Genomic DNA, 211,796 nt, shown 5'->3' on the forward strand with positions numbered 1-211,796 from the left:
TATGAAGAATGTGTCCATTGGAAACAAAATGGGATGGGAGACGCCTAGGGAACACCTGGTCTCCAGGTCTGGTTCTGGCACTTTGATGTTGCTCGAGTCCTTGACCCTCTGAGCCTCAGTTTTCAAGATCTGTGAAGGTGATTATAACCACCAGAGCTGTGAAGCTCACACAAGACCAGGTTGTGTGCACATGCTCTGTAAGACGTGACGTGGCCATTGTCACCGGCCAAGCCTGAACCACAAGCCGCTGGCTGGACTGGGTGGTTGGGGTATAGCGCCGGGTGGCCGGCGGGCTTGAACAAAATGGCCAAGTGACCACATACCCTGCTGCTGTGTGCAGGCTGCATGCACAGCAAGCCTTGGAATAGCCAGTCTTTGCCTTTTTAGGTCATGACTGTGATATCCACTTACTGGAGAGTTTGAAGACTCTCCATCCTCTGCTCCTCTTGCCCTAGCAGCTGTTATTTCCGTAGCATTTAGGGATAAACCTGCGGACGCTGTGAGAGCTTCCTCTCCCCCAGTGGTGTTGGCTGGGCTACCCGTTGTGGAAAATGTGGCACGTTTCCTCTGAATGCAAATTAGGAGAGTTGTGCAGGCTCCCTTCCAAAAAACTCTTTCAGATACGGTGTCTGGTGTCCACAGACCAGACTTCAAGTGGCCATTCCTGGCAGGGACAAAATTCTTGACTGCACTCTTTTTTTTTTTTTTAACCTGCAATGCCCAAAGAACTCTAAGCAGGCCTATCCTGGGACAGGCTGGGAAGCTGAGGTTCCCCAGCTATTTGGGTTACTTTACGGTTGCCCTTTAGAGAAGTTTAGAGCTGAATCCCTGCAAGCAGCTGGCAAGCACTTGCCTGGTTCTCCAGGCCCCTTTGGGTTAGTGATGCAGGAATGCTGGGCCTTAGAGTGATATTACAATGAAAACGGTTAAGCGCCTTGTCCCCCAGGAATGTTTATCACTTAATCTGAGGGCTCTGGTAGCTTCTGCTCAATAAGCAGATGGAATTTGCACAATTGCCCGGCTTCCTCCTGTTTTGGGTCATTTTCCAACAAGTGAGAAATTAAGACCAGCTTCTCAACAAACCTCCCTCAACCTCTGGGGTCAAGAAAAGTATTTGCAAAGCGGGCTGCAACTTTCAGGGGTACCAGGTGAAGTGGCAAGAAACTCAAGCTCCCACTTGCTTGCTTCGTGCTGATGGAGAAGAAGGGTGCTCCTCGGAGCAGGGAAGTGGACCAGCTGCTAAAGAGACGCGTTCCACAGGATTCTTCACCAACTCATGTAACTGTGATTGGGCTATTGGAGCAGCCACGGGAGAGCGTTAGCAGGCAAATGGAGAAAGCAGCAAATATTGTATAAAGAAAACATAAGCTCACATTCAGAGATACCCCCAACCCCATGCCTTTTGCATGGCTAGCACTGCTCTTAAAGGATCCCAGGTGTTGGCTGGCTCTGTTGCCAGAGGAGGGCACTGATGGTAAAGGTCAAGGTGGTTTAGCCCTGGGCCTTAGCTCCACCCAGGGCCAGCTACTGTCTGGCATGCAGATAATATCTTTGCTCATGAGGGGGACTGAGAGGGCTGGACCATTTAATGCTACCTGTACACCTTGGGGGTAAGGGTGAGGTAGGGAGACAACTAGTTACTGATATTTATTGCCTCTTAGATTCATTATGATTTATCATACGATAAAAATCCCTGTTAAGTAGGCATGATTGGCTCCCTTTGGTAGATACCAACCTGGAGGCCTGGAGGGCAGATGACATGTGTCATGGCCAAAGCCACTGGCTGCTAAGTGGCTAGGCCAGGATTCAGCCCGGGTCTCATTGCATCCTCCATGCTCCTTACACTATACCAGTGGTTTTCAGTTTATGAGATACAATGTCAGGTGGAACTCTGGCTCTACAAAACCAATAAAAGTATTTGATTAATATATGTTAGGAGTTCAGATATCTTTCAAAGCAAATCAATGAGAACACAAACTATTTCAGTAAGTAGAAGGCATTTTAAATCTATGTTTATGGATTTCTATATTATCAACCCCAGCATTCAGTTTATTTCTGCGTCTTGCTTTGGTTGCATAGAATAGAGAAAATTTGATTTAATTCAGCTAAGAATTTGCAAATAGTTTTTTTGTTTTAAACAGCCCTTCTGCTCTGGCCGAGTGACTCAGAGCATCATCCAGTGCACCAAAAGGTTGCTGGTTCGGTTTCCAGTTGGGGCATGTTCGGGAAGCAACCTATCACTGTTTCTCTCTCTCTCTCTCTCTCTCTCTCTCTCTCTCTCTCTCTCTCTCTCTCTCTCTCTCTCTTCTCTCCTCGAGTAAGGGTTACAGAAAAAAAAAAAATTAAGCAGCCCTTCTTTCAAGCCCAGATACTCTTCAGTTATGCAGATGTGACAAGGACTCCATCCTGATGTTGACCTGGAGGAGAACAGCCCTGGCAGGAAGCTGCTGCCGTCATGAACAGCTTCTTCACATGGTTTCCTGATTGTAGAGGGGATGGGGGAGGTTCGGTATGTCACCTTTGTACAGGAAAGGGCACCATTTCATTTTAAGCTCACTGTCCATTCAACAACACGTCTGAACGGTCACCCAAATCCTATTCCAATCTCCCTGAAGGCCACCTCTGGGTTCATCCTTGCTGCCTTTAGGAAGAACTGAAAGCAAGGAACCCTCCCCCACCCCCTGCGAGGCAGCTGTGTTCTAAGAACACAGGGCACCGGAATGGGCGGAGGGGGGTTGGGTAACATTTGAAAGGAAGCCCATCCTTCTTTCAAAACCCCCACAAGCCCCAAATCTTAAACCTGTGTCCTTGCACATTTGTATGCAATGCCCCCAGCCTTTTCAGGACCTGAAGCATGAAGACTGTAACACTTGTGTTCCATTGCCTCACACTTGGGGAAATCAATTGCAGAGGCTGCTGGGGCCAGAGGCAACGCGCCTGGGGACTGTGGCCGGATCAGGGCACCGTACCTCCCACAACCTCTGGGCACTTGCTGGGCACTGTAGCAGTGGCCCAGCTCTCTAAGTGGGAAGCGCTGAGTTGGAGCATCAGCGTTGGGTGGTATGTTGGTTTGTTGGTTTTAGATCGTAAGTCAAATTCCCTCATTTTGCAGAGGGAAACGCGGCCTCAAGTTTCCATCACTTGCTGACCCGTTACCATGAAAGATGACGGGCAGAATCGAAGGCAGCCTGTCCATCCCACTTCCCACTCCCCTTGCCACTCTGCCCTGCTCTCCGTCCCCGAGTCCACCCTCCTCCCGCTGAGCTCCTCAGAGCTTGTCCCCATTCTACTCTGTCTCAGACCAGAGCAGGGACCTTCACACTTTCCCTGGTCCTGCCACACTCCCAGCCCCATGTGACCACTCTTGTGGCCTTTGTTCCCATTTCAAAGTACGTGTACAGCTGCCACCACTATTCCCCCATCCGTGATTTCCTCTCATTCAGCATCCATCTCAAGTACCTTCCAGAAACTTCTCTTGAAGGTCACCAGCGATCTTTTTGCTGAACTCTCATTCCCTTTGCTCTCTCCATTATGTGCTGAGTCTCTCCTCCCCCTAGGAATGCTCCCCTAATGCCTCTGATGCCTTATTTTCTTGGCTGCAATACTCCTTGGTCCCATTGCTGATTTTCCTGTCTGTCCTTCTGAGCCTTGACCAAGGTCAAGGCCAAGGTCCTAGGGCCCCTGTGGTTTTTACTCCAGACTCCTTCAGGGAATATAGCTGCCCACGACAAGAGGTAACACCAGCTATGCCTTCTAGATTCTCAGATGTTTTGTCTCTTCCTTCCCCTTCATTTGACTCCAGGTCACTTACTTCCCATCATTAGCTCCTGGGTGACATCTCCCGGTAAACTCAGCTCCGGTCCTGGAATTCCCTGTCCTTCCTAGAGCCTCAGTCTCAACTCTCTTTGTCACTCAATATGGCTAGTTTATCATAAAAATGCTTCTTAATTATTAATGATTACACAAACAACTGTCATAGGGCGACACTCAACCATTGAGCCATACCAGCCGAGTATAATACTGACTTTTAAAGTATTCATGTTAATAAGTTAAACCAATATGGAAATACATCAAAGGTCCCTTTCTCCTTCCAGACTTTGTGCCTATACCAGGGGTGGGCAAACTTTTTGACTCGAGGGCCACAATGGGTTCTTAAACTGGACCGGAGGGCCGGAACAAAAGCATGGATGGAGTGTTTGTGTGAACTAATATAAATTCAAAGTAAACATCATAAAAGGGTACGGTCTTTTTTTTTATTTTATTTCAATAGTTTTATTCATTTCAAACATTTTAACAAGAAGAAAATAAACACTATTATAATTTGAAACTTCAAAAAATGGAGGAATCATAGCACAATAACATACCTTATACTGAAGATGGCAAAGGCAAAATAAAATTGCCTAACAAAGAAAAGGTACAAAAGCCTTTCAAATTAAACTTAAATATAATAAAATAATTTAAAACTAAAACAAATAGAACAAAATGTGTAAACAGTAAATTAAACATTTTCTTTAGTGCAACTTCCAAATTATGCCCGGGACGTAGATGTAGACGGCAATGTAGACTGGGTTGAAAGGTTTTTGGTCTTTAAAACATCAACTTCAGTGGGAACAGTGTTGTTGGTCTCCTTTTTAGCTAATGCTCTGATTCTGTGCTCTCCAGGGGCGTGTCTCCCTACATCACCACGATAACGTGTCTACACATTCCCAGGGTGATGTCGGGGAACGTGTCCGCGGGCATTACAAGGAGCCTCTGGAAGATTGAGAGGTTGTTCCTTCTACTGAATGGGCGGATATAAATCCGCCCACTCAGAAGAAGGAGCTGCGGCCGTGTTTCCAAACGTTGCCATGTTAACACTGCTGCTGGTGAAGGAGCGGAGGGGAGAGCAAGAGAACCCTCCGCTCTTTCGGCTCTGTGGGCCGGATAGAACAGCCGAACGGGCCGGATTTGGCCCGTGGGCCGTAGTTTGCCCACGGGTGGTCTATACTGTGGGGGAGGGGGCACTTTGCAAACAAAATTAATATTAAGCATATTTGCATATATTTCTGCAGCTAAACAATATATCTTTTTAAAAATATTTTTTATTGTTTAAAGTATTACATTTAGTAGTACATATATCTCCTTTTTTCCCCCATTGACCTTCCCCCAGCCTCCTCTACCCCCTGTCGCATGCCCTCATCCCACCCCCACAGTGTCTTGTGTCCATTGGTGTGCTTATATGCATGCATACAAGTCCTTTGGTTGATCTCTTTCCCCCGCACCCCAACACTCCCCAGCTTTCCTGCTGTAATTTGACAGTCTGTTCGGTGCTTTACTGCCTCTGTATTTATCTTTTTGTTTATCAGGTTATAATGTTCTTTATTTTCCATAAATGAGTGAGATCATGTGGTATTTTTCTTTCATTGCCTGGCTTATTTCACTTAACATAATGCTCTCCAGTTCCATCCATGCTGCTGTAAATGGTAAGAATTCCTTCTTTTTTATAGCGGCGTAGTATTCCATTGTGTAGATGTACCATCGTTTTCTAATCCACTCATCTGCTGATGGGCACGTAGGCTGTTTCCAAATCTTAGCTATGGTGAATTGTGCTGCTATGAACATAGGGGTGCATATATCCTTTCTGATTGGTGTTTCTAGTTTCTTGGGATATATTCCTAGAAGTGGGATCACTGGGTCAAATGTCAGTTCCATTTTCAGTTTTTTGAGGAAACTCCATACTGTTCTCCAGAGTGGCTGCACCAGTCTGCATTCCCACCAGCAGTGCACGAGGGTTCCTTTTTCTCCGCATCCTCGCCAGCACTTGTCGTTTGTTGATTTGTTGATGATAGCCATTCTGACAGGTGTGAGGTGGTACCTCATTGTTGTTTTGATTTGCATCTCTCGGATAATTAGTGACTTTGAGCATGTTTTCATATATCTCTTGGCCTTCCTTCTGTCTTCTTTCGAAAAGATTCTATTTAGGTCCATTGCCCATTTTTTTATTGGATCATTTATCTTCCTTTTATTAAGTTGTATAAGCTGCCTGTAGATGTTGGAGATTAAACCTTTATCAGTGATAACATTTGCAAATATGTTCTCCCATACAGTGGGCTTTCTTGTTGTTTTGTTGATGGTTTCTTTTGCTGTGAAAAAGCTTTTTATTTTGATGTAGTCCCATTTGTTTATTTTCTCTTTAGTTTCCATTGCCCTAGGAGCGGTATCGCTAAAGAAATTGCTTCGGCATATGTCTGAGATTTCTCTGCCTGTGGATTCCTCTAGTATTTTTATGGTTTCCCGTCTTATGTTTAAGTCCTGTATCCATTTTGAGTTTACTTTTGTGTATGGTGTAAGTTGGTGGTAAACAATATATCTCGGACATCTGTTTCCTCAGCATACATAGATCTACACATTCTTTGCACGCATGTGTGAGAATTCTATAAGCATTTATTTGAGCCAAACTGAGGACGTGTGCCAGGGAATAAGATTCCAAATGCTCCCTCTACTCATTCTTTTCAATGACCGCCAACAGTGGTCTCAGTTCAGATCGTTTATTTAGCAGTTCTGTCGATGTATAAATAAGTATCTGCTTACTTGTGCTCACCTTTTTGTAGGATACGCCCTGAGAATTGTCCCATTCCCATTTGAAAAGATGAAGGGACATGCACATTTACAATATTGCTACCTCTTGCCAAAACGCCCTCTACAAAGGCTGTCTTGCTGCACACTCGCACCGGCAGCATGTATGTACCCCCTTCACATCCTCGCTCGCCCCACGTTTCTTCCTGCTTCTTGATCTCAAGGATGGAGTTGCAGCACTGTCTGTAGAAGTTCCCCTTTGGTTTTCATTGCACAAAACCAAATGTGACCCAACCGGTGCTGTGTCTTGCTGCAAGACAGCTTTCTTGTTGAGCAAAAGTCCTGTGGCTTCCCTCAAGGTCAAGGCTCCTGGACCACACGCTTGGTTGTTTTGCTCGTGAAAGCAATGGTCATGCTTTGTGCACGTAGAGAAGTAACAGTTTGATATTAAACGGGCCATCTTTCCCAGTCTTCTCCTCCTTCTCTTCCCCATCATGCCAGCAGGAGGCAGCGCGTCCCATATGCACTGTGCTCTGGTGGTGATGCTACAAAGATTAAAACCTCAGCTTCTGAACTCCTGTAGCAACTTTTGTGATTCTAGAGTAGAGAAGACAGGCTTGAACGCCATGGCTGTCAATGCAAGACCGTGTTTTCTTTTGTTTTTGTTCCTTGGTCTAAAAGTGTACCTTTAAGTTTGAAGAGCCAAAATTCAGGAGGACTTTGCATACAACCCATACCATCATCATAGGAACAGTGCATCTTGACTTGAACATTTTTTTCCACTTAAAAAATGGCCAGCAGATAGGAAAAACCACAGGCAATGTGACTTGGTTTAGAAACTGGTAGGCCCCTGAGAAAAAAATCTAGAACCCCACCACTCTGGGCTGAATTCCAAGATAAGGGAGAACCCCCATAATTTTGAGGGGAATCCTGGTCTACAAGCCCTTGCCTGGCTTCCAGCAATTATTATGGGAAACTGCAGACCCCACAGAGAAGTCCTGTGTTCAACAAAGCACCACAGCATTGGCTGGTTTGCTCAGAAGTTGGAGCATCCACCTGCAGACCGAAGGGTCACAGATTCGATTTCTGGTCAAAGGCACATACCTTGGTTGCAGGTTCCCCAGCCCGTTAGGGGCTCATGTGGGGGGCAACCAATCGATGTGTCTCTCTCATGTCAATCTTTAGGTGAGAATTAAAAACAAACAACAGCCAGGCACCACAGTGTCTGAGAAGGTTGTCCACCCAGATAGGCCTAAGGGAGGGTGCACCTCACCGAGTCCCTCACACCTGGTTGGGCAGGTGGTGGCCCCCAAGTTCCCTGAGCCCCCACAAGTAGTGCAAGTGCCAGTTCGTTGGAAGAGACCTTAGGATGGGACAACTAGGAGGCAGAACATTCGGCATGTGGTCATCAAAAGCAGAGGATGGCCTTCCCCAGCCAAACAGAGCCAGCTGCCACTCAGAGAAACCAGGTGGGCGGGAAGATGACCATGGACCAGGTCACCCCCAACCAGCCATCCCTTGATAAAAATCCCATCTGGGTTTTATTTTGACACGATGTGACATAAGCCTCCCCAGATGCCACCCAGGCAAAAGGGAAGGTTCAGGGTAGTAATTACCCCCAAACCATTCTTGCCCAGAAGATAAGAAACCACGGAGTTAGCAAGACAGTTTTCCAGGTTTGAAACCAAATGGAGGCCTATGAACTAAACGGAGTTCAGTTGAAAGAATAAAAAGAGCATTCACCTTTTGCATGCCACAGCACACAGTCACAAAGCAATAGCCTTGCAAGTACAAAAGGACTAACAGCCTGTTGCCACCTACCAAGAGGGGGAGGTTAGGCCTGGCTCTGGGGAGAGGGAATTCCAAGGGGACTTTGTTTGTTTTACTATTTATCTCTTGGCCTTTCCCTGCAGGGTTCACCTTTGAATCCTAGGGTGGGAAGCAGGCCTAAAGGAAGCCACACTGCTTCTGGACCACCCTATAGACATAACCAGGAGGGGCCAGGCACGTAGCTGCAGAGGGCAGCACAGCGTGGCACTCCCCCACCACCAGTGTTGGCAGTAGTGCCGGGGCTTGGGGCAGCTCCTGGCATGGTGCCCACAGTGGCATGGCTGCAGACTCTCCTAGGTGCCTGGTGGGGCTGGCGGTGGTCTCAGCAAGGACAGCCTCTCCCAGGGCCGTGATGGGACGTTGCCATACAACTTAGCAGAAGCAGAGGCTGGGCCGTGGGGCAGGGGAAGGAAAAGAAAATTCATAGCAGGCATCCCGTGTGCATGACCGGGTTTATTTATGAACCTATGGGAGACACCTTCAGAGATTTCCAGAAATACTGTCAGTGGTTGCGGTCATCCTGCAAAAGTGCAGGGCAAGAGGCAATAAAATTACACTTGCCCCTCCCCCCTTGCCCGCCCCCCGGCCCAGCCTGGAAAAACATGAGACACTCGGCGTTTTTCTTTGGTAACTCTCTGCTCACCCCAAGTTCTTTCCCCACCCCTGGCAAATTTTCAGGAAAGACTCAAAATTGAAAAACATTTTCCCAAGCCATGTAACTGTCTTCAGCAAGTACCAGGAGTTCCCCACAGTACAGAGCGGCAAACCACAGCCTCCTCCTGCCTGCGTGTCTTCTGCTTTGAATTTGGGGTAGGAGAGGAATGCGCTGAGGGACTATGGCTCCCAGAAGGACATAGCAGGTCAGGCGGTCCTTGTGGAGCAATTGGCTCCCATTCTCCATCCCTTCCCACGCAGGCCCCACAGACCCGAATCCCAGGTGGTCCTGCAACACCACGGAGGCTCGAGGCTGCCTTCGGAGCGTGGCCGTGCCGGCCAGCCACTTGTTCCTCGGGGAGAATGACAGCACACCCTCTATCACGCCTTTCAGCCCGGGAGCCAAGGGTCTTAACTTCAATTGCTCAACCAAAGGCTATTTTTCTGGGCTGCAAGTCCTCGTGCAGTGTGAATATGCAGAACGGAGCCAGGAGTGCAAGTGCATGGATGCAGTTCCAAAGAGGCCATGTGCCCCAGCTCTTTGCAAAATCCCATCTGGGTTTTATTTTGCAGAGGCCACAGCTCCTTTCTGTGTAGCCAGGGAGCATGTGGGAGAATAGCTCTCAGCTTACAAATAGGAGGCCTCCAGGGTGGAGCCTGTTTTTGGGGTCATAGGGTTCCCGCACTGGGGACATCGGCCTGACTTCACCCTAAGCTGCATTAGGGATCTGGGTCAGTGTCACCAACTGGGCTGGGCCCGACACCATCTCTGCCCCTGACCTGTTCTCCCAGGCCCACTTCGCTCTGAAACTGCCAAGCCCTTGGCTCTATGTAAGCCCCCGGGGCTCACAGTGTGCACACTCCTGTGGGCTGTGTCGTGTCCCAGTACATCCTTTTTTAAAATATATATATATTTTTATTGATTTCAGAGAGGAAGGGAGAGGAAGAGAGAAAGATAGAAACATCAATGATGAGTCATTGATTGGCTGCCTCCTGCACACCCCACCCTGGGGATTGAACCTGCAACCTGGGCATGTGCCCAGAGTGGGAATTGAACCATGAGCTCCTGGTTCATAGGTTGATGCTCAACCACTGAGCCATGCTGGCCGGGCCAAGTACATTTTTTCTCGTCAGTTCCTTTCTTTATTGAATATGGTAGATCCCTTAAAATGCTTAAGGAAACAAAATGAAGTTTTTCAAAGCATTTTGGGTGACATGGTGCATAGGAAGGAAAGGGGGCTTGATTCAGCACTGAGGCAAATGCACTGCGAGGCGCCATGGGCACAGGCTGCGCGGTGGGCCAGCAGACCAGAGCCGGCAGTGTTTTTAACCCCCTGGCTGGCTGAGTTGACTGAAGGCAAGCTGTTCTGAAACAACAAGCAGCAGCCGTGTGGGGGGTCCTGCCCTGTTCTTGTCTGACTCAACTCCTGTTTAGGCATCAGCGTACTCTGGTGCAGAGAAAGGAAACGGTAGGACTGGCGTCATGGTTAGGCATCTTGTGCTCCTCAGACCCTGCTGGGAAAGGCCTCAAGCCGGAAGCCAAGTCCTGTGAGGACCCTGGTCGCTGTGATCCAGGCGGGGGACAGTGGCCCGCTCTGAAAGGACAGCTTGGAGAAGAGGCCACTCTTTTCCTTTTTTCTTTCCTTCTTTTTGTAAAAATTTATTTCAGAGAGGAAGGGAGAGGGAGAGAAAGATAGAAACATCAATGCTGAGAGAGAATCGTTGATCGGCTGCCTCCTGCATGTCCCCCACAGGGGATCGAACCTGCAACCCAGGCATGTGCCCTGACCGGGAATCAAACCGTGACCTCCTGGTTCATAGGTCGATGCTCAACCAGTGAGCCATGCCGGCTGGGCATGGTTAGAGTTTGTAAAAGATACCTCTGTTGGAAAGCCACCTGGAATAAGACGGAGGACAGTGATGAGCCCAGGTGATGGGCTCTCCCAAGGACCGCAGGGGGAGTGAGCTCATTGCCGAGGACTAGAAACACAGCCCACCTCCAGGGTTGGAGCTGCATGGCTCCCACACAGTTACAAAGGCAGTCCCACCCAGAGGACACGTGGGCAGGTGGAAGTTGGATGGTTTCTGTGTGAGAACCCCTCTGCTCATCTCCACCAGGAGTGCATGCGTGGTGGAGGTGGCGGCGCAGGCAGGGCGCCTGGCCAGGCCAATGCGTTTCCACCTTCCCTTCGGTCCCCATGTAGCCTCAGTCAGCTCAGGCTTGTTTTTGAGCTCTTCGATGGCAGTCTGGACAAGAAGGAACAAACCTGGGTGGCTTCTCCTTATTGTCTTTTTTAAAAATATGTTTTTATTGATTTTAGAGAGAGAGAGAGAAACATCGATGAGAGAGAAACATCAATATCGACCAACTGCCTCCTGTACACCCCCACCCGCTGCTGGGGGCTGAGCCCGAAACCTGGGCATGTGCCCCAACCAGAATGGAACTGGTGACCTCTTGGTGCATGGGTCGACAGCCAACCACGGAGCCACACTGACCAGCTCCTCATTGTCTTTTGATTGGCTTACAGAATTCTGGGAGCCGTGGAGGGTCCGACTTTGTGCAGGTTACTGGGGGAGGGGCACCCGAGTGGGTTCATGGGAGTGTGTATGGAACCACAGTCCCACCTCCGCTTCTCTGTCAGTGTCCGGTCCCGAGGCTGGGTTCCTCTTCACGCCCCTCCAGGTTCTTGCGTGTCAGTGCTGGGCTCTCTAAGGAAGGAGGCCGCAGTAGGTGATCCTTTTATGCTTCAGGGGCTGAGGCCTGATGATGTCCTCTGAAGACATCCTTTAAAGGGGTTGCGAGGTGCCCTCTGGAGTTGGGGGGCGGGTTGTTCTTGGGGATCAGACAGAACTTTCATGGGCTGGAGGTCAGTGTGTGGATGCTTCCTAGGTCCAGTTGGAGCGTCGAGGTGCCCATGCTGCTTGATGGCCCCAGTGTCAGGGAGAAAGGGGTGCCTCAGAGATGTCCCTTTGGCCCCAGCTGGTTTGGCTCAGTGGATAGAGCGTCAGCCTGTGGACTGAAGGGTCCCGGGTTCAATTCCAGTCAAGGGCACATGCCCAGGTTGCAGGCTTGATCCCCAGTGGGGGTGTGTGCAGGAGGCAGCCGATCAATGATTCTCTCCTCATTGATGTTTCTAGCACTCTCTCTCCCTCTCCCTTCCTCTCTGAAATGAATAAAAATATATTTTAAAAAAGATGTCCCTTTGATTTGCCTGGACCCTCCAAAACTTGTAGCTTCACACCCCATGTTCACTCTGGCAACTGTGATGTCTCTGGATCTTCTGTCAGAATGTGGATCATCTAAGCCCTTCAAAACTCCCCTCGTAAGGTAGCAATGCCAGGCTGCCAGGCTCCCTCGCCCCCGCACCCTGTTTTAGCAAATTCAGGTGGAGATCCCTCCCATGCTCTCAGCAATCCACACTGGAGAGGGGCTGAAACTGGCCGAGTATGGTGGCCTCCCTCAGTCTTGTCCTCCCCCTCTTCCAGGCCGGTGACCTTGAAGGCCGCCACCTCCTTGGAGCAATCACCATCTTCCTGGATACCTTTCCCAGCCTGGCCAGGCGTAGGGAAGAGTTCTCAGGGTCTGCTGCTGGGCAAATTCCTTCCAGGGCCGCAAGTCCTCCCACTATTTCCATAACCCCAGAAGCACTTTGATTCCTCCGGATGCCCAGGTTGGGGGTAGCCTGGGATGTCCAGATGGTGGGAGCAACAGGGGTAGCGAGGTGTAGCTGCGTGGTTAGCCCAACCTCTAAGTCGCACTCTTAGACTGTCCTCACACTAAGCATTCATCCAGGACAGTGATTCTGTAATCTATCCCCACGGCCCTAAATGAATGAACGGCCTGCCAGCACCCAGGCACGTACCAGGTTTTATCTCTGTGGAGGGGATGACTCCAGGCAAGCTGCCTTGTACCAACTGTATGATTTGGAGCGAAGCAAGTAAGTCCCTTCTCTGTTTTCTTACCTGAAAATGACCAGTGGGGAGTATAGGGGGCCCCAGTTCGCCAACAGATCTCTAACATCTACCTGCTCAAAGTCTAACTTTAACAGGTCGCAAGCAGGACAAGTACCCTTTGTTTTTGCAGGTCATAGACAAGGCTGCCAATGTGGGGCATGCACAGATCCCACCTCTTATCTAGCCAGGAAGTCCCCCAACCCCGGGCACGACTTCTCTTTAGAGTTGGCACCTGCAGGCTAGGTCTGGGCATAGCTCCAGCTTGAGGCTGTTAGCTGAGCACACATCAAACCCAGGTTAGGGGGGCAGGCGGGGGTGGGGACTTCCCATCCTTACTGCTAATCGTGGAGGGCTCTGTGAGAAACAGTAGTGGGTTTGAGAACAGCCAGGTCTACAGCTGGCAGCTACTGGAACGAGTTCCCACGATAGGGTATTTCTGTCAAATAAAAAGGAGGGGAGAACCCCTCCCCCGTCTGGGTTTTAGAGGGGGACTCCTATGAGTGAAAAGCTGGGGCCTCACTAGCGAGCTCATGGCCCCTCAGACAGCTCCTGCGGAGCCTGCTGAGCTTGGTCACCATGGAGGTCCAAGTGCGCCAGGTGTGGCCACTGCTTGTTCATCTGAGCAGTCCGGCCAGGGAGTGATGTCTCCCCGCGGGAGTCCCCCGAGGATAAAGGGAGCAGGCCCCCTTTTCCTGCGGGGCAGAAATGAGAGCCAGAGACGCCTGAGAGCCCGCGCTGCTGAGCCAAGAGGCGGCGAGAACCATACGAAGTGCATTAACTATTAATAATTTCCAGTTGTTTGCTCGCTGGGTTCGGCCGGCTCCCCAGCCTCTGCAGGCCGGCTCTGCTCTGGCTCCCCCAGACCGCCTGGCTGGAGGCATTAGCTCCTGCCGGGCCGCTGGGACAGGGCGAGGGGACAGGGGTCAGGGCCCGGGGCCAGTGGGGTCTCGCGTTCACCTGCAGCGGGGCGGGGGCCGGGTCGTGGGGCCGGACGGGGCCCTTGGGAGGCCGGCCCGGCGCCCCCCGCGCTAGGACCCGCGCTCGGGGCGGGCTGGAAGGCGGGCGGCTGGCGGCGCGGGCGGCTCTCCGCGGGAGCGCAGCGGCCCCTGGCGCCCGGCCTCGAGGCTCGGCTGTGCGGGGCGGCCCGGCGGGCGGGCGGGCGGGGCGGGGCAGGGCGGAGGCGGGCCCGGGCGCGGCGGCGGCCAGACCCGGTCGGCGGGCGGGCAGCGGCCCCGGCCCGCGTCTGCGCCCCTCGCTCGTCCGCGGCCCCTCCGGGCCCCGCCGCGCGCACAGCCATGGTGGGCCGGCTGAACCTGCAGGATGTGCCCGAGCTCGTGGACACGAAGAAGAAGGGCGACGGCGTCCTGGACAGCCCGGACTCAGGGCTGCCCCCCAGCCCCAGCCCCAGCCACTGGGGGCTCGCGGCGGCCGGGGGCGGCGGCGGCGGCGGCGGCGGGGAGCGTGCACCGGCGCCCGGAGCGCTGGAGCCCGACGTGGCGGCGACCCCCACGGTCCCGGTGAGTGGCACCTTTCTGGCCCTTTCCTTCCCCGTCCCACCCGCAGCCGGGCCCCGGGAGACCACCAGCCGGTCCTGCGGCCCCTCTCGGGGCGCACTGTCAGCGCCGCCACCCGCCCGTCGGGACGGCGTGGCCATAGCTGGGAGCCGGGGCGGGAGTGCTGCGAGCGCCCGGCCAGCTGGAGCCGGTGGCTGGAAAATTGTCATCGCCTGGGAGGCGCGGGAGCCCCGGGAGAAGCGAGCCGCCGCCTCCTCCCTTCGGGGTGGCGGCCCCCCGGGGCTGCCTGGCTGGGGCTGGGGCGGGAATGGGCCACGTTCTTGCCCAAGCCGAGCTGGAGGGGGTCCCGGGACACCGAGAGGGAACCCCAGTCTCGCCAGGCTGCTTTGCCGCTGCAAACTTTGGCTCCCAAGGGTCTTACCCTCCCGCTGGTCTTGGGGAGAGGGCTGTGCTCTGGCTCCCGGCTCCCCGATTCAGAGGGCGCATGGGGCCAGCCTTTGGGAACTATTATTGGCCTTGGAGGGACCTTTTGAGAAGGGTCACCCCGTGAGCCTCTGGCCTCCTGTGGTCCCCCTTGTCCTGCCACCTAACAGCCCTTGTCTGGCACATGATGGGTGGGAGGCCTTTTAGGTGGGAGGGAACTTTAAAAAATGAGTCCTTTGATTTTCTTTTAGTTTTTTTATTGAAAGAAAAACACGGAGTCTCTCTTACCCCAGCAGTCGCTCAGGTGGTGGTGGTGGTAATTGCCTTTACCTGGAGCCCAGGGAGGCCACATCCTGCCTACAGGCAAAGCTCAGAGCAGGCTTTTCCCGGAGTCCTCCCCCTGGGGGGTGGTAGCCATACACGTTGATGGTGCATGGCACCCGTGACCCACTGACCCTGCCTCTCCATGGATGTCAGTGCATTCTCTCGTCTCCATAGGAAGGCAGCACCAGCTTCAGCGTGACCTTCGGAGCTCTCGAGATCTGGCCCTTTATAGCCTCGTCGTCCCCATCCCCTGGCCCGGCCTGGCACCTCTGCTGCTCCTTGGCTTGCCTTTCCCTCCAAGCCCATCCTCTTCTGCTCTCAGCGCCTAGTCAGCTTTTCCACCCATCAAAGCCCTACTGGCCCCCTTCAATGCCCAACTCGGCACCTCCTCTGGGAAGTCTTCCTTGATGCTTCCCAGATTCATGCTGGAGTGTGTGGCTTAGTCCCCGGTCCCTGGTGGCACCTTGTCCATGTGTTTGTTATCACTCCCGCTGCCCTGGCCTACCCCAGCCTGCACCTGGAGCAAGGTGTGTGTGCTCAGCGAGTTGGGTGGGCAGGGATGAGGGAGCAGAGAAGGCAGAGGAAGAGAACTGAGCGCGTGTGTGGATGCCTGAAAGAAGGCTGTCTGTGAGTGTTGGAGAGCCACCTGCCTGCTCCTGTGGCTGTCATCCTGCAGCCCAGGACTGTCTGGAAGGTGCCCCAGAGGTTGGGGAATGTCTGCCAGCCAGAGAGCTGGGGGCAGAGCAGGGCCCACTGTCCGGACTTGGGGGCTGGATCCAAAAGCTCTGCAGCAGCCAATGCCCCCCTTCCCCCACCCACTGACCTTGGTTCCCTCCCCAGCGGGGGTCATTAAACTCTCCACCCACGTTCAGGTGCCCAACCCTCAGGGCCTGCCCCTCCCCCTGACCTATCCTGACCCCTTTGGCTTTTGTATATCAACCTACACGTCCAATGACACCTTGTCCTGCGATCAGTGTCTTAGAGCCAGCCTTCTAGAAATGTCTGCTTCCTTCTCCGTCCTGGAAGATGTGGGGGTGGGGCTGCCACCTCCACACCCCGGACAGTGTGGATCCTTCTCTCAAATTAGGCAAAGAAAATGACAGACTCCCCGGTAAACCCGGAACCCAAAGGGCTGCTCCCTGCTGCCCAGTGAACACGGGGCCCCGGTCAAGGCCGGTGGCCACGAGCACCTGTGTCTCGGATGGAACTGTCTCTTCCTGGGCTGCTCGATGAGTCAGAAAGTCCAGAGCTCTGACCAGACTGGAAGCCAGCGACCCTCCAGGCACGCTTGCTCTGCTCTCTGAGTGCGCTGGAGAGTGGAAAGTGACAGAGGGAACTTTCGGGTGCTCGTTGCACCGTGAGGGGGCAGGTCCTCCATCTGGGTGGGGTGTTGCCCTCCCCAGGGCAGGGGAGGTGGGGGACGTGGTACTGAATCTGCAGTGAAAAAAAAACCCCGGTGGAAGGATTTTGTTTTGGCCTTTTCTAAAGTGTTGCCGAGACAATGACAGGGTCGGGGGCGCATAATTGAGGGTTCTGGTTGATGGAGGTTTCCTGTCCGCCTTGCTGGGGGATGGCGCAGCAGCCCCTGGGTCTGGCCACGGGGAGGTGGCTGAGCTGGTGGTGTTCCTCTTTTCAGCCTTTCACAGACCTCGGTGTGGAGGGGGGGCCCCGTGGTGTGCGGATAAGGTCTCAGACGGTGTGTGATGTGCCTCGTGGGGGCACACAGCCATTCCTGATAGACCTGGGATTCGAACCCAGACCTCTGGGCTCCCTTTGCAGGAAAAAATCTGAAATGTCCATTGCTCTTTCCGTGCTGAGTCAGCCCTTCTCTGGCATCTTTCCCGGGACGGGGGACACAAGGCACAGTTGGGCCCTTGGCTGCAGGCTCAGAGCCAGGACCTTATGTGGGGGTGTATCAGCCTGGCCTGTGGTCTGACTGTGTTCTCCATCCTCCCAGAACCCGGCCTCGCTCCCCACCCCTCTGGCCTCCGCCTGCGCTCCAAGGCTCTGCCCTCTGTCCTTCGGCGAAGGAGTGGAGTTTGACCCTTTACCACCGACGGAAGTGAGGTAAATATAGCAGGCGCTGAGTTTATTTCATTGTTAAATTTTTCATTTTTTATTCCAAAAATTAATGATTTTTTTAAAATTAGTTACTCAGTCCTGGCCCATGTGGCTCAGTTGGTTGGAGCATCGTTCTGTATACCAAGAGGTGGTGGGTTCAATTCCTGGTCAGGGCACATACCCAGCTTGCAGGTTCGATCTCCGGTCAGGGCATGTGCAGGAAGCAGCCGATCTGTGTGCCCCTCTCATATTGATGTTTCTCTCTCTCTCTCTCCCTCTCTCTCTCTCTCTCTCTCTCTCTCTCTCTCTCTCCCTCTCCCTCTCTCTCTCTCTCTCTCTCTCTCTCTCTTTCCCCCCCCCCCGCCCCTCGCCCTCTCCCTCTCCCCCTCCCTCCTCCTCCCTATAAAAAACAAAGACTAGTCATAGTTTGGTGGGCACGCATTCAGAGTTTTTTCTGCATTCTAACCAGTTAAATATATAGACACACTTTTTAAAGTAAAAACACGATCATGTTACACATAAAGTCCTGCAACTTGCTTTTTGTACCTCATATGTCATGGCCATCAGAGGTTTAAAATTTTCTAATAAAGTAGTTCCTCTTTCCAAGAGCTGGTCCCCTCTGCCCCGCCTCCCCCCCTCACAACCCTGCTTCAAGGTGCTGTCGCCCTGTTTTAGGTTATAATTTCACTGGGAAAGCACCATCCTCCCTTTGGGACTTTATCTCATCCAGGATTATCTGGGGGCAGATTCACTGAGAGGCTCTGTTCAAGATCTGTCTTTTTAGAGAAAGGAATTTTACTTTTGGGAGCCGGTGGTTTTATAGCTAGAGTTTCAGTTGCCTTAACACAAAGGGCCCTTTGACGTGGAACAAAGGAGGCTCGCCACTTTGGAGGTGAGCAGTTCAGCCCTGTATTCCTGCAGAGCTTGTATTTTGAACAAAATGAGGACATGACTTCATGACATTAGCTTTCACCAGCCTCTTACCTACTTGCCGGGAGAATGGGCGTGTCCCTCCCTCTCACTGAGAAGAATGCTGATTCTGACGCCTGACACAGGGCGGGCGGGGCGGGCCGGGGGGCAATGCTTTTAGATGTGTCTATGTGTGATGCACATGTATATTTCAGTACTTATGAAGCTGTAATAATTCTATAGGAAAATGAACTCATGCTTAGCTTACATTAAAAAAGAATTAACTCCTGAATTACCAAAGAAAGACTTAAGAAAAAATAAAGTAGCTGCTGAGGAATATTGGTGTTTATTTTTTTATTTTTTTTAATATATTTTATTGATATTTTACAGAGAGGAAGGGAGAGGGATAGAGAGCTAGAAACATCGATGAGAGAGAAACATCGATCAGCTGCCTCCTGCACACCTCCCACTGGGGATGTGCCCGCAACCAAGGTACATGCCCTTGACCGGAATCGAACCCGGGACCCTTCAGTCCGCAGGCCGACGCTCTATCCACTGAGCCAAACCGGTTTCGGCATTGGTGTTTATTTTATGGCAATCAGGATTGTAATGGGTGCCATGACTGATGCTCCATTGGTTGAGCGTCACCCCGTGTAACGAAAGGTCTCAGGTTCGATTCCCGGTCAGGGCACATACTCAGGTTTCAGGTTTGATCCCTGGTCGGGTGCGTGCGGGAGGCAACTGATCAATGTTCCTCTCTCTTTCCTTCTCCCTTCCTCGCTCTCTAAAATAAAATCAATAAAAACATACATTTTTTAAAAAAAACACTATTGTAATTGGCTTTGATTGTTAAGGTCAGCTTGAAGGCCAAAGTGGACAAGTACTAGTATCACCGAGCGTTCAAAAGCAGCATCTAAGATTTCCGGGTTCCTTCATCCTCTCTTTAAAGAGCTAATTGGTCACTTCAGGGGATAGGGAGACTGTTGACCCTGGTGTAGCAGTAGAGCTCACGTTGTTATATAATAATTACTACCCACAGCACTTACTGTGTTAGCATTCTGCCTAGTTCTTATTGGGCACTTTGTACAGAAAAGAGGTAACCGAGGCTTGGAAAAGTCCAGGTCAGGCGCTTGACCGAGTTCTTATGGCTTAAATAAAGGGGCGCTGCCACATCGAGAAGCAGTGAGTGCCAGGTAAACTCTGGAATCTTGCATTTAAATCCCAGCCCCCACTACTTCCTCCCACTGTGACCTTAACCTCTGCACGGCCATTTCCTCTCCCAGGGTTGTGGGACAATTAAACTAGTAGATCCTGAAAGTAAAGTGCTTCCAATAGTACCACACAGTAAGTGCTGCACCAACTCTATGGTGCTTCTGCCTAGAGCAGCCACACCTGAAGGTGCGCACCCCACGGGAAGTTCAAGGTCACAGTAGGGACTCCAGGGCCCCTAGCTCAGAGGGCTCACCGTGCTGCCTTCCGTCTCCCGCCCAGGTACACTTCCTCGGTCAAGTACGACTCAGACCGGCACTTCATCGACGACGTCCGCCTGCCCCTGGGCCTGGCAGTGGCCTCCTGCAGCCAGACGGTCACCTGCATCCCCAATTGCACGTGGCGCAACTACAAGGCCGAGCTGCGCTTCGAGCCCCGCCACAAGGCCACCCGCTTCCTCAGCACCACCATCGTCTACCCCAAGTACCCCAAGACCGTCTACACCACCACCCTGGATTACAACTGCCGCAAGACGCTGAGGAGGTTCCTGTCCAGCGTGGAGCTCGAAGCCACGGAGTTCCTGGGCGGCGGGGATTACTTCTCGGATGAGTGCTGACTCAGCAGGCCGGTGGGGTCCGACCAGCTCCTCTGCCGCCCTGGTCACGGCGGGCCCTCTGCCCTCCAGTCTCACTCGTGCCCCCAGGAGTCTAACCTAGAGATACCTCTAAGCCCGCCTGGGGAAGGAAAAATGCCACGGCATCTTATAGTAATCGAGGGACTTTGGTTTTTTAGATGCTTTGTTTTGAAAAGGAGTGTCTTTCTAGTTTGCTGCTGCACACTTTCCCCCAGAGTCTCAGTCTGATGAGAAAATAGAGAGAGGCTAGAGCGACGGGAGAAGGGCCACGGTTTGAACCAGGGAGGGGGCGCGCCTCTCCGGTGGGCGGGCTGTCTGAGAAAGAGGAGGAGAAGGTCTCTGGGATAGAAACGTGGGAGTGGAGGAGTCTCAGCCCGGCCCTGCTGCGGCCAAGTGGTGCTCACTCACTCCGGAGCTGGGACGCCCATGTGGGCCCAATCTGTGCAGAGCGGAGGCCGTTCCGTTTTCTATTTCCATTCCCACTTCTATTTCCTGTTAGCCGAAAAGCTTGGAATTCTCGCAGTCCTTTTCGCGACATCAAAAAGCCCCAAACTGCAGAATAAGGTTTTTTTTTTTAGAAGAAAGGGGAGGCTCGTCCTGTTTTCACCTCCTCCGTTGGGCCAGGTGGACGATGGCCGAGTCTGGAGGCAGTGGCTTCGCCCCGTCCCTCTGGTCACTCCTGAGCCCAGGCTCTGGCAAAGCGCCTCGCACCCTGGGCGTCCGGTGACGTCGCCACAGGCTTGTGTATTTGGGGTTCCCAAATACTTCCCTATTTTTTCACAAGGCAAAACATCACAGAGAGAAGTGGCATTTTAAAAGAGCGCTTAGGAGAAATGCTACTGGGGACTCCACGAGGGGGCTTCACCCAGGACCTGACCCCATCTGGGGGCAGATGTCCATGTTTCTGGTGATCTGGTTCATCAGGATGGGACCCTGGGTCAGCTGCTCTGGGACTCGACTGTGTCCACATTGCAGAGGAATTCTGCCAGTGCCTTAGGTCTAAGCCGGAAGCGAGGAGCTGCCCCCACCGCCACCCCCGCCTCCTGTGAAGCAAAAGGTGAAGTCGAAGTAGGGCCTGCTGCCCCAAGTCCAGCTCCAAAACCTGGGTGCTGTTGTGCCGGCTCCATCCCCTTGTGTTCATTTTAGAGTAAGAGACTCACGGCCCTCAGTGTGAACTGAAGAAACTTGGTGAGTTCCGCTGAACTGGCCTCAGAAGCAGGGGCGGTGGCTGGGCCAGGAGGGGGCAGGGGGCCAGGCCGCCTCTGCCTTCAACCCTGCCCGCCCTGCCTCACCCCAACCCTTACTTCTTCCTGCCAGTCCCCGAGGTTTCTGAGGGAAGAAAGTGGCAGATGGCTTTTTCTCTTCCGATTCGGGAAAGAGCAAACCGTGACTGTTTCCTCTGAATACATCCAAACTGTCCAGAGCCTGAGGGTTACGGAGTATTGTAAGCTTGGGCTCCCGCTGTTTCTGCTGACGGCTTTGTCCATCGGCCCTGAAAGCAGAATTGATAGCCGTGTGGGTACCCGGAGCCACAGCAGGGACTTCTGTTCTGAGGAGAGCAGGTGTGAGTAGGTGAGAGGATGATCACACCCATTGAAAGTCATTGGAGACCTATCAAGCCAAATTGTCTGGTGTCCTCTTCATGTTTAACCATGTGTGGTTGGTGGTGCTCCTGGCTGATTGCAAGCATCCCCCAGTGGAGCCTGCAGGGGGCTGGACCTTCCTGAGTTTGCCAGGGTGGGGCTGGGGGAGGGGGGTGACCCATCAGAGGGGCCCTCTGGGGCCCTACAGTCTCCTTAGTCACGCAGAGCAACAAATGCTCCCTGTGTTTGGAAAAGCAAATTACATGGCATTTATGATAAACATGGATTTTTCTCTCCAATTCCATGGCCTTATCATGTAAGACACATGGTAAATGTGATTTTTAAATTATGTTGAGAGAATTCCCAAGGCTTTGCTCTGGGCCCATGAGGACAACTTGAGTGAGCTCAGAAGGCCGTCGTGGGCAGCCCGTCAGGAGAGACGGGGGCTGGAGAGCAGGGCCCTGGGCACAGCCACGTTCTGAGATGTCCGCGTGGGATCTGTTTAGGGGGATTGGTTTAAGTTCAGGCAGGTCACTCTAGGCGTGGAGAGAATCTGAATGATATCAGGAAAGTAAGTAGGAGTGAGCGGTTGTGAATGTGTAATGCAAATGGAAAGCAGGTTTTATTTTAAGTTATTCACTAGGGAACCAACCTGAGTTCTTCCCAGTCCTTTTCCTTCAAACCTGCTTGGCTGAACGTTGCAGAAAAGCAATCACGTGAAGACACAGTGGGACACCTGGGGCGGATAAATGACACCGGTGGATGGTAGATTCCTGTTGGTTTGCAAGGCGGAAGCAACGCTTTTTAAAACTCATTAAAACCAGACATTCCTAAGTGCACCCGGGAGACTCATTTTACTTATGAATTAGTGTCTTTTCCTCAGGCTCTTGAGTGATGGCTTTCATGTAAGAAGGATGATGGGTGTTCTCAGAAAGAAGTTGTTTTCTTCTCAAATCCAGACCTTTTAAGAAAGAATGATGACCTGGTCATTGGACACTTTTCCTGTTTCTAACCTTAGGAAACCCAGGATAGCAATTGACAAAAACTATTTTTTAAATTTATCTTTGACCTCTGTCCCCCTCCATTTTGCTTTGTGACTTCTTCATTTAATAATAAATTATCTTTTAAAAAAAAACACAACTTTAGAGACGTTTCTCTTTTTAAAAGTTAAAGTTATAATGTTTTGGTTAAGAAAAATTAGAAAAGCAGCTTTTTCTTAAAAATTTTTAAGATGTGATTGTAATTTAATAGAATAATATTTCTGTCTGGAATATGCCTTTCCTGGGGGTTACAAGATTTTCAAGGGGTCCCTGGACACAGATGGTTTTAAGGACTTTGTTCCCAGATTCGATGTATACTCTTTCCTAAGACCCATCTGCCCTGAAAATGTGGCTGTGAATGATGGGAGGCCAGTCCTTCCCACCTCCCCTTTCAAATGGCCCTTCTCCCACTTTGCAGAAGAAATACATGTCTTAGTCTGACCATCTTTTTTAAAAAATAAATTTTTAAAATTGATTTCAGAGAGGAAGGGAGAGGGATAAAGAGATAGAAACATCAATGATGAAAGAGAATCATTGATAGGCTGCCTCCTACATGCGCCCTGCTGGAGATCAAGCCCACAACCCAAGCATGTGCCCAGACCAGGAATCGAACCGTGACCTCCTGGTTCATAGGTCGACACTTAACCTCTGAGCCACTCCAGCCAGGCTGACCGTCTTTAACTTCGTTGAGGGTGATCCTCGGGTATCATAAAACCTGTGGGCACTGGACAAAAGAACCGTTAAAAACCCAAGTGTCTGGGTACCGGGACCCCCTGTAGATCTTCATGTCTATCAACGTCCTGCCATGATTTTGTCAAGGATGAAGTATGGTGGCAGAGCAAGGTTGCCTGTGTGGGGAAGCTCTCACTTCCAATTTCTCCTGAAGTGAGTCAGTTGGAGTGATAACACTTTTCATGTAATACCCACATCTCTTCAGTCTAAGACTAATGTCCTCCCTGAGGGAAGGTCCCTTGGGGCCAAGCAAAGAGAGGATCGATAAGAAATATTGAAAGTGAAGGCATCTTATTTCTTTCAAGCATCACATTCATCGGAAGGCTCTGTGCCTTATCTGTTAGTCTTTAAGTTATGACTCAGAAAGAAATGTGTCCCAGGGAGCTGAATGCAGGGTGGAGGGGGTCAATAGGGGAAAAGAGGGGGACATCTGCAATACTTTCAACAACAAAGATACATTTTTAAAATATATTTTATTGATTTTTTACAGAGAGGAAGGGAGAGGGATAGAGAGCTAGAAACATCGATGAGAGAGAAACATCGATCAGCTGCCTCCTGCACACCTCCTACTGGGGATGTGCCCGCAACCAAGGTACATGCCCTGACTGGAATCGAACCTGGGACCCTTCAATCCGCAGGCCGACGCTCTATCCACTAAGCCAAACCGGTTTCGGCAACAAAGATAAATTTAAAAAGAAAGAAAGAAAGAAAGAAAGATGTCCCAGGAATGTATATTATAAATCCTATAACTTTTTTTTTAAGCCAATCTCTTTTTAACAGAAATTAAGTCTAACTTGGCTGATTGGGTTGACAGTGAGGCCTAATATTGCCAATTAGTTATACATATGGTGTAAATTTTCCATAAAACAAAAGTGCTAATCAGCAGTTCCAAGGTTTTGTTGGAAAAAAATATATACGGTGTGTAAGATTAACTTTATAATTGTGTGTGGTGTGGTGTGTGGAGAGAGAGAGGCAAAAGTGTGTTGTAACTAACAATGTTTCAATTTTCCCTTTAAAAAATACCTTTCTAAGTATATCAGAGTAAGCTGATGACCTCAAGAGAAGAAGTAGTAGGTATCCTATATAATAAAAGCGTAGCATGCGAATTGTCCCCTCAACCAGGAGTTGTCCGGGAGTTTGAACAGGGGGTGGGGCTGGCCAGGGGAAGGGAGGGAGGCCCTGGCCTGCGGCTGGCAGCTACTAAGGACCCTACCAGTGCGCTGGGCCTCTAGTAATCTATAATAATAAAAGCGCAATATGCTAACTAGACTGGACATCCTTCTGGCCGTCCTTCCTTCCGGACAAAGCCGCGGCCGTGGGGGCGCCAAGGCCCTTGCATGAATTCCGTGCATCGGTCCTCTAGTTAAAGATAACATGATAAATCTTAGGAAGGTTTTTTGGTATACTTCCTAGAAATTTAAAAAGTGAATGATTCTGTGGATTAAGTAATGAATCCTATGGCAAGAAATGCCTCTTTTAAAAATTAAATACGAATACTTTTAGCCCTGGCCAGTGTGGCTCAGTTGGTTGGGCATCGTCCCATGTACCGAAAGGTTGCCAGTTTGATTCCCAACATGCCTGGGTTGCCACTCGATCCCTGGTGGGGGAAGTGCAGGAGGCAGCCGATCAATGTTTTTCTCTCACATCGATGTTTCTCTCTCCCCCTCTCTGTTCCTCTCTCTGTAAAAATCAATTTAAAATCTTTTTAAAAAATACTAATACTTGTAGCGTATAATCACTATCAAGTGGTTTGTTTGCATTACTATTTCCCATTGTGCTTTCTAGGGAGTAAATAAGGGCCTCTGGTCAAATGACTTGGGGGAGGTTAAAAGTTGAACAATGCTAATTATATTTATGGAAGGGCTTCTAGGAACCCTTGTATTAACCAGCTTTTGTGGCCTAACAACCATCACAAAGCATAGTGGCACACAGCAGTAAGCAGTTATTTCTCGCCTACAAGTTCATAGGTCCCACTGAGCAGTTCTGCCCAAGGCTAGATGTTGAGTTCAGGTTGGCCCCTCTGGTCTCTGAAGCAGGCTAGGGAGGTTGCCTGGGCACATTCTTCTCAAGGAAGAGTTCAGATGATACCCGAAAAACAGGTAGAAACATACAATACCTCTTAAGTTCTACACTGGTGCCCTCTCAACTTCCACCCACGTTCTATTGGCCAAAGCAAGTCGCCTGACCAGACCTAGCATCACTGGGACAGGGTACCATACTTCCCCCTTGGATGTGGGAGAATTCGGTATTTGTTGGAAAATAGCCTTTAATATGTTGATGTGCATTAAGAATCTTCAAACGGGGAAACCTAGTATGTAACATTTTCCAAACATGTTGGCTCAGAGAACACATGAGCATTTTATGGATTAGTTAAACTGACAAAAGACATTAACACGAGAAAAGGTATACCATTTTATTGAAGTTAATGTTTTTATGTGTATGAGGGCCTCGCAGAAAAGAAGTAAAAACCCAAAGAAGTGGTTAGACTTGGGAGCTTATATACCACTTCAACAACGGGTGATAAATTGAGAAGTGATTAGACAAAGGAAAGGGGTTTTGGGAGTATAGGGCCAATAAATTGTGGGAAAGTAACTAGGAAACATATTTGGGAATCTGATGGAAGATAAGGATGATTTTAATAAGGTCTGTTTATGCAAACTCACCTTGGTACTGGCTCTCTGTCCTGTTCATCAGAGTGCTCTCATTCTGGTCAAGGAGAGGGAGGTGGGAATCTATACCACCTTCACAAAGGGAAATTTATGCCCTCCTTTGATACATATAAGAGGGGAACAAATAACCTTTCCTACATCTGTTGATTCTCAAATGCCTCCAGCTCAAAAGAATCCTTATGCCAAAGTGGCATATTTTGCTGTGGCATATTCCAGACCCCTTTCATCAGACCACCTGGGTTCAAACTAGCTCCATCATTTCTTAGCTGTGTGACCTTGAACGAGTCCCTTAAATTCTCTGTACAATGGGTGTCACGAGTTAGTTTCTCCATAGAAATGCTGTGAGGATTAAATGAGTTAATATATGCAAACTGCTTAGAGCAGTATTAGTTAAAGGCTATGTAAGTGTTATATTGTTTTAATTATCTTTTGGCTTTGTATTTTCAATTCCAAGAATGTACCCAAAGCACTGGGAAACTGTACTAAAATGTGCATATAAGGATGTTCCTTGCCAAGTTGTTTAGAATAGCCAAAAATAGGAAACCAAATAGATGTCCACAAATAGGGGTTGAATAAACTGTACAATGAAGTACTAGGCAAGCATTACAAAGCATGATGTGGATGTCTACTTAGTGGTTTGGAAAGATGTTATATTTTCAAGAAAACCATTAAAAGACAACATATGTGCCCCGCCGGCATGGCTCAGTGGTTGAGCGTCGACCTATGAACCAGGAGATCATGGTTTGATTCCTGGTCAGGGCACATATGATCCCCAGTGTGGGGAGTGCAGGAGGCAGCCCATCGATGATTCTCTCTCATCATGTTTCCATCTCTCTCTCCCTCTCCCATCCTCTCTAAAATCAATCAAAAATATATTAGAAAAAGAAAAAGACTGGAAGTCTGGACACCACAGATGAGGACAGCTCTCTCTCTGAATGGAGGGACTATGGCGTGTTCTCAAATACTTTTTGCTTCTCTGTTTTCTGATTTGTCTGTGATACACACACATTTCCTGTCTAGTTTGAAAAGTAAAACCTGAGTGTAGAACTGTGTACAGCTTTCTGGTGAGTTAAGTGTACGAAAACAGAGTTAAATGGTTAGTCTGTCTGTCCCTTAGACGAGGCTGGGGAACAGTAAAGGGTCAGATTGTTATGCTAGTTGCAATTTAACAGCGTAGCCTGCCACCTTTTCATGGCTGTTGGCTAAAGATATGAGACTCGGGTCAGAGACAAAGGACAGTGTATTCGTCACGGCAATCGCTGGCGCATCAGCGTCTGTGCTGGGTTCCAGCCTCCATTCCCGGAGAGAGATGTGAAGAGGGCCAGGTGGCACCGCACACGGGGGTTGTGTTACCGCAGAGGAGCTCCGAGCCGAGGAACTGGAATCTTCGGTAACAAGCAGGAAGCAAGTCGGCCCGAGCTCTGGAGGGAGACACTCCCTGTCTCCCAAGGCTGTGCGTCAGACCAGCATCCTTCAGAAGACCGTCTGGGACAGCGGTGGCTCCCCTCACAAGATGTACAGACACCCGGAGACCTGGGGGGAACCGGCTCCCCACAACCCCAGCTTCTCAAATGTTAATGGGCATGTGAGTCACCCAGGGATCTTGTTAAACTGCAGGGTCTGATGCAGGAAGTCTGGGGTGGGGCCCGAGAGTTGGCTCACAAGAGAGATTCTAACAAGCTCCAGGCCACGTTGGTGCTGCTGGCCCCAGGCCCACATGCTGAGCGAGGCCTTGGGCAGCCCCTCAGTGCTGAGGCATGGGCAGCGGTTGCAGGCTAGAGTGCTGGCGAGGAGGGGCGGGGGGGGGGGGGGGCGGGGGGTCCTGTGATTAAGTGGGGATGGTTGAGGGAAGTGGAACCTAAACCCTCCCGGGTGATGATCAGAGGGGGATGTGTCGATAAGTCTGAAGGCTGGATTTGACCATGAACAAGTACACAGTGTGGCCGGAAGGCCTGAGAGGGTGTTTTCCCACCACCCAGGGCCTCTGGAGCCCAAGTGCGAGAGGTTTCTGCTCCCCAGGAAGCTTCTCTGCCCGCCACAGTTCCCAGAAACAGCTCCTTCCTCCCGGCACCACCCCACCTGCCTTAGCCACTGACTTTGTCTCTTCCTGTTGTGGTTCAACTCTGGGCGCAGGCGCAGCTCGGCTCCCACCGACTGGGAGAGCTGGTTGGAGGGACCACGGCATAGTCACCCATTGCCCTTAACTTCGGTGTGACCCTGGGCAAGTCACCCCATCTGAGCCCCTTTCCTCCCGCGTGAATGGACTCATCACACCGTCCCACCTCGAAGACTGTGGTGGAGATGAAAGGAAATCGGGAATGTTCAATGCCTAACACCATGTGGGGACAGAGAGGCGCCTGCTCAGTGAATTCTGTTATCATACTGAGCAGTTGCTTGATAAACATTTCCTACAAGGACATTTGGTGACCTTAAAGCAGATCTCTTACAAGCTGTGTGATTTCAGTAAGTCACCTCTTCTCTCTAAGCCTACACCGTAAAGTGGAGATAGCCCAGCTGGTGTGGCTCAGTGGTTGAGTGTTTGACCTATGAACCTGGAGGCCATGGTTCGATTCCCAGTCAGGGCACATGCCCAGGTTGAGGGCTCGATCCCCTGTATGGGGTGTGCAGGAGGCAGCTGATCAATGCTTCTCTATCATTGAGTTCCCCGCCTGCCCCCCCGCCCCCCGCAACCTCTCTATTTCCCTTCCTCTCTGAAATCATTAAAAAAAATATTTTTAAAAAATAAAGAAAATAAAATGGAGATAATTCTTAGGGAACTCAAGTGAGGAACAAATGAGATAGAAGCACTTTATAAGATGACCTGAAATGTTATAATTACAAGGTAGGGGCAGGACACAAATCACATACCATGAAGATTTTCGCACACCGTGAAGATACATGTGACTAGCTCTGTCCAGCTCTGGGCATGAGGCATGGAAACCACGTGGCCTCACCTAGCACACAGCGGCCAGCAGCTCCTCCCCTGCAGGGCGCAGCATCATTCCTGGAAAGAAATGCAAACCTCCCGGGAGCACCGGCACTGGGTGTCTGTGGTGCCTGGTCACACGTGGCTTCTTACAATCAGGTTGGCTTTGGGTTTTCCACTCTTCAGATCAAGGGTGAGGCAGCTCGCCGAGAGGCGCAGCTGAGGGTGAAGGCGGTGGCCCGCGGCATGCTAGCTGCTAACAAAATTACCCCAAGACGTAGTGGCTTAAAACTACTTTATTATCATCTCACAGTTGCTGTAGGTCAGGGACCTGGGGTAGTTTAGCCGGTGTCTCTCCCAGGCTGCCTTTTCCTTGAGCCTGGGGTGTTGGGTGAGGCCCGGTGGCATGTCTCCCATCTCTCCTCCTCATGGCGCCACCCCAAGCCCCTGGTCCTCATCCCGTGAGTCCCCAGGTCCTCCTCAACCTGCTCAGCACCGGCCTCCGCACAGGGAGGGCCACTCCCATCTGCTTTAGGGACCCTGCAGGCGTGGCTGCCAACCTCCTTTCCCGGAGAGGACAGGGCTCTTCCAAAAGTCCCTTCCCTGAATGTGGCCAGGTTACAATGGCCGACACGTGAAAACTCTGCAGCTGGCCTTTCAAGGAAGGGCGAGGAGAGGGCTGCTCTGCCAGCGGCGACCAAGGTAAGCACTTTTGCCTAAAGGTCAGGTAAGCGGTCCGTGGTGTTTTGCATTGACTTCCAGCCTCTCCTAGAATCCTGCATGTCGTGTGTGTGTGTGTGTGTGTGTGTGTGTGTGTGTGTTTAGAATCCTGCATGTCGTGTGTGTGTGTGTGTGTTTAGAATCCTGCATGTCTTTTGTGTGTGTGTGTTTAGAACCCTGCATGTCTTATGTGTTTAGAATCCTGCATATCTTTTGTGTGTGTGTGTGTGTGTGTGTGTGTGTTTAGAATCCTGCATGTCTTTTGTGTGTGTGTGTGTGTGTGTGTGTGTGTGTGTGTGTGTTTAGAATCCTGCATGTCTTTAACTCCTCGTCTTAAGCCTCCACTCTGTCGCTCCCAGGCCCGGCATGGGGTTGCACACAGGTGGCTGATACTACCCCAGGGACCACCCCATGTCTTGGTCCTTTCGGTCTGCATCTCTGTATCTGAGGGTGATTCCCCCACAACTAAGGTAGCGTCTAGGCCAGCCGTGGGCAAACTACGGCCCGCGGGCCGGATCCGGCTGTTCTATCTGGTTCTCTTGCTCTCCCCTCCGCTCCTTTACTTTGAATTTATATTAGTTCACACAAACACTCCATCCATGCTTTTGTTCCGGCCCTCCGGTCCAGTTTAAGAACCCATTGTGGCCCTCGAGTCAAAAAGTTTGCCCACTCCTGGTCTAGGCCCACAGGTGTGGCAGGCTGGAAACGCCAGGAAAGGAGCACCCCCAGGCCCAGCCCTCAGCTACCGGAAGGCGGGCAGGCTAATCCTGACCATGTTTCCCTGTGAGATGAAGCCCCACTTGTCCTGCATGGAAGTTGGTTTAATAGTGTCTGGGGACTGGTGCAGCCGTGACGGAAAACAGTATGGAGTTTCCTCAAAAATTAAATATGGAACTGCCAGTGGACCCAGTGAACCCACTTCTAGGAATATATCCTAAGAAACAGAAACACCAATCAGAAAGAATATATGCACCTCTATGTTCATAGCAGCACAATTTACAATAGCCAAGATCTGGAAACAGCCCAGGTGCCCATCAGCAGATGAGTGGATGAAAAAGCTGTGGTACATTTATACCATGGACTACTGTGCAGCAGTAAAAAGAAGAATCTCTTACCCTTTGAGACAGCATGCAGGGACAGTATCATGCTAAGTGAAATAGGTCAGTCAGAGAAAGACAAGTATCACATGATCTCACTCATATGTGGAACCTAAGTAACAAAACAAACCGACGAACGGAGTGGATCCAGAGACATGGAAGCATGGAACAGAGTGGGAAGCTCGGAGGAAAGGCGGGGGAGGGTGGGTGGGTGGGAGGTAATCAACCAAGGACCTCCTGGCCCATGGACACAGGAAATGGGGTGGTGAGAGCCTGGGGCGGGCGGGGGAGGGGCAGGCTGGAGGGGGTCGATGCAGGAATAAAGGCGACATATGTAATACTTTCAACAATAATTAATTTTACAAAAATAGTGTCCCTGGATTGGCTGTCTTGTGTGTGTGTGTATGTGTGTGTGTTAATCCCCACAGGAAGATATTTTTTCCATTGATTTTTAGAGAGGGTGGGAGAGGAGGGGAGAGGAGGAAGGAGGTAGAGGGGGCAGAGAGAAACATCGGTGTGAGAGAGAGACATTGATTGGTTGCCTCCTGCACACACCCCGACCGGGTGTCGGGAATCGAACCTAACAACCCAGGTGTGTGCCCTTGACCTGGAATCAAACCCTCGAACCCTCCGATGTGCAGGCCAACGCTCTGACCACTGAGCCACGCCGGCCGGGCTTGGCTGCCTTTTCTTCCTTGTTTCTATTGATCTTTCCTTCACCTCCCAAATAATCTACGTGCATCCGAGTCCTTGTCTCCGGGTCTGCTTCTGGGAGAACCCAAACTAAGAGAACAGTGGCCCTCGCTCAATATTTGTGGAAGGGAAGCATAGCAACTTGGGACAGGTAGCCTAGCAGAGCCTTTTCAAAACTTTGCTTAACATGCCATTTGGGGGGGTTAGGGGAGACTCGTGTTTGTAAGAGAAGCAATAGTCACGTTGAGACTTCTCAGCATAACCTCCCAGGAATGAGCTCACTTATGTTGCAGACCACTAAGGGCAGGGAGTGTGTTTAATTACAAGAAAAGGTCTCCAGGATATTTGGAGCATCTTCCTGGAGCCCACAGACGTGTGCTGTGTCTGGAGCTTTACCCATGAAATTCATTTAGGAGTTAGAACTGTTGTAATCTACACACTTCCCGCTTTTTTGGGGGGGGGGCAGGGAAAGAGGGAGACAGCAAGTTATAGACATCTGTGATTGAGAAATTAAATGACAAAGAGATGCCAGCTTATCTGAGGAAAAGGAAATTCAGAAAAAGACCTTGTTCACTAAATTGTGTATGTGAAGAAGCGGTGGCTGTCCCGGGCCGCTGAGGCCACCTTGGTGGCAGGAGAGTTGACCTCATCAACACGCCAGAGGACTGCTTCCTGCAGATGTAGGTCTGATTTCCTTTTATTCTTCTCCTTTTTCTAACACATAAACTTGCGGTAAGGATAAAGGGTAAGCGTGTCAGTCTCATGGGTGGATTTTCACTCGGGCAGAGTAGTGGCTAAGTCACGGCGTGGGATCCGTGGAGTCAGGCTTCCCTCCAAGTAGTCATCGGGGCCGGCGGCTTTTAGTGTGAGCCGCCTGCTGTTGGTGCTGTCCTCTCGATGATCATCGGAGAGACAGGCGGGGTTCTCAGGTTTCTCCTCGGCACGGGGGTCAGAGTGGATGCCCTTGAGGGCCAAAATCCGGTACCGCTTCCTCCGGTTCAGTTTATATATGCGAATCCGTTCCTTCTCTGCCTCCGGGTCAGCGAGAATGCCATCCCAACGCAGACTCTCGTTGATCTTGTTGGAAAGTTTCTCTTCTAATTTGGCAAAGTTGGGGAGACTGACAGAGGAGGAGAAAGAAGGGACGAGCTTGCTTGGCTCTTTGTCCTGCCTGTGCTCTGGTCTCGGGCCATGATCTTTGCCAGGACTCAAGACATCGTGAAAAGATGAAATCAGCTGCTGATTCTTCAGGCTTCGACTCTGATGTTTATCTGCTGAGCAGAGGAGCAGTGTTAGCGTTTGTGGTGAGGCCTGCCCTCGTCCTGCTCAGGAATGATGCCAAACTCACCAAAAATATAAGGGGGTGGAGTGTGCAGGCGCCTCCTTACCTAGGGCTCAGTGGCCACGCCCACCAGCCTCGGACGCACTCCACCACTATATGCTTTTTAAAAAAATGTATTTTATTGATTTTTTTACAGAGAGGAAGGGAGAGGGATAGAGAGAAACATCGATCAGCTGCCTCCTGCACACCCCCTACTGGGGATGTGTCCGCAACCAAGGTACATGCCCTTGACTGGAATGCACACCCCCTACTGGGGATGTGTCCGCAACCAAGGTACATGCCCTTGACTGGAATCGAACCTGGGACCCTTCAATCTGCAGGCCGACGCTCTATCCACTGAGCCAAACCGGTTAGGGCACCACCATATGCTTTTGTTGAGCATGTACTGTGAGCCCGTCCTCTGGATACAGGCTATTGGCTCTATTTTCCAGGTGAGGAAACAGACTCCAAAAGTCTCAGTAACTTGCCAGTTATATACCTGCTAGCAGGGGGGATGTGTGTGTGTGTGTGTGAGTGTGTGTGTGTGTGTGTGTGTGTGTGTGTGTGTGTGTTTAGGGCCAGGATTTTGAATGCAGGCCTGAATCCCAGCGCCCTGTTCGTTCCCCTGTACTACGCTGCCCCTCACTTCACCTCTCCACATGCTCACCCGGATTCTTTCAGTTCTAGGCGCCTATGACTCTACCCCCAGTCTAGACTTCTTTATAATGGAGAAATGGAGAACAGGAAAACGTCCTCCATCTGACTGTGGAAAGCAATATTATGCCAAGCCAGGAAATACTTCTGCCGTGTGGCTTGTACTGATTTTTTTTTTTACATTAATAAGCATTCCTGAATTATATAACACACACATAAGCTGTGGTTCTTTCATCAGCTTATTCTTCTTTTTGGTGGGGAGAGAAATATACCACCCCCCCAAAAAAAAGAGAAACAAAAATAAGAAAAAAAATACTCTTTTGACACATCTATACCTTTCCACTCCCCCAAGACTATTTGGTGTCCCCTGCTGACAGTATGAAGTACATGCCACTCTAATTTCTAGGGTTAGAAGCTAAGCCAAAAAGACAATAAATTTCCTAATTTGGTTTTGCAGACCAAATTAGGGCTTTTTGACCTAACCTCCAGAATTGATTTCTTGCCTTTTTATTACAATCCCACCTGATGAAGTAATTGTAATCTTCCTATTGCTTCCTTCCCCAAACTTCAAGGTTGACATGGGGAGGGCTGCCACTCCTGCCTCCGGCTTGTCAGGGGTGCCAGCTCTGCACACAAAGGACCGGGGTCCAGAACCTTGACCCAGGACTAGCCACACTAGAGGTCAGGGCTGCTGTGGCAGGGCCAGTGAGAGCCCCCGCCCAGACACCCAAAGCCTGGACGGAGACCACAGGGTGACAGCGGAGACAGCATTTTACATCAGTTATTCTATCTCCATAAAATAGGTGCTCAGAGCCTTTGTCAAGAAATCAGGGGCTTCTATGAGGAAAGTTCAGGGAGATGTAGGGATCCCGTGGGTTTGTGGCAGCGGTTGATGTGTGGGTCTGATGTGTCCTTGAGAGAGACTGGAGAGAGACCTGCATGCATACAGTTGTATGCGTACAGGAACTGCTTGGGAGGGGGTCTATGCATGTGAGTGTGAGACAGTATCTGTATGTGTGTGTACACTGTGACTGTGTGTGCCTGATGGGGTATCTGTGCTTTAGTTTTATTTGGTGGTTATATTGACATAAAGGGGTGTTCTTGAGGATGTTTGGGGTTATAAAAGTATGTAGCAGTGACTGATGTGATGGTGTGTGCGTGTGCAGTTGAAGGCTGGCCTTGGTGGACAGGTGGTGGGGACGACAGTCTATGCAGGGGCGATACTACTTCATATGCATTAACTGGGTGTCTACATAACTTAAGGAGGCCAGCTATCCCTGAGGAATGAGGAGGCAAGGAGGGTCTCTAGACAGAAGGCAGAAGTCTTTGTTTCTGTGTGTGAGGAGCGTCTGCCTTAGTGCCTTAGTTTCTTTGGCTTGGGGAAAGTCTGTGAAGATGAGGTGATCTCTGTAGGAGGGCTTGAGATTTCTGTGGGGAAGGTAGGGAGGTTTAGGATTGCAATTCAGCTGAGGGTTTAGGAAGCTGAGAGGGTATCAGAAAAGTTGAGGTGCTGTGTGGGGCTGGGAGACTGTGGGAATAATGCTGGGTATGGGGTGTGTCTTTGTTTGGGGTAGAGTGTCTCCATGGATGCTGAGAATTCTCGATGCAGGATTTGAGATCTCTGTGCTCTTTGGGGCAGGGTTTCTGTGTACCTGGATGGTCTTTACTAGTATGAGCAGGGGAGGGGCATCGCGGTGCAGCGATAAGTGGGGAGCGGGAGGACCTCTATCTGGGACTGGCGAGAATCTGTTTCTGGTCTGAACTGGTCCCCAGGTAGATGGGGGTCTCTGTGAGGGGCGCGGGTGGGTGACCTCAGGGGGGTGGGGGTTAGGGGGGGAAATCTCAGGTACAGGAGCTGAGGCTTCCGAGCTAGCTGTTCTCTTACCGTCCCCCTTGCCTGATCCCTCAGTCTTTCTCTTCTTCTTTTTCTTCTTCCCCTTCCGTTTGGGCTCTGGGGCGCAGCTGGAGATGGGAGGCAATCTGGACTCCTTTGTGCCCCCAGGGCTGCCCTCTAGCTCCTCTTCCTCATCCTCATCCTCCTCGCCATACCTCGACGCCCTGGCCCCACGGAGGCCGTCCATCCGCCCCTGCGGGGCCGCCAACTGCGCGTGGGTCAGCCCAAGACCCGCTGCAGCCCAGCCCGCGGCTCCAGGCGCTGAGTGCTTGACCAGGGCCACGCGTCTCCATGGCGACCGCCACACAGCGCGCGCGCGTGCGCAGTCAGGAAGCTTCAGCCTCGGTGCCGCCAGCGGACTAGGTGTGCGCGTGCGCGTTTCAGTCTGAGCCCTTGGCACAATGGGGAAGAGTGAGAGAGACTGTAAATGCTTGGCCCGACACACATCTCGTATCCTCCAGGACCTTTTCAAATGCTGCTTGTTCTCGCCTCCATTTTTGTCCTCCAAGTTCCAGCCTCGTACATCTACCCTGGCCTTCCAAGCCCAAGATGTGCAAAATAAACTTACTTCATTGTTCTCCGTCTCAGTGAAGACAACAGCCGGACAGGCAGACACCTGGCGGTCCTCCCCCGACCCCCTCACCGAGGCCGGGGCTGACCGCACTTGAACGCCTGACTTCCGGCCACTCCTCCTAAATGATCTCTACTTCCAAACTCTCTCCAAAAATTCTTTATCTACACAGCTGCTAGAATTAACTTTTAAAGACGGACAGTTTCACTCTCTTGCTCAAAACCCTCCAATGGGCCCCCCTCACAATTCATACTAAGACTGCACTTCAGTGTGGCTCTCAAAGCCTGGCGTTTCTCTCCAGGTTTATTCACCACAGATTATACATCCCCCAAACGGTGTAACAACATCTCTCATCCCACACGCTCTTCCAGAATTCTGCCATTTCCACCTCAGGAGACAACCACTCCCCTTCCTTCTGAGCGGGTTGGTTGGCTCACTCCTAGCTAACAGTATGTGGTGGAAGTGACACTGTGACTTCTTAGGCTAGGTCATAAAAGGTAATGCAGCATCTACTATCAGGGGTGGGCAAACTTTTTGACTGGAGGGCCACAATGGGTTCTTAAACTGGACCGGAGGGCCGGAACAAAAGCATGGATGGAGTGTTTGTGTGAACTAATATAAATTCAAAGTAAAGGAGCAGAGGGGAGAGCAAGAGATCTCTCTGCTCTTTCGGCTCTGCGGGCCGGATAGAACAGCCCAACGGGCCGGATTCGGCCCGCGGGCCGTGGTTTGCCCACGGCTGATACTTCATTATTGGAAGATTTGCTCCTGGACACCTGGGACTCCAGGGAAGAACTCTGAGCACCCTGAGGCCGCTAGAACCTAAGGAAGCCCAAATAGACCCCAGGGAGAGATGCTAAGACATGTGAAGGCAGATGCCCCAGCTGCTGCAAACCCCAGGCCAGCCCTACCCAAGCCCTTCCTGAATTCCTAACTCAAAGAGATTGTGAGGGGTAATAAGATGGTTGTTATTATGTAAGTTACTACATTTTAGTGTGATTGGTTGTGCAGCAATGGATAACCAGAACATCAATCTTTGATGTTTGCCATCCTAGTGTGTATAAAGCTGTATTTCCCTGTGGTTTTAAGTACTGTTTCCCTGATGACGAATGAGGTTGAGCATTTTTTTAAAACTGCTTATTGGCCATTTGAATATCTTGCTTTATAAAGTGTCTGTGGAGGTCTTTTCCCATGTTGTAATTGGAATATGTATATTTTTATTGTTGATTTGTAAGAGTTCTTTATATGTCTTGGATATAAAATCCCTCCTCAGCAGCAAAGATCTTTTTCCAGGTCTGCAGATTTTGGATTTATTTTCTTAATGGTGTCTTTTGATAAATTCTGATGAAGACACTTGTTTTCTTTTTGTATCTTGCCCAAGGAAATCTGTCCCTACTCCTACATCACAAAGATAGTCTTCCGTTTTCTTCAAGAATCCGTATAGTTCTGGGGTCTTAGGTTCGGTCCATGATCCATCTCAAATTCATTTTGTGAATAAAGTCAGATAGGGGTTAAGATTTATCTCCCCACCCCCAAGTGGATTTCTAGTTGTTCCAGCAACTTTGATTAGAAAAATTTCCCTTTCCCTATTCACTTACTTGTCACTTTTGTAGAAAATCAATTGATTGTATACGTGTGAATCTATTTCTGGACTCGATTCTGTTTCCTCAATCTATCTGTCTCTTCTTACACCAATACTGATAGGGGAAGGGCCCGCAATAGAAGCAGAATTATAGTTTAATAGCAATTCACTACACTAACAATAGGAAAGAGTTTTTTCTTACAGACCCTGGTAAACTGGAGGATGTTTTGCAAGAAGAAACACAGGGCCATAAAGATAAGGTGGCCACGAAGCCCAGATGGGTCCATTACTCAGAAAAGAAGATACACTTTACGTGCAAGTCAAGGACGGGACTAACTGAGGGGAGAGACAGTGTTCTGGGGTAATCTCTGCAAGGATGATGATAGAAAGCAGACCATGGGAATTCACTAGTTTTAGTCCCTCCCCCCACCCCCATCCCCTAACCCTATATAAGGGCTGGCTTGAAATGAAATGTCAGAGTGGTCTTTTCAGGGTATTGCACCTGTCGCTCTCAGACCGCCAGCCATCTGAATAATAAACAGCACCACAAAGATTCAATCCCATCTCTACGTAATTGACTCTACTAGCCACCAGCATCAGGACTTTATTCTGGTTTCAATACCACAGCATCCTAGTTATTGTAGCTTTATAGTAAGCTTTTTTGTTTTTTTAATCCTCACCCAAGGATATGGGGGGGGGGAGAGGGAGAGGGAGAGAGAGAGAGAGAGAGAGAGAGAGAGAGAGGGAGAGAGATATTGATTGGTATGTTCCCCAACCAGGGTATATGCCCTGAATGGTAATCAAACCCGAAACCTACGTTGGATGCAATGCTCCAACCAACTGAGCCACACTGGCAAGGGCTATGAGAAGTCTTGATATAAGGTAGTGTAAGTTCTCCAACTTTGTCCAGTGTATTGATTATTCTAGAGCACTGGCTTTCCCATATACATTTTTTAAAATATATTTTATTGATTTTTTACAGAGAGGAAGGAAGAGGGATAGATAGTCAGAAACATCGATGAGAGAGAAACATCGATCAGCTGCCTCCTGCACACTTCCCACTGGGGATGTGCCCGCAACCAAGTCACATGCCCTTGACCGGAATCGAACCTGGGACCCCCCAGTCCGCAGGCTGACGCTCTATCCACTGAGCCAAACCGGTTTTGGCTCCCATATACATTTTTCAAAAAAATCTTGTCTATTTACTCGAAATACTCTGCTGGGATTTTGATGGGGGTTCCATCAAATCTATAGAGTTTGGCACTCTGTTAATAATTGCAGTCATCGGCACAGATCCATGCATGGGCACGTGTGGACACATTGCTTTGTAAAGGACTCATCTGTTCTGTGTGTCCTTGGTCCTCTCATCCACTAACGGTGGGGGCAGTTAGACAGACATGAGCAAAGCAAGGACGATGGGCCAGGTGCAGAAGGTCACCAGGGTGGAAAGCCCAGGTGCCTAGCAACGGACAGTTGTAGGGTGGAACCTCGCCCCCAGGGTGACCTCTCCTCCCCTAGCATATCGCTGGTCATTACATTTAGACCGCCTGACCTTTCCTCCCTAGAGATAACATCAAGGCCTCGGTTGTATTTCAGCTCCAGGCCCAGAAAAGTAGCAAAACCAGACAAGCAACACCATGGATGCTCTCAGGACCAGCTGCATTGAATAAAGACCCCCTGCCCTGGTGCCAACACCCTTCCCCACCACCTGCCCACCCCGCCAGGTGCATCACTTTTACCTTCCTCACTTCTAAGCTCCACGGGCCCTTCCTTTGCCTCTATAACTTATTTACTAAGCCCATTTCTTCTACGAATTACTTCTCCTACCTCTGTGATTTTCTAAGCAAATGTTCTCTTATAGTTTAGGTCTAGGCTCTGAATTCTTTCCTAGCCAGAACCCAAGTACCAAGGTTGCTGACCCCAGGTCTGGTCTAACACCTGGTGCCATTCTCAACGCCCCCAACTTAATGTGCCCAGCACAGTCCACATATAACGAGTGCTTGGAAGCTGCCCCTTGCCTGCCTGCTTTTGTCCCTGGGAGCTGAGTGAAATGTAAATGACAGAAGCCCTCCATGCAAATGGCCCCAGAGGCCCTGCCCCATTAATCCTGGTGCTTACAGACAGGTGCTGGCTGCCCCTGTCCCCATTGCCAAGAAAGGCTGGCCTGTCTCCCCTCTTAGCCAGTCCCCCTGGCCTGGATACTCATCTGGCAGGAGGCAGCTTGACCATTTCTCTTCCAGATTTTAGTGAAGGTTGCATCAAGGTTATATTGAGCTAGCCAGTCAGCTTTGGAAGAGAAAATTCATATCCCGTGAAGGAATAAAACCTCTTGCAAGTAGAAGGAGATTGAGCAAGAATATCCCTATTTGACAGATGAGGAAACAGGCTGCAAAGTGACTTGCTCAACCTCTTAATGCTCATTAGCCCCCACCTTGGGCCTGGAAGCCACATCCCCAGTTCTACAAACCTTGCCAGGCGAGCAATCGACTTTACAATGATGGTCATTGGCCAATGGGAGAGAGCATCGTATCTTCATTATTTGTTGTAGCTTCCTTGTTTAAGCTTCTCCTTATGGTCTAGTTGGATGTTATTGTTATGAGCAGGTAAAAGCTGAGCTTTCCTGCTCTAGAAGGATCGAGTTTTCCCTTTAGTCCAGTGCAGACATGGGCACACCTTGGGTAGAGCGTACAGCTCTGTCTCTTCCTGCCGCCGGCTCAGACAGGCAGTGTCCACTCTTCAGCAGCAGCAGCCTTAGACTTGGGCAAATGGGGACCCTGCTCTGGACCTTGGGCTTCACAGAGCCCTGCTCGGACTCTCCCCCAGCCATACCCCTCCCTAAGGGACAGGAAGTCTGTGGAATCAAGGGGTCCTGTCCACCCAGACCCTAGCTCCCACCTCCCCACTTCTAGCCCACAGTCTGAGTACCTGGCACCTTGAAATTTCTTGCTCAAATGACCCCAGCCTGCTAGTTGGGCCTTTCTGGGCTTCTTTCCTGAGTCCACCCTGCTGCGGAGACCTAGGCCAAGGACATCATAGATGGAAACGCATCAGGTTGGCCGAGGTGTCCAGCCCTGTGCATTCAGAGTTTCTTCTCAGTGCAGAATGGAGCTGGGAGTGGGAGGAGGAGGGGGCAGGCCATGGGCTGGGCACAGGACCCCAAAGAGCCTGAAATGCAAAATTCAGATCTGGCCTTGCAGATTGTGATGATGGTCTATTTTCAAGGTAGGAAGATAGTACATATTTTATTTAACCGTCTGTCAATTTAATTTATCACTTTTACTATTCAGACAGATGGTATGTGGATCTCCATTTCTACTCTTGCCCTGGGCTTTGCAACTTTTGAGAACAGGCCTGCTGTTCATTTTTTCTCCTTTTTTTTTTTTTTTTTAAATGTTGATTTCAGAGAGGAAGGGAGAGGGAGAGAGAGATAGACACATCAAATGATGAGAGAGAATCACTGATGGGCTGCCTCCTGCACACCCCACACAGGGGATTGAGCCCACAACCTGGGCAGGTGCCCCGACTGAGAATCGAACTGTGACCTCCTGGTTCATAGGTCTACCCTCAACCACTGAGCCACGCCGGCTGGGCTCATTTTTTCCTTCTTTTAAAACCCATCCCAACCACTTTCTGATTTACACATCATACCTCATGGTACTTTAGGGAAAAAAAAGGGAAAAAAAACCCCCTACAACCAGTTCAATAAATTGCACTGTGTTCATACAGTGGACTGCCTAAGAGCTTCTCTACCAGAATTAGGCAGCTTGATTTAGGCTGATCCGGACCAACGCCAAGAGTGTTGGTGGTGAGCTGTGTAGCCGGTTTGGCTCAGTGGATAGAGCGTTGGGCTGCAGACCGAAGGGTCTGAGTGATTCTGGTCAAGGGCACATACCTTGGTTGTAGGCTCCTCTCTGGCCTAGGCCCTGGTTGGGGCATGTTGCAGGAGGCAACCAGTTGATGTGTTTCCCTGACTCAATATTTCTCTCTGTCTTTCCCTCTCTCTTCTACTCTCTCTAAAAATCCTTGAAAAAATATCCTTGAGTGAGAATTAAAAATAAATATATAAATAAAGGAAATAATACATTCTCTCTCTTTCTTCTTTCTTTCCTTTCTTCTTTCCTTCCTTCTTTCCTTCCCTTCTTCCTTCTTTCCTTCTTTCCTTCCTCCCTCCCTTCCTTCCTTCCTTCCTCTAAAATCAATAAATTTTGGAAAAACAAACCTCCTTTACCATACTTTTCCTGGTCACCTTCCTGTAACTTGCTTCCCTTCCCAGCTTTGTTTAGCCTCATATAGTATACTAGAGGCCTGGTGCATGAAAATTCATGCACTGGAGGAGGGTCCCTCAGACTGGCCTGCCCCCTCTCACAGTCCGGGAGCCCTCAGAAGTGGGAGGTGACCCAGCGATCAGGGGAAGGCGACGCCCCCATCACACCTCTGCTGCTGCCACTGACGGCAGCGCAAGCCTCGGCTGGCCCTGGTTACCTGAGCCTCGGGCGATCCTGGGCAGCTGGGCAGCAGACATCCGAGGCTTGCCTGGGCCTCGGGCCGCCCTGGGCGGCTGGGGGGCTGAAGGCAGGTCTGGCCACACCATGTGCCTGCCACTCCCACCCCCGGCGGGGCTGAAAGGACTGGGGGACTCTGGCGGGGCTGAGGTGACTGAGCACCGCCAACTTTGTGATGGTGTGATGGTCAATTTGCATATTCCCTCTTTCTTAGATAGGATAAGCTTCATCATCCGGCCTTGGTTTGTGTGTGTGTGTGTGTGTGTGTGTGTGTGTGTGTGTGTGCACGCACCACATCTTCTTTATCCAATTGGCTCTTGGGTTGTTTCCGTTGCCCCCTTCCTTGAGCCACATTTTTTTTGTGCGTGAACACTGTGTTTTTATTATATATGTAATGAAAATTTTTTTCTCTTGTGACTCTGTCTTCTATCAGTTTGATTCATAGGCCCCTAGCCACTGAACCCAGGAGGGTAGAAGGAAAAGGTTTTTCCTCTCCTACAGTTCAAATGTCATCTTATCAGAGAAGCCATCACTGACTATTACTCCCATGTCCCTTATTGTCCTTTATTTTTACATCTAGTTGTTAGTTTATGTGTTATCTGAAAACTTTGTTGTGTTCACTGCTGTACCGCCAACACCTAATCAGTCCTTGGCATACAACAAGCACTCCATAAATACTTATCAAAGCCCTGGCCAGTTGCTCAATGGTTAGAGCGTCAGCCTGGGAACTGAAGGACCGAGGGTTCAATTCCAGTCAAGGGCCCATACCTTGATCCCAGGCCCCAGTCAGGCATGTGGGGGAGGCAACCAATCAATGTGTCTCTCTCACATCGATGTTTCTCTCTCTCTGTCTCTCCCCATCCCTTCCACTCTCTCTGAAAAATCAATGGAAAAAAATCCTTGGGTGAGGATTAACAAATACTTATTAAATAAGATATGTGTAAAAGATGTATATGCCATATATGCATATATATGTAGCTACCTGGCATGGTGCTAAAATGATGCATGAGAAACAGGTAAGTGGTTGTCTCTTTAGAAGGAGGGAAAGACAGTTTTCATTTAATCTTCTGTGGTCGCTGACTTTGTTACTACATGCATGTAATACTATTTTTAAAATGAATATTTAGAAGTTCCATAAATCATCAACTGAAGTTAGAATTTTAATAAAAATTTGTAATTGAGTCTCATGATGAAATATTATCCTATCTAATAAAAGAGTAATATCCTATCTAATAAAAGAGTAATATGCAAATTGACTATACCTCTGCTACACCCACAAGCCATGCCCACCAGCCAATCAGGAGCGGGTATGCAAATTAACCCAACCAAGATGGCTGCAGCCACGGAGAGAGCAGGAGGCTTGGGTTTCTTGGGCGATGGAGGAAGACAAGCTTCCTGCACACCCTGGCTGGCCCAGGCCTCTGCTCAAGGCTACACAGTTTCAATTATAGAAGATAAATAAATCCCAGATCCCAGAGCCTCCGCTTGGGTCATCAGGGGGCATGGCCGGCCTGCAAACCACCACAGGCCCCTCACCCAGGCCGCCCCATGCCCCAAGGGAACTCCCACCCTGACCCGGGACACCCTTCAGGGCAAACCAGCTGGCCCCCACCCATGCACCAGGCCTCTATCCTATCTAATAAAAGAGTAATATGCAAATTGACTGTCACTCCAACACACAAGATGGCTGCCTCCATGTGGACACAAGATGCCGCCATAAGATGGCCAGCAGGGGAGGGCAGTTGAGAAGGACCAGGTCTGCAAGGGAGGGCAGTTGGGGATGATCAGGCCAGCAGGGGAGGGCAGTTGGGGGCGACCGGGCCTGCAGGGAAGGGCAGTTTTGGGGGGGGGATCCAGGCCTGCAGGGGAGAGCAGTTGGGGGGGACCAGGCCTGCAGGGGAGGGCAGTTAGGGGCAAACAGGCTGGCAGGGGAACAGTTAGGCATCAATTAGGCTGGCAGGGGAGTGGTTAAGGGGTGATCGGGCTGGCAGGCAGAAGTGGTTAGGGGCAATCAGGAAGGCAGGCAGGCAAGCAGTTGGGAGCCAGCAGTCCTTGATTGTGAGAGGGATGTCCCAGATTGGAGAGGGTGCAGGCTGGGCTGAGGGACACACACCCCCATGCACGAATTTTGTGCATGGGCCTCTAGTATGGGAATAAAAAAACACACTATGTGTTAGAAATAAGGCGAGCCCCCAAAATCAGGGGTCCTGGTAGAACCCAAAAGGTACTTGGAAGCCAGACAGCAAGGCAAATATCTTTACTTCTGCAGAAGGGTGCATACCAATGCAGAGTCTGGCAGCGTGCACACTGAGCAGGTGATCCAGTTGGGCTTTTATGCCTGACGCATGTCATCTGTCCCTCACTCTTGATTGATCAGAGCTTAGGCTCACACTCATGTGTGATTGGCTAATTTAAAGGAAAAAAGGGAGGGGCTTACTTTGCTGTTTCAAAATGGCAGTTACTGCCCTAACCGGTTTGGCTCAGTGGATAGAGCGTCGGCCTGCGGACTGAAGGGTCCCAGGTTCGATTCCAGTCAAGGGCATGTACCTTGGTTGTGGGCACATCCCCAGTGCGGGGTGTGCAGGAGGCAGCTGATCGATGTTTCTCTCTCATCGATGTTTCTAGCTTTCTATCCCTCTCCCTTCCTCTCTGTGAAAAATCAATAAAATATATTTAAAAAACAAACAAACAAAAATAAAATGGCAGTTACCAAAATTCCCTTCTTTGACAGAAAAGATGACTTGTTCATTCTCACACTATGGACCACAAGGATCTATTTCTTAAAGGCTGAGCAAAAAAGTAAATTACAGAGGAAAACAAATAAGCAAATCCATAGACAGAAAGCAAACTTGTAGCTGCCAGGGGTGGGAGGAGAGGCAATGGGGAGGAATTACCTAATGGATATGAGGTTTTCTATGGAGTGATAAAAAATATGTTGAAACAAAAGAGATGGTGGTTGCACAACATTGTGAATGCACTAAATGCCACTGAATCATACACTTTAAAATGGTTAATTGTATGTTATGTGAATTTCTTCTCAATAAAAAAAGCATAGAGAATGTTCCCATTCACATAAAGTTTAAGACACACAAAAACAGTATTATATATATTTGAGGATGCATGGGCATGTGGTCAAAGTATACAGAAATGTGGGAGCCGAGAAATGCTTAGAGGAGATCATGCCTGCAACAGTTTCACAAGAGGCTTCCCTTCATTGGGAACATTTCATTTCTTAGGCTGAGCAGTGGGGCAGGGGGTGCATTGTATGTTTATATTATTCTTTATAGCTTTTAGTATGTCTAAAATATTTTCTCCTAGCAATCAAAACCTCACATAACTCCAGCCTGTACATTTCCTTGGGATCCTGTTATGGGCTGAATTGTGTCCTTCTCAAATTCACATGGCGAAGTCCTAACCCCCCAAAAATGTATACACACTTTAACAGCTGATAGCTCCATTTTGAAAATGAAATGTATTTTATTTATTTTTAAAATGTATTTTTATTGATTTCAAAGAGGAAGGGAGAGGGAGAGAGAGATAGACACATCAATGATGAGAGAGAATCATTGATCGGCTGCCTCCTGCCTGCTTCACACTGGGGATCGAGCCCGCAACCTGGGCATGTGCCCTGACCAGGAATCGAACCGTGACCTCCTGGTTCATAGGTCAACGCTCAACCCCTGAACCATGCCACCTAGGCAATGAAGCGTATTTTAATAAACACTGCCTTAATAATTCTTCAAAGTGTCTGTGTACATTTTTGGGGGACACCCTATATTCTCCACCTTATAGTGGGCTCCTCATCTAGTGTGTTTGGCTACCGGAGCAGACAAATGCAGCACAGAAAAGGGTAGGAGGGCCCAGTGATGAACCATTGGCTAAGGGACAATCCCTTTATCTCCCGTCTTCAGCATTGGAACAAAATCTTTCAGACCTGGGCCTGAACCATGCAGGAGCTGGGGCTCCAGAGGGAGAAATTGACAATGAAGATGCCAGGGGCTTGGAGAACTCCTTTGGCTGACCAAAGGCCGACAGGCGAGGAAGCCCAGTGGGGACTCAAGTGGGCAGCCCCCAGCTGCACTCCCCCCTCCCTTACTCTGGCAGGCTGTCAGGTCCTGGTTTCTTGTGTGGAGGCTCACTTCTGAGGGTAGGGGTTCTGGCCAAAAGCACTTGGAGGAAAGAGGAAAGTTCCTTCCGTGCCCACGCTTGCATGGGCTCTGGAAGCAGACTGCTTGGGTTTGACTCCTAGTTCTGCTGCTTATTTGCTGTGCTTTGAACTTCAGACAAACAGACAAAATGGCCTGGGTGCAGTCATCGTGATGAGACATTCTCAGCTCCTGGCTGGGTTCACGCCCCAAGGTGTGCCTCTGTGGTATGTGGAGTGTTTGAACTAAAGGCAATTCTAGCCACGGGCTCTACAGAAACGTCTGCCCCGCCCTTAACTCTCTAGAACTTGAATTAGGGACCTGGCCCACAATAACAGATGATCAGAAATGACCTCTTTTGACATATCTATACCTCAGGGCAAACTTCCATTGACCCAACATCTGCTCCTCTTATCCACCTGCAGTGAGCCCCAAGGCACCGTGGCTCCTCCCTAGCTCAGAATGTCTTATTTGCTCATGTTCCCTTTTTGTCTTTGAACCTCTCTTGCATGTGGGCTCTCTGGCTCTCTCTTGTATGCAGGGTTTCCATACATATGCATGTATTAAATTTGGTTATTTGCTCTTGTTGATCTGTCTCATGTCTATTTGGGTATTAGACCGGCCAAAAGAACCTCGAGGGTAGGGTTTCTTTCTTCCACACACTTGCATGGGCTCTGGAAGCAGACTGTTTGGGTTTGACTCCTAGTCCTGCTACTTATTTGCTGTGTGACCTTGTGCAATTAACCGTTCTGTGCCTCAACTTGCTCATCTTTCAAACAGTCGGTTTGGCTCAGTGGCTAGAGCGTTGGCCCGTGGACTGAAGGGTTCCAGGTTCAATTCCAGTCAAGGGCACATACCTCGGTTGCAGGCTCGATCCCTGGTTTTGGTCAGGGTGCGTGTGGGAGGCAACAAATTGATGTGTCTCTCTCACATCAATGTTTCTCTCTGTCTCTCCCCTTCCCTTTCACTCCCTAAAAATCAATGGAAAAATATCCTCAGGTGAGGATTAACAATAAATAAATAAATATATAAATAAATAAATAGTCATGATAGCCCAGCCAGTGTGGCTTAGTGGTTGAGCATCAACCCATGGACCAGGAGATTGTGGTTCGATTCCTGGTCAGGGCACATGCCTGGGTTGCCAGCTCGATCCCCAATAGTGGGTGTGCAAGAGGCAGCTGATCAATGATTCTCTCATCATTGATGTTTCTATCATCCCAACTCTCTCTCTCCCTTCCTCTCTCTGAAATAAATAAAAAACAACATAGTCATGATAATGCATACCTCCGTTGTAGGGTTAAGAGGATTGAATGAATTATTATTTGAAAAGCATTTAGCATAGTTCCTGGTGCATATATAATGTCATATTTTGTTTTGTTCTGCTGTGCTTTGAACTTCAGACTAACAGACAAAATGGCCTGGGTGCAGTGTTAGTGATGAGACATTCTCAACTCCTGGCTGCTCCCGTGGGTGACATCTGTCCCTTGAAAACACAAATTTCAGAGCATATTATGCACTTTGCGAAAGCCCATGAGAGCGACACCTGTTTCTCTGGGGGCATTGAAATGACACTTGTCATTCACCCGATAGCCCTGAACAGCCCCCACCAAGCCCTTGGCCTCCTTCAGGCCCCACAGCCTGGTAAGTAAGCTTAGCTGTTCCAACCTCTGGTTCCCTCACCTGTGAAATGGGGACAATATCAGTACCTATGAGACGGTACATAGAAAGTGACTACACAGGGTCTGTGTGCTCCTTGAGTGTAATGATCTGTTATCCATGCCTCGGCCATCGCTGCCCGTCTCTTCACACTGCAAATCCCAGGAACTGGGACTTACCCACCTCAGATTCTGTTTGCATAGCCCCTTCCTCACAGCATCTGTAAGTGCTGTACAGGTGAGGAAGCTGGGGCCTCTAATGCTAATGGATTGTGTCTACACTTCAGGCTATCTCCAGAACTCCAAGATATTGGTCTCTTCCTGTTTTAGTTTTTGCTAATTTATGCTGCTGTTTCCCTGCCTAAGCAAGGGGAAGTCCTGGATCCAGGCCTGACTGGGTGACAGCTGCACAAGTGCCCTCATGCTTGCCTTTGTGGGCTGCTATTTCACGTTGAGTCCGAGGCTGTTGGTTCTGAGGTGGGGACTCCAACACTCCGGCTCACCAGGAACATTCCTGGAAAGTGTTAAAGAAAAACAAAGGTGGATACTAGTTAATGGTGGGAAAGACAGATTCTATTCAATACTTCTGCAGCAGTAGGAAAAAGAGACGTCTTTTTTAAAAAATTGATGAGAGAGACTGATTTGTTATTCCACTTATTTATGCATCTGTTTCTTCTTGTATGTGCCCTGACCGGGGATCAAACCCACAACCCTGGGGTATGGGGATGCTGCTCTAGTGAGCTGAGCTACCTGGCCGGGAGACTTCTTTAGTATAGAACTGAGCTTGACTCTGATCTGTGTAGAGGTGACTTGGCCTTTTTTGTTGTTGTTAATCCTCACCTGAGGATATTTTTCCATTGATTTTTAGAGAAAGTGGGAAGGAGAGGGAGAGACAGAAAGAAACATCGATGTGAGAGAGATTCATCGATTGGTTGCTTCCCACTCATGCCCCGATCAGGGCCAGGGATCGAGCCTGCAACCAAGGTACATGCCCTTGACTGGAATAGAATCTGGGACCCTTTAGTCTGTAGGCTGACAATCTATCTACTGAGCCAAACCGGCTAGGACGTGGCTTGGCCTTTTAAAGAGAGAATGAGGGAGCAGGAGAGGGAAGCAAGCAGGGGCTCCAGCATCGTCAAGAAAGTGAAAATTACAAAAACTGTGTAAGTGGTTAACGTCCGTGTGGTTAGGCCGTCTGCGTCTGGTGACCGGCACTTCCCCAGGTCAGGCTCCTACCTCCCACAGTGACTGGGACATAGGCGAGCTGTTCTTCCTGACAATTCCGCTCGGAAGGATTGGCTCCCAGGGCCTTCAGAAACACACTCCTGGGTCCTGGAAGATACATGGAGGCAGGATAGTTAGATGTTTTTTTGTTTGTGTGTGTTTTAATATTTATTTATATTTATTTCAGACAGGAAGGGAGAGGAAGACAGTGATAGAAACATCAGTGATGAGAGAGAATCATTGATTGCCTGCCTTCTGCACACCTCCCATTGGGGCTCTAGCTCACAACCTGGGCATGTGCCCTGACTGGGAATCAAACCGTGACCTCCTGGTTCATAGGTCAACGCTCAACCACTGAGCCACACCAGCTGGGCAGCTAGTTAGATGTTAGGAGAATTTTTTTTTTGACAAGTGGAAAAAGGGAAACTGAGGCACATGGTTATGCTGTCGGTGGCAGGAATGGCACCAGGTGCCTGACCGGTGGGGTCAGACCGAGCCTGGGTTCAGCAACCTGGGTACTTGGGTTCTGGCTAGGAAAGAGTTCAGAGCTAAGATACAAACTGTAAGGAACATTTATTTATAAAATCCCAGAGGCAGAAAAAGTAATTCCTATCAGAAAGGGGCTTAGGAAACAAGTTATAGAGGTAAAGGAAGGGCCCTTGGAGCTTGGGAGTGAGGAAGCTCATGGTAACATGCCTGGGGGTGGGAGGGGGGAAGGGGAGGGAAAGGGCAAGGGAAGGCAGGGGCGTGCCCCCAGGAGGGAGAGCACCCTGGGGTCCTCTGTCCTAAGGGTTTTAAGGGTGGAGATTTTAGGGGAGGTCCCAGGGGAAGATCAATAGAATATTCAGCAGTTTTCCAGGAGCGTCCTTTCAGGGTTGTGGTCTCCACGAATTGACTGGCCGGCACCAGGGCAGGGGGTCATTATTCGAGCAGGGGGTCATTGTTCAATGCCGCTGGGCAGCTGTGGGGTCACTGGTCTGGTTTTGCTCTTTTCTGGGCCTGGAACTGGAACAGGACCTAGGCCTAGGTGTTATCTCTAGGGAGGAAGGGTTAGGCGGTCCAATCCTCCATGTGCTACGGTCATCATAGGGACACCCTCGGGCGAGGTCCCACCCGACCACTGTCCTTGGCAGGCATCTGGGGCTTTCTAGCCTGGGGACCTTCTCCACCAGGCCCTGGCCCTGCTCATGTCTGTCTAACTGCCTTCCACGGTGAGACAAATGGGGCCAAACAAGTCAAGCAATTTACTGTCAGCCAGTGAACCCTAAGACCTTCCCTTCCCTAACCAAGGGTACGCGAGAGCTAATCGTTCACACCCCTCCTCCCTAACCGGGGAGTCATAGCTTAAATGGCCCTGGTCAGGGAGATAAGCAGCAGAGACCCAGTTAGTGCCCTTAGCACCAGCCAAACCCAAGGATGGATGAAGTCAGGGGAATAAGTAACAAAAAATCCAATTAGAGTCAAGCAAATCCAAGTTAGAGGCAAAGCTGAACAGCAAAGGACTGCTCCCTCCACGCACTCATTTTGGCTCGTCAGCCTACCTAAGAACACACACCTGGAAAGCTGAGGCATGCTCTGCTGAAACCCTCCCCGGAGGTCTGCCCTGGTGTTCTGTCTGCAAAACAGCGATGAAGCCCTCAAGACAAAGGATGCCTGTAGGAACTCTCCAGAGCACATCCACCCTTATCTCAGGCACGATTTTCTCCTCAACATTCCCTGTCCCCAGCTTTCATAAACACTCCAAATCACCTGGACTCATGTTGTGAAATTTTCCCTGCACAACCTCAGGAGCCCACACCCTACTGCCGGCCCGAGGCAGACTTGGCCCGGGTCCCGTCCTGTGACACAGGGAAAGAATTTACAACTTTAAGTTTTAAAAAATAAATGCTCTAAGAAAATGGAGGTCAGGGGCCTACCAGCAGATCTTGGCTGGAACAAATGATACATTCTTTGGGAAGCTTTGAATTTTTTTCAGATAGGAACTCGAGGTGGGGCTGGGTCATCACAGGGCAAGTGGCCTTAGGCTGCTAGAAACTGTTAGGTTGTGTGTTCAAGCCTCTGTGTGTTGAGGGGTGGACAGAAGCGTTTGTGTTGAGTAGCAGTTCCTATAGGCCAGTGGTCAGCAAACTGCGGCTCGCGACCCGCAGTTTGCCACTCTGTTGACTAATGAGTTTGCCGACCACTGACCTAGACCCTCAATTCCAATAATTACAGGCTGTTGTTGTTCCTTGTGATTAAGCCCCTATCCCAGTGGTCGGCAAACTCATTAGTCAACAGAGCGGCAAACCGCGGGTCTCGAGCCGCAGTTTGCTGACCACTGCTATAGGCCAAGGTGACAAACCCGACTAAAATTTGGCCCAGGAGAGAGTCTTTGTCAAAAGGAAGGTAAAGCCAATGAGGCTGTTCCTGTTGAGATTGTTAGAAGCTCAAAAATAAGCAATATGGTTGTTCCAATGTTCTACACATGGAAAAACAAACAAATAAACAAACAAGGCAACATGGGATCAGGTTGGCGTCTGTAGAAAGAGAAGAGACATAGATTCTCTCCTCAGGGGCATCCTGACTGTGGGTTCAAAGGGCCCACTTTGGTGGGAGTCAGAATCCCTGGGAGAACATGGTGAATGTGACTCCAGGCCCCACCTCCAGAGTCAATACGAGGGCCTGTGACTCTGCACGCTGAATCATTCCTCAGGCGCCTCTGACACAAGAGGCCCCAGGGCCACATGTGAGAAGCTGGTTTAGAGTATAAACATCAGGGCCGCTGGCATCCTGGATGCTCATTTGGTCAAAGTGTCCTCACAATAACCCAAGGTTTTGGGTTCCATCCCTGGTCGGGCACATACAAGAAGCAACCAATGAATGAATAAGTATGTGGAACAACAAATTGATGTCTCTCTCTCTCTCTCTCTCTCTCTCTCTCTCTCTCTCCTTCTTCTCTCTCTAAAATAAGTCAATAAATTTTAAAAAATATTTTTTAGAAGTATAAACATCTCTCAAACAGACACACACAACTAGAATCCTTCTCAGCCAGACACCCACAGTAATGACCTCGTAATGACCTCGTAATGACCTCTTGCGAGAAATGGCAGTCACCATGCCTACTGGGTCCTACCTCCTGTTGCTACTTATTTTTCATGGACCCACTTATCTCTAGGCTGCAACCTTGTAGCCATCGCTGGCTGCATGTTCATTACTCAGCTGGCTCTACGGGGCCCAGACCTTCACCTTGGCCTGCAGGTCACTCCGAGGCCTCCCAGTGTGCCTGGGGCCTGAGAGCACCTTCTCAGTCTTACCTCCTTCCCAGGGCCTGGGGCCCAGGGCCTGTCTTTGAAGCTATGATCCCAAGCCTCATGGAATAAGCAGACAAGAACACTCCATGGGATAGAGGGGTCTAACTTCCTTTGGCCTGCTGTGGGTAATTAATGATGAAATGCAATGGGTCCAGTAGCAAAGGGCACACCTCACCCCAGATCTTGCTTCTAACACTATTCCCCAATGAAAGGAAGCAAGGCTGTTCAGAGAAATGGCTGATTCTAGGACTGGGCAGGGAAGTGAGCCTTGAGGACCTTGTCGTGCTAGAAAGCAAGGTCTTGAAGCTGCTTAAGGAAAAGATAGTGTTGCTTGTTATCCAATAATAATAAGAAGGGGCCTTCGAGACCCGTCCTTGCCCAGGATAGCCATTCGGAGGGGCCCCGCCTACCAGGTGACCCTAGGCCGGGGTTCTCCCGCCCTGGCAGCAGGGTCCAGGTGGGAGAAGGGCGGGGCGAGGCGGGACGGGCGCCTGGGTCCCCGCGGCCGCCGCCAGAGGGCAGCCGGGGAGCGCGCCAGGCGGCTGGGCCGAACCCGCAGGTAAGTCTGGCTAAAGTGGGGCCGCCCACCCCCCGCCCCCGCCACCCCCTTCCGGGGCCCAGTCTCCGAGGGCTGGGGAGTGCGTTTGGCTCCGCGGCGGGGGCCCAGCGGGCGCGCAGGGCGGCCCTAACGCGGTGGACGGAACTAGGAGCTCTCTGTGCCCCGGGAAGGGGCGAGCCCGGGGCGGCGGGGCGCGGGCGGTGCCTGGGCCCGGCCCCCGGAACGGTTAGGGCTTTGGGTCTGGGCTGCAGCCCGGCCGGGCACGTCTGGGGAGCCCGTCGCGTGCCCCGAGGTGGGAGCCGCGGGAGTGGCCGAGTGGGGGAGGGGCGAGGGCGGGCGAGGGCGGCCTCGGACACCAGGCGGCGCTGGGGCGAGCACGCGGGCGGGCGAGCGAGTCAACAGGTGCGCTGTTTGCCTAGCGCCGCCGGGGTGTTGCCCGTTGGCCTGGCCTTTGGTGAGGATCGACATCGGGCGCCGAGGTGGGCCCTGGGCATTTGAACTTCCGCCCATGGTTAGGTGCCCAGGAGTGTGTGAGTGCGGGATGGAGGGGTTTCTCACTGGCCCGGATTCCTCCGGTCACCCCGCCTGCCTCCTGCAGCCTGAGAATCGTGCCCCGGATTTGTTTTCCAGTCCTCCCAGCAGTCAGGCCCACCTCTGTCTTTCCCAGGCAGAAGGCTTGGAGGTAATGCTGAAATCCACGCTGTGCACCTCGCCATGAAGGCTCTGGGCTCACTGTGGTGCCCATGATACCTGCATTGTTAAGGTGGAAGCTGCTAGGAGGGCTCCTCTGGGAAGTCTCAGAATTTGACCCCTGCTGCCTGGCTGCTCAGAGGCTAAGGACCAGATTTCCCCACAGGGGTGGTCTGTTACCCCCACCCCACACGTTGCCCCAGAAGAGGTGTGATGTGGAAGGGGGAGGTTCAGGGCAGCGGGCATTCACGTTAAAGATCAGATTACCTATGAGGCTGCTGGGAACCTTTGGTCCTCCCAGCAGTCTGGAGGAGTCAGGGAGTGTCCATGCCACCCTGGTAATGTAACCAGACAACCAAGCTGTCCGGGCTGCCTGTCACTACTTCAGCCAATTGAGCAGAGACAGGGTTGAATCATATATGAGCATTTGTTCCAAAAATGCTGGCAGTATTGGGAGAGCAGCAGATCATTCACAAAAATCTGCTCTGCACCCCACCATAAGCCAGCTGCTTAAATTGGGTAGAAGGGCAAAAGATTATGTGGGAAAGTAGGAATTACAGGCATGGGAAAGTAGGAATGGGATAATCATTACAGGTTACCAGTCATGCAGGCTAGCGGGGGGGGGGGGGGGGGGGGGGGGAGGGGGGTTGAGGGCTTGCCTCTGGCACCCTGGGACCAGATTACAGGCAATAGGGCCGGGGGCTGTAAAGAGCAGATGCCTCCAGGACTAGATTGTTTCAGCCACGAGGTTGTAAATCTTTCCATAATGACAGGCAGTTCTCTCGAAAGGAGGATGGACTGCATTCCTATGTTAGCTCCCGTGTCCCAGGGCGTGCAACTCTAAGCCAAGTTAAATGTGCTTTCTCTAAGCAGAACAGAACCATCATGGTTAATAGAACATGATTAATATTTCTTATCATTGTAGCTAGTCCCCAATATCCTATTTCTGCCCCTAACATTAAGAGCATTGGCAGAGCCAGGGCTGCAGTCCAGTCTCTGCCCCTCCCCACTCCCACACCGTGAGCGATTGTGCCCTTACCCAGGTCTTCATGTCCCTCCATCCTCCTCTGACATCCCCTGGCCTCCCATCTTTTTTGGGGGGGAGGGGTAACCATGCATGGGAGCCATAGTTTCCTCTCCTCTTTCCTTACATTTCCCCACCAAGTGCTCTGCACCTGCTGCCTGCCTCGGCTCCACCCCCCCCCCCCCCCCACTTCACCCTCCGCAGCCAGGCTGCTGGCCCCACCACTTTGCTGAAACTGCTTCCCTGAAAGTCATCTTGTTTCCTAACACTGCTGTGTCCACTTTGTCCAGCTGCCTGGGAAGCAGACCCCGTGTGCATGCGTCCTCTTTGCAGCCTTCCCTGCTGTGATTTCTGGGACATTCCTCCCTCCTGGCTTTGTTCTTATTTCTCCATTTTCCTTCTCCTCTTCTGACCCCTCTTCCCTCTTTTCTGGGGCCTTTTGTGAGGCCTTGTGTTTCGCTTCTCAGGGAGCTCCCCCTCTGGGGTTCAGCTCAAGTCCTGGCTCCTTGGGTGCCCAGCGACACCCCAGACGCAGCATGTCCAAGGCTGGCCGTCTCCTCCTGGGCAGCTGCCCTCACTTACTCAGCAGTAGGTTCCCTCCTCCTCTGTCACATGCACTTTTCCCTGAGTGTCGCTGCCTCTCCTGGCCTTGAACATCGCAGGCCAGGGTTCAGAGCCCCTCAGCTGGAGGATCCTCTCCAGCCCCCACCATCCTTCTATCATGTTGCCTCTGGTCTCATGATCCTTGACTACTGTGTTTACCCGGTTGCTGAAACCTCTCCCCTAAGAAGTTTTCATAAGCTCAGGGTTTCCTCCCACACAAAGCCAGCTCATCCTCTGCCTCAGGTGGCCTCACTCTTCAGAACCAACTTCCTGTTCTGCATCTACTTCCCTCGCTCCCACGGCCAGGCTGCAGCCCTTCCCCTTTGGGACCCAGCTCAGATGCCATTTTCCCTGGGAAGGTTTTGCCTCCAAGCTGCACAGGGGCTCCTTTCGTGGCCTCCCCTCTCCCCCTCGCACCATTACAGCTGTCTGCCTACTGGTCACAGGTCCCTTTGTGTCCCCAGAGCCTCTTGCCGGCCTCCGGGTTCCCTAGGATGAGTACCCTGTGGGCTCTTGATATAGGAGTTCCCTCCTCCCCCAAACCTCCAAGAATACCTCCCATCATCCTTCAGAGTGTGGTTCCAATTCCACCTCCCTGCTGGACTGTTCCAGCCTCCCAGGTCCCATTGGTCTGCACTCCCGCTGGGCTTACTGATGGCTTCGTGGCAGTTTGGGCCACCCAAGTTAACACTTTGTTCTCTGCGGTTAGCGTCTAATCAGGTGGTGGGTGGAGAGTTACTTTGCTAGCTCTTCATTACAGCGGCTGTTTATTGAGTGGTAGGGCGTGTGCTGATTTTCCAGGCGTTCCCTCGGGCATGGTATCCTCCCAGCGCCCAGAGGGGCAGGAGCTGTGCTTATTGTCTTCATTCTGCCCAGGAGGACACAGGCCCAGAGGGGTCCACGGCACCTGCCTGAGCCACACAGCCTGTAGGTGGCAGAGCAGAGGTTGGAACTCAAGTCTGACTCCGGAAGGCTGTTTTTCAATACGAGGATTTGCTGTTCCGGGTCCTCTCGGCACCTGGGCCAGGTGTGTGGGACAGCCTGGTGGTTTGGTCAGCCGGTTGCTTGGGAGTCTGCTGGACGCCAGGAGAGGACTTTGTCACTGAACAGATGGTGAATGCTGAGACCAGTGACTCAGGGATGCTGTGACATCCACAGATGGTTTGTGGTGGGACCAGTGACATTTGCCCCATAGGCCCGGCCTCATGCATGAGTGTGTGTGTGTATGTGTGTGTGTGTGTGTGTGTGTGTGTCTCTTAAGTAAGAGTTGTGGAACAGAGAATCCCTAGGGGCCCTCAGGTCATTTCTGTCCGTCAAGGAACTTTCAAATGCTTCTTTTGGTAAATAAAACCCACCCTCCCACCCCAGCTTACTGTTCAACTAAGTTTCTTGAGGAGCTGTCCTTCCCTTCCCTCCACAGGTCACTGTCATATGAAAATGAGTTCCTGCTGTGAAATACAGTTGCCATGGCAACCAATAGTGTGAGGCCCTGGTCTCTGGCTCTTAAGTCCCTGCACTGCATGCTTCAAGGGGCTTTTTCCATCTTTGTCACCTAAAAAAAATGAACTAGTCCACTTCGCTCTCCTCTGCATAGACATTTGAATCATTTGTTTTTTCAGGCAGCAATTCCTGGGCTCTGTCAGTGCCCCAGCAGCCTGTCATGGGCTGCAGCACCCCATTAGTCATGACCCCGGAATGGTGCCCCTAGTTTAGGTCACATTTGGAATGAAATCCAGTGCCCTGTGGGTAGAAGGACAGGAGCCATGGCCGCCAGGCATCCTTGCTGACTGCAGGGGCGGAGGAGACAGAGTAGGCTGATGTGACAGGGGGGGCTTTTGGGGCAGCTCTGCTCCAGTTGGAGGCGGTGGAATTGTCTTCAGTTTCTGTCTCCTGTACGAGTGCCTTGCTCGGCTGTTTCGGCAGGGGCCACCCCAAGGTGGGTGCCCGGATGCTGGGAAAGACTGGGTGCCCTTGGCAGTAATCATCCCCACTGACATTGATGAGTGCTTACTAAGTGCAGGTGCTGTTTCCATAGGTAATCCTCAACCAAATGAACTTAAAAGTACTATCTTTATTCCCACATTACAGGTAAGGACACATGTCCAGAGAGCTTAAGTGCTGGCCCTCGGACACGCAGCAACGAGGTGGGAGAACAGGGTTTTAGTCTTAGGCAGTCTGACTCCTGTGGCCAACTGAGCTCTTTACATTATTGGAAGGATTATGTTAAGTTGAAGAGATGGGGCAGATTGGCTTTCTCAAGACTTGAGGCTTAAGGCAATGGTTTCCAACTTTGTTTCCAACTTTTGCCCTGGTCAGGTAGCTCAGTTGGTTAGAACATTGTCCCGATACGCCAAGGTTGTAGGGTTCGATCCCTGGTCGGGGCACATACAGGAATCAACCAATGAATGCATACGTAAGTGGAACAACAAATTGAAGTTTCTCTCCCTCCCTCCCTCCCCTTTCCTCTTTCTCTCTAAAATAAATACATTTAAAAAACTAGTTTTTAATTCTGTATATCTCCTGCTGGGCAAAAGGCTGCAGTGAAAAGGCATGTACTAGTGTTCATAGCAGCACTGTTTGTAATAGACAAGAACTGGAAATCACCCAACATCCATTGGCAGTAGAGTGAACAAATAAATTGGGGTGAGTGCACACAATAGAACACTCTAACACAGTGAGAATGAACAATGTACAGCCACACAGAACAACACAGGCGAATCACACCAACGCTGTTGAGCACAGGAGCCAGATGAACAAGAGCACGCACGGTCTGATTGCATTCCGGTACCGTGCACGCAGGCACAAGGAACATCAGGTGCTGGACGTCAGAGCAGGGGCTCCCGGAGGCACCAGGAAGGCGCTGGGAGGCTGGCAATGTTTGGTTCCGTTATCTGGGTGTTGGTCATGTAAGTGTGTTTGTTTATATTCTCAAAATTCATCGATTTTGGTACATGGACTTCTCTGTGTGGATGTGTCACACTTCAGACAAATGTACTGCAACAGGGAAAAGGCAGCAGGAGCCCTAAACCCAGGACATGACTATAGACACTCCATTCCTGTATAGGGGCCACATTATTTTTTTTTCTTTCTTTTCTGGGAATATGTTCTAAGAATCCTGAAACACCAAGCAGAAAGAATATGTGCACCCTATGTTCATAGGAGTGTTATTTACAATAACTAAGATAAAAAAAAAATATTCTCATTGGTTTCAGAGAGGAAGGGAGAAGGAGAGATAGAAACATTAACGATGAGAGAGAACCATCAGTCGGCTGCCTCCTGCACGCCCCACACTGGGGATTGAGCCCACAACTGGGGCATGTGCCCTGCCGGGGAATTGAACCAGCAGCCTTCTGGTGCATGGGAGGAGGGCCAGCCAACTGAGCCACACCGGCCACGGCAGGGGGCCACATTCTTGACTTCATTGGACCTAGAATCGCAGATTGCTTGAGAGAGGCAGGAGGTGACCTGAGGGTGGGCACCTAGGTTCTGGGAGGAGACAGCTCTGAGGATGTGGGAGCAGGGCCATGTCAGTTCTGGTCTCCTGTCTCCCCGCCCCCTTGCCCCCCACTCTGTTTCTCCACTCCGTTGGGTTTAGGTTTTGCCCAGTCTGTGAGGTTGGCCTTTTCTCGCTGCTGTGAGGCCTGGCGTAGGGGAGGTGATGTGTATAGCCTTCTGCTTATTGTGAGACGTAGATTGGCCTGGAGAAAGGCAGAACGTGGATAGAATACAGGTCCGCACAGCTACCCTCAACCTTCCAACAGCAGCGAGCTGCCTGCCGAACACTGCGTTTCCAGGGCCGCGCCAGCCTGTGAAGTCAGCAGCATCGTTGGGAGAGCGGCCTTTTCGTGGGCAGCTGTGTGCTGCTAAAAATACCGGCGCCTTACATAAGGTCTCAGTGACGTGTGAGCACCTTATGTAAAAGCACGTAGTAAATCACGGACAGTTCATCAGCTGGGTGTGGCAGTGACCCTTGTGGGACCAATCCGAAGTTGGTGGTGGGTTTACCGGGAGAGGAGGGTGAACGATTGTGAGTCTCTAACCCTGCCCGAGTCCCCCAGCTGTGCTGCCCAATTTACCTGTTGGTGCATTTTCATCTTTGGGTCTGGCCCACCCAAGCGGTTAAGTTCATGGCAGGGTTTGTAACGTTTCCTCTTGTTCAGGCCCTATCCCCCTTCTCATTCCCTCATCCTCTGGTTCACAGAGATGCACCATCTTGGGGTAAAAAGGCCTCCTCCCCATTCAAAAGTCCCCTCCATGAGTAGCCAGGGTGGCGGTCCTCTGCCCTGTGCTTGGATGCTGCCAGGGACCAGGGCAGCCTACCTCATTATTGGACAATGATTTGAATAGTCAGGAAAAGGCTGGAACAAAAGCAAGGCTCCGAAGATGCCAGGTAGGCCAAAATGCTGGGCTGTAATTGACAAGAATGTCCACAGGGATCAGATGTGTAAAGCCATGGGATCTGAGGCTTGACCATCAATTTGGCAGGACTCATTAAATTAAAAAATGCATCTTCCCTATGACATAGGGATTCTACTTCTCAGGTGGGATCTGCCCCAGAGAAACCCTGGCATGTGTGCCCAGGTGGAAAGTTCTGGCATAGTCTTTGTGGCAGTTTGCAGCGGTGAAAAGCTTCACAGTTGGGTCACTGGTGGTAGAATAGTTACATGAACTGATACCTGCCTCTTTGTGGCTCTGCCTTTGAGTCTATCCTGTCCCTTTGGAGGCATCTCAAACACGTCTCCCCTTTGCCACGGGGCAGGATTTTCACTGGGGCAAGGTCCCCATCATGCCTGCCTCCTCTGGGCGGAAGTACTTGCCTCTTTCTGGGTTCCTTCCTGGGCCGAGATGGATCATGCATTCCAGACTCCGGCCTGGGCACCTGGCTTGCCAACCACCCTTAACATTGTGCAGTATTGGACTCTCTGACCTGTTGTTGCTTGACTATGACATAAAAATAATGGTCTTTTTTTTTTATTATAAAAGAAACTCAGGTTCATTGTAGAAACTTTAGAAAATACATGAAGACAAAGAAGAAAATTAAAATCTGTGATTCCTAACCTATAGAGATAACCACTGTTCACTATTTAAACATTTAGACCACTCTATGTAAACGATTCCATAACCTGCATTTTATTTAACAAGTTTCCTTATCCATGTGAATATTGGTTGATTAGAGCCCTGGCTGGATAGCTCAGTTGGTTGGAACATCAGCCCAGTAAGCCAAGGTTGCAGGTTCTTTCCCCATCAGGGCACATATAAGAAGCAACCAATGAATGCATAAATAAGTGGGACAACAAATTAATGTTTCTCTCTCTCTCCCCCCACTCCCCTCTCGCTCAAATCAATAAATAACTTTTTAAAAAAGAATATTGATTGACTTATATATAACGCATTTCTTCTCAGTTCAGTGTTTGTTTTTCTATTATTATTACTATTTTTAATCCTCACCTGAGGATATGTTTCTATTGATTTTTTTTAAGAGAGAGAGAGAGGAGGAGGAGGAGACGGGGGGGGGGGGAGAGAGAGAGAGAGAGAGAGAGAGAGAGAGAGAGAGAGAGACATGTGAGAGAAACATCAATTGGTTGCCTCCCATACGTGCCCCCACTGCAGGTGGATCCTGAAATCCAGGTCTATGCCCTGACCAGGAATTGAACCTGCAACCTTTTGGTGTATGGGACAACACTCCAACCAACTGATCCACCTGGCCAGGGCTCTTTATTATTATTATTTTAAAACATAGAGAACTTTCTAATGTATGTATGGTGTTGTGAACTGAATGTTTGTGTTCTCCCATAATTCATATGTTGAAGCTTTAACCCACAATGTGATGATCTTTGGAGCTGGGGCATTAGGGAGGTAGAGTTAGGTAAGGCCATGAGGGTGGGGCCCTCATGATGGGATTAGTGCCCTTAATAAGAAGAGACATTAGAGAGCTGGCTCTCTCACTCTTTCCTCTGCATGCACCAAGGAAAGGCCATGTTAGTGACAGCAAGAAGGCCACTATTTGCTAGCCAGGAAGAGTCCACACCAAGAAGCAAGTCCATGACACCTTGACCTTGAACTTCCAGCCTGCAGAACTGTGAGAAATAAACGTTTGTTGTTTAAGTGACCCAGGCTCTCCAGTATTTGTTATGGCCGCCTGAGCATCTGGTTAAGTCCTTTCATTTTCCCATGTCTCCCTTTGCCTCTGGGTTTAAAAGATCTTCCCTACCCCAAGGTCAGATAAGTGCTCACCTATATTTTCTGCTGGTTCTTTATTTGGTTTCAGCTTTCCCATTCAGTGCTCTCTTTTATGTTCAGCTCTAATCCGATTGAAATTTATTTTGGTTTATGATGTGAGATAAGATCCTGATTTTCTTTCTTTCCAAACTGTTGACCAGTTCTTTCAGTTTAATTTCTTTTCCCACCAACTATATTTTAAGTTTATTTTTGAATATTCATTACAATCATGTTGTTTAAAATTCAGAAGGTACAAAAGGCAAACAAAGGCTCCTCTTCCCTTATCCCTTAGCCTCCCAGAGTCAGTAGCTGGGTGTTGTCAGGTTATAGGTTTTGGTCTTAGACACTCGCTCTCCGTCCCCCTTCCCCTGACTGACTTTTATTATAGTGTGAAAACATACTAGCTTCCAGGCTTTCTGTTTTGTTTTTAAATTAATCTATCTCTTTTCCTCCACTATTACATTTTTTTGTTGTGACTTTATGTATTTTAACACACCTGGCAGTGCGAATTCTTTCCAAAATAACCTTGGTTACACTTGCCTATTTATTCGTTCTTATATGTGAGATGTTGGAATATAAGAAAGTTATTGAGTTTTTAAAAAATTATTGTGAAACATATATACAAAAGAGCATATAAAACATGTATGTTCAGTGTAAAGAAGAAGAATAAAGCAGTCATATACTCGGCTAACTTAAGAACTAGAGCACCAGCAACGCTTTAGAAAATATTCTTCTTTCTCTCCTTAAGTGGCTCTTCCTCTCTCCCCATCCCCATGGAAACACGAACCTGAATTTTGTTATGATCATTAACCTATTGTTCTTCATAGCTTTTATACATTCATACCCTTAAGCAACGTATTGTATGCTTTTGAACTTTTATAAGCGGATCACACTGTATTCCATATTTTTACTAGAGACATTTGTGTGTGTGTGTGTGTGTGTGTGTGTGTGGTTGCGACTCATCCTGTTGTTACCTGTGGCTATAGTTCCTTCTTTTTGCCGCTCTGTGTAAAGATACCCAATTTATTTATCCCTTTGATTTGTTGATGGGCATTTGGGTTATCTCCACTTTTCTTGACTTTTATCAACCTCCTTTCTGTGTGTGCGTTTCTCCAGGACGTACACTGGGGAGCAGAACGATAAGATCACCTCGTGTTATTCTCCGAGGCAATGTGTATTTTGTTCCCGCCCTGGATCAGAGTGCTTGCTGCTCTGCCCACATCCTCACCAATTCTTAGTACATCCACTGTGAGCTTGTTGCTCAGTCTACACCCTCACCGACTGTTAGTACATCTGCACGTTTAGTGTTAGCTAAACTGGTGAGTGTGATCTGGTGTTTCACTGTGGTTTAAAGTGGAGTTTTAGCGATTGCTGACGGTTAAGGTTGAACATGGTTGTTGTTTTCGATTACAATTAGCAGTCAATATTTTTTTATGCTAGAGGCCCAATGCACGAAATTCATGCAAGGGGCTTGCCCTCACAGCCCTGGCTGCCTCGGCCCTCGCAGCCCCAGCTTTGTCCAGAAGGTCGTCCGGATGGTCATTCTGCTGTTCCGTGTAATTAGCATATTAGCTCTTTGTTATATAGGATTAGTTTCAGGTCTACATCATCATGATTAGACAATTATATAATTTACGAAGTGATCATCCTGATATCTCCACCTGGCACCATACATAGTGATTACAATACTAGAGGCCTGGTGCACGAAATCCATGCATGGGTAGGGTCCCTAGGCCTGGCCTGCGATCAGGGCTGATCAGATTCTCCACCTCCTAGCCTCCCCTCCTCCTCCTTCCCTCGCCACCCGCACCACCACTGTGTGGTTCCCCTCCCTCCCCCTGCCTCCCCACCTCCCCGCCTCCTCCTTCCCTCACTCCCTCAGCACCCCACCGCTGCCCCTGGTCGCACCCCCCCATGTTCCACGCTGCCCCCTGGTGGTCAGCGCACATCATAGCAATCGAACTCTTGGTCTCCCGGTCGAACTCCCGAGGGGGGACTTTGCATATTACCCTTTTATTATATCGGAATTATATAGGATTATTGACTATATTCCTTGTGCTGTACTTTATATCCCTGTGACTATTTTGTAACTATCAACTTGTACTTCTTAATCCCTTCATCTTTTAGGTTGACCATGTTATGGATGATTTGTGTTTCCTCATTTATACAGCTGTACTTTTTTACCCCTTTTTTTCGTATTAAATTATTGCAGATTCATAACAGATCTTCTCATATTCACATTCTAGTACTAATCCTTTGTTTATTACATGTTGCAATTCTACCAGTTTGTGGCTTGCTTTTTCACTATCTTTTTAAAAATTATATATTGTTGAAAGTATTACCTTTTCCCTATCTTAATAGCATCTTTTAAACAATTTGATTGATTGATTGATTGATTTTAGAGAGAGAGAGAGAGAGAGAGAGGAAGAGAGAGAGAAGGAGAGAAAGATTGATTTTTTTTTTTTGTTCCACTTATTTATGCATTCATTGATTGCTTCTTGTATGTGCCCTAACCAGGGATCGAACCTGCAGCCTTGGCATATCAGGACAATGTTCTAACCAATGGAGCTACCTGGCCTGGGCCTCATAGCATCTTTTGATGAACGAAACAGAACTTAAGTCAGCAAGCTTATCATTAACAAAAGTCCAATATTTTTTTTGGTTTCTTTTGTGGTAAAATGTGCATACAACAAAATGCACAAATCTTATGTTTTCCATTCAAGGAGCTCAGAGATATAAATGTATGTACCTATGCAACCCAAACCCCTGTCAAGATAGAGTACATGACAGTCACCACAGAAAGTTCCTCACACCTTTTCCCAGGCACCCCCTGCCCCTACGCCCCCAGAATTAACCACCTTCTGATTTCCACCATACGTCAGCTTTGCTTGTGCTAGAACTCCATATAAATGGAATGATACCGTACGTTCTCTTTCATTAAATGCTTCTTTCCCTCTCACTTGACACAATGTTTGGGATTCATCCTGTTGTATCCGTGGTTGCTTCTTTTTTATTGCTGAGTAGTATTCCACGGTGTGAATATGTACAGTTTGTGTATTCACCTGTTGATAGAGCTATTTTTAGCTTTTGGCTATCGTAAGTGGAGTGGCCATACATTTTTTTGTTGACAAATGTTTTTATTCCTCTTAAATATATTAGTTCCCTTACACGTTTTACTTCTTTCAGGAGCGGAATTGCTGGGTCATGGGTTAGGTGTAACTTTTATTAAAGCATAAAATTCACTCAGAAAACTGTACAAATCCTCAGTGTCCTGCTTGAGTGATTTTTACAACATGAACACGGCCATGTAGCCATCACCCAGGTCAAGGGGTGGGGCCTTGCCCCGAGCTGGGCTGCTCAGCTGGGCTGTCCATTTGGGATCTGAAACTTAAGCAACATGAAGAAGGATATATATTGGAGCTACCTATTCCCATAGCGGCAGCTGATCAGACTGGAGCCTCTTGCACGCTCCCTCCCTGTCCTGGTAGGTTTGGAGCGTCAGCCCACGCACTGAAGGGTCTCGGGTTCGATTCCCGGTCAAGAGCACGTATCTCTGTTATAAGTTCGGATGATCCCCGCCCCAGTCAGATCGATGTGTCTCTCTCTTCTCCACCCCCCTCCCTTTCACTCCCTCTAAAAATCAATGGGAAAAATATCATTGGGTGAGGATTAAAAAATAAAAATCCCTTTCTGCTTATATCAACCAGACCTGGTTTCTGTTGTTTGCAACCAAAAAATCCTGATGTTTATAGTGTTCCCAACCACTAGCATCAAAAACTTAGTGGCCGCCCTGGCCAGTGTTACTCAGTGTTACATCAGCCCGCAAACGGGTCACAGGTTCGATTCCTGATCAGGGCACGTACCTGGGTTGCAGATTCAATCCCTGCCCTGGTTGGGGCACGTGCGGGAGGCAACCAATTGATGTGTCTCTCTCACATCAGTGCATTTTTCTCTCTCTCTTTCCCCTCTTCCTTTCCATCTCCCTGTCTCTCTCTCTCTCCCTCTCCCTCCCCCCATTCCTCAGTGAAGTGTGATCCTCATATTTGCTAAAACTCAGGGCAGAAGCTGTCTTTAATCAATTCCCTGAGTTTTTACCTTAGAACACGTGGATTCCTGGGCTCACAAGGTGAACTCTCAAACAGGGAGTCACTTTACATCTAACTTTAAAAGTTTGTGGCAAAGCTACTTCAAACATTTGGGCTTGATGAAGGTCCTCCCCCCAACCCCTCCGCAACTTTAAATTTAGTTCCCACTTTTGAAACAATTTTCTATGAGTCCCCTGTGGGAAGTTAATGGAGAACATCTACTTAATTTAGAAGGTGAACTGTGGGCGTGTATGTTATTTTCTGGACTTCATTTTTGGGAACCAGGTTCATTTTTCTCGCTCCTTGGAGCACAGGGGGTAGGTGAGGGGGTGTTCGGCGAAGTTATCAGAAAGCAGTGGCTAGGCCCAAGAGACCATTTGCCTGGGAAGTCTCAGCATCGCAATTGTTCAGGCTTCATTTAAAAGTAAAAACAGTGAGGACCCAGCAGCTCTTCCAGTGTCTAAATCCCTGAAAATGAACACCACCAAAAAATAAAATAAAAAGTGAAAAACGAAATGAATTCCCTCCTTGTTTCTTTTTTAATATCATCCAACCACATGGATTAGTGGCAGGAAATGACCCAATTCAACAGGTCTCTGAGTTGTCACAGCGCGTGTCCTCGTTACTGTAGGGTCTGGGAAAGGATTTGGTCAAGAGGCAGGTGCCGTGGGTGCAGTTCCCCCCGAAAAGGTCAGGGACGACTGTGAAAGGCTTTCTGACCCCAATGCCGCGGAGCAGCCGCCAGGTTGTCTGTGTCTTCCCGGTTGTCATTCCCTGGCCTTTCCCAGGAGCCCGCTCCTGATCTCTGTCCGCCAGTTCTCATCCTGCTGTGGGGTTTCCTCATTCACAGAAGCCACAGCTTGGAGTCTGATGACCCAGCCTAGACCTTTCCCGCACCCGCTGGGCTTCTTAGGGTTTTGACTTGAGCTCAGCAGAAAGAGGTAAGGGTACCCCAGAGCAGGGAACTGACTGCTTTGGGGATCTTGCTTGGCCAGAGATGCCGGTGGCTGTGGACATGCTGGGTCTGCCAGAGTCATGTTTGTGGTGGAATGTCATACTAGGGCACCATGTGGAAGAGGGCTTCCATTTGTGTGGCTCATGATGGAGATTTTCTAACAAAAGAACGCGAAGCATCTTGTAGGATCGTCCGTTTAGTCTGATGGTTTCAGACAGGTGGAAGGAAGCTTCTCCGTGAAGGGGCGGGTGGGTGCCTCGTCTCATGTCACACCACCGTATCTTGTGGGCTGGGATGGCCTCAGACGTCCCACAAACCCATCTTCTGGTTTGGGTGTCAGATGGTGAATTGGGTCACCCCTGACAGGGCGATGGGGATAATTTGTGTAGCAAAGGGGTAATCTGGGAAGTGAGAAGGTCCTACATGGACTCTAAATTGATCTTAAAGAATTGAAACGTTGCATCCAGGTCCCTCTCTGAGGTCAGGGCAGAGAGGACAGGTCAAGGGGGGCAGCCAGGGCTCAATGTAGGCGGACCTCGCCTTATGTGGGCCGGCGTTCAGAGTGTGGGCTCGCACAGCAGCTGCTTAGGGGTTGAAGGTTTGCACTTCAGGGGTCATTGCCTCAGAGGTCATTCCCTGCCTGTCACTCTCAGTGGTGGCTCTGCTGACTGATGTAGAATGTGGAGTCTTTGAGTTAGTGCTGGAATCTAGGACATGCATAGTGGATGGACAGCACAGTGCGGTGGACTGGGAGGAGCTGGGGGTAGATGCACTCGGAGGAGGGCTGGGTGGCAAGCAGAATGTGCTGAGAGTCCAGGTGTGGTCAGGGGAGGAAGGTAAGATGCATCTCCAGAGCTTGGCAGGTGGGAATCCAGGCAGGCTGTCTGCAGGGGGCTCACCAGGAGGTAATGGTTCCTGACAAACAGGCGAATAAGCCTGTGACTGATGTCTCGGATGGAGCTCTTCAGAATTGAGGGGGATGAGACCTCAGCAGGGAAGAGTAGAGGCTCAGGGTCTGCAGGATGCGGGGTGGGGGGCGGGGTCCAGCATAAACAAAGCAGAAGCAGGATGGCTGCCTGGTTAAGGGCTTGAACTCTGGGTTCAGATCTTCATCCTGGCTCCACCATTTCCTCCCTCGGTGGGCCTCGGTTTCCTTGTCTGTAAAATGGAAGTAATGCTAGTATCTGTGTCCATGAGAAGCCTTGGACAAAGCATTCAGAGCAGCGCTTGCCGCATGGATGGTGGTTATTATTGTTAGCATTGCTATCCTCCCAGTGTGGCCTGACACTCTGGGGTTCACACTCCGACACGAGGGCCGCTGCTTTGATTTTATGTCGACTTTGTATCCCACGTAGTTGCCTTGTTTCTGCGGCAGCTGGAAAGCTGGGAGTCAGATGTGTTGCTCAGTTTAATCATCAGATTTATGGTGACATCTCCTCTTTCTGCTCTCTGCCTGGCCTCTATTCTCTTTGATCCTTAAGTTGTTTATTTTTTATTACATTCAGCCCCTAAGCTGCCTCAAGCTCTCCTTGAAATAGACGGTTATAAATTTTGAATGAATAAATATAATGTAGATCACATATTGAATCATAGTTACAATGCAAGGCGGTGTGCGCTGCCTGCCCATGTCCCTGTCCCCTCCTCGTTACCTGAGTTTGGGGGGTTAGTTGAGGTAGTAAGGAGGGGTGCACCCTCCTCCCCAGCCTCTGCAAAGAAAAAAGCTACTGTTGGTTTTTTTTTTGCCTTTGAAGATGTGCTTTCAGGGGCCTAGTGATAGAATTGGTGAGAGGTTGGGTGGAGGAAGACAAAGACTAACTCTTATCACGTACCTACTATGTGCTTGGCACTGTAAGTGCTTAATACACTTTGGACTGCTCCAGGAGGCTAGCTGTGGGACTATAGAATTCTGGGAGGTTTATCTCATAAGTCTGGAAGAGGGCTGTGGATCTATCCATAGAATCATTGTGGACTCAACTGTGGGCCATATGGAGGGCAAGATGTAAGACCTACCCCAGGACTTATCCCATTCTTCAAAGTTGCCAGGACATATGTCTCCATCATCTATTGCCACAATGTGGCTTCATAACAAACCACCCCAAACGTATTGGCATATGGCAATAAGTATTGAATCTGCCCACACATATCTGTGGGTTGGGTCAAGTTTGGCTGACGTAGGCTGCTGGCAGGGGGACTTGGTTGGTTTCAAGCTGTACGTTGGGTTTAGGTATGCTCCATGTATCTGTTATCCCACTGGACCGGTGACCACCAAGGCACATTTGTGTCATGGTGACAGGCAGGAGTGCAAGAGAGCAAGCTCCGTTGCACAAGCCTATTTCAAACCTTTGCTCACATCACATCCATTAACATCCCCTTGGCCAAAGCAAACCAGGTGACCATTCTCAAGCCAAGGGGAAGTACACTTCGCACCATTAGGCCTTGACAGAGTGTGGCTATCTCATGTTATGACGAGGGGTGAAGAATCGACACCAGTACTTCAGCCTGCCTTCGGCTGAGCTTTATTCATTCCCTCAGTACGTCTTTTTTTTAAAGGACAGGCATATGCTGCCTCTGGGGATATAGTGCTGAACAAGGCAGGCCTGGTTCTTGCCTTATGGAACTTATATTCTAGAGATAGAAAAAAGCACAAAAGAGCTACTTCTGTCATTAGTTATTTTCTGTTGTGATCAATACAAAGAAGTACAGAGCACCAGGGGAGGGGGCATGTCCAAAAGGGCCTTAAGTAGTCTCGGGAGAAAGATGATTGAGCTCAGAACTGAAGGGTAAGAGAAAACTTAATTAGGCAAATGAGCCTTACTAAAATTAACAGCTAACTTCTGACCTGAACCATGGAAGCAAAAAGGCAGTGGATGGCATCATCAAGATGTTGAAAGAAAAAATAGTCAACCAAGAATTCTATATCCAGAAAAACTATCCTTCAAAAAATTCCAGGTAAAGAAGAACTAAATTTGCTGCTACCAGACATTCCCTACAAGAAATACTAAAGGTAGTCTTTTAGGTTGAAATGAAAGGACACTGGATAGAAACACTCAAATCCACATGACGAAATACAGAGCACCTTTAAAAGTAGAAATGTATGTTGCTTGTAACTTTTTTTTTTTTTTAATATATTTTATTGATATTTTACAGAGAGGAAGGGAGAGGGATAGAGAGCTAGAAACATCGATGAGAGAGAAACATCGATCAGCTGCCTCCTGCACGCCCCCCACTGGGGATGTGCCCGCAACCAAGGTACATGCCCTTGACCGGAATCGAACCCGGGACCCTTCAGTCCGCAGGCCGACGCTCTATCCACTGAGCCAAACCGGTTTCGGCTGTAACTCTTTTATTCTATCTGCATAAAACAATAATTATAAAACTGTGTTGGCAAACTTATCATGTACAAAGATGTAGTTGTATAACCCAATGGCACAACAGAAGGGAAAGGAAACAAAGCTCTATTAGAGCAAAGTTTTGTATGTATTGAAATTAAGTTAGCATAAACAGAGCTAGATTGTTTTAAGTTAAAATATGAATTATAATCTCCAGAGCAACCACTAAGAAAAGAATTAAAAATATGTAATAAAAAGAATTAAAATGATATACTTATTTAACATAAAAGAAGATAGTAATGGAAGAATATAGGAACAAAAAGATGTAAGACATATAGAAAATAAATAGCAGAATGGCATAAATCCTATTTCATAAGTAATTATATTAAATGCAAATGGACTAAACACTCCAAGAAAAAGGCAGAGATTGACAGAATGGGGGGAAAAAGCCAACCCTACTCTATCTAGTAAAAACACACTTTAGATTTAAAGATACACATAAATGGAAAGTAAAGGGATAGAAAGATACACTATATAAGCAGTAACTAAAAGAGAGTTGAAGTGGCCATACTAATATCAGACAAAATGGACTTTAAGAGAAAAAGTAGTTCCTGGAGACAAACAAGGTCATTTTGTAATGAAAAAAAGGTCACTGAGGAAAACATATAAATTATAAACATATACGCAGCTCACAACAGACCTCTAAAGTACATGAAACAAAATATAAGGGAAATGAAGGGAGAAATGCACAATTCAATAATAATAGTTGGAGAAATCAAGGTTCCACTTTCAATATTGGATAAAACGGGTAGGCAGAGAATCAACAAGGAAATGGAAGATTTGAACACACTATAAGCCAAGTAGACCTAACAGACACAGAACACTCCATCCAACAACATCAGAATACTCATTCTTCTCAAGTACACACGAAATGTTCTCTAGGAGAGACCATATGTTAGGTCCTAAAATGAGCCTCAGTAAATGTAAAAGGAATAAAATAATGCAAAGTATGTTCTTTGCCTACAGTGGGATGAAGTTAGAAATCAATAACAAACGGGAATTTGGAAAATTCACAGATATGTGCAAGTACACACACTCCTAAATAAGCAATGAGTCAAAGAAGAAATTAGAAATATATTTTAAGATATATGAAAATGAAAACACAACACACTGAAATGTGTTTTTTTAATTGATTTTAGGGAGAGAGAGGAAGGGAGAGAGACAGGGGAAAACATTGATTTGTTGTTCCACTTATTTATGCATTCATTGGTTAATTCTTATATGTGCCCTGACCAGAGATCGAACCCACAACCTTGGCATGTAATGACGCTCTAACCAACTGAGCTACATGACCAGGGCTCAATGTACTGAAATGTATGGGATCCAGCTAATGTAGAGCTTAGGAAAACATTTATATCCTATATAATAAAAGGCTAACATGCAAATTGACCAAACAGTGGACTGACCGGTCACTATGATGCGCACAGACCACCAGGGCGCAGATGCTCAATGCAGGAGCTGCCCCCTGGTGATCAGTGCGCTCCCACAGGGGGGACGCCACTTAGCCAGAGCCCTGAGCCGGCTCACAGCCGGTGAGTGCAGCATCGGTGGTGGGAGCCTCTCCTGCCTCCGAGGCAGTCAGACATCCCCTGAGGGCTCCCGGACTGCGAGAGGGTGCAGGCCGGCAAGGGGGCCCCCAACCCTCTCGAGTGCACGAATTTTGTGCACTGGGCCTCTAGTATAGTTATAAAGCCCTATATTAAAAAAGAAGAAAGACTTCAAATCAATAACCTCCCACGATGAAAAAAACAAGAAAAAAGAACAAACTATATCCAAAGAAATAAAGATTACAGCATAAAAAGAAATAAAAATTACAGCATAAAAATGGAAGAGATTAGAAAAGGTCACTTATTGTATGAGTGCATTTATTTATTCATTCAAATATGTTTTTTTAAATATATTTTTATTGATTTCAGAGAGGAAGGGAGAGGGAGAGAGAGATAGAAACATCAATAATGAAAGAGAATCATTGATCGGCTGCTTCTTGCACACCCCACATTGGGGATCAAGCTCACAATCTGGGCATATGCCCTGACCAGGAATTGAACCGTGACCTCCTGGTTCATAGGTCGATGCTCAGCCACTGAGCTACACCAGCTGGGCTGTTCTTTCTGATTTTAGAGAGAGAGGGAGAGAGAGAGGAGAGAGAGAGAGAGAAACATCGGTGTGAGAGCAGAACATCTATCAGTTGCCTTCTGCATGCTCCATACCAGGGACTGAGCTGCAGCCTGGGCATCAGCACCCCTAACTGGGAATCGAACCGGTGACTTCTCAATGCATGGGACTATGTTCAACCAACTGAGCCACAGTGGCCAGGGCTGCATGAGGGCATTTAGATGACATGTCCAGAATATGCAAACGTAAGGACCGAGAGTAGTTGAGTGGTTTTCAGGGGTTGGGGAACAGGAAGAATGGGGAAGGACCTCTAATGGGTACAGGGGTTTCTTGAGGGACGATAAAAGTGTCCCGAGATAGTGGTAATGATTGTATAACTCTGTGAATGTACTAAAATTATAAACGGTGAATTTTATGGTTTGTAAATAAAATCTTCATCATGGTGTTAATAAAGAGATTTTAAAAACAGGGTTAATTGGGCAAAAGGGTTTGGAGGAAGAGGGTTCGAGGCAGCATTCCCCAGGCAGGAGTATCAAGGTGCCAACAGGCCCTGAGGGGAAAGTGTGTGGTGTCTTAAGGGAAATACAGAGGCCCAAGTGGGTTGGGTAACACTTTAGTTTTAGCACTAGAGCAGTGGGAAGCCACTGGAGGATTTCCATGGCTAGTCCCTGCAGCGGGCCTGGCATTTTGAAGAGCTCATTGTGATTATGTGAGAACAGATTGGAAAGGGTCAGCAGTGGATTTGGGGAGGCATCTGCAGTAGCTGAGGTGGGAGGTTATCGTTCAAGGTCACCCCGCCAGTGGGAGTCAGACCTAGGTCCCTCTGGCACCGAAACCTCTGCTCTCTGCTAGCCACTGATTGGAGCCCCCTCAGGCATTTTGTTGTTGTTGTTAATCCTCACCTGAGGATGTTTTCCATTGATTTTTGGAAAGAGTGGAGGGGAGACAGAGAGACACAGAGAGAGAAACATTCACATAAGAGAGACATACCGATTGGTTGCCTCCTGCACACTCCCCGGTCCTGCACACTCCCGGACCAGGGCCAGGGATCGAGCCTGCAACCAAGGTACGTGTCCTTGACCTGATGAACCCAGGACTCTTCAGTCAGTAGAGATTGAACAAAAATGGGAATTTATTGCCAGGACCCGAAGTATCTCGCAGAAGCCCAGGCCCCTGGGAGGGCTGAATTAAGCACATGGACCAGGGGGAAACCCATGAGCCCTCTCTCTTCCTGGCCTTTGCTTTCGTCTCCTTTGGCTCCCCCTCTTCTTTCTCTCACAGAGACCACCTTTCATTTTCATGGCATTTCCGAGTGGGGAAGCTGTCCCCTCCAGCAGTTCCTAAGCTTGCATCTCACTGTGCCAGAGAGCACTTGAGTTGAAACTCAGTCTCTTAGTCCTTTTCCCAGATTGTGAAGGGAGAGACCTCCACATGCCAGCTTAGGCCGGGTGCACCCCTAGAAGAATCAGCTGGGTCCAGGGGGGCTGGTTACACTATGAACTCGGGGCTTCTGGGCAACTGAGCAGCCACAGTACGGCCAGGAGAAGAGGGGACAGTAGATGGGATACCAGTTACCTTATGGCAAAGTCCATTCCCCACTTTGTTTTCTCTTGTTGTTAATCCTCACCCGAGGATATTTTTCCATTGATTTTTAGCAAGAGTGGAAGAGAGAGGGAAAGACACAGAGAAACATTGATGTGAGAGAAACACGTCGATTGGTTGCCTCCTGCATGCACCCCAACTAGGGCCTGGGCTGGGGAGGAGCCTGCAACCAAGGTACCTGTCCTTGACCAGAATTGAATCCTGGACCCTTTGGTCCACAGGCCAACGCTCTATCCACTGAGTCAAACCAGCTAGGGCCCTCCCCCACTTTGGATAACTCACCGCCTGGGGTCATCTTCACTTAGGGATAGACTACATGAGACCTTATTTTGTCACTTGAACAAACACAGCCCTCTGTCCATCCCCCTCCCCTGTCGCCTTCACTTTCAACCCTGACTGGGCAGGGAACAGTCTGGGATGTAGAATTAGTCTCACTACGCTGTGAGCTCTGTCAGTTCCCATACCCTGCTGAAAAACTCGTTGAAAAGGTCCCCATTTATTGTCACTGTCTCATTCTCACCTGCTGTGTGAAACTCAGTGGTGCTGATTCAGGTGCCTGGAAACCCTGGGGATCGTGCAATAAATGGGCCTCTGATTGGGGCCCGGAGGGGACAGGCGACGTCTGAGAAGTCCCGGTGGGAGGCATGAGTGCGGGTCAGCTGCCAGGGACCTCACAGAGCCCCACCGTGTCCTCCGCAGCTCACTCTCTTTCAGCGGGTCTGCAGGTAATGCGTGCTGTGCGCACTCTTTTCCTGCAGGGGGCACTGTGGTCAGGAGACTGCCGGGCTGGAGTGGGGGAGTGGTGGAGAGGGTGGGGGGACCAGGAGCCCCCCCCCCCCGCCCCCGCCCTGGCTCTCTCTGCAGGGGCAGCCACTTCCAGTCCTGAGCAGTGTGATTGATCCTGGATGGGGCCCTTTCTCTTGCTGTGAGAAGCAGGAAATTGGAGTCCATCAGTCACAGTGCTCTCAGACATCAGAGCGGAGGACAAGGAAGAAGACCGCATGCAGATATGGCCTCTGAAGGCTCATTTCTCTTGGAATTCCTGCAGCGTGTATGGGAGGCCACGTGGCTTGGCGGCTTCTTGTGGACAGCTGTGTGCTTGCCCCGCACGCTGTCCCACGGCGGAGGAGAGCCCAGTGGTGGCGGGCACGTTGCTGGTGCCTCACCACCGATGAGCGGTCACGTACCTCTGTTTCACTCAGTTACAACCAAGTGAAGCGAGGGGGGGCAGATTGTGCATCGAATACTTGATAAGACCTCAGGCTGCCTGGCCGTGGGGAGCGGGTAGCGGGAGTCATCTTTTCCCCTTCACAGTCACTAGCTGGTCAGAGCTGGGGCTGAAAGCCGGGCTTCTGATCTCTAGTCCCAGACTCTATTCACGCCGAGTGCTGTGGGGTTCTGAATTCTTTTAGGCAGAGACGGTGTTTTTTTTCCCTGTTTTTTCCTGTCTGTCACCCATCCGTCTCTTCATTACTTTCCTCATCTTGTTCCATAGGGGAGTCAAGATGCCCACAGAAAATCTGTCTATTGGTTGGACATGTAAGAGATATAGAAATATGTATTTATAAAAAGAAGGTAAAATAGGTACTATATACCAGAACTATATGTAGATATTTTGTATGTGTTTGCATATATCTATGTGTATGTCATTACATAGAAACCCATAAAAATAAGATTAGGAAAAATGCAGATGAACTAGAAGGTCAGAGTCAGGGTGAGAGTTAGAATACATCCTCAGGCCGTAGAGCTGTAGGCAGTTTACTCTATTTGAACCACAGATTTAGCTCTGAGCTAATTAGCAATCAAAGCAGGAAAAAAAATATTATGTACACGGTTCATGGGGCCCATAATGAAAAGGATGCCAGACGCCCAGTGCTTTTCCAGGCAATTAGATCGGGAGGAAATTTCTTGCCTGGGCGGTCACTCTGCGGGGCCCCGAGAGGGAAGGAAATATGTGGCACCTATGCCACCGCTCCTGCTCCTGCTCCTGCTCCTGCTCCTGCTCCTGTTCCCGCTCCTGCTCCTGCTCCTGCGGTGGACCCCACTGATCCTGCACGGCAGGTTCCCAAGAGGCCAAGGAGGCCACGCAGTCCCAGTGGTGTGCCAGGCAGCCATGGTGTGCCAGGCAGCCATGGTGTGCCAGGCAGCCGTGGCCGTGATTTGGAGCCGGCACGCAGGACGAAGCCCACTTGCCTTTTCCGCACTGCGGGTGGTGCCATATTGGGAGTCATGCACAGAGCCACCTCTGCATGGTGGCATCGGTGGAATGTCCTGTGGACCGTCGGAGGTGTGTTTGCTGCCCCCCCCCCCCCGAGGGCCAGTTGGAGTGACCTCTCAGGGTGATGAGGGGGGTGAGCTTGTCTGCAGAGACATGAGCACACTGGGGGTTTCTGACTCCTCACAGCACCCGCTCGCCCACAGATACTTAGCGAACACCTGTTACGTGCCGAGCGGGGGTGCCTGACCCAGTCTGCTCAGCTCTCTGGCCCCAGTTTAACTTGACTTCCTCCGAGTTGCCCTTCCCAACTCTCCCTCCACATCAGAACTCCCAAGCCGTGTCCCCCGCTCCTTTCTCTGCAGCCTGTATCACAGCCTGTGCTGATGCAGTTACTCATGTTTGTTTGTTAAGCGTTCCCCCTCCCAAGATGTGGGTTCCAGGGTGGCAGGGACAGACCCTGGCGTGCTCCTCATTGTGTCCTCAGTCCTCGCCCGGGGTCCAGCACGTCATAGGTGCTCAGTGCCTATTTGTGGAATGAATGAATGGAAGAATAAACAGGGCATGAAGATGGAGCAGATGCAGACTGCCCAGTAGAAGATAAAGACATAAACGTAACCTAAGGTGGCAAATGCTCAGTGCCGGAGGGAGGGGACAGGGGGAGCCAGGGGACTTCGGAGGAGGAGGGGCCGCTCCAGAGGGAAGGGGAGGTCAGGGCTTCATGGCACAGCACCCTTTGCGGGGTCTGGAAGGGTGAGGTGGAAGTGAGGGACATCTGGGACTGGGGGGGCGGGGAGGAGAAGAAGCAGCGAGGCGGGGCTGGAGGTGAGAGAAGACAGCATTACTTGGGGTGCTCTTAGGGCTGTGGCTGGGTGCAGGAGCAGCTGCACCAGGAAAGGTGGGAGCTTGGCCCACGGGCTTGATTTGGGCAGCAGAGGGAGAGGCAGCAGATTTGTGAGTGGGCAGGGATGGGGTGAGAGGGGCCCCAGGCAGGCGGGAGGAGAGCTGAGTGTGGCCCCGGAGGGGTGGAGGCCGGCCCCGGGGAGAGCACACAGCCTTTGCTCCCTGGACTTGGTTTACATTCTGCCTCTCCTGTGCCTGTTAACCCTTGGGGACCACCCTCTGGCAGGACCCCAGAGCAGCCCGAGCCGTGCGGGCCACCCCCTCACCTGCTGCCGGCCTGGCCCAGCTACCCAGAGGGGTTTTATGTAGCTAGTTCACCAAGTAACACTGTTGCTGACATATTTCCAATTTTACATGTGGATTTATTAAATCATTTGGCACCTACTTTCATGTTCAAACCCATTCGATGAGCTTTTGCCAGGAGAGTGAGGCGATGGGAGCTGTTGTGTCTGGTTCCTGGACCACAGGATGCTGAGCGATGCTGATGATGCACACATTCCCCACATATTAGTGCTGGAGGCTCGGGTCAGCAGGCAAGGCGTCCTTGCCATGTTCATTCTGGTTGCTTAGTCCTGACGACCAGCAACCGGGGCTGGTCAGGGGTGGACGATGGAGCCTCCTGGACGGGCCAGAGTCTGGGATGACCTGTGACAGCTTCAGACATGTTTGGGGACGTAAGCGCGTAGAGGAACTTTTTTTTCTTGGTATTTTGTTGTTGAAAGTATTACATATGTCTCCTTTTCCCCCCATTGACCTCTCCCCGCCCGCTCCCGCCCCCAGCACAGGCCCTCACCCCTCTACTGTCTATGTCCATTGGTGATGCTTGTGTGGGATGCACTTTCTATAGTGGTTTGGGTGGATACTAAGGGAGAAGCTCCGATGTGGTGACGGAGAGGGCAGACTGCCACATTATCCAGGGGCCGTGGAAGAAGCCCACAGCGGAGGGGCTGTCGGGCTCGTGGTTGAGGGGAGCGGAAGTCGACCTGCCTGGGGCTGAGTACTGGGTGTGAAGGAAAGCAGCCACCTCCCTGGCATCTCTGGGCCCGGCCGCTGCTGGCACAAACCTCCAAAGGGGCAGGGGGGCACGGGGGCAGGAAGCTCACTTGCAGGGGCCATATTGTTTCTGTTAAAATGTCAGGCTCGCCCGGCCGGTGTGGCTCGGTGGGTTGAGAGACGTCCCGTGCACCGAAGGGTTGCCGGTTCGATTCCTGGTCAGGGCCATACCTGGGTTGCTGGTTTGATCCCCAGCCAGGGAGCCTGCAGAAGGCAACTGATCTATGTTTCTCTCCCACATCGATGTTTCCCTCTTCCTCTCTCCCTTCCTCTCTCTAAGCATGTCCTCAGGTGCGGATTAAAATAAAAAAAAGTCAGGCTCACTGTGTGTTGCATTCCTACTCCTTCCCATTTCAGAATAGGTGACTTACTTAGGAGCCTTGATGTAAATCCCAAAGATCCAACTCAAACCAACATAAGCAAGAAGGGCATTCTCTTGGGGGTCAAAACAGTGGTTCAGGTACGGCTGGATCCAGCAGTTGGCAATGCCATCAGGATTATGCACCTCCATCTCTCCGCTCCGCCTGGCTTCATTTTCAGGCTGTTTCCAAGTGACAGCAAGGTGGCCATTGGCCATCCCAACCCAACGTTGTTCTCTCAGGGAAAGAGTGTATTTTTCAGTAACTTTGGTGAGAGTCTAGGGAGGACTCTGTACTGCTGGGCCTGGGGCACATACTCAGCCCTTAGCCAGTCACCGTGCCCAGAGGGTGGGGGTATTCTAATCGGTCGACGTCCGCCACATTGACATTGAGGAAGCGTGAGGAGGAGCCAGTTTCTCCCACACAGAAGGAGTGGACATGATTTCCTGGGCCCAGAAGAGGAATCCCCCTCAAAGAGAGAGATGCTGGGCAGACACATGTATGTTCGTTACCGAAGGCCAGCAGGGGCTTGGCCTTTGCACAGGACACGCAGCGGCCTGTGCCTGGAGCAGCTGTAAGGGTGCATCTGTGCAGCAGGCCCCAGCGTGCCCGTCGTTCTTAGTTGTGCAGAGTAGGCACGCTCGGGCCTCTTCACACCTTCAGGTCTGGTCCATCCGGGACCTCCAAACAGAGCCAGCCTTCCCGGGTCGCACGCCACTGGGAGCACCAGGAAACCAGCCTCTTGCCACTGCGATTATTCCAGGGCTTTGTCCGAGGTCCCCTCCAGTGACTGACACCACTTACCATGTCTCTTCGTCCTCCAGTCCCTGGATTCACAAATTTGGCTCTGGTGCCTGCACTTGGCCCCTGTCCCTGCTGAGGTTCGGGTGTCTTTTCGAGATGCTTGACTTAGCCCAAGGCTCATCTTGATTTTGGGGTCAGCCGCACTTCCCAGCTGTGGATCCTCCAGGGAAGAGCACGGGGCCAGGCTAGCCCTGCCAGCGGCTCCTCTCGTCCCCCGCTCTCCTGAACTCAGAGCGCAGGCTCAGGGAGAAGGGCCAGCTGGCTCCCAGCACACGGGGGTCTGTGGCGGCTGCTTTCCACAGACTCAGAGATGACCTACATCACATTCTTCTCCTGGATACAACCGGTATCACATCAGCACTTCTCAACACTTTCAGATACAGAAGCTTTTCTTCAAGTGAAACCTTCCCTGAAAGTCCAATCTATGCAGCAGACAAGAGCCGAGTGGCTCTGGGTTGGGTGGGAATACACCCACCCCCTTTATTCCTCCCTAGTCCACGTCAGCAGCCCCCTTGGGCTCCTTGGAACCTAGTTTGAGAACCTCTTTGTGATGTTGTCGATCTGTCTCACTCAGGAGCACCTGCTTTTGTTCTCCATGAGGCATAGATTGCCAGATGTGGTGGTGTTTTTTTGCTTGTTTGTTTGTTTTTTATCACTAGAACATTTTTCCTGTCGTTAGCTTGTTTGCACTATGAAAAGGTCAGCATGGCGACCCTTGTCCTCTTCCTTCTCACTCTAGGCAGGTGTCAGGGAGCTGGCCCTCCCCGGCTACGCACAGGCTCGCTTCATCACCCTTGTCCTCCTTGAGTGGCATTTGGGAGGTTCTACTGACAGCGTTGGTCACATTATTCATGCCTCAGTTTACCTCCTTCCTGGGGAGCCACGCCTAACTAATTGGGTCGGTGTCCCACCCCCGCCCGCTGAGGCTCCAGGAAGTGATGCAGTGCTGCTGCCCTGTGCACGTCTGCTGGGGATAAATATTGTGGAGACCTTTCCATGCAATGTACTCTAACAAAAAAGTCCTGGAGGTCTTAAAAGTGGCCAGACTGAAAAAAATAACACCAAAAATAATGCACACGTCCCCAACAGAGGCCTCCCTCTGATAAGAAATGCCCGGTGTCTGTTCCTGTTAGAAGACTGTGCTGGCAGGGGACTCGGTCTCCAGCACATTGACCGTGGCTGGCCTTGGCCAGGCTTCCGTCCACCCAGGAGAGTCCAGGCCTTGGTTTGGTTCCAGCTGGGCCTTCCCGGTGTGGCTACCACGTATTGACTTAAGTCTGAGTGATTCAGATCTTCATCAGGGTCGCCCCTGACAACCGTGTGCGGGGAGGGAGGGACCTCCTCCGCCCGTCTGGGGCACCAGCAGGTCAGGCCCGGGAGAAGCCCCCTTCTGTTCCTGGTAGGTGTTTTGGGGTCTCTGGCCCCGAGGGGACAGGAAGGTGACTTGTAGTTCCTGGAGCCAGGGGCCCAGTTCATACAGGGTTTTCCCAGAAGTTGCTAGCTCCCAGGGAGGGTGAGTGTCTGCTGGAGGAGTGCTGGTTAATGGTTGACTAGAGGCTTGCTTTTCCTGGTTGTCGGATCCTGCTGCTTCAGAGGAAGAGGCAGCAGGGGTCCGAGAAGATCTGGGGGCGTCCCAGCACCTCCTTGACAGTTGCTACACTTCCTGTGCCATGCTCCGAGAGACCCCAGTGTCAGGGGTTGATTTGGGGGTAGTGAGCCGAGGGCATGTACAGTATTTTGGTAAAAAGTTGGACATCAGATGGGCTTAGGGGGGCCCGGCAGAGAATGGGACCAGGTTAATATGACTGAGCAAATTGGAACATTCTGGTGCCTAAATATTTTTATTGCATGTCATGCTATGTGTAGGCACCGGAAGAGGGGCTGCAGGATCTGTGCCCCCAAGGGCTATTTGGGGTCAACCAGGACAAAACTGTGACAAGTCCCCAGGTAACTGTGAGACAGGGCCAGAAAAACAAGGGCCAGAGGAGGCAAAAATAAAGTGCAAGGCAGCATTTCTTAGAGTGTGAGAGGATTTGAAGTATATTATACAGTAATATTAAGTATATTACAAATAGAAGCATTTAAAGCATTTTAATGATTGTGTTTATTTTCCTGTATATTTGAACATAACTTTTTTCTTCAATTTGCCTTCTGTCTATGGCAGATGATATGGTTTTCTATTTATGGTGGAGATATAAATTTTCCTTTGAAAATGAATTTAAGTAAAAGAGGGAGTTGGTTTAAAGGGAAATAGTAAGTACAGAACAGTACGGAGGCCACGTGGGGATGGCAGGTGGCATGGCCTTACCTGAAGTGTGGGAACAGCGTGGTGGAGGGATTCAGGGACCAGGAAAGGAGAGGGCTTGTGGGAGTCAGGTGGAATGGGGGAGGCGTAGGATCCAGCTAGGTGGAGATGGGTGAGGCGAATTCATATTTACAGACTCAGAAATGTGTGTGCAAATCTTGGCATAATCCATTTTGGTTCCAACCCGTGAGTCCTGTGGGGACTGGAGGGTGGGTGTGGACTATCTGTGGAAGACCATGAATCTCAGGGTATGAACTCTGAACTTAATTCAGGGGGCAGTGGGAGCCATGGAAGGCGCTTGAGGAGGGGAGTGGTATCTGAACTGACTCATTTATTTGTAGTGGGTACCCAGACCAGAAGCAGGATGAGCAGTCAGGGGTCTAAGGAAAGGGTATAAGAGGCCAATCTAGGGCCATGGCTGAGGATCAGCAGTCAGCTACCCAGTCTGTCTCCCACTGGCTCTAGTAGCAGCCTCGAGACATTGGAGAGAGGCGGGTCTGCGGGGCAGGAGCCAAGCTTTGGCCTCTGTGGGGAGGCAGTGGGAGCTGAGCAAGGGGGCAGGTCAGAGGTGACTGGGAAGGAGGTGCCCATCTTTCCCAGCGGGACCCGCTGGCCTTTTCCTGGTGGCTCCTGGCTCAGTGTGGAATGTTCTGGGGAAGTGGGTGGGGTCAGCTGGAGGAAGCTCTTGTCTGGGCCAGAGCACAGCGTTCCTGAGGAGGAGGAAGCACGCAGTTTCCTGCCCTACAGTTTGACCCAGGCAGCCTGGCCGCGGGCCCCAGGCCAAGATTTCATTCACCCTGGGCCTGCGGTCATCTGGGTCATGGGTGTTTTTGTTTAACGCTTCCATTTCTTCCTTCTCGTGCTGAGACGTTCACCAGGGGGTCAGAGACGGGCGTGGTTTGAAAAACAGGTGTGGGTTTTCTTGTTTTCAGGTTTGTTTCCTTTGAGGGTCTATTATGTGCTCAGCACTGTGTCTGGTACTTTTACTCTGCTATCGGAGTTCACCTTGGACACAACCTGTTGAGGGAGATGTTCGTACCTCCATTATACACGAGAGGAAATAGGGTATGGGGGAATTCAGTGCCAAGAGTGTACAGCTGGAATTAGCAGAGCCTGATTCCAAACTCACCCACTGGTGCTATCTGTAGGAGTGAGACTGTAACGTGGGAAAATAATGCAGTCAGTTTTCCCCTGTCGAGGTGTGGGGCTGCACCGTGCAGTGTGCTGGGGTGCCTCTGTAAAATGGGGGTACTGACAGCACCCAACAGCGTTGTGGTGGGGGTTACATGAGTTACGATGCAGGCAAGGTGCTGTATACGTGTTAGGTGCTGTTACTGCTGCTATTACATCAGTTTTACTGGAAGACACTTTGGGAGGGTATCACTTAGGTGGGACAGAAGCATTGTTGTAAAATAATATATATGGCATAGGATGACATCAGAGACCGTTCGCCTTTGGGCTGGCTGTTTGGGGCCACACTCCTGGCCCCTGGGTGTTGGGGGATGTGCGTGTAGGGGTGGGAGGAATCTGTGTTCACTTTCCTCTGTCATTAGCCTTACTCAGATGAAAACTTGAGAATCAAGGTGCATTTTGCTATTTCCATGGACTCCCAGGAGGCCCCAGGTCCTGATCTCACCGCCCAAAGTCAGTGCCAGGGAGCTTTGTGTCCTAACTGCCCGTGACCTCAGCTAGCTGTTCTCCGAGTTACTTTCCAGCTCTAGATTCCAAGAGGCCTCTTCCTCTCTGGCAGTTTTTCCAGGATGGCTCTCTTCCTGGAATGCCTGCCCAGTGCTGCCAAGTCCCTGCTTTCCCTGTTTAGCCCTCCGCCCGGCGCTTCTCCTTTTGGAAGCCCTCTGGGCCTGCTGCAGAGAGGAGTTTTAACTGCACCTGCACTCCGCTCTCACTGTTCTCTGTGCAGTCCCGGCGTTTGTTAGAGCCAGTGTCTGATTCATTCAGGATTCGTCCCGCTCATGTGCAACCCTCACTGAGTGTACACAGCAAAGAAAACAGGGGCGGCCTCTGCCCCGTGGACCTGACAGAGATGAACAAGTCAACAAAGAAACAAATGCACATGTTCCAATCATAATACAAGTGATGAAGGAAAAGAATCGGGAGCTAGTGTTTGTTGACCTTTCAGTCTTCTGCACGAGGCTGTGTCCCCTGTGAGGGCCTCCTGCCTGTGCTCTTCTGGGTACTGGGAATTTCAAGGCTAAAAATACTGATGATGATGATCATGGTGATGATGACAGTGGCTGTGATGGTGGTCATGATGGTGATGACAGCGATGGTGATGATGACAGTGGTGATGATGACAGTGACAGTGATGGTGGTCATGATGGTGATGACAGCGATGGTGATGATGACAGTGGTTATGATGACAGTGACTGTGATGGTGATGATGATGGTGGTGTTGGTGGTGGTGATGGTGATGGTGATGAAAAGGAAAATGGGGAGGCTTGCAACCTAGTTCAGTACCTGGTTAAAACTGTAGTCTTACTTCCCCACTCTGACTGACTTGGGCAGAGCTGCAGAGCCTAACCCCAGGGCCCTGCCACAGCTGACTTGGGCAGATCTGGGGAGCATGCCCCCAAGGCCCGGCCAAGACTGACTTGGGCGGAGCTGCAGGGATCCTCAGGGGCCCGCCACAGGAGGAGATATATAGGTCAGAGTTCAGTTCAGGCTTTGAATCCGGAATTCCCCTGGACTAGCAGATCTGCGAAATAAAGGCTAAACTTTCCTCTCTCAGAGTGCTGGCTGATCGTTCTCCCATGCATTCTGCCACAAGTGATGATGGTGGTGGTGATGACGGTGGTGGTGATGACAATAATGACAATGGTGATGGTGGTGATGATAATGGTGGTGATGGTGATGACGACAAGGAAATTGGTTGGTGGTGGTGGTGATGGTGATGGTGATGGTGATGGTGATGGTGATGGTGATGGTGATTGTGATGGTGATGGTGGTGATGCTGATGGTGGTGATGCTGATGGTGGTGATGGTGATGATTGTGGTGGTGATGACGACAATGAAATTGGTAGTGGTGGTGATGGTGATGGTGGTGATGACGGTGGTGGTGATGACGGTGGTGGTGATGGTGATGTGGTGATGACGGTGGTGGTGATGGTGATGGTGATGGTGGTGATGGTGATGGTGGTGATGACGGTGGTAGTGATGGTGATGACGACAATGAAATTGGTAGTGGTGGTGATGGTGACGGTGGTGATGACGGTGGTGGTGATGGTGATGTGGTGATGACGACAATGACAATGGTGGTGGTGGTGGTGGTGGCAGACCTGCACTACACAGTGTTACAGGCCCTGTGCTGGGTGTGTTACTTGTACCATCTAAGTCAGGGTTTTCAGACTTGGCACTTTGACCTTTTCAGCTGGATAATTTCATGTTGTGGGGGCTGTATTGTGCATTGTAGAATGCTTAGCAGCATCTTGGCCTCTACCCACTGAGCTGTAGCCAGTCACACCTTCCCCCCAATGTCCCTTGGGGGACAAAATCACCCTAACTCAGAACCACTAATCTAATTTATTCTTCCCAGGAACCAACTACTCATTTTACTTATGAGGCAACTGAAGCTTAGAGAAATAAGTGAAGCTGCCCAAGGTCACTGAACTACTAATTCACAGAGCCAGAATGTAAGCCCTAGATCCGTGACCCAACGGACAGACTGTAGCCACTGCCCTTCACTACTTGGCAGAAGAAGAGAATTCATCAACCCTTGGTAGGGCCACCTGGGTACAGACAGGGCTGGGGCCTGCTTGGTCAGCCCTGGCATCCACTGCCGGATTCATTTGGAGCTAATAAACACAGTGACTGCCTTCCATTTTCTGACTTGGTTTGAACCAGAAGAGCCAAAATGTATACACGTGGACACTGTCTCCACAGGCCCCAGGCCTTTGCCACACGGGGCAGTCTGGCTCCTTCAGGCAGCACTGTCGCTGGCAGACACCTGTGGGGAGAAGGAACAGGCGTGGGCAGGTTTTCTGCAAATGGGGCCTCCTAGGCTCGTTGCCCGTGTTCTCCCACTGAGACTGTGAATCTGGGTTTGCGGGTTGAATGCCCAAAATGCCCATTTGAAGTTTGACTTTTTTAAAACAATAATTTATTATGAAAAATTTTAAATATGAAGCAAAGGTGAAAGAATTTTACAGTAAACACCTACCTACCCACCACTTAGAGTCTATTGTTAACCTTTTGCTACACTCTGTTTCCCTTTTCTTGTCACCAGGTCAGCGTGGCCTCTGGCTGGTGGTCAGCGAGCTCACCGTAAATTCTCCATGAGAGAATAAATTAACAACAGCGGTCACGAGGCAGAGATGGTCTTCATTACCAGGGTGATGGGAGAGGCAAAGGGTCGTGAATGATCCTACTCACTCTTAATGCATAACTATTAAAATAAGTTCTAAGTAGATTGGAAAGCTATTTAAAATGTCACCCAATATTTATTAATCCATGCCATCTTGAAGCATAGAAACAATACAAATGCAATAGTTTCAAACAATACGTCATATCAATTGCTTGACACAAAAAAGGCCCCATTTGTGAACTCCTAAATTATTGTTCTTTCTTTTCATTTTGTGGAGCCTTCCCTGGTCTCAGAAATAAGCCAAGACCCTGGCAGACAAGCTCACCCCTTCCTCAGCATGCCTGGTCCCTCCAGCCCAGATGCCATGGGTGGGGGGACCCACAGTCACATCTTGAGTCCCCCCTCACCTTTCCCAGGTGGGGATCAGCTACTGCTTCCAGCAGGGAGAGGATGCTCCCCCGGCTGGCACCATCCTATCAGCCACATCCCATCACATCGCCCTTGGTGTAAGCAGTTCCAAACAATAGACACACCTTCAATACAAAAAGTTTTTTAAATTATGAGAACTCTAAAAGCTTTTTATTTTTAAATAATTTTAGATTTACATAAAAGTTGCAAAAATGGCACAGAGTTCCTGTCCCCCCTTTCCCTTGCTTACCCTGTTAACCCCTTGGTAGGGCCACCTGGGGTACACACTACACCGCTCCTCATTTTTTCCTTACCTCTCGTGACCTTCACATTTTTGAAGAGTACTGGCCAGTTAGCTATAGAAGGTCCCCCGTTTGGGTTTGCCTGGTATTTTCTTGTGGTTCGGTTGCGGTTGGGCATTTCCGGTAAGGATCCCATGGGAGTGATGCTGTGTCCTTCTCAGGAGGTACACCGTGTCCATATGTCGTGTCCCTGGTGATTGATGTGAGTTTCAATCACTTGGCTAAGGGCATGTCTGCCCGTTTCTCCCCTGCAGTGGTCTGTGTTTTCATTTGCACGTAGTAAATGTCTTGGGGAAGATACTTTGGGACTGTGCACATACCCTGTTTCTCCTCACACTTTTGCCTACTGATTTTGGTATCCAGCCACGGGTCTTGCCTGTGACCGTTACTACTGACGTGTTTTAATGGTGATTCTTCTGTTCCTTCGTTCTTTCTGCGTTTATTATTCAGTGTAAGAGCGAGCTGCCCCCTCCCCTGTTTACTTACTTATTCAGTTATCCTATATAATAAGAGAGTAATATGCTAATTATCCATTACACCCTGAGGCGTAATGACCACCGTGTAATGACTGGATCACGGATCTGCAGGAGGGTGGGGCATCGAACTACAAGCGGGTGGTGGAGAGCTACCGGAGGGGGCAGGGCAGCAAGCTATGAGAGGGGGCGGGGGGTGGGGGGAACTACAGGAGGGCGGGGCAGCAGGCGGAGAGCTACAGGAGGCAGCAGCCACCTACTGGCACACGGATTCGTGCGCAGGGCTACTAGTGTATATCATAAGGAGCCATAGATATTTACTTACCTTATTATAGATCATAATCCAATACAATAGCTATTTCTTTTCTTGTTCAAATTGTTCAAGATTCAGCCACTGAGAGTTCAGTATGAAAGAGTTTACTGTGAAAGTTTTTAACCATCACAGAAAAGCTGACAGGGAGATAGTCCAAGGAAAACCTGCCGACCTTTCACCCAGATTCAGCGATTCTTAGCATCTGACCGTATTTGCTTTCTTTCTCCCTCTCTTTCCCCTGCCCCTCTCCAAAGTGTTTCCACAAATGTGCCATCTGTTGTTGTTTTTTATTGAGGTTAATTTGCAGTTAATCTTTCCCTGTCGTCAGGGGTTGGTGATAAAATGTAGGTGGCCAGCTCTTTGTCCCCTGGAGACTGACCTGCTGCCCTGTCCAGACCCCAGCTTTGTTCTTCACTGTGCGCCATGGTTTTTTTACCAGCTTATTGAGATGTAATTCACATACTATCCACTTAAAGTATGCAATTCAGTGGTTTTCAGTAATGAGAGGTACAACCATCGCCGGGGCCAGTTCTGGAACATTTCATCACCACAAAGAGAAACCCCAGATTCTTTAGCTATTTATTGCCGGCCCTCCTCCCCAGTAAGCCCCAGACAGCCACTGATCTACTTTCTGTCTCGTTCGATTTGCCTACTCTGGGCATTCATTTCATGGAAATGGAATCATATGCTGTGGTTTTTTGCTACTGGCTTATTTTAGCATAAGGTTTTCAAGGTTCTTCCATGCTGTGGCATCCGTCAGTATTTCTCTCTTTCTTATGGCTGAATAATATGGCACTGTATGGTCTTACCATCTTTTGTTTATCTATTCGTCAGTTGATGGACACTTGGGTTGTTCCCACCTTTTGGCTATTGTGAGTAGTGCTGCTATGAACATTTGTGTGCAAGTTTTTGTTTGAACACTTGTTTTCAATTCTTTTGGGAATATACCCAGGAGTGGACTTGTTGGGTTATAAGGTAATTCCATATTTAACATTTTGAGGATCTTCCAAACCGTTTTCCACAGTGGCTCCACCATTTTACATTCATACCAGCAATAACAAGAGTTAGAACCCAACCCAGATAGAACCCGGAACCTAGGTACGTGTCCTGACCGGAATCAAACCTGCAACCTCCTGGCAGACAGGACAGCGCTCCAACCAACTGAGCCACACCGGCCAGGGCTCATTGTGTGTGTTGTTGTTTCTGTTTTTTGTTTTTTCTTTACGCTACAGAATGTATTTATTTCCAGCCAGATAACAATCTCCAACTGCACATATGGGTACATATTTTAAGTTCTTCTTTGGTAAATGTCCCGCTCACAAGAGCCATTCTGATGATTAAAATGCATATCAAACAACTATCTCCATCTCTTTTTTTAAAAAATATATTTTATTGATATTTTACAGAGAGGAAGGGAGAAGGATAGAGAGTCAGAAACATTGATGAGAGAGAAACATCGATCAGCTGCCTCCTGCACACCTCCTACTGGGGATGTGCCCGCAACCAAGGTACGTGCCCTTGACCGGAATCGAACCTGGGACCCTTCAATCTGCAGGCCGACGCTCTATCCACTGAGCCAAACCGGTTTCGGCATATCTCCATCTCTTAAAATATAATTGAAATAAGCTTCTGCTGTCTAAGCCACAGTCTGGTTATGGACGTGAGTGGCAAGCGATTCTTCACTGAGGAACCCAGAGCAATAGTGACACTGCCCCACGGCGAGATGCCACGCGTCAGCAGGCAGCAAGCCCCTCTCGTTCACCCGCTGATGGTGGGGTAGTTGCTGTGGGCAGTGAGCCTTGTGTGAAGACAGAGTTAAGTACCAACAAAGAAGTATGCCCTATGCACGGCGGAGAGGCATTTCACAGAATGCGAGCACCATTCGGGCAAGTTAATGGACTGCAGAATGAAAGCTTGGTGAACGCCAGTCTGTTTACACTAGCCCACTGGGCGCCCATAAATATCAAGGTAAGGACAGAGAATAAATCGGAATGTTGTCGTGGTGCCTAACTTCTGTTTTCAAGATTGAGCTTTAGGCCCTAGCTGGTTTGGTTCAGTGGTTGGAGCATTGGCCTGCAGACTGAAAGGCTGAGGGTTCGATTTCGGTCGAGGGCATGTACCTCGTTTGCAGGCCTCAGTAGGGAGAGGGGGGGCGGGGCGGGGGGCAGTCAGAGTGCGTGCAAGAGGCAACCAATGGATATGTCTCTCACATCGATGTTTCTCTCTCTCTGTCTCTCCACCCCTCCATTCTTTCTAAGAAATCAATGGAAAAAAAATACCATTGGGTGAAGATTAACAACAACAAAAGATTGAGCTTTAGGTTATGAATTTTTTATATACCATTTTTTTGTGGGGGGTTTTTTTCAGCGCAAATCATTCTATTTGGAAAGCCATCATTTCCCTATCTTTAGATTCTTTGTTAGCATTTAGAGACTTCTTGTAGACTGCCAGGCTTAGGGGCTCATTGGCTTAAAGAACCGCACAGATAGGTCCGCACAAAGTCTTGATTTGGCTCTTGAAAATACTCTGTTTGGCTCAGGATAAGAATAAACTAGGGACCTAGTTTATTCTTCACACATGCCTCTCTTTTTGGTTCCTCTTACTATCCCAAGCCCGGAGTAGCCATGCGAACTCCTAGGCCGAGCAGTACACTTCTTCATGAGCTCTCATTTCAGTATTCAGTATTGCCAGTGTCATGGCTCCCTCAGGACTTGAAATCGTTGCTCTCTTGAAGTTCCGTCCTTCAGAGTTCACCACCTCCTCCCCGACATTAACGTTCTTGTTCTAAGGCTGCTGTTGGGGAGTTCCCCACAAAGGAAATTCCTGGGAAATCTGTATCCCCTGTGACGCTCATGCCAGCGTTGTGGTTTTGATGTGTGTGTCCCTGATGGCTCACAATGTTTAGCGTCTTTCCACGTGCCTGTGGGCATGTGTATATCCTCCTCAGAGAAATGTCTACTCGTGTCCTTTGCCCATTTTTAATTGAATTGTCTTGTTACTGTTGAGTTGTAGGAGTTTTTTAAAATATAGTCTAGGTTCTAGACCAGGGGTGGGCAAACTTTTTTACTCGAGGGCCACAATGGGTTCTTAAACTGGACCGGAGGGCCGGAACAAAAGCATGGATGGAGTGTTTGTGTGAACTAATATAAATTCAAAGTAAAGGAGTGGAGGGGAGAGCAAGAGAACCGGTTAGAACAGCCGGATCCGGCCTGCAGGCCGTAGTTTGCCCAAGGCTGTTCTAGACCTTCATCAGATACAGGATTTGCCAATATTTTTCCCCATTCTGCGATTGTATTTTCACCTTGATAATACCATTTTGTGTAGTTTTAATGTTGATGAAATCCAGTTTATTTTTTCTTTGGTGCTTATGCTTTTGTTGTTATAATCCAAGAAATCACTTTCAAATCTGAGTTCATGAAGATTTATCCTGCCCTGGCTGGTTTGGCTCAGTGGATAGGGTGTCAGCCTGCGGACTGAAGGGTCCCAGGTTCAGTTCCAGTCAAGGGCACATTCCCGGGTTGCAGGCTTAATCCCCAGTAGCGGGTGTGCAGGAGGCAGCTGATCAATGATTCTCTCTCATCATTGATGCTTCTATCTCTCTCTCCCTCTCCCTTCTTCTCTGAAATCAATAAAAATACATTTAAAAAAAAGATTTATCCTTATATTTTCTTCTAAGAATTTTATGGTTTTAGTGCTTACATTTAAGTTTCTGAGAACTAAATTTTTTAGATGGTGTGATGTAAGGGTCAAAGATCATTCTTTTGCCTACCCAGTTGTCACAGCACCATTTGTTGCAAAGACTCTTCTTTCCCCACCTGATGTCCCTGACCCCCTTGTTGAAAATCAGTTCATCATAGATGTGTGGGTTTTGTTCTGGACTCTCAATTCTATCCCAGTGCCCGTGTCCTGAGTACCATCAGGCACAAGGTTTGTCCTGCTCTCAGGAAGCGTTGGGTCCAATAGGAGAGGTCAGGCACATTCATAAACCACCAGAAACTGGGAATGCTGGGAAGCGGTGAAAAGTAAGCGTTTCCGAAGACGCGTCGGGCTGGGCAGAGATTGTGGAGTGGGGTTGGCGATGGAGCAGGGCGGCTGCCTCGGGGAGGCATGGGCTTGGACACGGAGGAGGATGCCAAGTGTTTCCGTGTGTCTGGAGACACGTTTGCCTAGGTGAGATAGAGCCTGCGGATGGATGGCCATGAACTCCAGGTGAGGACATTGGCTTGATTTGCAAGTGTCTGAGCAGAGCTGGGCTGTGGAGTGGCCATCTGGTGGCAGAGTAGACTGGGTCTGGACGGGGAGCCTGGAGGCAGGGGAGCCACTTGGGATCATAGGGTGACTGAGGTCTGGGGGAGCACCTGGGTCAGGCAGTGGGAATGGTGGGGAGCAGGGGCTGTCCAAGGCCTGTGCCTTCCTGCCTCTCTGCTCTGTGGGCATAGGGTGGGACGAGAACAGCACTTGAGGCATGGTAGCGGAGGCCTCTGTCGCCCATGTCCTGGGCCTGCACCTCTACTCCCAGCCGCTGCCTGCTCTGGGAACCCCTCGCCAGGCTGCCTTCTCTGCGTTCCCCGGGCTGTGCCAGCGCAGGTAACCCCGTGCCTTCTCTGAACTGCTGGTTGGCCAGTGTCCGCATGTCTCAGCTTCTGTGAACTCCGGGCACTCTCCTGCATTCTGGGAACTTGGTGGACGCCTGGAGGACACCCTGGTCCATTGCTTTCATTGGGCGCCAGATGCTGAATGAGGCAGAGAGGGTGATAGAAAGGGCTTGGGCTCAGCACAGTCAGTTGAGCCAAACTGAGCGCCAGGGGCCAGCTGGGTGGCCTTGAGAGACAGGCTTTGCCTCCCAAAAGTTGGGTCTGAGCCCCTTCTCTGGAAGAGAGGGTGGGCATGCCATCCCCTTGGGATTGTGATGAACTCGGGTGGTCAGCCAGGGGAAAGCACCCGGCAGGTAGGCAGTTTCCTGTTAAGCCAGCTGCTGTCCCTCCCAGTTTGGTAGCTCAGGGTGAAGCTCAGCATTAGCCTACAACTGGAAATTTCTATTGCCTCTGTTTAGGAATGTCAGCAACACACCACAGTATTATTACTACCTGTGCCTGGGTCTTCAACAGAGTCTCAGCTGCTTTTATATCACAATACAGTGTGCAGATATGTTGAAATATTGTTTATGCTTATCACTACTTTTAAATGATAGTAGTTATTAGACCCACCGACCACAAGGCTGTTTATGTAATGCTTCAGTGAAGAAGCACACAGATTGCTAGATCAAAAGTTTGCTTTCTGAAAACACATTCTAATAGCTCTAAGTCAGTATAATTGGTTTCCTCTAGAACCTGTTTGTGCATTTAAAACCATTATTTTTGAGAAAGTTTCCACAGGGTTCACCAGACTGGCAAATAGGGGGTTGGTAGCACAAAAAGGACAGGAGCTAGAATTAGAATTTGACTATGCAGGCACGTTTGAATGTGTGGGTTCCCCCTCCCCTAAAAGCTTTGCCAATGACGAGCGAAATGCTAGTGGTTCTGTTTGGCCTTTCCCCTGCTCATCTTCTCTCTGGGGGTGGTCCCCTCTCTCTCAGGCCCCCTCCAACCATTGCCTGAGTCCCCAGCAGTCCTCACTATGGTGGTTCATGATGAGCACCCCCATTTGTTTGGGGTCTCAGCCTCTGCTAACGGAACGGGGCGTGTGCAGAGAAGTAGACAGCTGGTCTCCAGGCAGCACGGTACTTAACCTTGGAGGTGGAACAGAGAAACGTCTGTTTGTGTTTCCATGAAGGAGCGGGGACAGCTGGCCCACAGATAGCAGGCTGGGTCAGCGGGGGTTGCCTTGGCTACGGGCTTGGAGCAAGCAGCCAGGGCCAGGGTCCTGCCCAGCTCCGCTGAAGCGGCAGAAGGAGGAAGTCCCTGGCAGAGCCCCACAGAGCCACCGGAGAGCTGGTGTGCTGGTGGGCTGTGCAGGCCCTGGGAAGCCGGAGTGTGGGAAGCTGCTCCTGGGGCCTGGAGGACTGCCCCTGTCAGCACACCTGAGGATTGGGACTTACCACGCAGGTGAGAGGGGTGGTCTTTTCCTTCCAGAGGCTTCTCTTCTTCACAGAGAGATTTCTCTTGGGCTCCTCCACCAAGCAGCTCACAGGTGGGATCTAAAACCAGATTTTCTCAGCAAAAATCCTGTTTGCCTGGGACTTTCCACACACACACACACACACACACACACACACACACACACACACACATTGCAGACATGGCAGCAGGCTTGTGTTTCTACACTAAAAGACAAACAGCATGAACCCCACTCACCAGGGGCCTGGCCGCCCCCGAAGGACTTAGCCATTTTCTGAGCAGAGAATCCCTGGGGCCTGGACACCTGCTTACCCCGAGGCCTGATTTCCTCCTGATAACCTTTCTGTCAAGTTCTAATTCCAGCTCCTGTCCTTTTTGTGCTACCAACCCCCTATTTGCCAGTCTGGTGAACCCTGTGGAAACTTTCTCAAAAATAACGGTTTTAAATGCACAAACAGGTTCTAGAGGAAACCAATTATACTGACTTAGAGCTATTAGAATGTGTTTTCAAAGAGCAAACTTTTGATCTAGCAATCTGTGTGCTTCTTCACTGAAGCATTACATAAACAGCCTTGTGGTCGGTGGGTCTAATAACTACTATCATTTAAAAGTAGTGATAAGCATAAACAATATTTCAACATATCTGCACACTGTATTGTGATATAAAAGCAGCTGAGACTCTGTTGAAGGCCCAGGCACAGGTAGTAATAATACTGTGGTGTGTTGCTGACATTCCTAAACAGAGGCAATAGAAATTTCCAGTTGTAGGTTAATGAAACATAAAGAGATCATTTGTTCCCATCCAAGTTCACGGCTCGCCTGTTAAGGACTCCCAAGACAGCGATGACCAGAGGAGGTAGTTGTCCTGTGTCCTCTCCTGGCATCCATCATGGTAGCTCCCTGTCTGAGGTCTAGACCCTGTCCTGGTCCTCAGCACCCAGAGCCTCCAGGGGCCATTTTAGAACAGCTTAACGGTCCATGCACTCATACCAAGGGGTCCGTGGTGCCTGCTGCCCTCCACCCCCCAAGGTTAGGCTCTGGGTTCTGTTTTCCCCATGTAGAATGGGGTGAATTTTGTCCCCAAAAAATTTATGTTGAAGTCCTAACTCCCAGAACTTAGGAATGTGACCTCATTTGGAGATAGCAGCGTTGCAGATGTAATTCGTTAAGATGAGGTCATGTCGGAATCTCCTTTATCTTAATCCAACATGACTAGTGTCCTTAGAAGAAGGGAGACGCAGAGGGAAGACAGCTGTGTGAAGACAGGAGGCACAGGGAGGTGGCCACGTGGAGGCGCAGAGGGAAGGAGGCCTGTGAAGATGAAGACTGAGGTTGGCGTGATGTGGCCGCAAGCCAAGGATTGCCGGCAAACCCCGGCAGCTGGAGTAGACACGGGGCAGATAAGAATGCCGCCCCCCCCACCCCCCGACATCTTGGTCTCGGATTCTGGGCTCTAGAGCTGTCCCAAGCCGCCCAGCTTGTGTCATTTGTTAAGAGGCCCTAGAAAGTGGACGCCTTGGGACCCTGGGAGCACGCTGGGCCCCACAGCCAGCCGGGGAGGCTTCCCTCCTTCCTCTGTTCCCGGGTTGACCCTTGACTGAGGAGCTGGTTACCCTGCAGCCTCAACTCTGTGATCGCCTAGACTGGGGGCGTCTCCCTGCCCGGCCTCGGGCCTTTCAGAAACGACATAAGTAAGCCGTGCCTCCGGGACACGCAGGCAGAGCCCGTGGCTGTCGGAGTGGGAGGCTGGCACCTGGAGGGGAGGGGCAGCGGGATGCTCTGTGTCTCATCCCACCCGGAGGGAGGCTCTGCACAGCATTTCCTCCTGAGAAAACACTTCAGCTTGACAGAAAGACGGAGGGATTTGGTCCCCCGAACGGGTGTGCCAGGTGAGGATGTACTCTCCTGGGGAGAAGACCCCGCAGTGATAAGTGAGGCCTCCTCGCTGCGCACCCCGGGACGTCTCCTGGGGGCACAAAAGCAGCACTGCTCACCGGGCAGCGAGCTGAGATGCGGGCACGTGCCTGGGCACAGTCGGCACTCGGTGAATGTTGGTTGAATGAAGGAGAGGGATGAAGCCCGCAGTGGCTGCTGCTTGCCCTTCTGAGGATAACAGCAGATGCTTAGCTCTGTGACTCAGCGGGGCTGGGCCACGGGGCGTCCAGGGTTGACTGCTTCTCCAAGGGCACAGACAAGAAAGGCTGCCGGAATCTGGGCAGGGGCTGTAGGGTTCCAGAGCCCCACCCGAGAGGAGGAATCTGGGCAGGGGCTGTAGGGTTCCAGAGCCCCACCCGAGAGGAGGAATCTGGGCAGGGGCTGTAGGGTTCCAGAGCCCCACCCGAGAGGAGGAATCTGGGCAGGGGCTGTAGGGTTCCAGAGCCCCACCCGAGAGGAGGAATCTGAGCCGGGAACGAGGACAGGGAGGGTGCCTTCGTTTGTCAAACTCCTGCGAAATCCTCCTTAGAAGGGGATCGCTGGAAAACATTCACCCATCATCCCAAACCCGGCTCCACTCACGCGTGGCCTCGGCATTTTCCCTGTAGGTTTGTGCCGACGGAGCGTCTACCATCGGGGGCCACTTCCTGCACCTGGTCTTGCCGTAACTTTCCAGGTCATTTGTCACTTTGCCATTGAACTGCCGGTGATGCCACTGGTGACCATTCCTCATGTTGGAGTCCTTCCTAGTTTGCCCGCGGTTTCAGTTGGTCTGAACCACCTTGCAGAGGCCGGGTCACCGGTGAGACCTGTTCAGTGCATGGCCCTGCGTGGCTGGGAGGAAGGCGGGTGAAGGAGCGGCAGGTCACACTGCAGGGCCCTTAGGTCCAGGCCGGGAGCTGGGCGTTATTCCACAGGCTGCGGTGAACTCTTGAGGGGAGTGAACGTGTGCCGGACACCTGCCGCCGTGCTTCAGGCACCATGCGAGCCAGGGGACACCAAGGTGCATCCTGAGGGCTGCAGTCTTCCTAGGGTGACAGAGGGAAAGTGCCCCTCGGATACAAAGAGAATGAAATGCTGGGGGGAGCCCTGGCCAGTTTGGCTCAGTGGATGGAGCGTTGGCCTTCGGACTGAAGGGTCCTGGGCTTGATTCCGGTCAAGGGCACGTACCTGGGTTGCAGGCTCGATTCCCAGCCCAGGTTGGGGTGTGTGCGGGAGGCAACCGATTGATGTGTCTCACATGGATGTTTCTCTCTCTCCCCATTCCTCCCCCGCGCGCCCCCCTCTCTCTCTCTCTGGAAATCAATGGGAAAATACCCTCAGGTGAGGATTAACAAAAAACAAGTGCTGATGGGAGGCAATGGGTTGCTTTGCAATGGGAGCTGAGGGGGAGGAGCTGAGAAGGCCGAGGGGACGGTGCTGGGCCTCTAGGTAGACAGGGTGCGGGAAAGGCGGTTCTGTAAGAAGTTCCTGGGACAAGGCTGAGCAGCCAGAGCGCGTCCGGGTCCCCGTGACTGGAGCGTGAGTTTGTGGAGGGAGGTGGTGGCGGTGAGACTGGAGGGCAGTCTGGGCTTTTTCCTTCAGTGGTGGGGAGCCACTGAAGGCTTTTGAGCATGGCCTGGCCTAGGCTTTAAGGACAGCCTCTCTGGCTGCAGGTGAAGGGAGTGAGAGGAGCCACAGGAGGTCCAAAGGCGATTGGGACACTTTTGCCAGAGTCTGGGCAGGAGTGGGAAGGAACCAAACGGGGGCGGGGAGGGGGGGGCGGGGGCGGGGCGATGGCGGGGGGGGGGGGTGCGGGGGGGGGCTCCTTTCATCTCCTGGAGCCCCTGGGGCCCCACCTCCTGCATAATCAGCCCCAGACCCCAGAGATGCTCCTTCCTCTGCTCCTTGGGGTTTCAGACAGGCCTTCGAGGCTTCCTGTCTGAATCTTTCATCCTCCCATTGCGGGGCGGCAGGCGGAGGAAATGTTGAAGTGTCGGCTCACCTTATCTTGCTGCTATTATCATGTTTCCCGTGTCATAGTAACAGAGCAGATGTCAGGGCTGTTGCTAAGGGTTCCCTGGAATATTAATACCTGGGTGTAGAGCCGGCGGCTCTCGCAGGTGTCGCCGAGGCCTCGGGAAGCACCGCTTGGTGGCAGGTATTCTTTTCTATTTGTCCCTGCTTTTTCTCCCTCCTGTGGGCCACCCCTCCTCGCCCGCCTCGCGGCCCCTGCACAGCCAGCTGTCTGGGATGGCAAGCCTGGCAGTAGCAGCCGTGCCAGCCGCCACTCTCCCCTCCCACGCCCAGGGCAGGCGTGCCTGCAGGTCACACAGCCTTCCCTGCAGAGGCGGGTGCAGGCTCCGAATGCCGCCCAGGGCAGCTCTGCAGGCCTCAGCTCAGGCCTGGCCCTGGCATGAAGCCCCTTTACAGCCCCGCACGGGCCCCTGTGCAGGCCCCGGGCCCTTCACAGATCCCTCTCCTCAGGGCTCTGGCCCTGGCATGTGGGGGGGAAGTGGACTGGGTGTTGTTTTTTAAAGATTTATTTTTTGTGTAGAGAGAGGAAGGGAGAGGGAGAGAGATAGAAACATCAATGAGAGAGAAACATTGATCAACTGCCTCCTGCACACCCCCTAGTGGGGACTGAGCCGGCGACCCAGGCATGTGCCCTGACACAGGGAACCGAGCAGGTGACCTCTTAGTGCGTGAGGTGGTGCCACCCCGGCCGGCAGCGGAGTGGGTTTCCTCGCCTCTTGGGTCTCCTCTTTGCCTCTCCATCCGGTCTTTTGGCCTTTCCACTGCTCACACGTCTGAACATCAAACTCTAAACAGCTCTGAGAGGATGTTTGGCCAGGTACGGCGGTCAGGGTTGGGATTTTCTTCACCAAATGCCATTTGTATGAGTTAATGTTGCCATGATGATGCTGCATAGCAACCACCCCCAATCTCGGTGGTTTACAGCGTGTACTTACGGCTCCTGAGCCGGCAGGTCGGCTGCTGCTCTTGGCTGGGCCGCACGTGTCGTTCCTCCGGGCTCGGCGGCTCAGAGAAAACCTCCACGCCTGGGCGGAGGCTACACTTCGTTCTCTCTGTCTGCAGCCCTTGCTGGTGGCCTTTGCACACAGTCCCCTCCCAGCCCTGCGGTGTCCTTCAGCCCTTCCGTTCCACTCCTCTTCCCGCTCTTCTCCCTGTATCATCCCTTCTCTTCCCCGAGGCAGCACATCTAGCCCACACCCTTGATTCAGTGGAAGCTCCCCAGAAATAGAATCAGGGCCGCAGGAAGCGCCAGGTCTAAAGGCGGGAGAGAGAAGCACACCAGGCGTGGCTAAGAGGGGCTGTCCTTGCCGGGACATTGCCTTTGTCCCCGTCCTGCGCGGTCGGTGGGGCGGGCACCTGTGGTGTATGTGATCCTTCTCTCGGCAGGTGGTTTTGCCGTCCAGGAACCTTTTTCTGAAGTACACCTTAGAGACTGCTGCCGCTGGCCGTGTTCCTCCCCCACCCCCACCCCCACCCCGGTGCTAAAGTGGCTGTAAGTTTTGGAGGGTTGGCTGTCAAACAGCAGTGTGTTCCTGGTTGGTAGCGATGTGGAGTCACAAGGGTCTGCCCTCCTTCCATCCTCACTGTGAGGCTGTGGTGGGGCTGGAGACCCCCACCCATTTTAGAGAAGAACATTGAGCTCACCCGGCCAGCGTGGCTTAGTGGTTGAGCGCCGACCTATGAACCAGGAGGTCGAGGTTCAATTCCTGGTCAGGGCACATGCCCAGGTTGTGGCTCGATCCCCAGTGTGGGGAGTGCAGGGGGCAGCTGATCAATGATTCTCTCTTGTCATTGATGTTTCTCTCTCTCTCTCTCCCTCTCCCATCCTCTCTAAAATGAAAGGCTAATATGCAAATCCACCGAATGGCAGAACAAGGGTCACTCTGACACGCACTGACCACCAGGGAGCAGATGCTCAGCTCAGGAGCTGCCCCCTGGTGGTCAGTGCGCTCCCACAGTGGGGGTGCCTCTCAGCCAAAAGCCCTGAGCCGTGCTCATGGCTGGCGAGCGCAGAGGTGGTGGCAGGAGCCTCTCCCATCTCCCTGGCAGCGCTAAGGATGCCTGACTGCCAGCTTAAGCCATCAGTCGGACATCCCCCGAGGGCTCCTGGACTGCGAGAGGACACAGGCTGGGCTGAGGGACACCCCCCTCCCAAGTGCACGAATTTTGTGCACTGGGCCTCTAGTATAGATATATTTAAAAGAAGAACATTGGGCTTAGAGGTGCTAGCTGACTGCCTGGGTCACTCAGGGCTCTAAGGACAGTGCTTCCTTGATTAGGTTCTGAGCCCATGAGTCTGTTACGGGGTAGAGGCCTTCTTCTAAGTAAACTTGGATGTTTGTGGAGACGAGGCCTTTTATTCGTGATTGCATTCTTAAACCAGCTTATTGGAGATTTACAGTTAGGTTCTTCCCTCTTTGAGCTCTGACGGGGAAATGCAAAATGCACGTTATGCAGAGGGGACACATTGCCTTCAGCAGATCTTTTGTCGTGAACAATTGTACACACTCTTTGGAGAGCCTGTGAACAATTGTGCACACTCTTTGGAGAGCTTTGAGTGCTGTGAGCATTCCTGCAGTAAAATCTCAAAAATGCGTGAAAAAAGTACACTTCCTTTCTCCTGTGGGAATTTATCCGAAGGAAATAAGCACCGATGGGCACAAAGGCTTATCTCCCAGGATATCCGTTTTAGGGTTGAATAAAACAGGACTGGAAATAATCCGTGTGCCTCCAAGCAGGAAAACGATGAAATGTATCCAGAACACAGTTGCAATCGAGAATCATCTTTTGAGGACTTTTAATAATGTGAACATGTACAATGTGATAAGAAAGCAGCGCAAACAGAGGATGTAATAAAAAGCGAATTTTATTTAAAATCTATACACAGAAACCTAGAACAATGGGAAGATCTTACATTAAGATGTTAAGAGTCTTCATGGCGAGGGGGGGGGGCGGGTGATGAATGAGTGTAGGCTGTTTTTCTTCCTAATATTCTCAGTGCCCAGGAGACAGCCACGGGCGGCTGTGTTATGGCTGCTGCTCGTGGAGAGCGGCTGTGACTACAGCACTTCTGCAGTGACTGACACCCAGTGACGAGAGTTTTGACTTGAGGGAGACAGGACTTGGATCTCCCTGGACAAATGTTTGTTTTCACAGATCTGCCTCAGAACGTTACCTGGGCTTGCGACCCTCCATTCCCCCAGGAATTTTCTCAGGAAATCATCACCAGGCTCCCGTTCCTCCTCCCCTCCCCCACTGGCCCCAGTATGGTCCCCTGAGCCCCCTGCTGCAGACACATCAGACACATCAGACAACCACACATATTACACACACAGCCCCCTGCTGCAGGGTTGAGGCGCACTCGGGATGCAGCCTCGCAGGCTGGTCTGGCCCCTGCACTCATTCATCACCTGGGGGCCTCGTGGGCACACTAGCCCCGGGGAGCCACTCAGCTCTCAGACGGAGCCCGTGGGCACTGACTGCCCCCTGGGGAGCCCGAGGAACAGGCTGCCTGTGAGCAGACCAGTTGCCGAGGTGGGAGGTGGTAGAGCCGTCTCTGCTCCGAGCACGTCTGGCTCGTTGTCTGGCTTCCTCCTTGTCTGGGAAGGGCCATCTCTGATGACATCGTTCGATTGAACAGATAGTCACTGCGCACCTTCCCTGTAACTGGCCGGTGCGGGGTGGAGAGAGGACACGGGGTCCGGGGAGTCCACGCCTGACCGGGCGGGAGAGATGGCGCACTTCACAGAAGGGAGGCCTCTGGGGCCGGTTCTCAGCTAGAACGTCCACATCCCCCAGGACCGGCTTCCTTCCCCAGCAGAACACACACACACTGCACATACCAGACACATCACACACACCACACATATCACATACATCAGACACACACACCACACATATCACACACCATACATGACCACCCCACACACATGTACCATGCACACACCACACACACATACACAAACACCACACACACCATACACAACCACCCCCACACCACACATACTACCCCCACATCACACACACCACACATATCACACACACCACACATATCACACCCGTCACACCCACATCACACATATCACACACACCACACATACCACACACATCAGACATACCATTCATATCACACACCACATACATATCACACATACCACACACATCAGACACACACACCATACATGACCACCCCTACACATACATATACCACATCACACACCACACACATACACAAATGCCACACACACTATACAGAACCACCCCCACACCACACACACATCCCACATACCATACATCATGTACATCAGGCACACACGCCATAAATGACCACCCCCACACATACATATACCACACACAAATCACACACCACACATATACACAGACACCACACACATCACACACAACACACATATCACACACTATACGGCACACATGCCTCTTCCTCAGCCTCTTTCTGTCATGGCTGGAAGGACTCTGACAGGCCTGGCCCATCCCCCCCTTCGCTTAGAGGAGGACCAGCTCTCTGCAGCCTCTTCCCACTGACCCGCTGCCTCTGCTCCGCCAGGCTCTGGCCATTCCCCTCCTTCCCCTGCGAATGTGTGTGCTCCTTCCCTGCCTTTTCCTCAGCTTCTTTAAGCCTGTTTTGTTCCCTCGTCATTTGATTTCTGTCCAAGACAGATCGACATTTATTAATACACGGGCACATCCCTATTCAACTCACATGACCCTGCTCTCTGGAAGTGGTGAGTCCCCAGCTCCCAAGAGGGTCTGGGCCGGCGCAGCAGGGCCTTGGGAAGGGGCCCTCCCTGACACTCCTCCTCGAGACCCACCAGATGGGGAGCGGAGCCCAGGAGGGGTGTGCCGGGTGGCGGTGGGCACAGTTTGGCAGGGAGCCCTGGCCGAAGGGGCGTGAGAAGCTGGGACGGGTTGGCTGGCGAGTCAGGGCCGGCAGCGGCTCAGACTGAAGAGGTTTGGAGAACCCAAGCTGGCTTCGTTGGCAACTTCCTAAAACACGGCTCCTCAGGCTGCCCTTCCTCTCCCATCTGTCCCGAGGTTGCTCTGCGTGGGCGAAGGACAGCTGTGCCTTCTGAGGTGCCAGCCGCAGCCCAGCAGCCCCTGGGTGGGGCCGAGTCCTCACCCCGTGAACCTGCTCAGCCACAGACGTAGCCTCGTGAAGACCCTCCAGCCAGTGCCCATGGCCCAGCCCCGGGAGGAGACGTCCTCTCATCTACCTAGACCTGCAGCGTGGACTCCAGGGGCTCATCTTCCCTGAAGCTCCACGAATGAGGGGGTGGGGGATCCGGGGTGCTCTCCTCCTCCCACACCCGGCAACGAGGCTGGGGTGAGGGCTCAGATCCCGCCTCCCAGGTTGGAGCAGCCACCAGCCTCCCCCAGGACCCTTCCTTAGTCCCCTGCCTGCCACCTGTGCCTCCCTCCTGCAGCTTGGCAGGGCAGAGCCGGGCACTGCAATTGCACAGGGCAGTCCCTTCAGCCTCGGGTACCGAGGAGGAAACGGAGGCCCAGGCTGTCCCTGGTCTTCAGTAAGTTTTCATAAAAGGCAGACTTCCTTTTTTAAAAATATGTTTTTATTTCTAGAGCAAGAGAAAGAAAGAGAAACATCCATGATCTGCCTCCTGCACACCCCCTACTGGGGATGGAGCCCACAAACCAGGCCTGTGCCCTGACTGGGATCGAGCCAGTGACCTTTCAGTGCATGGGATGATGCTCAACCAACTGAGCCACACCAGCCAGGGTGTAAAAGCCAGACTTTTATGGGCTTTTCTCTCCTAAGTGAGTCTTCTCTCCGCCTTCCTCACTGCTCTAAAACCCTTCCCTCCGCACGTCCGGCACAAGGTGCAGAGAAAGGAATATTGGTTCAGGGTTAGTAGACTGGCAGAGTTAGCTCTGTGACCTTTCCTCAGCTGCTTTTTCTCTAAAATATATTTTTATTTAGTTCAGAGAGGAAGGGAGAAGGAGAGAGAGAGAGAAACATCAATGATGAGAGAGAATCATTGATCAGCTGCCCCCTGCATGCCCCCTACTGGGGATCAAGCCTGCAACCTAGGCATGTGCCCTGACCAGGAATCAAACTGTGACCTCCTGGTTCATAGGTTGATGCTCAACCACTGAGCCACGCCGGCTGGGTTTTTCTCAGCTTCTTAACCTCCCTTTCTCTTCTGTGCAACAGAAGAAACAATGATTAGATTTAAGAACGGGACAGAATACGCTGTGGGTGGTCACAGAGTTGTTTTGGCTAAAGTTTTAAAAAACAAAGAAAAGAAATTGCCCTCAAATGGGTCAGAGGACAGATAGATGTTAGTTTGGGGCCCCCTTGCCAGTGATCCCCAAACTCTGGGAAGTGATTCAAAGGGTTAAAGTGGGATTCATCCCCTAGAGAGTCATTTGGGGTGCTTTGTTTGGGGCGATGCGAACTTGCTGTGTCTCTAACTGTGTTGGCTGCTGTTTCCTCCTGGATGTCCCCACCTGTCCCACCATAAAGGAGGTGAAGGTTTGAGCACGAGAGCACAGGATCCCTTCTTTCTTCCCGCCTCCTCCCCTGCCCAGCTCCACACCCTTTTGGTTCAGAAGCTTCTGTAGAAGAGGGGCTTCCCATCCTGAGGTTCCTGGCTTGCCCCTCCCTCCGAGGTCACCCCCTGCCCCAGTGAGGATACCTAGCAGAGAGGGGCGGGCACTCCAAACTCGGGGCGCCCAGCTGCCCCAGGATGGGCAGGAAGGCCCTGAGCCTTCCAGTCCTGGGAGCAGTGTCCTGAGATGTGGCGGCCCCTGCAGGCAGAAGCAGGAGCTGCAGCATCTGTGAGGCAATGATGGGTAGGTGCTGGGGCACCCAGTTTACCCAGGACACAGCCTCTACAGCGGGAGAGACCCCACTTCCATTCCTTAAAGCTCCAGAATACTGTAGTCCCCGCCCCCCCCCCTTATCTGCGGTTTTACTTGCTGTGGTTTCAGTTAGCTGCCGTCTGAAGATATTAAATGGGAAATTCCTGGAATAAGCAATTCATGTTACAAATGATGCACCGTTCCGAGTAGCATAATGGCATCTCATGCCATCCTGCTCTGTCCTGGCTGGGATGTCAATCATCCCTTTGTGTCGTGTATCCGTGCTGTTTCTTCACTTAGCAAGTGTTTCGTTATCACATCCACTGTCACAGTATCGCAGTGCTTCTGTTCAGCCTTATTTTACGTACTAATGACTCCAAAGCACAGCATTATTGTGATTACTCTCTTACTGTGCCTAATTTATGAATTAAACTGTATCATAGGTATTGTACGTGCATCCACTGGAGGTCTTGGAGCATATGCCCCGCAGATAAGGGGGGGTCCACTTTATTTTTAATATAATAATAATAAAGAAACAGGGCGACTGAGTTGTAGTATGTTTTAAATGTTTGCTTGGAACAGGGTAATGCTTTTGACACCCACACAGCAGTGTGACTGTGCTATTCACAAGATAACAAATTAAAAAACAAACCACAGAGCACTAACGGCAGGAAGCGGACACCTGTTTAAAGTTGTTTGTGAGTCTCATTTTTTACCCCACCTGTGTTTTCCTGGATTGTATGTTAGTCTCCTTTGAGAGATCAAGACTTGGAATCTGAGGAGGCCGTTGATGATGGTGGCACCCCAGCGTGGGCCTGGCCATGGGGTCTCCATGCATCTCTCTCCTGAGGTAGTCCACAGTGGGAAGCAGGTGCCTTGAATGTGCTTTCTGAGTGGGATAGAGAGACTCCTGAGGTCAAGGTCGTGGACTTGGTCCCTGTGTGGGTCAGTTAGCTGTAGTCTGCACGCTGCCCCCTGCTGGTCATCACAGAAATGGGTGACATTGGTCTGGAACAGCCTTTTTCAAACCATGGTCTGGGGGTCCCCAACAGATTAGGAGGTCTACAAGATCAAAATTATTTTCATCATAATAATAAGACATTTGGTCTCATTGTCTCACAAATGTGAAGAGTTTATTGATATGGTTTCAGATGCCACATTAGAACTAATCTTTAAGAAACAACCAACTGTTGCGTTTCGGTGCAGTGGGAAAGATTAGCCACAATTATCTGGAAATATGCCTCCCTTTCCAACCTTGGTACGTATCTGTGAGAGTCTGGATTTCTTTCATGCGCTTGAATAAAACCACATATCGCAAAAGATTGGATGAAAAATCAGATGTGAGCATCTGCTGGTTTTTGTTAAGCCATCCATTACAGAGATTTGTAAAAATGTAATACAATGCTATTTGTCTCACTAAGGATTTTTGTTTTGAGAATATAGTTATTTTTTTAAAAAAATATGTGAACATCTAATGGGTTTAATATTTTTATTTTTTTTAGAAATTCAACAGCATAAAGAACTTTTCTTTAGTATATTTTTTAATTGATTTCAGAGAGGAAGGGAGGGGGAGAGAGAGCTAGAAACATCAATGATGAGAATCATTGATCAGCTGCCTCCTACACGCCCCCCAACAGGGGATCAAGCCCGCAACCCAGGCATGTGCCCTTGACCAGAATTGAACCCAGGACCCTTCAGTCCGTAGGCCGACGCTCTATCCACTGAGTTAAACCAGCTAGGGTGGTTTATTATTTTTAATGAATTTTAAGTGTTTTCTCTGCTTAATATCTAATATTAAAAATATCAATAGCTATAGCCCACATCACTTGGAGTCCTCAAGAATTTTTATAACAATTTAATGAGATAATAATTCTCATACCATAAAATTCACACTTTTAAAGGTGAATTCAGTGGTTTTTGTGTATTCCTCAAAGTTGTGCAACTAACTCCAGATCATCAAAAAGAAACCCTGAACCCCCTAGCAGTCATTCCCCATTTCTTCCCCCCCCCCCCCCGACAATTACTAATCTACTTTCTGTGTCTAGATTTCTATTCTGAATATTTCATATAAACAGAACCATACAATATGTAGTAGTCTTTTGTGTCTGGCTTCTTTGACTTAGATTAATGTTTTCAAGGTTTATCCATGTTATGGCCAAATAGTATTCCATCTATATATATAAAAGGCTAAGTGACCGGCCGACTGGCCAGTAGGTATGATGCACACTGACCACCAGGGGGCAGACACTCAACGCAGGAGCTGCTGAGTGACAGCAACTTTGCAGAGTGCCCGCTCACACTCCTGGACCTCTCGGGGGATGTTGGACTGCCGATTTCTGCCCGATCCCCGCAGGCCAGGCCGAGGGACCCCACCTGCCGGAGGGACCCTGCTCACTCCGCAGATGCCCTTTGAGCCCCAGTGCCGCCCCAGGTGTGGCCGGCCGGGGAGGGACTGTGGGAGGTTGGCTCCAAAGCGTGTCCGGCCCTTCTCCCCTAGTCCCGCCCCAACCTGCCCATCTACCTTCTAATTAATTTCCTTTCAATGTGCATGAATCTGTGCACCGGGCCTCTAGTTGTATGAAAAGCCACATTTTATTATTTTATCAGTTGATGGACCTTTGAATTGGTGCCACTCTTTGGCTGTTATGCATAATGCTGCTGTGGACATTCACACACAAGGTTTTGTGTGGATGTATTTTTCTGTTCTCTTGGGCATATCCCTAGAAGTAGTTTCTGGGTCAGATGGTAACTCTGTTTAACATTTGAGGAACTGCCAAGACTAATTTCCAGCCTCAGTAATTTTTCAGAGTGTAAAGGAAGAAGTCCTGTGACCCCGACTGGTTTGGCTCAGTGGACAGAGTCTCGGCCTGCAGACTGAAGGATCCCGGGTTCAATCCTGGTCAAGGGCACGTCCCTGGCCCTGGTTGGGGCACATGCAGGAGGCAACCCATCGGTGTGTCTCTCTCACATCACATCAGTGTTTAAAAAAAGAAAGAAGCCCTGTGTTTGAGAGCCACTGGGCTAGGTGGGATTGGACATGGGAGTGTGGACAACTCAGCACAGCCTCTCGTCTTTGTCCTGGGGTTGAGTCCCTCAAAACCGTCTCTCTCCTCTGTGCTCCTTTCCCCTCTAACATATCCTTGGTGGCAAAGAGACAGCCAGTACGCCCGACTGTGGAAGTTAAGCCACCAGGGAGTTCTGGAGTAGGGTCTCGTCGCTGCAGATTTTGAGGGTGCCCTCTACACCGTGTCCCCCGCAGTTGTGCAGGGTGGCAGCCTGGCTGCAGCTGCCTCTCTCTGCCTCCTTCCTGCTCTGGCACCGGGATCGCTGGCTGTGCAGAATCTCGTGGGGAGCAGCGTCTGTGAGGCCTTGTTAGCAGAGCTGAGGAAGGCAGCTGGCTTCAGCCACCCATGTGCCTGGGCCGCTGCTCCGGACCCCCTCCCCAAAGAGGGGCTGTCTAGCCATAGCCCCCAACCGCTGCCCAGGCCCCTCCTGCGAGGTGATGGGCGAAGCACAGCAGGCGCTGTACTTGGAGGGAGCAGGGATTGGCCTCCTCCCCGCCCCCCAGGGGTTTGCCAGGCTTTTGAAAGAGGAGTTTGGAGGGAACAGTGTTTGGCTGGAGGAGTGATTCTGATGGTGAGACTCCAGGTGCCAGGGGCAGCGTACGGGGATAGGTTGGCAGTGCCAATGTGTGGAGCCTGTGGGACCTGCCTGCCATCTGCACCCCAGCCAGTGACACGCTCTTTCTTTTTGCTCTTATCCCCCCAGAGGTGACTCCCCACGCTGGCTGGGGCTCCGAGCATGGCCGACACCATCTTCGGCAGTGGCAGCCATCAGTGGGTTTGCCCCAATGACCGGCAGCTCGCCCTGCGAGCCAAGTGAGTACCTTCTCTTCCTTCGCCATCGCTGTTCCCTCCTTTCTTTGCAAGATTCAGTCCCAGGGACCCAGAGAGAGAGGTTTGGAGACAAGTGCCTCTCGAATGAACACCAGGCTCCATGCCCTGGGCTGGGCCCTGAACAGCCATTCACTCATGTAACCGCCAGGTGGATTTCTCTCCATTTCTCAGGTGAGGGGAGTGAGCCGGCGCCCCTTGCCAAGGCACTTACCTTGTACGTGTCAGGCCCAGGGCCACACCGGATCCTCCTGACGCCCGCACCCGTGTTCTTCGTCACCACGGCTGCAGGGAGCCAGGCCACTTCCTCCCCTTCTCTGTGAAGAGCATAAATCCCTGTCACTGCATCTTCAGCCCCTGAGCCCCGGGAGGCGGGAGCCGTGGGTCGCTGGAGGCCCACTTTGTAATTGAGTGCCTGTCACTGACAGAAGGACAGAGTGAATGAGGAGCTGAAACACACACACAGCCAGCCTCGGGCGCCCAGGCTCCTCCACGCTCCCGTCCCATCACAGTCCCTGCGGTTCCCGTTTGTTCCCTGGGGTCCTGGTTTTCCTGTTGCCTCTCCTCCTGGTGACCCCTCAGCTCCGTGCTGCTCAGACTGCTCTACCTGCTGTCCCCCTTCGGCTCAAGACCAGGGGCTCACAGATGCCCCTCCTGCCTTCCTGTGCCTGTCTCTCCAGGGAGTTGGGGGGTCCCTGGTGTCAGATAAGCCTAAGCATCCCCTTCATCTGTCAAACTGTGTCAATTACCAGAGACAGCATTTCCCAAATGGGACCGAGTTAAAAAAAAAATTGCGATTAGATGTTAGGAGCCTGCAGGGACCCAGAACCGAAACATCAAAGGGGGAGAGAAATTAATCCGAAATGCCCCAGAAGAGTGGAGTCCTGCCTGATCTGCAGGGATCTTTGCACAACAGTTAATTTGTCCCTCTCACCGGGTGGCTCAGCCCCCTCAGGGCAAGTACCAGGGAGGAAACCAGCCCTCTCCCTCTCTCCTGACGACAGGCAAGATGTGTCCTGCCTGGCGGGATACAAGGAGCCAGGGAGACCTGTGCTCTGGGGCCGGGGCCCGGGGTGACCCCTGGCCACCCCTCCAGCATTTCCGTCAGTTCTCCCTGACCTTGTCTTGCACTCAGCAGCAGCCAGAGCTGTAGCGGCATCTTTGAGAGGAGCAAATGCTTTTATCTTCTCCCCGGGGTGTGCCGCCATAATGCCAGGCTCCTGGTAATGCCAGGCTCCGTAAAGGCCTGGCACAGATCCCCACATCCAGGCACTGTGCTGAGAGTCCCTCTGGGAAGCCTGGAGAAACTGCCTTTCCTAGCTCTCGCTCGGTCTGTCCTTCTGTCCTCCAGCCACCATCAGGCATTTTCTGAACCCCGACCGTGTGCCTGACACTGGTTACACAGTAGCAAACAAGTCCAGGCACTAATGGAGGTGAGTGAGCTCTGCACACACACTTACCCATGTGCTGTGACAGTGGGGGGTAGGGAGGTGCTGACTTCATCTGGGAATTGGAGAGGCTTCCCTGAGGGTGTGACACTTGTGTTGATCCTGGAGGAGGGTTAACTGTTAGATGGGGAGATGGGGGAGGGGCTTCTAGAAGAAGGAACGGCATGTGCAAAGGCCCTGGGGTAAAGGGAGCAAGAAGAGGACCTAACAGGAGGCCCGTGTTGAGGGGAATGCAGAGCGTGAGTGAGACGGTGAATGGGGTAAAAGGAAGATGGAGAGGTGGGGCAGGGGCCTGATGGGGCAGGGCCTGGTCCTCCAGAGACTCACATTCTGGAGGGGAGAACGAGGGTCCCAACTTGCCTCAACATAATGTTTCAGCCTCTTATTGCAAAGTTTTTCAACATGGTCCCATTTGGGAAATGCTGGCTCTGGTAACTGACACAGTTTGACAGATGAAGCATAAGCTTATCTGACACCAGGGATCCCCCAACTCCCTGGAGCTATGCCCAGGCCTTATGAAAACTGAGAACGGACACTTAACCATCTTGGAGGGGATCAAGAAAAGCCTCCTGGTAAAGACCGTGTCTAGAAGAATAGGGCTGCGCCGTGGGATGGGGGCTTGGCGGGAGGGGACACTCCCCAGGTGCAGGGCACAGCGTGAGCAAAGGCCTGGAGACAGCATGCAGCGCAGGGCATGGGGAACGGGGAGCAGTTGCTGCTCATGCATACCATGTGAGGCCAGGGGGCCAGGGATGGGGGCACCCTCTGGGGGACGTACCGATGGGTGCCAGGCACCACCGGAGGTTCTTCCCTGGGGGTTGCACCCTGAGTGGCCTCCTTTGGCTCTGAGGAGGGGCACCTCGAGGGAACACGATGCTCATTGGCAGCCATGCCCATAGTGGGAATGGGGCCTGATGGGACAGGGCTAGGGAGCAGGCAGGAATCAATGAGAACATAAATGGTCGGGGTTCAGTGGGTGAGCAGATAGCGGTGGGAAAGGAGGTTCGGAGGGTTCCCTGGGGGAGCCGGGCAGGGCCATTGGCAGCCGCTAGATGCTAGACGGGAGCTCCCCTGGCCAGGAGGCCTGCCGACTCCTGACTTGCCTTTAGAAAGCTAGAGGCATCTAACTGTGCCCTGCCTCTTTCCTCTCGGAGAAATGGGGAGGCCTGCTTTGCAGGCTGACACGAGGTCCAGTGGTGGGTGTCTGCAGGGCCTCAGGCTGGCACTGGGCCCAGAGGGAGCTGGCTAGGAGCTGCTCCCGCTGGGACAGGTGGCGGTGCTGGTGCCCTCCCTCCTCTGACTAGTTCAGTTCCCCTTATTTATACGGCCTCCTAACACCCACCTGCATCCACCCAGCAGCATGTCCCCAGCACCTATGAGCCTGGCATCAACAAATGTGCATGGAATGAATAGCTCTTGTCACTTTTAATTAAATAAATGTTTGTGCCGTTGATTGGGCATCTGTCTCCCAGCATACTCTAGTCTTCACGGCGGTGACTTTGCCATCTTGTCCATCTCTGTTCCCAGCACCTGGCACAGAATGTCTCAGAGAAGCTGGGACCCAGGGCAGGGCGCAGGGGGCTGGGCCTGCTGCTGCCACCCTCTCCCCACCCAGAAAAACAGGAAGGGTTTGAGTCCTTGCCCTCAGCCCTGGCCACAGCCACAGGAGGTGTCATCGCAGCCCAGTGGAGTGGCGACGGCTGAGCCCCTGAGCCAGGCCCCAGCCCACCTCTCCTTCTTGCCTGCCCGGCCACCTCTCCTCTCTTGCAGCTCCATTACCCTCCTGCCCTTGAACCCTGTCTTTTCAAAATGCTGTCCATCTCCTTTTATCCTCAAGGTTCATGCTAAACCTAATTACAGTTCTTCCCTATTCCTTACTAAGCGCCATCTCGCTTTCTTCTGTGATGCAGATCTAGGTTTATTCTTCTCTTGATCATCCTCTGTGCTCCTCCCTCAAACCTCACACACCATGGCCGTGGCCTTCTCCATGTGTACAGCGGGCGCATTCCGTGCCCCTGCCTCCCGGGGAGCGGAGATGGTGCTGCCGTCTTTGTGAGTGGGTGGCAGAGCCGGCACTTGGAGCCTGGCAGCTCCCTGTTCCCCGAACGCCTTGCGCCTGTGGCTATGGCGGGGTGTTGGGGTTTGCACTGGGGTGACCTCAGGCCCATGTTGTTCTCTCCCGAGGCTGCAGACAGGCTGGTCTGTGCACACCTACCAGACCGAGAAGCAGAGGAAGAGCCAGTGCCTCAGCCCGGCCGAGGTGGAGGCCATCCTGCAGGTCATCCAGAGGGCCGAGCGGCTGGACGTCCTGGAGCAGCAGAGGGTCGGGTAAGGGCCGCTCGGGCTGGCCAGAGCAGACCGGGGAGAGGAGAGCAGGGTGCTCAGTGCCAGACCAGGGGGCGGCCAGTCCGGTGCCCTCGTCCCAGGGCTGGCTTTTCACCCTGCAGTGAAGCCGCGTAACCCAGCCCATCGAAGCCTCAGTGTACCCGCCCGTGAGATGGGGATAGCGGCCGCTGTGTGGGCCCAGGCTGTGGGGTGAGAGTGTGGTGCAGTGCGTTAGGGACTGCTCAGCTCTGCACATGGGAGGGCCTGCTGCGGTCCAGCAGCAAGGGATTTCAGTCGAGGCTGCCCTGGGGTCGTCCCATTTGAGACTCCAGCAGGAGACACTCTCCAGCGTGTTCTGGGCTCTTGTCCCGGTCTTGGCCTCCGACCTCAGAGCAGACGACCACAGTCTTCCAGCCGCTTTGTGGGGTCTCGTGCTTGTTTCATTACAAAAGCCACTCACAGTTCCTGGAAAATCTGAGGAGCACAAGTGGGAGAACACAGATGCAGAGCTCATTTTCTACTAAATGTGTAATCATTTAAAAAGTCGGACACGTAGACATACCCGGTTCTAGACAATGAAAGACCCCTGCAGAGACCCCGCTCTCCCAGCAGCTCCATGTGCATGGCTCAGTCACTGTCACTGTTACAAGGAGGGTTTAGATCAGACAGACTCCTGGTCTCGCTTTTCTCCCACCCGACCTGGCTCTGGCCCTGTGCTGCCCCGGGCCCCGCAGGTGCTCTGCAGACCCCCCAGCCGATGATCGACACCCAGGAGGGTGTGCGGGGAGCAGGGGGTGTTCCATGTGGGCTCCTCTGCGCAGTGGAAAGCACCGTGCCCGCTCCTCCCTCTGGGCTGCTCCCATTGCCTGGCCCCCTCTGCGAGCACTGGGTTTGGCAGGGGCCGAGAATGGCCCAGAAGGCAGTGCCTCAGGTCCATCATCTCAGAAGGAGGAGGTGGGTGCATCCCGTGTGTTTCGTGAGTTAGGAGGCACGAGGTCATACTGGCAGGGGGTCCCCGAGAACAAGCGGGTCAGGCCAGGGCTGATGACGGCTTTGCTCCAGAGGCCCTGTAGGGCGTGGGTAAGGGACAGTGACCCCATGGAGGTCAGGAGTGCTTGCTAGAGGGCAAGGGGGAGAGGCAGCCTCCTGCCCAGCCTGCTCTCCCTCGGCTCCAGGCAGAGTCTGGGAGCAGATTGAGTTGCCATGGGAGTGGGGCCTGGATGTGGACCCACTTAAGAGCTGTGTGACCCTGGCAAGTGACTTCCCATCGCTGAACCTCAGTCTTCTCATCTTTAAAATGGGGGGAAATAGCATCTTCCTCACTGCGGGGTGTGGAGGGAGTGACAGTGAGAGGAGATAGTGTAACCATACTCTGTCCTTCATTCATTCAAGAATTTTCGCTGAGTGTCCGGCGGGCACTGGCGACGCTGCTGCCAGCAAAACGGAAGTGGCTGCCAGTTCCACAGGTCGCAGCATTGCTGACAAGCTGTCATGGAACGGGTCACAGTGGGCCGAGGGTTGTGGCACCCCGAGGAGGGCACCTACCCCAGGCTCAGTGGGGTTCCGGGAAGGCTCCTGGGCACTCAGCATCAGAGGTTCAAAGACGGGCTCGTCTTCTCTTTCTCCCTCTGCTTCATCCGCCCCGTCGCTCAGACCAAAGGCCTCGCGCCTTCCTGAGTCTCTCTTACCTCCCCTCACCCCAGGCCATCGAGGCTCTGAAATACAGCCCATCCCAGTCTCCATCTCCCTTCCCTGGACTCCCACCACCTGCTGCTGGCTTCCTCCCCCCCACGTCCCCTGTAATCCTGAGTGAGCTTTTTAAAATGTCACTCGGGTCAAATCACTCCTCTGCTTAAAACTCCTCCGTAGCTTCACGTTGATCTGAGAGAATAATCCAACTCCGTGTTGTGAGCGACAGAACCATGTAATCCGCCTTCCTCGCCCCTCCCGCCTGCTTTCATCCCAGGCTCCCTCCCGTGTGCTCGGAGCACAGCCACCCTGGCCTTCTGATCATCCTGATGGCAGGCCCCTCCTCACTAGGAACGCTCCAGGCTTCCCCTCTGCCTCGGGCTTTCCCTCCCCGGCTCTTCACATGGTTTGGTCCTTGTCATCCTTCAGCTCTCAGCTCGGATGTCCTGAGAGAGGCCCCCACTGATCACCGTCTAACATGCCCCTGACCCTCGGAGTCTCCCTCCCCCACCCACTCACTTCACTTCAGAACACTTTCCCCTCAGAAGGCAGTTCGCTTGTTTCCTTGTGTCTGGACTTTCTCCCTTTATTGAGCATAAGTTCCGTGAGAGCAGGGACCATGTCTGCCTCTGGCTTGTTTGCCACAATATTCCCAGCATCCAGCACCTCCTAGATGCTCAGTATTGGCGAGTAAGTGAATGAGTAGGGGTTCTAGCCAGGGAAAGAGGTGAGGCAGGGAACAGTGTCCCAGGTGAGGGAACAGCACGTGAGGCCTGTGTCGTGTGGGGCCCTGTGGCAGCTGAGTGCAGGCGTGGTGGGGATGGAGACAGGAAGTACCTCCCATCGGGCTGTGTCCTGTGCTGCAGGCGGCTGGTGGAGCGGCTGGACACCATGAGGCGCAACGTGATGGGGAACGGCCTGTCCCAGTGTCTGCTCTGTGGAGAGGTGTTGGGCTACCTGGGCAGCTCGTCGGTGTTCTGCAAAGACTGCAGGAAGGTAAGGCCCTGCTCCGGCCCTGCCACCCTGGCTGCCCAGCCTGGACCAGTTCTAGTGCTGGCCCAGCTCTGTGGCTTTGCATCCTGGCTCCCAGGAGTGTGTGCATGTGTGTGCGTGTATGTGTGTGTGTGCGCGCTTTGTGTGTGTGTGTGTGTGTGCGTGTGTGTGTGTGTGTGCGCGCTTGTGTGTGTGTGTGTATGTGTGTGTGCATGTGTGTGTGCACTTGTGTGTGTGTGCATGTGTGTGTGCACGCGCATGTGTGTGCATGTGTAGGTACATGGCATCCTATGCTTCTTGGCGGGAGGGATTGAAGCCTGAAGGTCAGATGGCCTGCCTTCTAGGGCCAGCCCTGGGGAGTGGACCTCTGGGCCTCACAGGCCCAGGTGTGAATGCAGCTCCCCCACTAGCCACATGACCTCAAAAAACTTAAGATTGTGTTTTATCATCGTCCTGATCTGTAAAATAGGGATAATCATACTATGTACCTTATAGATTTATGCGGATTAAATACTATATGCAAAACTCTTAAAACCTTGTATGGCACATTAAGTACTCAGTAAACGTTACTGGTTTTTATTAAGTAAATACAACTCTCCTCTGAGCCAAATGGTATGCTAGGATTGCACTTCATGTTCTGTCGGTCTGCTCTTTTAGCCGGTTGTGGGCTAACTCTGGGTTAGGGGAATCCGAAGGACACGTGTCCATAACAGTCATTTCCCTCGGGTCCTGATAGTTAAAGTGGGAAGACGGTATTCTCTAGAGTGATGCTGATCGTAGCGGGACCAAGGTTTCCAGGACTAAAAGCAATCAGGAGGGCTGCCTGGAGGTGCTGGCTCCTGAAGCCTTCTGAGAGGCCAAGAGTAGAGTGAAGGGCATTCCGGGCACGGGAGAGCAGCACAGCAAAGACGTGGAGCTGGAAATGGGCTGGGCAAGCCCCTGGCTGTGAGGATGCAGGCCCGAGGGCAGGGAGAAGTGGACTGAAAGAAGAAAACACACAGGACGTGACATCCTATTTGACTTAGGAACAGGGGGAGCTTGGAGGAGGGACGGAGACGAGGTCATGGGGACTTGAAGACATGGGGCAGAACTGAGATCTTTGTGGGAGATGGGCCTTGTTAGAAGGAAGAACTCTCTGAGGGCCAAGCTGCATTTGAGCGGAGTGGGCAGGTCCACAGGGCCCAGGGCCCCTGGGAGATGATCAGAGATGTCACACAGACACCCTGCAGCCGTCTGCCAGGCCCGGATCACAGCAGAATCAGGAGAGCCCCCGGCCAAGCTTTAGCCCTTATAGGGGCACTGGTGTCTGGGAGGGGAGGACCGTGTCATCCATTCTCTCATCCAACAAACATGTCCTGGACGCCTCCTGGTGCCGGCACAGGGACACGGTGTGGAGACACAGACCCCGGCCTCTGGAACTGTGGGTAATTCATTACCGACGTGATTGAGTTACAGAGGCAGCCCTGGGGGCCTGGGAGAGCTCTAACAGGGCACTGGCCTATCGGGGGGCATCAGGGTCCCTCCACTCTGGTTCACCAGTTACTGGGGCGCTTCTATTTATTTCCATCTCCACTTCCTGCCTCCTCACCTTTTGCAGTGGCGAGCAGGTGTGTCCTGGAGGCGTGTGGCTGTGGGCAGGCTGCTGGAGCCATCTGACCTGGGGCGTGTCCAGATCCAGGCCTGGGGGCAGGTCTGCAGGGGCTCCTGGCCACACGGAGGCGGAGGCGTCTCCTGCAGGAGCCTGGCGGGTTTCAGCAGCCACACACTAACGAGTCTGGAGTCTGCTGGTGGAACCCTTGATGCGGGCACTTGCGGCAGCCACCCCTCAGTAATTGGGCCCGCACGCCCAGGCTGCCTGCCCTCATTAGGGGAGGGCTGTGGTGGGAAGGGAGGGGGCGGCTGGTTAATTAGAGAGGCCTGGCACTCCTAATTGCTCAGGATCTGAGTCAGCCAGCTTGCGGTTTAATTGTGAGTCGGGTCTCACCAGCGATGGGAGTGGGGGAAGGGCTGCAGGGAGGCCCCCCAAGCCCTGGGTGGTGCTATCACAGTGCAAGGGAAGCAATAGGATTTTTTTCTGGTTTCAGACAAAACGTGTCTCATGGTGTGGGTGCCAAGGAGGCTGCCCAGGAAGCGGTGGTCTCAGTGATGTGTGCCAAGTCCCGTGAGAGAGGATGAGGCAGCATCGCCCTCTGCTCTAAGCTGGTCCTTAGAGAAGTCCAGCTGCGTGAGGGGTCGGCGTCCCTGCTCAGGCTGGGGAGGTGCTGGAGGGAAGGCGCAGGCAGACCTGACCCAGGCCCCACAGCCTGCTCGAGGCTCTGAGGAGGTATGGGAGGGGGCGCAGCCGAGACCCCAGCAGGAAAGCTGGCAGTAACCTGAGGGCCACTAATCCCATCAAGGGGGCCCCACCCTCATGGTCTCATGGAATGCTGATCACCTCCCAAAGGCCCCACCTCCAAACCATCCCATGGGCGGTGGGGGCGGGGGGGTTAGGGCTTCACCATGCGAATTTGAGGGGCCCCACCCATTCAGTCCATTACACCTGCAGAACAGAACCTGGGGGTTGGGTGGGATCTGTGTTTAACAAGCCCTCCAGGGGTTCCAAGTCTCTTTAGGTTTGAGAACTCCTGCCCTAAGGTCCCGCCCCAGGCCCAGCTCAGGGTGGTGGGGAAGGACCTGGAGGGGCAGGCCTTCCCTCTGCTTCTCTTCCTCCCCTCGCCCTCCCCTCCCCACACCCGCCCACGCACCACACAACCCCCACTCCCCTCACACCACACCTCCCACACCCCCAACACACAACCCCCCATCCCCCACTCCCACACCCCCCACCCCAGGGCAGAGTGTCCTGCGCCCTCCCTCGGGCCCTGCTGGTCTTGCCAACAGTGCACACCGAGGCCATGGTGCCACCTTGTGTGTCCTGTGGAGTCTACCAAGCGCTTTCACACCCGTCACCCCATTGGTTCCTCAGCGCAAAGCTGTCAGGGAACTGGAGCTGAGGCTGTTTCCCAGGCCCAGGTGGGAAACGGGCTCAGTGGGCGCTGTGTGGCCTCTGGGTCACCTGGCTGGGTAGTGGGGAGCTGGGTCTGCCCCTCCGTCCCTTCACCCTGTGAGCTTTTCCTTCCTTGGAAAAGCAGGGATATCTTTCTAAAGAACACAGGGAGAGCTCAGCCGGTGTGGCTCAGGGGTTGAGCGTCTACCTGTGAACAGGGAGGTCACGGTTTGATTCTCAGTCAGGGCGCATGCCCAGGTTGCAGGCTCATTCCCCAGTAGGGGACGTGCAGGAGACGGCCGATCAATGATTCTCTCTCATCATTGATGTTTCTCTCTCTGTCTCCCTCTCCCTTCCTCTCTAAGATCAATAAAAATATGTTTAAAAAAATAAAGAACACAGGAGAAGAAACATCATACTCAGTGAAATATTGAAAACTTTTCTCCTAAAACCGGGAATAAGACAAGTTCTTTGTATCTTCATCACCGCTTCTACCCAGGGTTGTACCGGAGGCCTAGCCAGTGTACTCAGGCGAGAACATAAAATGTGTGGCCTAAGGATCAGAAAAGAAGAGCTAAACTGTCATCATGTGTGTTTCCGTGGTCAGAGCGCCAGCCCGTGCACAGAGGGTCTCGGGTTTGATTCCAGGTCAAGGGCATGGTACCTGGGTTGCAGGCTCGATCCCCGACCCCGGTTGGGGCCATGTGGGAGGCAACCAATCGATGTGCCTCTCACATCAATGTTTCTCTCTCCCTCCCTCCCTTCCTCTCTCTAATAATCAATGGGGAAAATGCCCTCGAGTGAGGATTCACAAAAACAATTAACTATCATTATTCACGAATAGCATGATTATATAACTAGAAAATCTGAGAGAACCTAAATGCAAATGGCTAGCATTAGTAGGTGCCTTTAGCAAGGCTGCTGTATACAACTTCCGTGTACAAGAAAATTGGTATTTCTATACACCTAAGACAAAAATGAGAGAAAATAAGTCCAATTTATGACAGAGGGAACTTTGGTATGAGGTGGGTACAGAATGGTCTTTTGGATAAATATGCGAGGTCATTTGATATTCGTATGGAAGGAATGTATCCTGACCTTTACCTCACACCGCGTCAATTCCACGCTGATTTCAGACTTACATGGGAAAAGTGCAATGCTAAATATTTTGGAGGAGTCAGAGAGAGAGAGAGAGACAGAGAGAAACGAACACAGGAGTAGTCCCTTTAAGGGCCAAGGAGTGGGTGCCATATCAGCATGGGTGATGCCTTTGAGGCCCCCGGGAGCACCCAGAGGCCCTGTCAGAGACCGCCCTTCCCCCACGCTCTGTCCAGTGCTGGCCGTGGCCGGCTGGCTGCCCTCCCCACCACTGGGGGTAAAAATGTCTTTCCCTAGACTTTCAGAAACAGCCGGAATGTTCTCAGGTCGTCCCACTCCAGAAGCTAAACACTGGGGCTGGCTGGGCCCACCTCAGGGGTCCAGGGCCTGGGTGGTGGAAGAGTGGACACCCCTTGGGGGAGATGTTTCCTTCCTTCGGAGCCTGCTCAGCTCCCTAGGCCCATCCTTGCAAATGAAATTAATTTCATGAAGGGCTTGTCTCTGCAGAATTTGTTCATCCATTTCCTGCTACAACGTTTTATCGGGTCCTGACGATAGGCCAGGCCCTGGAGGTACTGTGATGAGCAAGGTAGGAGGTGGCCTTGCCCCCGTAATCATAAGAGCCAGTACTTCTCTTACTTACTCTGCGAGACACTGTTCTGAGGGCCCGTCACATGTTAACTCATTCAGTCCTCCTAGCAACCCTGTGGGCTGGCACTGTTATCATTCCCCCTTTACAGATGTGTAAACTGAGGCTCGGAGTGATTAAGAATCTTGCCCAAGGTGACTCAGCTAGTTAGTTGTGGAGCCAGTATTTGGACCACGCGGTCTGGTTCTGAGCATTATTGCCAATAACTGCTCTGCTGCATCAACCCCATGGAATTACACGCTAAGAAAAGGCGATACGGGCAAGAGAAAATGAATACAGTCGTTCCAGAAAGTGGCAAAAACACACAAAGCAGGGAGGGAAGGGAGAGGGGGGAGGGGAGAGGGGGAGGGAGGGAGGGCGGGCACTGTAAGAGCCAGTGGGGAGAGAGTGGGAGGCAGTTATTTTATGTTGCGTACACAGCGAGGGCCTCAAATGAGGAGGTGACATTTGAGCTGAGACCATAACAAGAAAGTCAGATCTGGCAGAAAGGGTCCTGAGCAGAGGGAGCAGCGTGGACGAGGTGCGGGGTTGGGAAGAATGGGGTGTGAGTGAGAACAGAAAGAGCGCCAGGGAGGCCCCACAAGTGACCCTTCAAAGCTTTGAGGCCTGGCCCTTGCGGACTCTGTGGGATGGGGGCTGCTCCACCCTGCTCCCTGGATTAACTTGAGTCCCTAAAATAGGAGGAGGCAATTTTAAAAATTATTTTTAATTTGTGGTAAATATACATAACATAAAATTTACTTTTACAGTCATTTTTAAGTGTACATTTTAGGGGCATGAAGTATGTTCATGTTGTGCTATCATCACCACCATCCCCTCCAGAACTGTCTCATGTTGCAAAACTGAAACCCTGTCCCCAGAAAACATGAACTCCCCATCACCACCCTCCCCAGCCCCTGGCATCCACCCTCCTACTTTCTGTTTCTATGCATTTGCCTACTTTAGGGACCGCCTATAAGCAGTCATACAGTATTTGTCTTTCTGTGACTGGCTTGTTTCACTTAACACAGTCGTCAAGGCCCATCCAGGTGGTAGCAGGTGTCAGAGTTTCCTTCTTTTTAAGGCTAATATCCCATAGTGTGTAGATATCATGTTGTGTTGGTCCCGTTCGTCTGTCAATGGACTCTGGGCTTGCTTCTGCACCTTAGCTATTGTGCATGGTGCTCCCAGGAGTATGTGTGTGCAAATATCCCTTTGGGTCCCTGCTTTCGATTCTTTTGGGCTTGTCCCAGGAGCAGTTGCTGGACCACATGGTCGTTCTGTGTCATTTTTGGAGGAGTTGCCATCCTGCTTCCCATGACGGCTGCACCATTTTATATTCCCACCAACAGTGCACAGGGTGAGGAGGGTGCAGCTTGTTGCAGGGTCTCCCTCCTGAATGGGGGCGCGACGAAATCCATCCATGTCCCCCACTCCCCTTCCAAACCCAGTGCTCGGTGCCTCTGTCCTTCGGGTGTGGCCTCAAGAGCAGCAGCAGCCTTGAGCAATAGTCGCTTCATCCGAGCTGCCTCCAGACTGGCCTCGCCGTGCCCCTGTCCTCCTCAGCCTAATCAGATGTAGGAGACGTGAGCTTGTGCCTCGTTACCAGGATGGATTTTTTCATTCAGCTACTGATGTTTCCTAAATTCCCGGAAAAAGTCACTTACTTCGCCTGCCCTGAGGGCCTGCTCTGGCCGCTGTGTCTCCCAGGCTGCTTGGCAAGATTTGACATGGCTGCTGGTGTGGGATCGGAGGATGGGAGCAGACACCACACAGCATCCCGGAACACGTGCCTGCTCGGGATCTGACGCTCAGAACGTCCCCATTAGGCACGCTTCTTTCCTGCTGCTCTGGTGCCTGCGGTGTGACTTTCTTCCCCCAGAGGAGCTTCTTTCTTGCCACGTGGAGCAGTCCAGAGACCAGTCTGTTCACCCTGTCATGCCACTGCCCTTCAGATTAAAGTCAAAGGCAGCTGCGGAGCTGCCAAGAGCCAGGGTGAGCTTGGGAAACCTTGAGACCCTCTGGTGGCAAATCCCAGAGCTTCCTGGAGACCAGCCTTGTGGCGATTCCATGAGAACCTGTGATTCCAGAGAAATGTGTGGGTGGTCTTTCCCCATTGGGAGTGGGAGTGGGGTTCTTGGGGTACCACTGGAATAAGGATTTCCAGAGGCCCCCATTGAGGATGAGGTATGGCAGAAAGCATTCTTTCCAAGGAATTGCGTCCCTTCAGTAAAGCTAGAAGCGACCCCAGTCTCCAGCGTTTCAGCAATAGGCTAGTTACAGTCCATTAGTCATTGTGTGTGGGACCCACATGGCTGTGGGCGGTGTGGGCGAATGTAGGGGAACAGGAGCGTGAGAGCCCCACCAGCCAGGAGTCCATCAGGAGGAACCGCGAGCGTGAGAGCGCACGCCTTCGTTGTAGGGGCGGGCCCCTTTTTCCTGCCGAGGGCCATGTGGACATTTACAGCATCATTCGCGGGCCATACAGAATTATCACAGAATTATCCGCTTAAAAAGTAGCCTGCTGTATTGGGTCAAACATTTCTTTTTTTTTTTTTAATACTTTTTATTGATTTCACAGAGAGAGATAGAGAAACATCAATGATGAGAGAGAATCATGGATCGGCTGCCGCCTGCATACCCCCTACTGGGGATGGAGCCTGCAATCCGGGCATGTGCCCTGACCGGGAATCGAACCCTGACCTCCTGGTTCATGGGTCGACGCTCAAGCAGTGAGCCACACTGGCCGGGCCAAACATTTCATTAACTCACCCCTCATGCCTTGGCAGGGACAGACCAAATGATTTCGTGGGCCTTACACAGCCCGCGGGTCAGATGTTCCCACCCTGGTTTAGGGAATTAAATATTCCAAATTTTGCCCCCTTGCAGTGGCCACGCCCATTCGGGCCCATAACCTCTGTTCTCAGGTATGACTGACAGTAAGCACCCAACTTTCCTGGGTGTCTGTCTCCCACCTGTCCAGCCCCCGCCCCCAGCAACCTGCTGGGAGTAGATGGGAGCCCCCCCCCTCCGCCCCCCACCCCCGGAGTGTAAGGCTGCAGCTTCGCGGCAGAGCTGCCCACAGGGCAGGCCTGTGAGGTGTGGCCTTCTCTTTGCTCCCTTCTGTTAGGAATGACTAGGTTAACCACAATGGCATCTCCTGCAGCCCTCCAGTCCACTTAGCCTGCCTGCGTGCCACGCCCTGCCCGCCAGGCGCTCCCGCTGTGACAGAGCGTGTAGTGCAGGGGAGGAGGGCTGTAGGAGCAGGCATGGAGTGGCCCCAGGCAGAGGGCGCGGCTGGCACCCTAGAGCTGTGTGAGCCGGGCCTGGAGGTGGAGACCCAGGTGCCTGGGGAGGGCAGTGCAGGAGGAGGCACAGCTCTGTAGAGGCAGGGGGCAGCGGAGTGCAGGGACTGGGGGCATTTGGCATAGCAAGTGGTTTGTGGATGTGGGGGAGTCGGCCGGGAGAGGGAGGCGGGCCGAGGAGGGTGGAGTGAATGAAGTGAGGCTAAGAAGTGTCCTATATGCAGCAGAGCCATCGAAAAAAGGGGTTCTATTCAGGAAGCAGGTGGGTCTCTGGGGAGGTCAGGTCCAGAGGCAGACCCGGAGCGGGACTGCATGAGAGAGCCTATTGGATGCTCTAAAACAGTAAGCCAAGTTGTACTCCAGAGGCACAGACGCGTCAGCTTTAGCTCACAGCTGTGGCCGCTGCCGCTGCCTGACCTGTGGGGGCCAGTGCAGGCCCGAGGAGCAGGTTCTGGGCCAGTAGACAGAACTTGGTGTATTGTAATGTTAAAGCAATGGCAGGTTTGCTTTCCAAGTCTCTTTGTCTCAGGCTGGGATTGAGTTCGTGGCCTCTTAGCAGGGGGACGCCAGTGTGGGGGTTGGCTTGTGCTTCTGAGATGCCCCTTTGTCTCTGATGTTTCTGTGATGCCGTATACCCTTTACAGCCCCCAGGAGGGAGGCAGGCAAAAGACAGTGATTGAACCCATTTTCCAGGTGGAAAAACTGAGGCTCTCAGAGATGACTTGCTCCTGGTGGCATAGCCACGGCCTCACATCTCAATTGAGAACTTTGCTCACTCTTTGGGGGGTAAAAAGAGCTGAAGACTCATAGGAGACACCCCCCCCCACAAAGGAAGGTGATATTTAGTACCAGCTTGCCAATTGGGTGCGAAGGCCATTGTTGACTAAGTGCCTCTAACACTGGAGAAGGGATCGTAGGCCCTAGTGCTGACCACCCACAGAAGTGTGTGGCCCCCTGGCTGCCCCTGAAGCAAACCTCCCCACAGAGGTTTGTCGCACCCCCAGGATGCTGGGTGGAGCCTGGACACATCTGGGAGTTTGCAAGGGGTTTGTGTTTGCTGAGTCGTGGATGAGAGTCACTGGGAGGCCCCTCATCGAGTGAGCAAAACGGTCTATAGGCCTGGGTTGGGGTCGAGCTCCTTCCTGAGACAGCTGTCTGGCGCCCCCTCAGGCCCCTTGCCACCGGAGGAGCTTCGTGGCCCTTCCCCCTGGGTCTGGTCATTGTACATTCGAGAGAACGCAGGGAGCAGGAAGCAGTGTTGGCAAATCCGTTTAGCAGCTGTTACCAGGAACGGTAATTCTGGGCAGCCTCTTGTCCTCTGTTGTGGTAAATAACAGATAATGACATTTCCAGTCCACGGTGTGGCCGGGTGCTACTCACGCAGGCCTCACCTCACCTCACCGCTGCGTCCTGCAAGCTGCCACACCTCGGAAGGCCTGCCATTCGTCATTGCTCTCAAACCGCCCGTCTCTCCTGCCGCAGCCTTTCCAACGCGGCCCTGTGCTGTACGCGGACCTTAACTTGGGGTGGATGGAGCCTGCCTTCTGTCCCCCGAGGGTGGAGGGTGGGCAGCAGGTGCCTCTCCTGCTGCTGGGGCAGCTGGGAGGGGCAGGGAAGGGGGAGCCAGCTTCTCTTCAGAGGCTGCCCTTAGCCCCGGCCTCCAAACCAAGAAAGAATCAGGCCTTTCTCAGACGCAGCTTGGGGGATCTTGCCTCGCTCCCTCACGAACGAACGCTTTCCTCGCCCTTGTCATCCGCCTTCTGTCGGGGGGTGACTCTCCCAGGTTACAGGTGGAGAAACTGAGCCTGGGCGGGATTATGATCTGCCAGGCCGTCCAGAGCCCCCTCTGCCCAGGAAGCACCTCTGCCGTGCTGAGTTTCCAGGCGCAGACAGGCGTGGGCTTCGGCCCTCCAGGGAGCGAGCGAGGCCTGAGCGCCTGGGGCCACTGCACGGCCTCCCCACCAGCTCCCGGCTGCCCGCGGGGGAGTCTCATGAGCCTTCCAGCTCATTCCCTGCACCTCTGCTTGTTCATCTTGCTCAAGTGTGGCTTGATCAGGGCGCTCTGCCCTGAAGTCTTCAGTGGCTCCCACTGCCCGCAGAATGAAGTCTGACCGCCTGCACGCGGTGTCCAGGGCTCCCAGTCCATTCCCTGGGCACAGGCTGCTGACTTCAGCAACGTAAATGAACCTCCCGGGCTGGGAGTTCCGGGGCCTGAGGGTCGGCCCGACTGCACCTGCTGACTATCACTGCTCTCCTTGGAGTCACTCCTGCACATCGCCAGGGTCCCTAATTGCTCGTTAGTGCTGCTGCTGCTGCTGGAATGTCCAGGAGCCTGAGGGTGTTTGTCCAGGCTGCTGTATTTTTCAAATAAAAAAATCTGTTCCAACGACAGGTATTTACTGGCTTTGAGGATAATTGACTGTGTCCCAGGCCCCAGAGGGGACGTGGGGAAGGGAGTGGGTATTTCCACACACACTGACCTTCCAAAAGTTATGATGACCCTGGAAGTCAGCAAAGACAGTGCCAACCTCTGGAGCAGCTGCCGAGGGCTGATGTGTCCCCGGCTGAGCTGGTAGGGGCTGAGCTGGGGCGGGGGGTCTCCCGACCTGGGCCAGCAGGGTCTGTGCAGTCACTGGAGAGACGTCAGTAGGATGCAATCAGCACTCCTCTCTGGACGCTCACTGTGGGAGCACACGGGGTTGCGGGGGGGGGGAGTAATTAGCGCTTGGGGTGGGAGTGGGGGTCAAGGAGAAGAATATGTTTGCGTTATTCCTAAGAGATAATAGAAGCTCCCTAGCCATGAGGCACAGCCTGGGCAAAAGCATGGAGGCATGGGAATCCCTAGAGTGTTGGGAGCAGACAGTGACGCTTGGCGGGCACGATGGGCTTGGCGAGGCCGCAGAGCGAGGTGGGGGCCACGGCCTTCTGTGTGCATCCGTGTTCTTGTCTTTCCGCCCCTCAGCCTGTGAGCCTTACCGCGCTCTCGCCGAGTCCGGGGCCTGGCCGCAGCAGGGCCGTATGAAGTGTTTGCTGGATGCTCTTGGCATCATCGGCCCCGACCTGCAGTGAAGTCGCTGCCCACCAGACCTCTAGGGGGAGGCGTGGCGGAAGGATAACTGAGGCTTCTGCCTCGCCTTCCGACAAGCGGGGCTGTGATTTCAGTGTCTTTGAGGTCATGTTGAGACCCTGGGCACACGCCCTACGACTGTCGAATTTCAGAGCTAGCGTCTTCGCGGCAGAACTGGCCCGGGGGTCCTGGCATGGCCGGTGCTGACCACAGCCAGCGCCTTCCCTCACGCTGGGGGCTTCGTGGGAGCCCCCGAGGAGCCAGCCGCCATTGCAGCCATTAGCTCAGGGGCTGCTGAGTGGGGCAGGGCATTATCAGGACTCTGGATGTGAGGATGAAACAACCCCAAATGATCGAGCCTCTTCCTGGGCCGTCACTCTGAGAAGCAGGCTCCTTTAACAGAGGCTGGACCAGGGGACTGCGGGTGGCAAATCCTCTGTGGGAGGCCCGGCTCCAGGGCCCCGGAAAGCAGAGGTGGGTTATGCAACCAGGGCTGGGCTGGGGAGGCTGCAGCTGGCTTGTCTGGCCGTCAGTTCCCTGCGTTCATGCTCCCGGGATGGCCGGTGTCAGTCTCGGAAAGTGACTGGGCCCCTTCTCGGCTCGTGTGGGGGTCACAGAGAGTGTGGGTGAGAGGTCAGATCGGGACGTGGACCCCAGTCCGCCCTCCACTGGCTGCCCTTGTGTGACCCGGGACAAATTACCTAAGCTGTCTGCCCCGTCTCGCCTTGTTAAGTGAATAATCTGTGTCAGGCACGCCTGCTGAACCCCGCACACGGCGTGTTATATAAGCCCTTGTTTTTATTGTTATGGACCTGGGTCTGCACCCTGGCTCTGCTACCTCCTCGTTACGTGAACTTTGCCAAGCCCCCCAGCATCTCGGGGCCTCCAATAGCCTCATCCACGACATTCGGACCATAAAACCCTTCCTCAAGGGGCCATTGTGAGCGTAAATGAGATGGAATGTGATCATGATAATGAGTGTTGAGTGCTGAGCTCGGTGCCAGGCATGGACGAAGTGCTCAATAAATGGTAGCTGTTATCATTATTATGAGTTGTAACTCTAAGCGACCATGAAGCGAGGAGCAAGACAGATGTAAGCCGCTTCCTTCACCCCCGGGGCCTTCCCTGCCCCGACTCCCTCCCAGCCGGAGCAGAGGTGGAGAGGGGCAGGTCGCGTGTGACCTGGCCGTCCCGGGAGACTGCTAGTCCGAGTGTCATCCCTCAGTGATCCTGATGGGGCCACGTGGACCTGCGGCTGGAAGTCTGGGGGCCGTGCCCAGCTCAGGCCCCGTCACTTCCAGGAGCCCAGGCTGGTGGGCAGGCACAGAAGCCAGGGTTTCTTCCGTTAGGGCTAGAAGGAGCTAAGAAGGGTTCCAGGAGTCTATCCTAGCAGGGGGCCCAGCAGGGCGGAGCAGGCCGCGTGCAGGGCTCATGGAAGTTGGACGAGGGTCGAGGGTCGTGGTGCCCTTGATTGTGTTCGACTCCGTCTACCACCTATTCTTCCTCCCGAGCTGGGGGGCTGGGGCCAGGGAGGGGCCTGAGGTGTACTCCTGGCTGGGAGATGTTAGGAGGCTCGTGTTCCAGAGCCCCTGATCGGCCCCTTCTCAGAGGAGTGGCCAGTTCCAATGCACGTCGATCTCTACTCACGTAACCGTGGGGAGAGGCCCCACGCGGCTTCCTGACCGGGAGCTGTGGGGGGGCTCTTCCTCTGTCCGGACTTTTGCCTTTCAAGACCCAGGCTCCCTTTGCATTAATAAGGGAACTTCCCACATTCTTTTTATTTAAAAAAAAAATGTTTTTATTGATTTCAGAGAGAGGGAGAGGGAGAGAGAATCATCAGTCAGCTGCCTCCTGCCCGCCGCCTACAGGTGAACCCACAACCCAGGCATGCGCTCTAACCTGGTGCATGGGTCGATGCTCAGCCACTGCGCCACACCGGCCGGGCTTCCCGCATCCTTTTATAACACTATTGGAAGTTTAAAAATACTACCCTATGCTTGAAAAAAGTGAATATGATAGTGAACGTGCTTTCCCACTCCACATGTCCCATCCCCGGGCCCAGAGGGCCTGTCACCGCCTCAGAGGAGAGGGACCCCAGACGGAGTCGCTGTGTGCGACATTCACAGAAACACACACGTGAGGGGCTCCCCCAGCCTCTGGGGCACATCTGGCCTTGCCTGAGACGGGGCTGTCTCCCGGGACGTCCCTGGCTGTCTCCCGCGGCCCTTTGTCCCTTCCGTGTTTATGTGCCTAATTCCCTGGTGCGACGGTCCTGCGTCAGCACCTTAGTCACACTCAGTGCTCCTGCACGCATGCCCGCGCGGTGTACCTCGCCCCCGGGGCTGTGTCGTGGGCACGTCTTGACACCTGACACGGAGCACATCCCTGGCGCCCAGCGTGCCATCCTCAGACGCCGTTGCATGAATGAGTGAATTCGTCAAGACCAGGTACCGTGGCTCCTGTGGTCCCCTTTGCTCAGACGTTATCAGGTTGGCTGTTTTTTTAAAACCTCCCTCTCAGCTTCAGATTGAAGACCCCTTCCCCACTCCCTGGCCCAGCTGTTGTTTGAAACCGTAGCTGCCTCCACCTGGGCCCCCATCACCCATGCTGCACGCCCCGTGGGCCCCATCGAGATGGTTCAAACCGCCTTTGTTTCCCGTGTTCTCTGGAAAAGAGGCAAAAAACGGGCACACAGTTTGTGGTCTCAGAGGTGAGGCGAGGATAACGTCACCTGGAAGAGTTAACAGGGGCCGGTGGGTGGGCCCAGCGGAGGGGGCAGGTGAGCAGCCATCACCCCAACCCCAGCCAGCCTGGCCGTCCCATCCTGCCTGAAGCGCCCTTTCCCCCGTCAGACACACGCAGTGGGGCACACGCACAGGCATGATCCAAGGCCCACGCGAGGCGTGATTTCTTGTTACGCGCTTGTGAATGGTCATAATCAAGAGCTGCTTCTCTTCCCTTTGCAACCCTCCCCTCCACCCAGGACACGGCGCCACGCGGCGCCGACTGCCTAGTGCAGTGGTCGGCAAACGGCGGCTCGCGAGCCACATGCGGCTCTTTGGCCCCTTGAGTGTGGGTCTTCCACAAAATACCACGGCCTGGGCGAGTCTATTTTGAAGAAGTGGCGTTAGAAGAAGTTTAAGTTTAAAAATTTGGCTCTCCAAAGAAATTTCGATCGTTGTACTGTTGATATTTGGCTCTGTTGACTAATGAGTTTGCCGACCACTGCCTAGTGAGTGGCAGGTGGAGGGAGGAGGTGTTTGGAAGCTCATCCTTAGGTGTCCAATGCTTCCTGTCCTCTGGGAGAGGCGGCTCGGGGCTGGGGACTGCACAGGCCAGGGGTTTGCGGCTGGTCCTGGAGCAGCGCAGCGTCACGTGCGGGAGAGAAGGGCCTGCTCGCAGGTGGCGGTGCTGCTTCTAGAAGCCGGTATTGCTGCATCGTTTTCCCTAAAACACAATCGGATGTTTCCTTGTTGAAGGTTTGATTTCTGGCAACGAGAACACACTGTGCGACGTGAAATGCATACGTATGGGGTCCCATCTTCACGTTGCTTCGTGTGTGCTGCTGTCGTTTGTACGTAGCCATTTCTGCCCTTCGTTGGGGGGTGTGAGCATCATTTGCAGTGTCGTTCACAGAGAGACGCGCTCACGGTCATTGTCGGTGGACTGGAACGCTTGGGAAAGTCCTTTTCCACGTGAGTCTTGCCAGTTTGTAAACTCCTCCATCCCCGGGGACACTCGAGGACAGCGGCTGTGCCTCGTTCATCCTCGTCGCTCCTAGAACAGTGCTTCGCACCAGTATCGACAAAACGTTTGTTGAATTAAAGCATCAAATATTTTCAAATTAACCGTCTTCAATATTCATCTCTGCAGCGCAGCGTACGTTTTCCTGGCCTCCTTGTACGGAACATTTGAGCACAATTTCATCCTATTTTGGTTGACTGAGCATCGCGAACGTCTCTGTCTGTGTGATGGATGATAATCCTGCCGCACCCTCGGGGCCTGTCGAGGGTGCGCGGCTGTTCCCCGGTTACTGAATGTTCCCAGACCGCGCCCGCCGTTCCTGAGAGGCGTTGGCGTCTGCTTGCCGAGCAGCTTTGTTCCCGGCTCTGCACCCCCTCCCTTCCTCTGAGCAGATCAGTTTGGGAACCCCCTGTGGAGCCAGGGGTTCTGCGTGAGGTGGGCGGGGACTCACAGTGAGGATGTGAAGGCCCACCTGGGAGCCAGGGCCTGAGTACAGGTGCACTCGCCTCCAAGGTCCACTTGCACTTCCTGCCTCTTGGCGGCGGTGTGGGAGGGTGAAGGTGTTTCCTGGCAGTGGCGGCGCTCCAGGGAGGCCAGGGGTCACCCAAGTGGCCGGGATTGTGAGGACGTCAAGGAGGGCGCCCCTCAGACATTAGGATGAGGCTGCATCCCAGGGAAAGGAGTCTGCACGGACAGGTAAGGAGGTTGGGGTGCATGTGGGGTGCAACCCTTAACAAAGGATGCTTAGAGTCCTCTCCCTGGTGTTTGGGCCAGCCTGGGGTCACACATGTACCCTGAGAGTGAGGCCTGCCGGCCAGCAGCCCTGCCATCCCTGGGCACCCTACCCCGAGTGCAGGCTCTCCCATCACCTCCCCTGCGCCGACACGTGGGTGTTTCCTGTCTCCCTGTTTCTCGTCTCCTCAGTAACGGGCACATTCTAGGAGGGACCACATCTTGCCTTCTCAACTGCAATAGTAAAAGTAGCTGCAGCTTGTTCATTCATTTATTCTGCAAACGTTCATAGTGCCAGACACTGGGAATAGGAAGGTGAACAGAACAGACCTGGCCTCTGCCCTCGGGGAGCTGACAGCCTGATAGAGGAAGTGGTGGCAGTCATAGAGCCACATGAACGAGGCTGAAATTCTGACAGCTGAGGACAAAAGGCAAGCACTTATTATGGAAGCTCCAACCAGGTAGGAAGTCAGGGAGGGCTTCCTTGAAGAAGTGGTGCTTTTGCAGAGGTCTGAAAGTTAATGAAGAGAGAGTGTCACCACGTGCACCCCAGACAGAGAGAGCAGCACGTGCCAAGATCCTGGGGCAGGAAAAACATAGTGAGGCCCAGAGACTGAAGACAGGCCCACATGGCTGGGGCTCACAGCACCGGGGCGGGGGCGGGGCTGGCAAGGAGGGAGAGTCTCTAGCCTGAGCAGGCCTCACGCCCCATGCGAAAGGGGCTGACTCCATCCAGAGAGCCACAGGAAGTCTGTGAAAGCTTTTATGCTAGCAGGGATGGGAGAAATAACATGATTAGATTTGCATCTTGAAAAGATCACTCTGGCTGCCATATAGGGAACCAACTGGAGGCTGGCCAAAGTGGGGATGAGGAGACCTGCTGGGGGGCCCCAGTGCAGGCGGGCCCTGGAGGTGGCAGCATGGATCGGGGAGGGTGATGGAGGGCAGTTGACAGATTTAAAGTTTTTGGAGATGGATTATTTGGGTGGGAATGAGGGAGAGTGAGGATGGAGGATGATTCTGGGTTTTGGCTTGTATGACTGACGGGTGCTGGCATCCCTACGGATCTAGGCATGCGGGACAGAACTGTGGTTACTGCCTGCTCTATACCATGTTCTGTGCTAAGCACTTCCATGAATCATCTGCCTTGATCCTCCCTGCGGTGGCATGAGTCTGCCTGTTACCAGTTTCACAGATGAGGAAATGAGCCTCCGAGAAGGTTAGTGACAAGTCTAAGGTTGCATTAAACGGCCCCAAAGTCTGTACCCCGTGGGCTAGGCCCTGAACCATCCCTTTCCCCGTGTGTGCTCTAGTCTGGGATATATGTTTGCAAAAGGAATGCATGAAGTGCCTGAGGCAGGATTGAGGGGATTGTATGTGCCAAGTGAAGGCCTGGACTTTTGTCACTTCTGCTCTGAGTGAGGCCCAGAGCTAGACTTGGTTTGGTGGACACTCAGACACAATACTAGGCTGTGGGAAGCATGAGGCAGCCATGACCATCGACCGGGGAAGCCAGTGCTCACTTGCCCAGGGCAATTCCGCTCAGTGGAAGCCCATCTCAGTCAGGGAAGCAAGTGACCACCCCCAGGCCCCAGAGCTATCCTTGACATGGCTGTGGAGGGTACCCTTTGCACCGACTTAATGTCACAGCTGGCTCATACTCTCACTGGATTTTTAAAATACTACCTGCTTAATTTTCTTTTTTTGCAACCTGGGAATAAAGACCAAGCCCGTAGGGGAAAAGGCTCATTATTCTCTTACTGATTGGAGACTTAGTAGAGGAGCAATTATGTATTACTTGAACTGGAGCATGTTATCTTTTTGCTGGCCTGGATTCCCCAGCCAGAGACACGACACAACTGAGAGATGGTGGGATCTGACGTGGGTTCCACCAGTGACGGCAGGCAGCCTGAAAACAGGGCTGTGCATGGGCGAGGAGGGTGTGCCTTGTCATACCACCCCCAGCCCTTCAAAGCACCCGACAGGGCAAAGGGAGGAGGGAACATTTGGGAGGTGCCACTCATCCACCCCCCCCCCCCGCCAGCATGGGAGCTGACCACCCAGCCTCTTGCGGGCATCTGGCCCTCACCACCTCTGTCCCCAGGCCAAGTTTTCTGTGAGCTGTGGTGTGTGGGTAGAAGACAGCACACAGCTCTGGGCACTCTATCCTGGTTTCTTTCTCTGTTCTCCACCAGCATGGATGTTTAATCAATCAGACAACATTTATTGAGGGCATGTGCATACCCATCCTTCGAGCCCGGCTTAAATCTCACTCCAGCAATGCAGCGGGCAGCCACGCAGCCTTGGCAGGCTGACCTGGGACCGAGCGTTGGGAACTTCACTGGGGACACATGAGGCCTGGGCCCTGCCTGCCCCGCCCATGGGCACTCAGCAGGTGATGGTATAGGAATCAGTAAATTGGAAGGCGAGTAGGCATCAGATGGGGAGGGGTGGGGTGGGGTGAGGCCAAGACAAAAGACAGGCTGAGAATGGCAAGCCCTGGATCACAGTAGCTGATTGGAAGTGAGGCCTTGTGGGGAGCAGTGGGAACAGGCCAGGGAGGGCGGTGGTGAGTGCTGAGGCACTGAGACCGAGGCTTGGGTCCTGTGGCCCAGTGCCATCCAGCAGAACTTCCTGCGATGATGGAAATGTTCTATTTCTGTGCCATTCGATGTGACGTGTGGCTATTGAGCACTTGAAATATGGTTAGTGTGACCAAGGAGCTGGGCTTTTCCTTTTATTTAGTTTTAATTAATTTTGATTTAGATAGCCACATGAGGCTGATGGCTACCATATGAGCTGGTGCCGGTCTGGAGGAGAATCATGCAAGGTTTCAGAACAGGGCACAAGGGTGTCACTGATAATAATAACTGGCAGGTATCGAAAGCTTATAATGTGCTGGTCGCTCTTCGGGTGAATCTCAGTTAACCCTCAAGACAACCCCAGGGGACAAATATGATCCCGTTTCACAGATGAGAACATCTGAGGCTTCCAGAGGCATCGCGTAGCTTGCCCACGGGCCCACCCAGGGCTGCCTCACTCCGAAGCCTGTGCCCAGAGCACCAAGCTGCAGTGCTTCGGAACGGGCTCAGGGCAGTGTTTCTGGAAAGCAAAGTTGGTGACAGGGCAGGATAGCATGAGGTGGGGACCCCAGGAGGACGGGGGCTCTGAGTGATCCAGGTTGAGACACATGATGATGAGCCCATTTGTAGGGCTTCCGGCGTGCAGAAGCAAAAGAGGGGGCACAGAGAAAGGGCCCTCTCCAAGAACGCAGCCTGCTGGCACCCGGGTCTGGGAGTTCCAGCCCAGAGCTGTGAAACGCGTGTCTGCTTTTTAAGCCACCCAGGCTAGGACTTGTTTTGTTATAGCAGCCCGAGCTGACTGCGACAGGGGCAGAGGCCACAGCCCCCCCACTTTTGCTGAATGTGTGGGGCAGGGCGGCCACAGTGTGGGAGGGAGGCTGTGGGGAAGCCCATGGAGGGTTGCTGGGGAGGCTGCTGGGCCTGGGCTCCCTGTCTGCCTGGGGAAACCTCTCTCCTTTGAGGAGCGGCCGCCCTCCCTCCAGAGAAATATTGAGGAGGGCGGAGCCAGACTCCCAGAACCAGTGCCATGGAGCTGATGAGCAAGCATATGCGGCTGCACGCTCATCCCCAGCACAGCCTGTCCCAAGTCATTCCGTGTCACCTCTGCCCATTCATTCATTGGAGAATCATCAGCCACACTCCCAGGCGTGTGAGCCGGCTCCTTGGAGAGCCATGGGCACCAGCTTGGCACTGGGCAGGGGAGGGCGTTACCCAGCTCTCTGAGGTCTCGAATCCTGATTGTCCCGACCTAGCAGTGGGACCTCCGGCAGCCTTCACCATCTCCGAGCCTCTATGTCCTCAGCCGCATGATGGAGAGCCGGCCTCCCCCCTCCTTCATACTTTGTTGCTTGGCACACACAACTGCTCAGGAAACGGCAGCGGGTCGTCTCGTGTTCTCTCCTTGTTCCCAGCACCGTTGTCTCAGTGGGAGGGGCAGAGCACTCTGTGCTTGGAGGACGGCTGGCATCGAACCCTATAAGCATGTAGAAAACTCAAGAGGAAAATCTCACCTCTTGAAGGGCCACACTCCTTTTCACACGTGCACCATTGTTTGTTCTGGGTAGGGGGAATTAGAAGGAAAACAGCCAGCCAGCTTCAGCACCTCCGTCCTCTCTCGTTACCCCTGGGGGAGGGGCCTGTGTGTATTTCCACCTTATGGGCTCCTGGGGGGCCTGTCCTAGAGGTAGAAGGGCTGGGGTGAGCATCGGGAGGGACATCGAGAGGCAGTCCTAGTGGAGAAGAGGGAATTTCAGGTCAGGTCACGGGTGGTGGCCCAGGGCTCCAGGGGGCGGGCTGCCGTGCCCCAGCCTGGCACAGATCCCAAACCCAGGCCTGGCACAGAAGTGGCCTGGCCCCTTCCTCTCCAAGGGACCCTGGAGCTCAGAGGGAGAGCAGAATAGCAGTGAGCACCCAGACAGGGACCCTCCCCAAGCCCAGGACCTTCTCAAGAGCTGGGAAGGGGCCCCGCTGTGACAGGGATGGACTTCCTTGCCGGCCCAGAGAGCTGGGAGCTTGGAGATTGCCTTTCATTTGGAGAAACAGAAGAAAAGTGACATTTCTCATACCTGAGTATTGGATGGTAGCAAACGCATACCCTCCCGCCCTGAGAATGTGTCGGCTTCCCTTCCGCCGAGAGCTGGCTCCCCTCCTGCAGCACTGGGCTCAGCTGCCCAACCGGGCAGTGACGACAGGCGCTGGGAAGCCAAGTTGGTGACATTTTCCTCTCCGTGGAGAGGGGTGTGCTGCTTGCTCGTTGGCAGCCTGCAGGAAAGGCCAGGCCATAGATCCAGCCTCCGCTCAGTAGTGGGGCAGGTGGGGGGGCGGGGCGGAGAGAGCCCCCAGCCTGCAGGGACGTGGCAGAAACATTGAGGAGCCCCATGCGCCAGTTCTCAGAGGAGGGCCTGCTGTCACCGAGGCAGACTGTACCCAGTTAACCGGGAGCACGTCTCGGCCCCACCAGGTCCCCCGCCTTCCGGGGCGTTTCACCTGGCCTTTCCCACCACCATGTCGCCGTGCATTTCGGGAAAGCAAGATACACGTATTTGGAAGTTGTGAGCTTAAGCAGCATAAAAGGTCAGCCACTGCAGGAACGAGGTTCTGGCTACTAATTACATAAGGGCTCTGGAGCCAGACCTGAGTCCGCCACTTGCTGGTGAGCTTGGCAGATTCCCAACCTACTTCCAGCCCCAGATGTGGGCCTTACCTGCGAAACGGGCCTGCTGCTTAGGTAGCAGGGTGCCGGGCTCGTTCCGTGAAGGGACTGGGCATGCAGTAAGTCACTGGTCTTTCTCGCGACAGCGTCTTCTCACATCCGTGACTTTTTTGCATGATTATACACCAATGTGTTTTCTCTGTTGCATAACATCTTCTGCTGCCCACATTTCCAGGGAGGGACACAGCCTGCTGTGCCCGGGCCATCTCGTATTCTGCTGCCTGTGCTTGGCTCTTCCACTCGCACTGGGCGTTTGGGCGGCGGCCAGTTCTCTGCTGTGGAACATGATGCAGCTGTGACTCTCGGGCAGCTTATTGTGATGTGCTCCTAAGAGAATGTGGTTGTGGGGGTGAATCTGTATCGTGGAGATTCATGGGTGGGCACGTCCATGGTGCCCCAGAGCCACCTGTGCCCTTTGAGTTAGTTGCCCTTCTGGCCTGAAGCCAAAGCCATCCCTCGGAATACGGCCAAGGGCTCCTCGGCTACGGTTTCCCCAGCCTCTCAGCTGAGGGGGAAGCAGCTCAAGTGACCTTCCGTGTCCTCTCTCTTATAGAAAGTCTGCACCAAGTGTGGGATCGAGGCCTGCCCTGGCCAGAAGCGGCCCCTGTGGCTGTGTAAGATCTGCAGTGAGCAGAGAGAGGTAGGGTGCCCAGGGCAACGGGTGGGGGGCACTGGGGCCGGGTCTGAGCCCATCCCATTGGGGGAAGTTCATGGTTGGTCAAGGGGAGGGGCTTCTCTGGAGATCAAGGAGGACCTACTGGGGGTGACCAGGGAGAAGGGTGGGGGATCACCTGCTGGCTTGCCCATTTTCACAGTGCGGAGGTGGCGGTGGGCCCTGGGTCTGCTATGCCTGGGGTCCCTGGCTTCAATGGGAAGCCCTCACACTGTCTGTAGGTTGCGTGGCGTTGGGGGGGGGGGTGGGCAGGGGACACCTATTATTATAGCAATAGTGACGTCCGCCCCAGGTTGAACATTTATGATGAGCCTGGCACTGCACTGTATGAATCCATTAAATCCTTTCACAATCCCCTATGAGGGTGCTGTCAGTATCCCCTTCCACTGAGGGGGAAATGGAGATCGGGAGGTGGGCACCCAGCTGGCTCCTGTGGGAGCTGGAAGTAAGTGCAGTAAGTGATGCCACCCTACAGTCCCTTCCGGTGCAGAGGTTCTGTCCTTCTAGTTCTGACCCCATTTCAGGAGAAGAATTGAAGCTCAGTGAGGCAGTCACAATGTGGGGCTTGAACCTGCATCTCCTAACCCCATACCCAGGGCTTTCCTCACTGTACCAGGATCGGAAGTGGGGCCACACCAGAGCAGGACGTTGGCAGGAGCTTCCGGGGAGGAACATGGGACGGGGCTGGTGGGCACAGAATGCGCCTGGCAGAGGGAGCGTGCCCTTGGTTACCACATGTGGACTGCTCTCCTTGCTTGGCACTTGGCATGTGCCTTTAATCTGAGGGTCCATGGGGTGCCTTCCGTTGTGGGAAATCCTCAGCCAGGCTGTCCTTGAATATTGCTGTCCCTGCCGTCCCACGCCTCCACTTCCGGAAGTCCTCGCGGCTACCGTGCAGAGCCTCTCAGCCCATCCTCCACGGCCCCCGCTGCCCTTGTTTATTTCTTTATCTTTCTGCACACATTGATCAGTCCTGCCTTCCAGGCCACTGCGTCTTTGGGACCGTCTCCCCACTGCTGGTGCTGCTGGTGCTGCTGGTGCTGCTGGTTCTCTCTCAGCGTCAGCTTTCCTCGGGTGCTTTGGAATGTGGGTTTGTGTGCTCGTCCTGAAGGGGGGGGGGTCCGTGTCCCCCTCTTGCTCTCCCTGCTCATCACCTCCACCCAGGTCCTGGGGGGCCCAATGCAGAGCCAGGTCTCTCGGGCTAGTGATGGGCTGTGTCCTTGGTGATAATGGGATTAATCCCCAGGCCAATCATCAAGCAGCCTGGCCAGGCCCTGGCTGTGTGGGTGTTGCTTCCGGCTCCCCTCTGTGTTCATATTCTTAGGTGAGCTCTAGTTTGGGGGTGGAGGGGGGAGCTCTGCTTCTTCAGCCTCTTTTCCCAGATGGGAAATCTCTTCACCAGCCCCCATTTTCAGTGGCTCTGGCTCTGGTCCCCCACCTCACGTGGTCCCTGTGCCCTAGATGACCAAGCTCCCAGTTGCCCCCACCTGCTGAGACCCAGAACTCCACCAGTTGTGCCTTCAGCTCCTCCACATAGTAAACGTTTGGTGTTTCTCACCCATCGAGATAAACATCTGGGTTTTGAACGCAGATGGGTTTACTTGCTGTTTGTAGAAACAGGCTCCTCTGTCACCGCCGTGTCTTCGGAACAGGGAAGGTACCCAACACGTGAACTGACATTCCATCTTGCCGGGAGGTCCCTGATTTCCCAGCCTGCAGCGGAGGTGACCATCTCTGTTTCTTAGAGACGCTGTAAGAATTCAGCCAGTTCCTTAGATGTACAAAGTGATGTACCAAGTGTACATGCCCTGCCTGGCACGGGTACTCTGTAAGCCTCAGAGGCCTCCCTCTCTCCCAGACAGAAGCGCCCCCTTGGGACGTGAGGTCCTCTGGACGTCTCCCCTAAGACGCAGCTCTCTATGAGGGAGGACATTCCTTAAAACAGCATCTTGTGGGAGACACCTCCGCAGGACACAATGACAGTCACAGCTGAGCTGTTAGAGGACAGAGATGAAGGAGCTGTCACAGAGAAGAAGGTGGGTGAGAGGCAAGACGGATGTCGCCAGTGTAATGGCTTAGTGGACGGCTGCAGAGGCAGCTGGCCCTGCCCGTCCCCACCTCCAGTTACCCTGGCATCCCTGAGAGCCAGTCCTGGGGTAGCGTGTGCGGGGTCCACCACCAGCCCGTCCTAATCTCCCGAGCACCGCGGCGCCCAGGAAATCTGAAATAGCTTAGGTTGAATTTTCTTATCTTTCTGAGGCAACGAGTGTGAAGCTGTGCATCATGCTATCACTTTGCCCTTGAATTTCCAGGGGCTAATACAACTTCGCAAGATGAAGAACACTACGTCCCATCTCTGCAGTACCAGGCAAACTGTGGGCACTCAGTGTGCACGTTCTGAGTGTGGGTGCCCTTGGGTACTGGACCCGGGTGCCGCCTTTTCCTGCCAACTTTTGGGATGGGAGGGTGACAGGGTAATTGGTTTGCTAGTGCCTTTTTTTTTTTTAATTTTGCTTAGAAAGAGATCTAATCACAACAAAGAGATAGCTAAATAGAAAGAGCATTTAAAATGTCATTTGAAGAGCCACTTACTGCTGGTTCTGAATCCGTGATAAGACTGAGGTGCTCCGTTCTGCAGGAGAAGCGCATCCTGACGGGAGAACTTGAATGTTCTGATGGAGACTCCTGCACCAGCGCTCTTATCTTTCCTTTGGATGATGCTTCACTCCCATCATCTCTGGCTGTGCTTTTATTTTTTTTTTTTAAATAAATCTTTATTCAGATTATTACAATTATTTCTCCTTTTTCCCCCCATAGCTCCCCTCCACCCATTTCCCACCCCACCTTCTGCCCTTACCTCCCCCCCACTGTCCTCATCCATAGGTGTATGATTTTTGTCCATTCTCTTCATGAACCCCCCATGCCCCTTTCCTCCTGAGAATTATCAGTCCACTCCCTTTCTATGCCCCTGATTCTATTATATTCACCAGATTATTCTGTTCCTCAGGTTTTTAATTCACTTGATTTTTAGGTTCACTTGTTGATAGATATGTATTTGTTGTTCATAATTTTTCTCTTTACTTTTTTCTTCTTCCTCTTCTTTAAGAATACCTTTCAGCATTTCATATAATACTGGTTTGGTGGTGATGAACTCCTTCAGCTTTTTCTTATCTGTGAAGCTCTTTATCTGCCCTTCAGTTCTGAATGATAGCTTTGCTGGGTAGAGTAATCTTGGTTGTAGGTTCTTGCTATTCATCACATTGAAAATTTCTTGCCACTCCCGTCTGGCCTGCATAGTTTCTGTTGAGAAGTCAGCTGACAGTCGTATGGGTGCTCCCTTGTAGGTAATTAACTGTTTTTCTCTTGCTGCTTTTAATATTCTCTCTTTGTCTTTTGCTCTTGGCATTTTAATTATGATGTGTCTTGGTGTGGTCCTCTTTGGATTCCTTTTGTTTGGGGTTCTGTGGGCTTCCTGGACTTGTAAGTCTATTTCTTTCACCAGGTGGGGGAAGTTTTCGGTCATTATTTCTTCAAATAGTTTTTCAGTATCTTGCTCTCTCTCTTCTTCTGGCACCCCCATAATTCTGATGTTGGTACGCTTGAAGTTGTCCCAGAGTCTTCTTACATTATCTTCAACTTTTTGGATTTTTTTTTTTTGCTTTTTGCTTTTTCGGTTGAGTGTTTTTTGCTTCTTTGTATTTCAATTCTTTGACTTGATTCTTGGGTTCCTCTATTCTGTTTCTGGGTCTCTGTATAATATTTTTTATTTCAGTCAGTGTATGTTTAATTTCTAGTTGTTCCTTTTTCATATCTTCGAGGGTCTCGTTATATTTATCGGCCTTTTCTAGGATATTCTTAAAAAGTCTTATAACCGTGGTTTTGAATTCTATATCCAGTCGTTTGTTTTCCTCCATTTCTTTCGTTTGTGATCTGATTCTTTGACCCCGCATTTTCACTGATTCCCTGAGTTGGTAAGGTAGATATTTGTGCTAGGTTTCCAATATGGCCCAGTGGGTCTGCTTCCCCAGTTAACCTGAGGTGGACACTCTTGGTGCACCCCTTTGTGGACTGTGTGTACAGCCTTGTTGTAATTAAGTCTTTATTGTTGTTGGTATCACTGGGAAGAATTGACCTCTGGGCCAGTTGGCTGTAAGGATCAGCTGTGTCTATGCTGGGAGAAGTTCGGTGCTGGAGACAGCCTTATAGGATTAGACTTGGCAAATTGCAATAGCCTCTGTGCTCAGCTTGGATGGGGTGGAGTCTCAGTTTTGGCGTCCTGTCAGCCTTGCCCTTGCACGCATGTGTGCTTTCAGTCCTCTGCCTTCCCCAGCTCGAGTCTCCGCCTGAGAGTCCAGACTCCCCCCATAAGAGCGTGGGTCCCCAGGGGCTCGCCTGCAACTGGGGTTCACTGCAGTCAGAACTGGGGCTGAGTGCCGTCAGGAGCCTCTGACTCCCTTTCACTAGGGAAAGCCTGTGGCAACTTCCGCAGCCTTTGTGCGCACTGGCACGCGCGCGCCTGCTTTCAGTCTTCCGCCTTCCCCGGCTCCCGAGTCTCCGCCCGAGAGTCCAGACTCCCCCCACAAGAGCGTGGGTCCCCAGGGGCTCGCCTGGAACTGGGGTTCACTGCAGTCCGAACTGGGGCTCAGTGCAGTCAGAATCCTCTGACTCCCTTCCACTAGGGAAAGCCTGTGGCAACCTCCGCAGCCTTTGTGCGCACTGGCCCGCGTGCGCCTTCAGACTTCTGCCTTTCCCAGCTCGAGTCTCCGCCCGAGAGTCCAGACTCCCCCCGTAAGAGCGTGGGTCCCCAGGGGTTCGCCCGGAACTGGGGTTCAGTGCAGTCAGAACTGGGGTTCAGTGCGGTCGGAGGCTTCCTTCCCCCTTCCGCCAGAGAAAGTCAGCCAGGCTCTCAGCCGCCCTTCCTCTCTGCGCGCACAAAGCCCCTTTGCCGTACCTCCAATTCTCTGTGAGCTTTCCTCTTTCCTTCTAGTTGTAGAATTTTCACTCAGCCAGCTTTCCTGTGGTTCTGGATGGTGTCCGTTCTGTCTTTTAGTTGTAGTTTTGAAATTGTTGTGCGAGGCAGCAGTTTAGGTGTTTACCTATGCCGCCATCTTGGTTTCTCTCCTCTGGCTGTGCTTTTAAACACTTTATTTTCTGGAGTGAGATGAACGCTGGTTATACGTCCCTGGGCTGTCAGGGGGACATTGCTGCCCGTTTGGTGCACGTCCGTGGTGCTTCAGCCCCTCGACTCCTGAGGGGCTTACAGTCTGATGCGTGTGTTCATTCGGGCAACCAGCACATGCTTATTGAGCATCTTCTATGTACCAGGCAAGACAGCTCTTCTCATGGGAGGGAGACCACAAACACCGTTAAGTCAATGCTGCCATGTCACAGGTGGTGATAACGTGCCAGGGGAGAGGGGGAGAGGGTGCTGGCAACAATGGGGGCAACTGTTATTTTATATGGGGGAGGCGGGGAAGGGTTTCCTGATCAGATGGCATTTAGCAGAGCTCTGAAGCGCGCTGTGTGGCTATAGGGATGAAAGCATTCCCATAGAGGGCATAGTGCGTGCAAAGGCCCCGGGGCAGGTGTGTGCTTGGTGATTTGGAGGACGGGCAAGGAGACCGGCGTGACTGGCTTTAGTCAGGGTCGGGAGAGGAGGTCGGAGACGTGGCAGCGGTCAGATCGTGTTGGTCCTTGCCGACCATGGTAAGGACTTCGGCTTTTACTCTGAGTGACATGGGGAGCCTCTGAGGGTCGGGAATGGAGGAGAGACATGACCTGAGTACTCCACCCCGCCGACCTGAGTCCCCCGCACCGTCTTTTAGAGGATGCTCTGGCTGCTGCGTTGAGAATAAATTGTAGACTATAATAACATCAGAGTCAGTAATGACATTTTATCTTCCTTATTTAATATTACCCCAGATATTTACATTCTTGACTGTTAGTTCGTGACCCTTAGAAGTTTTCATTTTCTTAAAATATCATATACATTTTACTCTTTTCTGATTCTAAAATTAACACGGCTCATCATTGACATTCACAATGTGTAAAAAAACATAAAGTAATACACACCCAAAATATCCGTAATCTTACCATCTAATCACTGTTAACATTTTGGCATATTTACTTCTGATCTTCTGTGTATTTTTTCTTTATATTGCTGAACATTTATCATAAATAGTTCTCAGTGTAATCAATAACTCTTTGCAAACATTCTGTCATAGGGATATTCTGCTCATTGAAGACACCTAAGTATTTCCTTCCCCCTTCTTATTAATAACTGCAATATATGTGTGGGTGCATAGCTTCTTGACCACATTTTAGATTTCATCCTCAGAATGGATTCTTAGAAGGGAAAAATAAATGTCGATGTTTATGTGCCCTCTTTTCTTATAGACCCTTGAGTTATTACTGTTGATTTATCTCATAATTAGCTGGTCTGTTATTTTAATCTTTTTAATAGGAGCCCTTGATGTAGATTTTCTGAGTCTCTTGCTATACAATAGCTATTGCCTTTATACAAAGAAGATAACTTGATTGGTAATATAATTGATCATAATCTCTTCCACTCAGAGTTCTGTGGATTTGCCCCTGTTGTCTACCAGCCTCATGTGAAAAGAGCCACCGTGAGGGAGAGGCAGCAAATGGGACAACTGGGAGAACCAGTACCCAGGGAGCTAGAGGTGATGGTGAAACCGAGAGAGGGAGGTAAATGAGGTTTGTAAATTAATTAAAAGAGAGAAGAGAAGGAGTAGAAACAAACTCAACAAACAGGACCTTTGAAAAAAGTGAGCAAATTTGAAAAAGAAACAAATGAACCATTTTCATTTCTGAAAATGACTGTTGTTAATGAATTTTAAAACTTAGTTAAGTAAATTTTAGAGCAACCTTGTCATTCCCATGATCAGCCACAGATACTTTCCTTTCATTTGCTTCTTACTGATTTTTAAAAAATTTTTTATTGATTTCGAAGAGAAAGGGAGAGGGAGAGAGAGGGGGGAACTTCAATGATGAGAGAGAATCATTGATTGGCTGCCTCCTGCACACCCCCCACTGGGGATCAAGCCCACAACCCAGGCATGTGCCCTTGACTGGGATCAAACCCAGGACTCTTCAGTCGCAGGCCAATGCTCTATCCACTGAACCAAACTGGCTAGGGCATCTTATTGATGTTTTTATGTTTGATCCCTGGTTGGCACTCCCAACAGCCTGGAGCACCTGGTCCCTGATTGCCACGCCACCGAAGGGCATGAATGTGATGTGTTTGTGACCACACCAAACTACACTCTTTACCTAATTAGCCGCTTGCCTTTTTTCGACTTGCTGCTTCTATAAGCATTCTTTTTCCCAACTCCCTGCCCCACCTCACCTGCATTCCTTCTGTGAATAGGTACAGGCTTTAGTCACTTTCCTGGTTTCACTGCTGATAAATTAATACACTCTGAGATGTGGTCAAGATTTAAAGAAAGGAACAGAGAATGAAGCGGTCCTCGGGGGACTGGTAAAAGAGCACCTCAAACACACCTGAGGAGCTCCAGGCAGGGCCCATGGCCCAGATGACAGTCTCCAGGATGCAGGTGGGCAGCAATTCAGGGAAGCCTTTGATGCCCAAGTTGAGAGAAAGAGAAGGCAGGGTGACAGGGCCTAAGGCACAGCATCAAGTTGTTTTCAAGGCAAGAATGGAAACATGGGGAGAAGTCCGAAGCCAGACCTATGCTTTTATTTCCCCTTTAAAGAACCTCACACAGCCCTAGCCGGTTTGGCTCAGTGGATAGAGCTGTTGGCCCTCGGACTGAAGGGTCCTGGGTTCGATTCTGGTCAAGGGCACATACTTCCTGTTGTAGGCTCAATCCCTAGCTCTGGTCGGGGCGCATGTGGGAGAACCAATCGATGTGTTCCTCTCACACTGATGTTTCTCGCTCTCTGTCTCTCCCCCTCCCTTCCACTCTCTTAAAAATCAATGGGAAAATATCCTTGGGTGAGGATTAACCAAAAGAATTAATTAATTAAATAAACACACAGACACACACACAGAGTGAGCAAAAGTAGGTTTATTGCCCCGTGGGACTCAATGGTTAGAGCATCTGCCTGACCACTGAAGGGTCTCAGGTTCGATTCCCAGTCAAGGGCATGTACCTGGGTTTCAAGTTCCACCCACCCCCACCCCCGTTAGGGGCGCAACCAGTCTTCTCCTTCTCTCTCTCTCCCCCTTCCTCTCCCTCTCCCTTCCTCCCTTGTACAATCTCTAGAAAGCAATGGGAAAAAATATGCTCATGTGAGGATTAATCAAAAAGAAATAAAAGTAGGTTTACAGTTATGAGTACCTGAATGAAACACAGAGTTTATTCTTGTATTGTTTACTAATTATTGTGTTATTTTCCATACAAACAACTGTAAACCTACTTTTGCCCTAATATATACATGGAAATAGAATTTTTATCTGGATATGCCTAGGTCATTTTCATTGATTTTTATATAGAACAAACATATTTGGCTCTTTGATTCAGGAAAGCTCTTCAATTATGTTTTTGCTTATTACTTTGTTCCCAACAATCTCATTTCTTCTCTCCAAAGTACTTTTAATTTGAAGATCACATTTCCATCCTGTCTTCTGTATTCATCGTCTTCTACCCAATTTCCCTCCTTTAATTTTCCCTCCCTTCTGAAGAATCTTGAAGCTTTTCCCCCACATTACTGATTCCTTTTTTTTTTTTTTTTTGCCTGACTGCTGGTTTCCTGTGTTCGTCTTGCGCATGCGCACATGCATTTATCATTTATGTACCTTCAGGAGCCGTGAGCTCCACACCCAGGGCTTACCGGAGGCGGCACCTACACCCGCGCAGCCCCTTCCTCTGCCCAGGGTTTCCCCGTGGTGCTCCACTCCACAGGAGGCACCTGTGACTCTCCTGGGACCTGGCCCCCTGGCCACTGGAACTAGGGGGACATGGAAATCTGCAGCCCCTGGTTTGCCTGTTTCCTTGGCTCTTCCCCCCTCTCCTGCCCTCCCCCTCCCGAGCTTTCCTGAAAGTAATATACCTGCCCAGGTGCAGCTCCTCGTTCCAGCCTCTTCCCACTCCTGCCTGGTTCTTTCCTTTCCCTTATTTATCCCAAGGAGTAAGACAGGGTTGGAGGCCCGGCTGGTGTGGCTCCGTGGTTGAGTGTTGACCTATGAACCAAGAGGTCACTGGTTTCATTCCCAGTCAGAGCATATGCCTGGGTTGCAGGCTCAGTCCCCAGTAGGGGATGTGCAGGAGGCAGTCAATCGCTGATTCTCTCTCATCATTGATGTTTCTATCTCTCTCCCTTTAAAAAAATCAATAAAAAACATTAAGAAAAAAAAAAGGGTTGGAGGAGGAAGGACAAACTCCTATGTGGTACCAGAAACCCACAGGTGTGCCATGCCGGGAAGGCTGGCGAGGAAGGGGCTCAGACCCTGACCCCTGATCCCCGCCGGGCGGGCAAGGCCCAGGTGGGCAGTGACCCCGTCCCGTGCAGCCCACTTGCCTTGTGGAGGGGAGACTGGCTGGAGGCTGGCGTCAGGTCCCCCCTGTGCGCTTTCTTCTCCAGCTGTCACGGTGTGTCAGTGCAGGTTGGGAGGGACTGCGCCAGGGGCTTCTAAACCCGGGACCCTGCAAGCCGGAAACTCATTTCACTTGCTGGTTAGCCTTTAATCCCATTCATTTAACACCACAAAGTGACTCCTGCAAAGTTACACTGTAATCAGTGGAAACGTTAATTGGGATCTAAGTTCCCCAGGATTCTAAAAAGCATTCCTCCAGCCTCTAAAAGGTATCTTTGAGTAAGAAGGCTTCTCTGAGGATGCAGGCATTCTGGGGGTGGGGGCGGGGTGGCGAGAGGTAGAAAGGGGTGAAGGCCAACTTGTAAGTCATTGAAAGCTGACTAACACTTGTCTGTTCGGCATTGACTCAGCCTTCCAGGTCCACAGGCCTCCTGATCTAACTGAGCGAGGCCGAGGCCGCGGCAGGCCGGCTGCACCAACAATGACTGTGCTTCCTGCAGTGCTTTGCATATCAAAGGGGCTCAGGGAATGTTTGTTGATTGAAAGAGACATTTTCAAAAAAAAGTAAAGCTGGTTCTGTGCTCAGATCTCTTTAGAACCTTTCCCCAGCGGGGTGCTTTTGATTCCCCTGAGGTCTTATCACAGCTGGCCCTGGCTGGGGTCCTCCCAGTGCCCGCTGCTGCTAGGTCTGTATTCTTGCCTCCTGGCCCCTCTCTCCCCTTGTTGATTGACTGTGGGAGGAATCTGTGAAGTAGGGAAGGGGCTTCATGTGGGTCTTTAAATCCTCTTCAAGCTGCCCAGCCTGGAGGGTGACCCGTAGCCTAGTTAGGGCCCCTGGGGAGGCCGCCTTGGCTCAGGCTTGCAGGAGGCCCAGGAGGCCGGGGCACCCTCACTCCCAGCCAGCATCAGCGGGGAGCAGCCGTGCCAGCAGAACCCACCATCCTCGGGGCACCTGCCTCTCCGGCGGGCAGCCTGGGCTCCTCGCACGCTGCCATCTGCTTCCCACGCTGGTTTTCTCCTGGTCTTGCTGTTACTTGCAGTTTGGATTTTAGCTGCAAACAGCTTTGCCAGAGGGCCCCCTCCGGAGGCCCGTGAGCACAGTCAGGAGTGGGTGGTTGGTGCACGGGTGGGCGGGCGGGTGCTGCCCGAGCTCCTTGCCATCTGCGTCTAGCTCATTCTGGGCTGTTGTTGCGGCGTCCCTGGGGGACCCGGATGGACACACTTCCTCAGTGTGTTGGTCACCTCCCACATGCCAAGGCTCTACCAAGCAGACCCACCGTCAGCTCCCGGCTTCCCACGCCCGTGGAAGTGGCAGGAGGAATAGGCTCCTGGCGCCAACCAGTCCCCCTTCCTCCCGTGGCGGGCAGAGCAGTCTACCACCCCGCCCTGCCCCTGTTTGGTGTACTATGGGAGCCCGTGTTTGTTCATCGGAGAAAGAACTTCCCTCTCTGAGATGCTGTCCAGTCCAAGAGGGAGCTGACTTTCTCACCACTGCGCGCCAGCCCACGGAGCCAGCTGTCCTCCCATGCCCGCCAGGAGGGCCAGCTGGCATTGAGTGGTGGACATGAACTGAGCACCATGGTGGGCCAGGAAGTGAATATCTGCTTCACCCTCACAGGAGCCCAGTGGGGTGCTCAGTATTGCCCCCATGTGACAGATGGGGAAACTGAGGCTTAGAGAAAGGTCACCTGCCCAAAGACACCAGACACTAACTGATGGGGCCAAAGGTTGAAGCTAGGTGTGTTTGCCTCCAAAACTCCTAACAACTCTTTCTATGCATTCATTCATTCATTCATTCATTCATTCTTCGTTCATGTAATTGTCATTGCGTGTTCACTATGTGCTAGGCACTGATAGGCCCTTGGAAAACTGCAATGAACAAAACAGCCAAATATCTCTGCCTTGAGTTTACATTCTGGCAGGGTCTGGGGAAAGAGGGAACAGGCAATAAACATAAGCCAACTACTAGATGAGCAAAGTGTATAATTATGTTAGGTGCTGGATGGGAAGAAGGAAAAGGAGAACAGGCAGAGGGATCAGGAGTGTTGGGTGCGGGAAGGAGGGGAGAGTGGCTACAGTGTTCAGCATAAACCGATTACCACATCACACCTGTGAAGATGGCTAATATTTAAAAGGCAGACAATAATAAGTGTTGGCGAGGATGTGGAGAAATTTGAGCCCTTGTGCTTTGCTGGCGGGGACGTAAAATAATGCAGCCACAATGGAAAACGGTGTGGAATTTCCTCCAAAAAGTGATGACCTAGCAGTTCTACTTCCGGGCAAATACTCTGAAGAATTGAAAACCAGGACCGAAACAGATCTATTTGCATACCCATCTGCACTGCAGCGTTACTCACAGTAGCCAAAAGGTGGAAGCAACCCAAGCGTCTACTGTTGGGTAACTGGATAGACAAAATGTGATGCTGACCTGTTGTTCAGCCTGAAAAAGGAAGGACATCTGACACCTGCTACAACACGGAAGAGCATGGAGGACATTATGCTAAGTGGAATAAGCCAGTCACAAAAAGGACAAATACTGTGCGATTCCACCTCTCTGAGGTGCCCAGAGGAGCCGCGTTCATAGAGACAGGCAGTAGAGTGGTGGTTGCCAGGGGCTGGGTGAGAGAGTGAGGAGTCACTGCTTAATGGGCACAGTTTCTGTTTGGAAAGATGAACACGGGCTGGAGACGGGCGGTGGGGACAGTAGCACATCACTGTGCATGTACTTAGTGCTCCTGGACTGCCTACGAAAAATGGCTCCAAGGCGGAATGTTGGGTTATATACATTTTACCACAATTTTAAAAGGGGGCATACTGCCCGCCCGGCATGGCTCAGTGGTTGAGCATCAGCCTGTGAACCCGGAGGTCGCGGTTGGATTCCCAGTCAGGGTACATGCCCAGGGCTCGATAGGTAGGGGGCGTGTAGGAGGCAGCCGATCAATGATGCTCTCTCATCATTGATGTTTCTCTCTCCCTCTCCCTTCCTCTCTGAAAACAATAAAAACATATTTTAAAGTAAATGTTAAATCTGTGAGAAGGTGGGCTGTGCCCTGATGGGGGAATAGTGGGGAGGCCAGCCCGGGATGGGAACACACCACGCCGTGTGAGGCTCCCCACTTCCCACACGTGGGGTCCTGGGTTCCCCTGAGCAGGCGTGGGAAGGGCGGGTTGGTCCCAGGAGGCTCTTTGGCCTTGGGGAGAAGAGATCAGGGATGAGGTGTTCCGACCTGAATGAAGCCCTCGGCCCATCAGGAACGTGCCCTCAGCTCCTAGTGTTTGACTCCCTCACACCACTGCCAGCCCCGAAATGGTTTCACGTTGGCTCTGGAATACATTGCTGAGACTGTTTTTAAACATAGGCTGTTTGTTGTTCTGGGAATTGAATCAAAATCACAAAGCTCTTCTGAAAAGACCTGGCCGGGTATAATTGGCCTGTCCAATGTTCCGATCCAGCCCTATTCATTTCCTGTGCGCGCCCACTCCAGCTGGGAGCGGAGGCCAGCCTCATAGCCAAACATCGCCGAGCACGTCTGCCCTCCCAGATATGTGCCGGAGCAGGGACCATCGTTAAATATTTGGGATTCAAAGGGATTCCATGCTGCATGCAAATGAGGTGTGAGAGGAGGCGTCCATGCAGTGTGGACAAAGCAAGTGATGAAGAGCAGTGGGGACGCGCCCTCAGCCTGCACGATCTGTGGGACTTGCCAGACTGTTCTGGACAAAGGGAGAAGATGGCATGTGGGCAGAGGCCTGTAGGTAATGCAAGGAGGGGGTGGCGCCCCCGGGCACAGGCCCTGGCGTGGGCAACGAGGAGGGGCTGAGGCCAGGGTGGGAGGCTGGCCTGCGCACTGGAGGCTCTCCCTGACCCCGGGCACACAGCCCACAGCCCCGGAGAGCCATCGCCATCGCCGAGCGGCACCTCCCTCTGAAACTGCACGTGCTGCTCAGTGGTCATGGTGCAGAAGCAGCGCAGGATCCAGCCCCTCCACGGGGTTCGTGGAAGCCAAGGTGTTCCCTCTGGTTCTGAAACAGTCTGGCCAACGTGTTTAAACTATCTGTCAAGAAAACAGCGCCCGCAGGGTGCTTTCCTCGCTGCGTTTTTTCCTTTCCACTGTCCTGGCAATTACCTGCCTCCCGGACTGACCTGCCTGCTCGAAAACCCACTTGAAACGAAGAGGAAATTCGCTCAGGCCCTGGCGAGGGTGCGTCCATCATGCTCTTGGGCTGAGCCAGGAGCTGCTGCCCTGGGGGTTGGAAGAAGAGGTAGAGGGGCCCTCTGTCTTTGCTGGGGCTTCATTTCCAGCCATCTTCTGGCTCTGGCGCGCGTGCGCACGCCCGCGCGCGCGCGCGCGCGCAGCGCGCGCACACACACACACACACACACACACACACACACACATCCTGATATTCATTAAAATGCAAATACCCAAATGCTCCCTGGAGGGGCCTCACTTGGCTCTCCGCTAACACCTGGATTCTGAGTTAGCATGTTAGAAGGGATTAGTGAGAAGCAGAACCCCTCAGCTGGGAGGGAGCTCTGGCCGCCTGGCCCTGCGCTTCTCGAAGCCCTTGGTGACTCGGATTGCTCCCGGTGCCCTGCACCGCAGACAGGACACCAGCCCAGAGCAGAGCAGCCCTGACAGCAGAGCTCTCAGGGAGTAGAGGACAGGGCCAAGGACTCCAGCCCTTCGTGGACTTCCACCAGGGCCAGCCATCTACAAGAAGATGTGATCTTTCCTTTCCCAGTTCTTTTTTCTTTAATGTATTTTTCTTATTGATTTCAGAGAGGAAGGGAGGGGGAGAGAGAGATAGAAACATCAATGATGAGAGAGAATCATCTATCATCTGCCTCCTGCACCCCCCACCCCCCACTGGGGACCAAGCGCACAACCCAGGCATGTGTGCCCTGACCAGGAATTGAACCGTAACCTCCTGGTTCATAGGTCGACACTCAACCACGGAGCCACGCCAGCCGGCCTGAATTCTGTCTTTAATTTAGTTCATCGCTCACGGAATTTTCTGATTCTATGAGTTCCCCATTCTTGAGCTTATTTTAATTTATTTGTTGGTCAACAGAACTATACTTTTGAGCAGTTTTTGAGGAAGACTGGACGGATGCATCTCTGTTTTCTGTTTTTGCTGGTCCGCAGCCCCTTTCTGGGATAAGAATCACAGCCATATTCGGGATTACAGGGGCGAGTGGCGGAGTCCTCGTGGGCATTTAGGATGGCGGATGCCACAGTCTTTCCTGGGCTGCCTCTGTGTGGTTACAGATGCCTGCTTCCTGCCCCACTGACCGAACAGGCACATCCATGCCACAGCCACACACGGGATAAGTTCGAGTCCCCATCCTGCTTGAGTAGGGCAGCAGGTGATCCAGCTGTCTCTCAGGACTCTAAGGTAGGATTGTCCCAATCTGTTTCAAACAACAGATATATTTCTGGCATAAACTAGAACTAAAAGTGGATGTGTGAGTTCCATTAGCACACCTGCCTGCCTGGCTCCGTATCAGCTTGTTGTCGTTGGCTGTAATCATGGCTTCTCACACTCAGCTTGTCGCCACGAAACCTTGTCGGTGGCACCGCCCAGCTGCCCCTGAGGGCAGCATCCCTTCCAGCCAGCACGGCGGGAAGGACCCTTCCTGTTCTCCAGGGACCCAGCTCTGCCTGGCTCTGTTGCTGGGAAGCCCTGGTTCCCTTTGAAAAACGTCCAGGTTTCTCTCATTGTCAGAATTCTGACTACTGCCCCAGCCGGCGTGCCTCAGTGGTTGAGTGTCAACCTATGAACCAGGAGGTCATGGATCGATTCCCGTACAGAGCACATGCCCAGGTTGCAGGCTTGATCCCTGGTAGTGGCAATCAGTGATTCTCTTTCATCATTGATTTTTTTTACGTAATTTATTTTTTATTGTTAAGAGAGGAAGAGAGAGGGAGAGAGAAACAGAAACATCAATGATGAGAGAGAATCACTGATGAGCTGCCTCCTGCACGCCCCTTATTGGGGCTGTGTGGGATCGAGCCCACAACCCGAGCAAGTGCCCTGACTGGAAATTGAGCCACGACTACCTGGATCATAGGTTGATGCTCAACCACTGAGCCACGCCGACCAGGGTCACCACTGATGTTTCAGTCTCTCTCTCCCTCTCCCTTCCTCTCTGAAATCAATAAAAATATACTTTAAAAAAAATTTTAAAGGAACTGCAAAACTGCCATTTTCCCGAGCATTTGCTCAATCCTTCTAGCTCTTGCTTTCGAGAATATTCTCAAAAAATTGGCTCAAATAAACTAATATGAAACTTGTCTGTAGATTTGGATATTCTTTCATCAATACAGCTTTTCTCCCTTAAGTCACATTCAGATTCAATATACCAGCCACAGACTGCCCCCACTCCCCGCGCGTCGAACTCCCATGCAGCCCAGGGATTTAATAATGTTGACGTCCAGTTACCAATCTGTTATACTTTCATTTTAATCGAAGTAATACATGCATGTGGTTAAAAAAATCCAATTGTTCTGAAGAGGCTATGCTGGAGGACGGCGTTCACATGCCCGGCCCCTCCCTTGCCCACCCCGTCACGCACAGACCAAGCGCTGTCGTTCGCAAGCTGGCTCCGCCATGACTTTCTTGATTTATCAACTTCAGATGAACTGAACGGCGAGGAACTGGCTAGCTTGGACTACGCTTCTTTCCCTCTCCTGATGTTTATACTTTTATTATTTTTTAGCTCTGTGATTAAATGAGGGCCTGGCCGAGTTCTGGGGTCTTCTTGGCCATGCTGCTAGGAGGCCAGCTCACGCTCGCGTGCGCTCGCTCGCGCTCTCTCTCTCTCTCTCTCTCTCTCTCTCTCTTTCTCTCTCTCGTGTGTGTGTTCAGGTAACGGGGTAGGGAGGGTCATGCTGCCTCTCTGACAAGGTGGGTTGACCCATTAAGAGGTTCTTTTTAAAGAGACCAAAGCATAAGCAAGAAGACCCCTCTATAACATGCCATTTCCCGTGGCGTTTCAAGACCGGGCAGCCTGGGGCTTGTTAGGCAGACAGAACGTGGTCTCCCTGAAGACAGTCGCACGTTCTGTCCCCCGGGGACAGTTGCTCTGCTTTGCCTTCTCCGTTTGCTCAGTCAGTCAGTCAGTCAGTAACATTCCTGCCACGTGCCGGCTCCTTGCTGGTCCTGGGACTGCGGGGCTGGCTCGGCACAGCCCTGCCCTTGACGAGCTCGCAGCCTCCTAGCTGGTGAGGCACTCTACAGCAGTGCCACGTGGCCCCCAGGAGCATGGCCAGGCACTGAGTCTGCGCCAGGTGGCACGGAAGGCTTCCTGGGGGAAATGTCGCTGTGATGGAGACAAGGATGAAGGGCACTCCAGGTGGAAGGAACAGCATGTGCAAAGGCCACAGACTGGCCCCCTATTCCAGCCTGTGGAGTGAGGGGTGGAGAGCCTGGACCTGAGCTCATGCAGGTGCAGTCCTAACCGCATGGGAGGCGGGGGAGATGGTAATGCACATAAGGGGCGGAGCACTGGACAGGGACACAGGTCGGCTGCCCTTCCCCATCCTCCCTGGTGGCTGGTCCCCTAGGCCTCCCCTTCTTTCCAATAGGGCCTGGCAATTACCACCTTCTCCAGCCACGGCCGTTGAGGAAATGCCAGTGATTAGCGATGGTTATCGTGGTAATTAAAATGCCCTGGGAACAGCTTGGCTAGTATCCATCAGTATCTGCAGCCGGGTTGGCCGTGCCTGAAATCGTAATGAAAGCCTGGAAGCAGAGCACACAGCGGTGCCACGGGGGGGATTTGATGCCATTGGCCACCCCAGGCAAGTGCCATGGCGGCTGTGGGGGTCTTTTCTCATGAAATGGCCTTTTCAAAGCCGGCTGCTTTGCTGGCCTTATCACAGCAAACCACACGTGGGAGCAGAGTGGCTCTGCAGCCTCGCACAGCTTCTCCAGATAGTGACCCCCTCCTGTTCTGTGGCCCTCGCAGGGGTCGGGTGGGGTGGGGTGGGATGAGGTGGGGAGGGGTGGGTGGGGGTGAACTCCCACGGAGGGCTTTTCCTGCCACCACGCTGGGCGAGGGCGCCAGGCACAGATGCCAGGCTGTGGGGGACGGGCCTGGGTGCAGGGAGCAGAAACCATGTGAAAAGTTACTGTTGTGCATTTTGCAGGGTGAGGGTGGGCATGGAGGCGGGAGAAGACCTGAGGATGGGCATGGAGGGAGGAGGGGCTGCTCCAAACTCAGCAGAGCTGGGATCCCTCACGCCTCGCCTCCCCAGTCCCGCTATCCCATGTGAAAGGCATTCCCCAAATACCAACAGCGTGTTTATGCACCTCCACCCAGGTGTGCCCTCCATGCAGGCAATGCGCCCGTGTCCCCTGCCGGAAGGACTCAGAGTGCTGCTCCTCCAGCTGGTCCAGGATCACCAGCCAGTCTGGTCGGGGCAGGTCTCTGCCCACGGTGATGGCGTGAGGCCTTCACCCGGACTTCAGTGCTCGCAGGAGGGAAGCAGACAGACCTCAGGCCCCGTTACAGGGGACTCGGAGTAACTGACCTGCCCACTGGGCCCTGGGGAAGCACTGCAGGCTGGCAGACCCGTGGGATCCCTGCCTCTGCTGAGCATAAATATCGGAGTGAATTGTATGAAGTTGACGGGATTATAGGTCAGAAGTGGTTGAATACCATTAGGAAGGTAGAATGGTGTATCAGCTGTTCCATGCAATTCAACCTAATCGTTTAAATCCTGTGCGTGTTATACTGTTTTCCAAAAGCATTTGGCTGATCAGTGTTTTTTAAGCGGGGAGGGGAGTGGAGATGAACTGTTGCAACAGGAGGTGAGGCTGATGGTGTCGCCTGACTGTGATACACCAGGTTGGGCAGGGACAGCCGGGGCTGTGGGTCTCTCTGGTGTTGGAGGAGGGACTGGGAGCATGCAGCTGCCTTGTGCTCAGGGAGGCTCTCGGCAGCTTGCTCTGTACTTGCATGCCCTTCCTCTCTATTCCTCTTTTAATCTGAAACAGTAAATCCATTTGATTAATTGCAAGAACTTGGATGAAACCCTCAGGCCACTTCCCCAGGAAGGCAGCAGACTATGGAAAGGAACACGTTCCAGCAAACAACCCATACTGCCAGTTCAGCCAGTCAGCAGTGTTTATTGAGCACCTACTATGTCAGGAGTGTGCTGGGAGCCTGAAGATACAGTTGAGTGAGCAGAAGCACCCTGCCCCTCCCTCTGGGTGGTAGATCCTAGTGGGAGAGACAGATAAAGATGGAAGTGCCGGACAAAAGGTGGAAGCAACAGACGCATGGATAAACGGACTGTGGTATATCCATACAATGGAATATTACTCAGCCTGAAAAAGGAAGGAAATTCTGACACATGTTGCAACATGGATGAACCTTGAGGACATCCATATCATAAAAGGCCTGTGGGCATCATGACCAACTGCCGGAGTCACCAGGAGGTGCACTGATGGGTCACGTGGCCGGTGGGATGTCTAGGTCCCGCGGCGGGCGGGACTTCTGGAGCATTGCGGGGTGCCGGCAGCATCCGCAGGGTGTGTGAGGCTTCGTGGGGCAGTGGACATGGCCCTGATGGCAGGTTAGGCCTAGGGGACCCTGCACACCTCTAGTATATACATATGATCCTACTTGGAAGCTGAAAACCACACAAGAATGAAGAGTGAGCCACATCTCTGAGTCACCCTCGGGGTGCTCCCAGCCACTTCCCTTCAAATAGGATCTTGGCTGGCCAGGCAAGAGGGGCGTGTGCCCTCCACCTGAGACGGGATGCCCCAGGGGTGGCACAAGGTCCCCATCACCCATCCCCTGCAGCACCTAACTCTGGTGACCTCCGGACCTGAGCCAGGCCCTCAGACTAGACCCTGGATCCCACCAGCAAAGGTAGTGTGGTTGACCCTTAGTGCCCCACTGGGGACTCGGCTTTTCTTCCTGGAAAAAAAAAAATGTACATCATCACCATGTACACACGCCCCTTGACCTGGCCGTCAGTTCCACTCCCCGGGATGTTCCCAGGCGGTGACTGACACCTGTGATGACGTGTGCGCAGGTGACGTTTGCAGCTCTGCTCCTAAGTGGAAAACTGGAAACAATTTAAATGTCCACCAGTGGGGGGGTGGGGGGGGGAGGAACTAGTGTAAATTCAACAAATCCAAACTGTGGAGGCATGAAAACAGGATGGTGAAGACCATTACTATTAACACAGAACAGCAGTGACGATATAAAGTTAAGTGGGGGCAAAAACAAATGACATAAAGTTCTTTTAAAAAGTGCATCTGCCCAGCAAAGAGTGTAAAGTGTTCACAGCACAGTGTTCACCGGGGCTCCTCTGTGTGGCACTGTTACGAGTGACCTAGAGTTGCTTCATTTTACTTTTTTGTTATTGTCCTAATATTGTAATCTATGTATGTATTTCTCTTCTAAAGGGGGGGCGGGTGCAGTTTCCATGGCCAGGGTGGGGAGGCAGTGTGGGGGGGTCCTAAGCCAACCCAGCCCCACCGTTCACACATGGCTCTCAAGGGCTTCTTCGCTCAGTCCCCTGCTGCCCCCAAGGCCCAGCCCATGTTGGGGGACAGGAGGCTGGCGTGCTCGGCGGCAGGCAGGCAAAGCCAGGGCTGATGGGTGAGCAGGCCTTCGCTTAGTAGAGGGAGGCGAGGGAGTCACTCACCGGCCCCCATTGCCTCCCGCGGGGGCACCTGTCCTCAGGGGCCACGCAGCAGCTCTGTGGGGACAGGCGGCTTGGCAGCTGCTGCTTATGTGAGTTTTCTCTCCCCGTGTGGCACTTCCCCTCCCCTCTAGGCGCCCATTCTGCAGGACGCTTGGTGTCCATGCTGAGAACCCACGGAAGATTTATCACCACTCAGCCACCACTTAGTGAGCATCTGTAAACTTTCGGGGGGAGGGAGACTCGGAGGCCTCCAGTGCGGAGGAGAGGCCAATAGAGTGATGGGTTGGCCTTGGGCAAGTTGCTTCACTTGTCAGGGCCTTGGTTTTCCCATCTGGAACGTGGGAATAGTAATAGTACGTCCTCAAAGACGGTTAGCCCACCAGGTGCCTCTGGGAGCGGGGAGGAGACTTCTCAGTTGTGTGCTTTGTGAATTTTAAATCATGTGCCTGTGTTGCCCATTCAAATAAGTAGTTACGTATTGTAGGAGGCCGCGAGAGGACCAGAGAGGGTCAAAGGGGGCTCCGCGAAGCATTCCTCCACCAGACGGGTTCTGTTACTCAAGGGCCCCACAGAAGCAGGCCCTTCTGCACAAGGTAGCTGGGAGGGAGGGGTGAGTGACTCACGCCAGGGACAGGGTGTGGACTCTGGAGCGTAAAGAGGTGACTGCTGGCCACTGGGAGAAACAGGTGCCCATCCCTCAGTGAGTGACAGCCGGTGCTGGACAGCTGCGGGCTTGGTTATGCAGCCCCTGGACCGGGGTTGAGTTTCTCTGAAAACTTGCCGGGTTGGTTTCAGTGGGAAGCGCTGTGAGGTTGGTCCCGTTGGAGAACCCGGTGCACTTGGCATAGTAAAGACTCTGAGCATTCCTGCAGTCCCAGCTGGTTCAGCCCAGTGCTTCCCAGGGTGCATCGCCAGGAGCCTTTTGTTTCTGTGTTGTTTTGTGTTTGAGGAGCCCCTGTTAACAGCCCACAGAACGAACTGGTGCAGAGGCAGTTTGGCCTTCCCATTTTATTTTTATTTTTATTTTTTTAAATAAATCTTTATTCAGATTATTACAATTATTTCTCCTTTTTCCCCCCATAGCTCCCCTCCACCCAGTTCCCACCCCACCTTCTGCCCTTACCTCCCCACCACTGTCCTCATCCATAGGTGTATGATTTTTGTCCAATCACTTCATGAACCCCCCATACCCCTTTCCCCCTGAGAATTACCAGTCCACTCCCTTTCTATGCCCCTGATTCTATTATATTCACCAGATTATTCTGTTCCTCAGGTTTTTAATTCACTTGATTTTTAGGTTCACTTGTTGATAGATATGTATTTGTTGTTCATAATTTTTATCTTTACTTTTTTCTTCTTCCTCTTCTTTAAGAATACCTTTCAGCATTTCATATAATACTGGTTTGGTGGTGATGAACTCCTTCAGCTTTTTCTTATCTGTGAAGCTCTTTATCTGACCTTCAATTCTGAATGATAGCTTTGCTGGGTAGAGTAATCTTGGTTGTAGGTTCTTGCTATTCATCACATTGAAAATTTCTTGCCACTCCCGTCTGGCCTGCATAGTTTCTGTTGAGAAGTCAGCTGACAGTCGTATGGGTGCTCCCTTGTAGGTAATTAACTGTTTTTCTCTTGCTGCTTTTAATATTCTCTCTTTGTCTTTTGCTCTTGGCATTTTAATTATGATGTGTCTTGGTGTGGTCCTCTTTGGATTCCTTTTGTTTGGGGTTCTGTGGGCTTCCTGGACTTGTAAGTCTATTTCTTTCACCAGGTGGGGGAAGTTTTCGGTCATTATTTCTTCAAATAGGTTTTCAGTATCTTGCTCTCTCTTCTTCTGGCACCCCCATAATTCTGATGTTGGTACGCTTGAAGTTGTCCCAGAGTCTTCTTACACTATCTTCAACTTTTTGGATTTTTTTTTTTTGCTTTTTGCTTTTTCGGTTGAGTGTTTTTTGCTTCTTTGTATTTCAATTCTTTGACTTGATTTTTGTGTTCCTCTTGTCTGTTGTTGGGTCTCTGTATAATATTTTTTATTTCAGTCAGTGTATGTTTAATTTCTAGTTGGTCCTTTTTCATATCTTCAAGGGTCTCGTTATATTTATCGGCCTTTTCTAGGATATTCTTGAAAAGCCTTATAACCATGGTTTTGAATTCTATATCCAGTCGTTTGTTTTCCTCCATTTCTTTCGTTTGTGATCTGATTCTTTGACGCCGCATTTTCACTGCTTCCCTGAGTTGGTAAGGTAGATTTGGGTGCTAGGTTTCCAGTATGGCCCAGTGGGTCTGCCTCCCCAGTTAACCTGAGGTGGACACTCTTGGTGCACCCCTTTGTGGACTGTGTGTACAGCCTTGTTGTAATTAAGTCTTTATTGTTGTTGGTATCACTGGGAGGAATTGACCTCCAGGCCAGTTGGCAGTAAGGATCAGCTGTGTCTATGCTGGGAGAAGTTCGGTGCTGGAGACAGCCTTATAGGATTAGACTTGCCAAATTGCAATAGCCTCTGTGCTCAGCTTGGATGGGGTGGAGTCTCAGTCTTGGCTTCCTGTCAGCCTTACCTTTGCGCGCACGTGCGCGCCTTCAGACCTCCGCCTTCCCTGGCTCCTGAGTCTCCGCCCGAGAGTCCAGATTCCCCCCACAAGAGCGTGGGTCCCCAGGGGCTCGCCTGGAACTGGGGGTTAAGTGCAGTCAGAACTGGGGTTCAGTGCAGTCGGGGGCTTCCTTCCCCCTTCTGCCAGAGAAAGTCAGCCAGGCTCTCAGCCGCCCTTCCTCTCTGCGCGCACAAAGCCCCTTTGCCATACCTCCAATTCTCTGTGAGCTTTTCTTTTTCCTTCTAGTTGTAGAATTTTCACTCAGCCAGCTTTCCTGTGGTTCTGGATGGTGTCCGTTCTGTCTTTTAGTTGTAGTTTTGAAATCGTTGTGCGAGGCAGCAGTTTAGGTGCTTACCTATGCCGCCATCTTGGTTTCTCCTTGGCCTTCCCATTTTAAATTCTCCCTTTTGAGGAGGAGACTTGGTCCACTGGCTGTAAAGCTGGCCACGTTTGTCAGACGAGAGGAGGAGGGGGACAGTGACAATCATGAGCATCCTCTGTTGAGTGGCTGCTCGGTGCCCGGCACTGGGCCCTGGGCCTGCGTTCATTTGCGAGTCTGATCCTCGTGGCCGCCCTGGGAGAGGGGCACTGTTCCTTCATCCCGGTGATGACAAAACAGGGTCAGGTTGTGTCCAGGGCTCAAAGCTGCTGGGCGACAGAGCCAGGACTCAAGCCGCCAAGGCCTCCTCTTGCCTGAAAGGGTCAGCCTCCCTTCACACTCGCACTCCTGCTACAGGCACGGTGTGTTTCCTTCCTCAGGAAGGACATCAGGGAGCACTGGCTGTTGTTGGAAGAAGCGTTGGGTGCAGGGGCCTCTCTCCGTGGCTGCTCTGAATTCTGCTCTGTGTCTGTCTCGGAGATGCGGGCCCTCTCTGTGCCCGCTGCGGATTGTCTTATCCGGAGTCCCTGTCCAGACAGCTCCAGTGCCTGCTGGCCCAGCCCGCCTCTTCCTCCAGCCGCCAGAGCCTCCGGGGAAGGGGCAGGCAGGAGGAAGCCGGTGGCACCTACTGAGAACGTTCCAACTTTGCACCAAGAGGGGAGGGGGGCCTGCGTGGGAGCCTGGAGCAGGGAGCTGCACTGCATCCGGGCTCTAAGCAGGTGTCTCCCCCCTCAGGTCTGGAAGAGGTCAGGGGCCTGGTTCTACAAAGGGCTCCCCAAGTACATCCTGCCCCTGAAGACCCCCGGCCGGGCTGATGACCCCCACTTACGACCTTTGCCTGTGGAGCCGGCTGAGCAAGAGCCCAGAAGCATGGAGACCAGTCGTGTCTACACGTGGGCCCGTGGGAGAGGTAAGACCCTCGGTCGGCTCTCCCGGGATAGCACCTGACCTTCAGGCCATCAGCCAGCCGGTGCCACGGGCACCAGGCCAAGGCCCGCCACATTGTCCACGTGGCTCATACTGGTGTTTCATCCCTCTCTGTGCCCTGACTCCCCGCCTGCACCCGCGTGGGTGGCTGGACCTCAGCACAGTGGTTGTTAGCAGCCTGAGGGGCTGTTTCACAAACAAGCACTAACTTGGGGGTGTGGGTGCCATGAACAGCACTGGATCTTTACAGAAATGTGATGTCAGTTGAGATTTTTGGCAAAGTATGAAAATGTGTCTTTTCGAGGCAGGCCTGTATCATCTCTTTTCAGCCCTCGTCTTGTGTCTCAGTAAAGGGGTCTCCTGGCTTCCCTGGTCCTGGTGAGGAAAGTGACCTTGTGCCCTTGTGGGGGCTGCCCTGGTGTGGGTGCCTTCCAGGTGCCCGCTATCAGAAGGGGAGCTCCGCCCACTGGTAATTAGAATAGTACCTGGCGTGGCAGATGTCTCTACACAGCGTGCAAGATGCTTTAACGTTCATGGTTTTACTTTCCAAGTTCCTGGTCGCACAACAGGCTCCGAAAGCGGACAGGGCAGGTGGTCAGTAGCCCCATTTTATAGGTGAGTAGCCTGAGGCCCAGAGAAAAGGAAGGACTTCCTGTGTGGCAGAGCTGGGACCGAAAGGCAGCTTCCTGCCCTCTGGGCTCTGGCTCCTTCCGCCCCGAAGTGCCTGAGTGTCAGCCCAAGACTCAGGGACTGAGGGTCCTAAGTGAGATAAGGCCATCCTGACGCAGGGGTTTTCCTGGGTTTCTAGACCCAAGAAAATAGACACGCAGCTGCTTCGGAGGGACCTCGAGCACCTGTCTTTGGGTTATGACCTGGCAGCTGCCTGTCTTTTACCATTTAGGGGTGGGTTGTTGTTTTTTTCTTGTTACAGAAGTACGTTTATTATAAAATTGTGAAGGTTGTCAAAAGATATAATTTAGCAGGTAAAAATTCCCAGTAGGTCTGCCCTCCCAAACATGACCGGCAGTTAGCACCTTGGCCTCTGTTCTCCGGGAATCTTTTCCTCGGCATCACTCGGCTCCTTCTGCAGCAGGCCTTCCTCGCCCGTTCTGCGGGGCTCTGTTTGCATTCTCATTCCCATTCCCATGAGTTCACGGTCCCTGCCCTCACTGCCACAGACAAGCCCTGTAGGGACCACCTGCAGGCAGAGACTGGCAGGCGGAGTGAGGGGAGCAGGCTGGGACTGGCCTGCGGGGGGCGCTGTGGCTGGCCAGCTTGGAGGGAGCCCGGGGGAATTTGTTGGAGAAGTGGCTCCCTCCTCCCTTCCTCCCCGTTCCCACCCTCAGAGCTGGGTTCTCTCGGGTTCCAGCCCCGTCAGGGTGAGTCAGGGTCCCTCGGGCCGAGGGGAGAGACGCAGCCGTGGCAACAGAAGCTGCTGGACACTGTCAGGTTTAGAATGCGGCTGAGTGGGTTGAGGAGGGGCGGCCCTGAGGCCTCCACCCAGAGGAGCCCTCTGTGCCTTTCTGCTCCAGCATCTCCGTGGTGCGCACGTGCGCACACGCACATGCACACCATCTCCTCCTCAGCCACACAGACATAGATGGCCTTTTGGTTACATGGGCGAGGAAGCAGCAGCCCGTACACTCCGAGTGAGGCCAGGCCACGTGGAGGCCCCTCTGCGAACTCGGTCTCCCTCTGCTTCCCAGAGCACAAGGCCCGGCCTGTGCCAGCCCCATCACAGGCCTGTGATCCTCCTTTCAGTGCCCAGCAGAGGAGGCCGCCCTTCTGCTCGGCAGGTGGCCTCCGTGTCTCGCCAGGGGCAGCGGGACCGCGAGGGCTGATGGCTCTGGGCAGGTTGTGGAGGCTCAGGAGGTGTCTGCTCCCACCCAGAGCAGGGTGCACCAGGAATGTGTGGGGTGCCTGTGGTGGGCAGGACTGGACTTGGGGCAACCCACAGTCAGGGGGAGAACAGGAACAGGTGCTGGTGGAGGAGGCAGGAGGCAAGCAGAGCCATTCAGTGCATAGAAGCCAGAGTGTCAGGGGTTTGCAAGGAAGGGTGCCAGAGAGCCACCAGCAGGCCGACTGTCCCTGCCTGCTTCTAAGCCCGATCGTGGGTGGCTGTGCTGGTCCTCCCTGATGAGCCTGTGCAGAAGCCAGGATCTGTGCTTTTTTTACTGAGTTTGGGTCCCCTGGCCATCCCAGACCCGGCCGTGCACTCACAGAGGCTCTCGGGCCGCTCCCGCATACTTGTGGGAGACCATGGGCCTGGGCCGGCTGGAATCAGCCTTATAGCTGGTCCTGAGTCTGGGGACAAGGGTTGGGAAGCCCTCTAGGAGGTCAGCCCCCTGCTAGCCCTTTTGTGGCTTCAAGGTCAAGTCTGTGGCAGCCCCGGGAGGACTCGGCCATGCCTGCCTCTAGGCAGCTCCCCAAGCTGCCAGGGTCTGCTGCCTCCACCTGGGTTCCTTCTCAGGCCGGTTCCCCGAAGCTGTCCAGCTCCTGGCAGCAGGCAGCTCCCAGCAGGCAACCTTGGGAGTGGGCACAGGGACATCACCAGGCCTTTCCAGACCACTGCCGACTGGGGAACCAGTTGGTGTTTCTCCATCCTCACCCCCACCATCAGCCCAGGTGTGGTCCAGGTCAAAGCTTGTCTGGTAAGCCCAGCCTTCATAGCACCCCATTCAGCCCAAACTGAGCGTGAGGCCAGGTGGCAACAGTGACCAGCGCTGGGCTGTGGTCTCCCCACGACACTGAGAGCCGCATGTGGGCAGGGCCATGGCGCTCCTGAACAGGCACGGGATGGGCGTTATTAGATGAATGAATGGACCACCCACCTGCTCCAGGATATTTGAAAGACCTATAGAGGGCTTTCATCAGGGCCTGCAGGCACCTCTAGGTCAGGGGTCTGTTGAGCAGCCCCAGGAAACACTCGGAGGATGTTAGAATCACCCCACTCTCCCGAGGAGTCTCTCATCCCAGGCCACTGCCTGCAGGGAACCCAGGGGCAGCATCCCCCTTCGGCCCCGAAGTCTCTGCTCCCTGGCACAGAAGCTGATTCTGATACCAGCGCATTCTCTCTGACCCACTCCCCTCCACACACCCCCTGTTTCTCCATGTCTCTCCCTCTCCCTCTCCCAGCCCTGGGGCTGGTATACCTGTGGCTCCCAGCATCTCCCTCCATTCCAGCCCACCCTGCTTTCTTGCTCCTGCCCTTTGGAAGGAGGAAAGGTAATCAATAGATACAAGCCATGTACTTTTCAGTCCACAAAACATCAGATGAAATGTATTGATGTTTCTGAGGCAGGTTCCATTTCATCCTCCTTTAAATTTTGTTTGTTAATTTTTAATTACATAAGCATACATAATATATCTTAACAAATTAATTCAAAAGTGTATGAAAAATTAAAATCTCTCCTCTTGCCATCATCTCAAACAAACCCCTTTCTCTTTCTTCCTGTTCCTATAAACACATACTTGGCATTGGGTTATGTTTTGTTTTGTTTTTAGTAACAAAAATAGGCTCTTACCCATAACTCTGCATGTTGCTTTTTTCACTTAAAAGAATATCACGGGCATCCCTCCAGATCAGTAGATATAGATTTTACTGTATTATTTTTAATGGCTTAATAAAATCCCATTATATCCTGTATTGCTATTTAATTATTCACCTATCGATGGACATTCCAAATGTTTCTGGCTTTTCACACTGCAGGCAAACTGAAACACCCTTCTGTGTGTACGGTGCTCTTATTACCAGGGGGTAGGTTTGTGTGTTTTAAATTTCAACAGACATTGCCAAACTATATTCCAAAAGTGTTGCCATATTTTCTACTCATTTATTCCTGCATCCTTGCTTGCCATGAATAGTACTGGTATTTATCATTTTGGCAAGTATACTAGATGGAGAATGATATTTTATTGTTTTAATTTGTACATTTGAGTATCTCTTCATATCTTGATTATTCATTGTTTAGGCTTCCTCTTTTAAAAATTATCTGTTTAAATCCATTGCTTATTTTTAATTAAATGATTTTCTCTTATTGATATGTCAGGGGTACTAAATGGGTTGAAAATATTTTCCTCCTTGACTTTACATTTTACATAACATTGTGCCATTCAGAACCATTTTTTTCTTAATTCTTGTGAGTTTAAGCAGGTCTTTCTTTTGCCTGTGGTTTCTAGGTTTCCTACTTTGCTTTGAAATGTCTTCCTCTCCAAGGTTAAAAATATCTGCTAAATAAACAGTTTAAGTATTATAGGAATAAAAGGAAATTACTTTAAAATTATAAAATTACCAAAAAGAGAAAAAATCTAAATCAAATATTATATTAACTGATAAAGCACTGAAGCCATGTTCTATCCAAATGCAAACCAGGAATACCCCATCATTGCCATCATTCATAATCTTGTATAGTATTTAACTAATGTAATAAGGCACAAAAAATAAAATAAACTCTTACTATTGGAAAAGAGAAGAAATTCTCTTATTTGCAGATGGTGTGATGGTATACCAAGAGAGTCCAAGAGAGTCTACTGAAACAGCCCACTAGGAGTAATAAGAAAATTGGGGAAGTGATAGGACACAAAGTAATTCAATAGTTTACACACAAGCAATCAATAGTTTTACTCTGTACTGACTAATTAGAAGTAGAAATGGGGAAAATCCATTCATAATTGCAACAAAAATTATAAAGTGCCTAGAAACAACTTTTATAAAAGAATTAATTATAGGTCCATCATGAAGGAAATTATAAGTCTTGTCACAGGACAAGAAGTAAGATAAGAACAGAGAGACAGCCAAAACTGGTTTGGCTCAGTGGATAGAGCGTCAACCTGTGGACTGAAAGGTCCCAGGTTCGATTCCGGTCAAGGGCATGTAACTTGGTTGCGGGCACATCACCAGTGGGAGGTGTGCAGGAGGCAGCTGGTCGATGTTTCTCTCTCATCGATGTTTCTGACTATCACTCTTCCTTCCTCTCTGTAAAAAAATCAATAAAATATATTTTTTTTTAAAAAAAAAAGAACAGAGAGACAGATAAGAATCGTGATCCCTCCAAATTAGTTAAGTATAACAACTATCTGATGCCCAATGGAGTTTTTGGGAAGAAGTGAATTCAAATGTTATCATTATCATAGGGTAAACAAAAAGTAGCATAAAATGGAATATATTCAGCCTTAAAAAGAATGAAGTACTGACACATGCTACAACATGGATGAACCTTGCAGACAGTATGTTAAGGGAAAGAAGCCAGAGACAAAAGGCCATATAGTGTACGATTATAGGAAATATCCAGAACAGGCAAACACATAGAGACAGAAAGTAGATTAGTGATTGCCATGGGCTGGGGTGGATGTGAGGAAATGGGAGGAATCACTAATGAGTGCAGGGTTTCTTTTCAAAGTGATGAAAGTGTTCTGGAATTGGATGGTGGGGTGGCTGCACGACTTTATGAATATACTAAAAGCCACTGAATTGTGTACTTTCAGAGGTTGAATTTTATGATACAGATATATATTTCAATAAAAACCTTCCTGAAGAAGTAAGAGAATCGTTTAACAAAATGATTTTTGTTAAAGAGAATAGCAAGGGCAGTGGGAGGAGTTGCCCGACCAGGTGTTAAAGCTTACTAGAAAGTTACTTTAATCAATAGAAACAGTAGGGTATTGACACCAGAACACATAGAATATGTAAATAGATAGGTGGAACCTGATAGAGGAATAACAGACCTAAGAATGGAAGCTGAATATCGGTAGCTTTTCAATTCAATGGGAAAAAGAACAGGTTTTATTTAACAACTGGAGCTAGCATAATTAGATTCCCATCCCATTCCATGTGCATCCAGAAACACATTGCAGATAGATTCAATTTCTAAATGTTAAAAATAACACCATGAACGTATTAGAGAAAGATGAGCTGTGGTTTTTTCCTCTGTTATCGCAGAGAGAGCTGGTCACACTCTGGCACCCTCGGGACAGGTGGCTGGCTACCTGCAGGTGCTACTCCCTCCTCTGGACATTGGGTGTTGGTTTGGACCGAGGACTTGCCTGCAGGCCCCTTTGGTGAGCCCCTCCCAGCCTGCTCATCGTAGGACATTCATTCTTTCTTCGGGATCAGGTGGGCAACCATGTGACCTGAGTTCCTCCTGGTGACTGGCCCGGCCTGACCTGGCTCCCTCTGGGGAGAGGTCCCCACCCTCCCACCCCATCCGTCCCCATGAGTGTGTGTGTGCTCCATGCTACTTTTCCTGGCAGATCATTGCTCCACGTTTATGGCAGCAGGAAATAAAGTAAGCTTTTGCACACTCCCAGGTATCTTTGTCCCCCTGAGAAATACCAGATGGAAATGGTGGAACCAGTACTTCGGGCTCGTAGGTCCTAATCTTGTACCCACCTCTTCTGCGGGCTTCTTTCCCACCCTTGAGTTGTGTTTAGAAAGATATTTGTTAGGAGACGAGGTAGGGAGGTACCATATTGATCTTGCATATTTGGGTAATAAGAGGTTACATTTTTTCTCTCACATATTAGAGAGCTTAGACAGCAGCTCAGACATCAGGACCGATGGCTCTACAAGTCTTGCTCTTTCCTTCATGGTCCCATGATGGTTGCTGCAGTCCCAGCCATCAGAAGGGAGGGAGGTCAGAGGGGAGGCTGAAAATCAAGCCTTTCGTTTCAGCAGCCTGTCACTATGATAGAAGCAGCCAGCGGGGTGCAGCACTAGTCCTGGAGGACCCTGATTTCCTGGGAGAGCTGGAGGTGAATTATCTGATGGAAGCCATTGCATGTGGAATTTGGTCTCAGATAGGACTTTGTGCTCCTCTACCTCCAGTGCCAGGGATGCTGAATAGGATGGGCTTCTTATTTTCTCCAGCCCCAGGCTGTGATCACAAGGCCACACTGCCTGGGTCTGCTCTGTGGCTGGTCTGCCCACCTTCCCCAGCTGAGGCTGAGCATCCGAATGGAAAGGGGGTTGGGACTGAAGCCCCAAGTCTAGCATCCATACAGTGTTAGTGGGCTTTCTAGGTGTGTCCTCTTCTCAGATGGGAGCGGAGCTGGGGTTCCTGGGAGACTGAGCCTGGGTCAGTAAGGCTTTGCCTCATTCACCTCTCCCAGGGAGCCTGAGGCTGGGAAGGGGAGGGGCCAGCCCTGTGCCTGGCAGACTGGGAGGTCCTTTCCACTTTGTCCTCTGCCCTGGACCCCAAAGCCCCCGGCTGAGCACAGGCAGGTGCCCTGAGGTCACCCCCCCCCACCACCACCACCACCACCATGAGGCAAATTCACTTTCCCATCTCCCCTGAGGCCGGCTGCACAGTCCCCCCCGGGCCCTCCGCGGGAACCCCCACCCCGGCCTCAGTCGTCTCCCTGAGCAGAGCCAGGCTTCCTGGAGGCATTTGAACAGAATTACGTACTGGTTCACTTCAAGGGCTGTTCTGGAAAAGCACTTAAGTCTTGGATTTGTTCCAGTTGAGTCGTTTTTAAAAAAATGGGAGTTTCATTATCACTTCGTTGGTCTGGTAGATTTTAAATAATTCTTTTAACATTCTAAACTGTGGTTCTGTTTGCAGACCTGTGAAAGCAAGCCTCGGGGTTGTTCAGGTTGAGCAGTCTGGTTCTGCTAGGCCTACAAATGTGTACCTGGGGTCGTCCTTCCAGATCACCCCTGGGCTAACCTTCCCACCCCCACGCCACCCTCTCCTGCCCCCTGGAGAAATCGAGTCATTGGGTGCTGCGCTGGCCCCAGCCAGAGCTCCATGACTCACGGTCATTATCTCATCTGACGCTCAGAACAGCCCCGGGGGCAGCTGCAGACGGCAAAATTGACTCTCAGTGATGGATGAGGAGGGGGAAGTCTGCCCAAGGTCACGCAGGCTGTGGCCAGGAGGGCCTGGCACCGGGCTTCTGAATCCTGGCCCGCACGCCTCCCTGAGTGCAGCACGGAGTGGGGCTGTTGCCCACATCGCCCCACATGCTGGCTGGCTTCTTTCGGACTTGGTGGGAGGGTGTTTGGTTGCCAGGAACAGCCACTGAGGCCAGCTCAGGCAAGGGGGCTGCTGCCAGGCTACTGAGGAGGGTGTCCCAGAAGCAGGGACAGAGACAAAGGCTTGCAAGGCCTGGGGGGACAGGAGGATGGCAGCAGCTTCTCCTGCTTCTCGGGGAACTCTTGGATCAGCTCCATTCCCCACCTCTGCCTGCTCAGCAGCTTGTACTCAGCAAGTCTGCATGCCCTTCCGCCTCAGCATCTGCCCCACTCTCAGGACCCCGCTCAGGGGGGAGCAGATTGGCCTGGCTCATTTCTGCTTATGCTGCCTTTTTCTGCATCCAGCCTGTATCCTGTCAGACATAATAGATGGCATGGCCAGTGAGGGCTGCTTTCCCCCAAAGCAGAGCTGGGACAGAGCAGGGGAAACTTTGTGTGCTCAATAGCCATGGAACCACAGAATTGGGTGCTTTGTGGCTGACCGGGTAGTGAGCTCCCTGTCACTGGGAGCATTCAAGCAGAGGCCGGCTATAGTGGGTTGAGAAACTCACTATGGGGTTATTAGTGTGTGTCCAGAGTTAGACCCCCATATTGTAACCAGGGCTTGGGGGATAGAGGTACATCCTCCGGTCCAAGATGGAGAGAGCCACATGGCCCGCGAAAGCTTTGAACCCAAGGCCTCTGACTGTTTCACACAGAGCTGCAGCCGACGGGGCTAATAAGCAGTTCCGTGGCAGCCGTTTTTCCATCAAACGCATATGCTGTTTCCTGACTTCTTAACGCAGCATGCTATTTATACCAGTAGATCCATTCATTCTTAATGAGCCACAGTTGTGGATTGTAAAATGTTTTATTTTCAGACAGGATTGCTCACTGCCCAGAGCCAGCTGTTGCTATGCCACTTTCCTCCTTTCTCTGTTCCTGAGAAGTTAGCATTTCTGAAGCTCCTCAGAGCACTCAGCTGCCCCCTCCCCCACCCCCACTCAGCCCCAGTGTTTCCCCAGCGGGCTCTGGACTTGCCATTTCCGTCACGTCCGCCTGGACGTGGTGCATGAACTTCTGCAGCCTTAGGAGCAGCCGGGAGTGTGTGTTGTGTGCAGGGGCAGGCTGGCCGAGACTTGGAGGGGGAGGGGGAGCGGAGCAGGAGGGCTTCCAGGTTGGGAGGTGGGATCCCATCTGCCGGGAGGGTTGGACCATTGCCGCTGTCATAGGTCACAAACCGGTGGAGCAGTGATTTGATCTTTAAATTCATTGACAACTTTTTTAAATGTGGAGAATTCTCATTTAAAAGAATATGGAGTAGCCCAGCCGGCGTGGCTCAGTGGTTGAGCATCAACCTATGAACCAGGTCACAGTTCGATTCCTGGTCAGGACACATGCCCGGGTTTCGGGCTCAATCCCCAGTGTGGGGCGTGCAGGAGGCAGCTGATCGATGATTCTCTCTCATCATTGATGTTTCTCTCTCTCTCTTCCTCTCTGAAATCAATAAAAATTGTTTTTTTTTATTTTTAAAAATAAAAGAATATGGAGTATTTCTGGCTGCTCTTCTGCAGTCAGAAGGTCTGCCAATACTGCCCCTCCCTGGAGAAACTGGACAGGCTAAGTAGCAGTTTCCTCCTTTCACACAGGGCTATCCGTCTGTGGCTTGCCACAGTCCCCGCCCCTCCCTGTTGTTTCTAACACTCTTTGGATAATCACCCTTATGGGGTTACTAAGAAAAAAGCAAAATAGTTCGTGTTTCCACATTCCTAGGAAAAGAGAGAGAACAGAAGTTAGACCCACAGGGTCACTTGTTGCTAGAAAAGTGGGCACGCTGCTCTGTGGCAGTCAAGGGTTCTCACATCCAGCCCACTTCCCCCCCCCCTCCGCTACCCTCCCACCTGACCAGTGGGAGGCAGGGGCTGACCATCACATCTCTGTCCAGACTCCCGACCCTGAACCACAAGTCCGGCCCATAGTGGCTCTACGCCTTCCGCGCCATCACCAGTAAGCGCTTCAGCGTCAGGCCTTGCCGAGCTGATGTGTTTGAACGGGGGACACCGGGCAGGAATACTTCAGTGTTTTGAAGTCTCTCCTCTCTGGACCTTAGTTTTTCCCATGAGTAGGATGGGGCTGTGGGGCTGGGACAGAGTCTATTGCAGGGGTGGGCAAACTTTTTGACTCGAGGGCCACAATGGGTTCTTAAACTGGACCGGAGGGCCGGAACAAAAGCATGGATGGAGTGTTTGTGTGAACTAATATAAATTCAAAGTAAAGGAGCGGAGGGGAGAGCAAGAGAACCGGATAGAACAGCCGGATCCGGCCCGCGGGCCGTTGTTTGCCCACGGCTGGTCTATTGTCTTGCAGCTGTCGTATCTCACCGTGCCAAAGCCACGGGACGGGACGAAATGCTGGAGGAATTTCTGGCAGGTGGTAAAGCTGCTCCCAGATCATGCACTGAGGCTGCCTCTCCTGCAAAGAGCAGCCCCATTTCGCACCTGCCCCGCCCTCCTCTCTCACACATGCGCACACACAAGCAGTCCTCCTACGTGCTGCCAGAGAAACCCCATCAAACCGCCCAGCACCCCTCCTCCCCCTCCTTCTCCCACACCCGCACACTGTGCTTGTGGTAAGTGTCCACTAATGCCTGTGAAGTCACTGACTCTTCCTTTCAAAGACCTATCCCAGATCGGCTCTTATGCCTCATTATCACCTTTGCCGCTGCCTGTTTTAGTCCCTGTGTGGGTTCTAGAATCCTGGGGAGTGGAAGTACCTGAGATTTATACACACACACACACACACACACACACACACACACACACACTAGAGGCCCGGTGCATGAAATTCGTGCACGGGGGGTGGGGGGGAAGGTTGTCCCTCAGCCCAACCTGTACCCTCTCCAATCTGGGACCCCTTGAGGGATGTCCGACTGCCCGTTTAGGCCCGATCTCGAGATCGGGCCTAAACGGGCAGTCGGACATCCCTCTCACAATCCAGGATTGCTGGCTCCCAGCTGCTCACCTGCCTGCCTTCCTGATTGCCCCCAACTGCTTCTGCCTGCCAGCCTGATCACCCCCTAACCACTCCCCTGCCAGCCTGATTGATGCCTAACTGCTCCCCTGCCAGCCTGTTTGCCCCTAACTGCCCTCCCCTGCAGGCCTGGTCCCCCCCAACTGCCTTTCCCTGCAGGCCTGGTCGCCCCAACTTCCCTCCTCTGCCGGCTTGGTCACCCCTAACTGCCCTCCCCTGCTGGCCTGATCACCCACAACTGCCCTCCCTTGCAGGCCTGGTCCCTCCCAACTGCCCTCCCCTGCTGGCCATCTTGTGGTGGCCATCTTGTGTCCACATGGAGGCAGGATCTTTGATCACATGGGGGCAGCCATCTTGTGTGTTGGAGTGATGGTCAATCTGCATATTACTCTTTTATTAGATAGGATAGAGGCCTGGTGCACCGGTGGGGGCCAGCTGGTTTGCCCTGAAGGGTGTCCTGGATCAGGGTGGGGGTTCCCTTGGGACGTGGGGCAGCCTGGGCGAGGGGCCTGTGGTGGTTTGCAGGCCACGCCCCCTGGCGACCCAAGCTGAGGCCCTGGTATCTGGGTTTTATTTATCTTCTATAATTGAAACTTTGTAGCCTGGAGCGGAGCCAAGCCTTCCTCTTGCTCTGTGGTGGCAGCCATTTCTGTTGGGATTTATGTATCTTCTATAATTGAAACTTTGTAGCCTTAAGCGAGGCCTGGGCCAGCCAGGGTGTGCGGAAAGCTGGGCTTCCTCCATCAGCAGGGGCAACCCTAGCCTCCTGATCTTTCCAGCTCCGTGGCTGCCACCATTTCTGTTTGGTTTTATGTATCTTCTATCATTGAAACTTTGTAGCCTTGAGTGGAGGCCTAGGCCGGCAAGGGCAGGCGGAAAGCTTGGCTTCCTCCATTGCCCGGGAAACCCAAGCCTCACTCCTGCTCTCTGTGGCCGTAGCCATCTTGGTTGGGTTTATTTGCATATTCGCTCCTGATTGGCTGGTGGGCGTGGCTGGTGGGCATGGCTTGTGGGTATAGCAGAGTGATGGTTAATTTGCATATTACTCTTTTATTATATAGGATATATATATATAGATATATATAGATATATACACACACACACATATATATATAAATTATATATATATAATTTTTTTATAGAAACCACCAAATACACACACAGAGACATGTGAGCCCGAAAGGACCATCAGAGGGGAGGGAGGGAGAGTGTCTCTGAGCCCTCTGCAGAGGGTGCTGTGTGTCCAGACTGGACCCGCCTGACATGGCACCCGTGACCACTGACTCGGGCCTTCACGGTGTAGGTCTGCCGCTTGGGTCCAGAAAAGAAATGAACAAAAAAGTCATAGTCATCCCTCTCTGTGGCTCCACCAGTCATTTGGGGACCCAAATGCCACCCAGCCCACCAGGGGCAGGAGAAGGGCATGGGATGCCCGAGCCCACCGTAGCCCCCCTGGGATGGACACTGACCTTGGTCTTCTCAGTCCTGGTCTCCTCGTGGAGCTGCCTTTCTGCCAGGCCCAGCTGAGGCCTGGGTACCGTTTGCCTTTTGGTCTGGGCAGGTGAGGGAAGCCCCAGTGCTGAGTGGCCAAATCAAAACAGCAACATTCTCCCTAGCCAGTTTGGCTCAGTGGGTAGAGCGTTGGCTCACGGACTGAAGGGTCTGGGTTCGATTCCGGTCAAGGGCACGTAGTACCTCGCACCTCAGTTGCAGACTAGACCCCTGGCCCTGGTCGGGGCATGTGCGGAAGGCAACCAATCGATGTGTCTCTCTCACGCTGATGTTTCTCTCTGTGTGTCTTTCCCCATCCCTTCCGCTCCCTTTCTAAAAAAAAAAAAAAAATCAATTGAAAAATATCCTCAGGTGAGGATTAACAACAAAATAATAATAATAATAATAAATCAAAACAGCAAATAAAGCAGCTGCCGTGGATCGCAGGGTGGCTAGTTGAAGGCTGTGCCAGGTGCGGTGCATCTACTATTTCAGGTAATCCCCGAAAACCTGTGGGAGGGGGCAAACTATTGTCCCACTTTATGAAAGGGGAAGCTAAGGCATGCTGAGGTCAAATAGCTTACACTGTAATCTTGGCATGGACAGAAAGAGAAACCCTGCAGCATTCAGGAAACTGCCCTTCCCCCACGTCCCAGGAGTAGAGGCCTGGCCACCTCCTGTGTAGCCGTGTTTTGAGGGAGAAGCCCGTGCATACAATTTGTCTTGACTTCCAGAGCCCTTGGTGAAGCCAAATACTAGCCCAGTGCTGGTGGGTGTGAAGCCCTGGGCTTCAGGAAGCTGCCTTCGCCCCACCCCTGCCCCCAGCAGCCCTCCTGCCTGTCTCGGCTGCTTGGGAATTCATTTCCCAAGAGCAGCAGAAGGCCCTCATTAGCCACACCAGAGGCCAGGGCCATGGCTGTCGCTTCGAATTTGTCCAAACCTGATGACAGCCTCGGCTGATGGGTTGATTCCAGCTGCCAAGGTCTGGAGGTCTGGGGGCTCCTTGCCCCTGGTCTGAGCTGAACTGGGAAAGCAGGGCCCAGCACCCTCCACCCATCCCCAGTCAGCCTCTGGCTTCGGTTCAGCTCGGGCGTGCCAGGCCTGTGCTGGGCTCCGCCTTGTGCCATAGGCCACACCCTCCCCAGCCGCTCACCTGTCTCACCAAGTAAACCTACAACTTAATTCCGCCCACTCTGGATTCCTCAGCCTTTGGGGACCTGGGTGAAGTGAATAAACCTGGACCTGCCTGCCCTGTCTGTCTGACTCCAATAAAGCCTTAGGAGATAGCAGTGCTAGCTCCACTCAGCTCAGCGACTGCCTCCCGGGTCTCCTGTCAATCACAGGCTGCAGACGCTCAGATGGGGCCAAGCTAATTTCCCACGGCCGGTCCAGGAGCCGCAGCAGAGGCTGGGCGGTTCCCTGTGCCCGCTGACCTCCCTACCGGAGGGCGGGGCCAGGCCTCCTCTGCCTTGGTTGCCCCTGGGTCCAGGCAGACCCACAGGCCTGAGCAGGGGCGGACATTCCACCCCAGGAGGGAACCTCAGGGGCAAACCCAGAGGCCAGGAAAGCCAGACCTTGGAGGCATATGACAGAGAGGCCTGGGGGGAGCAAGACAGAGACACACAGACAGAGAGGCAGAGAGGAGGCTGGAGAGGGAGAGAAACTGACCAAAACAGAGAAAGAGGAACCCAGAGACACCGATCCGTGTTTCAGAACTCATGGAGACACCCAGACACACCAGCGGGAAAATAAGACTAGAGACGCAAAGGCAGAATTAAAAAAAAAAAAAAATTGGCAAGAGAATCACAAAGAGACAAACGAAAGGACAAAGACACGGGACAGAAAGAAGGAGAGAGAGCTGAAGTAGAGGAGGTAATGAGAACACAGTTTGCATCCCAGCAAAGGGGTAGACAGGAGGTGTGCACTTGCCGACTTTCATCTCTGCCTCAGTCAGAAGCAGTAATCTGCCAGAGAGAAACAGTGCAGAGCACACCTAAACCAGACTGGCCCCTCGTCCCGTAAGGGCCTGACCCGAGAGCCTTTCTCTCGAGCCAGCAGGGCTGTCCCAGCCCCAGAGAAGCCCACCTCTGGCTTTTGCTTTTCCTGTTCTCTGTCAGAGATGCCGGGCCCACACCGGGACAGCATTTCGACCTATAAATCAAGCCCATCCTTAAATTCCACCTCTTCCAGGAAGCCCTCCCTGACTCCACCTCTCCCTGAACACTCGCTGGCTCTCCTTCAGAGTATGATGTTCTCTCTGAAAGGAGCTATTCTTATCTTCCGTCCATCCATCTCTTGTTCTGCCTGGAGCACCTCAAGCAAGGACAGGACCACAGGATTTTGGTGCTGGCGACCACATCACTATTGATTTGAGGATTCGTCTTCATTATCCGGTGCCTCCTGTCTGGGAGCCCAAAGGAGGGAGTTAATTAAAATCAATGGTGGGTGAATAAACAAGCACAGAAAACCCTCCACTCTCCAGCTCTTAATTCCCAGCCTGGTTTGGGCTGACCCTGCAGCTGTCCCCTTTGACAGCCTGGAAGGGGGACCAAGGAAGGAGGGTTCCCCGTGACCCTCCCCACCTCACAGATAAAGCAGTGAGGCTCAGGCTGGTCAGGCAGGGAGGGAGGCTCTAAGCCTCTCTGGCCACCACCTGGCCCATTTCTACAGGGACAGGATCCCTGGCTTTGGGGCCACCTTTCTCCGTGTCCAGGCCCTGACTCCTGTCCAGGGCCCTAAAGCAAGTTTCCAAAACAAAGGAAAAGCCTGCTCCTCTGGCAGGGCCTCAGCTTGGGTTTGGAAGAAGAGCAGGCGTTCTGTGCACAGTACTCTCCCCGCCCCCCAGGGCCCACTCATCCCGTGTCCATGGCAACTGGCCTCAGACAGCCCCTCCCCCATTAGCCGTCCCTGGCTCAGGCTGAGGCCACCAGCTGCCTGCTCGTCCCATTGGAGTGTCCTTCAGAGGGAGGCTGGAGGAGGCGCCTGCTTGGGGAACAGGCCAGCCCTTCTGGAGACGGAGCTGGCTCGCCACCACCACGCTGACCACCGTCCAGTCCTCCTGTCTCCGCGCAGGGCCCTCCTTTCCTGGGGAGGGTTCTTCAGAGAGCAGTCAGCGAATCCGTACTGAGTGCCTGCTGGGCCTTGGCCCAGCGCTGGGGGCCCAGGGGAGCCAGATGCGCATTAAGATGTGGCCGCACCCTCCAGTAGTTCCAGGAACAGGTGGGGAAGTCAAGGCAGGCACTTGTAGGAAAAGAAATTCAATGCCAGGTGGTGTCATGGGGAGAGCGAATGAGGCCTGTCTGCCCTGCTACTTCCCTGGGCTGGAGAGACTTTTCAGTAGAGGTCCCTGGAGGATGAATTGGATTCAGATTTTTTAAATATTTACAGGCTTCCCCTGACCAGGTGGCTCAGTTCGTTGGAGTGTCATCCCATACACCAAAAAGGTTGCGAGTTGGATTCCTGATTAGGGCACATAGCTAAGTTGTAGGTTCGATCCCCGGTGTGGGTGCATATGGGAGGCAACCGATCCATGTTTCTCTCTCCCTCCCTTCCTCTCTCTCTAAAATCAGTAAAATCATATCCTCGGGGGAAGATTAAAATATATGTAAAATTGTAGGCTTGTGTAGCTTTTTAAAGATACAAGGCCCTCTGTCCTCCTTGATCTTACTTTATTGGTAGTTATTGTCTCCATTTTTCAGATGAGAAGATTGAGGTTCAAAGAGATGAAAGTATTTGCCCAGGAGCGTCCAGGGCAGAGCCAGAATTGAACCCTTTATGTTGGGAGTGAACAGAAGTCTTTCTCTCCCACATGGAGGCCCCTGCCTCTGACGCCAAAAGGCCCAGAGAGAAACCCTGGGCAAAGGGCATGTAGCGGGGACAGAGAATGAGCTGGCCTGCCTGGCAGGGAGGACTCCAGAGAGAGCAGGGCCATTTGGGTGCAGCTGGACCACGGGTCCCCTGCATACCAGTGTGGAGGAAAGAGCAGGATTCCAGCGAGGGAGAGGCCTGGGTTGGAGTCCCAGCTCGGCCTCCAAATGGCCTTTGAAGGCGTCTGGTGCCCTGAGCGTCCTGTGAGGCACAACTTGGGAAGATACGCTCCCCTGGAAAATGTGAGTCCACTCCTGTGAGGTTGGCCTGGGCTCTGGACACAGTGACCCCAGAGGCAAGCCCTGCGTGGGGAGGTGCGGGCTGTGAGCTCAGGATGCTTCTCAGGTAAAATAGCTCCCGTTTCTCAAGCACCTACTACGTGCCAGATGGTGCCCGTGTGACCTCTTTTAATGCTCACAGCACAGAAAGGGACCCATCCGCCCCCGTTTCATGATGGACCTGCGGCGCACAGAGAAGTGAGGAAACTGGCCCCAAATTACCCAGCCGGGAAGTAGCAGAGCCAGGACGTAACTTGGGGCTGACTCAGCCGGTGCCTCTTCACCACCCCACACTTCCCTTTTGCTGCCACCAAATGGAGCCCCAGACTTGCCAGGCAACTGGGGAGGATTTCAGGCTTCAGGCCCGGCCCTCCACAGCCCTCCCCGGTCTCTGTGGAGACAGCTCTGGGACCTTCTCCGCAGCCATGCCAGCCTGGGGGGCTGGGAAGGCTAATTGGGGATCTCTGTGCACTCCCCGGGGCTTTATTATCTTTCCTATACATTAAAAAAAAAGTGTTGTTTTTAGTATGCAAAATTTTCCACCATCTGCTTTGCCTTGGCAGAATGTTTGCTGAAAATATCTCTCTTCCTCTCTAATTCCCGTAATTTCTGGGGCTCTGGGAGCCTCCAAGCCGAGCAGCAGCAGCTTGCAAGTGCCTCCCGAGCTCACAGGCTGCCGGCGGTCCCTGTGCCAGGCAGGCGGGTGTGGTGTGGCCCAAACGTCGCGTCTCCCCACCTCTCAACCGGAGAGGGGCTTCGGGGTCTCTCCACTGATGAACAAAACCAACCTGAAGATGAATCCTAGAATTCAGACCCAGAGTCGCTGTCCGGGTTGGTCTCTTTGTGTATGATGGGACACTGTGAGGTACCCAGGGTCACAGAGAGAGGTGGTGGCAGAGCAGAGCCAGGAAGCAGGTCCCCAAATCCCAAGGGAGGCTGAGCCAGTATCCTGCCAGTCCCCTGGACCGGCCCAGGCAAGGTGTCTCCGCTGGACCCACAGCAGCTGCCACACCTGTCCTTTCAGGCAGTCTGGAAAGACTTTCCAAAAAGGAGGACTTCCCCCCACCTTCATGTGCCAAAACTCTGAGTTTCCATGGTGATAGTCAAATTGCAAATCCATCCAAGAGTGGGGCGTGGGGGAGGGGGAAGCTGGCCTATCCCCAGAGAAGTGGGCATGGCTGGTGCTGGTTTTCATCCTCAGCAGCAGACAGCCCTTCCAAGGCATGATGGGAAAATCTCGGGGATGTCAGGTCCCCCAGCAAGTGGTCCAGGGGCTCAGGCCACCGGAGGGGAAGGCCCTCCGTCCTCCCTGCCTCATGGCAAAGCCCAGGTGAATCCACTTGGCGATGCCTCCTAGGGAAGCGCCTGGGCTGTCTTCCTCCTGGTGTTTTCCCGTCTCCAATCTGAAAAATCAGGCGTGGGCAGAATACAAGCATTCATCACCCAGCCATCCTAGACCCAACCTTTGGGGAACTGGAGGGGGGAATCAGCCTGCAGACACAGAGTGTTTTGTTGAGGATGGAAGAGCAAGGGCCAAAAGATTTATGAGCCTAAACGCTTTGTTAATAGACCTGGAAGATTTACGATAGCAGCTGCTGCGCAGGGAGCAGGGCAGTGACGGCCATCGAATGGCAAATGAGCCAAGGTTTGGGTTTCACAAAGGCCTCCAAGCTGAGCCTGGCCGGCTCGAAATCCCAGACAGTGAGCAAGGATGCTTGAGCCAAGGGGGGTGCATCCGAAGGGAATGGGTCTTGTCAGCTGGCTGCTTCTCTGCTCTGTGATGCCTTTGTGAGCTCATTGTCATCTGGGGCCCTCCGCCCCTTCCACGTCTGCAGCCCTTTGGGGTCCGTAAAAGGAGACAGAGAATAAGCCCCCTGACTGGAACTTGAGGAGGTCTTATTTTTTCGAAGCCCTGTGTACCCAAACCCACCTCCAGGGTTGGTGCTTTGGACAAGACATACCCCTCACAACAAAACTGCTCCCCTATTAGCCCAGCACAGTCTTCTTGCGATTTAAACCCACACCCATTCCCAATCCATTGCTGTTCCCAATCCAATGCCGTGACCAGGTGCGACATGACAGGAGGGGAGGAGGGGAAGACAAGAGATCAGTGAGCTTGCCACTGTCACCCGGGTCCTGGGACAGCCTTTCCCATGGTCTCTTTCCTGTTATTGGTATTTTGTGCTTTTTGGCATCTGCCCATTAACGCCAGAGGATCCTGGCATTATTTTAACGTCATGATGCCCCGTGTCCCCCTCCCCGGGCTTATGAAGATCCTGCATGTCAAGTGCAGAAGAGATGGAGCACTCCCAGTCAGAAAGGGTGACTCGATGGTCCTTAAGCCTCTCCAGGGGGAGCCTGTAGATACTTTAAAAATCGGAATCCAGCCCTTTGCCCAGGGTTTCTCTCTGGGCCTTTTCCCTGTCAGAGGCAGGGGCCTCAATGTCAGGGGACCCACGGGGTTGGTGTTTAGTCAGTCAGTGAGTTAAAGATGCTTAAATGCTTACAGAACCAACACCAATTAAGTCCAGTCTCAGTGGAATCGCAATCAAAGAAACCCAGTCCAGGACCTGAAAAGCAATTGCAAAGTAAGACAGGCCTTTCCTTGCTTTTCTCAAATACTGTGGGAGGGGCATAGGGACCACCACCCCTCCCGGTCCCTGTCTCCTCTTGATTCTGTCTCACAAAAGCCCAAGATGCCTTCCTTGAGGGCGGGGCCGGTGGGGGGGGGAGGGGAAGCGGAGAAACAGGGCAGAAAAGGCAGAATCCTTGAGCAGTCAGAGAAGGGCCCGCTGGGACACTCAGGTTAGCATCACTCTTGCCCCACGCACCTGGATCAGGCTCTGCCGAGGGAGAAGCACACCAGCCTGATTCAGGGTGTAATTTGGCCCCGGCCCGCAAGGAGCCCCAGTTCTACTGGGGAAACACCTGCATAGACGTGTAGAGCAGAAGTGGTTGGTGCTGTTGCAGCAGAACGCACAGGCGTTCAGCCAGCCGGGCTTCCTGGAGGAGGTGGTGTCCGTCTGAGCCAGGAGAAACGCGATGGGCAGGGCACCCTGGGCAGAGGGAAGTAGTCATTGCACGAGCTGCTGACTGGCAGTTTGGCAAGAGCTCCGAGCCGGTGGGGCTGGAGGAGCCCAGGCAGGAGAGCAAGCTGGATGGGATGAGGTTGGACAAGTGGACAACGGTCCTGTCGATTATGAGGAGCCTTTGAAGAGGGGTAACTAGGACTTGTGTGTTAGCTGGAGCATCCCTGGCTGTGCAGGGGCGCGGTGGGGAGGGGCCTGCGGTGGGGCCAGGTGGGAGGTTATCACAGGAATCCAGGCTGGAGACGATGAGGCTTTGAGCTCAGCATTGATTCAAGGACCATTTAGGAGGTGAAACTGTCAGGACATGGAGATAAGGGAGAAAGAAGAGCTGATTGGTCACCAGAGCTTCACAAAGCACCTACTGTGTGCCAGCCACTCTGCTATGGAAGCACAAGGTTGAGACTCTCTTAGAGCTGAAATGGTCGGTCAGCTCCAACTCTCTGGTTGCTTGGTCTGTGACCTGTGCCTCCCGTTAGCTGGCAGGTGACACAGGCTGAGGGCATGAAGGCTTTCCAGAAAGCTCCAGATCCAGGTGGTAGCTACGTGGCACAGGTCCTGCCGTTTCCCCCCAGTGCCCACAGTGGATCTCCCTGCCGGACTGGGCTCTCCTTCCTGCTGGGTGTTCATACAGCCCCAGGCTTCTCCTCTGCATGCGCTCCAGAAGGGGCCTGGCCAGTCCGATGAAACCGCCTAGCCATCCTTGGTGTAGATCAATTTTGTTTCCAATCTCATCTCCCACCACAAGGGTCTCTATGGCACAGGGCTGTTTGGCAGGTTGACTAAGATAATGCTCGCTAGGTAGCTAGCACAGTGCCTGGCAGAAAGAGCTCAACCCCTCCTAACCTCCCTCCTAACCAGCATTTTGCATTTTCTGGATTAAACACTCTTACCCCATCCGCCGAGTTAGTCGCCTATGAGAGCTGCTGTCCTGTAATCCCAAACCTTTCTGTACAGTTGTACTTGTTAAAATTACATCCTTTAATGAAATGTTATGTAAATCGATGAAAAGAGTCAGAAAAAAACTCACACAAACAGTTGTCTCATAAAAGCTAGGGCCTTGGGAAGCCTTGATAGAAGCCACTCGCTTAAAACAGCGATGGAATGAGATGTGGGCAGGACATCGGGAGCAGACAGGAGACGGAGCCAGGAAAGGAGAGGGTGCTGCCCTCGTCTGCGTTGCCCGGTCTCTAAGCTCTGTTCCAGTGTGTAGACTCTGAACCTGGGAGTCACAGCCAAACACGCGTGCAGTTTAGACATGAAAGACCGTGTGGACCCAGTCCCGAAGAAGCACCCAAACTCTCCATCAAAAGATTGGCACATGGATGTACATTTCTATGCTTAAAATTAAAACAGAATGCTTACCATATGAATATATCCTGTATTATGACTCCCCCAGTAACGAACCAGCCAAAATGGTCCCATTTAGTCCAGAAAAGAGAATTTCTACCGCAGTGGGTGTTCCCTGTGAGGGCTTTCCTCCTCTCCGTCTCCTGGGAGCCCAGCCCATCCGCCCGGCTCCCTTCTGCACCCACAAGACCCCGCTGAGCGTTACTGGGTGAACTGGGATGAGAGCCCAGGCCGGCTGGCTCCCAGTTCCGTCTTCCAGTGGAATCGGAGTGGTTAGGAGCACAGGCTGTGGGGCCAGACTGGCAAGGCTAAAATCCTGGCTCCTCCACTTACTACCTTTGGCAAGTGCCTGTTTCCTGGCCTGTAAAATGGGGATAATGCTGTTTTCTGTCTGACCGGGATGTTCTGAAGCTTCAATGGGTTAGCGTGTGTCAAGTGCCTGGAGTGTTCTGTAAGGTCAGCGAGGACTGGCATTGCCATGACTACGAGCATTGCCTCATGGCCAGGGGCAAGGCTCAGGGCCGCTCTGCCTTCACCGGAGGGGATAATTGGCTCCTACCACAGGGAGAGGGTGACATGTGGAGATGGCTGGCCCCGGGGTGAGCCCTCCGTGACTGGCAGGAAGGAGTAGCCCGCCGTCCCCATCCCCAGGCCGTTGTTCCCGTGCCCCAAACACATGGCCAGCTTAGGGGCTGTGCCCTTCGTCCTGGCAGGAGGGAGGCCTGCCCCGGCCCCCTCTGTGCAACGTGCCTGCTGGTGGTGGCCAGTAGCGGTGACCTCCTTGCTGGTGTCTGTTCTTCCAGTGGTTTCCAGTGACAGTGACAGTGACTCGGATCTCAGCTCCTCCAGCCTGGAGGACAGACTCCCGCCCCCTGGGCTCAGGGACCTGAAAGGCGGCAGATCCTGGGGGGAATCAGGTGAGTGTGGGAGGCGTGTGCTGGTTTCTGAAGCTCCGGGGGCAGGTGGCTTTGCTGCTTCTGTGGGCCTCTGCTCCCCAGCAGGTGTCTGCAGGGTCGCTCTGGGTCAGGAAGTTCTGAGAAGTGGGCCCGGGCGGGACGGCTAGGAACTCGAGTCTTAGCACCACTGAAGAGCAAGGCGGAAAGGAGGCTCAGCTGTATATTTGGGGGGCGGGGAGGCAGGTCCAGTGGCTGCCCTGACCTCGGCCTGCACACCTGGGCTTCCTCCCCAGCTCCCTGTGAGCATCCCAATGAGGTGAGACCGTGAAGGGCAGGCCCAGCGTTCTCGGTGTAGCTCAGCTCTGCCGTGGGACTGCAGTGGGACCCCAAATACACACTGTGGCCTCTTGGGCCTCTGTTTCCTACTCGTTAGTACAAACGGGCGGGAGCAGGTGGTCTCCAAAGCTCCCTCTGAATTTCACACCTCTGAGCTCTCCTCTGTGATCCGATGTGTGAAAGAGAAGTAACTGGGGCCTTGAGGCTGGTGCAGACAAGGCCTGGGACACATTTTCCCTCTCCTTTCAACACACGAGGGGCCTTCCTGGGAAAAGGGCCAGCTTCATTCAGAATCATTCCAGAGGTTAGAACTGGGATCTCTGAAGACGGTGCCCGAGGCCAATTTCAGTGCATAAGAAAGCTTTCTTACTGCCCCACACTGGAACGCCACGCCTCGCCTGCTGCCCTGGGACAAGGCTGGGGACCTGCCAGAGCGGATGTGGAAGGAACTCCTGCTGGGAGACAGTTTGGGCTCCATCAGAGATGCCAAATGCCTGGCACGCGGGCTTGTTCTTCCACTCCTGTGCCTGTGGCGGGTGTGACTGGTGATCATGATACGCTTTCCCACAGAGCCCGATGTGGCCTCAGAACCCTCCTCAGGGCAGCTTTCCGAGTGGTCAGTGTCAATGGGTGAAGATGACGCAAGAGATGAAAACTAACCCTGGACGAGGCGCTCTCTTAGGCACCTCAGCTAAAGATTCTATCTCAGGAAAGTGTAAAGGAAGCTTACTGCCCGCCTCGGCTTCCAGGGCAGGTTCTCCCCGCCCTCCACCTCCCCCCACCACCAGAGCTCTGGTCCCCTCCCTTCACACCACCTCCCAGCCGTGACCCGTGGGTCCAGTGGATAGGAAAAGACGGAATACAATGGCACAGGCCCAGCTCGGCTCCCTGGGTGGGCAAGGACCTACAGACATATGTGAGGATCCTTGAGTTAGTAAAGGCAGCAGTGAGCACCCCACTGGGTTCGCTGAACTGTGAACCCTCCCCACCCACACCGCATGCTTTGAAGGCAAGAGGAATTCCTCCTGGTTGTCGACTTTCATGTTGGTTCCCCTGGGCAACCACCCGCGGGCCCATTCAGTGGCCACAGGGTTGGGTCGCGCTAGAACGTGGCAGCCCTGCAGGGTAGGGGGCCCGGGCACTCAGGCCCCTGGACGCCCATCTCAGATCCGTATGAGAAGCTGCCCGTCGGTTCCTTCCAGGCTGAGATCCCCCCCCCCCGTGTCGGTTTAAGGTCCAGAGGGCCCAGCACTGAGCTCCTTGCGCTCACACATGTCTCTTGCAGGTGGCAGCGTGGAGTCCCCCAAGATGGAGCTCACCCACCCACCCAGCCACCTGTCGGGGAGCCAGAGCAGCCTGGCCAGCGAGACCGGGACCGGCTCTGCAGACCCACAGAGGGCCACCCCACCCTGGCCGGACCCAAAGGGCCCCAGTGAGTACCCAGCCACTTCTTCTACCCCACTACCTCTCCCTCCTTAGCTCCCCCTCCCCCAGGGCCCTCCTCCTCTCCTACTCAGTCCCCCCAAACTGGAAAGGAGTCGATGAGGTTTTCAATTCTGTATGTTTACTGAGCTCTGGGCAGGCACTGCGGGAACCGAGGTGCCAGGCCCCACCCTGCCTGCAATGAACAGAGAGGAACCCCAAATTAACAATGGTGACCATCCCCCTGACCATCATCAGAGATGCTAACAATGGTTGTTACATCCTCAGCTTTATGAAACGTGTGATCTATCATTTCCCCATCTCCATGGTAGTCGCTGTAGCTCCCATTTTGAGAGCACCTACTATGCTCCAGGCAACCCAGTCCTCACCAAGCCCCATAGTGTGCCCAGTCTGGACTGGGATTGGTGGGGGCAGTCCTTGACCTCCGCTTCCTGAGAAGCTGCAGGGCAGGGCACGTGAGAGAGGCAGCAGCTGGGCAGGCCTGAGGGTCAGGGAGCCTTGGTGGCATGGCCATGAAGTGGGCCCGCTCCGCGCCCTCTGGCCTCCTGAAACCCTCTACAGGGCCAGTTTGGAATCAAGCCTGAGTTCTCATCCCAGTCCTGCCACATAGCCACGTGGACTGGGGCAAACCATCCGGCTGAGCCACAGGAAACTGCATTCTTACAGATCAAAAATAGTCCAATGTTGGCAATTCCATACGATTCAACCTAATATCTGATCTCTCTGTGCCCAGTTCCACTGTCGCTAACGTGGGGACCACATCAGGTCCCCATAGGGTTGGGTGGAGGGTAAAATGCAGGGTCCACGTGGGGTGTGTGCCCTGCGCAGGTCTTGGGACTGTCCAGGGATAAATGGGGGCGGCTGTGCAGCCAGTGCATAGTGTTCCAGGGCTTGAGGCTTTGGAAAGGGTCGGCCTGGAGGGAAGTTCTGTGTTCCCCTGTCCATTTGCTCCTCGGGCGTCCGAAGGTCACTGTGCTGATCACCTGGGTTGCGATGGACAGACACACCGAAGTGCGGGGAGTGGACGGCTTGCCTGCGAGGACGCAGCAAAGTGGAGCCGAGCTCTGCCCAGGGAACCAGCCCCTCCCCACCCCCCCAGCCGGCAGCCGTGGGCTAGTTCACACAAGGGGGGGCCGGGGCTATTCCAGCACCTGCGTCACCTCCATTTCTTCCCCAAAGGTCAAGCTGTCACCAGAGAGGTGCTCTGCCTCTGCTCACCCTATAGTGACCTTTTTTCTCTCCCCCAAAGGCAAAAGGCACACCTGGGCGAGTCCCCGCTGCTGACGTGGCCGATGAGCCCTCTGCCTGCCCTGGGCAGAGGCCTGCGTGGTGCGCGGGGCAGGCGTTCCCAGTAGGAAGAGTGAGAGAGCACCCGCATGCTGGAGCCAGACCCTGCCAGCTCCTCCTGACCAGTCCCGGAGGCCACACATCCCCCACCCCCCGCACCGGTCGGACGTGACCTCTGGCTCAACCAACCAGTGTTTGGGGGCTGAGTCTGCTTCTCCCACTCAGTGCCTTTCTGCCCCCTTTCTTCTGGGAGTCCTCACACCCCCAGCCATTTCACTCAGCTGTGACCTTTATTTATTGTCCTCCCTCGACACCCCCCCTTCCACCCCCGTGTTTATTTCAAGTTGGCGCTCACCTTGGGTTGGGCTGGATGGGCCGTCACCCCCTGGTGGGGCCCCCACGTGCACTGCAGTTTCAGGGGCCCCAGGCGGGCTTCCTCCACGGCGTTTTCATGGGAGAAGTCCAGCCCTGAGCCTTACCCTCCAAAGCTGAGCTTGGCCCCCGAGAGACCAGCCCCGGAGTCCAGAGCAGGTGGGATGAGGGAGGCCCCACCCTTCCCTCTGCTGGGCCCCTGGAGGTGGGAGCAGCACCCCCGCCCCTTGCTCAGGGTGGCCCGGAGCTGCTGTTGGGACCTGGCTCTGTGGTTTCCTGGAACCCCTCCTCGGCCCCCCACCCCCACCCCCACCCCGGTGCTCCCAGCCTCTCCCCGCTGTGGAGCTGAGAAGGGCTCTGGTGAAGACTGAGAAGTCGCTCACTGAAGAGCAGCCTTCAGCCTCTCCCCAGCTGGGCCCCGGCTCCCTGAAGCCATTAATTCACGACTCTTCAGTCGGTTTGCTTTGGCGTGAAAAATACTTAATTCAAAGCACGGGCAAATGCTTCTGGAAAACCCTTCCCCGAAGAGAGAGAGAACGCGTGTTTGTGTGCGTGGCTGTTGTCTGTACCCTCCCATCCTTCCTCCTCCCCCCTCTCACAGCCCCCTCCCCCAGGCCCCGCCCGCGAAGGGCCTGCTCCCCAGGCCCCCAGCATTAGCTTTTTTGCCATGGCCACTGACAAATGGTAAAAAAACCTCACTGCCTCCCTGTGACAAGTTATGCTTCAGAATACAAATAAAGATTAGGATTTGCATTGAGCCGTGTGTTGATCGAGACCACAATCGTGTGTGCTTCTGAGATACGCATCACTTGTATAGGCCAGCTTTCACCACTCCCCAGGATGTCTACGCGAGAAAGCCCGCTGAGACCAAGCCCCTTTGCTCTGCAGAATCCCCCGAATGCTTTGAGCGTGCAGGGGCCAGGTATCCCTAAGGTGGAAGCTCAGGGTGGGTGTGAAAACAGAATTGCGTGGAAGACGTGGTTAGATCCCCTGAGTCCCTTCTCCCAGCCCACATGGCCTGTGACCGCCCTGCCATTCCCTGACCCTCATAGAAGACAGCTTTACTGCTGGCCAAGGTTGGACCCCAAGCCAAAGGCTGTGATGAATGGGGAGACCCTCAGCCCTTCCCCTGCTAACACCCTCCGCCCTCTGCCAAGGCAGGACGTTGTTGAAGGTTCTCTCTGGGAAACTGACCAAAGAGAAAAGATGGACAGAGCCTGACTTGGCGAGTCCCCAGTCTCTGCCCAGTCACCATGGTGAGGCCCCCGTGCACTGGCCCTGCCCCCAAAAGCAGAGCTCCCGGTTAGCTTTGCTGTGCTGCACTCACACCGGGAACAGCCAGGGCACCGACACTTGACCAGAACCAAAACCAAAATACAGAGACTCCAGTGCACAGGAGGACGGGGTCCAGCACAGCCCTCTACAGATAGTCACCCCTGAACCAGGAAAAGGGATGTTCCTTTTAAAACCAAGTGTGAAAGCTCTTCAGAGTAAAATGCAGTAGCACCAAGTTAAAAATGCACTAGGAGGGTGGAAGGTGAGAGAAAATCCCCCAGAACATAAAACACAAAACAAAGATGAGAATGTAGGAGAAGAAAACGTCAAGAAAATTGGACAATCAAAAGATAAGAGCCGTGCAGAAGGTCCCACGTCCAACTAAGAGAAACTTCAAGCCAAGAAACAAAACACAGGAGAGGAAATTGTCGAAGAAGTGATACCACAGTATTTCCTGGGACGGAAGGAGACACTCCCTAGAGAAAGAGCCCAGCAGGTGCCCGCAAAGTGACGCAAAACCACAGCCGTGTGGGCGCGCCGCCATGGCGAGCACCGCGGGCAACACCTGTGGGCGAAGATGCGCGTGGCCGCAGTGGGACACCCACCCCGGTCTTGCTGAAACAGTTCTCGCTCACTCCGGGGGCGGGGCCAGGGCGGAGAGTGCGCGTCTGACAGTTCCAGGTGATGCCCTGCTGCTGGCTGGGGACCAGCTTTGAGTAGCGCGGGTCTAGGGCAGCGTCTAGGGCAGCGGTTGTCAGCGCCGGCTGCTCCTGGGAGTCACCTGGGGTGATACAAGCACTCCTGCCGACTCCCACCCCTCCACCCCGCCCCCGGAGATTCTGGTTTAATCGCTTTGGGGCACAGCCCTGACATGGGCATTTTTAAAGCTCCCCAGATGACTCCAATGGGCTGGCAGAACCTAGAACCATTGCCCTATGGAAGCTCTACGTGGGCTCCACGCATGCATGGAATGTTGGGAGAGTACCTTTTCATTAGCTAAGAATTGGAAACAGCCTAAATACCAGGGAAGAAGAATCCTATATAATAAAGATGTAATATGCAAATGGTCGTTACGCCTTGATGCGTAAGGACCACCTGGGTAACAACCAGATCACGGATCAGCAGGAGGGTGGGGCAGCGAGCTACAAGTGGGCGGCAGTGAGCTACAGGAGGGGGCAGGGCAGCAATGGGGGGACGGGGGGGGGGGGGGGGGGGGGAGGTGGAGGAGCAGGGGGAGCTACAGGAGGGCGGGGCAGTGGGCGGAGAGCTACTGGAGGGCGGCAGCCAGCTCCTGGCAAGCTACTGGCACATGGATTGGTGCACAGGGCTACTAGTAGATCTATAACTGTGATACAGTCAAGCAATAGGCCATCATTCGGTTATGAATATGAGGGGCCACACTCAGCACAGATGACTCACACGCTGAGCACAGAAACAGACGGCAGAAAAGCAAACCATCATGACTCCGTCTATTTAGAGATTTTTAAACACACAGTGTTACATATTACCATATATTTTATGCAGTGAAAGAATAAAGAGATGCATACGAAGGATAAACAACAGATTTCTAGATACATATTGGGAAGAAGACATGAAATTAAGGAGGGGTTTCAACTTTAATATATGTTCTAGTAATCTCGGTGATGAATAGGTGGGTTTGTAATGTATATATTATATTGTATATGTTTTACAGGGGTGGACACAAAAGTAGGTTTACCGTGTTTGAATGGGAAATAATACAATAATTTAATAGATAATACAAGAATAAACTCTGTTTGGCCCTGGTCAGGTAGCTCAGTTGGTTAGGGCATTGTCCTGATACCCCAAGGTTGAGGGTTCGATCCTAGGTCAGGGCACATGCAGGAATCAACTAACGAATGCATAAATAAGTGGAACAACCAGTCAGTGTTTCTCTCTTTCTCCCTTCTTCTCGCTCAAAAATCAATTTAAAATAAAGAATAAATTGTTATGTGTACTCACAACTGTAAACTTACTTTTGCTTACTCCTGTATTTATTATATTTGTATTATCTTTATGTGACTGAAATATTGCTAAATAAAAAGTTTAATTAATTAAAGCAAGCCTTCTTATCATAAAATTTCAGGACACCAGGATAAAAATCCTAACAGGGGAAAAATAGTCCAAAAACCTTCCGAAAAGAAAAAAACAGGTCACATACCAAGGATCGGAGATTAAAATGGCACTGAAATTCTCAAAGCAGACTTCGAAGCCAGAACACAGTGGGGCAACGTCTTCTAGGTTCTGACAGGGAATGGTTGCTAATCTAGATTGACAGCCAGCCCCATCTCAATGGCAGGAGAAGGAAGGTATTTCCAGACATGGGTGTTTATTTTTTCAATTGGCTGCCCGTACCTTCTTTCTCGGGCGGCTACTAGAGGACATGCTCCAACCGAACGAGGGAGAAACCCAGGAAAGAGAATCTGGGGACTCAGGTACTGAAGATCCGACACAGGAGGGGGCCCAGGGAGTCCCCAGGCGGACAGCAGTGGCTCTGCTGGGGAGATTGTATGTGATATCATATATTCCCATATATTATGGTATCTATAATAATAAAAGCATAATATGCTAATTAGACTGGACGTCCTTCCGGACAACCTTCCAGACGAAGCTGGGGCTGCGAGGGAAGCCCAGGTCCCGGGTGCCTGCTGGCGGCTGGAGGAAAGTCCGGGTCACAGGTCCCGGGTCCCAGGTGCCAGAGGGAAGCCGGTGTCGGCAGCCAGGGGAAGGAAGGCCTACTCTTGCACGAATTTCGTGCATCGGGCCTCTAGTATAATATATAAAACTGAAAAAAGCAAGAATCAGCATGAGATTTCAATATGAAGGTACACACCAGCAGAAGTGGCTAAGAGTTCTAAGGGTGCCTAGAGAAGGACTTGAGGGGGGGACAGGGCATTGCCACCCTCTGTCATAAACTTTCTGGGACAGTTGCCCCTTTTAAACTATATACTACGTTACATTGGAACAATGAGATTTTTTTTCATGGAAAATACATATCACACTCAGGATAAACCCTGGGGCGGAGGTGAGAGCCGGAGCCCATAGCAGGTGAGTGAGGTAGGGAGGCTGAGGACCTGCCTGGCGAGAAAACATAGCCCCGGGGTCCTTCTGTCCAATACGCTGCGGTGAGGGGCCGGTGGCTCTGCCTCCCGCTCCAAGCTGCCCTGTGTCGGACCAAAGCCCCGGGCCTCTCAGGCCTGCTGCAGGACAGGCCCCACACTCGGCTCCCGCCAGGACCGCGCCTGGGCCAGACCCGGTCCAGGAGGGACCCAATCCCACCAGCCCTCGGGGTGGGTCCCAAATGGTTTCCTAGAGCTGTGTCCCCGGGTCGGTGGGTTCTGAAGCAGTTCCATCAGAGTTAACCCAGGAAGCCCTGGGCTCTAGGGGGGCAGGAGGAATGCCCCCACCCCACCCCACCCCCAGGGTCTGGGAGCTGCCAGGAGTCAGGAGCTCTTTGTGGGCTGGGCTAGGAACCGAGAAATCCTTTCTTAACAAAAATGCTGACCCTCAGGCAACCAAGTTACCCATTAAGTGTTGGAACTGAGCCTTTCATGGTGGGGGTGTTCTGTGTGATCTGAAAACACCGGGGACTGCGGATGACTTCATTTGTCCCAAGTAGCAGATGAGCCTGTAAGCAGTCGCTAAAAGAGGCAGCGGGTGGAGAGCTCATGAACGCGGGACAGCTGGTTCCGAAGCCCGGCTCCACTACTGAGCACCTGGGCCTCGGTTTCCACATCTGTAACACGGCGATCATGCTTCCTTCACAGGATTATCGTGGAACTCAAAACCTGAGAGCACACGCAGAGCTCCTGCCACTGCTATTGGTTATTACTCCCACTACATGCAGCCGCCGCGCTCGGCTTGGGAGCTGTGAGATGAGGAAGCGCAGTGCAGTGGCGCAGGGAGCCTGGGCACCGTCAGTGTCCCCACTCTTCCCTTTGGGGATGTGGTGCCCAGTCCATCCGTCCGTACTGGCAGCTGCCAGGTGCCCGGCGGAGAGTTAGAGGCTGAGGGTCAGTCAAGACACAGGTCACTGGACCCCACCCCAGGGCGTCTGGCTCAGAGGTCCTGGGTGGGCGGAGGATGTGCATTTATTTAAATATATTTTGATTGATTTCAGAGAGAGAGAGAAACATCACTGATGAGAGAGAATCATGGATCAGCTGCCTCCTACACGCCCCCTCCCGGGGACCGAGCCCATCACCCGGGCATGTGCCCTGACCGGGAATCAAACCGTGACCTGCAGGTTCATAGGTCGACACTCAACCACGGAGCCACGCCAGCTGGGTGTGGATGTGCACTTTTAAGTTCCCAGGGCATGCTGACGTTCCCGGTCAGGAGACCACACGAGGACCCCTGACCTAGTGCGAACAGTCCACCTGCATTTCCTGGGACTGCCATTCCTGCAGTGACCCCGGCGGGGAGCAGTGGCGGGGAAGAGGACTCAGCTGGCAGAGAACATGCGGCCCCACAGGCCAAAGGGACCTCTCCGCGGGACAGATGTGCTGCCCCAGCTGTTCCTTAGCGCTGGAACCAACAGCATCCACAGGCCCAGCAGGTAAGAGTCACTTCCCCCCACAAAGGTGAGGGCTGCCATCCTTCCCGAGGAAGAAATGTCCCTGCTCTGGTGTTGCTTTTCAGGGTCCCCTGAAGCCTGCCATCTCTGTTCCTGCCTGTTCCTGCCTCTCCGGTGAACTGTCCCCCCCAGTGCAGGGCACTGTGGGCCACGGAGAGGGAAGCTGCGTGAGGAGGGGGCCCACCGAGGACTCCAGGCTGCCCCTTGGCCCTGCCTCCTCCCAGCTTTGGGGGCTGACAACAGAGCCCTCCACGCCCCTGAGCCAGGCCAGCGAGAGACGCAGCATGTTGCTGCGTAATAAACATCCTGGCCACCAGTTGTTGAGACAAGCACCTGCTACAAGCTCTAGGGACCCTCGCCCACCTCTGAGACGGATACTCCTATTGTTCCCATTTCACAGAAGAGGACACTGAGGCCCTGAGAGGTCAGGAGAGCCCATGTTTGAATGCAGGGCAGTTGGATGCCTAAGACTGTGCTCAGTGGCGGGCGGGGGCTTGCTGGTGAGAACATGCCAGGATCCCGAGGGTGGAGGGAGCTGGGAGCAGACAGGCAGAGGAAGGGCAGGCGGGCAGCACAGCTGAGTGGGATAAGTCAGCCCTTGTCCCGCTGGGGCATGTTCCCACTGCTGAGGGAGCAAATGAGCACAAATCTCGGTCCTGCACAGAGCGTTGGCCCCATGGTGGCTACTGTCTGTGCCGTGGGGGGTGCCATCTGAACACCACGAGCTCCCAGGCATCCTTCCTCATCGGGACTCCGGGCAGGTCCCGCGGGGCGGCTGTCTTTTCAGGCCACGTATTGGCAGGGGCAGGAGTTGGCTTCGGGGGTTTCCAGGAGCTTCCATCACTCAGGTAGCCTCTCAGGGCCTTTGCAGCCAGCGTCTGGCTTGGGACTGACCGCGCCCTCCTTCCGAGACTAAGGGAGCTGCACCTGAACCCTGGAAGGAGGAGCCCCCAGCACATCCCACCCCACACACCTGCCTTTCTTCCTTCTAACTTTTCCACCGTGGTTAAAATACACATAAATGTAAGTGCAGAGCTCAGTGGCATTCAGCACAGCACATTCACATTGTTGTACAACCATCACCACCATCCATCTCCAGAACTGTTCACCCTCCCTAACTGAACTCTGCCCTATTGAACACTCACTCCCAGGTCCCCTCCCCCAGCCCCGGGCGGGCCCTTCTACCAGGAGTGGGAGGGCTGGATTGTATGGTATTCCTACGTCTAACATTCTGAGGAACCGCCATTCTGCTTCCACAGTGGCGGCAGCGTTTTTCATTCCCACCAGCAGAGCATGAGGGTCTGTGTCTTTCCTTCTAAAGCAGAGGCTGTCTTGTGTTTCTTTGACCGCCCCCCCCCCCGCCGCCCCCCTCCCCCGCCTCCCGTGGTTCATGGCAGGGGAACATCAGCCGCCCAGAGCCTCGATAGCTGGAATTGCACTGGGGGGGGGGGGGGGAGGAGGTGTCATGGCCACGTGCAAGGCCATGGGCAGAAGCTCAGCTCAATGCTGTGCTGTCACTGTCTTGAAATTCTTAATCGTTTTGAACAAGGGCGCTGGACCCTGTGAATGATGTAGCCATCCTGCCTGGCCTGGCTGCTCGGTCTGGGTGCAGACGCTGCGAGTGTGGCCAGACCCAGGGTCCGGGCCTGCTGGGGAGAGTCCTCCAGCGCTCTGCAGCCTGGGCGGGGCCAGAGCCCCTGGCCAGGCATCTGGGACACAGGCCCTCATGCTGGCCCTGCCGCCAGCTCTCGGCGTTTGTCACGCCCCATCTACAAGATGGAAGGTCTGGCTGCGGAGAGAGTTCTCTATTTCTGCTCCCAGAACTCCTGTGGGGGGGCGGGGGGAGATGGGGAGTCCCAGGGAGCAGCGTGGGACCCATCCCCTTTCCCACTACAACATGGAGGCTCCCCTTTCACCCACTCTCTCCACTGGGATCCCCAGCAGGAAGGAGGCCAAGACCAGATGGACACCCGCCTGTCTGGATCCTCCACCTCAGGCTGCCCCACCCTGCACTCTGCCTCTGGGGAGGGAGAAGCCTCTGACAGAAGGTAACCAGGTGGAGGGCCCAGCTGTGGGAGAGGTGCCCCCGCACTTAGCCAGAAATGCACTGAAAGGGAGATGGACACACACACTCACACACACACTCACACATACATACACTCATACACACACACACTCATACACACACACACTCACTCACACATACACACACACACACACACTCATACACACACACACTCATACACACACACACTCACACACACACACACACACATACTCACTCATACACACACACACTCACTCACACACACACACTCACACACTCATTCACACTCACACACACTCATACACACTCACACACACTCACACACACTCACAACACTCACTCACACACTCACACACACACTCACACACACACGCAGCCTCGTGTGCACAGACACAGAAAGGTGCAACTGTTTACAAAATGTGTGTGACCAGTCAGTTCCAATTGCTCATCCACCAGCCAGGAAAGGCTTCTCAGCACAGGGGAGGGGCGGGACCGAAGGAAAACCTGGCGCTGGCCGCAGCCCAGACCACTGGGGAGAAGGACCCACCAGGCCCTGTGCTGGGAACAGTGGCAGCCAGGGCTCCCGCCCAGCTGTCCCCGCAGAGAAGGGCCTCGGTGCTCCATGTGCCTCCTCCCTGTCCCTTCCCCAGCAGCTGGCCAACAGCCAGGGCTCTGACCTGCACAGGCCTCCCCCCACCCCCTCCCGGGCTGCCTCTCGTGCAGAAAGCCGAGGAGAGCATGGCTGCCCATCATACTCGCCCATCAGTACCGTGAAGAGGTGAAGGGGGAGGCAGGCGGGCGGTGGGAGGGGGAGCTGGGAGAGCAGGGAGCCCAGACAAGCTGCCCCTGAGTCCTCACGGAGACAGACGGCAGCTCTGAGCTCTTTGATGCGGACCCCAGGATGTCTGCAGCTTCTTCAGCGCCAATTACCGGAGAAATAATTCCACGCGCTCACCCCCTGCCTCTCAGCAGATGCTCTTTGGGGACATTTTAAGTCTGACTGTACCTGCTGAGCTGTGACAAGTGAAGCCGCTCCCACCCTCCCTCCTTCCCCACTGCCATCTATGCCACTTATCTACAGGCTCTTTCATGGGGAAAGGGGCCTACAGCTGAGCGGCATCATCCCCGTCCCCGAGGCAGGGGCCTGCCAGATCCGAGCCCTGCACCCGCCGCCTGGCTCTGCTTCTGGATGGGGTGGGCACAGCTGGGTCCCTTGGAGTCCCTCTTCCCTACCAGCTCCTTAAAGGCAGGAGTCATGTCACGTTCATCTTTGACTCCCTGGTTAACTGTCCAGAAATATTGCTGGATTGATTGATGCTTGGGGAGTGGGGTGGGGGAATGGATGGGTGGAGAAATGATGGACTGATAGTGTTGAGCAGATGGGTGGAGAGATAGGTGACTGGGTATTATGTGTGGACCAGTGTATTGAAAGACATCTGAGAGGATGACAGAAGGATGGACTGCTGTCCTGAGGATGGATGGGTGGATGGATGGATGGATGGGTGGGTGGATGGATGGATGGATGGATGGGTGGATGGATGGATGGATGGATGGGTGGATGGATGGATGGGTGGAAACAGTCCCAATTCCAGGGTCCATCTGCTCTCCATCCCTAGGGAGAGGCCAGCATATCTGGAGCCCACACTTCCCACAAGTGCGGGGTCCCCTGCCCGGGGCTCACTCCGTTAAAGCCACCAATAGGCCCCCAGGGAGGAGTGGATGTTGAGGCAGCCCTGGCTGCTGAGGATCCGGTCTTAGGGCCTCAGTTAGCAGCCCTGACTGCGCACCAGGCCAGGCCTCCAGGCTCCAAAGCAGCCGCTGCCTGGGGGAGGGAGTCACAGGGCTGGCCTGCCTGCTGTGCGGCTGTCCACACACTGCCTGGGTCCGAGCCCCCCCTCCAGGCCAGGCCACTCTGAGGGGCTGTGGAAGGTGAGGGCCTTTGTGGGGATCCTAGCTCTGAGTACCCCCCAGCCTGCCTCAGCAACCCCCACACACACCAGAGCTTACACAACATCTCCTGCCCCCACCTTAAAGTCACAAATTCCACCCATCAAAACCACGGCAACATTCCTTGTATTAATAAAGCAGCCCGAAGAGGTTTGCAGATGGGGATTAACTGGTTTATTTCACATGTTAATTAGCCAGCCCTAAATATGTATGCAGATCGGAATTTAAATTAATTCACGCAGAAGTATTTTTAAATACATCGCTGAATAGCGCTGTGGCACCTCCCTCCTCCCTCTCCTCAACTCTGCTGCCTCCAGTGTGAGCGTGGACAGGTCACCCGGCCAGCAGGGTCCTCACTTTCCCTGTCCAATAAAGGGTTGACCCAGCTGTGCCCGGGGTCTGCTGGCCCTGCAGGTCTGTGCCCTTGTAGCATCTCTCCCCTGGGTACGGGGTGAGACCTGGCCTCTCAAAGGTGGAGCGGGGCCGGGGGCCATCACTCAACCCAGCTCCAGCTTCGGGATCTGAGCGCTGAGTCCGGCTTCGGGGCTGGGAACCAGGAGAGAAATTACCAGGAACCCAGACCTCCCAGATGCGGTCTGCCCAACCCGGAACACATCCCAAAGCTGGCCTCTCGCAACTCTTAGGGCCTTCCACACCTAAACAGACGTTCACCAGAGTTCTGTGGGAAACTCCTGCTACTGCCTCAACAGTTGGCCCACAATCCCTCTTGGGAAGGGACCTGTCTTTGTTTAGAAAACACTGTTTAAGGCTGATTCTGGATGATCCTGAGAACACAGTCCAGCTGGGGCCAAGGCCACAAGAGACATTAGAAATGAACAGGAACTTGGAGGAAGGAAGAGAGGTCAGAGAATGAAGCCAGAGAGATGGGGTGAGGTCACGTCCCACACGATGCCACTTGCGCTGCAGTGATGTAGCCGCTCCTCATCCCATCCTCGCCGTCCACAGTGTCGCCTGCACACCCACATGCCTGTGGAGGTGAATTTGGGGGAAGAAGGGGCTGAATTGCACATTTGAATCTCTGTAGTTTGGAATCTTGTGTCTAGAAACGTAGATGTACCACCCAATGCAGAGCTAACTCAGCCAAAGCCAGACTTCAGAGCAGAGGTGACTCAAACGCTCCTGGCTTTGGCAGAAAATCAGCAAAGGCTTTGGCCTCCCCAGGACACTGCAGTAGACTTCGAGGGCTCCTCCACCGGATCTGAGGAGCGTGGCCAGGGGGACCCCCATCCCAGTCTCCCCACAACGGAGGGGTTGCCCAGGAAGTAGGACTTTCAGTGCCAGCATCAGGAAAGCTCCCAAGCGAACTGGGAGGAGCTGATTACCCTAAACAGCTGGCATCTGGGTCACATGGGCCAGGGCTGGATGCTGGACTAAGCTCTTCACACACTTCACCTAAGTCATCACAACACCGGGAGTTAGACATTCTTCTCCCCATTTGGCAGATGAGAAAACTAAGGCCGGGAGAGGTTCAGCAACCTGCACAAGATAATACAACCGGCAAGTGGCAGAGCGAGGATCTGAACTCAAGGCCCCTTCTCTTAAGTTGCTCACTCACCTGGTCTCCTGAGGAGGCTCCACTTGTAGAAAATGGAAATGGAAATCCAAGTGCTCAGGCAGCCTCACTCCGAGCCCCAGGCCAGGGCCTGGGTCAGGAGTCCTCTAGTTTCATGGAACCTCGCGCATTCCTGCCAGTGTCTCCGCCTTCCTTGGGACCCCCCTGGCTGCAGGGCCCAGCAGGCCTCTGCCGCCCCCACCATCAGCCCAGCAGAGCCCTGTGAACGCCACCACACAACCACCTCTGGAGTCAGAAAGAAAAAAAAATGTCAACCCTTCTTGCCCTTGTTTTTTTTTGGGGGGGTATATATATATATATATATATATATATATATATATATATATTATTGATTTCAGAGAGGAAGGGAGAGGGGAGAGAGAGAGAGAAACATCAATGATGATAGAGAATCAGGAGAGAGAGAAGACAGAAATATCAATGATGAGAGAGAATCATTGATTGGCTACCTCCTACAGGTCTGGGACTGGGCCTGCAACCCAGGCATGTGCCCTTGACCGGAATCAAACCCAGGACCCTTCAGTCTGCAGGCCAACACTCTAGCCACTGAGCCAAACCAGCCAGGGCGTCCTGCCCTTGTTGGTAACCTTAGCCCCTCCCCACCGTGCGCCAGGCCCTGCCCCATCGCTGGAAGCACCTCCCTCATCCGCTCTTAGGGCACAAGCAACATTCCCCGCCCAACCCAGGGATTTCCAAGCTGGGAATTCAAACAGCTCGACACGGAATAGACTCAAACAGCATCAGCTAATGGAAATAACAAGATGATAAATTATTCCAGGGAAAGAGCAATTTTCCTTATACCTTGCTTGACTCAGAAAACACTGTGATCGCAATAGAAATTGGAGGTGCCAGAACTGGTATCTGGGGAAAGAAAAAAGAAAGCATTCTGCTTGCGCCATCAGTGCAACCCCAAGGGGTGGGGGGCGGTGAGTGAGCGTGTGAGGTCAACCCCAGGCCAGCGCACAGCGGGCCCCAAGCAGGGTGTCCTCCCTGGAAGGGCCAGGCAGCTGGACCTGCCACCAGCTGGCTACAGAGGCTGGGGAATCAAGGGCAGAAAGCCCAGGCCTGGAGTCAGACAAAGCTGGTTCTCTCCCCAGCTCTGGCACCAGCTGGCCGTGTGGCCTTAGACACATCCCCTAATCTCTCTGAGATTCCCGGAGATAGCAATCATGAGGAGTACATGCAGTAATGTGAGGCACATGCTCCAAAGCGTGCCTCGGTGGTGGGAAAGGCAGCAAATCCTCTCTGGCTGTGCCCACGCCCCATGATCAGAGAGGGCACAGGATAGCTACCACGCTTTGGGTGCAAGCTGCCACAGGGGACGGTGGTACCTGCCACTGAACACATGACCCTGGGGCCATCTGGTCTGTCCCCAGGGGCAGCTCCCAGAGGTTAGCTCCTGCCTGTGCACACGGGGGCGATTCTGAGGTGCCCAGTCTGAGCCCCACCTCCCACCCAGCGTGGGCACTCGCTCTCCGAAGCTTCCAGATAAGTAAAGGGTATCCTTCCCCTTGCCTGCCTGGGTTTAGTTTTGGTTTTATGATAGCTTTTATGATAGGTTTTATGATAACCTTTATTGATTTCAGAGAGGAAGGGAGAGGGAGAGAGAGAGAAACATCAATGATGAGAATCATTGATCAGCTGCCTCCTGCACACCCCCTCCTGGGAATCGAGCCTGCAACCCGGGCAGGTGCCCTGACTAGGAATCGAACCATGACCTCCTGGTTCATAGGTCGACCGACACTCAACCACTGAGCCACGGCCAGCCAGGAGTGACCGTCTTTTCCAGATCAACACGTAAGCGCCTTGTAAACTTGGCTGGACTCCTCAGGATGCTTCGGGAGTGAGGAGACACCTCTTTGGGTTCACACTATACAGCTCAAGGTGTTGGGGCTGCTGCCTCACCCCAGATCTCTTGTTAACAGACCAGCGCCAACAGTCCTCCCAGCCTCCTGGGGAGACGCGCTGGCTAGGGAAGGAGATACACTTTTTGAATTTGCGGTACGACCAAAGCTTGGTGCTAACGACATTCTTTGCTGTTCAAGGGCCTTTGATTCCTCCACTTCCCAGGAACTGGCTGAATTCCCGGGTTGAAGTTGCCTTGAAGCTTGACTGCTGAAGAAGAAAGAGTTTTCCTCTACGGGGTTGTTAACTCCGTCCAAAGTTTGAGCTGCTAGCACAGAGATTCCAGACATCCTGGTAGGTTCTCCTCAATTGCATTGTTGGACAAATACAAATATGAAAGTGGAGAGGACAGATACACAGGAAGTCCCAATTCCAGGCTGAGCTGGGCTGAGCAGTGGGCACCCCAAAAGGCCCAAACGTTAGGGCAGTGGTCGGCAAACTCATTAATCAACAGAGCGGCAAACGGCGCTCGTGAGCCGCATGTGGCTCGCGAGCCGCAGTTTGCCGACCACTGCTTTAGAGGATCCATAAACCAGAAAAATTCCCCCAGATTTGGGGGCTGGCATGCTTTTATATGTATTTTTTTAATTGATTTCAGAGAGGAAGGGAGAGAGAGAGAGAAACATCACTGATGAGAGAGAATCACTGTTGGGCTGCCTCCGGCACAACCCCACTGGGGACTGAGCCCACAACCCGGGCATGTGCCCTGACCAGGAATCGAAACGTGACTTCTTGGTTCATGGGTCGACGCTCAACCTCTGAGCCACGCCAACTGGGCCTCATATTCTTATCTTGCCAAGTAAGAATGTAAAATCGTAACCATCACTTAGTATCACCCTCATTTCAGAAAAGAAAGAAAAAGAACCGAGAAAAAGGCCATCTTTTTAAATTAAGGGAATTTAATTTTGTGAAAAACGGACAACATTGTCCTCTGCTTTCCCCATTTTGCCATGGCTGGGTAAAAACTTCATCACCAACCTGTCCACTTACAGCTTTTGCAAACCACCAAGGCTCGGGGCTAGATGCTAGACCCCCGGGTTCCAAGTTCAAGGTGGCCGCTTGCAGTTGCACTGGCTGGGACAGGGTATTTCTCCCACCAGGTGGCCAGAACCTGGCGCCCACCTTTTGTTAGCTGCAGGATCCTGCAGAAGGCCCCCGTGCCTCAGTTTCCCCATCTTTAAAACGGTGATGGTCGCCCTGTGCACCCCATGGACCTGTGGTGAGGGCGTGTGTCTGGCACGCAGTGTATGCCCACTCCTTATTTGCTATTGCTGTTTATATTTTTTTTAAATGATTTCAGAGAGGAAGGGAGAGGGAGAGAGAGATAGAAACATCAGTGATGAGAGAGAATCATTGATTGGCTGCCTCCTGCACACCCCACACTGGGGATTGAGCCTGCTACCTGGGCAGGTGCCCTGACCAGGAATTGAACCTTGACCTCCTGGTTCATAGTTCGACACTCAGCCACTGAGCCATGCCAGCTGGGCATTTGCTATTGCTCTTTGGTGAGGCTCCCACAGGCCCTCACAGCTCTGCATAGGTTCAAATGGCTGCGGGTACAGGAATGACCTTTGGGGACAGGAAGCATCCAGGCCAGTGAGCAGAGACACGTGGATTCGGCTCCCAGCACGCAGGGTTGGGCTGGCCCGGCTTCTCAGTGAAGTCCTGGGAGATTGCGCCCAGCTGTTTCCCTGGAGCTGAAACTTTATGTAGCGAAGGCCCTCAGCCGCTGGGCAAAGACAGGCTGTGGGAACTGGAGGTCAAACCCTCCCAGCAGGGAGGGGCCCTGCCATGACAGGGCATTTCCCAGGCCTGGACTCTGACAGGGGGCCCCCAGGGGATCCTACCAAGTGAACCCCCACCTCCCAGCACACCCCCACACAGTCTCTTCACTCTGAGCAACAAAGGGCCTCTGAATACCAACTCTGGAGGGTTGAGTGTGTGTGTGTAGCTGTGTGTATGTACACCATGCACATGCACGTGGCCGTGTGCACCTGTGTGGATATGCATGTGTCCGTGTGTATATGATGAGCGTGAAAGGATTTAAAAGGTGCTTCCTACATCTCTCTCTCCCTTTGCACCCACCCTCTTCCTCCTGTCTCTCCCTTTTCCCCTTTTCTGTGATGAAAAAGAAAAGCAACAGAGGGGACTAGAAAGGGCCAGAGGTCCTGGGAGTCACTTAGATCTGGATTCAAACCCCAGCTCTGCTACTTCCCATCCTGGGGACACTGAGAAAGTCACTTGGCCTCTCTGAGCCTCGGTTTCCCCTCTGGGGAATAAAGGTGTTTGCCTGACATTCCGCAGAGCAGGAACGATGCACAGACTCAGAGTGGCTGTGGCGTGAGACTGTTCAGGTGTGGGCGCTGGCGTCCGAGGGCTGGGTTCGTAGCCTGTCCTGCTGCCTCCAGCCCTGTGACCTTGGGAGGTTGCTCACCCTCTCTGTGCCCCACCACCCGCCACTGTCTCTAAGAACACTCACCTTACCGACATGGGTTAAATGCGTGACTTACAGAATGCTCTGAGAACAGTGTTTGGCACAAAGTAAGAGGTTTATATGGGGCAGTTATTAAAATGTGTATCAAAAAGCATTTAGAGAAAAAGAGAGAAAACGAAAAAGCATTTAGACGTCTTAGGAGAGATGGAAATGTTCCAGAATTGGATTGTGTTGATGGTTGCACAACTCTGCAAATTGACTAAAAATCATTAAATCATACACTTTCAATGGTTGAGTTTCATGGTGTATAAATTATACCTCAATAAAGCTGCTTTTATAAAGCATTTAGAGTTAAATGGGAAAGCAAGTTGCAGAATACTTTGTGCAGTATTGATGCCATTTATTAAAAGTTTTATATCATATAAGACAAGTAAAAATATCAAATGCAGTCAGAATGATATACATCAGTTTATCATTATGCTTCCCCCTGGGATGGGGCTGGTGCTCAGGAAGGGAGATTTTTATCTGTAATGTGTGTGTTTTTAATTTATATTTTGTAAAATATGTTTTTATTTATTTTAGGGGGGGGAGAGGGATAGAGAGATAGAAATATCAATGAGAGAGAAACATCATCAATTGGCTGCCTCCTCCATGCCTCCTACTGGGGATGGAGCCACAACCCCAGCATGAACCTGACCTCCTGGTTCATAGGTCAATGCTCAACCACTGAGTCACGCCAGCTGGGCTGTATTTATATATTTAAAAGACCAGGAAACCTAGGCAATAGCGTCATAAAAATTAGGATATGCAGGGGCAGGGAAGTGTGTGAAAGAGACAGCCGCATCCCAGGCGGCTCGGGTGGGGTGGCAGCTTCCTACTGCATGCCTTCGGTGAGGATACGGTGGCGATTATGCTGGTGTTTGCTTTGTAACTCTTCATTACACTGTGCATCTGTGTTTTATGCAAATTCCTAGGTTATAATTCACATTTTTAAAGCTGAAACACCGCTCTAAAAAAAGATGGAAATGTTCATTTTGGTGCGTATGTTTTTGGGTTTGTTATGTTCGTCTCTATACTCTTGTATATTGAAATTCAAAATAATTAAAACAAAATCCCTTGCAAGATGGGGTGAGGATTATATAAGGTAATTGCCACCTCTGGGATCACATGCCGAGGTGCCTGAAGGAAAGGGAGGCGCTGGGCATGGAGCACTGCCTGGGTCCCCCCTCTCCAACCAGGGTGTCCCTGGAGTTGCCTGGGCTGCCCCAGTCCCCATGGGGGAGCTGGGCTGACCGCCCCTCGGCCTGCCTCCCAGGCTCCCAGACGCCTGGAGCACCAGGCAGACACTTGGCCAAAGGGCCTCAGACAGCGTCCCTGATTTACCAGGCTCTCCACGTCTCTGGCTGACAGATGACCCTCCGCTCTCCCCACCTCCTCCCTCTAAATGCTGCTGTCTCCAAGGCTGCCCGCAGGCCTAGGGAGGAGCCTGAGAAGGCGGGGAGGAGTGGCTGGCAGGCCTCCGCTGGCCTTCCCTCCCTCCTTCCTCCCAGCTGCCCCACCTGTGATCCCCAGGTCTCCCCGCAGCCAGCTGCAGCTGGACCGGGCTGCTAGGGGCACAGACTCCTCCCTTCAACCACTGCTGAAGGGAACTGAGGGCCGCCAGGCATGGATGGGCCAGGCACTGTGCTAGGTGCCTGCCCCCAAGGACATACACAGTGAACAGGTCCTAAACACCGATGCTCTGGTAGGGTTGTCAGGCCTCTCCAGGAGATGACCTTGAGCTGAGCTCTGAAAGGTGAGAATGAGCCGGCCCGTGTGGCTCAGTGGTTGAGCATCGACCCATGAACCAGTCAGGGCACATGCCCCAATTGTGGGTTCGATCCCTGGTGGGGGGGCCTGCTGGAGGCAGCCGATCGATGTTTCTCTCTTATTGATATTCCTATCTCTCTCTCCCTCTCCCTTCCTCTCTCTCTAAAATCAATCAAAATGCTAGTGTGTGTGTGTGTGTGTGTGTGTGTGTGTGTGTATATATATATATATATATATATATATATATGTATTTTTTTTTAAATAGGTGAGAATGAGCCCCCCTAAGATGATTTGGTGCGAGAATATTTTGGAGGCGTTGCTGGCTGGTGCAGAGGCCCTGAGGAGACCTAGACCTCTGTCCGTGGGCCTGGGCAGGGGAGAGGAGGATGACGGAAAGGAAGCAGGTTCCTCTTTAGGGCTAAGTCTCCCCTGCCGAGGCCCTGGGGAAGGGCTCATGGTACAGTCACCCCCAGGGCCACCAGAACTCAGGCAAGGCCTAGGGAGCGACCCCAGGGCCTGCTGGCTTAACTGGGGTGGACATCCAGCCCTGAGCCAGAGGCTATGCTCTAAGACTCCTAGACGGCAGGACGGGGGAGACCCACCTTCCTGGCCCCTCCACCTGACAGGGGGAAGCACAGCCTGAGCCCTGCCCACCTCCGTTACCATGTGACCTCGGACAGGTCAGGTCCCCTCTCTGGGCCCAGGTTTCTATGGTAACAAAGAGGTGCTGTGCTGTGGAAGGCCTGCCTCCCCCAGCTTCAGAACCTGGGAACATGGCGGACTCCCGGCCCCACGCTTTCTGGGAGCGGGTCCTGGGAACCTCAAGGTCGACCCCACAGCTCCAGGGCCACAGAGATGAAACCGTCCCCTCCAGGTCGTGTTGGGGAGACATTCAGGAGAAGTGTGATTAACCCTTACCTGGCAGGGGAGGTACCATGGTCACGAAGGGGGTTTTCCCGGGGCGAGGCTCATCCATGGCACTCCGGATGTGCTGACCCCTGCGATTTCCCCGAATGTGGGAAACTCGACGGGATCATTTGTGGTCGTGGGGGACTGCGTTCGTGCTCTCCCCTGGGGGGAAACAGTGTGATCAGCCCTGGGATGTGGCAGGCAGGTCACGAGGGGACATTGTGGGAAGAACACCTGCGCAGGGCCCCGAGGGCAGCATAGGATGTGCCCCGTGGTCAGGGCAAGTGAGGGCAGCAGCAGAGGCACGGGGCCAGGTGTAGGGGTGTGTCTGGGCACCAGGCTGCACAGTGGGAGGGGGGCTGCATGACCCAGAAGGCAGGGGGAGCCCATGGGTCTGCAGCACCCAGAGGGCGTGTGATGCTCAGCCTGGGCGTCAGTCAAACCTCTCCCTCCCCACCCAGGTTTCAGGACTGAGGCTGAGGCCTTGGCTCTGCCCAGGTGCTGAGGACCTAGAGCTGGGGGCTCAGGGACCCAGCAGTGGGGCAGGGGAGGCAGGACACACCTCAGCCAGGTGCAACCCCCTCACACACCTGCAGAAGGTGTGCTCTGTCATCTTCCGCTTAAATACATGTGGCAAACCTATCCTGTCTGTCAGTGGCAGTTGGGGGAATAGTAGCTGTCACAGCCGGGTGACAGGGCTGAATACATCAGGACTGGTGATGGCCCAGGGCACGGATTCTGGAGCCAGACTGCCTCTTTCTAGTTATGAAACAAAAACTTGGGCAATTGACTTCACCTCATTTACTTCATAAACAATATTTTGTTGTAGCCCTGGCTGGTTGCTCAGTGGTTAGAGCATCGGCCAGTGGACTGAAGGGTTGTGGGTTTGATTCCCAATCAACGGTTCAATTCCCGGTCAAGGGCATGCAGGTTGCAGGTTCCCCAGCCCCAGTAGGGGTGCATGCAGGAGGCAACCAAAGTGTCTCACATCAATGTTTCTCTCTCTCTCTCTCTCTCTCTCTCTTTCTCCCCCCCTTCCTCCCTCCCTTCCACTCTCTCTAGAAATCAATGGAAAAAGTATCCTCGGGAGAGGATTAAATATCTATTTGTTGTTGTTGTTGTAATAATTATATGTTTGCTTCTATGTGCAGTAGAGAAATGTGACCAGCACATCGATCCGCAGTATAGATATTATTGTTAGAACAAAGCTAACCTGAATATTAAAGCATTTTTTAAGTGAGGTGGTTTTTGAAGAGAAACACTAAGTAAATAACAATGCAGGTCTCAGCCGAGCAGGTGGATCATGAGTGACAAGCTTAGGGAATGCCACTTGAGGGGCCTGCTCGGCTGTGCTTTGGGGCTTTCGCTGGGGCCAAGTGTTCAGACTGTTCCTCGGACCCGGGACTCCCAGAGGGCTGGGGCAGTGGAGACGCCTGGCCTAGCAAGTGAGGCGGTCAGTTACAGCAGGAGAAAGTGCGTGACGTTCGGACCATGGACTGGGTGCCCCTCTCCGATGTCTGACCCCCCACCCTGCCTGAGCTGCAGATGTGATTTAGGAAGAATAATTGGCATATATTAGTTCAGGTGTGTAACATAATGATTTGCTATTAGTATACATTGTGAGATGATCACTGTAATAAGTCTAGTTAACATCTGTCACCAGCAATGAGAACTTTTAAGATCTATTTGAATTATTATTTTTAATGATGCAATGAAAATTTTATTTTCATTGTGGGCTTATTTTTTCTACTTTTAATTTTTAAAATTTTATTGATATTTTTAGAGAGAGAGGAAGGGAGAAAGGAGGGAGAGGGAGAGGGAGAGGGAGAGGCAGAGGGAGAGGGAGAGGGAGAGGAAGAGGGAGAGGGAGAGGGAGAGGGAGAGGGAGAGGGAGAGGGAGAGGGAGAGGGAGAGGGAGAGGGAGAGGGAGAGGGAGAGGGAGAGGGAGAGGGAGAGGGAGAGGAAGAGGGAGAGGGAGAGTTCAATGTGAGAGCAATATATCGATCAGCTGCCTCCTGTATGCCCCCCACCCGGGGACTGAACTCACAATCCGGGCATGTGCCCTGACCAGAAATCGAAACGGTGACCTCTTGGTGCATGGAACGATGCTCAACCAACTGAGCCACACCAGCCAGGACACAGTCACTATATTGAATTGCTCTCTCTCAAAATCAATAAAAACACATTCTTAAAATTTGTTTTTATTGTTGACAGCATTATAGATGTCCCCTATTACCCCCCTCCCACTTCTTCCCTCCACCCAGCCCTCACCCAAGGCCTTCACCACACTATTGTCTGTGTCCATGAATGAAAACATTTTTTTTTAAAAAAAAGATAGTGGCCGAAACCGGTTTGGCTCAGTGGATAGAGCGTCGGCCTGCGGACTGAAGGGTCCCGGGTTCGATTCCGGTCAAGGGCATGTACCTGGGTTGCGGGCACATCCCCAGTGGGAGGTGTGCAGGAGGCAGCTGATCGATGTTTCTCTCTCATCAATGTTTCTAACTCTCTATCCCTCTCCCTTCCTCTCTGTAAAATATCAATAAAATATATTAAAAAAAAAAAAAAGATAGTGATTGCCTCTGGGGAGAGCAGTGGATGGAAAAGAAATATTGGGGGATTTCAAATGCATTTGTGATGTTTTTGTTTTAGTTGTTGTAAAATATAACACAAAATTTGCACAGTTTTAATCATTTTTAAGTACATAATTCAATGGCATTATTTACATTCATAATATTGTGCAACTATCACCACTATTTCTTTCCAAAACTTTTTCTTCATCACCCCTAACAGAAACACTGTACTGTTAAGCCATAACTCCCCATTCTCTCCTCCCCTTACCCAGCCCCTGTCAACCTCTGCTCTTTCTGCCTCTATAAATTTGCCTATTCTGGGTATTTCATATAAGTAAAATAATACAATGTTTTGTACTTTTGTGTCTGTCTTATTTCACTTAACATGTCTTCAAGGTTCATCAGATAGTAGCATATATCAGAACGCCATTCCTTTTCGGGGCTGAATAATATTCCACTGAATTGACATACCACATACGTTTCTCCACCTGGAGAAGGTGGGTTGTTTCCCTTTGGGCCATTGTGAACAATGCTGCAATGAACATGTGTGTACGAGTATCGGAGTCACTGCTTCCAATTCTTTGGGGGATATACTTAGGAATGGAGTGGCTGGATAACATGGTAATTCTAGGCTTAGCTTTTAGGGGAACATGTAATTTACTTTTTTAAGCTGGTTGGTGGGTATGGGCAGACTACATCATACCCTAGGCCAGTGGTCGGCAAACTCATTAGTCAACAGAGCCAAATATCAACAGTACAACGATTGAAATTTCTTTTGAGAGCCAAATTTTTTAAACTTAAACTTCTTCTAACGCCACTTCTTCAAAATAGACTCGCCCAGGCCGTGGTATTTTGTGGAAGAGCCACACTCAAGGGGCCAAAGAGCCACATGTGGCTCGCGAGCCGCAGTTTGCCGACCACAGCCCTAGGCCTTTCTCTTTTTGAATGACTGAAATATTTCATAAATTTAAAAAGTAAAATGAGTTAAAATTAGAAGCCACCATTTGCATTGTTAATACCTTCTGAATTGCATCAGTAATCCAAAGCTATTTAAGGGAACATCTGTGGCTGTTGGTCCCGGCTTTCAAAATTGCCAGTGAGAGCTCCTGCCCATTCCAGCACGTTCATAACACTGAGATGTGCACCCCAGTTCAGAAGACATTTGAACAAGACCCTGGGCCCCAGCGGTCTCCAGGCCTCTTCCAGGGTGAGGGCGGGGGGCACTGCCTCATCCATGCGGTCACCGAGATCACAGGCTACACCTCCTGTCCTCCGCCAGGTTATTTCCGGAGCTTCGGATCCAGCATTATCCCTCCCTGGCCTCTGATTTCCAGGAAGAGGCAGCCTGATCCTGGGCTAAGCCCCTCCCGGCAGGTGAGCCTCTATCCTTGGCCTCTTTTCAATCCGCAGCTCTGCCCATGGCCTGCGTGGTGGGAGAGAGAGCACAGTCCTTGCGCTCAGCCACTGAGTGTGATTCCAGGTCTGCCTCATGTGGCCTTGGGCCAGGTCCTCCATGTCAATAGGCCTCAGTTTCCTCACTTGGAAAGCCGGAGGGGTAGAGGAGGGAGGGTGTCACAGGCTTGTGGTCTGCAGACGATTGGACAGGTATGGGGGTGGGGAGAAGATGAGCATCTCTCTTTTCCTTATTTTCTTTTAATAAAGGGAATTTTCTTCAATTTTTAAAAATATATATATATGTTTTTTAAATATATTTTATTGATATTTTACAGAGAGGAAGGGAGAGGAATAGAGAGCTAGAAACATCGATGAGAGAGAAACATCGATCAGCTGCCTCCTGCACACCCCCCACTGGGGATGCGCCCGCAACCAAGGTACATGCCCTTGACCGGAATCGAACCTGGGACCATTCAGTCTGTAGGCCGACGCTCTATCCACTGAGCCAAACCGGTTAGGGCAATTTTCTTCAATTTTTTAAAAACTTCTTTTTTTATTGATTTCAGAAAGGAAGGGAGAGGGAGATAGAAACATCAATGATGAGAGAGAATAATTGATCGGCTGCTTCCTGCACACCCCACACTGGGGATCGAGCTCACAACCCAGGCATGTGCCCCCACCGGGAATCAAACTGTGACCCCCCGGTTCATAGGTTGGTGCTCAACCACTGAGCCACACCGGCTGGGCAAGATGAGCATCTCTTGGAGCCATTTAGCTCATCAGAGCCGCTCCAAGAGCAGTTGCCTTCTGCAGAATAGCATCACTGGGTAAGTGTGAACTTTTCCCCACTGGTAGGACTACTGCTAGTAAATGTACTGTGACGAGTGTAATGTCTTTATGAGAATGTGCATAATAAATTATCAGAAAGAGCTGCATTTTTAATATCGCTTAATACATCAAGTTCGCCTCTCAGCTGCCATAGGCTATAACTTTCACATCGCCTTGCTGACGTTGGCATCCCCCACGCTTCCTGTGCCAAGCCACGGTCTGGGCCAAGGAAGAGGCAGCTATCAGCCAGAGTGGGTAGCTCCTATGTCCCTTCCTGATTTGCCCTTTGTCGTCAGAATCTAAAGGAAAACGGGGCTTCATGCATCGCCAGGCCCCCTACAGAATGCAGCCTGGGGCCCGTCACAGAGTAGGTGCTCAATAAACATGTGTTTAAATTGGATCCATAAAGAAATGAGTGGACAGGCGCCCCACTCCATCAGCCACTGGCCCCGCCTTTGGGCTAGAAATTGCCGTTAAGATAGAGAAGGTTCTATCCGCACAGCATGCCAAGAGCGGTGTGATCAGGGGAGGGTGGAAACTGGGGGTACATGTTAGGCCAGGGCCAGGGAGGGCCCTTCCTCCCAGAGCACGCAGACACCAGCCAGACGTGCCAGCCAAGGACAGCCAGCCGAGTGCAGGGTAAAGGTCATTTCCTCTAAAATGCCTGTCACTTACTGGAAGGAAGAGCTTTCACTGGTGGTTCTTAGCCAGGAAACAGGTCATAAAGCCCAAAGCGGCACGTATCAGACTCCCCTTTGGGACTTTGCCAAAGCGCTCTAGACATTCTGACGCACGCATCCCAGGTGCTGCACATCGAACAGTGCGGAGGCAGCGAAGCAGGTGAGAATCGCTGTATTAAAGCATTAGCACCTTCTGGCCCAGCGGTTCTCATAGAAGTAATTGTGCATAAAAATAATCCAGGGGTGCACGATAAGGTGCACCCGGAGCCTTCCTTCCAGAACCCACTTCTACCTCATTAGAAAGAGCCTTTGTGTGTTGCCGGGAGCTTAGCAGCCTGTGAGAGAAGCAAGTGGGGGGGGCGGGGGGCGGGGGGCGGGGGGCGAGGGCACAGCGTTCCTGAGGGCTCTGACTAAGGGCACACTCTACTCACTTAACTTTGCCAAGGGCCATTCCAAAATGCCGAGCTGCCCATCCCGCAGGGGGACTAGAGGTGACATGATAGATGGGGTCTGGACATGTCCAACTGCTTAAAGATCCCACACATGCCAGCTGGTGCCCCAGCCGTGGCAAGTACCTCCGCTTCTCAATGCACTTTCCCCCTTCGTCCTCACCTGGTCCTGGCAGCAGGCAGGGAGAGGACAGCCAACCGCACTTCACTGGTGGGGAAACTGAGGCAGGCACAGGCTGGATGAGGGTGGTTTGCACCGGGAAGGCAGAGGCAGGAGAACTACATCTCCCTGATTGCCAGGCACTGCGCGATGCACTTTCTCTCCGTCCCCATCTCCAGGTCTCATGAGGTTGTTCATGGCCTCCTCCATCCCACAGGTGAGACTGAGGCCTAGGTTAAGGGACTTACCCAAGTCAGACACAGCAGGAGGGAGGCACTGGCTTTTGAATCAAGTCCGCCTGGCTCCGCAGCCCACTCTTTCTAGAAACTGCACAGCTGCCCAGCTAACACCAATCCCACCCCTCCAGGGGCTCTACCCCATCTCAGCAGGGCTCAGAGCTAGACAAGCTCAGACCTCAGAGTGGCTCTCGACTCCACCACCTGCCAGACGCCCTGTGTCTCTCCAGCCCACATCCTAGGGTCCCTGGCTCTGTGCTTTGGAGTCTCAGTCCTCTACCCAACTTCTAGATCCTCCCAAAAGCCAGCACCTTCAGAGCCAAGAGCCTGATCTTCCAAAAAACCAGACCCACAGGAGGCCAGGATGGAGCTGTCAGCCCTCTTCTGTCCCCACCCCCAGTGAACATGGGTAGAGCTTTGATGTCAAAAAGAACACAGGGACAGGGGCCAGAACACCTACGCTCCCTTTCCCAGTCGCTTCACGCTCCGAAGCCTCGGTTTCTCCATCTGTAAGAAGATGACAACACTCTCTTATTCCCCAAGTGAAAGAATTATGAAATGATGGCTCAGTGTCTGTATCTTAATACCCTGTGCCATTACATAATCGCTCAGAGCTGCAGCCACCTCTGGCTCCGAAGAAGTCATTCTGTGCCTATTAAAGGACTAATCCCCATAAGCATTCCTGGAAATGAGAAACCCATTGTGCGTGGCTTCCAGGCTCACCTGTCCTTCCCTTGGCCTTTGACTCCTGCAAGGCTGAATTTTTCTCCCATCAGGATCCCAGATTGTCCTCAGGGAGCCCTCCGGCTGGTTCATTCCCGCAGTGACCCCTGAGTACTCTTGGCCCTCCCTCTCTTCCCCTTTTCCTCCTCCTCATTTTGGACTGTCCCCATCCAGGAAGCTAAAGGAGAAGGTTTAGGGAACAAAGTTTTGCCCAGTTTTCCAGTTGTGCTCTGATCCCCGGAGCTCTGTAGGGTGAGGAGGAAGAGACCAGAGAGGGGGAGTGGAGGCCTCAGAAAGTCAGGACAGCTGGATTCTACGCCAGCTCTGCCACCAGCCAGCAGTCACCCTGGGCAAGTTACCTTTCTCACTGCGAAAAGGGAACAGTAAACCCTGCCTACATCATGGGGTAGTATAAGGAATCTATGAGATGACACCTTCAAACATTCTTGACACAATATACAGTAGTTTTCAGTGATGGAGAATGACCATCGCTACCCAATGCAGAACTTGCCATGAAAGAACATATGGTTCTCCATCATTTCTCACCAGAGTCTCATCTCCCAAGGGAAGGGAGAAGAGAAAGCAACCCTGTTGAGCACCTCTTATCTGTCACACTCGGTGATAGATGGGTTATGACAGTGGTCAGCAAATTCATTAGTCAACAGAGCGGCAAACCGTGGCTCACGAGCCGCATGTGGCTCGCGAGCCGCAATTTGCCGACCACTGGGCTCTGATATTTGAATTAGGCCCATTTCACAGATGAGGAAACTGAGGTTCAGAGAGATCAAATGATCTGCCAGAATGATGCAGCTGGAAGTGATGAAGACAAGGCCTCCTCTCCTTTCTCTCTGCTCCCCACCCCTCCACGGGGTTATGGTGGAGGGGGGGCACAGGCTTGCAGCCTCTCATTCAGACTCAAGGAAAGGACCCAGCCAAGAAGATAGTGTTTCTGATTTGTCACTAGAAACCAGCGAGTAAACTCCGTCCATGCCA

At 52.3% G+C, this 211,796-nt stretch overlaps 3 protein-coding genes and 1 long non-coding RNA gene across 7 annotated transcripts; 2 read left to right on the forward strand and 2 right to left on the reverse strand.

Annotated features, from left to right (window-relative positions):
* The first annotated feature begins 14,212 nt into the window (after positions 1–14,212).
* On the forward strand, positions 14,213–22,771 carry RFLNB (refilin B). The gene is made up of 3 exons (XM_080681121.1): positions 14,213–14,510; positions 17,212–17,321; positions 19,716–22,771. Exons 1-3 carry the CDS (start codon positions 14,289–14,291, stop codon positions 20,047–20,049), a joined length of 666 nt encoding a protein of 221 aa, XP_080537247.1. The 5' UTR covers positions 14,213–14,288; the 3' UTR covers positions 20,050–22,771.
* Positions 22,772–29,329: 6,558 nt separating this feature from the next.
* On the reverse strand, positions 29,330–35,583 carry LIAT1 (ligand of ATE1; the record flags this gene model as incomplete). The annotated part of the gene is made up of 2 exons (XM_080677331.1): positions 29,330–32,798; positions 35,388–35,583. The coding sequence occupies 2 exons, from the start codon at positions 35,581–35,583 to the stop codon at positions 32,302–32,304; spliced, it is 693 nt and encodes a 230-aa protein (XP_080533457.1). The 3' UTR covers positions 29,330–32,301.
* A 17,295-nt stretch (positions 35,584–52,878) lies between these two features.
* RPH3AL (rabphilin 3A like (without C2 domains)) lies at positions 52,879–186,007 on the forward strand. Of its 4 annotated transcripts, none has more exons than XM_080681615.1 (9): positions 52,879–52,924; positions 107,672–107,781; positions 111,429–111,572; positions 114,125–114,254; positions 135,660–135,746; positions 159,673–159,847; positions 181,721–181,834; positions 183,435–183,581; positions 184,842–186,007. In XM_080681615.1, exons 2-9 carry the CDS (start codon positions 107,705–107,707, stop codon positions 184,874–184,876), a joined length of 909 nt encoding a protein of 302 aa, XP_080537741.1. In that variant the 5' UTR covers positions 52,879–52,924; positions 107,672–107,704; the 3' UTR covers positions 184,877–186,007. The 4 variants fall into 4 exon arrangements, with proteins under 4 accessions (XP_080537741.1, XP_080537740.1, XP_080537738.1 ...); XM_080681614.1 differs by lacking the exon at positions 52,879–52,924 and adding an exon at positions 57,962–58,147; XM_080681612.1 differs by lacking the exon at positions 52,879–52,924 and adding an exon at positions 80,001–80,339.
* LOC308254961 lies at positions 132,018–135,353 on the reverse strand. Its single transcript, XR_013961267.1, has 3 exons — positions 135,098–135,353; positions 134,460–134,655; positions 132,018–134,123 (listed from the first exon to the last, which is right to left on the reverse strand). It is a non-coding gene; the product is annotated as an uncharacterized lncRNA (long non-coding RNA).
* Positions 186,008–211,796: the final 25,789 nt, after the last annotated feature.

This window comes from Plecotus auritus, assembly GCF_963455305.1.
Source record: "Plecotus auritus genome assembly, chromosome: 7".
NCBI lineage: Eukaryota > Metazoa > Chordata > Mammalia > Chiroptera > Vespertilionidae > Plecotus > Plecotus auritus.

Excerpts from the sequence above, each read along its gene's own strand:
- RFLNB (XM_080681121.1), top strand. The coding sequence starts at position 14,289 with ATGGTGGGCCGGCTGAACCTGCAGGATGTGCCCGAGCTCGTGGACACG. Across the intron at positions 14,511-17,211 it reads CGGCGACCCCCACGGTCCCG|AACCCGGCCTCGCTCCCCAC; the intron begins GTGAGTGGCACC and ends CCATCCTCCCAG. Across the intron at positions 17,322-19,715 it reads TTACCACCGACGGAAGTGAG|GTACACTTCCTCGGTCAAGT; the intron begins GTAAATATAGCA and ends TCTCCCGCCCAG.
- RPH3AL (XM_080681615.1), top strand. The coding sequence starts at position 107,705 with ATGGCCGACACCATCTTCGGCAGTGGCAGCCATCAGTGGGTTTGCCCC. Across the intron at positions 107,782-111,428 it reads CAGCTCGCCCTGCGAGCCAA|GCTGCAGACAGGCTGGTCTG; the intron begins GTGAGTACCTTC and ends TTCTCTCCCGAG. Across the intron at positions 183,582-184,841 it reads GCCGGACCCAAAGGGCCCCA|GCAAAAGGCACACCTGGGCG; the intron begins GTGAGTACCCAG and ends TCTCCCCCAAAG.